This window comes from Oncorhynchus gorbuscha, linkage group LG18 (genome assembly GCF_021184085.1).
Source record: "Oncorhynchus gorbuscha isolate QuinsamMale2020 ecotype Even-year linkage group LG18, OgorEven_v1.0, whole genome shotgun sequence".
Lineage (NCBI taxonomy): Eukaryota > Metazoa > Chordata > Actinopteri > Salmoniformes > Salmonidae > Oncorhynchus > Oncorhynchus gorbuscha.
Window position 1 is genome coordinate 12,122,127 of NC_060190.1, and position 205,589 is coordinate 12,327,715.

The following is a 205,589-nucleotide window of genomic DNA, read 5'->3' on the forward strand; positions in this document are numbered from 1 at the left end:
TTGAAAACAGCTCGCTTTTAATCTGTCATCTCGTTCATATTCCGCTGCAAATGATTGTTTAGTATACTTTTTATACACATATGCCTCTATCGCTCATGTTTGAGATTGTGCCAGACCCTGTAATATAACATTCACACTGCCCTCAGCGCACTGACATTATTGGTGCAAAAGAGAGAGAAAAGACTGGGTTTGTAAAAAGGAATAGGCTTTTCCTAAATAATTATATTTACTTTCTGTACAGTTGTCCTAACATGACAAAGAATGTGTGAAGAGGTGTTAAATCTCCCTCTCCGGGTCGTGCCTCGCCTTCTCCGTCACATAGTTGGCACACCCATAGACCACTCCTCTTTTCTGGCGTCTGGGAATTCCTGCCCATTGCCTTTTAATGTGGGTCTCATTTCTGCTGCTAGTGTGTGTGTGTGTGTGTGTGTGTGTGTGTGTGTGTGTGTGTGTGTGTGTGTGTGTGTGTGTGTGTGTGTGTGTGTGTGTGTGTGTGTGTGTGTGTGTGTGTGTGTGTGTGTGTGTGTGTGTGTGTGTGTGTGTGTGTGTGTTACTAACGACTGTCACGAGTGGAGCGCCACATTCGTTCCAGATGTACAGCAGCTAATCAAAGCCAAGATCCTCCGAGCAAGACAGCGGCCTGGACCGACGGCGGGAATACCTCCTACGTGCTTTATGGCATCTAGAAAAACAAAACATTTAAATACAATAAATCAGAGAATTCTCTCTCTCTCTCGCTCCCTCCTCTTTCTCGCTCTCAGACAAAAACTTCAGCTTTTATCGAGGTCTCCGAGCTGCGACAGTATTTAAATGGTTAACAGTAGACTGCCACGTGCACAGGGAAAACACATTGTTTAGCCTCGACCACAATACAGATCTACACAGAGATCGTCTGTGTATTCTTGGTATACTGTTTCAGAGCCCAAACTGCATATGAATCATGGGACGTGCCTGAGATGAGAGGAACGGCAATACTGTGTCACCCAAAACACTAACTATTCCAACGTGTATAACACATGGAAAGCCCCGACCGATGCCAGGTATGACCCCTTTTCCCCCAGTGTCGCTATATAATACTGTTAAATGTGTGACTGGAGAATCAGCCTATTGGCACTTCTCCAGTTCAGCCACATAAATAAACATTAGACAATCATTTAGGTATATGGCCTTTCTTCCCAAACCATCATTGGCAGAGGAGTCCATGCATTGGGTTAACATCTCTTTATAATCACTAGATGGTTGAGGTAGTACTACACAAGCCTGGTCCCAGATCTGTCCGTGCTATCATGTGCGGTCGCGCCAATGACCACAGGAGTTGGCAAGACGGCACAAACAGATCTGGGACCAAGCTAAGGTACTACTACACAACCTGAAGAAGTTCCAGAGTTCCAAAATTGGAATTACATTAAAAGGATATGACTTAATCAATCCTGACAGTTGAATTGTACTCTTTAATACATGAATGGCAGTTTGCCACATAGCTCTCTCCTCCAGCTGGACTGTCTTTGTGATCCCATCCTGACCACCTCATCTTTGTCACAAACCCCCTCTGGAAAAAAAGATAGGAGAAACCGACCAAACACCTCACCAGCCATTTGTGAGAGAGTGCAAGACAAGCAAATGGAACCTCAAAGAAGAAGCCATTGGGAAGTGAAACTAGTGAGACCATTTGCAAGATCGGGGACATGGCACATGCAAGGCCAGCAAATGGAATGTCAAAGAAGACGAAGCTGTGCGAAGAAGTGAACAGAGTGAATCAATCTCACAGGGAAAACGTAAGTAGACGTTTGAATGATGAAGCTACCTTCCGCAGAAACCCTTTGAGTTCCCACACGCTAATTTGCTAGCGGTCGCAAACCGAAAATCATTCATACACATGGTTAGCAGATGTTAATGCGAGTGTAGCGAAATGCTTGTGCTTCTAGTTCCGACAATGCAGTAATAACCAACAAGTAATCTAACTAACAATTCCAAAACTACTGTCTTATACACACAAGTGTAAGGGGATAAAGAATATCTACATAAAGATATATGAATGAGTGATGGTACAGAGCGGCATAGGCAAGATACAGTAGATGGTATCGAGTACAGTATATACATATGAGATGAGTATGTAAACAAAGTGGCAGAGTTAGTGGCTAGTGATACATGTATTACATAAAGATGCAGTAGATGATATAGAGTACAGTATATACGTATACATATGAGATGAATAATGTAGGGTATGTAAACATTATATTAGGTAGCATTGTTTAAAGTGGCTAGTGATATATTTTACATCATTTCCCATCAATTCCCATTATTAAAGTGGCTGGAGTTGAGTCAATGTCAGTGTGTTGGCAGCAGCCACTCAATGTTAGTGGTGGCTGTTTAACAGTCTGATGGCCTTGAGATAGAAGCTGTTTTTCAGTCTCTCGGTCCCAGCTTTGATGCACCTGTACTGACCTCGCCTTCTGGATGATAGCGGGGTGAACAGGCAGTGGCTTGGGTGGTTGTTGTCCTTGATGATCTTTATGGCCTTCCTGTAACATCGGGTGGTGTAGGTGTCCTGGAGGGCAGGTAGTTTGCCCCCGGTGATGCGTTGTGCAGACCTCACTACCCTCTGGAGAGCCTTACGGTTGTGGGCGGAGCAGTTGCCGTACCAGGCGGTGATACAGCCCGCCAGGATGCTCTCGATTGTGCATCTGTAGAAGTTTGTGAGTGCTTTTGGTGACAAGCGAAATTTCTTCAGCCTCCTGAGGTTGAAGAGGCGCTGCTGCGCCTTCTACACGATGCTGTCTGTGTGGGTGGACCAATTCAGTTTGTCGTGATGTGTATGCCGAGGAACTTAAAACTTGCTACCCTCTCCACTACTGTTCCATCGATGTGGAAGTCCACAATCTGGACTGCCCGTCAGGAAGTCCAGTACCCAGTTGCACAGGGCGGGGTCGAGACCCAGGGTCTCGAGCTTGATGACGAGCTTGGAGGGTACTATGGTGTTAAATGCCGAGCTGTAGCCGATGAACAGCATTCTCACATAGGTATTCCTCTTGTCCAGATGGGTTAGGGCAGTGTACAGTTTGGTTGAGATTGCATCGTCTGTGGACCTATTTGGGCGGTAAGCAAATTGGAGTGGGTCTAGGGTGTCAGGTAGGGTGGAGGTGATATGGTCCTTGACTAGTCTCTCAAAGCACTTCATGATGACGGAAGTGAGTGCTACGGGGCGGTAGTCGTTTAGCTCAGTTACCTTAGCTTTCTTGGGAACAGGAACAATGGTGGCCCTCTTGAAGCATGTCGGAACAGCAGACTGGTATAGGGATTGATTGAATATGTCCGTAAACACACCGGCCAGCTGGTCTGCGCATGCTCTGAGGGCGCGGCTGGGGATGCCGTCTGGGCCTGCAGCCTTGCGAGGGTTAACACGTTTAAATGTCTTACTCACCTCGGCTGCAGTGAAGGAGAGACCGCATGTTTTCGTTGCAGGCCGTGTCAGTGGCACTGTATTGTCCTCAAAGCGGGCAAAAAGTTATTTAGTCTGCCTGGGAGCAAGACATCCTGGTCCGTGACTGGGCTGGGTTTCTTCTTGTAGTCCGTGATTGACTGTAGACCCTGCCACATGCCTCTTGTGTCAGAGCCATTGAATTGAGATTCCACTTTGTCTCTGTACTGACGCTTAGCTTGTTTAATAGCCTTGCGGAGGGAATAGCTGCATTGTTTATATTCGGACATGTTACCAGACACCTTGCCCTGATTAAAAGCAGTGGTTCGCGCTTTCAGTTTCACGCGAATGCTGCCATCAATCCACAGTTTCTGGTTTGGGAATGTTTTTATCGTTGCTATGGGAACGACATCTTCGACGCACGTTCTAATGAACTCGCACACCGAATCAGCGTATTCGTCAATATTTTCATCTGACGCAATACGAAACATGTCCCAGTCCACGTGATGGAAGCAGTCTTGGAGTGTTGAGTCAGCTTGGTCTGACCAGCGTTGGACAGACCTCAGCGTGGGAGCCTCTTGTTTTAGCTTCTGCCTGTAGGCAGGGATCAACAAAATGGAGTCGTGGTCAGCTTTTCCGAAAGGGGGGCGGGGCAGGGCCTTATATGCGTCGCGGAAGTTAGAGTAACAATGATCCAAGGTTTTACCACCCCTGGTTGCGCAATCGATATGCTGATAAAATTTAGGGAGTCTTGTTTTCAGATTACCTTTGTTAAAATCCCCAGCTACAATGAATGCAGCCTCCGGATAAATGGTTTCCAGTTTGCAAAGAGTTAAATAAAGTTCGTTCAGAGCCATCGATGTGTCTGCTTGGGGGGGGGATATATACGGCTGTGATTATAATCGAAGAGAATTCTCTTGGAAGATAATGCGGTCTACATTTGATTGTGAGGAATTCTAAATCAGGTGAACAGAAGGATTTGAGTTCCTGTATGTTTCCTTCATCACACCATGTCCCGTTAGTCATGAGGCATACGCCCCCGCCACTCTTCTTACCAGAGAGATGTTTGTTTCTGTCGGCGCGATGCGTGGAGAAACCCGTTGGCTGCACCGCATCGGATAGCGTCTTCCCAGTAAGCCATGATGATTGAGTTGGAGGCGTGCGTGGCCACGCAGTCGTGGGTGAACAGGGAGTACAGGAGAGGGCTCAGAACGCACCCTTGTGGGGCCCCAGTGTTCAGGATCAGCGGGGTGGAGATGTTGTTGCCTACCCTCACCACCTGGGGGGCGGCCCGTCAGGAAGTCCAGTACCCAGTTGCACAGGGCGGGGTCGAGACCCAGGGTCTCGAGCTTGATGACGAGCTTGGAGGGTACTATGGTGTTAAATGCCGAGCTGTAGCCGATGAACAGCATTCTCACATAGGTATTCCTCTCGTCCAGATGGGTTAGGGCAGTGTACAGTTTGGTTGAGATTGCATCGTCTGTGGACCTATTTGGGCGGTAAGCAAATTGGAGTGGGTCTAGGGTGTCAGGTAGGGTGGAGGTGATATGGTCCTTGACTAGTCTCTCAAAGCACTTCATGATGACGGAAGTGAGTGCTACGGGGCGGTAGTCGTTTAGCTCAGTTACCTTAGCTTTCTTGGGAACAGGAACAATGGTGGCCCTCTTGAAGCATGTCGGAACAGCAGACTGGTATAGGGATTGATTGAATATGTCCGTAAACACACCGGCCAGCTGGTCTGCGCATGCTCTGAGGGCGCGGCTGGGGATGCCGTCTGGGCCTGCAGCCTTGCGAGGGTTAACACGTTTAAATGTCTTACTCACCTCGGCTGCAGTGAAGGAGAGACCGCATGTTTTCGTTGCAGGCCGTGTCAGTGGCACTGTATTGTCCTCAAAGCGGGCAAAAAAGTTATTTAGTCTGCCTGGGAGCAAGACATCCTGGTCCGTGACTGGGCTGGGTTTCTTCTTGTAGTCCGTGATTGACTGTAGACCCTGCCACATGCCTCTTGTGTCTGAGCCATTGAATTGAGATTCCACTTTGTCTCTGTACTGACGCTTAGCTTGTTTAATAGCCTTGCGGAGGGAATAGCTGCATTGTTTATATTCGGACATGTTACCAGACACCTTGCCCTGATTAAAAGCAGTGGTTCGCGCTTTCAGTTTCACGCGAATGCTGCCATCAATCCACGGTTTCTGGTTTGGGAATGTTTTTATCGTTGCTATGGGAACGACATCTTCGACGCACGTTCTAATGAACTCGCACACCGAATCAGCGTATTCGTCAATATTTTCATCTGACGCAATACGAAACATGTCCCAGTCCACGTGATGGAAGCAGTCTTGGAGTGTTGAGTCAGCTTGGTCTGACCAGCGTTGGACAGACCTCAGCGTGGGAGCCTCTTGTTTTAGCTTCTGCCTGTAGGCAGGGATCAACAAAATGGAGTCGTGGTCAGCTTTTCCGAAAGGGGGGCGGGGCAGGGCCTTATATGCGTCGCGGAAGTTAGAGTAACAATGATCCAAGGTTTTACCACCCCTGGTTGCGCAATCGATATGCTGATAAAATTTAGGGAGTCTTGTTTTCAGATTACCTTTGTTAAAATCCCAAGCTACAATGAATGCAGCCTCCGGATAAATGGTTTCCAGTTTGCAAAGAGTTAAATAAAGTTCGTTCAGAGCCATCGATGTGTCTGCTTGGGGGGGATATATACGGCTGTGATTATAATCGAAGAGAATTCTCTTGGAAGATAATGCGGTCTACATTTGATTGTGAGGAATACTAAATCAGGTGAACAGAAGGATTTGAGTTCCTGTATGTTTCCTTCATCACACCATGTCCCGTTAGTCATGAGGCATACGCCCCCGCCACTCTTCTTACCAGAGAGATGTTTGTTTCTGTCGGCGCGATGCGTGGAGAAACCCGTTGGCTGCACCGCATCGGATAGCGTCTTCCCAGTAAGCCATGATGATTGAGTTGGAGGCGTGCGTGGCCACGCAGTCGTGGGTGAACAGGGAGTACAGGAGAGGGCTCAGAACGCACCCTTGTGGGGCCCCAGTGTTCAGGATCAGCGGGGTGGAGATGTTGTTGCCTACCCTCACCACCTGGGGGTGGCCCGTCAGGAAGTCCAGTACCCAGTTGCACAGGGCGGGGTCGAGACCCAGGGTCTCGAGCTTGATGACGAGCTTGGAGGGTACTATGGTGTTAAATGCCGAGCTGTAGCCGATGAACAGCATTCTCACATAGGTATTCCTCTTGTCCAGATGGGTTAGGGCAGTGTACAGTTTGGTTGAGATTGCATCGTCTGTGGACCTATTTGGGCGGTAAGCAAATTGGAGTGGGTCTAGGGTGTCAGGTAGGGTGGAGGTGATATGGTCCTTGACTAGTCTCTCAAAGCACTTCATGATGACGGAAGTGAGTGCTACGGGGCGGTAGCTCAGTTACCTTAGCTTTCTTGGGAACAGGAACAATGGTGGCCCTCTTGAAGCATGTGGGAACAGCAGACTGGGATAGGGATTGATTGAATATGTCCGTAAACACACCAGCCAGCTGGCCTGCGCATGCTCTGAGGGCGCGGCTGGGGATGCCGTCTGGGCCTGCAGCCTTGCGAGGGTTAACACGTTTAAATGTTTTACTCACCTCGGCTGCAGTGAAGGAGAGGCTGCATGTTTTGGTTGCAGGCCGTGTCAGTGGCACTGTATTGTCCTCAAAGCGGGCAAAAAAGTTCTTTAGTCTGCCTGGGAGCAAGACATCCTGGTCCGTGACGGGGCTGGTTTTCTTTTTGTAATCCGTGATTGACTGTATACCCTGCCACATACTGTCACGCCTTGGTCATTGTATTTTGTGTTTTTGTTATATGTTTGGGTAGGCCAGGGTGTGACATGGGTTTATATGTTGTGTTTCGTATTGGGGTTTTATTAGCATTGGGATTGTGTATGATTAGGGGTGTGTCTAGTTAGGCTTGGCTGCCTGAGGCGATTCTCAATTGGAGTCAGGTGATTCTCGTTGTCTCGGATTGGGAACCGTATTTAGGTAGCCTGAGTTCGCTTTGTATTTTGTGGGTGTTTGTACCTGTCTCTGTGTAGTAGTCACCAGATAGGCTGTAATTAGTTTCACGTTTCGTTTGTTGTTTTCGTATTTCAGTTATTTCATGTACCGTTTTCATTCATTAAAGTCATGAGTAACCTACACGCTGCATTTCGGTCTGACTCGCTTCTTACAACAGACGAACGTCGTTACACATACCTCTTGTGTCTGAGCCGTTGAATTGAGATTCTACTTTGTCTCTATACTGACGCTTAGCTTGTTTGATTGCCTTGCGGAGGGAATAGCTACACTGTTTGTATTCGGTCATGTTTCCGGTCACCTTGCCCTGATTAAAAGCAATGGTTCCCACTTTCAGTTTCACGCGAATGCTGCCATCAATCCACGGTTTCTGGTTTGGGAATGTTTTAATCGTTGCTATGGGAACGACATCTTCAACGCACGTTCTAATGAACTCGCACACCGAATCAGCGTATTCGTCAATGTTGTTGTCTGACGCAATACGAAACATATCCCAGTCCACGTGATGGAAGCAGTCTTGGAGCGTGGAATCAGATTGGTCGGACCAGCGTTGAACAGACCTCAGCGTGGGAGCTTCTTGTTTTAGTTTCTGTCTTGTTTTCAGATTAGCCTTGTTAAAATCCCCAGCTACAATGAATGCAGCCTCAGGATGTATGGATTCCAGTTTGCAAAGAGTCAAATAAAGTTTGTTCAGAGCCATCGATGTGTCTGCTTGGGGGGGAATATATACGGCTGTGATTATAATCGAAGATAATTCCCTTGGTAGATAATGCGGTCGACATTTGATTGTGAGGAATTCTAAATCAGGTGAACAGAAGGACTTGAGTTCCTGTATGCTGTTGTGACCACACCACGTATCGTTAGACATAAGGCATACGCCCCCGCCCCTCTTCTTACCAGAAAGATGTTTGTTTCTGTCTGCGCGATGCGTGGAGAAACCAGCTGGCTGCACCGACTCCGATAGCGTCTATCCAGTGAGCCATGTTTCCGTGAAGCAAAGAAGGTTACAGTCTCTGATGTCCCTCTGGAATGCTACCCCTGCTCGGATTTCATCAACCTTGTTGTCAAGAGACTGGACATTGGCGAGAAGTTTACTGGGGAGTGGTGCACGATGTGCCCGTCTCCGGAGTCTGACCAGAAGACCGCTACGTTTCCCTCTTTCACGAAGTCGTTTTTTTGGGTTGCTGGCTGGGATCCATTCCGTTGTCCTGGGTGAAAGGCAGAACACAGGATCCGCTTCGCGAAAGTCATATTCTTGGTCGTACTGATGGTGAGTTGACGCTGCTCTTATATTCAGTAGTTCTTCTCGACTGTATGTAATGAAACCTAAGATGACCTGGGGTACTAATGTAAGAAATAACACATAAAAAAACAAAAAACTGCATAGTTTCCTAGGAACGCGAAGCGAGGCGGCCATCTCTGTCGGCGCCGGTCGCTTGCCCTAACCTGAATCTCCTTCGCCTCATTGTTACTTTGTCCCCTTCCACTCTGCCGTAGTGACACTGTGTCCCAGACAGAGAGGGATGCAACTACCATCAGGTGGGACAAGGAGATGGCATATGATCGATCGTGTCCAGGTCAGGATTTGTCAAATAGGAGGACCGTCTAGCATTTTCACGCCTTGGCAATTATTTGTCACTCGATCACAGAGCAGTGTCATTATGAATGGGGTGGGCAGTGAATTCATACTCCTGCAGCAGCGCTAGTCTGCACAGTAGACATTCCCAGATAATGTAGACATTATCCTGGATAATGACGTGGTTTTAACCAGCTTCTCCCGCTGGATTGGTTGTTCCCAGATCTTTCTCAATTACAACTTGATCACATTTGTCAGATGATCTCTATGAGAAAGAAGCAGGAGAGAAGCGTAACTGCTGTGAGATATTCAGAATACGTCATTTCAAATGTCCTTTTCCCCAAAGGCTATTAAAATGACTGCATATGGAAAGACCTGTGCTGCCCACCACCTTCTCGCCCAGAGTTCTGTCCACAAACCTCTGGCAAGTTCCCAGGCCTTTCAGAAAATATTTTCCATCTGAGTCAGAAGTTTAGAGTGTCACAGTCACCAAGTGGGCATGAACCCGGTTATACAAGCTGAGGCAGACCCTGTGTACTGATCCAGGACCAGCTTACCCTCCCCAAATCCTAACCTTAATCATAAGGAAAGAAAATTTTAAACTGACCTTAGATCAGTGTCTCTACTCTGACCTATAAACACCCGACTCAGAGGAAGTGACTAAATATGTACATGTACTGAGACGGTTACAGAAAGGAGGGCTTCCACAGAACACCTTCAGAGAAGAGAGAGATTTGTGGAAAATAACAGTAGTGTGAATCAAGTCAAATTAGGCTATTCTTCAATGAGAGAGGGTACAACACGGCAGGCAGCAGTAGCACTTGACACGTTCAGCGTTCCAAAGCACCATAACACTGAACCTGAAAACTATCCGTGAACCACCAACAGACTTGTTTTAAGGTGTTAGGGTTGAAGGTATACAAGGTGTATTTTCTTATATCTAGTACATGAAGAATCCTCCCTATGTCCAACTCTGTGGGGCAGAGTCGTGTCAAACTCCAGCCACCAAGTCAGTTGGTCATATCCACTCTCTGTAACTGCTACTCAAAGCTCAGTGACACCAGACAAAAGTCGGGCGTGTCTTCATGTATGACGACACCCATTTTCGTGACACGAACACCACTCCCACCCCTCCTTCCTCATCCCTAAGCCCTACTAAGTTGTTACCTGACCACCCTACCGTTGGCTCGCAGCTGGAGCAAAGCGGACGGGTGATAAATCAATCGTCGACTTCGCCCCGGCAACCCGGCTCCGCCTCAACGCCGAGCGCCGCCATTAGCGTACGTTTATTTGTTCGCGGGACTGTTTCTCTGAAGAGTGTGACCAAGAGCTCTGTTCTCCACAGCCAGGGTTGACCACCCAACTGGTGAGGTCACTGGTCCTCCAGCAGTTCTAACCAAACAGTCCAGAATGTTCCCCGGGTTCCACTATTTATTTGGACCTCATTAGAGTTCCCCGGCCGCGACTCTGATGATGCAGCAGCGGAATCAATGACGTAATTATTAGTGGGAAATAACAGACTAATGACTATGTCATAGAAACATATCTCCCTTTTTCCCCCAGCATAAAGAGTCCTTTACAAAGAGAGAGGGTGGTAGTTGTTGCATACTATTGAGGCCTAGAGATAGCCTGGTTGCAGATCTGTGTGCCATCTTGCTTGGTCCTATATACAGTATGGTTATTGTCATGCCAAACAACCATAAGAGTTGGCTATACAGCACAAACAGATCTGGGAGCAGGCTAGCCCATAGGCCCATCTTCAACACTGACAATAGGCTCCTATTATGACCTGATATGGCTCAAAAAATAAATAAGTCATCACTTACTCATATAGAAATGGATACACGTCTAACAATCTTAGCAAGTGTCCGACATAACAATCCTGGATGTTTAGGCCACATGTATCTGTTCAAAGTGATCTTCCTTCTGGATCTTTCCGTCATCTTCCACCGGCAGATCTCAATCTAAATGAAGTTTTGTTTCTCTCTCTCTCTGGTCTGAATGAGCTCACTTCTGTTCAAAAATATAGTCGCCTAACAGAAAGATATGGACACCGTGTTGCCTAGCGATGGTGAAATCCACTCAGAGTGTTATTAGTAAAACAGAATAAGACCCAGGCAGGAGTACACACAGAGGTCACGGCTGGGATATTTGATGTGCAAGCGGCGAGCAGCACATTTTGGCGGAGTCGTCGCAGGGCCACAGTCTATTTATTAAAGTGGAGAAGAGGTGGAGGAAAGGAAAGAAAACAGAACAAACAGCAATGACTGATTCCTCTGAAAGGTTTGTGCGTGGGGAATTTGAAGGGGATCGGCTTAGCGGGAAACTTTGTTGATTAAATAGCATCAAACAGCGTGTGGAAAATAAATGAACTCATCCATCCATTTGATCAGCCCACGTCGACTATGTTGGATTTTTTAATGAGGCTTGTAATAGGGGAGATAGACAAACCCTGGAATGAAAGGGTGTGTGTGTGTGTGTGTGTGTGTGTGTGTGTGTGTGTGTGTGTGTGTGTGTGTGTGTGTGTGTGTGTGTGTGTGTGTGTGTGTGTGTGTGTGTGTGTGTGTGTGTGTGTGTGTGTGTGTGTGTGTGTGTGTGTGTGTGTGTGTGTGTGTGTGTGTGTACGTACGCTTAACCACACACCCTCCTTTCCCTGGTTATTCCAACCAAAGTGAGGGTGTATTGTGGAAAACTAGTCCCTACAGCTGGAACCCTCCACAGCCCCGCGAAAAGACCCACTTTTACAAGACTGGCCGTCACTCATAATCACAGACCACTGTGACACGGGCTGATGTCATTGTTCCAGACCCGAATCAGAGAAATATCAACACCAATAAAGTCAAACAATGTTGATTCTAGCAGCAAAAACCTTCATTTCGTTGATATAGAACATTTAGTGAGACGCACAGGGACATTTTCTGCCACATTGAATTTGGAAATAAAAATATGGTTGATTTACGCCACATCATGTCAGAAATATGAACAGGCCTGGTGATGACACACATCATAAATAATCTTCACACCCAAAAACATAGATTGACTTTTTCTTTTTATAGGTATTGAAGAAACAGAACAAAAAGAGGGAAAAATCTACTGTCCAAATGGGAAAAAGGCTTTCTTGTCTTCACAGATCACACCTGCAAAGCCTGGGGATTAAAACCGCTACTACTTTGCTCAACCCTTTCTCACCATTCATTGTAGATTCACAGTGTTTTTTAAGACAGGGATGGAAGAGAAACCGAGGGCCTTCGGTTCATTTCTTAAACTCATAACAGGTCACCTTCACTGATGGCCCTGGCTTCAAGCTCTTTCCCAAAAAGGAGCCGACTGCAACCTCCACTGCACTCAGGTCAGAGGCTAGCCCCGAGCACAGAGCTTAATCTATTTACAGGGAAACACTGCAACCTGACTGAGATCAGAAGAAAAACGGAACCCCTAAAAAGACAGAGAAAGGGAACACTCAAACTGTCGGAGTCTAGGCTTTTCAAATGAAATCAATTTTCCCTGCCTCTCCAAAAGCATTATGCTAGCCTGTTACTTTTACGTTGTCAATTTTGTCATTTAATACAAGTAAGAAATGCAGCACCTACAAAGCTGTACGACGCAATAATACGGGTCACGAAGTATGCAGAAAACATTAACTGAATCTCTGTGTCTCATAAGGGCATATAAAGCATGAACTGTTCTGTTAGGTTGTGTGTGTGTGTGTGTGTGTGTGTGTGTGTGTGTGTGTGTGTGTGTGTGTGTGTGTGTGTGTGTGTGTGTGTGTGTGTGTGTGTGTGTGTGTGTGTGTGTGTGTGTGTGTGTGTGTGTGTGTGTGTGTGTGTGTGTGTGTGTGTGTGTGTGTGTGTGTGTGTGTGTGTGTGTGCATGCCTGCAGGCCCGCATTCCATCATGCATTTGGGTATATAACCCTATAGCTTAAAGACCTTTTTAAAACACCAGCATATCCTTAATTGTACCATCAAATACAGTATGCCCATCAGAACCTGGGTGGTATGATGTCTTTAGGGTGGCATGGCTTGGTTTGGTGTGGATTCAAGTAACCCACCAGTTTCTCCAGCCTGCAGCCACGGCGTCCTCTACCCCAGCACCCTGCAAGGCATGCGGGGCTCAATGCAGACCGTCCCGCCCCTAAATCAAGCAAGGGAACTCTCAGGCTAACAGCAATCAGTATGCCTGGCTGTTTGAAGTCCTTCCTTGGCCTCCCCTGCTCACCACGCTGTGTGATATATCCTATTTTTCCACCTGTCCCACACCTCTTCTGGGACCATGACATCTCAGCCATAACTCACAGAGAGGAGAGAGAGAAGAAGGAGTGGCGAAAGAGGAGGTGGAGAGAGGAGGGAGAGGGTAGGGGAACAGAGAGAGGGAAGATGGGAGGAGGCAGAGGAGAAAGAGAGAGGAGGTCGAGGTGGACGAGGCAGAGGAGGTAGAGAGGAGGCAGAGAGAGAGAGGGATAAGTAGAGCCAGAGAGAGAGAGAAAGAGGGTTAAAGAGAGGCCTCGATCACACCCATAGCCTCACTAGGCAAAATGGTACGATGCATCACCGGGATATGTGTGCAACAAACGTTCAACATTCGCCTTCTGCTACCATTTCTGCCAAGGCGTCTACGCACACAGATTGACGCACACGTTCGATAAATCCAGCGTATAAAGCTACACAGAATGCACTGCAACTGCCTCCGCAACGCAATGGCAAGCGCAGCGCTCCGTTGGAAACTAATGTACTTCTGGTGTACCAAAATGCAACGACACCGTCGGTGGGATCGAGGCGTAAGGAGAGAAAATACAGAGAAGGGAGAAGAGAAGGGCAGAGGTAAAGAGGGGAGGAAGAGAGAACGCGAGGGAAGCCTGTAGGCTCCAGAGCCCTGAGGGCCTGTGTGTGAGACCGGGTGAGTAATAGTCAGTTGGTCTCGTGAACTCTGAGCCCCACTGTAAATTCAGATGGGAAGCCGGTGGAGACTGCAGGATGTTGGACTGATCCACTATTGGATCCCCCCTCACATCTCATCCCTCTGTTTATCACCTTTATGTAATACCCCCGGGGACAGGCATACAGGTGGGCCAATCCGTGAGACCAGGCAGGCCTCCTAACACTCTTATTTGCCGGGTTTGGTTTCAATTTCAACCAGGCGGACCTGGTTAGAGGTTCGAACATGCACAGGGGACTAGGCGGCGTTTGGAGATGCATTCGGTCGTGATCGAAAACATGGAAAGAGTGAAAGAGAGCCGTTATCAAAAACTTTGGATAAAGTGCACTTTAGGGGAATGTGGTCTGCCTAGCTAAAATATCAAAGCCACTTTGTATCAGGGCTGAAGTGTTCAATCGCCTGCTCCGCTCGCTTGCTGCCGGGGCATCGGGTCCTGACTCTCAGTTAAACTCACCGTCGTCGCGTCAGACGATTTGCCGCGCCGAGGTCCTTTGTTATTGGAAACACTGACGCCACGCACTTCAAAAAAGAAACGCGAAAAGAGAAAAACACGTCAGTTCGGACTCTGAGGATCGAAGGGGAACCAATGATCCTTCTCTAGCTCAATAAGGTAAGAGGAGAGCAGGCTGAAACAATCAAGCCGTAGCTACCCTCTGACTCGGGGAGGATCGCAGGCCAAACATCTACTGTTTGTTCCCAGCAGCAGAAGGGGAAACTCGTTTTTGTTTCCATCTCAAAAGGTCATTCGATTACACATCCCTGCGGGATCTGTTTCAGCACAGCCCCAGAAAAGGACCATACAAAGTCATCTGACCGAACTTGGAACTGGCCGTCTAAAATAAACACACTATAAATAAATTGAAATATGCATTGAATATTCATAGGTGGCCACCAAAACGGCTGAAGAACATAAACAAAGTGGTGTGATTTTGGGGCTATGGCTTCATCCGCTCTTCTCCGTTAGGACTAACAAGATAACTAAGAAGCTGTTTAACATTATTGGGATATAGCCTACATTTATAATGTCCCAGAGGAAGGAGTCTGGGCTCTTTAGGGAGAGAACATCAATCATGTCATCACATTGTGCTCATGGCGGGAGAAAGAAAAGCACCATTTAGTCCAACGGTCCACTAATTGTCTGGCCCGCGGGGGTTGTGGCGTTGCGGTGCGGCCCGGGAACATGCCAAGAACAGCAAGCAGGAACTAATGAACTCTGTGTAACGTTCCTCTATCAGACCACTAAGCCCACTCACTCCATACGCTCTACAGTCAATATACAGTGACACCAAGCCTGATAGAAGTCCATCTCGATCTTCCTCTGCCCCCTATAGGCTTTGGGTGTCCTCCACACGTTAAGAGCGCCCTAACATATTCTGTTCTCAGAAAACATCGCTTTGAAAGGAGACAAAGGCCAAAAGTGGCAAGTGATATATTAAATATAAATATATTTTTCTTTTCTTTTGTTAAGGCCCAGTGCAGTTAAAAACTACATTTCCTGTGTTTCATATACATTTCCACACGAGGTTGGAATAACACTGTGAAAATGATGATAATGCCCTTTTAGTGTAAGAGCTGTTTGAAAAAGCAGCCTGAAATGTCTGCCTGTTTGGACTGCCTGGTGATATCACCAGGTTGTAAATTAGTTAATAGACCAATAAGAAACAGATTCCCAAACCTCTCTGCCAATAACAGCAAGTTTTCAGTTTTCCCCTCCACACTGAGACCACTCCCAGACAGTCCTAGCAAAATTGTTTAAGAAATTGTTCTTTGCTACAAAGGTGTTTCTGTTCATTTTAGATTTTTTTTACATTGAAAACAATCCTGGTAAGGTACTTAAATGTTACCCAGAAATGATTGGATATCGAGACAAAAACGGCTGCATTGGACCTTTAAAACGAATAATCAGGCAAAACTGGAGTCTCTTGGGGATACAACTAAGAAATGTGTAGTTGAGATGGAGAGTGTACAGTTGAGGAAACAATGAGATCTAATGCTCCTGCGAGAGACGGTTGAGGAAACAATGAGATCTAATGGTCCTGCGAGAGGCGGATGATGACTATCTGGCATCCTACAACCTTTTCTCAAGTGCCTCCATCTGTAGACGAACCAGAGCGATATGCTCAGACCTGCCTTCTGCCCGCCGTCTGCCTCCTATTCTAGGACAGCGCTTGACTCTCTCCGCAAACGCATTAAAACAGTACGTCAGGGAGCTCACATTCCTCCTAACCAGACTATACAGCCTGACACAGTCACAGATCCACCCCCAGCAGAGCTCTTCTAGAAGGACGGCTGGACGTTTTCTGAGAGCTCACCGTGAGGTCACTTTAAGAATAGAAATGCATCGTCTACGTCCCAAATGGCACCCTATTCCCTATATAGTGCACTATTTCTGACCAGGATCTGGTGAAAAGTAGTGCACTGTGTAGGGGATAGGGTACCATTTGGGATGAACACTTTATTTAATTCTGAGACTCTGACCAAGGTGGCTTGGAACACCTGTAAAGGGTACTGACCCCTGTTCCATGACTGAAATAATAGCGTGTCTGATTGATTTCACACAGTGGTTTGGAGTAAGGTGTGGCTGGTCTGGTGTGTGGCTGGTAGAACTATGCATGAACTATATACACCCTTCCTTTGTTAGGGAGACACATACACAATATGATAAGGAGCTTGTGTCTTACTGTTGAGGTGAAAGGTAGGGTAGACTTATCTGATTGACGCAGAGTAGGTCATAGAAGCAATAGCAGACACAAACACACACACACCCCTCCTTACCATTCTGCCCGTCCAGCTCGTTGCCTATATCCTGACCCATCAGCTTCTGTCGGCTGATGACGGCGGCTAACGCATCCAACCCAGCATCCTGAACTGTTCAGAGAGAGGGAGAGAGACAAAGGGGTTAACTCAGCCCTGTTCAGCATAGAGAGAGAGAGACAGAAATAGAGAGGTGCTCCATAAGAGAGAGACCTATACATTATAGCAGGGTTCCCCAACTGGCGGTCCGTGGGCCGAATTTGGCCAAAGGGGGATTTTATTTTGTACCTCCAACTTTTCTGAGCAAAACATTTTAAAAATCCTGCAAAGGTAAGCGTTGATACTATGATGACAACCTGATGTTTCCTCAAAAGTATATATCTACAGTGCCTTCAGAAAGTATTCAAACCCCTTGACTTTTTCCACATTTTGGTGTGTTACAGCCTGAATTTAAAATGGATTAAATTTAGATTTTTAGGGTACTGGCCTACACACACAATACCCATTTTTTAAATACATTTTATGTCAACAAATTAATAAAAAATGATAGCTAAAATGTCTTGAGTCAAGTATTCAACATATTTGTTATGGCAAGCCTAAATATGTTCAGGAGTAAAAATGTGCATAATAAGTTGCTTGGACTCACTCTGTGTCCAAAATCGTTTTTAACGTGATATTTGAATGATTACCTCATCTCTGTACCCCACACATTTAATTATCTGTAAGGTCCCTCAGTCGAGCAGTGAATTTCAAACACAGATTCAACCACAAAGATCAGGGAGGTTTTCCAATGCCTTGCAAAGAAGGGCACCTATAAAAAAATACATAAATACATTTAAAAACACACATTTAATATCCCTTTGAGCATGGCGAAGTTATCAATTACACTTTGGATGGTGTATCAATACACCCAGTCACTACAAAGATACAGGCGTCCTTCCTAACTCAGTTGCCGGAGAGGAAGGAAACCGCTCCAGGATTTCACCATGACTTTAAAACAGTTCCAGAGTTTAATGGCTGGGATAGAAAACTGAGGATGGATCAACAACATTGTAGTTACTTCATAACACTGTGAAAAGAAAGAAGCCTGTACAGAATATAAATATTTCAAAACATGCATCCTGTTTGCCACAAGACACTTAAGTAAAACTTTTTGTCCTGAATACAAATAAGTATGTTTGGGGCAAATCAAACAACGCATCACTGAGTACAACTATTCATATTTTCAAGCATAGTGGTGGCTGTATCATGTAATGGGTATACTTGTCATCAGCATGGACTACAGATTGTTTTAGGATAAAAAGAAACAGACTAGAGCTAATCACAGGCAAAATCCTAGAGGAAAACCTGGTTCAGACACAGGGAGAGAAATTCACGTTTCAGCAGGACAATAACCTAAAATACAAGGCCAAATATACACTGGAGTTGCTTACCAAGATGTCATTGAAGGTTTCTGAGTGGCCTAGTTACAGTTTTGACTTAAATCTACCTGAACCAACTTAACAGAGCTTGAATAATTGATTTATTATTTTACAATCCAGGTGTGAAAAGCTTACCCAGAAATACTCACAGCTGTAATTGCTGCCAAAGGTGATTGTAACTTTTTCCACTTTGACAGAGTATTTTGTGTAGATCATTGACAAAAAAAATGACACTTAAATCCATTTGAATCCCACCTTGTTGTAGCACAACAAAATGTGGAAAAAGTCAAGGGGTGTGAATACTTTCTAAAGGCCCTGTATATATTTGTATTTATAAGACTGTAAAAACACCACCAAATCAGCTCTAAGGGATCTTCATTTTGGAAATCTGTTCCAAAGTATTCACACTCATCATAGAGAGAGATACGTGATCTTATACAAATGTAAGTAAATATTATGTTTCAGTGGAATACATCCGTTTGGGCTTCTTTGCGGTCAATTTGCAGTCTACAAATGATTTGTAATTGCGTGCCGTCCCCCTGACCATCCAGTCAAGAAGAAAAAAATGGTCCCATAGCTGAATCTAGTTGATGATTCCTGCATTATACAGTTCATCAATAAACAACCCACAATTAGGAAAACCCCATTCAACTACCATACAAATACTCTAGAGCACATTACGCATCCACACAAAAATGTGTCAGATGTAGCAGCGGAGAGGTGGTAAAACTATAAAGACATGCCGAAATTCTTCTTTAATGACTCATTGGTAGAGAGAGAGAGAGCAATTTTGTGATTTCAAAAGGTAACCATTTGGTGAGTAGGAATGACGCTATTGGGGTTCAGCACTGGGGAGCAACACTAGGGGGCAGCGTGCCACAGGTGACTCACAGCACTTCAAACGCACACACACACACACGACAAAGACATGCCTTTACGCACGCACAAACAAACACACACACACACACACACCTCAGCCTGACTTCTGTTATTCTAACTGTTCTAACTGTACTGGGTGAAAAAGGAGAGGGGGGCAGCTGAACAGTGACTTTGTGAAAGAGACGGATACGTAACTTGTGGGAAACTATCATTCTCTATCACAATTTTACAGAGGGGTGGTGTTACACTGAGTTTGTCCAGGTTATTATATGTGCTTCATGGGGTTCAGGGATTTGGTGAGGAGAGGAGAAGGCCCTTTGTCTCTAAATTTGACACAGACACCACCACAGGAATCTGTGAGACCACAGATTTGGTTGCTCACTATAGGCCCTAAACTCACATCCGGAACTCCCAATGGGGGCTCAAAACCTTGATGTGGTTTCACTGTATCCCCACAATACTGACAAACTGAAAATAGCCAGATCGCAGCCAGAACCGTAATGGAGACATAACAGAGGAGAGACTCATGTGGAGTCAGGTGAACTGTACTAGGATCAGCCTGGATGTTGCAGTTACAGTCCATGTGGGAACGATTTAGGAACTGGGAGAGGCTGGAAATCGAATCTGCTGAATGTGAGTTACTGTGTTCACCTCATCCTGTGACCGTGTGGATATAGTTATCAAGGTGTAGCCTCGAGGAGGACCGCCACCTCTGTGTTTCCTACTAGAGCCACTGATCACAGGTCAGTTTTGCATGGGTGAAGTTAGGCCTCTGAAGGTACAAGCTGATCCTAGATCTGATCAGGGGTGTATTCAGAGTCAGTGATGTGAAACGTTCGGACTGTTGTAGACAGATATACAATGAATAGAGCTGACAACACCCCCTAGTCTACCTGACAGTTCCACACCATACACTTCTATCTGAACTTTGTGTAACCTTACCCTCGACGATGCGCTGCTGCTGCTGTTTGATCGCGGAGAAGCCCAGGCCCCTGGTGTCCTCTGACTCGTTGACCAGCCAGGGGTTGGCCGGGGTCCCTCCTTCTCCCCCCGCCCCTGGCATCAGGGTCGACCTGGGAAATGTCACACAACAACATGATCAGCATGCCAAGGGTGGAGAGAACACACTCCCTGTACCTGTCAATCACCTGAACGGGACACACGTCGGAACTACCGACACGCGCCGTCAACCCTTCGCAAACAAACACGGTACAATGGACACAAGTGCAACCTCTGTGGCAAGCGGTTACATCTGTAACACTCATGTTACTCATCTGATGTGGACTTGTGTAACAACATGTCCTTCCCTTCAGATGAGACAAGGCTTATTTATTTTCTTGTTTGGTTTTTACGTTCTGAACAAGGAAGCAGATATGTTTAGTTGCTTTAAAAAAAAACTAGTACCGGCTTGTTCGACATGTAAACACTGCATGCTAATCATACACAGCCACGGGCCCTCAAGTTTACAGTTGTGTTTCACTCTGACTGACACACACACGCGCACACACACACGGGCACGCACACCAGAGTGATCTTGTTGTGTTGTGTAGCGCTTAACACTGTTGTGTGGTTTTAAGCTATTTTTTTGTTAATGGGGAAAAGCTGTCTGAGGCTGCCTCAGACCCAGAGGTTGTGTTGCGGTGAAGTGTCAAACTCTCCGTTAGTACAGATAGATCAATCCCGTCCGTCAAGACAGTGTCACCTACTGGTCAGACCCAGCAATTCACCTCAGACAGCGCTGACTGGACTGACTGGAGGACTGGCATTGGCTGTCAGGGGACCTTGGGGGACAGCCATTGGCTGTCAGGGAAATTAGGATTGCAGCCATTGGCTGTCAGAAGTAGGCACTTAAAATCTCCTCCACTTCCCTTAACAAAGCCCATTTACTACAATATCATACAGCTCATCAAATCCTTGTGGTACACTGTTGAAAAGAATGAAAGATATGTCATTGTAGATGTGATTCCAGGCTCATAACAAACCACAATGTCACCAGGTAAAGTAATGGTGTGATCAGAAACCTCTAATAGGTATACTTGTGGACGTTGTGAAGTTCCTCTCCTCACGCTGGTATTGGACAGGACAGGTTGTACTAAATTTGAACTCAAAGTTGCCATGACGCCACCTCCTTCCTTCCTTTTTCCGAGGGCGAGTGTGTAGTTTGAAGCACCCCATCTCCCTCTCTTTACTCCTTGGCCCAGCTTACTCAGCAGTGGCGGCCAGGGCGAGACAAGGAGGTCGGCAGCCAGCGCTAAGCTAATCTTTCCGACAGGTTTGGTAACTATCCTACCGCGTGGCGGATCTCCACTTCCTCCCGCCGTGTGAAGATTAAAGCTTATCCAATTAACCGCCCACTGGGGCCCGCCAACTTATTAATCAGGCATCTCTGGGCAGCCCGCATCACACTCCACCGCCGCCGAGGACCCGACATACAGACAGGCCTCTGAGGCTGTAACTTGGACAAGGCCGATTGAACTCATTTCGACTTGTTGCAGTAGTGTAGTGTGTAGTGTTGTGGTGGCTCTCTTGTCGAGATGTGTGTTTTGTCATATATATATATTTTTTTTTAAATCCCAGCCCCCATCCTCTTCAGGAGGCCTTTTGGTAGGCCGTCATTGTAAATAAGAGTTTGTTCTTAACTGACTTGCCTAGTTAAATAAAGGTTAAAACTATTTTAAAAAAAGGAGAGATTGATAATGGGGAAAGGGGTGGTAAGGGGCTTGGGGGTGTTCCAAAGAGGGTCGGGGTGCAGTGACCCTTCAAAATGGAGGCGCCACGTCTCTTCTTTGCTTGATAAGAGGCTAATCTCTCTCTAATGTATTGTTTCACAAATAAAATAAGCCCCCTTATCCCGGACCAAACCCTCTCCTCGAAAAAATGGAACAGCTTAGGTTATCCAAGCGAGGCTAATACCCACCCACCCCAAAGACCACACACTGAGTGCAAGGCCTACCTACCCACTCTTCCCCACCCCCTCTCAAATCATCCACCCACCCCACGTCAGTATCAAAGTACAGAATACACTGTACATCAAAATACAGTACCAGTCAAAAGTTTGGACACACCTACTCATTCCAGAGTTTTGCTTTATTTGTACTATTTTCTACATTGTAGAATAATAGTGAAGATATCAAAACTATGAAATAATGCATACGGAATCATGTAGTAACCAAATAAGTGTTACAAATCAAAACATATTTTATATTTGTAGCCACCATTTGCCACTATGTAGCCACCCTTTGTGTTTATGACAGCTTTGCACACTCTGGAATCCTCTCAACCAGCTTCACCTGGAATGCTTTTCCAACAGTCTTGAAGGAGTTCCCACATATGCTGAGCACTTGTTGGCTCCTTTTCCTTCACTCTGCAGTCCAACTCATCCCAAACCATCTCAATTGGGTTGAGTTTGGGTGATTGGGGAGGCCAGGTCATTTGATGCAGCACTCCATCACGCTCCTTCTTGGTCAAATAGCCCTTACACAGCCTAGAGGTGTGTTATGCCGTTGTCCTGTTGAAAAACAAATGCTAGTCCCACTAAGTGCAAACCAGTTGGGATGGCGTATCGCTGCAGAATGTTGTGGTAGACATGCTGGTTAAGTATGCCTTGAAATCTAAAATCACAGACAGTGTCACCAGCAAAGCATCCCCACACCATCACACCACCTCCGCCACGCTTCACGGTGAGAACCACACATACGGAGTTCCTCCGTTCACCTACTCTGCGTCTCACAAAGACAGGGCAGTTGAAGCCAAAAATCTCAAATTTGGACTCATCAGACCAGGACAGGACAGATTTCCACCAGTCTAATGTTGATTGCTTGTATTTCTTGGCCCAAGCAAGTTTCTTCTTCTTACTGGTTTCCTTTAATATTGGTTTCTTGCAGCAATTCGACCATGAAGGCCTGACTCATGCAGTCTCCTGTGAACAGTTGATAAAGAGATGTGACTGTTACTTGAACTCTGTGAAGCATTTATTTGGGCTGCAATTTCTGAGGCTGTTAACTAATGAACTTGTCCTCTGCAACAGAGGTAACTTCCTTTCCTGTGGCGGTCCTCATGAGAGCCAGTTTCATCATAGCACTTGATGGTTTTTGCGACTGCACTTTGAGAAACTTTAAAAGTTCTTGAAATTTTCCAGATTGACTGACCTTCGTCTTAAAGTAAATGATGGACTGTCTTTTCTTTTTGCTTATTTGAGCTGTTCTTGCCATAATATGGACTTGGTCTTTAACCAAATAGGGCTATCTTTTGTATACCTTTATTTTATTTAATACCACCCCTACCTTGTTATAACACAACTGATTGGCTCAAAAGCATTAAGGAAAGAAAAGCATTCCAGGTGAAGCTGGTTGAGAGAATGTCAAGAGTGTGCCAAGCTGTCATCAAGGCAAAGGGTGGCTACTTTGAAGAAGATAACATATCAAATATATTTTGATTTGTTTAAAACTTATTGGGTTACTACATGATTCCATATGTGTTACTTCAAAGTTTTGATATCTTCACTATTATTCTAAAATGTAGAAAATAGTAAAAATAAAGAAAAACCCTGGAATGAGTAGGTGTGTCCAAACTTTTGACTGGTACTTTATATTTTCCTGGGGAAACTTGAAATGGTAAGATCACAAGAGTAAGATCAACTGTGTAATTCATTAGATGCCATTTGATTTAGTTATGGGCCACCAATATTCGTGATTGGCTGTGGGATCTATAAAAAGGCTAAAAGCAAGTGTTCCCATCCCTCCCTGCTTTCAGCCCTAAGTGGATTAATCCAAACAAGAAAGTCTGTGAAACACGTATAAACGGAGCAGTCTCAGATCAGACTAATAAGAAAATAGTTAACGTTTCGAAAGTCTGCAAATTTGATCAATCGATGACTGATCCTGAGTTTTACCACACACGGCCATTCCACTATTCCTGGAAGGTAAATTGAAAACCTCAGTATTATCCCTGTAGCCTGTGTATTATTAAAAGAGCACGATCCTGTCAAATGAATGGGGTTTAACCCTCATTTAATTTCACATACAAAACATACTCAAAACCTGACAGCGGAAGTCCATGCCGTTACCACTGAGTGAGCGCCATTCATTTCACCTCCTGGCTGTCCAAATATACGTCACCTGGGATGGGGCAGGTCAAGCCCGATGCTGAGTAATGACCGTTTCCCAAAGTGTTTTCCTAAGCTCCTGTACAGAACTGTCTCTACAATTAAGAATAATATGAGAATACAGGATATAGCCAGTGGCGTCCAGTGCTTTGATTGGTCCACTGGCAGATGAGGATGACAGGATGAGGATATGAGCTCAGCGGAGAGTGATAAACTATAAACTCTAAAAGCTTGGGTTGCACATCCGATCCCTTTAATTTTTTCACTGAGCCTCAGTGTACCAGTTTCGGGCAGTGCCAAGAGTGTGATCACCAGTGCAAGACAAGCAAAGCCTCTTGATGAATGAGAATCTGAGCGATTTAGAAGTCAATTGCCCTGCGCCGGCCCCAATATGACAGACTAGACAGACTAGACTTCCAATGGCGTCGAATGGGCTCAGACAAATGGTCGTACGGAAGTCCAAAGACCTCCTTTGCACACAAAGTTAGTGACCGGTGACTTATCCTCAAAAGAAACCGTGGATCCGTTAGACCCTTCAGACACATTTGGGCTGAGACAAAGTCAAGACTCAGATTAATTGGCAGCACTAGCAGATAGAAAGAGATAGTTCTCCGCTGGCAGGACGGGCTTTGGTGCATCACCAATTGCCTATGACCGATGTTCAGATTCTGGTCCATTAACATTAACTTACAATGAGTGGCATATGCTAAAAGGAGACTTAATGAGCAGTGTGTGTGTGTGTGTGTGTGTGTGTGTGTGTGTGTGTGTGTGTGTGTGTGTGTGTGTGTGTGTGTGTGTGTGTGTGTGTGTGTGTGTGTGTGTGTGTGTGTGTGTGTGTGTGTGTGTGTGTGTGTGTGTGTGTGTGTGTGTGTGTGTGTGTATTACTTATACATAATGAGCTGTAAGAGGGAGTAATACCTCGAGAGCTCTGGATGTGTAACATCACCCTTGAACGTGGCATTTAGCTGCTTGTCCCTGGTGACCAGGTCGTCAACAAGATTCTGTCTCCGATCGGCTTCTGACTGCATTCTGGAGAGGCAGTTGTGTTAAGGTCAAAAACGTTTGACCCCACAACATGATTAACAAGGAGTTGGACTATTAGTTTACTATCATTCATCTATAAAGTAACAGACAATGCAAATCACAGATTTTCATTGCAGAGAGTGAAGGATTGATGCAATTTCTTACAAAGCACTGCCCTCTACAGGACCTTTACATACAGGACCTTCACATACAACTACACCGCAGTGTCATGAATGTGAAACCAAACCGGTTTGGTGCACTGTGCTGCGTGTCATCAGTCACATGACCAGGAGGACCAGTGATAATGTTGTGAAAGGAAGGATACATGCGCCGAGAGGATGAGGCTCGGAGCAAACTCTCTCTGAGCTGGTTGATGTTTTGTTTCAGCTTCTGCAGTGACGCTCGCAGTGTCATGTTGATCTGGACAGGCAAATAAACACTATTACAATCCATTTCTAAACAGAAATGGTCAAATACAGTAGCTACAGTGCCTTCAGAAAGTATTCACACTCATTTACTTTTTCAACATTTTGTTGTGTTACAGCCTGAATTTAAAATGGATTAAATGTAGATTTTGTGTCACTGATATACACACCATACCCCATAATGTCAACGTGGACTTTTATTTTGTAGAAAATGTTCAGAGATTAATACAAAATGAAAAGCTGAAATGTCTTGAGTCTACAAGTATTCAACACCTTTGTTTATAGCAAGCCTAAATAAGTTCAGGAGTAAAAATGTGCTTAACAAATCACAGAATAAGTTGCATGTACTATTCCAGTGTTAAATAATAGTGGTTAACATGATTTATTTTATAACTACCCCATCTCTGTACCCCACACATACAATTATCTGGAAGGTATCTCAATCGAGTAGTGAATTTGAAGCACAGATTCATCCACAACGACCAGGGAGATTTTTCAATGCCTCGCAAAGAAGGGCACTGATTGGTAGATAGTAGCATTTTAAAAAGCAGATGCTGAATGTCCCTTTGAGTGTGGTGAAGTGGTTAATTAGGCATTGGATGGTGTATTAATACACCCAGTCACTACAAAGGTAATGGTGTCCTTCCGAACTCAGTTGCCGGAGAGGAAGGAAACCATTCAGGGATTTTCACCATGCCAATAGTGATTTTAAAACAGTTTAATATGGTTGTGATTTCAGAAAACTGAGGATGCATCAACACTGTAGTTACTCCACAACACTGACAAATTACAGAGTGAAAAAAAGGAAGCCTTCACATAATAAAAATATTCCCAAACAGGCATCCTGTTTGCAACAAGGCACTTTAAGTAATAGAGCAAATAAATTAACTTTTTGTCCTGAATAGAAAGCATTATGTTTGGGGAAATCCATCACAACACATCACGGAGTACCACTCTTCATATTTTCCAGAATGGTGGTGGCTGTATCATGTTATGGCTATGCTTGTCATCGGAAAGGACTAAAGGATCAAAATAAATGGAATATAGCTATAATCACAGGCAAAATCCTAGAAGAAAACCTGGTTCAGTTTGCGTTCCACCAGACATTGGGAGATTAATTCACCTTTCAGCAGGACAATAACCTGAAATACAAGGCCAAATATACATTGGAGTTGCTTACCAAGACAACATTGAAAGTTCCTGGTTTGGCCTAGTTAAAGTTGATATAAATCGGCTTGAAAATCTATGGCAAGACTTAAAAATGTCTGTCGAGCAATCATCAACAATCAACTTGACAGAACTTGAAGAATTTAAAAAGAATAAATGGGCAAATATTGTACAATCTAGGTGTGTCAAGTGGTATGAATACTTTCTGAAGGCACTGCTATATACTTTTGAGTAAACAAATATGTAGTTAAGCAGGTTGTCATCATAGTTACCTTTGCAGGATTCCCTCCTGTCCTCTGTTGTCTGTTTCTTTCATGAATATTCTCTGCAATTTCTTGAACAAGGCGGCAAGTGGCATCATAATTCTGTAACCTACAAAAACCAGGTTGGTATACAATTATCGTGAGTAGTACTATAGTTGAATATGTAGTTAAAATAATTTGTGTATGAACCACTATAATAAAGCCAGTTCAAAAGAAGATGTTGCAATTCTTCAAGGTATAACAATAACAACAAATAAATCAGTTGTAGACTAATTCATTTGGGCTGATTGAGTGTGGCCAACTTTGTCTCGAGTTTAGATGAACTGTCATTCAGCACTGGAGACAATTTGTTCCTCATCATAGATACTAGTAACGTTAGATAAATTAGCTAGCTAGCTCGTTTGCTACTTAAGTCATAACCCTGCGTACAGTATGTTGTTATCGGCGAACGTGCATTGCAATTCATTTCGTGTGAACTATCAATGGGAATGATAATATAACATACAGACCGACTCATCGAGTCAAGTCGTATTTAGCTATTTATTTTAGAAGTAGCCGGTTAAAGGGAAAGGAGTTACTGTTAATAACGTTAACAATCCAGCTAATAACACACATATATACATTTGAAGACGTATTTCTATATTTGATCCAACGCTATCTTAAACATACTCATAATGGCCACCTTAAAATCTGCTTACCAGGGATCTTGAGACATGTTAACGAGTTATAATAAATGATTTTTTTTCGATATTTACTCCATAGATCGTGTGATAATTAGGAGGCACTTCCTGTTTGGGTGTGACGTCAGGAGGGTGTCCAGTGAGTAACAAACGTTCAGTCGTGAATCGTTTACTGCAATGAGAAGCTGATCAAATGAATCCAAATCAATCAATTGTAAAGTTCCTCTCTGACAGAGCTGCTACTGTCTCCAAGTCCCATACCAGACCCACTGTAGCCTGCAAACCAAATGTTCATTCACAGTTTACAAATCTTCTAGTCTCTGTCACTGTGTTGGTGTGTCTCTACCCTCTTAAAGTAAGTAAATAAGACAATATCCAAATCATTTTCTAATAAATATTATGATTTTATTTGTTTCTATTTATTTATGTAGCTGTGGCTGTGCGGCCTTGGCGACAGCCAGCAATGTAATTACTTTTGTTTTGGTGGAGTAAAGGTCATAAAAGGGCGACATAACCACTGCTCATGTTTTGTTGTTTTTGAAAAAAAAATGTCAACACTGCTCCCTGTTTGTCTAGTGATATGGAAGTCCTTATTGTAACATTATGTGAGGATTATGACACTACTAGTATAAACATACTGTAGGCTACAGATCCTTCAGTCATCAAGATAGGATAAGAGTTTGTTTTTCCTCCTCAACGTGTAAAGCCCCCATTTAAATGGATCTATTTACAGAGGTTTCTTTGTTTCATAGCAAAACAATGTGTGTTTTGATCAAAACAATATCTGTTGTGTGAAATGATAACCTTTGCTAATTCTAGGAATAGAGGAGCTCATTTGGCACGCCCATGTTTTCCTATAAAAGAGGTTCATAGAGCTACTGTATGTTCCTCCAGGAAAAGGGAAGGGAAAGGAAAATGCATTCGACTGAAATGTGTCTTCCGCATTTAACCCAACCCCTCTGAAAAGACTTAGAAAGTAAAATAATCTTTCATGTTTTTGTTAAATGTTGCCATAAACATGCAAATGAACAATAAAAGATCAACCCAGATACCAAATACAATATCAGATAAACCCAGATACCAAATACGATATCAGATAAACCCAGATACCAAATACAATATCAGATAAACCCAGATACCAAATACAATATCAGATAAACCCAGATACCAAATACAATATCAGATAAACCCAGATACCAAATACAATTTCAGATAAACCCAGATACCAAATACGATATCAGATAAACCCAGATACCAAATACAATATCAGATAAACCCAGATACCAAATACAATATCAGATAAACCCAGATACCAAATACAATATCAGATAAACCCAGATACCAAATACAATATCAGATAAACCCAGATACCAAATACAATATCAGATAAACCCAGATACCAAATACAATATCAGATAAACCCGGATACCAAATACAATATCAGATAAACCCAGATACCAAATACAATATCAGATAAACCCAGATACCAAATACAATATCAGATAAACCCAGATACCAAATACAATATCAGATAAACCCAGATACCAAATACAATATCAGATAAACCCAGATACCAAATACAATATCAGATAAACCCAGATACCAAATACAATATCAGATAAACCCAGATACCAAATACAATATCAGATAAACCCAGATACCAAATACAATATCAGATAAACCCGGATACCAAATACAATATCAGATAAACCCAGATACCAAATACAATATCAGATAAACCCAGATACCAAATACAATATCAGATAAACCCAGATACCAAATACAATATCAGATAAACCCAGATACCAAATACAATATCAGATAAACCCAGATACCAAATACAATATCAGATAAACCCAGGAAGGTAAACTGGTTAAAAGTAGGATACATGCTTTATGAGAACACTCATTTCTGTATAGTCATGACTTTCACACATATTTTGATACATCTAAACGTGTATCAACATAATAGCATAGGCATTCACTTCCCATATATGGCAATGGAGACTGTCCTTTACACAGTAGCCTATTATCAAATGAAACAATAATAATTTTCCACTTTATTGATGCTTTGATTTCATTACCCTAGTTAATTTGTTGCTGGTGTTGGAAGTTGAAGAAAGGAGGCATTCCTTTTCTCCACAGTAATTGGACTTAAGTCAGAGGAATTTTCCACTCGGAATACACAAAAACACTGTAAACAAACCCATATCACTTTCTGTGCCGGTCACCTGACCAACTGACAACTGTGTATAAAACCTACATCCACAGGGCACATGGAAAACATTGGGAAGTATACCACCACTGGAGACTGTCTTGTCATTGATATAGAGGAGAACTTGACATTTGCGGAGGAGAATACTGTACCAGGCAGCATGATCCATGTTTCAAGAACGCCCAAGTTCTCCACTTGTGGGACTATAAGTTTAGACCCGTCTCCTATGGAAACAACCGCTGCCCCGGACCAGGACTTGAGCTCAGCATCCAGACACAGAAGACCCAGGTCCCATTCCTACTACAGCCCGGAGGACGCCAAAAAGTATGGCGTCGAGACGGCGACAGATGAGAACGTTGTCAGGCCACGCTCCAGGTCTTTCTATAGTTATGAGACATCTGAGCTCTCCAGAGAGGGGAACTTTACCAGGTCCAACGCCATGAGGCCGAGATCCAACTCCCTGGAGAAGAGTGGGGACAGGAAGACGGAGAAGAGTAGTGCGGACGGGAATCAGGGGATCCTACCTCGGCTCAACTCCAAGAGATCCAAGTCCAACACCAACAAACACTTGCCATGCAGAGATCTCAATGGTATGCAAATTACAGTATGTTTAAAAGTGTCTGATTTATGTTTATTTGACCATTTATGTTTCTTTTTCTATTTTGCCATGTTCCTAGTGTTATATGAAGAACAGAGGGGAGAAATGCAGAATATGCACAAACACAGTGTACTTAATACAAAACAAGAATGTTACTGTGGATGGATACAGATCTATAACAATTAACTTATTAAATAATACATTTATTAATTAGGATGTTAGTAGCTAATTTTCTTCCTTCCTCTCTCCAACAGGCAGAAGAGGCAGTCTGAAGGGTGTCCCCATGATGACCATCTCTGAATCAGAGAACTGGGAGATCAGCTCTTGTTCTGGCATGAAGTATGGCCAGTTTGTGGACTGGGAGAAGATCGACCCTGAATCTTCAGAGCGCTACCAGAGGATTCTGAAGTCGGACCACCAGGAGCTGAAGACCATGGGTCGATCAGGGTTCTGGGCCATGCCCCATACACTAAGGGCCAAGGCCTATTATCATATAATTCATGGTATCAACTGCAGGTCCATCAACCCAGATCGAGATCGTTACCAGGATGTGGCCAAGAAGCTCTTCGGGGAGCAGAAGATGAGCACACACCCGTTCCCTGAGTACATGGATGATGGCGTGATCCCTAGGTACTGGCTATGAAGCTATCAGAGAAGAATGGTTCAGATGATCAAATCATGATCAAATTATTTTAGTCATTAAACTTTGATAGGAGAATCTGAAGTTGATCATGCTTTTTCCAATATTACATGTACATTATGTTCTGTTCATAACATGATAACATAGCAAGTATCTTTGTTATTCTTCGCACCCCCAGGTACTGCCTCAACGAAGCTGGTCTCAATTCTGTCAAAAAGGTCCTCCTCTGCATCGGCAAGCACTTTCCGGACATCAACTTCTGCCCAATCCTCCCAGCCTTGGTGTCTCTCCTCCTGCATTTCAGTGAAGATGAAGCCGAGTGCTTCCACAGTATCTGCCGCCTTATCGCCTACAATGACCCCAACAAGCGCTACATCGACCAGACATTCCTCACCTACCGGGCCTCCTGCATGACCTTCGGCGACTTGGCCAACAAGTACTGCCGCGGCATCCGCAAGCTCATCGCCAGCTCCCACCAGAACCTCTTTGAGTTCTACTCTGATTGGATCATGTGGATATTTGCCGACCTCCCCTTCACATACGCTATCAGGGTCCTGGATGTCTATCTCCTGGAGGGTTACAAGGTTCTCTACAGGGTGGCTCTGGCTCTTCTCAGCTTGTACAAGGTCTCGGTTTCGTCTCGTGTCGCCGACGTGGAGGACTTCAGGCGAGACATGAAGAGCTTTGTGGAGAATGTGGCACGTCACTGCACGGTGGAGAAGCTGCTGGAGCGGGCCTTCAGTATCCAACTGGCCACGCGGAGGGAGCTCAACCTACTGTTCAACGCTAACAAGGACTCGCTCATGCAGAAGGGCATCAGTATCCACCAGAAAAGGTAAGGCTGTTGGTCAAGGGAGTTCATTGAGAGAATGTTTCTACTCTTGATGAACATCTAATTGGTCCACTCTCTGTTAACGGAAAACAAAAGATAGCAAGCCATCACCAAGTCAGCCCTACTCCTGATAGGACGATTATGACAGATTACTTTCAACCCACTTTGTTATAGAGATGCTACCGTTGTTCTACCAAACTATACCTAGATACCTAAATCTTTACTTTCTGAGTTCCTTTATATTTATCTGTAATCTGAAGATACGCTTAAAAACAAATATTTACATTCTCAAACTGTTTCTGTTCCTCCATAAAGGCAGTCGTGCCAGGTAGTGGATTTTGACAGCTTCAGCTCCAGCGTTGTCACAGGGACAGAGATGAGGATTGTCTGGGCCTGGATCCCTGAACGCTTTGCCCTCTTCAATCCCAAAAGGCTGTTCAGCACCAACGAACATGGCCGAAGCCTGGCCTCGTAAGTGACTTTTATTCACTGTTTTACCTTAGTAGTGGACCAAGTAGTGAAGACATGTACATTCAGCAGCCCAGAACTGTCTACAGTAAATACAACAGCACAGAGCTGTAGGGTTCAGTTTCATAATAATGAAAGGCTGTATTGTTAGTATCAGTAACATTTTTGCCTTAAGGTGCACGACCAAATGTTCTCCAGTTCGTGTGTGGGAACAATTCCTGTGACATCGGTTAACAACAGTTATTCGTGTCTCGAGAAGTGTTCTGTTGGTCTGTCAGGAGAAAACGTGGTAGATAATATTCATCAGCACTTGCAAATCGTTTTAGAAATGCTCTGAATGCCTATGTCACAATTACTGGCTGTTGTCTCGTCCTAGAGCGCGTCCAAACGTTGACACGCCAATAGTTATTTTTCTCCACTATGAGGAATCTCTATGCATGTTGACTCTGATGTCCTTCAAAGAGTTTGATTGGGATTCTCTGACTTTCCCTTGTCACTGCGCTGACACGTACCTGCCTCAGCAGACATGCTTTTTTAATTGGTTCTAGCCATACACAGGGTGGTCGTGACAGGATGTGATGACCCCAATTAAAAGTCTGACCCTGACCAGGACGTGACCCATCCATTGAACTTTGAACTTTCACCCCCCATAAAGACATTCCAAGGGGCTGGGATTGTTGAATAACCGTTGTCTAAAAACATTACAAGTTTCATTGCTATTGTTCACTGTGAGTGCTTAAAGTAGTTTTTTTTCCTCATTTAAAGATTTTATTCCTGTGTTGAGGGGCATGAGCCAGCAATCTTGCTTCTGAAAACTATGGATGAAGAGGTGAGTTTACAGTAGCAGAAAACCTTTTTTTGCCTATTTTATGACACTCAACTTAATTCTATGCAGACTTCTTACCCCTGTGTCACTCCACAGGTCTGTGGTGCCTTCCTGTCGACAGATTTGATTGAGCGGAAAAAGTATGATTCAGAAGAACCTGTGTATTTTGGGACTGGGGAGAGCTTTGTTTTCACGGTGAGAGAAATTACACTCTACAGATCTGAAAAGGCTGGTTTTGCAAATGTTTTTTCCTTTGATTTTGATCAATTGTGTTAGCGTAAAAAATACTGGTTGAAATCATTACTGATTGTGCTGTCGAAGAAAAGGCTCCATTCCTTTCCCATGTCAATCAGTCAATGCAGGAACTTAATTGTTCATTCTTAATTCGTTGGTCTTTCAGCTTCGTCCAGGCATGGAGCGCTACCAACGGGCTGTGGTTAACATTACGGCCAAGAGACAACCTTCTCCAGACCTTCGAGCTGCTCGGGTCTGTGTATACACTTCCTCTGGCAAAGAGGACTCCTCCTCTACCCCACTCTCCACCACCTCTACTACCAACCACACCACCCTGACCTGTCCATCCGGGACCCTCCGGGACCCCAGCTACCTGACCATCCCCTTCACCGCCTCCTCCCCCGGACCTCTCTCCCCCTCACCCAAGAGGGCCAAGGAACAAGGGGCCTCCATGTTCATCGCCGGAGACCACGAGAGGCTAGTCATTGGTAAGCTGCTCATATGTAGGCTAAATGGTTTGCTGTTCAGAGTTGTCAGTAGAGCGTCACAAGGAGTGATCAATAACCTTCTGAAAGCCGGATAGGCCTGATTGTCTCAGGAGCATTGCTGCCACGTACAAGAGTTTTTGCAGCGACTTTGGCGATGGTGGTAGGAAACAGCTTAGGGTTTCTCACATGGCCTATTCTTTGTATCTACCCTTTGGATTCTTTGTGTTGATGTCAACATTACTGAGAAGTGCAGCAGCTAGAAGTGGGCTGCTGTTATTACTGTAAATTCAATGCTGACATATTTTACAGTGAGCGTGATGTGTTTGTCTCGCCAGGTGGAGATGGGGGTCACGCTCTCTGCCTCCAGGCTGATCTGGAGGGGGGCTACACGGAGCGATGTGACACCTTCGAGAGCGCCCCTCTCTGCAAGAGACACTTCAAGATCCGATCACTGGAAGTGTGGGGAATTCAGAACTCTATCTCGTTCTCACACTACTTCTCTTACTGTCATTAAAAGAGGAGGCTGACATATGTTTCCCCCTCTTATATGAAATTCTCCTAATTTCTCCTAATTCCATTTCTCCTAATTTCTCCTAATTCCATTGTCCATTTGATTAGACTGTATTTTTCTTAGTTATGTGTGTTGATGACAATGACCCATAGGCTAAACTAAACAGGGTTTTTACAGTGCATTCGGAAAGTATTCACAATGCTTGACTTTTTCCATATTTTGTTACGTTACAGCCTTAATCTAAAATTGATAAAATATTTTTTTCCCCTCATCAATCTACACACATAATGACAAAGCGAAAACAGGTTTTTAGACATTTTTGTAAATGTATTCAAAATAAAAAACTGAAATATAACATTTACAAAAGTATTCACACCCTTTACTCAGTACTTTGTTGAAGCACCTTTGGCAGCGATTACAGCCTTGAGTCTTCTTGGGTATGCTTGGCACACCTTGGCACACCTGTATTTGGGGAGTTTCTCCCATTCTTCTCTGCAGATCCTCTCAAGCTCTGTCAGGTTGGATGGGGAGTGTCGATGCACAGCTCTTTTTAGGTCTCTCCAGAGATGTTCGATCGGGTTCAAGTCCAGGTTCTGGCTGGGCCACTCAAGGACATTCAGATACTTGTCCCAAAGCCACTCGTGCATTGTCTTGGCTGTGTGCTTGGTGTTGTTGTCCTGTTGGAAAGTGAACCTTCACCCCAGTCTGAGGTCCTGAGCTTTCTAGAGCAGGTTTTCATCAAGGATCTCTCTGACGGATCTCACCCAGTCTCTGCCACTTAAAAAAATCCCCACAGCATGAAACTGCCATCACCATACTTCACTGTAGGGATGGTGACACTTGGCATTTAGACCAAAGAGTTCAATCTTCATCATCTTGTTTCTCATGGTCTGAGAGTCCTTTAGGTGACTTTTGGCAAACTCTAAGCGGGCTGTCATGTGTCTTTTACTGGCTTCAGCTGGCCACTCTAAAGGCCTGATTGGTGGAGTGCTGCAGAGATGCTTGTCCTTCTGGAAGGTTCGCCCATCTCCACAGAGGAACTCTGGAGCTCTGTCAGAGTGACCATCGGGTTCTTATGTCACCTACCTGACCAAGGCAAATTTTCCCCCGATTGCTCAGTTTGGACTGACGGCCAGCTCTAGGAAGAGTGTTGTGGGTTTCAAACATCTTCCATTTAAGAATGATGGAGGCCACTGTGTCTTGGGGACCTTCAATGCTGCAGAAATTTGGTACCCTCCAGATCTGTGCCTCGACACAATCCTGTTTCGGAGCTTTTCTGAAAATTCCTTTGACGTCATGGCTTGGTTTTTGCTCTGACATGCACTGTCAACTGTGAGACTTTATATAGACAGATGTGTGCCTTTCCAAATCATGTTCAATCAATTGAATTTATCACAGGCGGACTCCAATCAAGTTGTAGAAACATCTCAAGGATGATCAATGGAAACAGGATGCACCTGAGTTAAATTTTGAGTCTCATAGCAAAGGGTCTGAATGCTTGTGTAAATGAGGTATTTCTGATTTTTATTTTTAATACATTTGCTAAAATCCTACAAACCTTTTTTTGCTTTGTCTTTATGGGATATTGTGTGTAGATTGATGAGGGAAAAATACTATTTAATCCATTTTAGAATAACAAAATGTGGAAAAAGTAAAGGGGTCTGAATACTTTCTGAATGCATTGTATTTGAATTGTATGCTATATTTGTTTGTTGATTATTCATATACTTCTCGATGAATGTATATATTTGTGCATATATTAATGGGGTTGCAAAGGGAGGATATACGTGGCCTTCAGAAAGTATTCACATCCCTTTACTTTTTCCACGTTGTTCTGTTACAAAGTGTGATTAAAATTGATTTAATTTCAATTTTTTGTAAAATATCTACTCAACATACTCTAATGTCAAAGTGAAAGAAAAGAAAAACTATCATTATTATTAGAAATTAACCCAGCAATACTTGTTGATTAAATATGTATTCAACTCTCTGAGTCAATACATGTTACAATCCCCTTTGGCAGCTATTACAGCTGTGAGTCTTTCTGGGTAAGTCTCTAAGAGCTTTGGACACCTAGATTGTACAATATTTGCCCATTATTCTTTAAAAAATGTGTCAAGCTCTGTCAAGTTGGTTGTTGATCATTGCCATATGGCCATTTTCAAGACTTGCCATGGATTTTCAAGATGATTTAAGTCAAAACTGTAACTAGGCCACTCAGAAACCTTCAATGACATTTTTGTAAGCAACTCCAGTGTATATTTGGCCTTGTGTTTTAAGTTATTGTCCTGCTGAAAGGTGAATTTGTCTCCCAGTGTCTGTTGGAAAGCAGACTGAACCAGGTTTTTCTCTAGGATTTTGCCTGTGCTTAGCTCTATTACGTTTCTTTTTATCCCCCCAAAAAACTCCCTAGTTCATGCCGATGACAAGCATACCAATAACATGATGCAGCACCACCATGTTTGAAAATATGAAGAGTGGTACTCAGTGATGTGTTGTGTTGGATTTGCCACAAACATCATATTTAGGACAAAAAGTGCAATTCTTTGCCACATGTTTTGCAGTATTATTTAGTGCCTCGTTGCAAACAGGATGCATGTTTGTGATTATTTTTTTAAATTCTGTACAAGCTTCCTTTTACTCTGTCATTTATGTTGGTATTGTAGATTTATGTTTGTGTTGTTGATCCATCCTCAGATATCTCCAATCACAGCCATGAACTCTAACTGTTTTCAAATCACCATTGACTTGGTGTATTGATACTCCATCCAAAGTATTAAATGAATAACTGCACCATGCTCAAAGGGATATTCAATGTCTATTGTTGTTTTTACCCAACTACCAATAGGTGCCCTTCTTTGTGAACGATGGGAAAACCTCCCTGGTCTTTGTGGTTGAATCTGTACTCTAAATTCACTGTTCGACTGAGGTGGGGTATTACACACGGAATGAATCCATGCGACGTATTGTGACTTTTAAGCACATTTTTACTCCTGAACTTATTTAGGCCATAAGAAAAGTGTTGAATACTTTATTAACTCAAGACATTTCAGCTTTTCATCTGTTATTCATTTGTAAACATTTCTAAAAACTGGCTCTGTCTTCAACCTAGCTCCCTAGCAGTGATCAATCCATAGAGTTAGGAATTAGAATACTACAATGGACATGAACCTTCTTATGATAGTAATATAAAGTGGGACATTTTGGTAAGTGGGTTGGTTTTGCCAATGCTCTGATAAGAGTGTAAAACAATGCATTTATAGATTCTCTGCACTGTATGTGGTTAGCTAGCTAACCAGACAGTTTTAGAGGAGTGATCCAATACGTTTTTCTAAACAACTGCCAATATGCCAACAATCCATCAAACAATCAATTGATGATAGGACTTAGACAAATTGTAATTGCAACAAGTACTGATATAGTATCATATAATAACAATTTAGAAGAAAATACAAATTTAGACATTTATTATGATCTGTTTATGTTATAGGCTATTTATACAGAAAACGTGTATACAACCTGTCCGTGTAAACTGTATTTATAATTATATGACAATATTTTAGGTTGACAACACGTATATTACATCATTTCTAGCATATCATTTGCCTTACTTTTATTTCCCTGCATAAGTAAAAGCAGGAAATGCACCACCTGTGCCTTTACTGCATATTCATTCCAAATTGTTTTGGATTTTTCCCTGACCACAATAGCTTCCATTTTCACTTCATTCTGGATCTTTTTAATTTAATAGGATATCTAGCCATGTCTAGATGGAATACAGCTTCTGTCAAATTGACTTCAAAAGTGTTTTTTTTTGCATCATAGCTAACCCTTACCCTAACACTTTTCCTAAACTGCTACGTTAATTGTCATAACCTGCTGTGTAAGTTTTCTTAAACCTGCTACGAAAAGTCAAAGTTGACAAAACCTGTAACCCTTCTAGACAAAATCGATCTCTATGGACCAATCACACTCCAAAGACGCACCCAAATCTTTTCCTTCGGCTGCATGAGACAACTACTACATCACCATAGAAACTGACCCAAACAAATGGTTAAGTTGCTAGGCAACGTCTGTTTGTCTGGATGGCAAATGAGAGAAAGATAGCTGAAGCTCGAGAAGATTTTACAGGCTTGGAGACTTGGTGAAAAAATAGGTGCAATATTGTTGAATCATGGCTGGAGATGCACAAGAGATTCCAGGCTTGAGCTGGAGGCTGTAATTAGGTTCAACGGTAATGTAAAATATCATAGCATGCTATGGTAGCTACTAGTTACTAACGTTACTGTTGCTTGTTGCCAGTGGGGGTTTCAGCTGGTTTGTCATTTTTTCAATGTGTCTAAATATAACTAAATTATTTGTAATGTGCTATTCAGTTTATGGAAAGTATTTGGAAGTTTCCTTCAAAACTCTAATCCACCCATGTTGAGGGGTGGGAGTGTGTGTCTTTTTTGTCAATAACAGCTGGTGCGCCATATCTAATATTAAAGAAGTCTCGAATTATTGCTCGCCTGAGGTAGAGTACCTCATGATAAGCTGTCGACCACACTATCTACCAAGAGAGTTCTCATCTGTATTATTCGTAGCCGTCTATTTACCACCACAAAGTGAAGCTGGCACTAAACCGCTCTCAACCAACTCTATAAGGGCATAAGCAAACAAGAAAATGCTCACCCAGAAGCGACGCTCCTAGTGGCCAGGGACTTTAATGCAGACAAACTTAAATCAGTTTTACCAAATCTTTACCCGCATGTCACAACCAAGGAAAAATAAATCCTAGACCACCTTTACTCCACACACAGAGATGCATACCAAGCACTCCTCCACCTTCCATTTGGCAAATCTGACCATAATTCTATCCTCCTGATTCCTGCTTACAAGCAAAAACTAAAGCAGGAAGTAGCAGTGACTCGCTCAATACGGGAGTGGTCAGATGACGCGGATGCTCCACTACAGGCCTGTTTTGCTAGCACAGACTGGAATATGTTCCGGGATTCATTCAGTGGCATTGAGGAATACACCACCTCAGTCATCGGCTTCATCAATAAGTGCATCAATGACGTCGTCCCCACAGTGACTGGACGAACATATCCCAACCAGAAGCCATGGATTACAGGCAACATCCGTATGGAGCTAAATGCTATAGCTGCCGCTTTCAAGGAGTGGGAGACTAATCCGGACGCTTATAAGAAAACCCGCTATGCCCTCAGACTAACCATCAAACAAGAAAAGCGTCAATACAGGATTAAGATTGAATCCTACTACACCGGCTCTGACGCTCGTCGGATGTGGCAGACTTTGAAAACTATTACGGACTACAAATGGAAACCCAGACACGAGCTGCCCAGTGACGCGAGCCTACCAGATGAGATAAATGCCTTTTATGCTTGCTTTGAGGCAAGCAACACTGAAGCATGCACGAGAGCACAAGCTGTTCTGGATGACTGTGTGATAACGCTCACGGTAGCCGATGTGAACAAAACCTTTAAACGGGTCAAAATTCACAAAGCCGCTGGGCCAGACGGATTACTAGGACTTGTACTCAAAGCATGCGCGGACTGTCAAGTGTCTTCACTGACATTTTCAACCTCTCCCTGACCGAGTCTCTAATACTGTCAGGGATTTCTTCCATTGACGGAGAGGCGGACCAAAGCGCAGCGTGGTTGTTTTGATTGATGTTTTAATAAATCACTTCACATGAACAAACTAACAAAAACAAGAACCGTGAAAACCCAAAACAGCCCTATCTGGCGCAAAACTCAGAGACAGGAACAATCACTCACAAACACACAGTGAAACCCAGGCTACCTAAGTATGATTCTCAATAGAGATAACTAATGACACCTGCCTCTGATTGAGAACCATACTAGGCCGAAACATAGAAATACCCCAAAACATAGAAAAACAAACATAGACTGCCCACCCAACTCCCGCCCTGACCATACTAAATAATGACAAAACAAAGGAAATAAAGGTCAGAACGTGACAAATACCAACATGTTTCAAGCAGACCACCATAGTCCCTGTGCCCAAAGAAGCGAAGGTAACCTGGCTAAATGATTACCGCCCCGTGGCACTCACGTCAGTAGCCATGAAGTGCTTTGAAAGGCTGGTCATGGCTCACATCAACAGTATCCTCCAGACACCCTAGACCTCCTCCAACTCGCATACCGCCCCAACAGACCCACAGATGACGCAATCTTAATCGCACTCCACACAGCCCTTTCTCACCTGGACAAAAGGAACACCTACAGTGGGGAGAACAAGTATTTGATACACTGCCGATTTTGCAGGTTTTCCTACTTACAAAGCATGTAGAGGTCTGTAATTTTTTATCATAGGTACATTTCAACTGTGAGAGACGGAATCTAAAACAAAAATCAAGAAAATCACATTGTACACTGCTACCACTCACTGTTTGTTTGTTACCTATCACTTCGCCCCCACCTACAGTACATTTACAGATTACCTCAACTTGCCTGTACCCCTGCACACTGACTCGGTACCGATGCCTCCTGTATATAGCTTTATTATTGATATTCTTATTGTGTTACTTTTTATTATTACTTTTTACTTTAGCCTACTTGAACTGCACTGTTGGTTAAGGGCTTGTAAGTCAGCATTTCACGGTAAAGTCTGCACTGTTGGTTAAGGGCTTGTAAGTCAGCATTTCACGGTAAAGTCTACACTGTTGGTTAAGGGCTTGTAAGTCAGCATTTCACGGTAAAGTCTACACTGTTGGTTAAGGGCTTGTAAGTCAGCATTTCACGGTAAAGTCTACACTGTTGGTTAAGGGCTTGTAAGTCAGCATTTCACGGTAAAGTCTACACTGTTGGTTAAGGGCTTGTAAGTCAGCATTTCACGGTAAAGTCTACACTGTTGGTTAAGGGCTTGTAAGTAAGCATTTCACGGTAAAGTCTACACTGTTGGTTAAGGGCTTGTAACTAAGCATTTCACGGTAAAGTCTACACTTGTTGTATTCGGTGCATGTGGCAAATGTTATTTGCCTTGATGAGTTTCTTCTGAATCCTGCTTCAGACAACCAAGTTAGGTTTAATCATAATCATAATCATATCCTCATCTTTAGTTCTGGTCTAAAGCATGTCTTTACAATTTTTGGGGGGACATGACATATATTTTCCGGCCTCAGAGTGCACCCAGACAGAGAACACTTCATCTATCCTCTTGGTTGCACTGTTATTTTGAAGAGCCTGAAAGACGGCAAACAGGAGTTCCTCCATGGACACACCAACAACGTCTCCTGTGTCACTGTGTCCAAAAGCGGACGCTACATCGCTTCTGGACAGGTCACCTTCATGGGCTTCAAGCTAAACTAAAGACAGTGAAACGTTCTAGTATTAAGAGAGCAGTCATGTTTCGCCTCGTCAGACAGACAGACAGACAGACAGACAGACAGACAGACAGACAGACAGACAGACAGACAGACAGACAGACAGACAGACAGACAGACAGACAGACAGACAGACAGACAGACAGACAGACAGACAGACAGACAGACAGACAGACAGACAGACAGACAGACAGACAGACAGACAGACAGACAGACAGACAGACAGACAGACAGACAGACAGACAGACAGACAGACAGACAGACACCATTGGATGGAGGCACGGAGGGAGGGGCTACAGATGAATGCTGAACGTAGGAAACACATGAATGGCAGTAGATTACAGAGTTAATCTATGTTGTTCCAGGCTGATCTGATCATCTGGGATTATGAGAAGAGAGCGATCCACGCCAGACTACAGCTCCACAAAGCGAAGGTGGAGGGACTTGCCTTCTCCCCCAATGACAAGTACCTTGTCTCCCTGGGTGGACAGGATGATGGAAGGTACGAGGTAGTTTAATGTAGTGAGCATTTTGTTCCAGTCCTGCTATAACACACCTTATCCTACTAATCAGCTCGTCCTCAGACCTTTGATTAGATGATTAGATTGGTTAGATACAACAGGCTTTGGATGATTGTGTCACTTTAAAAACTACTTTCACATTGGAAGAACATCAACAGTAATTGGTAGGTTATACTACAGTCTGGCTGTAAATGTGAATGGTTTGTGTTTTCAGCATTGTGGTGTGGAACCTTGAGAGCAAAGAAGCGATCTGTGGGAGCCCGGCCTCTGCCCACAGTGCAGGCCACTACCTCACCATCGAGTACACCAACCACAGCGACAACATCTTCATCTCCGCCGGCAAGTGAGTGACTTACAGAGACTCTGGGTTGCTGTTAGAATAGAGCATTACTTTGTCAATCAGAACGGATCTTTATTGGACTTGAACACGACGGAGAATGATTAAATAAACAAAATGGATTATTAATACTTTCGAATTAACACACTTGTAATATGTTGTTTCTCTGTAGTGGTACGATGCGTGTTTGGGAGGTAGACCTTCCAAATAGGAAGATCCGGCCTACGGAATGCCAGACAGGACAACTGAAGAGGATTGTCAACTGCATTGAGGTGAGCTAAACCATAGAAAGCAGACACAGCTCGAAGTAATAGTGGTACTGACTGAGTACCCACTGGGCACAGACGTCAATTCAACGTCTATTCCACATTGGTTCAACGTAATTTAATTGAAATTATGTGGAAACAACATTGATTCGACCGGTGAGCAAATTGCACAATGGTTCCAAATGCCCCCCAAAATGATTTTGTACGATCCATTCTTAACCACTCAAAGTACGTTCAGAGACAAAGCAAAGGTAAACTATTCATCAATATTTCTCATGGTGTATTAATGAGGAAATCTGTAAACACACATGTTCAGGTTCCTGTTATTTTATTCACATGGCAATTGTTGTCTGAGGTCGATTGACCTCTGAATTAAGATAAAGATAAAGAATTTCCCTGCATATCAAGCAGCCTCTCAAAGTAGTACATATCTCTGAGATCTTACTGTAGTTGACATTTGGTACAGGGGTCCCTCTTGTCTTTTTGGTGCAGGGTGTGAACACACTGAAGGTGATGAAGTCTGGGGACATCCTGGTGGGCTCTGGGGATGGCATGTTCACTTTGTGCTCAGGACCTAACTTCAAAACCATCAAGTAAGTAAGTGCTGCAGGTTGACAGACAAGATATCGAGTTGTCTACATCAAATCAAAATCAAATGAAAGTTTATTGGTTGCGTACACAGATTAGCAGGTGTTGTAGCAGGTGCAGTGAAATGCTTATGTTACTGGCTCCAACAGTGTAGTAGAATGGCTCTCAAACACAGTGCACATACACAAATAATCCAAATAAGAAATCAAGAAATAACAATCCAGGCAGATACTGTATATTAGAGTGAGCATGTGTGAGAATTCACAATATATGCTGAACAAAAATATGAAAGCAACATGCAACAATTTCAACAATTTTACTGAGTTACAGTTCATATAAGGAAATCAGTCAATTGAAATAAAGGCCCTAATCTATGGATTAGGCCCTATGGATTAGGCCCTATGGATTAGGCCCTAATCTATGGATTAGGCCCTATGGATTAGGCCCTATGGATTAGGCCCTAATCTATGGATTAGGCCCTATGGATTAGGCCCTATGGATTAGGCCCTAATCTATGGATTTCACATGACTGGGAATTAAGTAGATTGCAAGGGGGGCACTTTAACCGACTGTATCGGTCATGTCAGATTCCTGAGTAGACGGTCCGGCGGGACCACCCAGGCTTCCAGTTCAGTGTATATTAGTGTGTATCTGTTCAGTGAATATTAGTGTATATCTTGTCAGTGTATATTAGTGTGTATCTGTTCAGTGTATATTAGTGTATATCTTTTCAGTGTATATTAGACAAGCGAACAACATTCACAACCTTTTCATTGTCAATAAATCCACATGGCTCATATTCTTGATGAAGAATGTTGGCAAGCTCACTTTTTTGACACCACACAATTAACCAAATCTGCTAAATAGCACAGCTGATAACTCTTTACAAAAAATACTGTGATCAAATAAAAACAATACAATAAAACAATTAGGAGAATAAATTATTTTAAAAAAATGTATGTTCATGATAATTTATACACACTTTCTACCTGGTATTAGTAGTTTAGATTCAGAATGGAGTATTTTTTTGCATTCCATTCAAAACCTCCCGCGACCCACCAGTTGAGAACCACTAGTTTATATCGTCTATCTAAAACTGTCATGTTGCATCCATACTGTATCTTAGCCTACACATCAGACTGGCTACATTACTTCAGCCCCTCAGCTTCATGGCAAACAAAGAGGTGGGGCTGGGATTTGGTATATATATTTTTATTACAGAGTGGGCCTTTTAACGCTATGTGTAGAAGTACATAAAGCACTCAATGTGGTATTCTGCCATTCATCATCTAACCCTCATAGGAAGGTTGAGTTGGAGGGGGGAGTGACGTTCATCGCTGTGAGAGGCGAGGGCCACCAGTTCTTTGCAGGAACGGAGGCGGCTCAGATCTACCGTCTCGGCTACACAGACTTCAGAGAGGAGCTGATCGCCACCAGTCACAACAGTCAAGTCAACGACGTGGCCTTCCCTTTGTGAGTGACACCCTTCAAAATACAGGCACCCATTTAGAGACAAGATTACATACTGTACGTGATTCACTCTTTTCCCCCACATTATTGTTTTATAGTACACATTCTATTATCACTACTATCTGATTGCCATATGTCACCTCAAATATATAGCTGTCTTTACCTATATCCACCTCAAACATAGTCTATGCTGTCAAGAGAAACTACCTCAAACAACATTGCTTTCGTCTACCTTCATGCTTTGCCGTCATTTCCCATTTACTCCCACTAGAGGGCGACATGACCATGTTTAAAGCATAAACATGTATTATTGCCTATGGCTCTGGTACAAAGCAAATCCTGTTCCACAGACTAAAGTGCTGGCCATAAACTTATTCCAGTGATGTTTCTGATTCTCTCCCAGTGGCACGTCGGAGCTGTTTGCCACGTGTTCCCAGGATGACATCAGAGTGTGGCACGCAGAGACCTCCAAGGAGCTGCTGCGGTTCTCCGTCCCCAACATGAGCTGCAACGCCCTGGACTTCATGATCGACGGACACAGCATCATCAGTGGTAGGCAGGAACCATTAGGAGTTCTGTTTGGTAATGGGGTCATTTAAAAACTGAACACACACACAACTAAGTGCACACACACGCCTACACACACTTGCACACACTTGCACACACTTGCACACACACACACTTGCACACACACACACACACACACACACACACACACACACACACACACACACACACACACACACACACACACACACACACACACACACACACACACACACACACACACACACACACACACACACACACACACACACACACACACACACACACACACACACACACACACACACACACAAGCATACATAGACGCATAGACGCATAGACACACGCACACGCACACACACAGTATATGTGTGTGTTTGTGTGTGCAGTAGCCACAATGCTAGCAGTAGCCACAACCCTGATGTGGCTAGCACTACACTAGGGAAGGACTAGACGGCATCAATGCAGCGTATGGCATTGTCTTAAGTTATAACGATGATGGACTAGTCCATCATCATGGAGCACACTAGCCTGTAAGTTAATGACTGTATTTTTAATGTGAAGGTGTGAATGTGCCTGATATTCCTTCTCATTGTTGGAGCCTTGATATGTTGAGTCATGATAATAATAAATGGTTTGATCCTCTACTCTAGTGTTTGGCATGATAGCACAAAGATCTGGAACCAGGCTATCATCTCAACACATTACAGCACAATCTCAATATAGAAATACTTAGGAATGTCATGTATCTACTATTCCCATCTAATGTATTTTTCTTGTTCCTATTGTTTTACAGCCTGGAACGATGGGAAGATCCGTGTGTTTGCCCCAGAGACTGGCAGAGCCATGCTGGTCATCCCCAATGCCCACAGCATGGGCGTGACTGCCATCACTGGCACCAGGGACTGCAAGAGGATCATTAGTGGAGGAGGAGAGGGACAGGTCAGTGACATGTCCCTGGCATGTCACAGGACACCTTTTAATGTATATTTAAATAGAGAACATAGATTAAGAACTACCAGTATCAATTAACCACCACATGAATGTGACATTTGTACAAATATTTGAAGCTCTTCCATTTCTCCCATCCTTCTCCCATCCTCACAAAAACACTCCCAGAAAACACGTATTATTGCAGTAGTGGTGTTCCTCAACGGCATCATTGTATTGAGTCCTAGTGCCAGTCTCTGGCCTGTTACAGGTGCGTGTGTGGGAGATCCTCCAGGGCTGTCCCTGGCTCATTGAGACCATGAAGGAGCACAAAGTCACCATCACCAGCATCAAGATCAAGAGCAACGACAAGGAGTGTGTCACCGCCAGCTCGGGCGGGGCCTGCATTATCTGGGACTTGGTGTGAGTTCAAATGCACTTTCTCATGTACTGTATACACACACACTGTACACACACACACACACACACACACACATACTATACACACACACATGCATGGATGTATGCATGCTCAAATCTATAAACACATGCACGCACACACACAGACACAATGTACACACACACACCCACATACACACACACACACATACACACAAACACTTCTTTACCCCATACCCCTAATCCGTGATTGCATTGGCTTCCCACAATGAGAGGCTTTCAACACATCATTACTACCACTACCATTAATACCACTCCTCCATTCATGTGTTTCCTGTTTTCAATATTCAGTTCAAGTCTCTTGCTCTCCTTCTCCCTCCTCCCCCTCTCTCTCTCTCTCTCTCTCCCTCTCTCCCTCTCCCTCTCTCTCTCTCTCTCTCTCTCTCTCTCTCTCTCTCTCTCTCTCCCTCTCTCTCTCTCTCTCTCTCTCTCTCTCCCTCTCTCTCTCTCTCTCTCTCTCTCTCTCTCTCTCTCCTCTCTCTCTCTCTCTCTCTCTCTCTCCCTCCCTCTCTCTCTCCTCCCTCTCTCTCTCTCTCTCTCTCTCTCTCTCTCTCTCTCTCTCTCTCTCTCTCTCTCTCTCTCTCTCTCTCTCTCTCTCTCTCTCTCTCTCTCTCTCTCTCTCTCTCTCTCCTCTCTCTCTCTCTCTCTCCCTGCTTCTCCTCTCTGTCTTCTCCTCTCCCTTCCTCTCCCTCTCTCCTCCTCCCGCTGCAGGCATTTTGTGAGGAATCAGATGGTCCTGGCCAACACTCTGTTCAGCAGTGTGTGTTACCACCCCGAGGAGTACGAGATCATCACCAGTGGCACCGACAGAAAGGTTTGGAATTAGAAAAGACTCAGGTCCCTCTTGGTGCCAAGACTCACTGGCACAGCACACTGTAGCTAGCTGATGATTTCTCTGTGCAGCGTATGGTCCCCAGTCGCCAGTCATGGAAAGTTAGAGAAGGCTTGTTCTCTGTATTGAGGCATTCTTGTTAGCCTTCATCTCATCTCAAGATGAGCTCTGTTAGAGAGGCTAGTATTGATGTGCTGTAGAAAGGCCATGTCAAGCTTGTACACATGCGCGCGTCAGTTGTGTCGTGTTTTGAAATGTTTCCCGGTACCTTCTTTACCAGTCATAATAAGCCACGATGCAGCAGTCCTGCTGCCAGGTGTCTGTCACACCTCTTTAAGCCTTGATTACCTATAATGAAAACTGAGTTACATAAGGTGGGATCGGCGGTTCACAACAGCCCCGCTTCAATATGCACCCTAATATCCACTCATCACAAGCTCTACAGACTAATAAGGCCCGTATTGTTGGCTCAACACCACGCTGTGAGGTGAGGACAAACTGTGCTGATTAGCGAGCACTGTGAATGCGCTGAGGCTTAAAAAAAGAGAGACTGAGAAAATGAGGGGAGGAAAAAAGAGAGAGAGAGACTAGAAATAAAGTACTCTGGCTCTCGCGTCTTCCTGCGGATGCGATGCCCGCCTATGCCATCCAAGTGCCCGTGTGCCAGATACACCATCTGCTCGCCCCAGGACACAGGCGCTCTGTCTGGGGTGAGCAATCGGTAACACACACAGATACACACGCGCACACACACACATTGAAAGATAGAGAGGGGGGTGGGCAGGAAGAGAGGGATTGGATGCAGCAGCACCTTGGCTCAGAGTTCAGTCAGTGGTAGAGGGTCTTTGGGGACAGCTTCACACTCTCCAGTCTGTCGGATGGAAGGAGACAACAGAACAGACTACTGCTGCTGGTGGTTCTGTTGTGGGGTCATCCAGAAGCCTCGTGTGATGGTGACCCAGCACTCCTGTGTGTTGGTACCAGTTTTGGCTGATTGTGATGTACGGCCATCAGGGTCTTGGGATTGAGCCTGTGGTATTTATTAATAGCCATTGTGCCATGTCAGTTATCAGACGCATGGTATATAGGCTTCTGTGGCCTTCCCATTGTCCCGCACTAATAGGACAATAAAGACCTTCTGAAGTATTCCGTTTAAAAGAGAGAGAGCTCTTGAAAGTCCTATAATGTCCTTGAGATGTTGGCGAGAGATACTGTATGTGTAAATGGATTAGCATGGTCAAATACATGGCTGGGCGTAGCATCGGGATAAATGGAAGCCCACACAGTAGCTAAGAAGGCTTTATCTGTGTACAGCCCTTCATAAGTGGGTTACTGTCCTCAATGATGTATTGCCTCAACATATAGGTGGAATTACATAACACTACACACAACAGTGAAAATGTAGACTAATCTTGGCACAGCATGCATTTGTGTTTTCAACATACTGGTATTGAAATTACACAACACATACTGTACCATAAGATTTCACAAAAGACTGGACATTTGATCTCAATTTGGCACAGTGGTGTAGCTTTCAAGGAATTGTAATGGTTGTGTAGCTTTCAATGCATTGTAATGATTATAGGACCTATAGCTGAAGCTATCCTGCTAGGAAATTAGTATTTAAAGTTCATTAGAGCCATTTTTTATCTCAATATCAAATCATTTCTGGGTAACAACAAGTACTTTACTGTGAATGTTTTACATTTAAATGGTCAATAATCATACGAAATTGCAGTTTGTAGCGTGGTTCGTTCTGTGTTGTGTACTTTTAATTAGGACGCTGCCACAAGTGGAGGTCTGCGAGTTGAATTATTTTTTTATTTGCCCTGCACACGAAGAGACAACACACATGATGTTAACCCTTGGCGCGGTCCTAGCTCTCAGGCACCTTGCTAGCTGAAGGTAAGGCAAAAGAGCAATTTCTCAAGCATAGCTTTGGCTAGGACTGTCTGGGAGTGGTCTGAGTAAGTGGACTAATTGGATGAGCCTAATGGGAGGGATATGTAACCTGAAAACTAGCTGTTATTAGCAGAGACTTATATCGCCTGGCCAAAACTCCATCCCACCAAAACAGGCAGGAATGTCAAGCGGTCTTTTCAAACAGCTCTTACACTAAAAGGGCATTATTATCATTTTCCCAATTTTACAGTATTATTCCAACCTCATAGTGTGTAAATATATATAAAACACAGAAAAATCATGTTTTTGACTGCACTGTGCCTTTAAAGAAAGAATCATGTAATGTCATTTCAACAAGCCATGACACCCACCATCTCAGATTGTTCTGAAATTGTTTCTGTAGTAAGAAACCGGTAAGATTAGCATTCCTGAAACATTATTTTTGCTGAAATTAAATGTTAAATCTGAGAAATTAAGCTAATTGATTGCATCCAAATTGGCCATTTTAATTGATAGGATTCAGATAATATTCAATAAATTTAAAACCCAACATCCGACCAATCGGGTGAAGTTTTTTTCCCAACTGTTCAGAGAAATGAATCATTGAAGTCACTTGCATTATTTACAATAAAGAAGTGTGAAAGTCACATATTTTGACCACTAGATGCCGCTGTTCCTGCTATACCGCCACACTCTTTTGTCTATTTTGCCGTTCTCTTGTGTTTATTAAATAGATTTCCTTTGCAACTTTGGATAGAAAACCAATAGATTTGGCTCATTATGAAAATACATTGTGTGGTCATCCTCACAATTCAAGCCAATCAATTCAGTGTGTCCTTATTTCAGCAACCTAATGCTTCAACCTAACTCTCCTTGAATAGGAGCCAGGTTCCACAGGAGAAGGGAGGGAACACAGATGGGTGAGGGTGACTCGGCCACTCTCACACAGGTGCTGGTCTCTAATAAGCCCTCCATGACACCAGGAGAGGGGAGAGAGGTCGTGACTAGAGAATCAAACTGGATTTGAATCCATTCCCTATGACACAACACAAACTAATAATAAATAATAATAATATGCCATTTTACACTGGAGAGAGGGAGCGTTGTGTCTGCTACTTGGCTAACTCTCCTCCCTCTCACTTTTCTGGCTGTGTCATATCTCACCTCATATGATAGCCAGTAATTTGATTAAGATTAAAATCATGTAAACTAGTTGCTGCTTGTATTGAGGGTTTTTTTCTTTCTTTCACTATGCTGACCAAAAATATTATTTCATAAAGTGAATGAATGCAAAGAACTTTGGATTTCTCCATTTAATTTCAATCATATTGAAAAAAATATAATTTATGCATAAATGATGGTTGTCGGCCATTATGTTGACCATATGTTTTCACAAGGAATGATGCATGTAAAGAACCTTGAGCCTTTCCATTTGATTTAATTATACTGAAGAACAGTCCTGACTGTTGTGTATTTCTCAATAATGTCTTACAAATGTGTTTTCCAGTCAGTAAGCTTTTCCATTGAATTTGAATTATATTGAGGTACAAAAGTATTTTTTTACCATCCCACAGAAATGTCTCTCTTAGGCTGCCTCTTTACTTTAAGCGCCGTTTTTCATTCTTAAAACTATAAATACCTTGTTGGTTTTTTGCCATTTGTTTCTCTTCAATCCCATTATTACAAACTGTATTTGATATGTCTTTGTGAGATTACATTTCCTTAGTCCATAATGCATTATGTTTGTGGTTTTACTAAGAGATCCAGTACGTAAGAGTAAGAGATCCAGTACGAGAAGCTATTCTCATAAATGCGATTCTGAGCTCTCTCCCATGTAACATTACTTGTTTCATTGCATACAACTGGAGCTTTTTTCTGATTGGCCGACACCTTTCTGATGAATCCTCTGAACTGGTTTATTCAGATATTCTAGACATTTTCTCACTTCTGTGTGAGGAGATTGCGTTGGTTATTGTAATATTCACTCTATAGCCTAAACATTGACTCGTTGATGATTTAGATTTAGATTTGTGCGTATAAAGAAATCATTCATTTCCAGGTACAATCAGTTTGGCCAGTTCCAATACTTAAAATCACAAATGGTTTAGTTATGTGCTGCCAGACAGTTAAGCTGCCAGTTTCCTCTTCCTTGATACCTCACATGCTGCATTTTAATGATGAAATTCGTCTGTCCTCTCGTTTTGCGTCAGTTAGTTTGTAATTGTAATTAGCTTTGTCATAAAAATAACAAGAAAGGACCTCGCTTGCGTGTGTGGGGAGATTGTGGCGTTACTGTGCGGCTATAAATAAACTTCAAATAACAATTGAGCCTTTGAGATACGCACGTCTTTGACAGCTGCAAACCCTCGGGATGATTAACTCTCATTTAGAGTCACAAACATGTTGTTTTAACGGTGGCGGGCGCACAAAAACTTGATAGGCTTTCTCCGGCCTCATTTACATATAGTGGAATAATGAAGATGGATAATTCAGTGAGGCAGAATTACTATACTATGAACGAACAGAAGACATACAAGGAGTGGCATTCATACTTACTATAAAACTGTGATGCATGGTCATTTTCAGAATGTATTGTAATATAACATAGAATATGTCAAATAAACTAATCTGACAAGTTTTATATGTACAAGCTCTCTCATTCATATTCCATATAGCTGAATGGCCTTCTTCTTTCCCAGATTGGTTACTGGGAGGTGTATGATGGCTCAGCCATCAGAGAACTGGAGGGCTCCCTTTCAGGAGCCATCAATGGCATGCACATCTCACAGGACGGGCAGCACCTTGTCACTGGTACAGAACCCTTTACATTGGTTTTGTTGGCTGAGTTCAAATCAAATCAAATCCAATTTTATTTGTCACATACACATGGTTAGCAGATGTTAATGCGAGTGTAGCGAAATGCTTGTGCTTCTAGTTCCGACAATGCAGTAATAACCTACAAGTAATCTAACTAACAATTCCAAAACTACTGTCTTATACACAGTGTAAGGGGATAAAGAATATGTACATAAAGATATATGAATGAGTGATGGTACAGAGCAGCATAGGCAAGATACAGTAGATGGTATCGAGTACAGTATATACATATGAGATGAGTATGTAAACAAAGTGGCATAGTTAAAGTGGCTAGTGATACATGTATTACATAAGGATGCAGTAGATGATATAGAGTACAGTATATACATATACATATGAGATGAGTAATGTAGGGTATGTAAACATTATATTAAGTAGCATTGTTTAAAGTGGCTAGTGATATATTTAACATCAATTTCCATCAATTCCCATTATTAAAGTGGCTGGAGTTGAGTCAATTTGTTGGCAGCAGCCACTCAATGTTAGTGGTGGCTGTTTAACAGTCTGATGGCCTTGAGATAGAAGCTGTTTTTCAGTCTCTCGGTCCCAGCTTTGATGCACCTGTACTAACCTCGCCTTCTGGATGCTAGCGGGGTGAAAAGGCAGTGGCTCGGGTGGTTGTTGTCCTTGATGATCTTTATGGCCTTCCTGTAACATCGGGTGGTGTAGGTGTCCTGGAGGGCAGGTAGTTTGCCCCCGGTGATGCGTTGTGCAGACCTCACTACCCTCTGGAGAGCCTTACAGTTGTGGGCGGAGCAGTTGCCATACCAGGCGGTGATACAGCCCGCCAGGATGCTCTCGATTGTGCATCTGTAGAAGTTTGTGAGTGCTTTTGGTGACAAGCCGGATTTCTTCAGCCTCCTGAGGTTGAAGAGGTGCTGCTGTGCCTTCTTCACAATGCTGTCTGTGTGAGTGGAACAATTCAGTTTGTCTGTGATGTGTATGCCGAGGAACTTAAAACTTGCTACCCTCTCCACTACTGTTCCATCGATGTGGATAGGGGGGTGTTCCCTCTGCTGTTTCCTGAAGTCCACTATAATCTCCTTAGTTTTGTTGACGTTGAGTGTGAGGTTATTTTCCTGACACCACACTCCGAGAGCCCTCACCTCCTCCCTGTAGGCCGTCTCGTCGTTGTTGGTAATCAAACCTACCACTGTTGTGTCGTCCGCAAACTTGATGATTGAGTTGGAGGCGTGCGTGGCCACGCAGTCTTGGGTGAACAGGGAGTACAGGAGAGGGCTCAGAACGCACCCTTGTGGGGCCCCAGTGTTGAGGATCAGCAGGGTGGAGATGTTGTTGCCTACTCTCACCACCTGGGGGCGGCCCGTCAGGAAGTCCAGTACCCAGTTGCACAGGGCGGGGTCAAGACCCAGGGTCTCGAGCTTGATGACGAGCTTGGAGGGCACTATGGTGTTGAATGCCGAGCTGTAGTCGATGAACAGCATTCTCACATAGGTATTCCTCATGTCCAGATGGGTTAGGGCAGTGTGCAGTGTGGTTGAGATTGCATCGTCTGTGGACCTATTTGGGCGGTAAGCAAATTGGGAGTGGGTCTAGCACTTCATGATGACGGAAGTTAGTGCTACGGGGCGGTAGTCGTTTAGCTCAGTTACCTTAGCTTTCTTGGGAACAGGAACAATGGTGGCCCTCTTGAAGCATGTGGGAACAGCAGACTGGTATAGGGATTGATTGAATATGTCCGTAAACACACCGGCCAGCTAGTCTGCGCATGCTCTGAGGGCGCGGCTGGGGATGCCGTCTGGGCTTGCAGCCTTGCGAGGGTTAACACGTTTAAATGTCTTACTCACCTCCAAATGGGCGGTAATTTAGAATGCATAAGATACTGTCATGTTTTGTCTTATATTGTCTTGTCATTATGCTTTCCCTTCTGTTCGTTTCCCCCTGCTGATCTTATTAGGTTCGTTCCCTTTTTCTATCCCTCTCTCTCCCCCTCCCTCTCTCTCCTCTCTCTATCGTTCCGTTCCTGCTCCCAGCTGTTCCTCATTCTCCTAACTCACTCATTTAGTCTTTTCACACCTGTCCCCTATTTTGTCGTCTGATTAGAGTCCCTATTTCTCCCCTTGTTTTCCGCTTCTGTCCTTGTCGGATCCTTATATGATGTTCGCTGTGCTGTGTCATTGTCTCGCCCTGTCGTGTCTTGTCTCCTTCAGATGCTGCGTGTGAGCAGGTGTCTAAGTCTGCTACGGTCGGTGCCTTCCCGAGGCAACCTGCAGTCAATGGTCGAGTCTCCAGTCTGTCCTCGTCACTACGAGTGGATTTTAGTTTTTCATGTTTTGTTTTCTTCTTATATTGTCCAGGAGTATACTTTTGCCAGTTACTGGAATAAAGACTCTGTTTTCGCTAAGTCGCTTTTGGGTCCTCATTCACCTGCATAACAGATACTGTATTTAAGATAGCACAGCTTCGCCCTTTGTTCCTCAGTCTTCCCGCTCTTTCACTCAAACCCGGACCCTTTTCTTTTGTGTAACAAGCTGTCATATCTGTTCCACCCGCTAGGGACGTTTTCCTTTATGACGTAATTTGTAATCAAGTTATGATTAATTATGTGTATGTGTAATTCTGTGTGATTAGTTAGGTATTTAGTTAATAAATAATTAAACACAATTTTGCATTGCTGATTCAACTTGTTAGTCAGGATTCTTGAAGTTAACCAAGAATTTACAACTTTCAGATGAGACTGAATTAATGTGACGATTAATATTGACTGCTATTGATGTAAAATATTACTAGGTCTTTAAGACTTTATTCAGAAGACAGCTCTATAAATATTATTTCATGGTGCCCTGACTCTCTAGTTAATTACATTTACATGATTAGCTCAATTAGGTAATATTAATTACGGATAAATTATTTTATAGAATAGCATGTCATATCACTTAATCCGACACAGCCAAAGACACGACACTACCATCGATCAACAACAGCACATGGTCTGTCCATTAAATATCCCTGTATCGACTCTCAATAGCTTGGGACTATCGTGAAGAGCACTTGGTTGAACGTGACTTCAGCATGCGGTTGGATCAATGTTCAAAGGCTTTTCCGTAGAAATAAACAAGGTATATGTGTCTCTGCTTTCCCACTTCAGGTGGAGACGAAAAGTTGGTGAAAGTGTGGGACTACTCAGAGGGCGAGTTGACCCACGTAGCCTTCGGCCACAGCGGCAGCATCACCAGCGTCAAGATTTCCACCAACAACAGGAGCATGGTGAGCGCCAGTGTCGATGGGGCCGTGCTCCGGTGGAGGTACCCCCACCCCTCCTCTCCCTAGAGCGCCTTCCGGAGGCCAGGAGAACAGAGGGTCAAAAAAAACATGACCCTATGGCCTTTGACCCACACACCCTACAAACTTTTTACTTTTGAACTTGACCCTGCCCAGTCCCAATATACACCTGTCCCCACACCAAACAACTCTGAAGAACTCATGAACACTGAACATGCCCTTAACTCATGAACATCCCCTTAGTGCTATCATAGAGCAAATGTTTCATTCATTCATGAAAATAAATGGATATAATTTTTATTTGTGCGATATTGACTGAAGTATGCATTACTAGCTACATTTTGCTTGTTGAAGGTAATTGCATAGTTGTAGTGTGGTATTCGCCATATTCTAATAATGTACTGTATCAACAAACTTGGCAGGCACACATGTTCTAATATGCATGGAATTAACCTAATAAATTGATGTCGGGACTCTTAACCTCATCAAAAAAAAGTTGGATATTGTAGTCACAGAACATTATAAAGATACTCATCTGCTCATTATAGCCTTGAATAGCATTCTTTCGGATCTTCTAAGGGAAGAACAGAAGTGATTGTGTCATCCCCTTTTTCCCATTAATACACAGTGAATGTAAAAAGGCAGGCTACACAGTACATTAAATGCATATTTCATACAGATATGCCTGTCTTATATGCGTGTCCTGTGGTAAAGAAGAGAAAGAGAGACAACGAGCCCCAGATTCACAGGCACTTTAGCACAAGGCTGCTGTCAGCTAATCTATCACTAGACATTCCCCAGAGACTTCGGTAAGGAAGTGTGCGTGCGCGCACTCGGGTGTGTGTGTGTTTATTTGTGTGTGTGTGTGTGTATGTGTGTGTGTGTGTGTGTGTGTGTGTGTGTGTGTGTGTGTGTGTGTGTGTGTGTGTGTGTGTGTGTGTGTGTGTGTGTGTGTGTGTGTGTGTGTGTGTGTGTGTGTGTGTGTGTGTGTGTGTGTGTGTGTGTGTGTGTGTGTGTGTGTGTGTGTGTGTGTGTGTGTGTGTGTGTGTGTGTGTGTGGCCAGCGAGCCTCTTGGAATGCTTCCATCTTCTCAAACTCATTCCCCTCTCGATTGCTCAGAAGCTCAAAACTCAATAATTAATAGCTACCCCACTAGTCCGCTACCCACAAAAAGAGAGCAAACCTGCAGTGCGCTATCGACGGACCAAGTCAACAAAACATAACCTACACCCCTAGCTCTGTAAAATAGGGCATCCCATCCAACTGCCCATGCACGCACGCACACACACTGAATACTCCGGAGGCCATGCTATGAGATAAGAGTAATGTATAGCCCTATAGGGTAAGAGTTTGAGTTTCTGACTCATCGCAGAAGTTTGGAACTGGGGGCTGCAGAGTGCGGACTCCTCGGAAATACAAGGTTTCCGTTTACACTGCAATAATACATGAGATTATAAAAATATTGGAAGTGAAATATGAATATTATACATCTGCCTGAGTAAATCAGCACATCTGGCTCACTAAATCCAATATATGGTCTTGGCGAGCTGTGAAATGAAAACCGAAATTGATTGAGAATATTAGCAGTGTATTGCACATTGCGGTACAAAACATGCACTACCAAGTAGCATTAAAACCATTTATTCTCTGTGTGTCTTTCCCGTCATTTGATTCATCCACGTGTGTCTCCAGATCGCAGTGAGGCAGGGGGATGTGCCAGCCTGACAAAACTATTTTTAGGACATTTGTTTGATAGTCGTGATGAATAATCAAATTAAAGTTGATTGTCCGTGTACACAGATTTGCAGACGTTATCGCAGGTGAAGAAAAATGCTTATGTTTTTAGCTCAAACAGTGCAGTAATATCTCAAACAGTGCAGTAATATCTCCAACAGTGCAGTAATATCTCCTAACAGTGCATAAATATCTCCTAACAGTGCAGTAATATCTCCTAACAGTGCAGTAAAATCTCCAACAGTGCAGTAATATCTCCTAACAGTGCATAAATATCTCCTAACAGTGCAGTAATATCTCCAAATAGTGCAGTAATATCTCCTAACAGTGCAGTAATATCTCCAACAGTGCAGTAATATCTCCTAACAGTGCATAAATATCTCCTAACAGTGCATAAATATCTCCTAACAGTGCAGTAATATCTCCAAACAGTGCAGTAATATCTCCAACAGTGCAGTAATATCTCCAACAGTGCAGTAATATCTCCAACAGTGCAGTAATATCTCCAACAGTGCAGTAATATCTCCTAACAGTGCAGTAATATCTCCAACAGTGCAGTAATATCTCCAACAGTACAGTAATATCTCCTAACAGTGCAGTAATATCTCCTAACAGTGCAGTAAAATCTCCAACAGTGCAGTAATATCTCCAACAGTGCAGTAATATCTCCTAACAGTGCAGTAATATCTCCTAACAGTGCAGTAATATCTCCAACAGTGCAGTAATATATCCAACAGTGCAGTAATATCTCCTAACAGTGCAGTAATATCTCCTAACAGTGCAGTAATATCTCCTAACAGTGCAGTAATATCTCCTAACAGTGCAGTAATATCTCCTAACAGTGCAGTAATATCTCCAACAGTGCAGTAATATCTCCAACAGTCCAACAGTGCAGTAATATCTCCAACAGTGCAGTAATATCTCCAACAGTGCAGTAATATCTCCAACAGTGCAGTAATATCTCCAACAGTGCAGTAATATCTCCAACAGTGCAGTAATATCTCCAACAGTGCAGTAATATCTCCAACAGTCCAACAGTGCAGTAATATCTCCAACAGTGCAGTAATATCTCCAACAGTGCAGTAATATCTCCTAACAGTGCAGTAATATCTCCAACAGTGCAGTAATATCTCCAACAGTGCAGTAATATCTCCATCAGTGCAGTAATATCTCCAACAGTGCAGTAATATCTCCAACAGTGCAGTAATATCTCCTAACAGTGCAGTAATATCTCCTAACAGTGCAGTAATATCTCCCACAGTGCAGTAATATCTCCAACAGTGCAGTAATATCTCCAACAGTGCAGTAATATCTCCAACAGTGCAGTAATATCTCCTAACAGTGCAGTATATCTCCAACAGTGCAGTAATATCTCCAACAGTGCAGTAATATCTCCAACAGTGCAGTAATATCTCCTAACAGTGCAGTAATATCTCCAACAGTGCAGTAATATCTCCAACAGTGCAGTAATATCTCCAACAGTGCAGTAATATCTCCTAACAGTGCAGTAATATCTCCAACAGTGCAGTAATATCTCCAACAGTGCAGTAATATCTCCAACAGTGCAGTAATATCTCCTAACAGTGCAGTAATATCTCCAACAGTGCAATAATATCTCCAACAGTGCAGTAATATCAATTCAATTCAATTCAATTCAAGGGCTTTATTGGCATGGGAAACATGTCTCCAACAGTGCAGTATTAGATGAGCCATTCCATCAGAGGATAGGATAGTGCAGGTGCAGTCTATTAGTGTCCCATCACCAGGGTGCAGAACCATCTCAGCCTAAAACAGTAGGGGGCTCCTACACACCTCAAAAATATCCTTATTTTCCGTTGGGACCATCTTGTAACAGAGGACATACACCGTAGCCTACTCACATCATGCCAATATAGATGATAGAAAAAAGGGAAAAAAGGGTACTGTACAGTGTAGACCTTGAATTGCTGTGATACAAAATAGGTTCAGTATTTTGCTTATATAGGCCTCCAGAACGCTTGCAATAGTTTTGATTAAACAATACACAATAGTCCTTATCGTGCATCTAATTATAAGGGAAGCTTATACGCCTGTTACTAAATGAGTGTCAGCAAGCTTGTTCAAGTTGTCATTAAGCCAACTATCCATCCGTTTCAGAGTCCTGTCACTACGTGCGCATTATTCAATGTGGAACACTTTAATAAATGGAACACTAGTGACTTTAATAATGTTGACATATCTTGCATTACTCATCTCGTGTGTATATACTGCATTCTACACTTATCTACTGTGTTTTAGTCTATGCCGCTCTGACATAGCTTGTCCATATATTTATATATTCTTAATTCCATCCCTTTACTTAGATTTGTGTGTATTGGGTATATGTTGTTAAATTCTTAGATATTACTTGTTAGATATTGCCGCACTGTCGGAACTAGAAGCACACGCATTTCGCTACGCCCGCAATAACATCTGCTAAACATTTGTATGTGACCAATACAATTTGATTTGATTTGATATACGGTAAAATTGTAGGAGGGCGGGAATAACGCGCACTATCCACCAAACAGAAAACCATTCCGAGCGCTGCTGGAGGGAGAGAGAGATAAAGACCGCCAGCTGTTTGTGCTCGAGCACCGTGTCAACGACGGGGAAGTATTGAGCAGAGGATCATGGAGTTGAAGACAACTCACCTACATGGTGGTTACTGGTTACAGGTGCCCGCTGCTTCACCATTTTACCAGCGAAACAGTATGACAAGGGCGCGCCGAGACCTGGCGGTAATTACCGGAATGTCTGAGGGACATTGTTTAGTCATGTGCCTAAACCACCGTATTGTCTATTAGCGGAGACCGGAGTGGTTTCGAGAGGAGGAGGTGTAAGGGCAGACAGGTAGGAGTCTATTGCTTCAGTAGTAGTTTCGTTTTCACTTCTTGTCACCTGGTAAATAACCAACCACCATGGATAACCACAAGGAGAGTAAGACGAGGAAACAGTCAATGAAAACCAAATCTACAAAACGCAAAGAGAAGAAATACAAAGCCGGGAAGCTTTTCAGGAGGAAATCGTTGAAGTCCGTTGGGAATTTTATGAGCAGGATACTGAAAACTTTGGGAACTTTGGCACACTTTGGCGACGTCGAGCCACCTGACGGCGAGGATGATGATGGCGGGTTCAGAGACAGCGCCGCGTGCACGTTGAGTGCCAACTCAGGGAATTTTAATACAGATGAACTTCGGGTCTCGAGGGAGATTAAGGTGAAGAAGAGCGCTTCAACTTTGTCTCCTCATGGATCTATAAAAGACAGGCTGTCGTGGTGCTATGGCGACAAAACTCCCGGAGTCCTTGGGTTGAAGAATCATGGAAACACTTGTTTCATGAATGCGGTGGTTCAGTGCCTCAGTAATACGGACCTGCTGGCCGAGTACCTTGGTTTGGAACAATACAAGTCTGATTTGTGTCAGGGGAGAGTAAACGGAATTGTAAAAAACGAGGACGCGCAACTTGCCAGGGGTGAGGTGACCACACAGTTGGCATCCTTGGTGCGGGCGCTTTGGACCCTTGAATATACACCTCAACTGTCCGTGGAATTCAAGGTGAGTCGCTTGTGTAGAAACACTTCAAACGCAGCTCATGTTTGAGGTTTAATTGGTTATTTTCCATAACAGTTCGCGCTCATGTTCACCTAAGTTATAGACTTATTTATTGCTTCAGTGCGACTGATCACGAGAAATGTTCAAAGCTCGGAGCAATCGCGTGCTCACCGCTACAGTTTCCTGCGCAGCATTTAATTCTAATAGGATTGGCTTTTGCGAATTAATACTATTTAACTAAAGAGAACACATCGTTCCTTTTACACGAAGGTTTGTCATAGTAATAACAGTAGGCCTGTGTGTGGGCGGCTATATCAACATGTCAGACTCAACAGGTTTCCACTGGGCACAAGCTGGTTGAATCAACGTTTCTTCAACCTAATTTGTCAACGTATTGTGACGTGGAATCTACGTAGAAAATACATTGGATTTGAAAAAAGTCATCAATGTTGTTTTGAGGGTGAAATTGGGGTGATATTTCAACCACAGGATTATGTCATTGTAACAGTATAACTTTAAACCGTCCCCTCGCACCATACCCGGGCGCGAACCAGGGATCCTCTGCACACATCAACAACAGTCACCCACCGCACCGCTCCACAAAAGCCGCGGGGCAAGTGACGTCACCGATTGAAACGCTATTTAGCGAGCACCACCGCTCACTAAGCTAGCGTTTTACATCCGTTACACTCACCCCCCTTTTGACCTCCTCCTTTTCCGCAGCAACCAGTGATCCGGGTCAACAGCATCAATCAGTATAACTTTAAACCGTCCCCTCGCCCATACCCTGGCGCAAACCAGGGACCCTCTGCACACATCAACAACAGTCACCCACGAAGCATCGTTACCCATCGCTCCACAAAAGCCGCAGCCCTTGCAGGGCAAGGGGAACCACTACTTCAAGGTCTCAGAGCAAGTGACGTCACCGATTGAAACGCTATTTAGCGCGCACCACCGCTAACGAAGCTAGCGTTTCACATCCGTTACACTATCATTGTAACCAATTTTCAACATGTGCTAAAATATGTTGAATTTGTAACAATGTCAGATCGTCAATGTTATAGCCACAATCAGCTAAATACAATAGGCTGGCAAGTTGATTTATCTACAGCCATTCATTTGGTCTCCCATCCAGGGATTTAACCAGGCCAAGCTTTGACTGTAGTCAGTGGAAGCAGTCACTGACTACTACCTATTGTGGGAATGATTTTTGAGAGATCTCCTAATAACTACATTTATTCGCTGTTGCTATCAAAGTCATTCCAAAGGGTAGGTTTATCAAAGTAAATTATATGTAACCATACCTCATAAGTCTACTGACTGCATCATCAATGATACTATTTAGGCCTATATAGCATTTGCAAAGTTATCAATAGCTATTGTTTCAATGCAACCCAGGGTTCAACTAAAAATAGATAATATATAGATTTGGTTGATTTCAAATGTAATCTTCAAGTTATCATAAATATGTTTGATTCACCTCTATCTCAACCAAAAATCAAAGTTAAAGAATAGGATTAAATCAAACTTTATTTGAAGTGCATTAGCCTACAGTAACAAAGAAATGTCTTCTTATGTAATCATAGAAAGTGTGCATGTTTTAAGATGGCATGCAGAGGTCGCAGGTCTGTGGGAATTCAACTAACCTTCTGGCTGTCTTTATGAGTGAGTGAATAAAGGTTGAAATCTTATTGATCAACCTCTCAAACAAATATTACCCATATTTCCACCCTGAAATGACGTGGTGTGCCTAGTGGGTTGTGACTGGAGGAAGTACAGCTAAGATCGGAGGCATTTTAACTAACCCTACGCCTAACCCGTTTCCTAACCGTAACCTACAGTAAGTCTCCTAACCTGCCACGTTAATTATCTTAATTAACCTGCTGCATAAATTCTCTTAACCTGCTATGAAAAAGTAATTTTCGGTCGTAGCTGTACTCCCTCTAGTCAGACCCGACTCAACAGTTCTCACGTCCTATTTCTGTGTAAGCAGACAGGTAGCATTTCAGGGGAGGAGCCTGTGGCAATGGTCAAAACAGGTGAGACATGTACTAGCATTACAAGCAGTGTCAAAACTCCCATATGTTTGGATTAATATCGAAATTCGGGTTCTCTTTTTCTTTTCCCCCAACACAAACATGGTCCAAACCATGTGTCAATGCCTATTGCCTAATGACCATTGACCACACATCAGGGCACATTTGCTAACTAATACGCATGCCGTGTGTGTGCCCTGTGGCTCCCACCTGCCACAAACCCAGATGAGGTGGCTTGTCTGCATTTCCTGGATGTTCTTACTGGGGGGAAGGGAGCGGTACTTCACATGCATGGATGGTGCATTGAGTTTACGGAATGCTGATGAGTGTGAGCCAGACCAAGTCAACACAGTGGTCAGGGACTGCCAGGAAAGCAGGCCAGAGTCCCAGGCGGCTGAGTCAGCGCAGGTGTCCGTCTGGCCTGTTGATGTATGAATATGTATGTCTATGGTCTGGCCCCACAGGGACACCTGTGGCTGGTCATCCAGGGGCACAGTGCCCAAAGCTAATACCCCCGGGCCTCTGGGTGAATGACATCGCTCACTCTCATTTACTGGAACCGTTGGACCTATGCTGCAAATATAGATGATACCAGAATTCTGAATTAGAGCATTTTGATTTGGTTCGGCTCATTATAGGCTCTAAGCTAATTATGATTCTACCAGTAATTTGTGGAAATCGAACTGCGATGCAAAGATAGAGGGCTATGAGGTGAAGGATTTCATAAGCTTCAGAAAAGGCAGGGCAATGTGAGATACTTTTTGAAGTTTATACGTCAAGTTTTGTGTGCAGTCTCTCGAAATGTAGTACTCAGATCTATTGAATAATCAACTGCACTTGGGTATAGATATTCCCATTCATTCCCTCCTCTCACTGCAGTTATAAGGATGGCTTTGACTTGAACAATACACCGATTTCTATCTGTTGGTTTTCTTTGAATGAGATGAGGATGTTTACTGCTGTAGCAGTGCAGCCCAGTGCATTTAGCCTGGGAAAGGTGGAGACCCCCTACTGAGGAAGCTCCACTGGTGCGTATGGAGAGTGCAGCAGTGAGCTCCAAAACAAACAAGAAATCGTGTTGGTGAAAGACAGGAAAACACCCACCTGTCCATTTACTCCTGTCCCACGTAGGAATGGTACTCGTTTGTGATGCGGAAGGATTCTCCACAGTGGTTCTTTGACAGCTAATTGTTTTTGTCAATGTTCCGTGTGCTTTTAAAGAGCACTAGTCAAAGGCATTGGCCTGGTAAACAAGTTCAACAGTGACTGAGTGAGGATAAAAGTTGGCTCTGCGAGCTTTTCCCTCCCCTCACTTTCCTTGCTGAGTCTGGAGGTGGTGGTTGTATCACGTTTCTCCATGACTCCTGTGTAGGCGGTGGTGGGTGTGATGTTGGTTGTTTTGGAGCTCAGTGTTTGTGTTTTCCTGTCTCTGCTTTCTTTCAAGACCTATGGTACTCACACATTTCCGCAGGATGTATTCACCACCATGATTAATGGTCTAGGTTCAACAGGGGGGTAAATCAATTTCAACTACACGAGGCTATAAGACCACCCAATCTCCCCACGTTATCTTAGTGAAGGTAATGTCACAAAAACCATTAAAGGAGCAATCTGCAATATTTACAGCAGTTCAGTGGACATTTTAATTAATGATATACAGAACACCCATTGATTATTGAAGAATACAACACAAAGGCCTCATTTTATCTTTAGGCAAGTCGGTTAAGAACAAATTCTTAATGACAGCCTAGGAACAGTGGGTTAACTGCCTTGTTCAGGGGCAGAACAACAGATTTTCACCTGGTCAGCTCAGGGATTTGATCTTGCAACCTTTCGATTACTAGTCCAATGCTCTAACCACTAGGCTTCCTACCTCATGAGCTTGGTACAACTGTCTTACCCCACCATATCCCAAATTATAAGGTTATTTTGCTCCATTGTTCAGATTTATTGCAAACTACGTGGTAGGGCTGCCGTTTGGCCACCCCAAATATGTACTAGTGATTGTGCCTTTAGGATACAGTAAAAGCGCAGACCCTCGTTCTTCCCACACAAATGCATATTTACTGCCTCCAGTATAAGTCGTGGAGTCTGCGTCCCAAATGGCACCCTATTACCTACAAAGTGCGCTGTTTTTTTAACAGAGCCCTATGGGCCCTGCTCAAAAGTAGTGCATTTTATAGTAAGTACGGTACCATTTGGGATGCAGCTATAGGAGTTTAAACTTCTCGTTACAATAGTGTTAACAGAGACCCTTTCACAGGCTGTAAACCACTCAGAGATGATTATGGCCAATCGCAATTCATCCTTTGTTTCCTTCAGTATTCTTGATGGTAGTAAATCCCACATTAGGGACGTTGTCGCGGAGACGAGGCACACTGGCAGCATTTCAGGAAGAGGATTTCATGTTATGTTACCGAAACTCTTTGGGAAATGAAATCTTGGAGAGCCTTGCATCCAAAATCTTATGTTGTCTTGCCATAATATATAGTGGTTTTCATTCTTTAGGAGGTGAACACATGGACATGAAGTCCAGCGGTCGCCCTCCAGGGGAGAAGCGGGGGGAGGCTGCGTCGTCTGGGGCTCAGCTGAGATTGATGAGTGGAGAAAATGGAGAAAATGAGAGAGGGAACGAGGGAGGTAGACTATGGGGGAAAAGAGGGAGCAGAAGGGAGAGGCTTTATTGAGTGGAGGGAATGGAAGGAGAGGCAGGGCAGGAGAGGAATTAAGTGATGACCCATCAGTGTCTGCCTGATCAGCGGAGGAGAGTATCGCCAACCAGCAACACCAGGCTGCTGCTGCAGAAATATGTAACAAGGAATGGAGGTGCCAGTAATGATGGTGATGGATACCATCCAGGCTCATTCCCACCAGGCAGCAACATCTGCTCTTGCGTGCGTGTGTGTGTGTGTGTCAACATCACAACCTCTTAATCTTATGTAATGTCCCAATTCCTCATGGTTCTCCCTTCCAGACTGTCATTGTGGAATCTAACAAGGTCCATTTGACAGGCCAGGCTGGGATGACCCTGTAAATGTGTTTTTGAAGGAGAGGAGTCATTTTGTTAATGTATGGCACATTCCTGGTCCTGACGTAGCTCTCCTTATACCTCGTTGTTTACATTATAAAGTGCATTGACAATGTCATTCCCATAGCAACGATTAAAACATTCCCAAACCAGAAACCGTGGATTGATGGCAGCATTCGCGTGAAACTGAAAGCGCGAACCACTGCTTTTAACCAGGGAAAGGTGACCGGAAACATGACCGAATACAAACAGTGTAGCTATTCCCTCCGCAAGGCAATCAAACAAGCTAAGCGTCAGTATAGAGACAAAGTAGAGTCGCAATTCAACGGCTCAGACACAAGAGGTATGTGGCAGGGTCTACAGTCAATCACGGATTACAAAAAGAAAACCAGCCCCGTCTCGGACCAGGATGTCTTGCTCCCACTAAATAACTTTTTTGCCCGCTTTGAAGACAATACAGTGCCACTGACACTGCCGCAACCAAAACCTGCCGACTCTTTTTCACTGCAGCCGACATGAGTAAAACATTTAAACGTGTTAACCCTCGCAAGGCTGCAGGCCCAGACGGCATCCCCAGCCGTGTCCTCAGAGCATGCGCAGACCAGCTGGCTAGTGTGTTTACGGACATATTCAATCAATCCTTATCCCAGTCTGCTGTTCCCACATGCTTCAGGGGGCCACCATTGTCTCTGTTCCCAAGAAAGCTAAGGTAACTGAGCTAAACGACTACCGCCCCGTAGCACTCACTTCCGTCATCCTGAAGTGCTTTGAGAGACTAGTCAAGGACTTCCTGACGGGCCACTTCCAGGTGGTGAGGGTAGGTAACAACATCTCCACCCCGCTGATCCTCAACACTGGGGCCCCACAAGGGTGCGTTCTGAGTCCTCTCCTGTACTCCCTGTTCACCCACGACTGCGTTGCCATGCACGCCTCCAACTCAATCATCAAGTTTGCAGACGACACTACAGTGGTAGGCTTGATTACCAACAATGACGAGACGGCCTACAGGGAGGAGGTGAGGGCCCTCGGAGTGTGGTGTCAGGAAAATAACCTCACACTCAACGTCAGCAAAACAAAGGAGATCATTGTGGACTTCAGGAAACAGCAGAGGGAGCACCCCCCTATCCACATTGATGGGACAGTAGTGGAGAGGGTTGTAAGTTTTAAGTTCCTCGGCGTACACATCACGGACAAACTAAATTGGTCCACAAACACAGACAGCGTCGTGAAGAAGGCGCAGCAGTGCCTCTTCAACCTCAGGAGGCTGAAGAAATCACCAAAAGCACTCACAAAATTCTACAGATGCACAATCGAGAGCATCCTGTCGGGCTGTATCACCGCCTGGTACGGCAACTGCCCTGCCCACAACCGTAAGGCTCTCCAGAGGGTAGTGAGGTCTGCACAACGCATCACCGGGGGCAAACTACCTGCCATCCAGGACACCTACACCACCCAATGTCACAGGAAGGCCATAAAGATCATCAAGGACAACAACCACCCGAGCTACTGCCTGTTCACCCCGTTATCATCCAGAAGGCGAGATCAGTACAGGTGCATCAAAGCAGGGACAGAGAGACTGAAAAACAGCTTCTATCTCAAGGCCATCAGACTGTTAAACAGCCACCACTAACATTGAGTGGCTGCTGCCAACAAATTGACTCAACTCCAGCCACTTTAATAATGGGAATTGATGGAAATTGATGTTAAATATATCACTAGCCACTTTAAACAATGCTACTTAATATAATGTTTACATACCCTACATTACTCATCTCATATGTATATGTATATACTGTACTCTATATCATCTACTGCATCTTTATGTAATACATGTATCACTAGCCACTTTAAACTATGCCACTTTGTTTACATACCCTACATTACTCATCTCATATGTATATACTGTACCCGATACCATCTACTGCATCTTGCCTATGCCGTTCTGTACCATCACTCATTCATATATCTTTATGTACATATTCTTTATCCCTTTACACTTGTGTGTATAAGGTAGTAGTTTTGGAATTGTTAGGTTAGATTACTCGTTGGTTATTACTGCATTGTCGGAACTAGAAGCACAAGCATTTCGCTACACTCGCATTAACACCTGCTGACCATGTGTATGTGACAAATACATTTGATTCGATTTGAAGGTGATGTGGGGTACTTGTGAGACCAACGCTAAAGAGGGGAAAGTCAAACTCTCTCCAGCTCACTGTCTTGGATGCCAGGGCAGGCGTGGTGTGTGTGTGTGTCTGTGGTGTGGTGGTGTGTGTGTTGTTATTGCCTGAGTGTGGGGGTCTCAACCTCTCCTAAGACGTGAGAGGGTGAGAGAGGACAACGTTGTAATCTACCCCTGGAGACTGTGTAGGTTAATGGTGTACCTGTGTTTATTTAAGAGGCTAGGTTAGGTCACCCTCAACTGTATTATGAGTGTTTGCAATCGTTTCTATCTGTCTCTTACCCTCCAGCAAATGTTTGCCTCACCTCTCTAGTAAGAAGTAACTTGCAAGGCACCATGACATGGCGGTAGGAGAGTGCACTGTAGTACCGTGTAGTCTGCCTATGTTTACAGTGGTTATGGAATAAGGTGCATCTTCACCATGGAGACCAGCAGTACCCTAAAGACAGCTGAGGAGTGCAAACAGCTTTTAAAGAGGGGAGCAGATATGGTCTGGCATCTTCAGCTGTCACACAGTGACACACACACACACACACACACACACACACACACACACACACACACACACACACACACACACACACACACACACACACACACACACACACACACACACACACACACACACACACACACACACACACACACACACACACACACACACACACACACACACACACACACACACAAAGTCATAAATCATTCAATCCAACAAACTGTGTAAAACACATTTTTACATTTCTACTTTTTGACATAGAAATCTTTGGCTATCCGATTCATTTTACACCCAGGTTCTCTCATATCCCTTCAGACTTTACCAAATAGCCAGGATTATTATTCCCATGCTCCCCGTGGGGACAGAAACACAGTATATCATGTTTGTTTTGGCACCTTCATGGCCAGTCATTAAATGTTAGTGTCAGGTGTCTGAGCTGTCTGTCTGTGATTTGGTTGGTTATGAGGATGACGATAAATGGAGCGAGATACAGGCTTACTCAGACAGGCCTCAAAATGAGAATGTTATTCGTACTACTTTGGTGGGATTACGCCTCTATCTCCTCTCAGGCATAGGGTGGGTGTGAAAAGTAAAGACTGTGTTGATATGTCTATGCCGATATCAAGGGTAAATCCTTTGAACGAGAAGTGCAATCTGTTTTTGAAGGATGCGATGGGGTCCTTACTTACTTAGCAACAGTGCTGCTGCACAGACCCATTAACATGCCATTGTAGCAGGATCACCTCTGGACGTCAACATTACAAAATGTGTGCACACAGCAGACCATAACCCCTCTCTCCAAGCCCTCCTTCTCTCAACCCCCTGTCCTAATGAAGCCATCACAGCTCTGTGACGTCATCAGGTTTCTGCTTCCCAGACACAGCGGGCCCACGGTAACCTTGGACACATCGGTTGCTGTCCCCACCACTCTCTCCGCCACCCCAGACTCTGTTTCCCCCTCTCCCTCTTACCCTTTCTGGGGTAGCAACATAACGTAACATAACTGCACTGTCCTTGTTCGGCAGAAAGAGTAACTAGGATTAGTGAGGAGGGGAAAGGCGGTGTCCTAAATGGCACCCTACTCCCTATATAGTGCACTACTTTTGACCAGAACCCTGTTCAAAAGTATTGCACTACATAGGGAATAGGATGCCATTTCAGGTACAGCCACAGTCAACATGCCCCTTTCGCCTCCCTATCCCTCGGAAGGCCCCTTTCATAATGATTAAGCTCATTAGTGGTCCATCTCAGGTAGTAGGGAGGTAGGGGGCCTCCCATCCTGTCCCGTGTTTATATTTAGAACACTGGCGGTGTGATGCAGCAATTTTTTATGAAGGGTGGAGGAGCGTCTGGGATCGGGCTCTGTTACTCAGAGGGCGGAGGGAGGAATGGAGAGAGTGGGGGGTGAGATGGCTGGTGGGAATGGAAAGTAGCCACCTGGATGTCCTGATGGTGTTGTTGTTAGCTACACCTGTCACTGTCTCAAGGAGAGTCAGGGTTGGGTAGATTACTTTCTAAATGTTACAGTTACTAGTTACTTATCCAAAATTGTAATCAGTAAGGTAACTTTTGGATTGCCCAAACTCGGTAACGCAATCTGATTACTTTCTGTTTCTTTTGGATTACTTTACCCGTAAGAGGCATTAGAACAAGACAACAATTATCAATCAAACACATTTGGTGTGTCATCGTAGACTTGTGGTCTCTGACTCTGGTCAGACTCGCACAGGTAGAACAAACTAACTTTCCATATTTTCAATGCAAAATGTAATGTTATTGAGAAAACAGAAATGTGTCTTAATATATACTACATGACCAAAATTGTGGACACCTGCTCACCTAACTTCTCATTCCAAAATCATGGGCATTAATATGGAGTCGGTCCCCCCTTTGCTGCTATAACAGCCTCTGTTCTTCTGGATAGGCTTTCCACTAGATTTTGGAACATTGCTGCGGGGTCTTGCTTCCATTCAGCCACAAGAGCATTAGTGAGGTCAGGTCGGGCACTGATGTTGGGTGATCAGGCCTGGCTCGCAGTCGGCATTTCAATTCCCCCCATAGGTGTTCGATGGGGTTTAGGTCAGGGCTCTGTATAGGCCAGGTAAGTTCTTCCACACTGATCTCTACAAACTATTTCTGTATGGACCCCGCTTTGAAACAGGAAAGGGCCTTCCCCAAACTGTTGCCACAAAGTTGGAAGCACATAATCGTCTAGAATGTCATTGTATGCTGTGGCGTTAAGATTTCCTTTCACTGGAACTAAGGGGCCAAGAAAAACTTCAAAAACAGCTCCAGACCATTATTCCTCCTCCACCAAATTTTACACTTGGCACTATGTATTCGGGCAGGTAGTGTTCTCCTGGCATCCGCCAAACTCAGATTCCTCTGTCAGACTGCCGGAGGGAGAAGCTTGACTCATCACTCTGCTCCAGAGTCCAATGGCGGCGAGCTTTACACCACATCAGTCAACCCTTGGCATTGCAAATTGTGATATTAGGCTTGTGTGCGGCTGCCCGTCCATAAGAACCCATTTCATGAAGCTCCCAACAAACCGTTCTTGTGCTGACGTTGCTTCCAGAGGACGTTTGGAACTTGGTAGTGAGTGTTGAAACCGAGGAAAGAACATTTTTACAAGCTACGCACTTCAGCACTCGGAGGTCCCATTTTGTGAGCTTGTGTGGCCTACCACTTCACGGCTGGGATCATGGACATGCGTTCTCGGGGACGGGGGTCACCCAATACTTTTTGTCTTGAGATTGTCTTGTGGACATTTTGCTCCGTTTCCCTCTGCCAGGCCCTTTGGGGGTACTTCCCCTTGCTGGTTCTTTTCCCCCTGCTGGTCTTTTAGCCGTTGTTGCTCCTAGACTTTTCCACTTCACAATACATAAGTTACAGTTGACCGGGGCAGCTCTAGCAGGGTGGAAATTTGACAAACTGACTTGTTGAAAAGGTGGCATCCTGTGACGGTGCCACGTTGAAAGTCACTGAGCTCTTCAGTAAGGCCATTCTACTGCCAATGCTTGTCTATGGAGATTTCATGGCTGTGTGCTTGATTTTATACACCTGTCAATATTGTCAACAATGACAATATTTTTTTCTGGTGGGGGGGGGGCTCTTCGTTGTTAAAAAATATAGTTTTAAGGAACTCAGTCTGGCTTTCAACTTACTCTTGATTGTTGTAATAGCAGACTGCACAAGGCCATGTCAGCTAACGTTTTTTTTAGCTAGGTTTTTTAGCCCATAGATTTTGTAGAAATGGGGGGCCTGTGTGAAAAGGTTTAAGAACCCCTGATGTAACTTGTTCCAGTTTTTTTCTGTTATCAGATAACATGTAACTGATTACATCTACATCGTTTTTTGTCCGTGTTCGATATTCCCTGTTAGGTTGACCGGTCAGCCTGTAACTCTTCAGGTTAATATCTTTGAGCTTCTACTGTAGTTGGTTGGAAAGTCGTTTTCATGTCTTTTGTAATGGCCTCATCTGATTTCCTCCTCCCTGTCTGTCCCCAGAGTATTGTGTCCAAGTACGGCTCTCAGTTCAGAGGGAACTCTCAGCACGATGCCCTGGAGTTCCTGCTCTGGCTCCTGGACAGCGTCCATGAGGATGCCAACCCCACCACCAACAACAACCACAGCGGCAGCAAGACCAAAGCCAACGGAAAGGTAGGAGCAGACCAAACACTGTCACAAAGTTGTCATGAAGCCCAAAGACATTCAAATGTCATATACATTGTCTTGTGTTGACAAATGTCTATGACACCTGTCACCAAACTGAAACATCTTGAAAAATATTGATCACTGTTGTGATCGAACGGTCCTGACTCATGACACATTGTAGATATACTGTAGCCAACAAGTTCGCTGAGGTAAGGTTTTTGGCTGATGGTAGTACTGTGTTATCCAACTGTGGCTGCAATCCAAAATGCAAAGGGCTCTCTGCATTCTACAGTAGCAGCGTCGTCAGTCTCAGCTGTGTGAGAGCAGAGGTACAGTTGCAGAGGCCAATAATAGCTCCTTATTCAGGTGGAAGAGTTGCAGAGGCTTGAGTCATCATATCACCTGGGTCCCACTCATGAGCACACACACGTCTTGCTTTGCTCATCGACTAACTTACTTTAGAGCGGGGCACGTACACACACACACGTGCATAATGTAGGGTGGGGCCGTTGGGACGAGAGATTGCTACCACTAGGGCCACCGCTGGGCCACCTTTGCTAAATGAAAATAGGAGAAACACTGAGAGATTGAACTTGGTTAGCATGTATCAACATCTATTTTTTCTTATTCAATTGAGTCATATTGCAAGCCTTGTTTTTGCTCACAGTCTAACCAGGTTACTCCTAGTGCAGTAGAGCAAAACAGCTCTGAGGTTCCCATAAATGCATATTTCTATTCTCAAGATATACAATAGAGACTTGTTATGAAGAGCTTGTCTCAATGATAACAAAGCGAATTCCACAGCATTCTGCAGCGATACGCCATCCCATCTGGTTTGCGCTTAGTGGGACAATTGTTTTCCCGAACAGGACAACAGCCCAACACACCTCCAGGTTGTGTAAGGGATATTTCACCAAGACGGAGAGTGATGGAGCGCTGCATCAGATGACATGGACTCCACAATCACCTGACCTCAATCCAATTGAGATGGTTTGGGATGAGTTGGACCGCAGAGTAAAGGAAAGGCAGCCAACAAGTGCTCAGCATTTTCAGGTCTCAGCATATGTGGGAACAGGTGAAGCTGGTTGAGAGAATGCCAGGAGAGTGCAAAGCTGTTATCAAGGCAAAGGGTGTCTATTTTGAAGAATCTGAAAGTATATTTACAATGTAGAAAATAGTAAATATAAAGAAAAATCCTTAAATAAGTAGGTGTGTCCAAATGTTAGACTGGTACTGTGTATATATATGTATTACAATAAACAAACATAGTCAAAAACAATAGACATAATAATTAACTGTCTCGATGAGAGGCGGGTCATCAGCTTAATGAGCAGGCCTCCTCGTTAGAAGAGTCGACCAATAGCACAGGCCGCAGGCTAAGGAATGAAGGCCCCACCGTGGGCCCTCTCCTCAGCTCCTCTTGCGTTGCCTGAAGAGAATAGTACAAAAGCACCGTACTTGTGATATTCACCCAGCCAGGTCACAGAAATCAATTACTGCATCTGAGGAAATAGAGACACGGAATGTGTGGGATGAGGCCACTTTAGAATCCCATTCCATTTACGACCCTGGTCCCTTTCTCAGTGGGAATGATGAGTCTAGCCACTGCGGCGTCTGAGTGTTGTGTCACTCATGGCTGCATTACTATTTACCCACCGGGGCCTCTGAAACGATCCTTTGTGTGTGTGTGTGTGTGTGTGTGTGTGTGTGTGTGTGTGTGTGTGTGTGTGTGTGTGTGTGTGTGTGTGTGTGTGTGTGTGTGTGTGTGTGTGTGTGTGTGTGTGTGTGTGTGTGTGTGTGTGTGTGTGTGTGTGTGTGTGTGTGTGTGTGTGTTTGTGTGTAGCAGGAGAGGTTGTTGAAGTGGCAGCCTGCTGTGTGATGCCCCCTCTCATTCTCTCTCTTTCCACCCCTCTCCTCTCTCCTCTGTCTGCTGCTGCAGAGGGGAAGGGATCAGGGGAGGGTGTACCGCATTGGCAGAGAGAGCACGGCATTCTATGACTTATAATGTGGATGTGATCTCTAATATCATTTGAATGTAAACACACATTGCCCCTTTAGGGTGTGCCGATGGTCACAATGATGCCTCGCTTCGTTGAGCTTCAACCGTATCCCCTTTGGCTTTTGCTCATCTCCGGCCGCTATTATTAGCCAATGAAGTCCTTATTCTCATTGACTGCCATCGCGACGCCTCCTAACAGCTAATGTCTTTCTCTGCGGCTACGCTACAGAGGTGGCCCTTTATGCCACGTCAACAGCTCAGGGCTCTGGTTGTCATTAGCCGCCGCTGAATCACGGCTCCGTAAAGCCGCTTTGCCGCCGACGCCTCGGCCCGAGAAAGAAGGAGGTATTTCAGAGAACGCCGTGTGTATGTAAGAATGTGTGATCCATTTCCATTATTTTCTGTAATTAAATGAATTCTCTGCGTTTGGTTGTAGCTCCATCTTTCTCACCTCCCTCGTCTCCTCTACTCTCCTCTCCTCCTCCGTCCTACTCTCTCTCTCTCCATTGACTGGTGTTAGAGTACTGATGGCGGGCATTGCGGCGTACAGCGTACACACAGGTAGCAAATGGACAGAACAGATTGATAGATGGATGGGTGTATGGATTGATGGGCTGAGAGAGAGTGAGAGCAGGACAGGGTGACACCTCCGTCGTCAGAGCCTGTGAAACGGGCGTTTCAAGTGAGAGCAAAGAAGACCCAGATCAATCTGCTGACCTGCCAGAAACCTGAGGAGACACATTCTGATCCTGCCTGCCTCGTTCACTGAGTGAATGGTACTTCTCTTATACAGTGAGCTCCAAAAATATTAGGAGAGTGACACATCTTTTGTTTTGGCTCTGTACTCCAGCACTTTGGATTTGAAATGATACAATGACTATGAGGTTAAAGTGGAGACTATCAGCTTTCATTTGAGGGGTATTGTCATCCATATCAGGTGAACTGTTTGGAAATTACAGCACTTTTGTACGAAGTCCCCACATTTTAGGGAACCAAAAGTATTGGGACAAATTGTGTATGTGTATTGAAGTAGTAAAAAGTATTTGGTCCCATATTTCTATGACACAGTGACTACATCAAGGTAGTGACTACACATTTCTGGGATGCATTTGTTTTGGTTGTGTTTCAGATTATTTTGTGCCCAATAGAAATGAATGGTCAATAATGTATTGTGTCATCTTTGGAGTCACTTTTATTGTAAATGAGAATAGAATATGTTTCTGGACACTTCTACATTAATGTGGATGTTACCACGATTACGGATAGTCCTGAATGAACCGTGAATCATGATGAGTGAGAAAGTTGGGCGCACAAATATCCTACCCCCTGAACAAGGCCGCCATTGAAAATAAGAATTGGTTCTTAACTAACTTGCCTTGTTAAATAAAGGTCAAATAAAATAAAATACCCCCCAAGACATGCTAACCATTTTTGGGGGGGGTATGATATTTATGCTTCTAACTTTCTCACTCATCATTATTCATGATTCATTCAGGACTGTCCGTAATCGTGGTAACATCCACATTAATGTAGAAGTGAGTCCAGGTTTAAAAGCCGATCCATCTTACCCTCTCTCTCTCTCTATCCGTCTCACCCCTTCGGACGGTAGTGGTAAACGATGCCTAGCATCCCAACACCGCTGCTAACTCACAGAGGCATTATCTCTGCGTTAATCCATTTTAAACGCCGATAATAGCTGGCTTCTCACTCTGCGCCCGGAGAGAGTTGACAGGGTGAGTGGATGGAGGGGAAAAAAAAGAAGAAAAAACCAGCCTGGATGGATGGAAGTAAACTGCTTAGACATTTGGTCTCTGGACATTGTGGCGATAGAACACATTATTGACAGACATGGAAATTGTGTGTTTTAACATCTACGGATGTGAGGGTTAAGAGGCCCTGTTCTCCAGAGAAATGTGTTTGTTTATGGTACAGATCAGACGTCGATGACAGGTAGACAGGTCGGGGTTGATGGATGCTGTATCGGATGTCTCCTGTCAGTGTTGCCCATGGGGATGTTCAAGCTCTGATACTCCTCATTCAGTTGTGCCATCAGACTTGACACTGGCAGTCCATCATATAGAGAGAATGGGTCTACCATTGGACATCTCTGCGTTCCCTCTACTGCTCTGGAGCTAAATGAAGTCAGCTTTCCTCTCTTCTCTGTTGGCGCATTAGTGTCGTACATTGATTAGACATTGGGGTTCACAGGTTGCTTATCTTTCCTTTGCTCCCTCTCTCACTCTCTCCCTTTTTCTCCCATGCTCACCGTCTCAACTCTGCTTCTCTCTCTCTCTCTCTCTCTCTCTCTCTCTCTCTCTCTCTCTCTCTCTCTCTCTCTCTCTCTCTCTCTCTCTCTCTCTCTCTCTCTCTCTCTCTCTCTCTCTCTCTCTCTCTCTCTCATTCTCCTCTGACACACCTCTCCATATGTCTGTCCGGTCTACTTGTCAGTGATGATCTGTCTAAGCCGTTGCCAGACTTCAGCTACAGCCGAGTGTTAAGATCAGGGCTGAAGGGGCAGATGGCCACAGACCCTTTCTCCTTCTGCCCCGGCGATCCCTGCTCAACCTCTCTCACAGGTGACTTCAAACGACACCTCTCCCGCCAGCCCCGCCGAAGCCCAGCCACAATCCCATTAGAACACCAGTGACATTTCTCAGATGCTTCAAATTCCACACGGCATAGAGAGAGAGAGTGGGGGAGAGGGAGGGAGGGAGAAAAGGAGATGGGGCGAGACGTTTGTTGGTGGATTTTCCCCTGTCTGTTTGACTGCATGATGGGCTTCCATCTCCTTTTCCCTTCACATATGTCTATTTTGTGTGAAATTGAGCAGCTGGAGAGGAAGGAAATTGAAGCAAAACTCCTTATTTGCTGCTTCCTGTCATGGAACAGATACCATAACATCAATATCACCACTAATACCCATTTTTTTGCTACACTACTGTATAAAGAAGAACACAGTGGAGAGGGGCATTGTAGTAGTGGCGCTGTGGTGTATATTTTTATCACTGAAAACATGTGGCCCCGAATGAAGGGAATCTGGGGCCGGTGGGGAACTAATCCCACCACCACACACACACACACACACACACACACACACACACACACACACACACACACACACACACACACACACACACACACACACACACACACACACACACACACACACACACACACACACACACACACACACACACACACACACTACCTCACCTCCTAATAGGATTTAAAACGCACAAACAAAAAATCTCAGCTTTATGAAATATTTCTCGACATGCCTCCTTTTTCCTTTTCTCAACGTTGGATTCTTCATCCATTATTCACCCTGATCCCTTTCCCTGTCTTTTTAAAGCCTCCTTCCTCCTAACGTGGCTCCATCTACTATTCAGCTATTGAAAGATAAATGATTGAGCAGGGCCAATTTGCGTCCCCTCTCCCTGCCCCCCTCCTCCCCTGACTCATTTCAAAATGCTTCTGAGGGATAAAAGAAAGAAAAAGTTTCCGGTGGGCTTTTGTAGTGGCATGGTATCGAGAGAGACAAATAGAAAGGTGTTGACACCAGCAGCTCTCAGCTTCAGGGATTCACCTAACTGAGCAGATAGCTGCTTTGTGTTCTTTTGTCAAACCTGCTGAATTGGGCCATCTAGGTATCAACGCTCCTCTGTCTAGGTTTGTCTGATCAGTTAGCGCTTCTGAAAGAGCTCGAAGCCTTTTTGGAGACCGAGGTGTTATTTGTCTTCCACTTGGCCTTACTTTGCAAAAGACGATACCCTGTAAACCTCCTCCGGTTTGCCTGCTTTTCTTCCTTCAGTAATTATTTGATGGTCAAAGATGGAGATAGATACTAAGAGAATGATACTGAGTGGTTTGGCTGTGGAAGCGTTGTTGGACATCATCTGTGAGGTCATAATGGGGTGAGAGAAGGAGTCTATCGTCGTCCTCGTGCCACAGAGTGATGAAGATAAAGGAGGAGGAAGAGTGTTTGTGTGTGCATGCGTCTGCTTGCTGCCCAAGCCAATTACCGCTCCCACAGGGGCATCAGAGAGCCACATTCACAACATGGTGCAGAGTCAGGACCCAGCCTCCCCACCAGGAGTCAACCCTGAGTCTATTATCATCCCAAAGTGCCCTGGGTCTTCCACAGAGCCTCCAGAGACAGCGCTCTAGCTCAGGGACCCTATCCAGGGACCCCCTATCTGACCGTGGACATCCAGGCTCGCTGTGGGGTAGCTAGGCCTCTCAGAGTATTGCCCGTGACTGAAGCACCACAGGGGGCTAATGAAATGAAATCTCCCTGGGGATCAGGAGAGAAGCTCAAATTAGGAGGAAGAGCGTTGGCCGCCGCTGCTGAGAGAGGAGGGGGGGGGGGCTTTCACAATGGGCTTTCTAAGGGCACTCAGCCTCAGTTCCTCTCACACATAACACACAAACACAGACAGATTACATATGGCTTCCAAACACACTCATATTTATACATACTACTTCTCTCTCTCTCTCTTTGTATTTCTTACTTTTTCTTTTTACTATGTCTCTATCCTCTGGGGGGATAAGTAATGTGACTGTCCCACTTCTCCACTTTCACAGCCCACCCATCTTACACACACACACACACACACACACACACACACACACACACACACACACACACACACACACACACACACACACACACACACACACACACACACACACACACACACACACACACACACACACACACACACACACACACACACACAGGTAGGGTACCTCAGAGGTGCAGAGACGGCTGACTGCCATGGATTGCCATTTTAAAGGCCTTTAATGGATCACACACACACCTGCCTGAAATATTTAATACTTTACTTAGCTAACATTTGATTAAATCCATGAATATTTTAAAAGACGCCCAGACCCCCTAAATAGTTCAGGAATATTAAAAATATTCAGCTGCATCAACACATTTGTCTCCTTTGAGAGGGAAAAAGAACGCTCATTAGTAAGTTGAGGGTGTGTCTGGTGTGTATTTAATTGTTGTTGGTGGAAGGTTGAGTTGGGTTAGTGTGGAAGAAGTGACCACTCTTTCTCTCTGGGTGTAAAATCAGAGCTGGGCTCAGCCAGGGAGAGAAGCACCACTCAAGTCTTTGATGAACACCAACACATGGTTTGAATGTTAAAGAGCTATACACTATCATTTCATTCTCCTCCTAATTTATCATATTCAAAAATATATCTCCTTATGTGCCAGGCGGATTTCTCCTTGACTGTTTTATTAGAGTTAAAAGGCAAATGCGCACACACACACACACACACACACACACACACACACACACACACACACACACACACACACACACACACACACACACACACACACACACACACACACACACACACACACACACACACACACACACACACACACACACACACACACACACACACACACACACACACACATAGGAGAGTAATATGAGCAAAATGCCTGTGTAAATGCATACCGATTATTTTGATTTGAAACATAATTTGAGTAAAGCTGGATGGATTTGTAAGCAGTGAGCTTCCCTGGGCTGAAGGTAATAATGGTCCCCATGGATGAGGTTGACCTCCTGTTCGTCTCTGAGGCCACTGCTCCCACTGCTGGGACTGTTCTGTACGATGCTGTTGTGTTCCTCATTTAGCCTGGCTTACCAGACCGCGAGGACATTGTTCCGATTTAAAGTTCACTCTCACTAATGTGCTGGTACTACTTGGTCAAAGGTAGTGCACTACATAGGAAGAAAGTCTTCAATGGAGAAGTCTGTGACTTTATTGTGTGAGACTTGTCCACAGAAACCCACCACTTCAACTGTACTCTACAGGCCTTGAGGACTTGTCATTCTCCTTACCGCACTATTTCACGCTCGTATTGCCTCTCTTTGTCGCTGTAGTCTCTGTGTGTAATGCCAACCTGTTCTGCTCGTGTGAAATAATACCACTGAATACAGTGGTGCCTTTTGTTTGCCAATAATACAAGTTCGCAATGTCTGGCCTTTTGGCCCATTGTCTTGTGTCATCATATCCCACACCCATCTTTATTGTCATCGCTCCCATATAAGTTAATACCTTCCTGGCACTCTGAAGCTGTATAACTGGAGTGGTGGCTATAATGTAGTTTTACCTGTTCCGAGGAACACAGACGTTCTCTTCCACACCCTTTGGCTTGCGGCCTGACAAGAATATTTGCATTCTGTTCTCCCCTCCTCTGACCGAGCACCTGACCGGACTAGCGTCCCTTTTTGTTTACCTACCTTCAGCAAATGTTATTTTTGAACCCTGAGGGGCAGAAAGGTCACGGTCCTGAGTTTGTTTTTGGCTGCGTTCCACTTCACAGAGGAACAGGAGCCTGTTTTGTAACACCGCAACAGGTGTGTTTTGGTTCACCGTCTCTTGTCTGTTTTTTTTCTTCTGTTTCTCTGTCTTATAAGTGGATTTTGTTTACTTCGTAGTTCGTACTCTTGTCTCCTGTTCAGTTTAACTGGATGTTTGGCCCTTCCAGTGTCCTCTTTCCTGGTCAATTTTAATGTACGGTTGTGATTTCTTTTACTTGGTGAGATTGCCACTTAACCCTTTGAACTCTGGTCTGGTAGACAGACAATGTGGCGACAAGGATACTCAAAGGTTTCATTCTACAAAGAGGCCCATGTTGAAATCGCACCATAAAACCAACCTAGACCAGATTTTATAACCCAATTTGATGTGAAAGTGATATGAGGATTTTGAATGGATGTTGTCCTTTGTAACCTTTTAGAGAGAGAGAAAGACAGAGTGAGAAAACAAATCCTCCACATTTCATGTTAAAAAGGAATTTGCACTGAAGGGGGCTTTGTAGGAGATCTCTTACACATGGGCACTCTTGTGGAATGTGGTTTTATCTTAGAGCATCACTTTTTACTAAAATGAAAAACCGCTGACCCCTATGACCCGTTCCTCTTCACAAAATAATAGATTTTCTCTCCTTCCTCTTTCCTCTCTTAGCTTAGGTCGGATAATTTATTTCTGAAATTAATATTTGCCTGTGAACATAGCCAGTGTGCAAATGAGAGACTGCTGTCCTCTCCTCCTCTCACCCCTCTCTTCCTCTCTCCTCTCTTCCTCTCACCCCTCTCTGGTCTTTGCCAAGTCAGATTTGGCTCTGAAGGAGCTGCCAAGAGCTCTGTTCTGTGGCCTCTTATTTTCAGTCTTTGTGCGTGTGTGCGTGTGTGCGTTGCGTTGGGTTGCGTTGCGTTGGGTTGCGTTGCGTTGGGTTGTGTTGCGTTGGGTTGGGTTGCGTTGCGTTGCGTTGGGTTGCGTTGGGTTGCGTTGCGTTGGGTTGCGTTGTGTTGGGTTGCGTTGCGTTGGGTTGCGTTGCGTTGGGTTGGGTTGCGTTGCGTTGGGTTGCGTTGCGTTGGGTTGGGTTGCGTTGGGTTGGGTTGCGTTGCGTTGCGTTGGTTGCGTTGCGTTGGGTTGCGTTGGGTTGGGTTGCGTTGGGTTGGGTTGCGTTGCGTTGGGTTGCGTTGGGTTGGGTTGGGTTGCGTTGCGTGCATCTGTGCATGTTGGTTCAGCGAGCTTCTCCATAGAAACTGCTAGAGGGCAGAGAGTTTGGCTACGCCCCATGCCATCGGAGAGTATACACCCAGTTCCAGCACTCTTTGGACAGGTCTAGGATCAGTGTTAGAATGCTTAGTTGGCAAATTTCACTGTGTTTTTAGTAGGGCAAGAGCGCCATTTTTTTACATGGAAAAAATGAAAACACGAAGCAGTCCAAACTCCTTGGTCCTTTAAAAACCAGCTGTATGTAAAATATTGTGTACTATAGCTTGTAAAAGAAATACATGTGGCTCTGGATGACAACATAATGATGTCTGTTTTCAACATTAGGACTGTTCCCTTAAAGAAGTGAAATACGCTTTGTGTTTTGTTTCCTTGCCACGATACTGACGAGTATACTGGTATTGTCCCTGCTCTAGTTTTTAGGCCCCTGTTTGCCAATGCTGTCATAACTGATAGAGAGAGGTGACAGAGTGGGCAATGCTGTCATAACTGATAGAGAGAGGTGACAGAGTGGGCAATGCTGTCATAACTGATAAAGGTAACATAGTTTGGGCAATGCCATCATAACTGATAGAGAGAGGTGACAGAGTGGGCAATGCTGTCATAACTGATAGAGAGGGGTGACATAGAGTGGGCAGTGCTGTCATAACTGATAGAGAGAGGTGACAGAGTGGGCAATGCTGTCATAACTGATAAAGGTAACATAGAGTGGGCAATGCCATCATAACTGATAGAGAGGGGTGACATAGAGTGGGCAATGCTGTCATAACTGATAAAGGTAACATAGAGTGGGCAATGCCATCATAACTGATAGAGAGGGGTGACATAGAGTGGGAAATGCTGTCATAACTGATAAAGTTAACATAGAGTGGGCAATGCTGTCATAACTGATAGAGAGGGGTGACATAGAGTGGGCAATGCTGTCATAACTGATAGAGAGAGGTGACAGAGTGGGCAATGCTGGCATAACTGATAAAGGTAAAATAGAGTGGGCAATGCCGTCATAACTGATAGAGAGGGGTGACAGAGTGGGCAATGCTGTCATAACTGATAGAGAGAGGTGACAGAGTGGGCAATGCTGTCATAACTGATAAAGGTAACATAGAGTGGGCAATGCCATCATAACTGATAGAGAGGAGTGACATAGAGTGGGCAATGCTGTCATAACTGATAAAGGTAACATAGAGTGGGCAATGCCATCATAACTGATAGAGAGGGGTGACATAGAGTGGGCAATGCTGTCATAACTGATCAAGGTAACAGAGTGGGCAATGCTGTCATAACTGATAGAGAGAGGTGACAGAGTGGCCAATGCTGGCATAACTGATAAAGGTAAAATAGAGTGGGCAATGCCATCATAACTGATAGAGAGAGGTGACAGAGTGGGCAATGCTGTCATAACTGATAGAGAGAGGTGACAGAGTGGGCAATGCTGTCATAACTGATCAAGGTAACAGAGTGGGCAATGCCATCATAACTGATAGAGAGAGGTGACAGAGTGGGCAATGCTGTCATAACTGATAGAGAGAGGTGACAGAGTGGGCAATGCTGTCATAACTGATAGAGAGAGGTGACATAGAGTGGGCAATGCTGTCATAACTGATAGAGAGGGGTGACATAGAGTGGGCAATGCTGTCATAACTGATAGAGAGAGGTGACAGAGTGGGCCATGCTGTCATAACTGATAAAGGTAACATAGAGTGGGCAATGCTGTCATAACTGATAAAGGTAACAGAGTGGGCAATGCTGTCATAACTGATAAAGGTAACATAGAGTGAGCAATGCTGTCATAACTGATAAAGGTAACATAGAGTGGGCAATGCTGTCATAACTGATAAAGGTAACATAGAGTGGGCAATGCTGTCATAACTGATAAAGGTAACATAAAGTGGGCAATGCTGTCATAACTGATAAAGGTAACATAGAGTGAGCAATGCTGTCATAACTGATAAAGGTAACATAGAGTAGGCAATGCTGTCATAACTGATAAAGGTAACAGAGTGGGCAATGCTGTCATAACTGATAGAGAGAGGTGACAGAGGGGGCAATGCTGTCATAACTGATAGAGAGAGGTGACAGAGTGGGCAATGCTGTCATAACTGATAGAGAGGGGTGACAGAGTGGGCAATGCTGTCATAACTGATAGAGAGAGGTGACAGAGTGGGCAATGCTGTCATAACTGATAGAGAGGGGTGGCATAGAGTGGGCAATGCTGTCATAACTGATAGAGAGAGGTGACAGAGTGGGCAATGTTGTCATAACTGATAGAGAGAGGTGACAGATTGGGCAATGCTGTCATAACTGATAAAGGTAACATAGAGTGGGCAATGCTGTCATAACTGATAAAGGTAACATAGAGTGGGCAATGCTGTCATAACTGATAAAGGTAGCAGAGTGGGCAATGCTGTCATAACTGATAGAGAGAGAAAAACAGAGTGGGCAATGCTGTCATAACTGATAGAGAGAGGTGACAGAGTGGGCAATGTTGTCATAACTGATAGAGAGAGGTAACAGAGTGGGCAATGCTGTCATAACTGATAGAGAGATGTAACAGAGTGGGCAATGCTGTCATAACTGATAGAGAGAGGTAACAGAGTGGGCAATGCTGTCATAACTGATAGAGAGAGGTGACAGAGTGGGCAATGCTGTCATAACTGATAGAGAGAGGTGACAGAGTGGGCAATGCTGTCATAACTGATAAAGGTAACAGAGTGGGCAATGCTGTCATAACTGATAGAGAGAGGTGACAGAGTGGGCAATGCTGTCATAACTGATAAAGGTAGCATAGAGTGGGCAATGCCATCATAACTGATAGAGAGGGGTGACATAGAGTGGGCAATGCTGTCATAACTGATAGAGAGAGGTGACAGAGTGGGCAATGCTGTCATAACTGATAGAGAGAGGTGACAGAGTGGGCAATGCTGTCATAACTGATAAAGGTAACATAGAGTGGGCAATGCTGTCATAACTGATAGAGAGGGGTGACATAGAGTGGGCAATGCTGTCATAACTGATAAAGGTAACATAGAGTGGGCAATGCCATCATAACTGATAGAGAGGGGTTACATAGAGTGGGCAATGCTGTCATAACTGATAAAGGTAACAGAGTGGGCAATGCCATCATAACTGATAGAGAGGGGTGACATAGAGTGGGCAATGCTGTCATAACTGATAGAGAGAGGTGACAGAGTGGGCAATGCTGTCATAACTGATAGAGAGGGGTGGCATAGAGTGGGCAATGCTGTCATAACTGATAAAGGTAACATAGAGTGGGCAATGCCATCATAACTGATAGAGAGGGGTGACATAGAGTGGGAAATGCTGTCATAACTGATAAAGTTAACATAGAGTGGGCAATGCTGTCATAACTGATAGAGAGGGGTGACATAGAGTGGGCAATGCTGTCATAACTGATAGAGAGAGGTGACAGAGTGGGCAATGCTGTCATAACTGATAAAGGTAACATAGAGTGGGCAATGCCATCATAACTGATAGAGAGGGGTGACATAGAGTGGGCAATGCTGTCATAACTGATAAAGGTAACATAGAGTGGGCAATGCCATCATAACTGATAGAGAGGGGTGACATAGAGTGGGCAATGCCATCATAACTGATAGAGAGGGGTGACATAGAGTGGGCAATGCTGTCATAACTGATCAAGGTAACAGAGTGGGCAATGCCATCATAACTGATAGAGAGAGGTGACAGAGTGGGCAATGCTGTCATAACTGATAGAGAGAGGTGACAGAGTGGGCAATGCTGTCATAACTGATAGAGAGAGGTGACATAGAGTGGGCAATGCTGTCATAACTGATAGAGAGGGGTGACATAGAGTGGGCAATGCTGTCATAACTGATAGAGAGAGGTGACAGTGTGGGCCATGCTGTCATAACTGATAAAGGTAACATAGAGTGGGCAATGCTGTCATAACTGATAAAGGTAACAGAGTGGGCAATGCTGTCATAACTGATAGAGAGAGGTGACAGAGTGAGCAATGCTGTCATAACTGATAAAGGTAACATAGAGTGGGCAATGCTGTCATAACTGATAAAGGTAACATAGAGTGGGCAATGCTGTCATAACTGATAAAGGTAACATAAAGTGGGCAATGCTGTCATAACTGATAAAGGTAACATAGAGTGAGCAATGCTGTCATAACTGATAAAGGTAACATAGAGTGGGCAATGCTGTCATAACTGATAAAGGTAACATAGAGTGGGCAATGCTGTCATAACTGATAAAGGTAACATAGAGTGGGCAATGCTGTCATAACTGATAAAGGTAGCAGAGTAGGCAATGCTGTCATAACTGATAGAGAGAGGTGACAGAGTGGGAAATGTTGTCATAACTGATAGAGAGAGGTAACAGAGTGGGCAATGCTGTCATAACTGATAGAGAGATGTAACAGAGTGGGCAATGCTGTCATAACTGATAGAGAGAGGTAACAGAGTGGGCAATGCTGTCATAACTGATAGAGAGTGGTGACAGAGTGGGCAATGCTGTCATAACTGATAGAGAGAGGTGACAGAGTGGGCAATGCTGTCATAACTGATAAAGGTAACAGAGTGGGCAATGCTGTCATAACTGATAGAGAGAGGTGACAGAGTGGGCAATGCTGTCATAACTGATAAAGGTAGCATAGAGTGGGCAATGCCATCATAACTGATAGAGAGGGGTGACATAGAGTGGGCAATGCTGTCATAACTGATAGAGAGAGGTGACAGAGTGGGCAATGCTGTCATAACTGATAGAGAGAGGTGACAGAGTGGGCAATGCTGTCATAACTGATAAAGGTAACATAGAGTGGGCAATGCTGTCATAACTGATAGAGAGGGGTGACATAGAGTGGGCAATGCTGTCATAACTGATAAAGGTAACATAGAGTGGGCAATGCCATCATAACTGATAGAGAGGGGTTACATAGAGTGGGCAATGCTGTCATAACTGATAAAGGTAACAGAGTGGGCAATGCCATCATAACTGATAGAGAGGGGTTACATAGAGTGGGCAATGCTGTCATAACTGATAAAGGTAACATAGAGTGGGCAATGCCATCATAACTGATAGAGAGGGGTTACATAGAGTGGGCAATGCCATCATAACTGATAGAGAGGGGTTACATAGAGTGGGCAATGCCATAATAACTGATAGAGAGGGGTTACATAGAGTGGGCAATGCTGTCATAACTGATAGAGAGGGGTGACATAGAGTGGGCAATGCTGTCATAACTGATAGAGAGGGGTGACATAGAGTGGGCAATGCCATCATAACTGATAGAGAGGGGTGACATAGAGTGGGCAATGCTGTCATAACTGATAGGGAGAGATGACAGAGTGGGCAATGCTGTCATAACTGATAGAGAGGGGTGGCATAGAGTGGGCAATGCTGTCATAACTGATAGAGAGAGGTGACAGAGTGAGCAATGCTGTCATAACTGATAAAGGTAACATAGAGTGGGCAATGCTGTCATAACTGATAAAGGTAACAGAGTGGGCAATGCTGTCATAACTGATAGAGAGAGGTGACAGAGTGGGCAATGCTGTCATAACTGATAGAGAGAGGTGACAGAGTGGGCAATGCTGTCATAACTGATAGAGAGGGGTGACATAGAGTGGGCAATGCTGTCATAACTGATAGAGAGGGGTGACATAGAGTGGGCAATGCTGTCATAACTGATAGAGAGGGGTGACATAGAGTGGGCAATGTTGTCATAACTGATAGAGAGGGGGGACAGAAGCAGAGAGACAGGGATGGATGGTCTACAAGTATGAGGACAGACGGAGTAAGAGAGGGAGGGAGTAAGGGAGGGAGTAAGGGAGGGAGGAAAGGGTATAGAATGCCTTTCGTTTCCCCTTTCATCATCCAGACGGCCACATTACCGTAATCCTGCACTGAATAGACCCGAATTAGCAGCAGCTCTCCGCGGCTAAAAGAATAGGAGCGAGTCAGCCCCTTTACTGCAGGGCAAGCATTTCAGACCCCCTCCCTCTTTCCTTGCCCCCCCCCAGCTCTGTTCCTGCTGACCTCTTCCCTTTCTTTTCAACTCCTGCCATCCATGCTGCCATGCCGCCCTGTCCGCTCTGTTGAGTTCTTAATCCCCCCTTAACCGGAACAGAACATGAAGTTGGGACAGAAAGTTGGAAACAAAGTTGGGTTGTTAGGTGAGGGAAGAACACACCAGGGACCTGGATAGAGACCAGGGGTTGGGGGTCAACTCCATTTCAATTCAGGAAGTAAACGGAATTCATGTCAATGAGGAAAATAATAATTGTAATTAGAATTTCAGTTTACCTCATGAATTGACTTACTTCAATTGGAATTGACCTCAACCCTGCTAGACCCATTACTTTCCTTCCCTGTCTATGAAGCTTCAGATCGTGCTGATGACACGGTTGCGCTACGCCTTCCATCTGAATCCGCTCACGCCGTCCAAACTCTGCAAAAGAACGACAGGAGGCGGTGGGGCTCTTCTGTAAACGTGAAAACAGCCGGCTGTGTCAATATTGGCTCGTCTCATCCGCACGCGCAGCGGGACAGATGTCATCTCGTACAGCACAGAGAACCGCTGAGCTGCCGGCTTACAGCATGTGCTTCTGTGGGGTGTCTGTGGAACATATCCAAAGAAAGTTTTTGTACACACACACACACACACACACACACACACACACACACACACACACACACACACACACACACACACACACACACACACACACACACACACACACACACACACACACACACACACACACACACACACACACACACACACACACACACACACAGTCTTTTGAGACTCCATATAGTTCGCACACTCACATCCCATTCAGTGTGTGTGGGGAAGGAAAAAGATCCAAGAACTGAAACCATCACAGGGGACCAAATTCTGTTCTGTCAATGCCTCTTTCCTTATCTCTCTACTACATCCATGAATGGAGCCACTCTGGATTCTTTGCCACAGAGCATGTCGCTACCCACTGGGCACACACTGGTTGAATCGACGTTGTTTCCACATTTCAGTGAAATTATGTTGAACCATCGTGGAATCTGTGCCCAGTGGGTATTAAGATTCAGCTCAGATCTATGGCTGACAGTTGGGCTTCTGGAGCTGCTGGGATTGACTCAGAGACACTATAGGAAGCACAGGTGGTAGTGTTAAGCTCAAGAGTCCAACTATTGATTCAACTTTTGTTTTGAAATGATCACTGGCTCAGAGACCGGTTTGATTCCTGCTGAAATTAGTCAGAACCACTATAAGTGGTAGGAAGCACAAGTGATTTTGCTAACCCCTTCAGAGTCTGATGTAGAAGCAAATGAAATACACAGAAAATACCGAAATTCAGGCACTTTGTCCCAATGTGATTAAGCTCTAGTCCTACATTTGATTTAAAAAAATGTGTTGTGAAATGATCACTTAATCTGGGTCTCGGAAGTAATCACTGGCCCCAGGACTCTGGTTTTATGACTGTGGTGATGACTGTGTTTTACATTTAGTGGTTATTAGTCTAATGCAGTTTAAACGTTGACTAAAGATTCACTGTGGATTCGGTCGTGTACAAAAACACAGTTGCTGACTTTGCGTTCAAACATCTTTAGCATATTTTAGGGCTGGGTTTGCCAGGGACCTCACGATATCATATCACGAAGCTCAAAAGTTTGGGGTCACTTAGAAATGTCCTTGTTTTTGAAAGAAAAACACATTTTCTTTTGTCCATTAAAATAACATAAAATTGATTAGAAATACCGTGTAGGCATCTGCTTTCCTGTAAGTTTTTCTCACAATTGTATTTTGAAATTTGCAGAAGGTTAACTGACAGCTGCAATCAACTGTAGAAATAGAATCCATAGATGGCAGTTCTGATTCAAGTCAAGACTGGCAGCCAGGACTCATACTAAGACTCATCTGTCTGTAGAAGCTAACAAATGATTGCAACAACTTCTGAGCGATTAAGAGTTTACGGTTCTGTTTTTCAAAGTAGCTTTATCATTTTGTGGTAGGCTAACGGCACGAGAGCATGGGCCATCACCGGTGAGTAGCCTAGGCTTCATCTTCATCATTGGGTGAGTCAGTGTGGCTGCAATAAAAATGACCTGGTCTTGAACTCAAACAATAGCCCAGGCAAATGTAAAAACACACAGCATGTACAATATTAGGAAGAATATATTCTCACTGTCAGAGTAGCCACTCATTTTGGCCATTTGTGTAGTATTAAAAAATATTTTGCTAATGTCATCTATCATGTAAATGAAGTAGAGTTGCATGAAATGCAGTTCCCCCCTATGTGTGGAAATCCTAAAAACACCTCTGCTCAACCTCTACCCAGCACCCCCAACTCCAAACATCTCCCTGTGGCTATGCGCACACACCGTGGTGCATAAGAGCACACACACACACACACACACACACACACACACACACACACACACACACACACACACACACACACACACACACACACACACACACACACACACACACACACACACACACACACACACACACACACACACACACACACACACACACACACACACACACACACACACACACACACACTGCGGTACACCGTGAAACAGGGGTAGGAAAACAACATGTGTTTCTATGTTCTGGCTGCCGCATTATGAAAACCTCAGAAGAAGCAACCAGGGACGTCTCTGCCACTACATGGATCACAGAGCACAGGACCATGCAGAGTCCTATGTGAGCTGCTGCTTCTGTCTGTTTCTCTCAGATATCACAGGACCTGAACAGAATCAATTCTGACTCACACTGTGACTGTTGTGAGTGTGAGTAAATCGTACAGGAGCCCTGTTAGGACAAACAGAACCTGTTTGCTTTGGGACCTGTAAGGTTACCTCTGCATACCCAGCGGTATAGTCACAGGCTAGCTTCAGAGACCCCAGAGAGCTTGGGCTCCTACTATACAGAAGTACCTCAATCTCTTATAGAGAGTCCCAGACAGGAGGGAGAGTACGGCCCAGGATGCAACGGCCCAGGATGCAACAGCCCAGGAACAGTGTGTGTTTTTAGGTCAGCACTGGAAAATAAAAGGGAGCCGCACACTCTAGGAGCTCAGATGCTAAAATGTAATTACCAACGTTTCGACAGCCAAGCTGTCTTCATCAGGGTCAGCACTGAGCATGTGGTAGTACAGTGAGCAACACCTCGCAACGTCTCTCATACTCCGGCAGAAGGTGAGCTAGGTCCGTGGGTCCTGGCAGGGGAGGACAACGGCTTGCCTCCCCACCAGCAGAGCTCTATTTTTGGGCTAAACTCAATGGTAGTCCCCTCCCTGCCTAGCCCTGCCTACCCCTACAGCTGGTATACACGGCCTCGTTTACGAAAAAGTGAGCGGTCCAGTTTTTTGGGGCAGTTGCTCGGCATCGTGAGAAGATATCATTATTTCGCTCCTTCGTATAAGAGACTCACTCTTCAACTGCATTTTTACATTGAGCCGAAACCAGAAGTGACGATGATCATCGTCCATCCAGCTTGTATTAATGTCTCCAACTAGATGAGCGGGATCACGCAATGTCTGTGTCAAAAACACAGCCACACGTGAGTATGTCCTCCGGCATGTCGAAAAAAGACGGACACGTAGGAAACATCTGTCTGGGACTTATTAAAGACTCTATTTTGATATATGATATATTGATATGATATTGATATATGTGTGTCCTCTGATGACATCATCACACTGTCAAGACAGACACGAAGCAGACATGGCTGTGACTTATTGAACTGTTTCAGTCCGCATGAGAGGACCGGACCGCCCTGTTACGGAAGAGTCCTTGGCTTCGTCTCAAATGAGAACCTATTCCCTTTGTAATGGGAATACTGTTGACCAGGGCCCGTAAGAAACAATATAATATGGTAATAGAGTAGGAAACAATATAATATGGTAATAGAGTAGGAAACAATATAATATGGTAATAGAGTAGGAAACAATATAATATGGGAATAGAGTAGGAAACAAATATAAAACAATATAATATGGGAATAGAGTAGGAAACAATATAATATGGGAATAGAAACAATATAATATGTAGAGTAGAAACAATATAATATGGTAATAGAGGGAATAGGAAACAATATAATATGGGAATAGAGTAGGAAACAATATAATATGGTAATAGAGTAGGAAACAATATAATATGGTAATAGAGTAGGAAACAATATAATATGGGAATAGAGTAGGAAAATATAATATATAATATGGTAATAGAGTAGGAAACAATATAATATGGTAATAGAAACAATATAATATGGGAATAGAGTAAACAATATAATATGGGAATAATAGAGGGAATAGGAAAACAATATAATATGGGAATAGAGTAGGAAACAATATAATATGGGAATAGAGTAGGAAACAATATAATATGGGAATATAATATGGGAATAGAGTAGGAAACAATATAATATGGTAGAGTAGGAAACAATATAATATGGGAATAGAGTAAAACAATATAATATGGTAATAGAAACAATATAATATGTAGGAAACAATATAATATGGGAATAGAGTAGGAAACAATATAATATGGGAATAGAGTAGGAAACAATATAATATGGGAATAGAGTAGGAAACAATATAATATGGGAATAGAGTAGGAAACAATATAATATGGTAATAGAGTAGGAAACAATATAATATGGGAATAGAGTAGGAAACAATATAATATGGAGAATAGAATAGTAGGAAACAATATAATATGGGAATAGAATAGAATAGAGTAGGAAACAATATAATATGGGAATAGAGTAGGAAACAATATAATATGGGAATAATAGAAACAATATAATATGGGAATAGAGAAACAATATAATATGGTAATAGAGTAGGAAACAATATAATATGGGAATAGAGTAGGAAACAATATAATATGGGAATAGAGTAGGAAACAATATAATATGGGAATAGAGTAGGAAACAATATAATATGGTAGATATAATATGGGAATAGAGTAGGAAACAATATAATATGGGAATAGAGTAGGAAACAATATAATATGGGAATAGAGTAGGAAACAATATAATATGGTAATAGAGTAGGAAACAATATAATATGGGAATAGAGTAGGAAACAATATAATATGGTAATAGAGTAGGAAACAATATAATATGGGAATAGATAGAAACAATATAATATGGGAATAGAGTAGGAAACAATATAATATGGGAATAGAGTAGGAAACAATATAATATGGGAATAGAGTAGGAAACAATATAATATGGTAATAGAGTAGGAAACAATATAATATGGTAATAGAGTAGGAAACAATATAATATGGGAATAGAGTAGGAAACAATATAATATGGGAATAGAGTAGGAAACAATATAATATGGGAATAGAGTAGGAAACAATATAATATGGTAATAGAGTGCCTTAATATGGTAATAGAGTAGGAAACAATATAATATGGGAATCAGTCAATATAATATGGGAATAGAGTAGGAAACAATATAATATGGTAATAGAGTAGGAAACTTGAGGCTACAATATAATATGAGTCAATATAATATGTGCATGTGCAGAAATGTGATGTTCTGATACCCAATACCCATGAGTATACCCTTGTGTGTGCCTCCCTGCGACGCTGCCTTAGTTCTGCTGATTGCAGTGATATGTGTCTGTTTGACGTCACACCTTTCATGGCAAAAGCAACAGCAGAAAAGGATCCTGGGTACAACATCTTCTGAGGAAGAAAAGGCATAGGTTATTTTTATTTCTGTGTTCAATACATGCTCCAGGGCAGAAATGTTCAGTGCAAGCATTGTGAGAAACCAATAAGAAAATACAAATCCATTGTTTATGTAACTGCCTAGCAATACACAAAATGGATGGATGTACACAGTGCATGATCATCAAATCAAATGTGCAAATAGTCTGGGTAGCCATTTGATTAGGAGTTCAGGAGTCTTATGGCTTGAGGGTAGAAGCTGTTTAGAAGCCTCTTGGACCTAGACTTTGTGCTCCGTTACCGCTTGCCGTGCGGTAGCAGAGAGAACAGTCTATGGCTAGGGTGGTTGGAGTCTTGGACCATTTTTAGGGCCTTCCTGGTATAGAGGTCCTGGATGGCAGGAAGCTTGGCCCTGGTGATGTACTGGGCCGTACGCACTACCCTCTGTAGTGTCTTGCGGTCGGAGGCCGAGCAGTTGCCATACCAGGCAGGGATGCAACCAGTCAGGATGCTCTCGATGGTGCAGCTGTAGAACCTTTTGAGGATCTGAGGACCCAGGCCAAATATTTTCAGTCTCCTGAGGGGGAATGGGTTTCGTTGTGCCCTCTTCACAACTGTCTTGGTGTGTTTGGACCATGTTACTTTGTTGGTGGACGCCAAGGAACTTTAAGTTCTCAACCTGCTCCACTGCAGCACAGTCGATGAGAGTGGGGGCATGTCCTCGCTCCTCCTTTTCCTGTAGTCCACAATCATCTCCTTTGTCTTGATTACGTTGAGGGAGAGATTGTTGTCCTTGCACGTCACGTTAGGTCTCTGACCTCCTCCCTATAGGCTGTCTCGTAGTTGTTGGTGATCAGGCCTACCACTGTTGTGTCATCGGCAAACTTAAAGATGGTGTTGGAGTCGTGCCTGGCCGTGCAGTTATGAGTGAACAGGGAGTTCAGAAGGGCACTGAGCATGCACCCCTGAGGATCAGCGTCGTGGATGTGTTGTTACCTACCCTTACCACCTGGGGGGCGGCCTGTCAGGAAGTCCAGGATCCAGTTGCAGAGGGAGGTGTTTAGTCCCAGGGTCCTTATTGATTAGCTTCGAGGGCACTATGGTGTTGAACGCTGAGCTGTAGTCAATTAATAGCATTCTCACATACGTGTTTCTTTTGTCCAGGTGGGAAAGGGCAGTGTACAATAGAGATTGCATCATCAGTGGATCTGTTGGGCGTTATGCAAATTGGAGGGGGGTTCTGGGATAATGGTGTTGATGTGAGCCATGACTGCAGTCTGGCTACAGGCATGAGTGCTATGGGTTGGTAGTCATTTAGGCAGGATACCTTAGTATTCTTGGGCACAGCCATTATGGTGGTCTGCTTAAAACATGTTGGTATTACAGATTCGGACAGGGAGAGGTTAAAAATGTCAGTGAAGAAAGTACACGTCCTGATAATCCGTCTGGCCCTGCGGCCTTGTGGATGTTGACCTGTTTAAAGGTCTTACTCACACCGGCTGCGGAGAGCATGACCACACAGTCTTCCAGAACAGCTGCTGCTATAATGCATGTTTCAGTGTTATTTGCCTCGAAGCGAGCATAGACGTAGTTGAACTCGTCTGGTAGGCTTGTGTCACTGGGCAACTGTCAGCTGTGCTTCCATTTGTAGTCTGTAATGGTTTGCAAGCTCTGCCACATCCGACGAGCATCGGAGCCGGTGTAGTACGATTCGATCTTAGTCCTGTATTGACGCTTTGCTTGTTTGATGGTTCGTCGGAGGGCATAGCGGGATTTCTTATAAGCTTCTGTGTTAGAGTCCCGCTCCTTGAAAGCGGCAGCTCTAGCCTTTAGCTCAGTGCGGATGTTGCCTGTAATCCATTGTTTCTGGTTGAGGAATGTATGTACAGTAACTGTGGGGACGGCGTCATCAATGCACTTATTGATGAAGCCAGTGACTGATGTGGTGTACTCCTCAATGCCATCGGAAGAATCTCGGAAATATTCCAGTCTGTGCTAGCAAAACAGTCCCGTAGTTTATCATATGTTTCATCTGACCACTTTTTTATAGACAGAGTCACTGGTGCTTCCTGCTTTAATTTTTGTTTGTAAGCAGGAATGAGCAGCATAGAATTACGGTCAGATTTGCCAAATGGAGGGCGAGGGAGAGCTTTATATACATCTCTGTGTGGAGTAAAGGTGGTCCAGAGTTCTTTTCCCTCTGGTTGAACATTTAACATGCTGATTGAAATTTGGTAAAACAGATTTAAGTTTCCCTGCATTAAACTCCCCGGCCACTAGGACCGCCTCCTCTGGGTGAGTGTTTTTGCTTATGGCGGAATACAGCTCATTCAATGCTGTCTTAGTGCCAGCCTCTGACACTGATGGTATGTAAACAGCTACACATGATCACTTGACTTCCCATGTCTTAAGCTTTGTAAGTTTAATTTCTCACCTGATTTTAAGGATGAGGCATTCCGCAAGCTATCAGTGTATATAATAACCTTTTCAAATTACACATCTCACTTTCTGTCTGCTTGGGAATAGATTCCCCTTGACTTCGATACAATATTCACGTAGCCAGTATGTCCTGTATATCTGTTTTAGCTGTGGAATAACGTCTGAAATCTTGCTATGCTCCAATCATTTAAATTCTGGAAATCAATTACAGTAGCTTGCGAAAGTATTCACCCCCCTTTTTTGCTATTTTGTTGCTTTACAACCTGGAATTAAAAAATATTTTTGGGGAGTTTGAATCATTTGATTTACACAACACTTTGAAGATGGAAAATATTTTTTATTGTGAAACAAACAAGAAATAAAACAAAAACAGAAGACTTGAGCGTGCATAACTATTCACCCCCCAAAGTTAATACTTTGTAGAGCCACCTTTTGCAGCAATTACAGCTGCAAGTCTCTTGGGATATGTCTCTATAAGCTTGACACATCTAGCCACTGGGATTTCTGCCCATTCTTCAAGACAAAACTGCTCCAGCTCCTTCAAGTTGGATGGGTTCCGCTGGTGTACAGCAATCTTTAAGTCAAACCACAGTTTCTCAAATGGATTGAGGTCTGGGCTTTGACTAGGCCATTCCAAGATATTTAAATGTTTCCCATTAAACCACTCAAATGTTGCTTTAGCAGTATGCTTCGGGTCATTGTCCTGCTTGAAGGAGGTCTTGCTGAAACAGGTTTCCCTCAATAATTTCCCTGTATTTAGTGCCATCCATCATTCCTTCAGTTCTGACCAGTTTTTCTGTCCCTGCCAATGAAAAACATCCCCACAACATGATGCTGCCACCACCATGCTTCACTGTGGGGATGGTGTTTTCGGGGTGATGGGAGGTGTTGGGTTTGCGCCAGACATTGTGTTTTCCTTATGGCCAAAAAGCTCAATTTTAGTTTCATCTGACCAGAGTACCTTCTTCCATATGTTTGGGGAGTCTCCCACATGCCTTTTGGCAAACACCAAACGTGTAGCTTATTTTTTTGGACCCCAAATTTTTTTCTGGCCACTCATTCCGTAAAGCCCAGCTCTGTGGAGTGTATAACTTACTGTAGTCCTATGGACAGATACTCCAATCTCCGCTGTGGAGCTTTATAGCTTCTTCAGGGTTTTCTTTGGTCTCTTTGTTGCCTCTCTGATTAATGCCCTCCTTGCCTGGTCTGTGAGTTTTGGTGGCGTCCCTCTCTTGGCAGGTTTATTGTGGTGCCATATTCTTTAAATTTTTAAATAATGGATTTAATGGTGCTCTGTGGGATGTTCAAAGTTTGTGATATTTTTTTATAACCCAACCCTGATCTGTACTTCCCCACAACCTTGTCCCTGACCTGTTTGGAGAGCTCCTTGGTCTTCATGGTGCCGCTTGCTTGGTGGTGCCCCTTGCTATGTGGTGTTGCAGATTCTGGGGTCTTTCAGAACAGGTGTGTATATATACTGAGATCATGTGTCATATCATGTGACACAGATTGCACACAGGTGGACTTTATTTAACTAATTATGTGACTTATGAAAGTAATTGGTTGCACCAGATCTTATTTAGGGGCTTCCTAGCAAAGGGGTGAATACATATACACGGACCACTTTTCAGTTTTTTTTGGTTTTTATCATTTTTTTAAACAAGTCATTTTTTTCACTTCACCAATTTGGACTATTTTGTGTATGTCCATTACGTGAAATTACAGGTTGTAATGCAACAAAATAAGAAAAACACTCAGGGGGATGAATACTTTTGCAAGGCACTGTAAATAGCCTGGAAGGGTTTGGATGCCAGTGCTAATTTTCTCCTCTGAGCTACAGTGGGCCCAGAAAATGGATCTGTTAGCTGTTAGCGTTCAGCACTTTTAGATTACACAATTTAACATTTTAGCTGTTTTTGCATATTAGCATCTCTCATGTTACGCTAACTCCTGCTTCGCATGTATTTTTGGCAGGCCCACCTGCCTTGGCAGACAATGGCAGAGCAAAGAAAAATACTGTAGCGGTATTTATTCATCACTGGTTCCCAGATATAAGAAAATGTTAGTGCACGCACACACCCACCCACTTTTAGAGAAATCACAGTTGAATGGAGGCATCTGTTGTTTGTTCTAAGGTCCAGCTAAGTGCCTGTTGACCTACTTGTGGGGAAGGTGCCTTCTCTAGTGAGCAGCGAAGCCCACCGGGCTTTGGATTTGTTATGAATAGAGAATTAAGTAGCCCGAGCCTTCGCTGCAGTGCCTGGCAACACATGCCTTGGGTCGGCTGGTATTCCCCAATATACACTCTTACTGCTACTACTGCAGCGGCCACCCGGAGACTCTCTTTATCAGCCACTCACTCTCAACAGAGAGGACAGGACAGTCTATCCCCTTATATAAGCCTTATGTATTACCTTAACCTGTTAGTGGCATGATAAACAATTGGATTGCTAAAAGCACATTCCGTAGTGCAGAGTTGCGAAACTATGCACCTCTTAAAATAACACATTCTGGAAAAGTAAAACATGCACTTCTTATTTTACGAGATCAAGATCAGCCAGTTCCTCCCTGTTTGTCTGTTTTTCCCCATAAGGTGCCTAAGCAATACAACCCAGGTTAAGCCCACTAGCTTCCCTTCCTCTCTATCAGGAAAATAGAATAAACACAACTCTGCAATATGTAACTGTTAAAAGGCATGTTGAGTTATTTTATGAAGATGAATTGCTGCGGGGAGAGTTTGTGCTTCGTGGTTTTAAACTCACAACTACATTTAAGTCATTTAGCAGACGCTCTTATCCAGAGCGACTTACAAATTGGTGCATTCACCTTATGACATCCAGTGGAACAGTCACTTTACAATAGTTTATCTAAATCTTAAAGGGGGGTGAGAGGGAATACTTATCCTATCCTAGGTATTCCTTAAAGAGGTGGGGTTTCAGGTGTCTCCGGAAGGTGGTGATTTCCAAGGAGATGCTGTGTTTAATGAAAAACATCCTCCTCAGTCCACATTTTGATGGGAAAGGAACCCAATGTTTCCATGGTGATTTGTGTAAGTACTGGGACCAGGCTACTTAGCTGAGGATTCTGTACTATGCTAGTATACTATACTATCTCTGACTATGGTTTAGTTCTGTCTCTGGCTGTAGTTGAGTTGATTCTTCCATCTACTCAAGGTATTGGTCTCGGTCACCTATTAGCATATCCTGTGTTTTTGTCCACATTTTGACTGAAAGGAAGATCACATTTGAGTTAGCTGACCAGCAGTGCTGTACCTATGTGTGACAGCTTCCAACCTTACCGGGTACACAACTCTGCTAACAGGACACAACCAAGAGACTGAAATTCACCTCTCTATAATAATAATAATAATAATAATAATATATGCCATTTAGCAGACGCTTTTATCCAAAGCGACTTACAGTCATGTGTGCATACTTTCTACATATGGGTGGTCCCAAGAATCGAACCCACAACCCTGGCGTTACAAGCGCCATGCTCTACCAACTGAGCTACAGAAGGACCGCCTCTCTAATGGCGCACCTTCTGCACTGTGTTGTAGGATTTGCAGAATCCCTAGATGTAATATTTTCTAGTGCTTTCGCTCTCTCTCTCTCTCGCGCTAATAGCTCCAATAAACCATTATTCCCCAGCACGTCTCAGGCCAGCCATGTCTGTATTTAATCTTTAATTGTGTTAGCGAAGGAAAAAATTGCTTTGGGGATTCGATAGCTTGAAAGAGACATCTTGTTCATTTGGCTCATCATTATCAGCGGAATAGCTTCTTGGTTGAAAAGACTTAATAAGAGACAAAACAATATTATTACTAGATAGTCTGGAGTTTGCTGTGCATCATAATGTTTTTTTGTGTGTTTAAAAAAAATAATTGGATGACAAGCTATAATGGAGGCTATTATCCAACTATTTGTAATGGTTGTTGTAACATTTTGTCATGGTTTTGCTCCTCACCTTCATAATGTAACAACACTTAAGCCTATTTCAAATTTTTGTATCATCGTCCTTAGATCTTGCAAAATGTTGTTATGATGTAGTTTGTCAGAAGAAAGCACGGCCATTATGAGTCTGACTCAAACCTATTGAGACTCTTTAACACGTCCTCATGGACACTTACTGTAGATGCATCACACACTCTACTGCTGCTATTCCCAATGTAGGTGAGTGCTCTTCTGAAGAGAGTGTTTCTAGTGGCACGATGAGATTGTCCTGCCTTTGGGGAGGCTAGGAAAGTGTACCACACACATCTTCTTCACAGGAAGCATAATGGACTTTCGTACCTTTTTTTAAGAACATGGTGACACATTTAGGATACGAAGAGGGGAGAAGAGGTATAAATAGCAGTTAGGCCTTTTGCTGTTGACACAGAAGTGTGTCAAGTAATTGATGACATGTTGATGAAACAAAGCTGACAGATATTCTCCAGGGTTATGTTGTCAATCTTGGTTGTACAGTACTTACAGTATGTTTTATTGATACACATGTTGATAGAATAATCACACCATAAGATATTGTATGTGTGTATGTGACCTTGCTCTAAATGTGTCCTAAATTAGTTAAATTAGTTTGAGGAGATTTTTAGACCGGCACAAACTTCAGGGCGGAACTTTCACCCCAAAAACGGAAATTGATGTCGACTTCAAAATCGCCTCTGACCCTTAGCTCTAGTCCCCAGGTGACAATGAATTCATTTTCAATCTCACGACCTCACGCAGGGAATCTAAACTGTCCATTACCATCCAGGTCAGAAACTACTAAAGTGATGTTTTGGGACAGAGCAACTCAAATAGCTCCTTCATCCTATTGCTCTATTTCTTTACCATCAACTGTACTGTTCTCACTGAAAACAGTCAGTATAAATGTACCTATACTATGTAGTGTATCATGGGATTACACAAGACTTTGGCCCCATGTCCAGTCAGTATAAATGTACCTATACTATGTAGTGTATCATGGGATTACACAAGACTTTGGCCCCATGTCCAGTCAGTATAAATGTACCTATACTATGGGATTACACAAGACTTTGGCCCCATGTGTCATATAAATGTACCTATACTATGTAGTGTATCATGGGATTACACAAGACTTTGGCCCCATGTCCAGTCAGTATAAATGTACCTATACTATGTAGTGTATCATGGGATTACACAAGACTTTGGCCCCATGTCCAGTCAGTATAAATGTACCTATACTATGTAGTGTATCATGGGGTTACACAAGACTTTGGCCCCATGTCCAGTCAGTATAAATGTACCTATACTATGTAGTGTATCATGGGGTTACACAAGACTTTGGCCCCATGTCCAGTCAGTATAAATGTACCTATACTATGTAGTGTATCATGGGGTTACACAAGACTTTGGCCCCATGGCCAGTCAGTATAAATGTACCTATACTATGTAGTGTATCATGGGGTTACACAAGACTTTGGCCCCATGTCCAGTCAGTATAAATGTACCTATACTATGTATAAAAGACTGTATGTCCTATACTATGTAGTGTATCATGGGATTACACAAGACTTTGGCCCCATGGCCAGTCAGTATAAATGTACCTATACTATGTAGTGTATCATGGGATTACACAAGACTTTGGCCCCATGGCCAGTCAGTATAAACTTACCTATACTATGTAGTGTATCATGGGGTTACACAAGACTTTGGCCCCATGGCCAGTCAGTATAAATGTACCTATACTATGTAGTGTATCATGGGATTACACAAGACTTTGGCCCCATGGCCAGTCAGTATAAATGTACCTATACTATGTAGTGTATCATGGGGTTACACAAGACTTTGGCCCCATGGCCAGTCAGTATAAATGTACCTATACTATGTAGTGTATCATGGGGTTACACAAGACTTTGGCCCCATGGCCAGTCAGTATAAATGTACCTATATTATGCATCTTATCATGGGGTTACACAAGACTTTGGCCCCATGGCCAGTCAGTATAAACTTACCTATATTATGCATCTTATCATGGGGTTACACAAGACTTTGGCCACATGGCCCAAAACCTCTCAAAGGGTTCTCTGCAAGGTTTCAACTGAATGAGTTAAATAGCAATTGAATCAGCCTCATTCGTAACCCCATAAAAGCTTGGATATGTGGCTGTGACCTCTTTGTTTGCTGAGGCTATTTCATTTTTTTACTCTGCATAGCAACTAATTGAAGGCCTCTCTCATAGACTATTCACAGAAAGAGTAATAGCATAGAAGCGTGTAGCTTCATACAACACTCCAAACAAGACAACAATAATCATCTTATCGAGCGTGCTGAAAGTCATCACACAGCACACATTTCCCCATGTCCCAAATAACATATGCCTCAAAAACATCTGATTGAAATGTCTATTTGATCATTTTCATTGGCTGAGAGTATCAATGAATATCCAGTATGGAAGCATATAGCTCAATGAGCTCCATAATCCAGTGGATCTGTCTCCTTCAGCTTAGCAGGAAGTGATTAGTATGGTTATGATGACTAAGACTGTCTTTTTAAAGGCACTCCAACACATAACACACCTGAGTCTAGAAGCTCTTGGTGAAAATATCTCAGTGTGCTGCTCTTTGATTACATCAAGCAGACACTGTTCAGGTAATTGCAGAGTATCTACCTGCAGTCCCCTAGCACCATGAGTCACAGTGGTTCACTCTATCCTCCGTTTGATTTCTCTGTGCACTGAACAGAACTCAATACATCAACTACCAAAGCACTTCAATAAATTATAGTTGTGGGTGAATGCAGTTTCTCTATATAAGCAAGCTAAATACGAAGTTGGCCAATGTTGTGCAGGACATCTACAGCAGGTGTACTCAACTACTACTTGAGAAGATCCGGTTACACAAATTCCTGGTGGTAAAGGTCTGGATGGATAATGTCATTTATCGGAGTAGTAACAAACCCCCACTTCGCAACCCATGTGACCCCAAACTGTTCACACCCCTCTTGTTGGCGGAGAGAACATTTCGCCGTTTTAAAGCAAATTTCACGCAATTCTACACGCTTTGCATGGGGCAAAGATTTGTTTTGCTGATTTAAAGCTAATTTCCTGCAGTTCTAAGCATTCTTCCATGCCTTATGTGTGTTTATATGATACCAGGGGTCAATGCCCGAACGAGAGAAAAATATATATATCTGGATCTGGTCCGCGGTCCACCAGTTGGAGGATCTAGAACTATCAAACAGGCAAAGCGTCAATACAGGATTAAGATCAACTCGTATTACACCGGCTCTGATGCTCATCAGATGTGGAAGGTCTTGCAAACTATTACAGACTACAAAGGGAAGCACAGCCGAGGGTTGCCCAGTGAAACGAGCCTACCAGACGAGCTAAATCACTTCTATGCTCGCTTCAAGGCAAGTAACACTGAAACATGCATGAGAGTATCAGCTGTTCCGGACGACTGTGTGATCACACTCTCTGCAGCCGATGTGAGTAAGACCTTTAAACAGGTCAACATTCACAAGGCCACAGGGCCAGACGGATTACCAGGACGTGAACTCCGAGCATATGCTGACCAACTGGCAAGTGTCTTCACATTTTCAACCTCTCCCTGTCTGAGTCTGTAAAACCAACACGTTTAAAGCAGACCACGATAGTTCCGGTGCCCAAGAATACTTAGGTAACCTGCCTAAATGACTACCGACCCGTAGCACTCACGTCTGTAGCCATGAAGTGCTTTGAAAGACTGGTCATGGCTCACATCAACACCTTTATCCTAGAAACCCTAGACCCACGCTAATTTGCATACCTCCCCAACAGATCCACAGATGATACAATCTCTATTGCACTCTACACTGCCCTTTCTCACCTGGACAAAAGGAACACCTATGTGAGAATGCAATTCATTGGCTACAGCTCAGCGTTCAACACTATAGTGCCCTCAAAGCTCATCACTAAGCTAAGGACCCTGGGACTCCACACCTCCCTCTGCACCTGGATCCTGGACTTCCTGACGGGCGAACCCAGGTGGTAAGGGTAGGTAAAAACACATCCGCCACGCTGATCCTCAATACAGGGGCCCCTCAGGGGTGCATGCTCGGTCCCCTCCTGAACTCCCTGTTCACTCCAACACCATCATTAAGTTTGCAGATGACATAACATGATTGTGGACTACAGGAAAAGGAGGAGTGAGGACATGCCCCCATTCTCATCGACTGTGCTGCAGTGGAGCAGGTCGAGAACTTCAAGTTCCTTGGCGCTCACATCACCAACAAGGTAACATGGTCCAAGCACACCAAGACAGTTGTGAAGAGGGCACAACAAAACCTATTCCCCCCTCAGGAGACTGAAAAGATTTGGCCTGGGTCCTCAGATCCTCAAAAGGTTCTACAGCTGCACCATCGAGAGTATGCTGACTGGTTGCATCCCTGCCTGGTATGGCAACTGCTCGGCCTCCAACCGCAAGGCACTACAGAGGGTAGTGCGTACGGCCCAGTACATCACCAGGGCCAAGCTTCCTGCCATCCAGGACCTCTATACCAGGCTATGTCAGAGGAAGGCCCTAAAAATTGTCAGACTCCAGCCACCGTAGTCATAGACTGTTCTCTCTGCTACCGCATGGCAAGCGGTACCGGAGCGCCAAGTCTAGGTTAGAGTTTGAGTTTATTTTATTTTTGCAGGGACAGTGCACATTAATCAACATTTCAGTAAAAGTGCCAGTTTAACCAGCCGGCTAATTTTCAACCGCAGTCCCTGGACAGGACCAAGAGGCTTCTAAACAGCTTTACCCCAAACCCATAAGACTCCTGAATATCTAATCAAATGGCTACCAAGACTATTTGCATTTCTTCCCCCCCTCTTTTACGCTGCTGCTACTCTCTGTTATTATTTATGCATAGTCACTTTAATAACTACCTACATGTACATATTACTTCAATTACCTCGACTAACCGGTGCCTCCGCACATTGACTCTGTACCGATACCCCCTGTGCATAGCTAGTTATTTTACTAATGCTCTTTAAATATTTGTTTATTTTATTGATTATTTTGGGGGGGTATTTTTCTTGAAACGGCATTGTTGGTTAAGGGCTTGTAAGTAAACATTTCACTGTAAGGTCCTCATCTGTTGTATTCGGTGCATGTGACAAATCAAATTTGATTTGATTTCACTCGTATTGCACTTTATTTTAGTGTTGTGGATGAGTAATCATGTTTTTTCATTGAAGAAAATACAGTGTTGTTATTCCTGATTGTGCTGTCACCCTGCATTATATGGATCATGATCATATATGGAATCAGGAATATCAACACTTTGTACCTCTTAAGTAAACAAACATGAACTACATTATGGTTGGTGTCTCATTTTCCCGCTGTACTGAAACTTAACCGAACCCCAAAACTGCAATACGTACCACCGAACCGCGGGTTTGGTGAACCTTTACAGCGGGTTTGGTGAACCTTTATAGCCCTAGTGGGCAGCCGGACCGACTTGTTTTGATTCAACCCAGATTGAGTATATTCACTTTTATGTGTTTCCCTACCTACTGCTCTCCCTTCTACCCAACTCTCATCGATCTCCCCCTAAGCCAAGGAAAGCTGAGGAAAGTGAATTACATGGGAATGCAAACACACACACATGTAATGACAGTCACGAGGTCAGAACTGGCTGTTTTCGTTCTCTCTCTTCGCCAGCGAAGCTGAACACTATAAAAAGTAGAAGAGTGTATTAACATGCATTATCACCTCATCTAGCCCCTGTCCCATTGTAGCGCTCCTGTTTACATCTGCTGTGATACACCTTGTTACCCTGCTGCTGTTCAGCTCTAGTTTCAGTGTTGACGTTTTCACACGCGCACACACACACACACACACACACACACACACACACACACACACACACACACACACACACACACACACACACACACACACACACACACACACACACACACACACACACACACACACACACACACACACACACACACACACACATATATATACAGGTCATTCACGCTTTCTCTCTCTGTTCCAGGGCCTGCTGGGTGGAGCGGAGGAGAGCCCTGTCTCCGGCCCAGCAGCAGCACATCAGCCTAGGATGCGGCACAGCTTCGTCCAGGACCACTTTCAGGCACAGTACAGGTAAGAGTCCTAGACAAAATCATACAGGTAGATTAGTAGTCACAGACGATAAGAGGTGAGGAGTCACATTCAATTAGTACAGGTCATGTGATAACGCATACTTAAGTTATGCAGCAATTCAATAACGATTTCTCACACCAGGCTTCATGGAGTACAAAAACACCTAATCTTCTCATCCAAGACTTTTGTAACGTCTGTGTGCATAGTTTTTTTCTCGCCAGAATCTATAGCATGCCATTATATAGAGTATAGGTATTCAGAACAGGTGAGCATGCACTTTCCCTCCTGTGGATAAGAACCGCTAGCCTGCTAAAGTAGGTCACGTTGAGCTAGCTGTGAAAACTTTCTGGGATTAGTCTCTGTCTGTATCTTGTTTGGCTCTTTTCCTCCTGGTCTGCAGTGTACACACACGCACGCACGCACGCACACACACACACACACACACACACACACACACACACACACACACACACACACACACACACACACACACACACACACACACACACACACACACACACACACACACACACACACACACACACACACACACACATACACATACACACACAAAGCAGCAGCAGCAGCAGGATCCCAGCGTAGCCAGTCTCATGGAAATGCAGTGACCCTCTGCTAGCCTTGTCATGATGTTCTCCATCTCCTTTCCTCCCCATCCACCTCTTAGATCAATCTGTTGAAATGTTCCACTTGTTGATTCGTGATACCAACCAATGATCTGTATACCACATGGATTGACTAAGCAGTTTAACGGATGATTAGACTTTGACACATCCATATTGTATAGATAATGAGATTAGACCTGAAATGTACAGAATCCGCAGGGAGTCGATTGCAGCCAACAGGCATCGCTCCTCTCTATAACAAAGAAGGACTCAAGTTGTATCGGGTTTAGTATTGGACTTCACACCATGCTGGTAGATTAGCGTGAGTCAATCACTATAGGGTTAACCCCAGACAGTTAGATTGTATTGATGATGATGCGGGGTTAACTACTCAATCAATCTTGGGATTATGATTCCCACTCCCTCATCACAGGATTATGGATTATACACTTATACAAACCCACTGTATCCCTGCGAAGACTGATCTCTTCAGGCTGCTAATTGGAAATTGCTCTCAGAACCCATTTTGGTTCCAGGTATAACTCTTTTGAGTTCCATGTAAGAACACACTCTGGAAAGGGTTCTACACCGAACTCAAAAAGGTTCTACCTTGGAGCAAAAAAGTGTTATTTGAAGGGTTCTCCATTGGGGACAGCTAAAAAAGAGTGTAGTGTGTGTTTAGTCAGGGGTTACAAAACAATACTTCAAGCACCAGTAATTGGTACTTCGATGGTCTGCTCCCTAAGGATATGTCTCAGTGTTGAGTACATGTTGTTGTCACATTATGCAGTCTACTGTAGAGTGATTACAGAACTACTCCAAACTCTGTTGTTTCTCCCACAACGCACCTTGTCATTTTCTGCCTGGGTCCACCTCAACAGCTTGAAGTGTCAGAGAGTAGCAGGTTTACACTGTAATTGCGATTCCAGAGTTCCGGACACGGACTCAGGTAGCAGGATAACGGCTGTCTGGTTTGGCTGGAGGGAGGTGGGAGGGTGGTACAGATGGAGAGGGAGGGGGGCAGATGGCTGGAGGGCTTGTTACAGATGACCTTGCAGGTAGAGCCTGGGAGAGGTAGAGCCTGCTGCCTGGCTGTTCCCCACCTCTGCCTGGCCTGGTATTACATGGGGCCGTCTGTAAAGTTCCTTTTGTCTGTAGAGTTAATGCACTGTGCCTGCCTATAACTGTACTTCTTGTTCATGCAAGTGCATTTGAGTATGAATACAGATCAGCACAAGTAATGCATCCTATCCACTGCACTCAAACTGTTGTGTTACATTGGGCTCCGTTCCAACATTCTAACTCAACGTTGCAGTATTGGTGTGTTCTATCTTCCAGACTTCTGAAGACACAAGACTGTGTAGTAGTGTGACTGGGAGAATGGGTGTTTTTCCAAATGCATACTACCGCGCTCCGAGCATGCAAATTGGAGCACGAGAGGGGCGGAGTATGAGTCGAAATCAAAGTAGCCGAAACGGAGCACGGAGGGAACTTCTCAAATGTGAAATGTTGCTTATTCGCATGTAAAATGTTACCTGACTACAATATTTTATGTTGATATGTTAATAAATACCTGCTGTGTACATTTGAGCATGTTTACCTGCCTAGGTACCATAGAACGCAAGCTCATAATAAGTCAATAGGGCTAACTGGCTAGCTACTACAGTTACTACTGAAGAATTGTTAGCTAGCTACCCACAAAGAATTGACATCGGCCTAGCATAATATTAGTTTTAGGTCATTTTTGCCTGTTTAACTAGCTGGTAAGTTAGATTATTACGATTCACATATCTAGATGATAATTATGAAGTAAAACTTGCTTTGTGTGAATCTTGTTTTGTCTATTGTTGCCATTGTCCTACAGTGTGAGGTAAAACAGGAGGGGAAGTGCTTCTCAAATGTAATGTTTTATGCATTCTCTCTCGTCCTCACAAGAACGTAGTTGCAGCATGAGAGTGTGGAGCATGGTAGTATGCATATCGAGAGATGCCCATTGGCTCTGATGAGTTTGGGTTCTGGGACTCGTCCTCCACACTTTCTCCTTATGTTATTGTCCTTCTATAATTGTGGTTGCCGTGGCGCTGGTTTCTAATAGCATGACTAAACAAAATAATAATCACTCTTAGTTTGTTTCTCTCTCTCTCTCTGTCTGTCTGTCTGTCTCTCTGTCTGTCTGTCTGTCTGTCTGTCTGTCTGTCTCTCTGTCTGTCTCTCTGTCTGTCTGTCTCTCTCTCTCTCTCTGTCTCTCTGTCTGACTCTCTCTCTCTGTCTCTCTCTGTCTGTCTGTCTGTCTGTCTGTCTGTCTGTCTGTCTGTCTGTCTGTCTGTCTGTCTGTCTGTCTGTCTGTCTGTCTGTCTGTCTGTCTGTCTGTCTGTCTGTCTGTCTGTCTGTCTGTCTGTCTGTCTGTCTGTCTGTCTGTCTGTCTGTCTGTCTGTCTGTCTGTCTGTCTGTCTGTCTGTCTGTCTGTCTGTCTGTCTGTCTGTCTGTCTGTCTGTCTGTCTGTCTGTCTGTCTGTCTGTCTGTCTCTCTGTCTCTCTCTCTCTCTCTCTCTCTCTCTCTCTCTCTCTCTCTCTCTCTCTCTCTCTCTCTCTCTCTCTCTCTCTCTCTCTCTCTCTCTCTCTCTCTCTCTCTCTCTCTGCCAGTCTTTTTATATCTGTGAGACTCCTCGGGGGCGTTCTGATCTGAATAAATGTTTGCGCTTAGAGTGGAGGCTGTCTGGTGGTTTAGGCTGCGAAACGAGAGAGACAAGTGACAGTCACTTTCCAGCCTCAAATGACTCTTGGTCTACACCCTCAGTCTGTCATGTTGAGTTTGGAACGTTGGTTTTCTTAGTGTCAACGGTTGCATCCCAAATGGCACTCTATTGCCTTTAAAGTAGGCTACACAACTTCAATGGGCTCTGGTTAAACGTTGTGCACTAAAGGGAATAGCATGTCATTTGGGAGGCAGTTCAACGCAGCTGCCCAAGATGGTGGTGCAGATTTCTGTAGCCAAACCTTTTAAAGCAGATTATCCAGAGCTCACACTGTCACTCCTCATTCAACCTGTCCTTTGATTTTATTACCATGATGACCCACTCACACTCCCTCCCCCTCCACCGGGGAGGCCTCCTGGGCTGCCATCTTCCCCCCTTCCACCTTGACCTTACCTGGGGCGTCTCTGAGCTGATCCCATCCCAGGCTGGATGCTTTGAAGTGGGGGTTAGAGAGTTGATGAAGTGGAGGGCTGCTTTGATCTCTCCACTGGTGTTTTTTTGTGAACGTACAGAGTGTAGAGACTCCAAGCTCTGCTTCCCCTCTCTGACCCGACACCTTCTAACTATCATCAACTAACACTTACTCTCTCACACACACACACACACACACACACACACACACACACACACACACACACACACACACACACACACACACACACACACACACACACACACACACACACACACACACACACACACACACACACACACACACACACACACACACACAGGTCTGCCAATTACCCCACTAAAACTATAGTTCTGTTTACCCTGTTTACTTCTCTGCCAAGCAAACACCAATACAATTGTATTGACCCACTACTGTCAGAGCTGAGGCACTTTATTACTCTCTGTGAAACTGTGTACGCTGTTTCACAATGCGGTTGACTCTAATGGTTGAGGACGGTGGAGTAATTGTGAGGACTGCCAATATGTTTTCCCTCCTCCTTGTTGATACCCCACTAACAGCTGAGGTAATAAAAAGAGAAATGGCGTACTTACGCTAAGAGAGGAGCTGAGAGTTCTCAGGTGTGCGTGCCCACTCACAACGTGCCCTTTATTTTATGGAGTTGGATCTGTACTGTAGGAGCCTACACAGTAAGTGCTTGCAGTTGAAGCTTGCCAGAGATGATAGTGAAGTTGTTTGTCTGAGACAATGAGTTCAACAACTGGTGTCCGGGTCCCCAATGATCCGGTGACGTGGAGGAGGAGGCTGTCAACGGCCTGGATCGACACCAGAGAGAGAGAGAGAGGGACGATTAGAGCCTCGTCTAGCCTCATATCTCCACACTGCAGATGGGGACCAGAGCGCGTCGCCCCTCTCAGTATGCAAGCAGGATACACACAGGCAGGGACGTGGATACCCTTCTCTGAGTGGATAGAGGCAGTAACCATCCGCATACTCATGAACTCTCTGACATGAACACACAGGGACTGTAAAGGCCACTCGGGGATCGTACACATCGTCAGCAGAGGAAATACATTCGCAGGACGATGAGGATGGTCAACTTCAAACTTCATCAACACTGTGAGATGAAGGTCACAACAACTATTGGGGGGTGGGGGGAGGGGGGGGGGGGGTGATTTCAACTCAAAGTTTTTAAACAAGTGAACATCCTTTTTGGCTTGGAGCTGCCTCCAATATCACAAATGTCACACCCAATCTCTTGAAGTTGAAGACACAATCCAAATGTCCAGCACAGGAAGCATTCAACAGACCAATCAGCTTGTCTCCTAACCGGCGTTGCGTTAACTCCCAGACATCATCTTCCAGCTCGTCACACCCCTGAAAGAGAGGCAGCCGGAAACATTCGTGTGTGTGTGTGTGTGTGTCCCCCCCCTTGAGGCGTAGCCCTCTGTTCATTTCCCATGGCGTGGGCCCTTTGTTTAAAGGTCTCTAATGGAGAAGCAGATAGGGGCAGATCTGCTTCAGTGCACTCATCCAACCCAACCTGGACACCAGCAACCCAGATAGACTGACTGACTGACAGGGGGATTTCGCTCTGGCTACAGCGGCCCTCCCCGTTTCACCAGAGGAAGAGAGGAACAGAGGAAGAACTGTCTGCTGACCTGTAGAGTAAAAGTCTGGAAGGACCTGCCATGTGTTCCACTTTAGACGTTATGCTAATTACAGGGCAGAAGACACTATGCCGCAGACTTTTCTCTGTGGATTGATTGGTTAGTCTAACGGCTAAAGGAGGGGATACTCGAGCCTGTGTCATTGTCCTGGAGTGGCACTGGGCTGAAATGGCATCAGGACCTCTGTGCCGGGCCTGTATCCATCAGTGTCTGGGATTGGGGTCCTTTTATTTCTGTTCGGGCATCATTCGCATCATCCCCGGCCATTACCAATGTGTTTCTCGACCACTTTGCTTTTAGCCACATTTGTGGAAAATGCAAATCAATAATGGCACGATATTGAATGAGCACTGAGTATTTATGAGACCCGGCTGACTCCAACCCCTGGGGAAGTTATGTCTCGCATTTGTCCTGAAATGGACTGTGACTGCATTGGAATACATTATTCAAGCAGAGAGGGATGTTTAGCCGGTGAAACTGAAAGGAAAAAGGGGGTTGACGGGAAGACGAGGTTCACCGCGGGTTCAGATCTATTCACTGGAAAGGTCTGTGGTGTGTTTGACACCGTATCTTCATCCTGTCTAATGTGGGTTCGGGGGTTAATGCACGGCGCGAGCTGTTTGCTATGAGAGCTGCGTTCACGGAAGCCCTTGGACCCATTTTACTGGCCAAACATTCTGTAAACGCACTGTGTCTGTGTCACGATGTTTGAATTCTGTCTCATGTATGTTGATGCGTAGCAGGTGCTATATGTAGGCCTATGACACGAGAGCTGCATTCCAATAGGGTGAGGCTTGCGAGTTCAGTCATGCTGTTTGGGTTATTATCTCGTAATTCAGTGGTCTTGAGCGATACAGATGCTGCGTTCAAGGAAGGTGATATGAGCCTACGTGTTCAGTAATGCTGGTCACGTACTATTTATTTAGGTAGTGCAGGGAGGCTGTTCACAACCTAATCTGTATAAATGTTGAATAATGATCTCTGGTAGACCGTCGGTCGGTAGGACTGCCAACTCGTTGCTGTGGGCTAGAGGCCAGGGGATTGGTGCTGTGGAGTCAGCCAAATGCAGAGTGGATGGTGGTGCGAGGATAGGCTTGACACACACACACACTGACAGACTCTCTCCTCACAGACAGGTGAACCAACCCGAGTGGAAACGCCGTCAGACTCCACATACTAAGTTCTAAGTGATTGTGTGCACGTCAGACTCCACATACTAAGTTCTAAGTGATTGTGAGCACGTCAGACTCCACATACTAAGTTCTAAGTGATTGTGTGCACGTCAGACTCCACATACTAAGTTCTAAGTGATTGTGTGCACGTCAGACTGCACATACTAAGTTCTAAGTGATTGTGTGCACGTCAGACTCCACATACTAAGTTCTAAGTGATTGTGTGCACGTCAGCCTCCACATACTAAGTTCTAAGTGATTGTGTGCACGTCAGACTCCACATACTAAGTTCTAAGTGATTGTGTGCACGTCAGACTCCACATACTAAGTTCTAAGTGATTGTGAGCACGTCAGCCTCCACGGAGAGCGTTCCAAGTGATGTTGGGAGGTGACTGTCAGAATGTCCTTTACAGCCTGACAGAGTGTTGAATGGGGGAAATCTGGGATCCATAGAAATACAATAACTAAGTAATACTATTGAAATCGTAATGCTATTTCTATGATATCTGGGCACATCTCTACAAAACCTCTCTGAGTAGGAGCGCTGATCTTGGATTAGTTTAACCTTTTAGATCGAAAGGAATAAGATTTATAAGGACAGGTCCTAGATCAGCGCTCCTACTCTGAGACTCTTTGTGGATACAGGCCCTGTGTTGTAACAACTCTCGCTACAGACCTGTACCGACTATACTTGACTGCATCACTGTCCTGGAGTGACTCAGCAGAACACCTGATAACCTGGACTCATTCAGCTGAGAACAACCGGAGGAAAAGAGAGAGCAGAGAGAGCAGAACAGTCAGATGTATCAGCAAGGTGGAGCTAATATGTTCCACACAAGCAAGTCTGAATGGCTGCCTCTCTCTCTCCAACCAATCTGCTTTGTGTCTACCTCTTCTTCATTCTTTCCTTTTCCTTTCACCCCTCCATCCTTCCCTCTACCACCACCATCCTTCCTTCCCTCTACCACCACCATCCATCCTTCCCTCTACCACCACCATCCTTCCTTCCCTCTACCACCACCATCCATCCTTCCCTCTACCACCACCATCCATCCTTCCCTCTACCACCACCATCCATCCTTCCCTCTACCACCACCATCCTTCCTTCCCTCTACCACCACCATCCATCCTTCCCTCTACCACCACCATCCATCCTTCCCTCTACCACCACCATCCATCCTTCCCTCTACCACCACCATCCATCCTTCCCTCTATCACCACCATCCATCCTTCCCTCTACCACCACCATCCATCCTTCCCTCTATCACCACCATCCATCCTTCCCTCTACCACCACCATCCACCCTTCCCTCTACCACCACAGTCCTTCCTTCACTCTACCACCACCGTCCTTCTTCCCTCTACCACCACCGTCCTTCTTTCCTTCTACCACCACAATCCTTCTTTCCTTCTACCACCACCATCCATCCTTCCCTCTACCACCACCATCCATCCTTCCCTCTACCACCACCGTCCTTCCTTTCTTCCTTCCTTCTACCACCACCATCCTTCCTTCGCTCTACCACCACCGTCCTTCTTCCCTCTACCACCACCGTCCTTCTTTCCTTCTACCACCACCATCCTTCTTTCCTTCTACCACCACCATCCATCCTTCCCTTCTACCACCACCACCATCCTTCCCTCTACCACCACCGTTCCTTCTTCCTTCCTTCTACCACCACTATCCTTCCTTCTTTCTACCACCACCATCCTTCTTTCTTTCTACCACCACCATCCTTCCTTCCTTCTACCACCACCATCCTTCCTTCCTTCTCTCTACCACCACCATTCTTCTTCTCCTCTACCACCACCATCCTTCCTTCTCTCTACCACCACCACCATTCCTTCTCTCTACCACCACCGTCCTTCCTTCTCTCTACCACCACCATTCTTCCTCTTCTCTACCACCACCATTCTTCCTCTTCTCTACCACCACCATCCTTCCTTCTCTCTCTACCACCACCATCCTTCTTCTTCTCTACCACCACCATCCTCCTTCTTCTCTACCACCACCGTCCTTCCTTCTCTCTACCACCACCACCATACTTCCTCTTCTCTACCACCACCTTCCTCATCTCTACCACTACCTTCCTTTTCTCTACCACTACCGTCCTTCCTTCTCTCTACCACCACCATCATCCTTCCTTCTCTCTACCACCACCATCCTTCCTTCACTACCACCACAGTCCTTCCTTCGCTCTACCACCACCGTTCTTCCTTCCTTCTACCACCACCATCCTTCCTTCTACCACTATCACCATCCTTCCTTCCTTCGACCACCACCATCCTTCCTTCCTTCTACCACCACCGTCCATCCTTCCTTCTACCACCACCATCCTTCCTTTCTTTCTACCATGACCATCCTTCCTTCTCTCTTCCACCACCATCCTTCCTTCCTTCCTTCTACTACCACCGTCCTTCCTTCTCTCTACCACCACCGTACTTCCTTCTCTCTGCCACCACCGTCCTTCCTCTTCTCTACCACCACAGTCCTTCCTTCCTTCTACCACCACTATCTTTCCTTCTTTCTACCACCACCATCCTTCCTTCTTTGTACCACCACCATCCTTCCTTCCTTCTACCACCACCATCCTTCCTTCTCTCTACCACCACCGTCCTTCCTTCTCTCTACCACCACCATTCTTCCTCTTCTCTACCACCACCATCCTTCCTTCTCTCTACCACCACCATCCTTCTTCTCTACCACCACCGTCCTTCCTTCTCTCTACCACCACCACCACCATACTTCCTCTTCTCTACCACCACCTTCCTCTTCTCTACCACTGCAGTCCTTCCTTCTCTCTAACACCACCACCATCCTTCCTTCTCTCTACCACCACCATCCTTCCTTCCTTCTACCACCACCGTCCTTCCTTCTCTACCACCACAGTACTTCCTTCGCTCTACCACCACCATCCTTCCTTCTCTCTACCACCACCATCCTTCCTTCCTTACCACCACCACCCTTCCTTCCTTCTATCACCACTGTCCATCCTTCCCTCTACCACCATAATCATTCCTTCCTTCTACCACCACCACCATCCTTCCTTCTACCACCACCATCCTTCCTTCCTTCTACCACCACCGTCCATCCTTCCCTCTACCACCACCACCCTTCCTTCCTTCTACCACCACTGTCCTTCCTTCTCCCTTCTACCACCATCCTTCCTTCTACCATCACCATCCTTCCTTCCTTATATCCTTCCTCCCCGGACAGGGCCAAACAGGAAGGATATAACCCCACCCACTTTGCCAAGCACAGCCCCCACACCACTAGAGGTATATCTTCAACCACCAATTTACTATCCTGAGACAAGGCCGAGTATAGTCCAAAAAAATCTCAGCCACAGCACCACCATCCTTCCATCTCTCCTCCAGCTCCATCTTTCTCTCTACCACCATCCATCCTTCTCTCTACCACCACCATCCTTCCTTCTCTGCCTCCATCTTTCTCTCTACCACCATCCATCCTTCTCTCTACCATCATCCATCCTTCTCTCTACCACCACCATCCTTCCTTCTCTGCATCCATCTTTCTCTCTACCACCATCCATCCTTCTCTCTACCACCACCATCCTTCCTTCTCTGCCTCCATCTTTCTCTCTACTGCCACCACCTTTCTTTCTCCTCTGTGCATCTGCCTATGCCCTCCCCCGGGGATGCTGCTGACACAGTCCTCTGGGCTGTCCTCCATGTTTCTGTGCTTAACCCCCAGGCTCATCCCCTGCTGATCCCCCTGTAGGGCACCATTACTAAATCCCCCTGGGTGTACTCTGGCTGGGCCACTGGCCAGGGAGGTATTCATGTTGGAGTCATTATTGTGTTGGTTGACACTGGTAGTGGATGCCCTGCATGACACGGGAGGATGAGGCGAGATAGTGACTCTTTTGCATTGGGATGATGTCGCAGATGTCATGTCCCTGTTAATCTGGAAGTCCTCGCTTCTCAGTTGACTTGGTGCTCGCTCTTCTGTTTCCGTCTGCACTTCTCTTTTTCTAATAAGCACATCTACTTAGGAATCATATTTCAGTCAATTTTGTTTCCGACTGACCATCATTATTAACCGGTCAATAAACTGTAAAAAAAAAAAAAATTTGAAGAATTACGTGACCCAAGTGTAAGGGTTCTCTTGTGGTGAAGGAGAGTCGGACCAAAATGCAGCGTGATGATGATTCATGATATATTTTAATGAAGGAAAAACTATACATGCAGAAACTACAACAATAATGAAATGAAATAATGAAAACCGAAACAGCCCTATCTGGTGCAAACACAAAGACAGGAACAATCACCCACAAACACACAGTGAAACCCAGGCTACCTAAATATGGTTCCCAATCAGAGACAACGAGAATCACCTGACTCTGATTGAGAACCGCCTCAGTCAGCCATAGACTATGTTAGACAACCCTACTCAACCACAATCCCAATACCTACTAAAACCCCAATACAAAAACACACCACAAAATAAACCCATGTCACACCCTGGCCTGACCAAATAAATAAAGAAAACACAAAATACTAAGACCAAGGCGTGACAGAACCCCCCCCAAGGTGCGGACTCTCGGCCGCACACCTAAACCCATAGGGGAGGGTCCGGGTGGGCGTCTGTCCACGGTGGCGGCTCCGGCTCGGGACGTGGACCACACTCCAACCAAGTCTTAGTCCCCCTGTAACGCGTCCTTTGATTGGCGACCCTCGCCGCCGACCTTGGCCTAATAACCTTCACCAAGGACCCCACTGGACTGAGGGGCAGCTCGGGACTGAGGTGGAAGCTCGACACTGAGGGGAAGCTTGGCACTGAGGGGAAGCTCGGCACTGAGGGGAAGCTCGGGACTGAGGGGAAGCTCGGGACTGAGGGGAAGCTCGGGACTGAGGGGAAGCTCGGGACTGAGGGGAAGCTCGGGACTGAGGGGAAGCTCGGGACTGAGGGGTAGCTCGGGACTGAGGGGTAGCTCGGGACTGAGGGGAAGCTCAGCATTGAGAGGAAGCCCAGCACTGAGAGGAAGCCCAGTACAGAGAGGAAGCCCAGTACTGAGAGGAAGCTCAGGCAGGTAGTAGGCTCTGGCAGATCCTGGCTAGCTGGTGGTTCTGGCAGATCCTGTCTGGCTGGCGGATCTGGAAGAGTCTGGTTGACTGGCGGATCTGGAAGTGTCTGGTTGACTGGCTGATCTGGAAGTGTCTGGTTGACTGGCAGATCTGGAAGAGTCTAGTTGACTGGCAGATCTGGAAGAGACTGGCTGACTGGCAGATCTGGAAGAGTCTGGATGACTGGCAGATCTGGAAGAGTCTGGATGACTGGCAGATCTGGAAGAGTCTGGATGACTGGCAGATCTGGAAGAGTCTGGCTGACTGGCAGATCTGGAAGAGTCTGGTTGACTGGCAGATCTGGAAGTGTCTGGTTGACTGGCAGATCTGGAAGTGTCTGGTTGACTGGCAGATCTGGAAGAGTCTGGCTGACTGGCAGATCTGGAAGAGTCTGGCGGATCTAGCTGCTCTGGCTGCTCCATGCAGACTGGAAGCTCTGGCTGCTCCATGCAGACTGGAAGCTCTGGCTGCTCCATGCAGACTGGCAGCTCTGGCTGCTCTATGCAGACTGGCAGCTCCTTGTAGACTGACAGCTCCGTTCCGACTGGCAGCTCTAGCTGCTCCATGCAGGCTGACCGCTCAGGCTGCTCCATGCAGACTGACAGCTCTGGCTGCTCCATGCAGGCTGGCAGCTCAGGCTACTCCATGCAGGCTGGCAGCTCTGGCTGCTCCATGCAGGCTGGCAGCTCTGGCTGCTCCATGCAGGCTGGCAGCTCTGGCTGCGCTGAACAAGCAGGAGACTCCAGCAGCGCTGTAGAGGAGGAAGGCTCTGGCAGCGCTGAACAGGCGGGAGACTCCAGCAGCGCTGTAGAGGAGGAAGGCTCTGGCTGCGCTGAACAGGCGGGAGGCTCGGGCAGTGCTGTAGAGGAGGAAGGCTCTGGCTGCGCTAAACAGGCGGGAGACTCCAGCAGCGCTGGAGAGGAGGAAAGCTCTGGCTGCGCTGAACAGGCGAGGCGCACTGAAGGCCTGTGCGTGGTGCTGGCACTGGTGGTACTGGACCGAGGACACGCGCAGGCAGCCTGGTGCGGGGAGCTGCCACCGGAGGACTGGTGTGTGAAGGTGGCACAGGATGGACCGGACCGTGAAGGCTTACTGGGGAGCCTGAGAGCATGACTGGCACAGGACGTGCAAGGCTAGGTAGGTACACAGGAGGCCTAGTGCGTGAGGCTGGCACAATTTTCACCAGCCGACTAACACGCACCTCAGGACGAGTATGGAGCGCTGACCCAGGTGCCATTAAATCCCCGACACGCTCCGTCGGGCGAATATCGTATTTAAAGCACCAAACTAGCAACTCCCTCATAACTCTCTCCTCCACTTTCCCCATTAACTCCTTCACAGTCTCTGCTTCACTCACCTCCAACACCGGCTCTGGTTCTGGTCTCCTCCTTGGCTCCTCACGATAAACAGGGGGAGTTGGCTCAGGTCTGAACCCTGACTCTGCCACACTCTCCCTGAGCCGCCCCCCCCTCCCAAGAAATTTTTGGGGCTGACTCGGTCTTCCTTCCGCGCCGCCATGCTTACTTCGCCAACTCCATTCTCCGATAACCTGCTTCGCACTGCTCCAGCGAATCCCAGGCGGGCTCCGGCACTCTCTCTGGGTCGACCGCCCACCTGTCTATTTCCCCCCAAGTAGTGTAGTCCCGATATTGTTGCTCCTGCTGCCGCTGTTGCTTCTCCTCATACCAGCGCCTCTCAGCTCTCCCCGCCTTCAGTTCTTCTTTGGGACGGCGATATTCTCCAGGCTGATCCCAGGGTCCTTCTCCGAACAATTCATCCTCCCATGTCCGTTCCTCCTTTCGCTGCTTCTGCTGTCGCTGCCTGTCACCACACTGCTTGATCTGGGTGTGGTGGGTGATTCTGTAACGGTTCTCTTGTGGTGAAGGAGAGTCGGACCAAAACGCAGCGTGATGATGATACATGATATATTTTAATGAAGGAAAAACTATACATGCAGAAACTACAAAAATAATGAAATGAAATAATGAAAACCGAAACAGCCCTATCTGGTGCAAACACAAAGACAGGAACAATCACCCACAAACACACAGTGAAACCCAGGTTACCTAAATATGGTTCCCAATCAGAGACAACGAGAATCACCTGACTCTGATTGAGAACCGCCTCAAGCAGCCATAGACTATGCTAGACAACCCTACTCAACCACAATCCCAATACCTACTAAAACCCCAATACAAAAACACACCACAAAATAAACCCATGTCACACCCTGGCCTGACCAAATAAAGAAAGTAAACACAAAATACTAAGACCAAGGCGTGACACCGAGAGGAAATACTGTCAGAGATCTGTATATAATGACAAGATGCCTATGTTTCCGCCAGAGCAATAGGAGTCATCCAAAAACAGGAAAGCAGGCGACAAGCTTAGGGCCAGAATAAGCCCAGAGAAACGCATTGGATTTATTTTGGACAGATTTTGGTGAGAGTGAAACCCCTCGCTTCGCCTCTTCTTCTCTGATACTATGCATACAAAGGACCGGACATTTTTCATTAAGAGCCTAATGGAAACATGCAACAATAGCAAGCCTATTGTCTTTTAGTCAAAAGACTATAGCCTATTATTGACCATGCAAATCCTGTAATGGAGCAGCTAATAAAACTAGATTCTCAAACATTTGCCCAAATGCAATTCGGGGAAAACACAATTTTAATCTGTGCATCTAATACGAGCAGTTCCATTTGACAGAGATGACATAAATCTCAATTAGGAACATATAAAGAGGGGGAATCTAATAGTAACTACTATGATGGGTTGCTATTAGAGGTCATCACCCTGCATTAATTCATTCATGAAAACACTCACTTACACTACTGATTACTGATTACCACACCATTGTATTAATTAGGGTTAATAAATACCTTTGATTTCAAGTTTTCATAACAATCAAAAATCGGTCATTTTGGACACTGATTTTGCCTTTAAAAAAAATATATATATATTTTTTTACACTTTTATTTCATCTTTATTTAACAAGGCAAGTCAGTTAAGAACACATACTTATTTTCAATGACAGCCTAGGAACGGTGGGTTAACTGCCTTGTTCAGGGTCAGAACGACAGATTTTTACCTTGTCAACTCAGGGATTCAATCTTGCAACCTTACGGTTAACTAGTCCAATGCTCTAACCACCTGCCTCACGAGGAGCCCGCCTGTTACGCGAATGCAGTAAGAAGCCAAGGTAAGTTGCTAGCTAGCATTAAACTTAATCAATCATAATAACTAGTTATAACTACACATGGTTGATGATATTACTAGTTTATCTAGCGTGTCCTGCGTTGCATATAATCGATGCAGTGCGCATTCGCGAAACGTGTACCAAACCATAAACATCAATGCCTTTCTTAAAATCAATACACAGAAGTATATATTTTTAAACCTGCATATTTAGCTAAAAGAAATCCAGGTTAGCAGGCAATATTAACCAGGTGAAATTGTGTCACTTCTCTGTCAGGATTTGGCCAGGGTTGTTCCGGTTTTTGGTCACTAGATGCCCCCATTGTGCCTTTTGACCTTTTGTTTTCCCTTGATCCCCATTATTATTTGCACCTGTGCCTCGTTTCCCCTGATTGTATTTAAACCCTTTGTTTTACTCAGTTCTTTGCTCTGTGTTTGTATGTTAGCACCCAGCCCTAGTACTCTGTGAGCTCTTGTTGATCCCGGTGGACTCTCTTGTGGAGTTCTGTTTTTTGTTCTTGTTTGTTTGTTTTTGAGTACCTTTTGAGGCTTTTTGTGCTGTGCCTTCCACCTTGTGGATTTGCCTTTTTGTCTTGGAGGATTGCCTTTGTTCTTGTGGAATTCCTTTTGAGGTTGTGGAGTTACATGTTTTCCTGAAGAACTTCACTTTTTACTTCATTAAATACACCGTCTCAAGTACTGCTGTGTCTGCCTCATCTTCTGGGTTCTGCTGACTATTCGTGGCTCAGTTGGTTTAGTGACTGTTTCTCACTCCGGAGAACCGGGTTCGTAACCGGGTCCTGACATTCTCTTGCGCAGAGTCAGGGTATATGCAACAGTTTCGGCCGCCTGGCTCATTGCAAACTAATTTGCCAGAATTGTATGTAATTATGACAACATTGAAGGTTGTACAATGTAACAGGAATATTTAGACTTTTGGACGCCACCGGTTAGATTTAAAAACAGTTCCGTATTTCACTGAAAGAATAAATGTTTTGTTTTCGAGGTGATCGTTTCCGGATTCGACCATATTAATGACCTAAGGCTCGTATTTCAGTGTGTTATTATGTTATAATTAAGTCTATGATTTGATAAAGTCTGGCTGAGCGATGGTGGGCACCAGCAGGCTCATCAGCATTCATTCAAAAAGCACTTTCGTGCGTTTTGCCAGCAGCTCTGCTGTTTATGAATTCAAGCCGATCAACTCGAGATTAGGCTGGTGTAACGATGTGATGTGGAATGGCTAGCTAGTTAGCGGGGTGCGCTCTAATAGCGTTTCAAACGTCACTTTCTCTGAGACTTGGAGTAATTTTTCCCCTTGCTCTGCATGGGTAACGCTGCTTCGAGGGTGGCTTTTGTCGATGTGTTCCTGGTTCGAGCCCAGGTAGGAGCGAGGAAAGGGACAGAATCTATACTGTTACACTGGCAATACTAAAGTGCCTATAAGAACATCCAATAGTCAAAGGTATAAGAAATACAAATGGTATAGAGAGAAATAGTCCTATAATAACTACAGCCTAAAACTTCTTACCTGGAATATTGAAGACTCATGTTAAAAAGAACCACCAGCTTTCATATGTTCTCATGTTCTGAGCAAGGAACTTAAACGTTAGCTTTCTTACATGGCACATATTGCACTTTTACTTTCTTCTCCAACACTTTGTTTTTGCATTATTTAAACCAAATTGAACATGTTTCATTATTTATTTGAGGCTAAATTGATATTATTGATGTATTATATTAAATTAAAATAAGTGTTCATTCAGTATTGTTGTAATTGTCATTATCACAAATACATTTTAAAAATCGTCCGATTAATCATATCGGCTTTTTTTGTCCTCCAATAATTGGTATCGGTATCGGCGGTGAAAAATCATAATCGGTCGACCTCTAGTTGCTAATATGACTAGGATTGTGCCTTTGGCTTCTGGACAACGAAATAAAGTAAATATGAAAACCATTAGAACAGGAGAGAAATGCTGGTTAATGGCATGAGGAAGTCTTTATTAAAAAAAATGACCTTCGTGTTTCTATGGATGGATTTTCACGAGGCTACTTTGAAGCAAGGTAAGACATGCCTCATTATTTGAAGTGACGTAAAACGTTCAAGTTGCAAACATTTATACTGCCGCAAGCTCATATTGCAAAATGGTGGTGATGCGCTGATAGTCAGCTGTAGGCAGGCTATAGCGTATGCATCTGATTGGCGAATGGGACGCTCGCTTTACGAGTTGATATTGAGAAATAACAATAGCTCCTTTTTTAATCGTGGCCACCAATGTAAATAACACGCGATTGCATTTAGAATAGTTATTTGTTGCGCAATGACTTGGATTCCGAAAGCAGTTTTCACTCCAATAAGTAGGCTCTTCCTCTCCTCAAACTAAGCTCTGTATGCCATGCACGTGTGATAAATAAGATGCATGACGACTAACGAAAATACATGTATTTAAGCTGGCTAAGCGATTAACGGTTAACCTCCCTACATCTACTGAATTCCTGCAGTATGACTTTTTTCTTCCCCACATTCCTCCCTTCCCACCACGATTTTGGAACACCTGCTAAAATATTCAAAAATAAAGCCAGGTTATTTCTCTCCGTCCTTGTGAATATTTAAGTCTATTCCTGTGTGTTTTCTAACTGGGGATGTGAGGCTCCAGGTGTAGTGTTGTCTCTCTTGGAGCTAAATGCACTTTCTCTGTTCTGTCCACCTACTCCGTAATACGCCATGCATAACGTTACACATATAGAAGCCTTGCCAGGTGAGGTCGAACATCTTTACCTCTCCACTCAACCCACACACACACACACACACACACACACACACACACACACACACACACACACACACACACACACACACACACACACACACACACACACACACACACACACACACACACACACACACACACACACACACACACACACACACACACACACACACACACACACACACACACACACACACACGGTGCCCAATATCACGTGCATGTGTACCACACCATCCCACATCACGTGACAGGAGCTGGTTGGAAAAATTGATTTGTTTGCTCTCTGTGATTTGACCAGGTTGACCTTTTATTGTTTCTACTCATCCTAAAGTATTAAAACATGTATTGTGTAACTTAATGAAGTGACATAGATGATCTGGACATGAAGCGCAAAAATGCTAATATAGTTATCATTGACTTGCATTGGATTTCTGCCACAAATGATTAAATGTTAGCATTTGAAACAGTGGCCAGGTAAACAAAACCAAAGCGTGGATTGCTGTCTTACCTTGTCCATAGACTGTTTAAAGGGTAAGGAGACTATTATGTCATTTAGTAATTGGGGTGAACTATCCCTTTAACCCAACCCCCTCTCTCCCTTGTGTCTATAGGTCCTCCCTGACATGTCCACATTGCCTTAAACAGAGCAACACCTTTGACCCCTTCCTCTGCATCTCACTGCCCATTCCCCTGCGGCAAACCAGGTAAGCCACACCAGTCATAAAGCCACTGTGTGTGTGTGTGTGTGTGTGTGTGTGTGTGTGTGTGTGTGTGTGTGTGTGTGTGTGTGTGTGTGTGTGTGTGTGTGTGTGTGTGTGTGTGTGTGTGTGTGTGTGTGTGTGTGTGTGTGTGTGTGTGTGTGTGTGTGTGTGTGTGTGTGTGTGTGTGTGTGTGTGTGTGTGTGTGTGTGTGTGTGTGTGTGTGTGTGTGTGTGTGTGTGTGTGTGTGTGTGTGTGTGTGTGTGTGTGTGTGTGTGTGTGTGTGTGTGTGTGTGTGTGTGAAAACGTCAACACTGAAACTAGAGCTGAACAGCAGCAGGGTAACAAGGTGTATCACAGCAGATGTAAACAGGAGCGCTACAATGGGACAGGGGCTAGATGAGGTGATAATGCATGTTAATACACTCTTCTACTTTTTATAGTGTTCAGCTTCGCTGGCGAAGAGAGAGAACGAAAACAGCCAGTTCTTACCTCGTGACTGACACAGTGGAATATGATCAAGTTCTAGTGCTAGTGTTCTAGTGCTCCCTCTGCTGTTTCCAGAAGTCCATGATCATCTCCTTTTGTTTTGTTGACATTGAGTGTGAGGTTATTTTCCTGACACCACACTCCAAGGGCCCTCACCTCCTCCCTGTAGGCCGTCTCGTCGTTGTTGGTAATCAAGCCTACCACTGTAGTGTAGTTTGCAAACTTGATGATTGAGTTGGAGGCGTGCATGGCCACGCAGTCATGGGTGAACAGGGAGTACAGGAGAGGGCTGAGAACGCACCCCCCTGTGGGGCCCCAGTGTTGAGGATCAGCGGGGTGGAGAGGTTGTTTCCTATCCTCACCACCTGGGGGCGGCCCGTCAGGAAGTCCAGTACCCAGTTGCACAGGGCGGGGTTGAAACCCAGGGTCTCGAGCTTAATGACGAGTTTGGAGTTAAATGCTGAGCTGTAGACGATGAACAGCATTCTTACATCGGTATTGCTCTTGTCCAGATATATTCACTCCTTTTGCTGTGAAGCCCCTAAATAAGATCTGGTGCATCCAATTACGTTCATAAGTCACATAATTAGTTAAATAAAGTCCACCTGTGTGCAATCTGTGTCACATGATATGTTACGTGATCTCAGTATATATACACCTGTTCTGAAAACCCCAGAGTCTGCAACACCACTAAGCAAGGGGCACCACTAAGCAAGGGGCACCACCAAGCAAGCGGCACCAAGAAGACCAATGAGCTCTCCAAACAGGTCAGGGAAAAAGTTGTAGAGAATTACAGATCAGGGTTGGGTTATAAAAAAATATCAGAAACTTTAAACATCTAACAGTGCACCATTTAAATCCGTTATTAAAAAATGGAAAGAATATGGAACCACAACAAACCTGCCAAGAGAGGGACGCCACCTAAACTCACAGACCAGGCAAGGAGGGCATTAATCAGAGAGGCAACAAAGAGACCAAAGAAAACCCTGAAGGAGCAGCAAAGTTCCACAGAGGAGATTGGAGTATCTGTCCATAGGACCACTGTAAGCTGTACACTCCACAGAGCTGGGCTTTACGGAAGAGTGACCTGATAAAAAGCCATTGCTTAAAGAAAAAAATAAGCAAACACGTTTGGTGTTCACCAAAAGGCATGTGGGTGACTCCCCAAACATATGGAAGAAGGTAATCTGGTCAGATGAGACTAAAATTGAGCTTTTTGGCCATCAATGAAAACACAATGTATGGCGCAAACCCAACACCTCCCATCACACCGGGCATCATGATGTGGGGATGTTTTTCATTGGCAGGGACAGAGAAACTGGTCAAAATTGAAGAAATGATAGATGGCACTAAATACAGGGAAATTCTTGGGATGATTTTCATTGGCAGGGACTGGGAAACTGGTCAGAATTGAAGGGATGATGGATGGCACTAAATACAGGAAATTCTTGAGGGAAACCTGTTTCCCTTCCAGAGATTTGAGACTGGGACGGAGGATCACCTTCCAGCAGGACAATGACCCGAAGCATACTGCTAAAGCAACACTCAAGTGGTTTAAGGGGAAACATTTAAATGTATTGGAATGGCCTGAAAAGCCCAGACCTGAATCCAATTGAGAATATGTGGTATGACTTAAAGATTGCTGTACACCAGCGGAACCCATCCTTCTTGAAGGGGCTGGAGCAGTTTGTTCTTGAAAAATGGGCAAAATCCTAGTGGTTAGATGTGTCAAGCTTATAGAGACATACCTCAAGAGACTTGCAGCTGTAATTGTTGCAAAAGATTGCTCTACAAAATATTAACTTTGGGGGGGTGAATAGTTATGCACACTCAAGTCTGTTTAAAACAAATCTTATTTTTTGTGTTTCACAATAATAAATATTTTCCATCTTCAAGCTGGTAGGCATGTTGTGTAAATCAAATGTTACAAACCCCCCCCCAAAATAATATATATTTTAAATCCAGGTTGTAGGCAAAAAAATAGGAAAAATGCCAAGGGGGGTGAATACTTTCGCAAGCGGAGACACACACAGTTAGTGAAATCTCAGTGGCAGAGACACACACAGTTAGTGAAATCTCAGTGGCAGAGACACACACAGTTAGTGAAATCTCATTAGCAGAGACACACACAGTTAGTGAAATCTCAGTGGCAGAGACACACACAGTTAGTGAAATCTCAGTGGCAGAGACACACACAGTTAGTGAAATCTCAGTGGCAGAGACACACACAGTTAGTGTAATCTCAGTGGCAGAGACACACACAGTTAGTGAAATCTCAGTGGTAGAGACACACACAGTTAGTGAAATCTCAGTGGCAGAGACACACACAGTTAGTGAAATCTCAGTGGTAGAGACACACACAGTTAGTGAAATCTCAGTGGCAGAGACACACACAGTTAGTGTAATCTCAGTGGCAGAGACACACACAGTTAGTGAAATCTCAGTGGTAGAGACACACACAGTTAGTGAAATCTCAGTGGCAGAGACACACACAGTTAGTGAAATCTCAGTGGTAGAGACACACACAGTTAGTGAAATCTCAGTGGTAGAGACACACACAGTTAGTGAAATCTCAGTGGCAGAGACACACAGTTAGTGAAATCTCAGTGGTAGAGACACACACAGTTAGTGAAATCTCAGTGGTAGAGACACACACAGTTAGTGAAATCTCAGTGACGGTCGTGTCTTCTTACATCAGCAGGGGGTAAACTAACATCACTGGCTCTTACTTTGTACACCGCATCTCACTCTGCTTTTTGAGCACTCTGTTAGCAACGACGCAACACTTCCTGAATAATGCATGATGGGGAAGCAGGAAGCTGGGGCGTCATCAGAGCTCCTGTCTCTCTCCCAGACTTTCCTCTATTCCTCTATCCATCCCTCCATCTCTCTATCCCTCCATCCCTTCTTCGCTCAGCTAAGTCACCTCAAACCTGTGGCCTCATAGCACTAAGTGCTCATCCCTTCATCCTTCCTGTTGCTCCACCTGTCATGCCCACATCTTCTGCACTAGCTAGCTCCTGTTGATTGTAGATAGGCATTCCTAAGCAGACACAGACAGGCTCCCTGTGGTGCTAATGCTAACACGTTAGCATCACCTTGCAGTCAAGCATGCCCAGACAGACACCGTGGAGGAGATAAGAGAACAACACAGCAAGTGCAATGTCTTGACGCTGTCTTTGTGTGTGTGCTTGTGAAGAACTGTCTGGAACAAGATTCTCTTTCTGTCTCCCTCTCCAGGTGTATGAGTGTGACCCTGGTGTTCAGTACGAAGGGTCAGAGGTATCTACGTGTTGGTCTGGCTGTGCCTCTCATCGGCTCCATCTCCTGCCTGCGTGCCATGGTTGCTGAGGAGGGCAAGACCACGCCAGACCAGGTAAGGGCTGCACACACACACACACACACACGGTCAGTGGGCCAGACTTGTTAGCCTACTGAATCTAAAAGGCCCTATCCTGCTCTATCCTATGTCTATGGGGTGTAAAGAATTATTCCACTCACTCACTGTAACATATAAATCCATACCTTGCCTTACCATACCTCTCAGAGAGAGGCTTTTTACCCGTTGTAACAGGATCATCCTGGAAAGCCCTGCTGCTCTGACCAACACAGAAAAAGGGAAACCAGGCAGAGAAAGAGCTGGTAATAGATTGACAGAAAGAGACAGGGGCTAGACAGACAGAGAAAGAGAGAGGGGCTAGACAGACAGATAAAGAGAGAGGGGCTAGACAGACAGAGAAAGAGAGAGGGGCTAGACAGACAAAGGGAGAGGGGCTAGACAGACAGAGAAAGAGAGAGGGGCTAGACAGACAGAGAAAGAGAGGGGCTACATAGACAGAGAAAGAGAGAGGGGCTAGACAGACAGAGAAAGAGAGAGGGGCTAGACAGACAGAGAAAGAGAGAGGGGCTAGACAGACAGATAAAGAGAGAGGGGCTAGACAGACAGAGAAAGAGAGAGGGGCTAGACAGACAAAGGAGAAAGAGAGGGGCTAGACAGACAGAGAAAGAGAGAGGGGCTAGACAGACAGAGAAAGAGAGGGGCTACATAGACAGAGAAAGAGAGAGGGGCTAGACAGACAGAGAAAGAGAGAGGGGCTAGACAGACAGAGAAAGAGAGAGGGGCTAGACAGACAGAGAAAGAGAGAGGGGCTAGACTGACAGAGAAAGGGAGAGGGGCTAGACTGACAAAGGGAGAGGGGCTAGACAGACAGAGAAAGAGAGAGTGGCTAGAAGACAGAGAAAGAGAGAGGGGCTAGACAGACATAGAAAGAGAGAGGGGCTAGACAGACAGAGAAAGAGAGAGGGGCTAGACAGACAGAGAAAGAGAGAGGGGCTAGACAGACAGAGAAAGAGAGAGGGGCTAGACAGACAGAGAAAGAGAGAGGGGCTAGACAGACAGAGAAAGAGAGAGGGGCTAGACAGACAGAGAACGAGAGAGGGGCTAGATTGACAGAAAGAGAGAGGGACTAGACAGACAGAGAAAGAGAGAGGGTCTAGACAGGTAGAGAAAGAGAGAGGGGCAAGACAGGTTGAGAAAAAGAGAGGGGCTAGACAGGCAGAGAAAGTGAGAGGGGCTAGACAGACAGAGAAAGAGAGAGGGGCTAGACAGACAGAGAAAGAGAGAGGGGCTAGACAGACAGAGAAAGAGAGAGGGGCTAGACTGGTAGAGAAAGACAGAGGGGCTAGACAGACGGAGAAAGAGAGAGGGGCTAGACAGACAAAGGGAGAGGGGCTAGACAGACAGAGAAAGAGAGAGGGGCTAGACAGACAGAGAACGAGAGAGGGGCTAGATTGACAGAAAGAGAGAGGGACTAGACAGACAGAGAAAGAGAGAGGGTCTAGGTAGAGAAAGAGAGAGGGGCAAGACAGGTAGAGAAAAAGAGAGGGGCTAGACAGGTAGAGAAAGACAGAGGGGCTAGACAGACGGAGAAAGAGAGAGGGACTAGACAGGCAGAGAAAGAGTGAGGGGCTAGACAGGCAGATAAAGAGAGAGTGGCTAGACAGACGGAGAAAGAGAGAGGGGCTAGACAGGCAGAGAAATGAGAGGGGCTAGAACGACAGAGACTGGAGCAGACCAGAAGATATAATGGGGCGGCAGGGTAGCCTAGTGGTTAGAGCGTTGGACTAGTAACCGTAAGGTTGCAAGTTCGAATACCTGAGATGACAAGGTACAAATCTGTCGTTCTGCCCCTGAACAAGCATTTAACCCACTGTTCCTAGGCCATCATTGAAAATAAGAATTTGTTCTTAACTGACTTGCCTAGTAAAATAAAGGTTAAAAAAAATAATAATGACAGAGACTGGAGCAGACCAGACAGATCAAATGACAGAGACTGGAGCAGATGGAGAGAGGGAAAGATAGGAAGATTCCAGACAGAGAGAGTCTGCTGTCAGCCCCACAGCTGGGCCTAATGTCTCGTCATGGTATGTGAGAAGGAATGGAATGGAACCATCTCTGTCTGTCTGTCTGTTTGTTTGTGATTTGATAAAAGCCTTCTCAGAAAACAGATGTGAGGAGAGAGTAAGAGATCCTCAAAGGTCCAATGCAGCTATTTTATCTCAATATCAAATCATTTCTGGGTAATAATTAAGCGTCTTACTGTGATTGTTTACAATTAAAATGGTCAGAAAATAAACAAAAATAGCTTCTTAGCAAAGAGCAATTTCTCAAGCAAGTGTCATGACTGACCATGAGAATCCAAATAGGTCAGATCAGGTGTGCCATTAATAATTTCAATCAGACCCCCTTTCACCCATAGAGGGGGAAGGAAAGAAATAGTGGGGATTAACAACTCACGTCCAGTTGTAAATCAAGGGAGAAGATCCAGGCTCTCCCTCTACAAATTCACCAAAGGAATGTGCTTTGTCTAAACAGACCTTTTCCCACTGAAACTCTAATACGTTCAAAAGCGTATTCTGGAACAACATTTCAAACATAGAACTTTGGGAATGGTCAGAGAACACTAATGTCATTTTGTTTGTTATTTTGTGATGTCATTAAAAATGCTACAAAGGAAATACTGTAACTTGGAAAGTACACACACTATATAGATGAAGTTTCCATTCTATGGGTTGTGCATGTCATTTGAAAAATTATGAATGTGTAATTGTTAATTAAGAGAGAGATGTAATTTGAAAAGCTATAAGAGATAGTTTTCTATAACTTTGCACAGTGAGTAACCACAGACAGACAGACAGACAGACAGACAGACAGACAGACAGACAGACAGACAGACAGACAGACAGACAGACAGACAGACAGACAGACAGACAGACAGACAGACAGACAGACAGACAGACAGACAGACAGACAGACAGACAGACAGACAGACAGACAGACAGACAGACAGACAGACAGACAGAGCATGTCACCCTCCCGGGACCGCCCCTTTCGAGATAAAGGTATAAATGATGGATTAAGAAGTTAACACATTGGACCAGAAAAGCATGAAGCTGCAGCTGCGCGTTTAAAATAGTTTGAAATTTGAATCTCAACATGAGGTGGAGACGATAAAATCACTGGTACGGCTGAAGTATCTTCGAAAGTGAATTCAAGTAGGACCATCCTGTTACTCTGCTCAAACCATCGTATTACGCTACTGTCATCACCCCATTGGGGAACCATCGATATGGTTGCCTATCTTCAAAGTAGCATCTTCGAGAGCAAATGGAAGGAAAATCAACTCTGTAGTTCTGTTCAGGACTACATGACAAGTCACCGGATACCAGACAACTACGAAGAAAGACAACAGTAGAAGAATTGTTCGAACCATTTCGGACAATCAGAGCCTTACGAGCGTGCCGCAAAAAGGCCCAACAGTCTTTCCAAGGCTGCCCCGTTCACCGAGAGATCCCCGGCGAACCCAGGCATTTCACGTAAATACATTCATGATTTCTTGCTCAAAGCGGGTGGCGGTTCGTATGCAAAGTATATGGTTATTGTAGGCAGAGTAGTTTCTGAATGTGGCAATGTAATCCATGTTGTCATTACGCTAGGGATCTGTTTTTAACGTATTACGTCTCCAGTCAATATCAGTGTAGTATGCGTGTTTATCCTATGTCCCCATTTAATTAGCTAGTAAATAAATAATTAAACCAATTTGTGTAGTACTGAATCATAAGTAAAGCTCAGGTTTTTGCAGATGCAAGGAGGTTATGACTGTTCAGAATGCTGATATGATAGGAGGTTATGACTAATAAGTTGAATGTTTATAGATGTGACAAAATGTCTAAAAGACCTTTTAGAGTTTAATGGGAGATGGTAATGCTTTAAAGAACCACTCTCGTGGTGCCCCAGATTATAATGAGTTAATTGTTACATGATTAATTGAATCGGGTAACAATTAAACACAGTTAGTTAATTTGATAAATAACAGTCTTCAGATTAATGTTATAGTCAAATCCCGACACAAGAGTTTTGCTAGGACTGTCAGGAAGTTGTGGGGAGGGGTGATGTCACCAGGCAGGCCAAAACTCCATCCCACCAAAACAGACTGCTATTTCTGGCAATCTTTTCCAATAGCTTTTACACTATAAGAGCATTGTCATCATTTTCAAAACGTCAGTTTGATTCCAACCCCATACGCTGGAAAATCACATTTCCGAGTGCACTGGGCCTTTAATATGTGTTTACTCGAGAAGGATCTTGAACAGACTTTTAACACAAATATAGCATGTCTGCCCTGTTTGCTTTGTCACATACATTCCCTGTTTGTCCTCTATAGCTTGTCTGTCTACAACTATTAGCCTGTGTATGTGTGTGTTTGACCGCCATGCTAAGCCACATAGCCATGTCCATGGCTGTTTATACATTAAGTCTGCTTCCGTGTGTCTGTATTAACTTCTTGACACTACCCATCCCTTTAGCGGGATAATTGTTATCAACAACCGCTGAATAGCATAGCGCCACATTCACATAATATTACTAAAAAATATATATATTCATTGAAATCACAAGTGCAATATTGCAAAACACAGCTTAGCCTTTTGTTAATCCACCTGTAGTCTCAGATTTTGAAATTATGCTTTACAGCGAAAGCAATCCAAGCGTTTGTGTAAGTTTATCGATCGCATGACAAAACATTAAGTACACTTAGCATCAGGTAGCTTAGTCACGAAAATCAGAAATGCAATCAAATTAATCATTTACCTTTGATGATCTTCGGATGTTTTCACTCACGAGACTCCCAGTTACACAACACATGTTACTTTTGTTCCATAAAGATAATTTTTATATCCAAAATACCTCCGTTTGTTTGGCTCGTTATGTTCAGAAATCCACAGGAAAGAGCTGTCACGACAACGCAGACAAATTCCAAATAATATCCGTAATGTCCACAGAAACATGTCAAACGTTTTTTATAATCAAACCTCAGGTTGTTTTTGAAATATATAATCGATAATATATCAACCACAAATGGCATTATCAGTAGGAGAGGGAAAAACAATAGCTGTCCAAACTCTGTTGCGTGAGCAAAACTCATGTGACCACCTGACGCAATGTTATCTTTCTGGCTCATTTTTCAAAATAAAATCCTGAAACTATGTCTGAAGACTGACACCTTGAGGAAGCGATAGGACAACACGGAATCTGGTTGATACCCCTGTAAATGGAGCAAAGGGAGGCCATGGAACATGGAGTTTTCAAAATAGAAGCCACTTCCTGGTTTGATTTTTCTCAGGGTTTCGCCTGCAATATCAGTTTTGTTACACTCACAGACAATATTTTGACCGTTTTGGAAACTTTAGAGTGTTTTCTATCCTAATCTGTCAATTATATGCATATTGTAGCATCTGGTCCTGAGAAATAGGCCATTTACTTTGGGAACATTATTTTTCCAAACATAAAAATAGTGCCCCCTAGCTTCAAGAGGTTTTAAGCAATGTACATCTCTTTAAACCATCTCCTCTCTCTCTCTCTCTCTCTCTCTCTCCCTCCATCACCCCCCACCCCCCATCCAGGTGGTCCTGTCAGAGCTCTATGCCACCGGCTTCCAGCGTTCGTTCTCTGACGACGACGATCTGACCAGCGTTGCTGAGAGTGATGTGGTCTATGCCTTCCAGGCTCCGCCCCTCCACACACGGGCAGGCTCCACGCGAATGTCGGGTAACCATGGCTGCATCCACAGCCCCAAGTCTCTCTCTCTCTTTCTCTCTTTCTCTCTTTTTCTCTAGCTATTTGGCTTCAGCACAATGGATAGTGTTTGTTCAGACAAACACTATAGAGCTATAGGTTCTTAGCCGTTTCAATTTCTTGCCATTTCATGGACAGGTACTGTATTTCTGACTAGGTTATTAAATTCTCTCAGACAGTGTCTCTGACGTTCTTGTATCTAGCTGAGGGCTTGATGTACTGAGGTAAAGGCTCGCTCTCACTCACACACACAACACACATGCACACACACACATACGCTCACTCTCTCTTGAATCGTGAACGTGGATGAGATGGAGCCAGCCTTGCGTCACCTCCCTTTGAAATCAGCCACAGCTTTGCCAGGCGGTGTCAAATTAACTATTGATATGGTGAGTGCACGCATGTACGCACACACTTTTTTCACCTGTTGACTCCTATCTAGTTGACCCGTGTCCAAAAGGAGGGTGTCTTAACTCTTATCCCTGGGGGACGCCCGACCCGGAGGGCTATGTTCAGAGCAACACACCGCTAAATGAAACCCTTACTGTGTTTCTCCAACGTTCTTTTACTCCTGAAAGGGGCCACATCAATAATTCAATAATGTGCTCAAAGGGGTCATGAAAAATGTACGATCCTCAATCTCTCTCCGGGAACGATAGAATGATATCTTTATCACCTGGAGACAGAGGAGAGAAAATAATGTCCTGGTGCTACTAGAGGTGATCAGACTGAGGGTAGAGAGAGGAAGAGGCACACAGGCACACACACCGACACACTCATTAGCACTCAAAAGCACACATGTATTCAATAATACATTCTACTGTAAATGATGAATGAACTACTATTACCAATGTAATGATTCAAAACCTGAACTGAGCTGATTAGACTCAACATAACATGCATTCAGTTACTGCAAGCGTCATTACTGTTTCTGACATCCCAGAACACCTCCCTGCCATCTTAACTACCCCACTGTCTCCATAACAATGGCGGGTCATTTCACAACAGCTAAACGCTCGTAACAGGTTTATTGAATAAGGCCTTCATTGCTTTAATGGAATAGATTGAATAGAAGCCTGAGTAACTGTGTGTGTGTGTGTGTGTGTGTGTGTGTGTGTGTGTGTGTGTGTGTGTGTGTGTGTGTGTGTGTGTGTGTGTGTGTGTGTGTGTGTGTGTGTGTGTGTGTGTGTGTGTGTGTGTGTGTGTGTGTGTGTGTGTGTGTGTGTGTGTGTGTGTGTGTGTGTGTGTGCGTGTGCTGTGGGGAGCTGTGGGGAGGGAGAGGACGTGATGAGATATTGTTACATTCTATTGTTGTCTCGTTGGTTAGTGTGCTCCTTATTGTGCTGGTTAAGTATCCTGTAATCATCTGTAATCATCAGTCAGTCAGAACCCCTGGGTGATGTGAATGTAATCAAATGAGCCATTGAAATATACATGCATTATTACGGCGCTATAATGCTGTGGTTTCAGCATCCAGTACCACATTTACCCTCTTTGTTTTATCAAACAAATGTAGAAATGTAATACTGAAGAGTGGGGCTGGGTTGATAATATATTTTAGGATGTAGGCTAGGCTGTAATGTTATTTTCATGATGAGCCACAATTAATTAGGAAATTGTCCTAATTAAGAATTAATTGGTGGGACGGCTCTGTCTGCTGAGTCTGTCACAAACAAGACCCAGACATTCCTACCTCTTGTGGCCATAGAAAGATGATGTGGAACCTTGGCAGACTGTTAGAGGCTCATTTCAATGGGCCATGTTAGATTAAGACAACCTGTCAGACAACCGCTGTCATCGTCGGAAATAAACAACGGACGCTTTCGCATATGGACTAGCATTCAAACCACTGCTGTCTCCACCCATATTGACTGTATTAAGCTTGTAGTACCTCCCTCCCTCTCTTCCACTGTAGAAATATGTATCATTATGGACACCGTTGGCTCTTTTAACCTGTGACAAGACAGGCCCTCATTTGGCGGTTCAAATCAGCCAGTCACGACTCACTCACTCACTCACTCACTCACTCACTCACTCACTCACACACACACACACACGTCCCAGCCCTCCATTTGGCTAGTACGTATGTGCCTTAGCCTGTGTCACTCCCCCCTTTGGGCTACAGACAGACAGTCACACAGTTGACCCCCGGTGCTGTCCAGACTCCACACCATGATTAATGGCCCTGTGTGTGTAATCTCATTTCATGTGAGTGTGTGTGTGCGGGCATGTCTGCCTGTCTGTCTGTCTCAGTGTCGTGTGTGGATCTCATAACTCTCTCTACAACATCGGCACAACCTGAGCCCCAGCGGGCACAGCAGAGGCACAAAGCCAATCTGCTCACCGGCTAATAAAAGTCCCAAATTGAAATGGGGAATTTGGTTAGCGAAGGAAAGGTTTCGATTTCTCATGTCGGATAAGAGGAAATAGCTCAGTGGGGGACTGGGAATCAGGCCCATTACCTCCTGGTGGGGAGTCAAAATTAACAGAGCCTAAGAAATGGGTTGAAAACATTAGGAGAGGGAGAGCGAGAGGTATAAAATACACACTGGCTGGTAGAACAAAGGCATGCGTTTGTGTCGCACTGGCAGAAGAGAAGGACAAATATAACTTTAGGTGAGATGTTTTTAGGCGGATGTCATAATCTATTTTAAGAGACAGATTTTATGGATGGGCGTTTTTCTCTGGAGGAATCGTCTCCACCGTTTCATGGTTCTGAATTTCTGTTGAGTTTTCATATTAGGGATATTGGATAAACCCTTCTCCTTCATACACTGTAGTAATGAGATTTGTTATTTGGGAAAACAGTGTGGTATAGCCATGAAGTCAAGCGCTCATGATAGACAACACACACAAAAAATGTAGGAAACTTTATACAGATTTCATCTCTCAACAGAACAGTACATACAGTACATCACTGCCTTCAGTTGGAGGAAATCTCTGAAACTTTCCTTTTTTTAGACACTCTTACTCTACAAAAGGCCTGTTGTCCCTGAAGTAATCAAAGAGTCTATCAAGCTCTCGAGACAGAGTTGTCTGTTTGGCGAGGTCGGAGAATCAGGGCTGAGAGAGGGTTTGTGTGAAAGAAGAGATGCCCTCTGGGAAAGGTGGCGAAGCAGGGACATATCCACCCAGATAAAGGAATCTGTCGATGGACACAGACACAAACACACACACACACACACACACACACACACACACACACACACACACACACACACACACACACACACACACACACACACACACACACACACACACACACACACACACACACACACACACACACTCTCACTCTTTCTCCACCACTGTATTCAGTATTCATCTCCCTTCACAATGAACAGAGGAGTTCTATGGAAAGCAACTCCGGTAGAATCTCAGTGTGAGTTTCCTTTTCATCCTATCAAAATGCTAAAAGCTGTGGACTGGAGACACGGTTGGGGTTGAATGTTGTGTAGCTCTGAGGTGTTGGTCTGAGCAGCGGAGGATGCGTAAGCACTTACACAGAGACCATTAGATCTGCCTTTAGTGAGCTCATGTTATTGTTATTGTATTGTTATATATTCACACACTCAAGGCAAGCATCTTTAAACCAACACACACACACACACACACAGGTTGTGGATGTATCTGCTAATGGGTGGTGAAGAGAATGCTGAGAAAAAGGCCCAGCTGTGCTCAATGGCTCAGCCCACATATCTCCATCTGCTTTTACAAGGCAGTTCTTCAATGATTGATGATGTGCTGTTTAAACCCATCGTCTGAAGTACTTCTAGAAATACTGTAGTTTGAAAGATGAATGGGAACCATTTGTTTCACGTTAAAGTTTGTGTTTGATTGTGACATTGTGTACACATGCACCATGTTACCATGTTACATTATATTTACAAAAGTATGTGGACAGCCCTTCAAATGAATGGGTTTGGCTTTTTCAGCCACTCCCGTTGCTGACAGGTGTATAACATTGAGCACACAGCCATGCATTCTCCATAGACAAACATATGCAGTAGAATGGCCTTACTGAAGAACTCAGTGACTTTCAATGTGGAACCATCATAGGAACCCACTTTTCCAACAAGTCAGTTTGCCAAATTTCTGCCCTGCTAGACCTGCCCTCGTGAACTGTAAGTGCTGTTATGGTTCGGGCTAGGTGATGAGATGCAGGTTTGGAATCCGGCGAGGGGGAGGTCTATATCTCCCTCCCCCCCTCTCTCTCTCTCTCTCTCTCTCTCTCTCTCTCTCTCTCTCTCTCTCTCTCTCTCTCTCTCTCTCTCTCTCTCTCTCTCTCTCTCCCTGACGTTTTCCTCCATCTGTCATTTATCCAAGCAGCAGACAACTCAGGTGTCCTCTGGTCACCCGTGGTGATGGCAACCAGACACAGGAAATGTCGGGACGTCTGTCTTGTCTAGGGCTTGTCCCCTCTCCTGCCCTCCGCCGGACCCCACTACCCCCTGGGTATTTTTAGCACAGAGTGTGAACATAATTAACATGGGTCACTTGTCTAGGTGACAAACCAAGACACTGAGCTTGTAGGAGCAGAAAAGCATTTGAAAAGGATTTTGTGGTATTTACTATTACACAATAATAATTGATTTAGGTTGAGCATTCAATTCAGCAGTCACAGGCACAACAACCAGCTGGAATTTTATGACCAGACTAAACTGAAGCACCTCTGTATGTGCTGTAGCCTGCAGGCTCGCCAGATAACAACAGCTTTATGCCTATGACCTATATTCACAAATAGGTTGTAAACCCACTTTTATTTTTCTACTGACATCTCAAAAGTATTATGTTTTAATCCCCCTGTCATAAAAGAGACTAGTATGTCAAGTCATCATCAATGAGCCAATATTCATATATTCTCATCTTGTCAGACAGAGATAATCGAGTCGTCATCCAGCATGATGGTACTTCAGGGAACACAGTTTTAAATAAGGCTCCGATATTAAAACTAGCTTAAAGGAGTGAAGCAAAAAAAAGTAGGCCTGAGTAACTGCGGTGAAGAAGTAGATCCCTGGGGGTTAATGTAAAAAAAAAAAAAAAAATGACTAGAGCCGTAGTTATTTTGGTGTTCATTACAATACGTATCCCTCCTCCTATGTGAATGTGAGACAGGTGCTGCGGGTGCTCTGGTGCAGTGTGCTACAATGTTCCAATGTCCTCATGCGACCACCCTGCATCCCTACATCTTCTATACTGAACAAAAATATAAACCAAACATGCAATAATTTCAACGATTTTACAGTTCATATAATGAAATCAATCTATTGAAATATATTCATTAGGCCCTAATCTATGGATTTCACATAACTGGGCAGGGGCACAGCCATGGGTGGACCTGGGAGGGCATACCCACTGGGGACCCAGGCCCAGCCAATCAGATTGAGTTTTTCCCCACAAAAGGGCTTTATTACAGACAGAAAGACTCCTCAGTTTCATCAGCTGTCTGGGTGGCTGTTTTCAGACAATACCGTAGCTGAGGAATTCGGGTGTGGAGGTCCTGGGCTGGTGTGGTAGGGTGTGAGGCCGGTAGGGTGTATGGCCATATTCTCTAAAATGGCGTTGGAGGTGGTTTATGGTAGAGCAATTAACATGACATTCTCTGGCAACAGCTTTGGTGGACATTCCTGCAGTCAGCATGCCAATTGCACGCTCCCTCGAAACTTGAGACATCTGTAGCATTGTGTTGTGTGATAAAACTGCACATTTTAGAGTGGCATTTTATTGTCCACCGCACAAGGTGCTCCTGTGTAATGAGCATGCTGTTTAATCAGCATTAAATCAGCATTTAATCAGCTTCTTGATATGCCACACCTGTCAGGTGGATGTATTATCTTGGCAAAGGAGAAATGCTCACTAACAGGGATGTAAACAAATTTGTGCACAACATTTGAGATAAATAAGATTTTGGTGTGTATGGAACATTTCTTGGATCTTTAATTTTAATCTCATGAAACATGGGACCAACACTTTACATGTTGTGTTTACATTTTAAGTCACTATACACTACCGTTCAAAAGGTTGGGGTCACTTAGAAATGTCCTTGTTTTGAAAGAAAAGCAAATGTTTTGTCCATTAAAATAGCATCAAATTTATCAGAAATGCAGTGTAGACATTGTTAATGTTGTAAATGACCATTGTAGCTGGACACAGCTGATTTTTAATGGAATATCTACATGGGCATACAGAGGCCCATTATCAGAAACCATCACTCCTGTGTTCCAATGGCACGTTGTGTTAGCTAATCCAAGTTTATTATTTAAAAATGTTAGTTGATCATTAGAAAACACTTTTGCAAAGGAAATGTCTGTGACCCCAAACTTTTGACCGGTAGTATATATCAACTCTAGACACTGATTTTGTTCACTGCAGTATTGACACAATGAAGATAATTGGGTAAGCATCAATGGAATATTGGAGAAGGTTAGGCCCCAAAGCATCAATGGAATATTGGAGAAGGTTAAGCCCCAAAGCATCAATGGAATATTGGAGTAGGTAAGCCCCAAAGCATCAATGGAATATTGGAGTAGGTAAGCCCCAAAGCATCAATGGAATATTGGAGTAGGTAAGCCCCAAAGCATCAATGGAATATTGGAGTAGGTAAGCCCCAAAGCATCAATGGAATATTGGAGTAGGTAAGCCCCAAAGCATGAATGGAATATTGGAGTAGGTAAGCCCCAAAGCATCAATGGAATATTGGAGTAGGTAAGCCCCAAAGCATCAATGGAATATTGGAGTAGGTAAGCCCCAAAGCATCAATGGAATATTGGAGTAGGTAAGCCCCAAAGCATCAATGGAATATTGGAGTAGGTAAGCCCCAAAGCATCAATGGAATATTGGAGTAGGTAAGCCCCAAAGCATCAATGGAATATTGGAGTAGGTAAGCCCCAAAGCATCAATGGAATATTGGAGTAGGTAAGCCCCAAAGCATCAATGGAATATTGGAGTAGGTAAGCCCCAAAGCATCAATGGAATATTGGAGTAGGTAAGCCCCAAAGCATCAATGGAATATTGGAGTAGGTAAGCCCCAAAGCATCAATGGAATATTGGAGTAGGTAAGCCCCAAAGCATCAATGGAATATTGGAGTAGGTAAGCCCCAAAGCATCAATGGAATATTGGAGTAGGTAAGCCCCAAAGCATCAATGGAATAGCTAAAGAGAGAGAGAGAAAATTGTAGTGTGTGTGTCTGTGTGTGAAAAAATTATAGTGAAATTGAAGGTCTAAAAAGAGAGGGGGGCGGAGAAAGAGAGCGATAGAGAGACAGAAGTAGGGAGGGAGATGTGAGTGTGTGACAATTGTAATTAAACAGCTCAGTCCCTGAAGAGACACTCCAGCGACACTCCCCTTCTACTAGCACTGCTCTCCCACTCTCTCCTCATTGTCTCTCTCTCCCTCTATAAATCCCTCTCTCCTGGCTGGCTGAGAAAGAAGGAATGAGGGTGAGGGTGTGAGAATGACAGTCTGGCATGGGGTTCTCCCCTCAGACCCTGTCTGGAAGATACAGCAGCCAGACAGACAGACCCACCCGCACTCCTCCCCGACTCAGCTATCCCAACAGAGCACTGCTTTCCTGAGTAATTTCAGGACATAGAAGTGTAGGTTTTGTATATGTTTAAAATAGCATACTTGTATTGTCTTGTGGGATAAGTAAGCTTTTGTGTCCTTGGTATTTAGTTATTTGCGTGTGCTCCTTATAGTCGTGGTAACAGGCTGGCCTTTCTGTGTGGATGGAAATGAAACTGGCTTTGGCCTTTCAGTGCCTTTTATCTTCCCAGTGGGGAATTCAATATCAGAAATGGGGGAGGGGGGTGAGAGAGAGAGAGAGAGAATGGGTAGGCAGCAGTCAAAAGGGCAGACAGGAATGACACAAGGTTTCAAAATAGCTTCCGCATGATTTACTATCCGATGGTTGAGAGGAATCAACTAAGCCAAAAGCTATTTCAATTTATCTTGTAAAATGGGATACTTCATCATCCATTCATTTGGTCTTACTCACCAAAGGCCATGCACCGGTGAATATAGTTGAAGTCGGGAAGTTTACATACACTTAGGTTGGAGTCATTAAAACTCGTTTTTCAACCACTCCACAAATTTCTCGTTAATTTACATTTACATTTAAGTCATTTAGCAGACGCTCTTATCCAGAGCGACTTACAAATTGGTGCATTCACCTTATGACATCCAGTGGAACAACCACTTTACAATAGTGCATCTAAATATTTTAAGGGGGGAGGGGGTGAGAAGGATTACTTTATCCTATCCTAGGTATTCCTTAAAGAGGTGGGGTTTCAAGTGTCTCCGGAAGGTGGTGATTGACTCCGCTGTCCTGGCGTCGTGAGGGAGTTTGTTCCACCATTGGGGAACCAGAGCAGCGAACAGTTTTGACTGAGCTGAGCGGGAACTGTACTTCCTCAGTGGTAGGGAGGCGAGCAGGCCAGAGGTGGATGAACGCAGTGCCCTTATTTGGGTGTAGGGCCTGATCAGAGCCTGGAGGTACTGAGGTGCCGTTCCCCTCACAGCTCCGTAGGCAAGCACCATGGTCTTGTAGCGGATGCGAGCTTCAACTGGAAGCCAGTGGAGAGAGCGGAGGAGCGGGGTGACGTGAGAGAACTTGGGAAGGTTGAACACCAGACGGGCTGCGGCGTTCTGGATGAGTTGAAGGGGTTTAATGGCACAGGCAGGGAGCCCAGCCAACAGCGAGTTGCAGTAATCCAGACGGGAGATGACAAGTGCCTGGATTAGGACCTGCGCCGCTTCCTGTGTGAGGCAGGGTCGTACTCTGCGGATGTTGTAGAGCATGAACCTACAGGAACGGGCCACCGCCTTGATGTTAGTTGAGAACGACAGTTTGTTGTCCAGGATCACGCCAAGGTTCTTAGCGCTCTGGGAGGAGGACACAATGGAGTTGTCAACCGTGATGGCGAGATCATGGAACGGGCAGTCCTTCCCCGGGAGGAAGAGCAGCTCCGTCTTGCCGAAGTTCAGCTTGAGGTGGTGATCCGTCATCCACACTGATATGTCTGCCAGACATGCAGAGATGCGATCGCCACCTGGTCATCAGAAGGGGAAAGGAGAAGATTAATTGTGTGTCGTCTGCATAGCAATGATAGGAGAGACCATGTGAGGTTATGACAGAGCCAAGTGACTTGGTGTATAGCGAGAATAGGAGAGGGCCTAGAACAGAGCCCTGGGGGACACCAGTGGTGAGAGCGCGTGGTGAGGAGACAGATTCTCGCCACGCCACCTGGTAGGAGCGACCTGTCAGGTAGGACGCAATCCAAGCGTGGGCCGCGCCGGAGATGCCCAACTCGGAGAGGGTGGAGAGGAGGATCTGATGGTTCACAGTATCGAAGGCAGCCGATAGGTCTAGAAGGATGAGAGCAGAGGAGAGAGAGTTAGCTTTAGCGGTGCGGAGCGCCTCCGTGATACAGAGAAGAGCAGTCTCAGTTGAATGACTAGTCTTGAAACCTGACTGATTTGGATCAAGAAGGTCATTCTGAGAGAGATAGCGGGAGAGCTGACCAAGGACGGCACGTTCAAGAGTTTTGGAGAGAAAAGAAAGAAGGGATACTGGTCTGTAGTTGTTGACATCGGAGGGATCGAGTGTAGGTTTTTTCAGAAGGGGTGCAACTCTCGCTCTCTTGAAGACGGAAGGGACGTAGCCAGCGGTCAGGGATAAGTTGATGAGCGAGGTGAGGTAAGGGAGAAGGTCTCCGGAAATGGTCTGGAGAAGAGAGGAGGGGATAGGGTCGAGCGGGCAGGTTGTTGGGCGGCCGGCCGTCACAAGACGCGAGATTTCATCTGGAGAGAGAGGGGAGAAAGAGGTCAGAGCACAGGGTAGGGCAGTGTGAGCAGAACCAGCGGTGTTGTTTGACTTAGCAAACGAGGATCGGATGTCGTCGATCTTCTTTTCAAAATGGTTGACGAAGTCATCTGCAGAGAGGGAGGAGGGGGGGGAGGGGGAGGAGGATTCAGGAGGGAGGAGAATGTGGCATAGAGCTTCCTAGGGTTAGAGGCAGATGCTTGGAATTTAGAGTGGTAGAAAGTGGCTTTAGCAGCAGAGACAGAGGAGGAAAATGTAGAGAGGAGGGAGTGAAAGGATGCCAGGTCCGCAGGGAGGCGAGTTTTCCTCCATTTCCGCTCGGCCTTCCGGAGCCCTGTTCTGTGAGCTCGCATTGAGTCGTCAAGCCACGGAGCGGGAGGGGAGGACCGAGCCGGCCTGGAAGATAGGGGACATAGAGAGTCAAAGGATGCAGAAAGGGAGGAGAGGAGGGTTGAGGAGGCAGAATCAGGAGATAGGTTGGAGAAGGTTTGAGCAGAGGGAAGAGATGATAGGATGGAAGAGGAGAGAGTAGCGGGGGAGAGGGAGCGAAGGTTGGGACGGCGCGATACCATCCGAGTAGGGGCAGTGTGGGAAGTGTTGGATGAGAGCGAGAGGGAAAAGGATACAAGGTAGTGGTCGGAGACTTGGAGGGGAGTTGCAATGAGGTTAGTGGAAGAACAGCATCTAGTAAAGATGAGGTCGAGCGTATTGCCTGCCTTGTGAGTAGGGGGAAGGTGAGAGGGTGAGGTCAAAAGAGGAGAGGAGTGGAAAGAAGGAGGCAGAGAGGAATGAGTCAAAGGTAGACGTGGGGAGGTTAAAGTCGCCCAGAACTGTGAGAGGTGAGCCGTCCTCAGGAAAGGAGCTTATCAAGGCATCAAGCTCATTGATGAACTCTCCGAGGGACCTGGAGGGCGATAAATGATAAGGATGTTAAGCTTGAAAGGGCTGGTAACTGTGACAGCATGAAATTCAAAGGAGGCGATAGACAGATGGGTAAGGGGAGAAAGAGAGAATGACCACATGGGAGAGATAAGGATCCCTATGCCACCACCCCGCTGACCAGAAGCTCTCGGGGTGTGCGAGAACACGTGGGCGGACGAAGAGAGAGCAGTAGGAGTAGCAGTGTTATCTGTGGTGATCCATGTTTCTGTCAGTGCCAAGAAGTCGAGGGACTGGAGGGAGGCATAGGCTGAGATGAACTCTGCCTTGTTGGCTGCAGATCGGCAGTTCCAGAGGCTACCGGAGACCTGGAACTCCACGTGGGTCGTGCGCGCTGGGACCACCAGATTAGGGTGGCAGCGGCCACGCGGTGTGGAGCGTTTGTATGGTCTGTGCAGAGAGGAGAGAACAGGGATAGACAGACACATAGTTGACAGGCTACAGAAGAGGCTACGCTAATGCAAGGAGATTGGAATGACAAGTGGACTACACGTCTCGAATGTTCAGAAAGTTAAGCTTACGTAGCAAGAATCTTATTGACTAAAATTATTAAAAATGATACAGTACTGCTGAAGTAGGCTAGCTGGCAGTGGCTGCGTTGTTGACTTTGTAGGCTAGCTGACAGTGGCTGCGTTGTTGACACTACACTAATCAAGTCGTTCCGTTGAGTGTAGTAGTTTCTACAGTGCTGCTATTCGGGGCTAGCTGGCTAGCTAGCAGTGTTGATTACGTTACGTTGCGTTAAAAGAACGACAATAGCTGGCTAGCTAACCTAGAAAATCGCTCTAGACTACACAATTATCTTTGATACACAGACGGCTATGTAGCTAGCTATGTAGCTAGCTACGATCAAACAAATCAAACCGTTGTGCTGTAATGAAATGAAATGAAAAATGTGATACTACCTGTGGAGCGAAGCGGAATGCGACCGGGTTGTTGAGTGCGGAAGTTCTATTCAATAGACGTTGGCTAGCTGTTGGCTATCTAGCAGTGTCTCCTACGTTAAGGACGACAAATAGCTGGCTAGTTAACCTCGGTAAATTAAGATAATCACTCTAAGACTACACGCTCTAAACTACACAATTATCTTGGATACGAAGACAGCAAAGACAACTATGTAGCTAGCTAACACTACACTAATCAAGTCGTTCAGTTGAGTGTAATAGTTTCTACAGTGCTGCTATTCGGTAGACAGTGGACGTTTGCTAGCTGGCTAGCTGCTGGGCAGATAGCAGTGTAGACTACAGTGTTAACAAACTATAGTTTTGGCAAGTCGGTTAGGACATCTACTTTGTACATGAATGACACAAGTAGTTTTTCCAATAATTGTTTACAGACAGATTATTTCACTTATAATTCACTGTATCACAATTCCAGTGGGTCAGGAGTTTACATACACCAAGTGGACTGTGCCTTTAAACAGCTTGGAAAATTCCAGAAAATTTCATGGCTTTAGAAGCTTCTAATAGGCTAATTGGCATCATTTGAGTCAATTGGAGGCCTAACTTTCAACTCAGTGTCTCTTTGCTTGACATCATGGGAAAATCAGCGTAAATCAAATGAACAATGACCCCAAGCATACTTCCAAAGTTGTGGCAAAATGGCTTAAGGACAACAAAGTCAAGGTATTGGAGTGGCCATCACAAAGCCCTGACCTCAATTCTATAGAACATAGGTGGACAGAACTGAAAAGGCGTGTGCGAGCAAGGAGGACTACAAACCTGACTCAGTTACACCAGCTCTGTCAGGAGGAATGGGCCAAAATTAATTTGTGGGACACTTTTGGAAGGCTACCGAAACCTTTGACTTAAGTTAAACAATTTAAGGCAATGCTACTAAATACTAATTGAGTGTATGTAAACTTCTGACCCACTGGGAATGTGATTAAAGAAATAAAAGCTGACATAAATAATTCTCTCTTCTATTATTCTGACATTTCACATTCTTAAAATAAAGTGGTAATCCTAACTGACTAAAGACGGAATTTTTACTAGGATTAAATGTCAGTAATTGTGATAAACTGAGTTTAAATTAATTTGGCTAAGGTGTATGTAAACTTCTGACTTCAACTGTACATCCGTTGGTACTCAACTGGTGGCCTTTTCTCTGGCACCTTTGATATCTGAGTTGACATGATACGATGTTACAGTACACTTCCTGTGCTCCTGAATGATTAGAGTCTCTCAGTACATGCACCACGGTGTGTGTGACACATTTCTACAGTGATTAATTGCTCGGCGGCGTTGAACAAGTGTGTTTAATTAAATCCTCAGATAATTTAAACATTTACATGTTTACGTTGCCCGGGAGACAGAGATTCCGCCTCCTACACACTCCCCCTGTAGCCATTACCTACAATGAATCAATGTTTACAGTCCACAACGCCACTCTTTGGGTAAATCACAATTGTTGCTCCATTGTATAATGATTTTCACTTAATACGGTTTGTTTTTACAGTTGTGGGTGGTGTCAAATGGTGTCTTTTTGAGTCATTGAGACCTGATAGAACACCTCTTAAGCACACTCTGGCACAAGGTACCCCCGTTATGTATACGACCTTGTGTCTGAGCTCAACTTTGACATCTCTCTTGACCCGTGTCTAACCTTTAACCTCTCTCTCCTCTCTCAGGCTTCCACCACAGCCTCCCATCCTCGCCATACACCTCAGGGCCAGAGGGTCAAAGGTTACCCCCATCGACCACTCTGTCCTCAGAGTTTCTGAACCACGGTGGCTCCACCAAGGTCCTCCTCGTAATCTGCAACACGGCAGGCTCCGGCCAGCAGGCTGTCAGGTGAGTCAGGTTTGGTTGACTGGGTGGGAGGGAGTCTGGATTGGTTGATTGGGTGGGATGGAGGTAGGCCATTTTGAAAATATGAGGTGTTTAAAGCGAAATAGTATCTCATGGGTGAACAGAGGAGTTATGAACAACGATATTCAACAGTTTGAACAGAGTGTATTTGATAAGGGCAAAAGCTCTGCTTTCTCTTTACTAGTTCCAGCTGTAACGAGTACCCACTGGGCCCAAGGGGACGTGCTCCGAGTTCCATTTTCCAGTTCACATTACACAGGTTGCGTTTACACAGACAGAACAATTCTGATCTTTTTCCACTAATTGGTATTTTGACCAATCAGATCAGCTCTTTTGCCAATACTTGGGCAAAATATCGAAATTGGGCTGATATACAGGTATGACATAATTTTTGGGCATCTTTTAAAACATGTATTTTTTCCTACTGAGAATCAAAGGGAGCATCGCTTCTGAGAGAAACCAAATACTGTAAATCCCAGTAAACAGCTTTGAATTATTGAATATCCATGAGATAGAGAGCAAAAATAGGCCGATTCCCGCTAATTATCTAAATCTACAGAGAAATGAACCTGGAGAAGAGTCCCCTAAGCATGCTGGTCTTAGGTCTCTGTTCACAAACACACCCCACAGAGCCCCAGGACAGTAACACAATCAGACCCAACCAAATCATGAGAAAACAAAAAGATAAGTACTTTACACATGGGAAAGAATTAACAAAAAAAACTTGCAATTTATAATTCTATTTGGCCCTAAACAGAGAGTACACAGTGGCAGAATACCTGACAGCTGTGACTGACCCAAATTTAAGGAAAGCTTTGACTCTGTACAGACTCAGTGAGCATAGCCTTTCTATTGAGGAAGGCCGCCGTAGGCAGACCTGGCTCTCAACAGAAGACCTGCTACTGTATGTGCACACTGCCCACAAAATGAAGTGGAAACTGAGCTGCACTTCCTAACCTTCTGCCAAATATATGACCATATTAGAGACACATATTTCCCTCAGATTACACAGATCCACAAAATATTTTAAAAACAATCCCGATTTTGATAAACTCCCATATCTACTGGGTGAAATACCACAGTGTGCCATCACAGCAGCAAGATGTGTGACCTGGTGCCACAACAAAAGGGCAACCAGTGAAGAACAAACACCATTGTAAATTCAGCCCATATTTATGTTTATTTATTTTCACTTTTGTATTTTAACTATTTGCACATCATTACAACACTGTATATAGACATAATATGACATTTGAAATGTATTTATTATTTTGGAACTTCTGGGAGTGTAATGTTTACTGTTCATTTGTATTGTTTATTTCACTTTTGTTTATTATCTATTTCACTTGCTATGGCAATGTTAACATGTCAACATCTCAACATGAATTGAGAGAGAGAGAGAGGTAATAACACTCACTCCAGCCAACTGCCCACTATTGGCCCATGCCTGTCAATCAAAAAGTAATTTTGAGTTGTGTATGCTGTCATAAACTGTCGGTCTGCTCCCTCCTCCACACACTCCTCTTGAGTGTGTATGCTCGTTTGTGCACATACGTGTGTGTGTGTGTGTGCGGGGAAACAGAGGAGGGATATTCTCATGGTCAGCCTGTTAATGTCAGGAGGATATTTGAGTACCTGTGGAGGCCTCATCTCAGCCCCGTGTGTCTCTGTTTCATCCCATTCCCCCTGACTGGCACATGTCAACTGTGGTTGGCTCAGATTGCTGCCTGTTTGACAGAAACCTCCTCTCTCTCTTTCCCCTAAAACTGTATTTACAACAGAGGAAAAGCCTACAGATCATAATCTCATAATGGTGTTATCGGCTGATATTGGGCCAGTTTGACAGACACAGATTAAGCTCAGTCCTGGACTAAAATGCAATAGAGATTCTCCAGTAATGTGTCCAGGTAACCAGACCATTGAGTAGTTACAGTTGAAGTTGGAAGTTTACATACACTTAGGTTGGAGTCATTAAAACTCGTTTTTCAACCACTCCACACATTTCTTGTTAACAAACTATAGTTTTGGCAAGTCGGTTAGGACATCTACTTTGTGCATGACACAAGTAATTTTTCCAACAATTGTTTACATACAGATTATTTCACTTATAATTCACTGTATCACAATTCCAGTGGGTCAAAAGTTTACATACACTAAGGTGACTGTGCCTTTAAACAGATTAGAAAATTATGTCATGGCTTTAGAAGCTTCGAATAGGCTAATTGACATAATTTGAGTCAATTGGAGGTATATCTGTGGATGTACCTTCAAACTCAGTGCCTCTTTGCTTGACATCATGGGAAAATCAAAATAAATCAGCCAAGACCTCAGAAAATAAATTGTAGAGTCTGGTTCATCCATGGGAGCAATTTCCAAATGCCTGAAGGTACCACGTTCATCTCTACAAACAATTGTATGCACGTAGAAACACCATGGGACCATGCAGCCGTCATACCGCTCAGGAAGGAGACGCGTTCTGTCTCCTAGAGATGAACGTACTTTGGTGTGAAAAGTGCAAATCAATCCCAGAACAACAGCAAAGGACCTTGTGACGATGCTGTAGGAAACCTTGTGACGATGCTGTAGGAAACAGGTACAAATGTATCTATACCCACAGTAAAATGAGTCCTATATCGACATAACCTGAAAGGCCGCTCAGCAAGGAAGAAGCCACTGCTCCAAAACCGCCATAAAAAAGTCAGACTACGGTTTTCAACTGCACATGGGAACAAAGATCGTACTTTTTGGAGCAATTTCCTCTAGTCTGATGAAACAAAAAGAGAACTGTTTGGCCATAATGGCCATCGTTATGTTTGTAGGAAAAAGGGGGAGGCTTGCAAGCCGAAGAACACCATTCCAACCGTGAAGCACGGGGGTGGCAACATCATGTTGTCAGGGTGCTTTGCTGCAGGAGGGAAGGAAAATTATGTGGATATATTGAAGCAACATCTCAATACATCAGTCAGGAAGTTAAACCTTGGTCGCAAATGGGTCTTCCAAATCGACAATAACCCCAAGCATACTTCCAAAGTTGAGGATATTCACCCTGGGCTCACCTTGTGTCTAGTAGAACGTTTGAATGGATGATGATCATACATGTCTTTGGGGTAGAGTTTGGGCCTTGGGCTAACCTAAAGGAGAAACAATTCCCATAACAGTAAACAATGGCTTACCTGCTCACTCTAATAAACCAGTTTGAGGGACGGGGTGGCACTGGTGGCAAGGACAGACTATGTTTCACACAGACACACACACACACACACACACACACACACACACACTGAAGTCTCAAAACAGCGTTCTCCGGTTTTATGAGAGAACCAATCTAAGCAGGGATAAAAAAACACATGTTCAATTCATTGAAAATACTTTCTTCTAAGTTTTATCATTGGGATTCACTGACTGACTAGTTCTCTCTCAAATCCACACAATGCTATTGGAAATGTAAATCCATCATTTAAAAAAACACATTCTCAGCCAAAATGTTCTCATGCCTGAAATATGCTTACAATGCCGCATTGAAAATACTGGCTTTCTCTTCACTTGTAGTCATGTGATCATTAAATACATGTTGAGTTGAGAGACCGTGTCACGTCCTGACCATAGAGAGCCCTTGTTTTCTATGGTAGAGTAGATCAGGGTGTGACTGGGGCTTAGTCTAGTTTATTATTTCTATGTGAGGTTCTAGTTTTGTTTTTCTATGTTGGTGATTGGTATGAATCCCAATTAGAGGCAGCAGGTAATCAGTGTCTCTAATTGGGGATCATATTTAAGTAGCATTTCCTCCACATGTGTTTGTGGGATATTGTTTGTGTAGTTGCATGTTAGCACTCCATTGTCGTCACATTTAGTTTATTCTTTATTGTTTTGTTGTGTGGTTCACTTACTTTAAATAAAAAAAGATGTGGAAAACCAGATCACGCTGCACTTTGGTCTGAGTATGCTTCCAACGATCGTGACAGAATATCACACCACACCAGGACCAAGCAGCATGCTTACAATGGGGAAAATAGGTTGGACCTGGGAGGAAATAATGAAAGGACAAGAGATCCTTCCTTGGCAGGAGTCACAGCAGACGCAAGGAGAGAAGGGAGAACAGCGATGCCGCCAGGGTTCGCGGCCACAAGGGAAGCCCGAAAAACTGCCCAAATGTTCTTTTTGGGGGGGGGGTCGGCGGAGTCAAGGTGTGAACCAGTGACAACATGGGAGAAGGTAGAGAGGTGGTCGGTTGACCCAGGGAGAGTGCCAGAGCCCGCCTGGGAGTCAATGGAACAGTGCGAGGAGGGATACTGGAGAATGGAGTTGGCGAGGAGTATACGGCAACGCAGGTGTTTGGAGGAGCGTGTTACCAGTCCAGTGCAATCTGTGCCGGTCCCACGCATCAGGCCTCCAGTTCGCCTCCCCAGTCCGGTACGTCCTGTGCCTGCTCCTCTCACTCACCCTGAAGTGCGTGTCACCAGTCCGGTGACACCTGTACCGGCCCCACGCATCTTGGCCTCCAGTGCGACTCCCCAGTCCAGTACATCCTGTTCCTCCTCCCCGCACTCGCCCTGAAGTGCGTGTCACCAGTCCGGTGACACCTGTACCGGCCCCACGCATCAGGCCTCCAGTGCGCCTCCCCAGTCCGGAATGTCCTGTGCCTGATCCTCGCGCTCGCCCTGAGGTCCGTGTCACCAGTACGGTACCACCAGTGCTGGCCCCACGCACCAGGCTTCCTGCGTCGACCTCCAACGACGGTCAAGGAACCTCCTGAGACGGTCCACGTTCCGGGAACCTTCGGCGAGGGTCAACGGTCTGGAGCTTCCAAACACGGCCCAGTCCAGCTCCATGGCAGGAGCCTTCCACTGCACTGAGGTCCAGTCCAGGCACAGTGTTAAGCCTGGGTCCATGGCTGGATCCGTGGGATGAGCGGGTTCTTTGTCCCACACCAGAGCTGTCACGTCCTGTCACGTCCTGACCATACAAACCATATTGTTTGTGTAGTTGCATATTAGCACTCCATTGTCGTCACGTTTCATTTATTGTTTTGTTGTGTGGTTCACTTACTTTAAATAAAAAATGTGGAACCTAGATCACGCTGCACGTTGGTCCAAGTATGCTTCCAACGATCGTGACAGACCTGCTTAACTACGTTTAACATTCAAAAGGCCACAGGGTTGTAATGTACTCTACTTTATGCAAATCCAAACATATGCCCTTCACAAACAACTGCAAAATAACATTGTATTTTTTCTCCCCATCTGTCTCCTTCTCTCTCTCTTCCTCCCTCTCGCTCATCTCTTTACCTCTTCTTCCTACTCTCTCTCCTTCACCCCTCCCCCCTCCAGGTTCGGCCCTCCCTTCCTCATGAGAGAGGAGCGTACCTTGTCCTGGGACCAGCTCCAGCAGAGTATCCTCAGCAAGCTCTATTACCTGATGCTGAACGGATCACAGGCTCAGGTCAGTTAACACTGGCACCACTGGTCACTACCATTAATCTACTACTACTGGTTCCGACTGTTTACTACCTGAAACAGTAGTACATTCCACCTGAACAACCTAGTGCTCTTACCACCACAAATAACATTCAGCCTACCAATATACACGTAATGGAGAGTGGTGGAGATCCTAATGATCTAGTGAGTCTCTCATACACGCACACACACACATCCGGGAGTACGCACACACACACACACACACACACACACATAATGACATATCAAATCATAGTTTATTTGTCACGTGTGCCGAATACAACAGGTATTCTTAGATTAAAATGCTTAGTTACAGGCCCTAACAAACAACGCAATTTCTAAGTAAAAAAACAAGTATTAGGCGAACAATAGAGAAGTAAAGAAATAAAAAAAACAATAGTAAAAAGACAGCCTCGCTACTGTTATTTTTCACTATATACAGTAGCGAGGCTATATACAGGCACTGGTTAGTCGGGCTAATTGAGGTAGTATGTACATGGAGGTATGGTGACTATGCATATATGATAAACAGAGAGTAGTAGTAGCGTAAAAGAGGGGTTGGCGGGTGGCGGGACACAATGCAGATAGTCCGGGTAGCCAATGTGCGGGGGCACCGGTTAGTCAGGCTAAATGAGGTAGTATGTACCTGAATGTATAGTTAAAGTGACTATGCATATATGATAAACAGAGAGTAGCAGCAGCGTAAAAGGGGGGTCTGGACACAATGCAAGTAGTCCGGGTAGCCATTTGATTACCTGTTCAGAAGTCTTATGGCTTGGGGGTAAAAGCTGTTGAGAAGCCTTTTGGTCCTAGACTTGGCGCTCCGGTACTGCTTGCCATGTGGTAGTAGAGAGAACAGTCTATGGCTGGGGTGGCTGGGGTTTTTGACAATTTTTTAGGGCCTCTGACAGAGCCTGGTGTAGAGGTCCTGGATGGTGATGTACTGGGCCGTACTCTGTAGTGCCTTGTGGTCGGAGGTCGAGCAGTTGCCGAACCAGGCAGTGATGCAACCAGTTAGGATGCTCTCGATGTTGCAGCTGTAGAACCTTTTGAGGATCTGAGGATCCATGCCAAATACTTTTAGTTTCCTGAGGGAATAGGCTTTGTCGTGCCCTCTTCACGACTGCCTTGGTGTGTGTTTGGACCATTCTAGTTTGTTGGTGATGTGGTGATGCTCACAACCTGATCCACTACAGCCCCGTTGATGATAATGGGGGCATGCTCGTTCCTCCTTTTCCTGTAGTCCACAATCATCTCCTTAGTCTTGGTTACGCTGAGGGATAGGTTGTTATTCTGGCACCACACGGCCAGGTCTCTGACCTCCTCCTTGTAGGCTGTCTCGTCAGTTGTGGGTGAACAGGGAGTACAGGAGGGGACTGAGCACGCACCCCTGAGGGGCTCCAGTGTTTAGGATCAGTGTGGTATATGTGTTGCTACCTACCATCATCACTTGGGGACGGCCCGTCAGGAAGTCCAGGATCCAGTTGCAGAGGGAGGTGTTGAGTCCCTTTGCTTTGATGGCACTATGGTTTTGAACGCAGAGCTGTAGTCAATGAATAGCATTCTCACGTAGGTGTTCCTTTGTCCAGGTGGGAAAGGGCAGTGTAGAGTGCAATAGAGATTGCATCATCTGTGGATCTGTTTGGGCGGTATGCAAATTGGAGTGGGTCTAGGGTTTCTGGGATAATGGTGTTGATGTGAGCCATTACCAGCCTTTCAAAGCACTTCATGGCTACGGACATGAGTGCTTCGGTCTGTAGTCATTTAGGCAGGTTGCCTTAGTGTTCTTGGGCACAGGGACTATGGTGGTCTGCTTGAAACATGTTGGTAATTCAGACTCAATCAGGAGCATTTTGAAAATGTCAGTGAAGACACCAGCCAGTTGGTCAGCACATGCCCAGAGCACACGTCCTGGTAATCCGTCTGGCCCTGCGGCCTTGTGAATGTTGACCTGTTTAAAGGTCTTACTCACGTCGGCTACTTGAGAGCGTGATCACACAGTGTTCCGGAACAGCTGATGCTCTCATGCATGCCTCGGTGTTTGCTTGCATCGAAGCGAGCATAGAAGTGTCATGCAGGTGAAAGAGGACCCAAAAGCGACTTGGCGAAAACAGAGTCTTTAATCCAGTAAAGTGAATACAAACAAAAAAACACAACTTTCACTCGAAATGACGAGGACTAACTGGAGACTCGATCTTGAACAGCAGGTGAACAGCAGGTTGCCTCGGGAAGGCACTCGAACCAGACAGACTCAGACACCTGCTCACCACGCAGCATCTGAGGAAAACACGACACGACAGGGCGATACACAATCACAGCACGGTGAATTCTAAACAAGGAACCGACAGGACAGGAACGGAACACAAAGGAAGAAATAGGGACTCTAATCAGGGGAAAGGATCGGGAACAGGTGTGGGAAGACTAAATGATTGATTAGGGGAATAGGAACAGCTGGGAGCAGGAACGGAACGATAGAGAGAAGAGAGAGCGAGAGAGTGAGAGAGGGAGGGGGAGAGAGAGGGATAGAAAGAGGGAAAGAACCTAATAAGACCAGCAGAGGGAAACGAATAGAATGGGAAGCACAGGGACAAGACAAGATAATAAATGACAAAACATGACAAGAAGTGATGTAGCTCGTCTGGTTGGCCCATGTCACTGGGTAGCTCGCAGCTGTGCTTCCCTTTGTAGTCTGTAATAGTTTGCAAGCCCTGCCACATAAGACGAGCGTCATAGCCGCTGTAGTATGATTCAATCTTAGCCCTGTATTGGCGCTTTGCTTGTTTGATGGTTCGTCGGAGGGCATAGCAGGATTTCTTATAAACTTCCGGGTTAGAGTCCCGCACCTTGAAAGTTGTTTGAATGTGCAAGTAGAGATACTTGGGTGCAAAGGAGAAAAATAAACAAATAACATTATGGGGATGAGGTAGTTGGATGGGCTATTTACAGATGGGCTATATACAGGTGCAGTGATCTGTGAGCTGCTCTGACAGCTGGTGCTTAAACTTAGTGAGGGAGATATGAGTCTCCAGCTTTAGTTATTTTTGCAGTTCATTCCAGTCATTGGCAGCAGAGAACTAGAAGGAAAGGCGACCAATGAGGAATTGGCTTTGGGGGTGACCAGTGAAATATACCTGCTGGAGCGCGTTCTACAGGTGGGTGCTGCTATGGTGACCAGTCAGCTGAGAAAAGGCGGGGCTTTACCTAGCAATGACTTAAAGATGACCTGGGGCCAGTGGGTTTGTTAATAAATATTAAGCGAGGGCCAGCCAACGAGAGCATACAGATCGCAGTGGTGGGTAGTATATGGGGCTTTGGTGAAGAAACAGATGGCACTATGATAGACTGCATCCAATTTGCTGAGTATGAGTAACATGTTCCAGTCTGTGATAGCAAAACAGTCCTGTAGTTTAGCATCTGCTTCATCTTCATCTGGTATTGTCTGTAGATTATTTTAATAAATGTTATATTCAGGCTGTAATACAACAAAATGTGTCAAGGGGTATGAACACTTTCTGAAGGCGCTGTATGTTGTTGAGAAACCCACAGGAGGTGCCACAACATCTTGTGAATTTCCTCTACCACAAAACAAATAAGAATGACATGAGAAGGCAGGACAAACTACACTTTGAAGTGAAAAATCCCCCAGGGAGTCAAAAAAACACCTCAAATACAAGTAAATGCCAAACAATACTTCTGTCCTGGAACTTCACTGTGAATTCAGTCTGCATACAACTTTGCTATGAATGAGAAATAAAGGGAACCAGACAGTGCAGTTGATGGTCACACAGCTTGACGGAGTTAACTTAACAAAGAGCTTGTTGCCGTGGAGATGCATATCAGTGTGTCAACATTAGCTGTAAAGAAATAGTTCCTTCTCTGTGGGGGTAGGACCATGTTTGGGGCTTATCACCCTTTGCACTACCTTGACTTTGAGCCCAGCGTTGTTTGCTCTGGATAAGGCCTCCTTGTCAAACACTACACTATCACCATGGCGTCTCCCATAGCGACAGGGCAGCCCGCCTTAGGAGCTGAGGATAGTTGTGTGTATAAAAAGCAAGTGTTAAGGTGAAGTGAGGTGGTCATTGTCTATAGCAGTTGTCACTGACTGGTCGATCTCCAAGGCATTCCTAGTCGGTCATTTATGTAAAAAACAACAACCATACATTAATATTTTTAAAATATGTCTCACACTGTTGACGATAGGTACACCTGATTCAGCTGCCCTGCCAGCCGGGTAGGCATCATGTTCCCATTCTGAACCATTTAATATGGTCTGAGAAGAACAACAATGCATTGGCAGGGCAATATGCAGAGATAATGTTTTGGGCCTATAGCCTACTGCACAAACCTCATTACTACAGTGCTGCCTTTAATAGGTTAATGTTACATGTTACAAGTGTACATTTTCAAGTCATGTCATAAATAATGCATGTGTACCAAACCATGGTTCCTGCTTAAACTGTTGCGACGAGCAATCCCGTATCCGGGATCCTATTTATAGCCTCAAGCTCATTACCATAACGCAACGTTAACTATTCATGAAAATCGCAAATGAAATGAAATAAACATATTAGCTCTCAAGCTTAGCCTTTTGTTAACAACACTGTCATCTCAGATTTTCAAAATATGCTTTTGAACCATAGCTAAACAAGCATTTGTGTAAGAGTATTGATACCCTAGCATAGCATTAAGCCTAGCATTCAGCATGCAACATTTTCACAAAAACAAGAAAAGCATTCAAATAAAATAATTTACCTTTGAAGAACTTCAGATGTTTTCAATGAGGAGACTCTCAGTTAGATAACAAATGTTCAGAAAGATTATTTGTGTAGGACAAATCGCTCCGTTTTGTTCATCACGTTTAGGTAAGAAAAAACGCTAAAATTAAATCATTACAACGCAAACTTTTTTCCAAATTAAGTCCATAATATCGACAAACATGGCAAACGTTGTTTAGAATCAATCCTCAAGGTGTTTTTCACATATCTATCGATGATAAATCATTTGTGGCAGTTTGGTTTCTCCTCTGAAGAAAATAGAACGCGCATGGACCTGGAGATTACGCAATAATTTTGACGGAGGACACCGGGCGAACACCTGGTAAATGTAGTCTCTTATGGTCAATCTTCCAATGATATGCCTACAAATACGTCACAATGCTGCAGACACCTTGGGGAAACGACAGAAAGTGCAGTCTCATTCCTGGCGCATTCACAGCCATATAAGGAGACATTGGAACACAGGGCATTCAAAATCTGGACCATTTCCTGTATGAAATTTAATCTTGGTTTCACCTGTAGCATTAGTTCTGGGGCACTCACAGATAATATCTTTGCAGTTTTGGAAACGTCAGAGTTTTTTCTTTCCAAAGCTGTCAATTACATGCATAGTCGAGCATCTTTTCGTGACAAAATATCTTGTTTAAAACGGGAACGTTTTTTATCCAAAAATTAAGAGCGCCCCCTATCTCGAAGAAGTTATTGTGTGTGTAGAGTAGCCCTAAAGTGTATAGTGAATGCAGGATGGCCAGGGGAAGGGGCTCATTGCTTACAGTATTTATAATGTCTATAGTGGATCCACTGTAACAAACTGAGGACATATCGGTCTACGTAATACCGGTCTTGTCTTTAGTCTCTCCCTGTATTCTGGAACAAATCTGTGTGTTATCAGGGCAGAAGCCACAGTGTGATGTATGGATGCTGACATAACTCCACCACTCTGCTCAGGGCATCAAGTCACGAGGGCTCCCTCTCCGGCCTCTAGGTCACCAGACTGCTCGAAATGGCGCACACCTGTCACCATCGTTATGCACATTATGACACTCACCTGGTCTCCGTCACCTCCTTGATCACCTGCCCTTTATATGTCACTCCCTTTGGTTTCTTCCCCAGTCGTCATTGTTCCTGTTCTAAGTCGGTGCGCTGTTTGTGTTTCTTGTTTTGTTCTTTTGTTCTTTTATTTATTCAACGGATTCACTCCCTGAACTTGCTTCCCGACTTTCAGCGTACACCGTTGCACCACCAAAACAGTCTAGACATTTCAGCCAATCTTTTCAAACAGCTCTTACACTTAAAGGGCATTATCATAATTTTCACAGTTTCACAGTATTATTCCAAACGCATAGTGTGAATATGTATAGCTATATATAAAACACAGTAAAATCTAATTTTTGACTGCACTAGGCCTTTAATGTGATCCTTAGTTTGACCCCATGTTTCATGCTCACACACAATGTTACATCAGATAACTGATGCATGACGGCTGCTCAATGTATAAACTTCAACTTCCCTTGAACCCTATCTATCTATCTATCTATCTATCTATCTATCTATCTATCTATCTATCTATCTATCTATCTGTATTCACATTTCATATTAGCTTAACATCAAACTAACATAACAAGCTGCAGTTCATACATTATCAATGGACCAAGCTGCAGTTCGTATAAGGATTATGATTTAGGGAGCAGAAAAATCCGTATCGAAATGGTGTGGTAAGTTCCTTGCCACACCATGTGTTGTAGAGGTCAGATCTTGCACTTGGTAGATCCCACATTACATAAAAGCTTTAGTACCCACCTACATATGAGTCATTCCAGCATTGTGTCAACTTCAGACAAAGGAGATGATTGTGGGCTACAGGAAGAAGGGGACAGGGCACGCCCCCATTCTTATCGACGGGGCTGTAGTGGAGCAGGTTGAGAGCTTCAAGTTCCTTGGTGTCCACATCACCAACAAACTAACATGGTCCAAGCACACCAAGACAGTCCTGAAGAGGGCACGACAAAACCTATTCCCCCTCAGGAGACTGAAAAGATTTGGCCTGGGTCCTCAGATTCTCAAAAGGTTCTACAGCTGCACCATCGAGAGCATCCTGGTTGCATCACTGCCTGGTATGGCAACTGCTCGGCCTCCGACCGCAAAGTACTACAGAGGGTAGTGTGAACGGCCCAGTACATCACTGGGGCCAAGCTTCCTGCCATCCAGGACCTCTATATCAGGCGGTGTCAGAGGAAGGCTCTAAAAATGGTCAAAGACACCAGCCACCCTAGTCATAGACTGTTCTCTCTGCTACCGCACGGCAAGCGCCGAGTTTAGGTCCAAGAGGCTTCTAAAACAGCTTCTACCCACAAGCCATAAGACTCCTGAACATCTAATCACATGGCTCCCCAGACTATTTGCATTGCCCCCCCCCCCACCACCCTCTTTTACACCGCTGCTACTCTCTGTTGTTATCATCTATGCATAGTCACTTTAATAACTCTACTTACATGTACATATTACCTCAATTACCTCGACTAACCGGTGCCTCCGCACATTGACTCTGTACCGGTACCCCCCTGTATATAGTCTTGCTATTGTTATTTTAAAGCTGCTCTTTAATGACCTGTTACTTTTTTTTCATATTTTTCTTTAAACTGCATTGTTGGTTAGAGGCTCGTAGATAAGCATTTCACTGTAATGTTGTGTTCAGCGCATGTGACAAATAACATTTGATTTGGTTCAGTCGGCAGTATGCTGATAACTGTTGGATCAAATCTACAAGTTGGATCAGAATGTACCAGACAGATAACTTTGAGGCTCCGGGAGGATGTGTCTCTTTGAAAAGGATCCCATGTGTGTTGGAAATGGCACCCCATGCAGAAGTAGTGCACTATATAGGGAATAGGGTGTCATTTGATTTTGACCAAGTCATCCAGGCTCTGTGTATTTTCTGCACCATACAGTTTGTTGTTCTCGCAAGCTGGGTTTTTTGATCATTTGTGTCTGTACCCAACAAATACAAACATTTGCTGAAAAGGAAGATAAGGATATTCTCTCCTCATGGCTATGTCGGTTTAATATTTAATCCCACTTGATTTGTCCCTAATCCAGACAGATTAAAAGTAGTACAAATATCCTCCAGAAAGACAGTGATGTGACATGAAATCTTCACAGGCATTAAATAAACAGGTGTTTATCTAATCTTCAACATGCACACACACACACACACACACACACACACACACACACACACACACACACACACACACACACACACACACACACACACACACACACACCTCCTCCACTCACTTTCACTCCACTCTCCCTCATCCAAAGAAGTTCCCTCGAGTTCCAAATGTCCCTTAAACTCACATATAAACTCACCCTAATTGCTCATCAACGATGACTTGTTCATTATGGTCTTACGAAAGATAGCCTCACAACCGCATATGTATGGTCCACTACCCCGAACAAAATACTTCTTTGCCATTTTCATTTGGTGGTTACGGTCTTATTAACTAGGATGCATCCCAAATGTCACCCTATTCTCTACACAGTGCACTACTTTTGACCAGAGCCCTATGGCTCTAGTAGTGCCCTGTGTAGGGGACAGGTTGCCGTTTGGGACGCAGGGTTACTCATTTATTTCTCTGTATGCTCGGCTGCGGCTCTATTCTCCAGCGGCCTTCATTCCAAATGAGACCATTAGGTTTAATTTGCGACGTGATTCTCCTCTCTACCTTCTAATAACTTAGCCCCTCTTGTCTAATTCATCTCCTAATGCACATTGTTCAGTCAAGGGTGGAGCTGTGGAGCTTAGAGACACCGCTAACAAACCTGTTGTTATGAGTGGAACCTATGCCCGTTTGTGATACATTTTTACTTTAGTGAAAAGAAAGATACCGTACTGCTTGCTCCCGCAGTGTTCTTACAGTATTACAATGCACTTGTATTATAAAAACAGTTTGTACGATATCTCCTCTAGTGTCATATTACCTCGTCTTATCTCATGTCTCACTTATCTCGTTGAATGCCCGTTTCGCCCTACAGAATGCAGGGTTGCTGTTCAAGGTCAGAGTGGTGGGAGGATCTGCCTCCTACAGCTACCTGTCCCCACAAGATGGACGCCCTCTCTTCCACCCTGCCGTGGACAGGTAAGACCACCAGCACCTGCATTATCCATCTCTCTCGCGCGCTTTCTCTCTCTCTCTCCCGCACTCACACTCTTATCTCTCTTTTTCTCATTCATTCTCTCTTTTTCTCTCGCACTCTCTCTCTTTCTCTCTTTTTCTCTCTCACGCTCTCTCTTTCTCTCTCCTATCTCTCTCTCCCGCACTCACACTCTTATCTCTCTTTTTCTCTTTCATTCTCTCGCTCTCTCTCTTTCTCTCTCATGCTCTCTCGTATCTCTCTCTCTCGCACTCACACTCTTATCTCTCTTTTTCTCATTCATTCTCTCTTTTTCTTTCGCACTCACACTCTTCTCTCTTTTTCCCTTTCATTCTCTCTTTTTCTCTCTCTTTCTCTCTCTCTCGCTCTCTCTCTCTTTCTCTCTCACGCTCTCTCTTTCTCCTATCTCTCTCTCGCACTCACACTCTTCTCTCTTTTTCTCATTCATTCTCTCTTTTTCTCTCACACTCTCTCTCTTTCTCTCTCCCGCACTCACACTCTTATCTCTCTTTTTCCCTTTCATTCTCTCTTTTTTTTCTCTCTCTCTCTCTCTCTCTCTCTCTCTCTCTCTCTCTCTCTCTCTCTCTCTCTCTCTGTCAAAATACCTGAACTAAGCTACTATTTGTACATAAAGCCTACTCAAATGCCTGTCATTGAGTATCTTTTTTTTCACTGTCAGACATAAAATGGTAAACCACGGTATCTCTGAACACTCAGAAACATCACAGGTGAATGAATGTCATGTTGAAGTAGAGATCACTTGCCTATTCTGTGCAAACAGTGCCTTTGAGAAGCCAATGAGCCACGAGGGGTTTACTGTAAAAAGGTAGAGGAATCAAGTCGCAGTGAAGATAAGACAAGAGCCTTTATTCTCCCTCCTGTAGAGCGGGTTCAGCTGTCGTAGGAGCCACAGGGAGCTCCATCTAAAGCTGTGCTGTTGTTGTGATGTGACGGTATATAGTGCAGTAGGACTCAAGCCACAGGAGTTCTACTGAGGAGGTGGGACATGGGGTCAGACGCTAGGTAAAAGTAAACTTGTCTTGGGGTGGGTGAGTTTGGGGAAGAGGGGTTGCCTGTGTGACCCTCTGTCATCAGCAATTGCAAGAGAAGATGGTGTCATCGAATGTTAAACCGTCTGACCATTATATACAGAGATACATAGATGGATCAGAAAAACGTCTTGATCTGAATCATCTTTGAGTTGAATTGACCAGAATGAATAAGTGGTATCCTAGCTGACTATCCGTTATCCTTTGTTCTGGCAATTCATCTCACTCAAGAGCATGACCATTCAGTTCTCAATGTCCTTGAATTACAATGCGGTTATAAACAAAAACATGGTTTCGTTGTCATTTCAACTGTGTTCTTCCCTAAAGCTAGAGAGGAGCCATTCTGTCTGGTCTTTATGTTGAAAAAAACAATATTTTCATCATAACACAGCATTACTGTATTCCTCTTACAATGTAATTGCACCAACTCATTTTTCATAAACGGACATGCAAGGAGACTTTGGGGGATTGACTTCTGCACAGCGTTGGCTTTACAAACATGTCATATGGGAGTTATTTCATAGACTTTTCCCTGGCCAATGTCGAACATGATGTTCCTCAGAAACAGTACATAGCCTGAGGCAACAATTTCAGGTATGAACAAGATTCGATTAAAGAGAAAAGAGTCTCTTTAGGAAAGAACCACATTGGAGACGTGTGTGGTCAGGAAGGTATTCTGCTAGAGGCAGAGGGGAAGCTGAGCCACAAACAGGGAGACAGGAGACTTTCTCCTCATATCAAGTATACAGACAGGAGGAGAGAGAGACAGAGAGAATAGCAGCTGACTGACAAGTAGCTGGTTGCCTGAGGACTGAGTAGGTGGACAGCTCTGTACAGCAGGGGGGCATGGTGTCATCATCAGACACTCTTCAAGGGTTCTGAGCTTCGCTCTCCCATGAATGAGTGATCCTCTGAAGGTCAAAGATGTGGCCCTTGGACACTGGAAAAGTGCACTGGGAAAGGTCAAGGGCACTGAGAAAGGACTCGACAGGCTTCCTACCACCCTCTCTGGGAGTGTGTGCATGCATGTGTACGTCTCTCTCTCACTCTTTCCCCTGGTGCTAATTTCAACCGCTCCTTCAGGGTATCAGGAGGTATGGTATTCTAAAAGGAAGTGGTATTGATCGGCAGGGAAAGGAAAGGTGAAGAGGGGGGGAGGTTTGAGAAGTAGGACTGTTCTCAAGGGAATTAGAATGGCGTGTGACGGACGAGGGATGGGACACAGGCATGGCCATTGAAGGAGCGCGTGTGTGTGTGACACACGTGCATGTGTATGAAGGACACATTGGAACCACAATAGTGCTTTGAATCAGAGGGCATTGTTGTCTGAGTGTATTGAGGCTGGATTCCAAGTCCGATTACATGACAAAGATCCATTGTAAAGAGTTGTGACACAAGTGCCTCTTGACATGGTCATTCTGTACTGAAAATACAGTCAACACAATTGGAATTCAGAGGGGGGGGGGGGACTAGGTTGTCTTCCTTGATTTCCTTTTGTGGGATTAGCATTTTTATCCAGGCAAAAGAATAACAGTGACATCATACTCTCTCTCTCCCCATCTCTGTAACTCTTATTTTAATCTCTTCCATGACAGAGACAAAAACCAATCCTATAAGCAGCTCTACTATAGTGCCTAAGTGCCTGCTCTTTGCCCCCCAGTTAGTAAAGTCATAAGTAAGCATTTAAGACGTTGGGTTCATACCGTGGCAGACTTTTCAGCTCTGAATTACACAGTCAGATTCATTTTGACAAGCAGCCTCTCTTCCTTAATTGCAATTGTTTCTGTGTGGATTTGAAGGCGGGTTGGAATAATGTGTGAACGTGAAAGGAATTAATGGGGCCGCGGTCGTCTGTGGAGCGAAGCTGGCTGTTAATTCTGAGGTGATATTGATGAACACAATACACATGCATCTAGACATGATTACACACACACACACACACACTCTCTCTCTCACTCACTCACTCACTCACTCACTCACTCACTCACTCACTCACTCACTCACTCACACACACACACACACACAGAACATCCTTTACATTATAAAGAGTCACAGATTCAGTCCTTTGTGCTCATTCAGTGTGTGCACACGCCTGTCCATGCTAACAAGGTATCAGTTTCACTTTGAAATTAGAGGTTTTTCCAAACGTCTATGGGTGAAGTTATGGTAAACGGCGTTTTTTGACATTTAAGTTGAGACACTGTTACCTAACTCCCCATAAGTGAAATACAAACACTTGCTGGGGGTGAAAGTTTGGGATTGAACACGAAACCCTCAACTCCAGATTGCAGCTTTTAAACCCATCCACCATCCCTGTCCACAACGCCCTAGCAAGCCAACAGCTTACTTTAAAGTAATAGCGCTCACTTTTCCCCCTAGTGGCCGGTTTTGAAGGCAATTCTACACGTTCTTGGGACCTGGTTGGATGTCTCTACTTTGACTTCAAACTAAAGCGATCTTCCTGGTCCATGAACACACACACAGAGAGAAATGTCAGACTACATCCACTATTGAAGCAGTGTCCTTTATGTCCCAGTGTCCTTTATGTCCCAGTGTCCTGCAGGTAGAGGAGGTGTTAGATCTGTCTCAGTGTGTATTCATCACTCATCACTGTCTGTCTGTAGCCACTGGGACTGTGACCTTCGGTTGAGTCAAAGTCAGACAGCAGCACGCACCCTGACACTACCGAGGACTAACTTACCTTTACAACTTACACTTTCAAGGACACAAGCAAACACACGCTCACACACCAAATGAATAGTTCTTCTGACAGCAGTGCTTCAGACACTAAGTTGATTCCCCAGATGTATTTCTCCATCTGTGTTTCTACCTCAGAACTCCCTGTTTCCTGGAGAGGGATTGTTGAAGAGAGAGATGTTGAAGGTTTGCCTTTTATAGCACCCCTTTTGTGTCAATGAGACCAAAAGGGAGATGAATGATCCTTGTCACACTACAGAGTCGTGTCTCTTGTGGCAGCTGCTTGGCAACCGTTGAAAGTCACAGAGAAGAGTACAGAGCACTCAGTTCACAGTTATAACAGAAAGCAGTCTCTTTCATTAAATGGATGTCTTTTCAGTCACTTTCATTTCATGCTGGTTTAGTAATCAACACTATGATCAATGTGGTTTGAGTTTGCTCTTGGCGTCAATACCTTATGGAAGCCTGACACCTAGTGGCGCATTTCAGAGCTTCCCACTGTTCCCACTAACCGGTGCCCATTCTATTCCACTGCATCAGCACCTCTTATCATCAATCAAACTCACTACAAAGATTACCTGTACATTTGAGTCAGGAATGTTTTACCGTGATGGAAGTCTCAGGTAAACAATGGCTTGACTTAGAATACTGATGTTTGTTTACATACACACACACACACACACACACACACACACACACACACACACACACACACACACACACACACACACACACACACACACACACACACACACACACACACACACACACACACACACACACATATACTCCATAACTAATAGGGAAAGATTAGCATGGACCTAATGGCATCTCAAAACAATGTCTAACACTTCTGGATTCCGAAGGCTTGACGACTGTGCTTACAAACTGGGAATACTACAAGACATATGGCAGCAGATCCACAAGGTCTGCCATGAGAGGTGACTGTATAGTTCCCCTAAGGAAAAGCACCTTTAGTAAATCTGCATTCTCTGTGAGAGCTTCCCATGTCTGGAATACACTGCCATCAGACACACATAACTGCACCACATATCACACTTTCACAAAATGCTTGAAGACATGGCTAAAGGTCAATCGGATTTGTGAACATGGTCCCTAGCTGTGTGTTGCCGCTTTCCATGTTGTCTGTTGTCTGTAGCTTGTGAGGTGTGGAAACACTTTGTTGCTTTTATGAATTTTGTCTTGCTGCTTTTTGTTCTATGTTGCTCTGTCTGTATGCTACGTCTTGCTTGTCCTATGTTGCTCTGTCTGTATGCTAAGTCTTGCTTGTCCAATATTGCTCTGTCTGTATGCTATGTCTTGCTTGTCCTATGTTGCTATGTCTTGCTTGTTCTATGTTGCTATTGTCTATATTGTAATTGTTTTTAATAACCTGCCCAGGGACTGCGGTTGAAAATTAGCTGGCTGGCTAAAACCGGCACTTTTACTGAAACGTTGATTAATGTGCACTGTCCCTGTAAAAATAAAAAATAAACTCAAACTCAAACTCAAGTATCATGCTGCAGAATACTGATGTGTATTACAGTGTATTAGTGTATTACGACATACAGATGGACTTCGATAAATGCAATGTAATACGACATATAATACAACTCCTATTGTAATGGCATTTTAAAACAGTAATCCTTGAGGCAGTGGTTCTTAACCTGGTTTCGATCGAACCCCAGGGGTGAGTCAGTCTCAGGGGTTTGGCGGAGGTCAAGACACACATCCGACTCATATGATTCGTGATGACATGCCCCGCTTGGCCATCATTGGCTGCAGGTGATCACGCTACATAGCTTGGCCTATCTGTGCTGCAGGGAATTTGGTGTGCTCAGTAGTCGACTTGTGACTGTTGTGATGGTACGTCTTGTGATTTCTTTCTTAATATTTTAATCCCTTCATACTTACTATGTCGAGCAAAAAAATTATGTGTTCGGACGAATATGTACAATATAAATTCACATGTATAACGGTACGTGATGGGTGTCAACGTCCTGATTTTCATGAATAGTTAACGTTGCGTTATGGTAATGAGCTTGAGGCTATGATTACGCTCCCGGATATGGGATTAATCGACGCTAGAGGTTAAGTTATCCCAAATTCCTCTTTCAAATGACAGAATAGAGGACATGAGCAAAGACATCGTGGCTCAAGTAGTTGCAGATCTGATTTCAAGCCCGGCAAAATTCAGCCTTCAACTCGACGAGACCACAGACGTTTCCAATCTAAGCCATCTTGCTGTATTCGTGCGCTATGTGAAAGACGACTTGATAAAGGAAGATTCTTTATTTTGTAAGCCTCTTACAACAACAACTAAGGCAGCCGATGTGAAGAAACTTGTGGATGACTTCTTCAAAGACAACAATCTTTCGTGGGATATGGTTTCTGCAGTTTGTTCGGACGGAGCTCCAGTCATGCTGGGAAGAAAGTCTGGTTTTGGTGCGCTAGTGAAAGCCGATCACCACACATCATTGTTACGCATTGTATTCTGCACAGGCATGCATTGTCAACAAAAACCTTGCCTCCAAAACTGGCAGAAGTATTAAAAATTGTAGTGGAATGCGTGAACTATGTGCGAACTAGTGCTCTGAGGCCCTGCATCTTCAGTGAGCTGTGTAAAGAAATGGGCTCTGAATTCGAGGTACTTCTGTACCATTCTAACGTTCGGTGGTTTCCCGGGGACAGGTGCTGAATCGTGTTTTTGCCGTGCGTGTGATATTAGCCCTGTTTTTGCAAGAGCACCAACATTGTCATGCAGATTGCTTCAAATATTCTGAGTTCATTCTCATTTTAGCGTACATGGCTTATATCTTCGCAGCTCTCAATCATCTCAATCAAAAGATGCAGGGCGGTGGAGTCAACATCATCGAAGCGGAGGAAAACCTGAAGGCTTTTCAAAAAAAGCCACCGTTATGGAAACGACGAACAGAGAACGATAACTTTGCAAACTTTCCCCTGCTGGACGACTGTGTAAGTAAGATCGAAGATGTATCTGGAATCGGAGACATTTCTGTACCCGCTGAACTGAAGCAAGCAATTGCCACGCACTTAGATGAACTTGCAAAGTCTCTCGACGAATACTTCCCTACAAGAGAGTCATATCCAGCATGGGCGAGACAGCCGTTCACGTGTTGAGACAACAGATGTCAATGATGAATACCTCGATGAAATCATTGAAATTCAGCAGAGCCAGGTTCAACAGCAACTCTTCAGAACAACAACGCTTTCAACGTTTTGGTTTCAACAAATGGTAACGCACCCTGTTATTGCTAAGAAAGCTCTGGAAATTTTCATACTGTTTGTTACAACATATCTTTGCGAGCAATCCTTTTCGAGGATGCTGGACATAAAAACGAAGAAAAGGAACAGACTTTGTTGCGAAAATGACATGAGAGTGGCACTTGCCAAGCTGAAGCCGTGCATTTCTGAACTGGTCTCTGAAAGGCAACAGCAGTAGTCACACTGATTTGCAGTAAATATTCATTATTAAGTTTTTGTTTTTGTGTGAAAATCATGTTTTGATGATTTTGTTCTTTGAACACAGTGATGTTGATGCACGGTTCATTTTGTGCACCAGTAAACTATATACCTATGTTTTGAGTTAATAAAATCATATTTTATTTTTCCAATTAAGAAGGGTTCGGTGAATGCACATATGAAACTGGTGGGGTTCAGTACCTCCAACAAGGTTAAGAACCACTGCCTTGAGGTATGAGACACAAACCTATGAAAAAATCACTGTATGGGATACCTAGGCCAGCTCTATCCCAATGGTAGTCTAGTAGACACTGTACCCAGGGGTAGTCTGGTAGACATTGTACCCAGTGGTAGTCTAGTAGACATTGTATCCAGTGGTAGTCTAGTAGACATTGTATCCATTGGTAGTCTAGTAGACACTGTATCCAGTGGTAGTCTAGTAGACATTGTATCCAGTAGTAGTCTAGTAGACATTGTATCCAGTGGTAGTCTAGTAGACATTGTATCCAGTGGTAGTCTGGTAGACATTGTATCCATTGGTAGTCTAGTAGACATTGTATCCAGTGGTAGTCTGGTAGACATTGTATCCAGTGGTAGTCTAGTAGACATTGTATCCAGTGGTAGTCTAGTAGACATTGTATCCAGTGGTAGTCTAGTAGACAGTGTATCCAGTGGTAGTCTGGTAGACATTGTATCCAGTGGTAGTCTGGTAGACATTGTATACAGTGGTAGTCTAGTAGACACTGTATACAGTGGTAGTCTGGTAGACATTGTATCCAGTGGTAGTCTGGTAGACATTGTATACAGTGGTAGTCTAGTAGACATTGTATCCAGTGGTAGTCTAGTAGACACTGTATCCAGTGGTAGTCTGGTAGACATTGTATCCAGTGGTAGTCTAGTAGACATTGTATCCAGTGGTAGTCTAGTAGACACTGTACCCAGTGGTAGTCTGGTAAACATTGTATCCAGTGGTAGTCTAGTAGACATTGTACCCAGTGGTAGTCTGGTAAACATTGTATCCAGTGGTAGTCTAGTAGACATTGTATCCAGTGGTAGTCTGGTAGACATTGTATACAGTGGTAGTCTAGTAGACATTGTATCCAGTGGTAGTCTGGTAGACATTGTATCCAGTGGTAGTCTGGTAGACATTGTATACAGTGGTAGTCTAGTAGACATTGTATCCAGTGGTAGTCTGGTAGACACTGTATACAGTGGTAGTCTGGTAGACATTGTATACAGTGGTAGTCTAGTAGACATTGTATACAGTGGTAGTCTAGTAGACATTGTATACAGTGGTAGTCTAGTAGACATTGTATCCAGTGGTAGTCTAGTAGACATTGTATCCAGTGGTAGTCTAGTAGACATTGTATCCAGTGGTAGTCTGGTAGACATTGTATCCTGGTAGACATTGTACCCAGTGGTAGTCTGGTAAACATTGTACCCAGTGGTAGTCTGGTAGACATTGTACCCAGTGGTAGTCTGGTAAACATTGTATCCAGTGGTAGTCTAGTAGACATTGTATCCAGTGGTAGTCTGGTAAACATTGTACCCAGTGGTAGTCTGGTAAACATTGTATCCAGTGGTAGTCTAGTAGACATTGTATCCAGTGGTAGTCTAGTAGACATTGTACCCAGTGGTAGTCTGGTAGACATTGTACCCAGTGGTAGTCTGGTAGACATTGTACCCAGTGGTAGTCTGGTAAACATTGTACCCAGTGGTAGTCTGGTAAACATTGTACCCAGTGGTAGTCTGGTAAACATTGTACCCAGTGGTAGTCTGGTAAACATTGTACCCAGTGGTAGTCTGGTAAACATTGTACCCAGTGGTAGTCTGGTAGACTTTGTACCCAGTGGTAGTCTGGTAAACATTGTACCCAGTGGTAGTCTGGTAAACATTGTATCCAGTGGTAGTCTGGTAAACATTGTACCCAGTGGTAGTCTAGTAGACATTGTACCCAGTGGTAGTCTAGTAGACATTGTACCCAGTGGTAGTCTAGTAGACATTGTACCCAGTGGTAGTCTAGTAGACATTGTACCCAGTGGTAGTCTAGTAGACATTGTATCCAGTGGTAGTCTAGTAGACATTGTACCCAGTGGTAGTCTAGTAGACATTGTACCCAGTGGTAGTCTAGTAGACATTGTACCCAGTGGTAGTCTAGTAGACATTGTACCCAGTGGTAGTCTAGTAGACATTGTACCCAGTGGTAGTCTGGTAGACATTGTATCCAGTGGTAGTCTAGTAGACATTGTACCCAGTGGTAGTCTGGTAGACATTGTATCCAGTGGTAGTCTGGTAGACATTGTACCCAGTGGTAGTCTGGTAGACATTGTACCCAGTGGTAGTCTGGTAGACATTGTACCCAGTGGTAGTCTGGTAGACTTTGTACCCAGTGGTAGTCTGGTAGACATTGTACCCAGTGGTAGTCAGGTAGACATTGTACCCAGTGGTAGTCTGGGAGACATTGTATCCAGTGGTAGTCTGGTAGACATTGTACCCAGTGGTAGTCTAGTAGACATTGTATCCAGTGGTAGTCTGGTAGACATTGTACCCAGTGGTAGTCTGGTAGACATTGTACCCAGTGGTAGTCTAGTAGACATTGTACCCAGTGGTAGTCTAGTAGACATTGTACCCAGTGGTAGTCTGGTAGACATTGTACCCAGTGGTAGTCTGGTAGACATTGTACCCAGTGGTAGTCTGGTAGACATTGTACCCAGTGGTAGTCTGTAGACATTGTACCCAGTGGTAGTCTGGTAGACATTGTACCAGTGGTAGTCTGGTAGACATTGTGTGGTAGTCTGGTAGACATTGTACCCAGTGGTAGTCTAGTAGACATTGTACCCAGTGGTAGTCTGGTAGACATTGTACCCAGTGGTAGTCTGGTAGACATTGTACCCAGTGGTAGTCTGGTAGACATTGTACCCAGTGGTAGTCTGGTAGACATTGTACCCAGTGGTAGTCTAGTAGACATTGTACCCAGTGGTAGTCTGGTAGACATTGTACCCAGTGGTAGTCTGGTAGACATTGTACCCAGTGGTAGTCTGGTAGACATTGTACCCAGTGGTAGTCTGGTAGACATTGTATCCAGTGGTATTCAGGTAGACATTGTACCCAGTGGTAGTCTAGTAGACATTGTACCCAGTGGTAGTCTGGTAGACATTGTACCCAGTGGTAGTCTAGTAGACATTGTACCCAGTGGTAGTCTGGTAGACATTGTACCCAGTGGTAGTCTAGTCCAGTGGTATTCAGGTAGACATTGTACCCAGTGGTAGTCTAGTAGACATTGTACCCAGTGGTAGTCTAGTAGACATTGTACCCAGTGGTAGTCTGGTAGACATTGTACCCAGTGGTAGTCTAGTAGACATTGTATCCAGTGGTATTCAGGTAGACATTGTACCCAGTGGTAGTCTAGTAGACATTGTACCCAGTGGTAGTCTGGTAGACATTGTACCCAGTGGTAGTCTAGTAGACATTGTACCCAGTGGTAGTCTGGTAGACATTGTACCCAGTGGTAGTCTAGTAGACATTGTACCCAGTGGTAGTCTGGTAGACATTGTACCCAGTGGTAGTCTAGTAGACATTGTATCCAGTGGTATTCAGGTAGACATTGTACCCAGTGGTAGTCTAGTAGACATTGTACCCAGTGGTAGTCTGGTAGACATTGTACCCAGTGGTAGTCTGGTAGACATTGTACCCAGTGGTAGTCTGTAGACATTGTATCCAGTGGTATTCAGGTAGACATTGTACCCAGTGGTAGTCTGGTAGACATTGTACCCAGTGGTAGTCTGGTAGACATTGTACCCAGTGGTAGTCTAGTAGACATTGTACCCAGTGGTAGTCTGGTAGACATTGTACCCAGTGGTAGTCTAGTAGACATTGTACCCAGTGGTATTCAGGTAGACATTGTACCCAGTGGTAGTCTAGTAGACATTGTACCCAGTGGTAGTCTGGTAGACATTGTACCCAGTGGTAGTCTAGTAGACATTGTACCCAGTGGTAGTCTGGTAGACATTGTACCCAGTGGTAGTCTGGTTGTAGTGGTATTCATTTGTACCCAGTGGTAGTCTAGTAGACATTGTATCCAGTGGTATTCAGGTAGACATTGTACCCAGTGGTAGTCTACAGACATTGTACCCAGTGGTAGTCTGGTAGACTTTGTAGAGTCTGGTAGACTTGTACCCAGTGGTAGTCTGGTAGACATTGTATCCAGTGGTAGTCTGGTAGACATTGTACCCAGTGGTAGTCTGGTAGACATTGTACCCAGTGGTAGTCTAGTAGACATTGTACCCAGTGGTAGTCTGGTAGACATTGTACCCAGTGGTAGTCTGGTAGACATTGTACCCAGTGGTAGTCTAGTAGACATTGTATCCAGTGGTATTCAGGTAGACATTGTACCCAGTGGTAGTCTAGTAGACATTGTACCCAGTGGTAGTCTGGTAGACATTGTACCCAGTGGTAGTCTAGTAGACATTGTACCCAGTGGTAGTCTGGTAGACATTGTACCCAGTGGTAGTCTAGTAGACATTGTATCCAGTGGTATTCAGGTAGACATTGTACCCAGTGGTAGTCTAGTAGACATTGTACCCAGTGGTAGTCTAGTAGACATTGTACCCAGTGGTAGTCTGGTAGACATTGTACCCAGTGGTAGTCTAGTAGACATTGTATCCAGTGGTAGTCTGGTAGACATTGTACCCAGTGGTAGTCTAGTAGACATTGTACCCAGTGGTAGTCTGGTAGACATTGTACCCAGTGGTAGTCTGGTAGACATTGTACCCAGTGGTAGTCTGGTAGACATTGTACCCAGTGGTAGTCTAGTAGACATTGTATCCAGTGGTATTCAGGTAGACATTGTACCCAGTGGTAGTCTGGTAGACATTGTACCCAGTGGTAGTCTGGTAGACATTGTACCCAGTGGTAGTCTAGTAGACATTGTACCCAGTGGTAGTCTGGTAGACATTGTACCCAGTGGTAGTCTAGTAGACATTGTACCAGTGGTAGTCAGGTAGACATTGTACCCAGTGGTAGTCTAGTAGACATTGTACCCAGTGGTAGTCTGGTAGACATTGTACCCAGTGGTAGTCTGGTAGTAGACATTGTACCCAGTGGTAGTCTGGTAGACATTGTATCCAGTGGTAGTCTGGTAGACATTGTACCCAGTGGTAGTCTGGTAGACATTGTATCCAGTGGTAGTCTGGTAGACATTGTATCCAGTGGTAGTCTGGTAGACATTGTATCCAGTGGTAGTCTGGTAGACATTGTATCCAGTGGTAGTCTAGTAGACATTGTACCCAGTGGTAGTCTGGTAGACATTGTATCCAGTGGTAGTCTGGTAGACATTGTACCCAGTGGTAGTCTAGTAGACATTGTATCCAGTGGTAGTCTAGTAGACATTGTATCCAGTGGTAGTCTAGTAGACATTGTATCCAGTGGTAGTCTGGTAGACATTGTATCCAGAAGATAGTGTGTATTCATCATGCAATATGTTTTCCAGAGCCCTGAAGTTATGTGGCCCAGGAGGACCACCCCACGTGAAGCTGGTGATTGAGTGGGAACACAAGATCAAAGAATGGTGAGCACTGGACATACACTGGACATACACATGTACACACACCAAATCAATTGACTCAGAAACACACACACACACATCCATTATTTATTGCGTAGAACGATTCACTCTGTCTTAATCTCGCTCACTCTCTCACAAACACACACACACTCATACCCCAACTTTTTGCCTGTGTGTGTTTGTCAGTCTGTTTGGTAACATCCAGGAGGAGGTGGTGAAGGACTCAGAGAGTGTGAGAGTCCAGCAGCAGCAGCACCTGCAGCAGCACAGCTGTACCCTGGACGAGTGCTTTCAGCTCTACACCAAAGAGGAACAGGTAACATGGACTGTACAATACTGTCCAATGCAACTGGTCTTAACCTACCCTTTGGGTACTGAACATTAAAGATGCACTATGCAGAAATTGTACCTCCTTTCAATGAGAATGACAGATCTCTATGTGAATTGGGTCGAGTCGACCAAAAAGTTACAGTACATATAGCAACTTTAATATTGCATTTGTCGATTCATAAGTTAATTTCTCTCTCACTTACTCACTCACTCACTAACTCACTCACTCTTTCACTCTCACTCCATGAGTATTTTTATATGGTCTTGGACAAATGTAGTGTGTGAAGACTAACTTTATCTGAGACTTCACCACTGACCATGTGTGTGTGTTCTCTCCAGCTGGCCCCAGACGACGCATGGAAGTGTCCCCACTGACAAGGGTGTGTGTGTGTGTGTGTGTTCTCTCCAGCTGGCCCCAGACGACGCATGGAAGTGTCCCCACTGTAAGCAGCTCCAGCAGGGCATGGTGAAGATGTCCCTTTGGACCCTCCCCGACATCCTCATCCTCCACCTCAAACGCTTCCGACAGGTAACTGGAGCCGATCACATGTAGCGGATTGCCGTTCTTCCCAAAAGCACCACAATGGAAATAAGTCATTAATTGTGTTAACCTTGATAGTTGATTAAAAATTCAATGAATCAGGTGGGCGAGCGGCGCAACAAGCTGTCCACCCAGGTGCGCTTCCCCCTGGCCGGGTTGGACATGGCCCCCCACGTGGTGAAGAGGTCCCAGAGCATGAGGAACCTGGGGGACCTGGGACCCTGGCCCCCCACATGGAAACAGCCTGAAGGCAGCAGTCATCATATTAGTCACCCAGACATGGCCCTGCCTCCTGACTTCCTCTATGACCTCTATGCAGTGTGTAACCACCATGGTGGGATGCACGGCGGACATTACACAGGTACTGGTTGGCCATTGATATACCATTGATGTAGGAGACGTGATGTTGAGGAGAGAGGCATACTGACTGGCTGTTGATCGAGAAGTGAGGAGAGAATATCGTTAGTGAGAGTGATGCCTACTGCCAAATAATGATGATACATAGGACATGCATAACAGTGCAGTGCCCTCCTCTATAGTGGTCACATCAACTTACATTACTATACCCAGGACATAAGGATTGTGGTGCAGCCTGTCTCTACAGTCCTGTGTGCGTCTTGCAGCGTACTGCAGGAACTCAGTGGACGGCCAGTGGTACAGCTATGACGACAGCAGTGTGGACCTGGTGCCTGAGGAGGAGGTGTGTACCAGGGGGGCCTACATACTGTTCTACCAGAGACGTAACGTCATCCCCCCCTGGTCCGCCAGCAGCTCAATCAGAGGTGGGTAGTGTACCACACACACACAGGCATGGACACACACACATTACAGGAGAGAGTTCACTCAGGGTTCAATTCCATTACAGCTGAACTCCGTACAGAGGTAGTATTAGATACATCAAGACCATTCAGCCTTTATCCACTAAAGGTTAACTCATAACTGCAGGTTTCACTCAAGCACCATGCTCCAACCACCTGAACCAGCAAAACCTCAATGTGATATTTCAATTGCTAAATGCTTTATTCTACATAGCAATTATCTGTGTAGTTTTTCTGTGTTTTCTGTATTGACTGGATTGGAACAGACAGGTGTCTTCCTGGTCCAGTGCCCATAGTCACAGAAACGTCTCTCTCCCCTCTGTAGGCTCCACCAGTTCCTCCATGTCGGACCACTGGCTGGTCCGTCTGAATGGGGACAGTAAGAGGGGTAGTCTGGTGTCCCGCTCCTCCACCACCTGCCCCTCCTCTGTCCACGACTCCCCGGAGTCCCCCGTCTTCCTTGATGACCCACCCAGAGAGGAGGAAGGTGAGGGGCCTGGGAAACATGAGATGCATGGTAAACCAAAGAAAGGTAAAAGAAAATATTTAAAAAACAAAAACGTTCTTCGGTCTTCATTCCATTGGTGGTGGAAGGGTGATGGGTGGTGGTGGTGAGTTTTCCCATTACTACAGTTGGAGAGACTGGGGTAAGTTGAGTGGTTTACATTCAACATCACTCCGTCAAGGGAAACAGTATTATTTCTAACAAATATATTTACATACACTGAGTATACCAAACATTGGGAATACCTTATTAATATTTAATTACCCCGTTTTGCCCTCAGAACAGCCTCAATTTGTCATGGTATGGACTCTACAAGGTGTCAAAAGTGTTCCACAGGGACACTGGCCCATGTTGACTCCAATGCTTTCCAAAGTTGTGTCAAGTTGGCTGGATGTCCTGTGGGTGTTGGACCATTCTTGATACACACGGGAAACTGTTGAGGCCCTGTTGTTACCTCATATCCCAGCGATAATGCCTTACACCTGGGAAGAAAACACTTACATTTGCTCAAGTAGCCATTGGCTCAAATTACCCTTAGACAAAAATGTTGGCTATATTATCCCACACAGATACAAGGATGCACTTTCCTGCTAGGTTTAGGACCACATATTGAGCTTATAGAGACCCCAACTGATGTATAGAACAATCTTAAAATGATCTACTTTGGTTTAGACACAAGCATCATAAAAATTCACAATAAATTAATTTTGCTTTGTGAAAATCTATTTTTTGGGCCTAACTTGCTTAACACTTTTTACATGTGGTTTCTTCCTTCACAGGCTCAAGAAAAGGATGACCTCATCCTAAATATTTGGTCAAATTATTATTGTGTATGGTTTCCTAGAAACAAGGGTGGCTCACCTTTCCCCTTTGGCTCAACTTCTCCCCTATTTAAAGCACTTTGAGCATCTGGAAAAACTAAATCTAATCAGTGGTTATTATTATTCCATGTTGTTGTTAATACGCCACACGTGAGCATAGAGTGCATCACCTCTTTAATGTTTAGCTGAACACATTCTACTCTAACTGTGGATGTGCATTTACGTAATCTCTTCCTATATATGCACAGTCCATGCCTACATACAGTTGAAGTCAGAAGTTTACATATACTTAAGTTGGAGTCATTAAAACACGTTTTTCAACCACTCCACAACTTTCTTGTTAACTAACTACAGTTTTGGAAGTCGGTTAGGACATCTACTTTCCAACAATTGTTTACAGACAGATTATTTCACTTATAATTCACTGTATCACAATTCCAGTGGGTCAGAGGTTTACATACACTAAGTTGACTGTGCCTGTAAACAGCATGGGAAATTCCAGATAATGATGTCATGGCTTTCGAAGCTTTCTTGACATCATGGGAAAATCAAAATAAATCAGCCAAGACCTCAGAAAAGAAATGGCAGACCTCCACAAGTCTTGTTCATCCTTGGGAGCAATTTCCAAACGCCTGAAGGTACCACATTCATCTGTACAAACAATAGTATGCAAGTATAAACACCATGGGTCCATGCAGCCGTCATACCGCTCAGGAAGGAGATGCGTTCTGTCTCCTAGAGATGAACATACTTTGTTACGACAAGTGCAAATCAATCCCAGAACAACAGCAAAGGACCTTGTGAAGATGCTGGAGGAAACAGGTACAAAAGTATCTATACCCCCAGTAAAATGAGTCTTATATCGACATAACCTGAAAGGCCACTCAGCAAGGAAGAAGCCACTGCTCCAAAACTGCCTTAAAAAAGCCAGACTACGGTTTGCAACTGCACATGGGGACAAAGATCTTACTTTTTGGAGCAATGTCTGATGAAACAAGATAGAACTCTTTGGCCATAATGACCATCGTTATGTTTGGAGGAAAAAGGGGGGTTCTTGCAACCCGAAGAACACCATCCCAACCGTGAAGCACCGGGGTGGCAGCAACATGGTGTGGGGGTGTTTTGCTGCAGGAGGGACTGGTGCACTTCACAAAATAGATGGCATCATGAGGAAAGGAAAATGATGTGGATGTATTGAAGCAACATCTCAAGACATCAGTCAAGAAGTTAAAGCTTGGTCGCGAATGGGTCTTCCAAATGGACAATGACCCCAATCATACTTCCAAAGTTGTGGCAAAACGGCTTAAGAACAACAAAGTCAAGGTATTGGAGTGGCCATCACAAAAAAATGTGTGGGTAGAACTCAAAAAGCGTGTGCGAGCAAGGAGGCTACAAACCTGACTCAGTTACACCAACTCTGTCAGGAGGAATGGGCCAGAATTCACCCAACTTATTGTGGGATGCTTGTGGAAGGCTACCCAAAACATTTGACCGAAGTTAAACAATTTAAAGGAAATGCTACCAAATACTAATTGACTGTATGTAAACTTCTGACCCACTGGGAATTTTGATGAAATAAATCAGTCTCTCTACTATTATTCTGACATTTCACATTTTTAAAATAAAGTGGTGATCCTAACTGACCTAAAACAGGGATTTTTTTACTAGGATTAAATGTCAGGAATTGTTAACTGAGTTTAAATATATTTGGCTATGGTGTATGTAAACTTCTGACTTTAACTGTATATAATGTTGCCGGGAAAAAAAGCTCATTGTGATCGATGTGCTTGTAATTTACAATTTAATAAAAGGGGTTTGAAAATGTAAAGTTAGTCTAGCTTAAAATGTCAGAGACACTATAGTAAAGTGTTCTTTTCTCTCTCTCTCTTTCACCACCAGGTGGTTTTGAGACCAGGCCGTTCGTACGGGGCATCCAGGGTCGTAGCGTCAGCATGAGGACCCCCACTAAGAACAAAGAGACACTGAACAAGGTCTTCCCGCTACGCTGGTCGTTCGGCTCCAAGGACCGCCAAAATATTGCAGCCGAGGCCGCCCCTGCTCCCATCCCCACCCCTGCCCCTGTGGAACTGGTGGAGTACCTAGAGTCTGGAAGAAGACCTCGCTGCACCAAGGACTCTATAGTCAATTTAATGACGGGCTCTGAGAGCCGGAAGGGTCCTGCCATCAGCTCCCCCAGTGTGGGAAGCAGCCTGAACTGCATGGGACAATCAGAGTCTCCGCAGATGCCAGAGGGCCAGAGAAAACCAGTCACAGACAAGACAGGGAGTCTGAGACGAAGTAGCAAAGGGTCCCATCAGCAGCAGAGAGACCAGGGGGACCAGAGAGACCAGGGGGATCAGAGAGACCAGAGAGACGAGGGTAGGATGGGCAGTAGTAGTAGTACTAACACTCTGACCAGGAGGAATACCAAGAAGAGTAAGGAGAAGGACCAGGGAAAGCCCCAAGAGGCCCCTTCTAGGAGGGGGTCTAGTGCAGGCGTCCAGTCCAGCTCCAGCACCCACAGCCTCAGGGACAGAGACTGGGAAGGCACCCTGAGGAGAGGGGCCAAGGGCCACCAGGACCCACCACCAAGGGACTGTCTGGTACCACCTGAGGGAGAAAAGAGAAGGAAGGGTGAGAAGGTAGAGGAGGCCTCCAAGAGCCACGAGGGGCTGCTGTCTTTCTTCAAAAGCAACTTCAAGAAGAAGGACAAGGAGTCGTCATCGTCTCGCAAGTCCGACTCTGGAAAAGTTGGTGACGTCGGCGGGTCCAGCACCTCCCAGCTGTCCCTGTCCAGTGGAGCCCCAGGCGGGGCCACGAAGACGGGGGAGGCGAAATCCAACGGAGCCCCCCGCAACGGGAGTGCCAATCATCTCGGAGACGAGCTACCCAATGGTAAAGCCAGACGCGCCGCTGCTGCCCATATAAAACGCTCTCAGAGCTCATCCAACATCCCCAGCAAGGAGGAGTCTAGCATGCGAAGGACCGCCTCTTTACACCGCAAAGGGCTGTCCCATGACGTGGCTCCGCCCCCTCGCAGCCTCACAGCAGAGACGCCCTCCTACGGTACCCTGCAGAGGACTCGCTATAGTACCAACTCATTGGGACGCAAGAGGACGGTCCCAGAGTCCAGCTTTTAGCTGACACACACACACCCTGACACACACACACCAGGGTCGTTTTCACTAGGCACCAAACAGAAGAAATGGACTGAACAGGGAGGGATTATCTTTGTTTGTCGAGTAAGAAATGCTATGTTTTCTACATTTTGCTACATTGACTTTGTGCACTAATCAATCTGACCCTGATCAAAGCAATGGAGCTCCACTGGAAGGATACTCCTGTAGCACAGAAACACAGGTATGTGAAAACCACACAAGGTGGCGTGGAGGGGTGTAGCGTCAGTGAAAGAGCCATTCACAGGGCCAAGGAGAACATTTAGGAAAGGTGACACAAAGTAACATAAACAAAATGTCATATCAGAATGAATATTTTCTTATTCCAGTTTTGATTTTATTTATGTGTAAAAAAATATTGTGACTTAACAAGTGCCTCAGTAACTGATATGCAGTTTTTAACCAATGAGTTTGTGGACACCTGGTCAGCACCGGAAGCACATGTTTTATTCACACAACTACATGCACACACACACACACACACACACACACACACACACACACACACACACACACACACACACACACACACACACACACACACACACACACACACACACACACACACACACACACACACACACACACACACACACACACACACACACACACAGGCATGCACACGCACGCACACACATTATCTACACTCGTGTCTTAAAATCGTAGTAAATGAATGGCATTCATCACTATCCTCCTCGGTCGGTTTGTCCAATAGTGGCACCTAAAGGGATGTTATGACGGTGTCATGACAATACGTTTCGTTATTAATGTCTACACGCTCTAGAAGATTTGGACAAAAACATTGATTCATTGGAAGTTTACATCAGAGCTTTAATATGTGATTTCCTCCTAGATTGAACTATGAATGATTTAATAACTGGTTGTACGTGCTGCTTGCACTGCAAACTGGCTGCTATATAGATTCGCACATTGCAAGTGAAGGTTATGATATTGCACTTTCTACAATGCCAATGGTACCGAACTCTCCCTTTCATGCAGTAAGAAGGGGACCCTCCTAACAATATAACTTGGCCTACGCAACACATCCCTCTTCATTCTTAAACTCGTGAAAATATGCAGTTTGACCACACAATCCATTATTATAAATTCAAGTACATTTATATGGAAATTTGACATTTTTAGCACTGAAATCTGGCTTTATGATTCTAAGGAAATGACTGTGTTTTAAATGAGTACAAAATGACCTCAGATTGATCTATTCTTGCTACCGGTAGGTAATGTAACTTTCTGATGCTGATACATTGACAGTCTGGTGTGTAGGTCTATGCGGTACTGTATTAGAGAGGCTAGCGGTGTCGATGGATTGCATCACTATGCAGTTCTCTATGAAGGAGCATGCACTGTAACAGTAAGGTCACTGTAACAGTAAGGTCGCTGTAACAGTAAGGTCACTGTAACAGTAAGGTCATTTATTTGAATCATCAGACTGTCCACTACAGTAGGCAGTAGATGCACTGCTCCAATCACCCCTGAATGTCACATACGTGTTATTTATCAACCTTGATGAGCTCTTTGGCCCCCCACTTATCCAGTCTTACTTCTCATCCTCTCTCTCTTCACTCCTCCACATCAATCCGTCTAATCTTTTTTCCATTTTTGTTTTCATTCCCTGTCATCCATGGTGTCTCTCATCAAGTCTCTTTGGCCACTGACTAAAGGTCCCCTCTGCTCCAATCTGCAGAGCTCTCGCCTGGCGTTAATGGCGTAGGCGTTCGATTGAAACACCCTCGCTCTCACTGGGTTGAAATTAGCGGTGTAATTGGGTCGAGTCTCTACGGTACAATATCCCTTCTTAAGAGTCGTTAAGGTACACCGTGGGAAGAGGCTGTAGCTACTGGCAGAGTCACGTAATGTCTGAGTCTGAGAACCTTTTACATTTTTCACCTGTTAGTCATCCATTTTCCTTCCTGAAAGCTACAGTATATGTACAGCTGCAGTATATGTACAGCTACAGTATATGTACAGCTGCAGTATATGTACAGCTGCAGTATATGTACAGCTACAGTATATGTACAGTTGCAGTATATGTACAGCTGCAGTATATGTACAGCTGCAGTATATGTACAGCTGCAGTATATGTACAGCTGCAGTATATGTACAGCTGCAGTATATGTACAGCTACAGTATATGTACAGCTGCAGTATATGTACAGCTACAGTATATGTACAGCTACAGTATATGTACAGCTGCAGTATATGTACAGCTACAGTATATGTACAGCTTCAGTATATGTACAGCTACAGTATATGTACAGCTTCAGTATATGTACAGCTACAGTATATGTACAGCTTCAGTATATGTACAGCTACAGTATATGTACAGCTACAGTATATGTACAGCTACAGTATATGTACAGCTACAGTATATGTACAGCTTCAGTATATGTACAGCTACAGTATATGTACAGCTGCAGTATATGTACAGCTGCAGTATATGTACAGCTGCAGTATATGTAAAGCTACAGTATATGTACAGCTGCAGTATATGTACAGCTGCAGTATATGTACAGCTGCAGTATATGTACAGCTGCAGTATATGTACAGCTGCAGTATATGTACAGCTGCAGTATATGTACAGCTGCAGTATATGTACAGCTGCAGTATATGTAGCTTTCAGTTGATACATTTAATGGACCTAGCAGTGCCGCACTTTATCGTAGGGGTGAGAAAGAAACTTCAACACCCCACACCAGTTAGTCCTTGACACTAATTACACTTACACTTAGCGCCTGTCTGTGCCACTCAGGCACAGTTCTAAGCAATAAAGATTGAATGAATGTCTGGTCACGTCGTGTCCATGTTTTGCACATAGAATATACTGCTGAAGTGTACGTTGAAGGAAGCATTGTGGGCAGCAATTCAACAGCTTGTCATTGGTACACCAAACATGGATAACAATAAGGTACCAAATCCATATGGCCAGTTTTCAGCTCATTTCTTTAACAAATGATGCCTTTTGTTAGTATAGCCAGTTTTCACTCCCAATAATTAGTGGACCAAGCCAAAGCATTGGTATTATCCTGGAGCAATTTTTTACAGTAACAAACTCACCAGTCACTATGGACTCTATTGGGAAGATGGAGGATCACATCAGTTTCATGTTAAATAAATACGCCTATTACAATCCTGAATTGTGATGTTTTGTCATTTGTCTTTGCAGCTTGAATTCCTGGGGGACAGAGGGTTGTTGAGTTTGAGTTGCTACAGTACTTCACAGTCAACCGTCTTAAAACTTCACTGTTGCCCGTAGGTCTTTTCTGTGACCGAGCTATGCTTGGTGATAGATAGCATGTCTTATCTATAGACAACATGGTCTCATTAAAATATGTCAAAATAGTGCCATATTAACCATTAGTTATACTGTATGTCACAGAAACAAACATATGATGTCTGCTGTGGGAATAAGAGCGTTCAGATGGGACACAAAGTCTTACTGTTCATTGACATTTTGTTTTTCTTTTGTTCTAGATGAGGACACTATGTACCTACCACAAAGTTTACTTGTACCAAAATTAAAATGAAGACTACAAATGAAGGTTTTTTTTCCAATGATTTTGTGAAATGTGGGATAAAGATGATTTATATGCAACTTTTCTACATTTGATAAGAGTTTTGTAAATATATGAATACACATAGCTCTATATAATATATGTATAAAGGGAGACATGATGTAGTATAGCCTTGTATAAATCGCAGGGCTATGAGGTTAAGGCTGATGCACAAGTATAGGCCTCAACTGTGGTGTGTACTGTTCTTCTATGCACAAGAGTACGACAAGGTATATGCTATTACTGTAAAACTATTACTGTAAAACGACCACGAGGGTTTGTATCTGACTAATGTTTATACTGCAAATAAAGCACATTGTTTAACACACTTGGGTTTGTGTGCAGTTATGTATTCTGTATTCACTCACTTGGATACATGTGTATTGTATATTCTAAACTGAGTGGTTCGAGCCCGAATGCTGATTGGCTGACAGCCGTGGTATATCAGACCATATAGCACAGGAATGACAAAGCATGACTTTTTACTGGTCTAATTGCATTGGTAACCAGTTTATAATGGCAATAATGGCCATAAACAACACCCCCTCAGGCCTTATTGCTTAGTGTTCTTAATGTTTTGTACACTCAGTGTATAGTATAGTATACGTGAGTATAGTATGGTGCTTGGTTCCATTGTTGGAGCTGTCTTCATACTCTTCAAGCGTCTACATAAAGAACACCTATAAACATCATCTCTCCCACCTACCATGCCAGTATTTCTTTGAAAGGTTCACATTGTTGTACTTCAGGGCTGGGCTCAATTCGAATTGAAGGCATTCAATTCAGGAGGTGATTTTAAAAAGTATTAAATGAAACCCTTTTGAAGTAAATAGCTTCTACTAATCAGATTACTGAGATGTCATTGAAAATAGATGCAATTTTTAAAAATTAACTTTACTTTCTGAATTGACTGCCTTCAATGCAAATTGAAACCCCAGCCCTGATGCAATTACTTAGAATGAACTGGCATGTTTTGAATTAAAGGCCAAGGACATAAGTGCGCTGAACAATTCCAAGCAAACCTGCACTTTCACAGCTCAAAAAGAATAAACGGACCAAAAGGGTTGATTCTATTGAGTGACTGAAACAACCATGAATAATAGACGCAACTGAGCAGGACAATTCATTTTTCAAACTCTACTTTCAAAACTCTCATTTTAATATTTTGCCTCTTTTGAAATTCAATAAGATTTCCTTAACAAAAGTTTGGACATACTGTAAGAGGCCTCTAGTCCTGTATATCTCAACGGTGTTGGAGCAAGAGGCTTTTATTATTTTGGTAATAAGAGCAGCCTGTTAACCAAAGCTATTTCCCTTCCTGTATTTTCTTGAAGGGATGTGCTCATTATCCCTATGTAGGGAAATACTCTAACCAGAGCCCAATAGGGTGTCGTTTTGCTGCACATAGAGAGTGTGAGCTGACATTCTATCATTCACTTGATCACTATGATGCATCATACATTCATCACCCTAATGCCAGAATTTAGATCATTTCGACAATTAGTCCATTTCACATGGTTGGCAATATTTGCTCATTAGATGGCACTATTGCAGTTGGTATGGTGGTGTCTAGTGGTTGAGTGCAGATTATATAATTTGATCATATAGGGTTTAGTTCCAACGTTCATCACATTCTTGTTCTATTTGGAAAAGCAAACCTGCCCCGAGACATAGATTGAAGGCAATGAGACCAGACAAATTCATTTTAATGTAATTTATGCTGAAAGAACATCTTGAGATATGAAGTTGTGCATATATGAAATTGTGTATATTAGCCTTCCATTTGATTTCATACCAGTGAATCATGAGATACATGGTGCACCGACAGGTAGAACATTCAACACTCCGTTGCCCTGACACCTGAGGGTGAGTAGAGATGCTGATACATTTAGCTCCTTTGTTCCAATGGAGAAACAGACATCATGGCTCGGAGCCATTCATAGACATGCACCGATGTGGCTTGTTATCTTTAGTCACAGTGAGCCAGAGATTCACAGTGTGTGAACTAAAGGAGATGGGATGAATGAATTGGATAAAGGTATCCTATTGAGTCTTCACAAAGATGTGTTAGGTTCTTATTTATCAGAGTAAATAACTCACAGACACTAGAGAAGCTTAACCAAGTTTGATTCTCCCCAACGGGTCGTTACAGCTGTAATTCAGACCACCAGATATTTCTCACCATCACAGGTATATATATCCCACTTAAGACACTCCTCCTTCTCAAACTGGAAGTCTTCCGACTAGCTTGGAAAGACAGTATCGTACAGTACCGAAGAGCCCTTACTGCTGCTCGGTCATCCTATTTTTCTAACTTAATTGAGGAAAATAAGAACAATCCGAAATTCCTTTTTGATACTGTCGCAAAGCTAACTAAAAAGCAATAATCATGGCCTCTAAACCTTCAAGCTGCATACTGGCCCCTATTCCAACTAAACTACTGAAAGAGCTGCTTCCTGTGCTTGGCCCTCCTATGTTGAACATAATAAACGGCTCTCTAACCACCGGATGTGTTCCAAACTCACTAAAAGTGGCAGTAATAAAGCCTCTCTTGAAAAAGCCAAACCTTGACCCAGAAAATATAAAAAACTATCGGCCAATATCGAATCTTCCATTCCTCTCAATTTTTTTTTAAAAGGCAGCAACTCACTGCCTTCCTGAAGACTTCTCTTGCTGTCTCTGCCTGGCCGGTTCCCCTCTTTCCACTGGGATTCTCTGCCTCTAACCCTAATACAGGGGCTGAGTCACTGGCTTAATGGGGCTCTTTCATACCGTCCCTGGGAGGGGTGCGTCACCTGAGTGGGTTGAGTCACTGATGTGATCTTCCTGTCTGGGTTGGCGCCCCCCACTTGGGTTTGTACCGTGGCGGAGATCTTTGTAGGCTATACTCGGCCTTGTCTCAGGATGGTAAGTTAGTGGTTGAAGATATCCCTCTCGTGGTGTGGGGGCTGTGCTTTGGCAAAGTGGGTGGGGTTATATCCTTCCTGTTTGGCCCTGTCCGGGGGTGTCCTCAGATGGGGCCACAGTGTCTCCTGACCCCTCCTGTCTCAGCCTCCAGTATTTATGCTGCAGTAGTTTATGTGTCGGGGGGGCTAGGGTCAGTTTGTGATATCTGGAGTACTTCTCCTGTCCTATTCGGTGTCCTGTGTGAATTTAAGTGTGCTCTCTCTAATTCTCTCTTTCTCTCGTTCTTTCTCTCTGAGGACGTGAGCCCTAGGACCATGCCTCAGGACTACCTGACATGATGACTCCTTGCTGTCCCCAGTCCACCTGGCCGTGCTGCTGCTCCAGTTTCAATTGTTCTGCCTTATTATTATTGGACCATGCTGGTCATTTATGAACATTTGAACATCTTGGCCATGTTCTGTATAATCTCCACCCGGCACAGCCAGAAGAGGATATCCCACATAGCCTGGTTCCTCTCTAGGTTCCTTCATAGGTTTTGGCCTTTCTAGGGAGTTTTTCCTAGCCACCGTGCTTCTACACCTGCATTGCTTGCTGTTTGGGGTTTTAGGCTGGGTTTCTGTACAGCACTTTGAGATATCAGCTGATGTACGAAGGGCTATATAAAATAAAAAAATGGATTTGATTTTTGATTCTCTTCAATTCTTACATCTTATGGTTAAACAGGAAGTGGCTAGTAAATCCTTAATACTCCCTTCAGGGGATCTGACCTGACCTCCTGACCTCAACCCCTCCTTCGCCTAATCCACAGATGTTCATCTGCTTCCCCTATAGCAAACCTTTGATCTCCTCCAGTCCACCCAGAACATTCCACAGCCACTCTGTCATTCCACAGATCTCACTCCTTTATATATTATGCGTCTGATCTTCAATATCTCAATGTTCAACTTTTTGAAAACAAACAGTCCCTCCTCTTGAACAAAAACATCCAAATGTTAAATTTATATAAACTTGGAAATTACTTAAATGGACAAACGATAATAAAACATGAATTTAAAAAACGAACAAGTGGAAACAAACAAACATTCACTGTGAGGTTTACAAACTCAGAGACGTGTGTTCTATAATCACACCATACACAATTTTATTTCCATCTCTCATCACACAATAAAATGCCATTCCAGCTGAATCTGCTGTCTTGTTCCATGTCAGCTGGAACACTTTTTGTTTCTCCACTTTCTCCTTCGGGTTCCTAAGAAAGTGATAGCATAAGACTTGGAAAGCAACAAAAACACACACAAACCATAACAGTATTAACGTGACCTAGTAATATTTTACATCAATAGCAGTCAATATTAATCCTCACCTTATTTCAGTCTCATCTGAAAGTTGTAAATTCTTGGTTGTCTGCACGAACCCTGGCTAACAAGTTGAATCAGCAATACAAAACTGGGTTTAATTATTTATTTACTAACTACCTAACTAATCACACAGAATTACATATACACATAATTAATCATAACTTCATAAAGGAAAACGTCCCTAGCGGGCGGAACAGATATGACAGCTTGTTACACAAAAGAAAAGGGGCTGGGTTTGAGTGAAAGAACGGGAAGACTGAGGAACAAAGGGCGAAGCTGTGCTATCGTAAATACAGTATCTTATGCATTCTAAATTACCACCCATTTGGAAAAGGAAAATGCAATAAATATTTACTCTGAGCTGTGCTTCAGTAGGTTGGTGGTAGATGGAAGGCCTTGTTGCCCAACCGAGTCCTTTGTCCTTTGAAGAATGTCTCTGGTTGTCAATTGGATACGTTGTAGTAACGTCGTTGTGTGGTAGACGGGATACTCTGTCTGTTCCTTCCTAACCTGCGTTTGCAGCTGCTGTTGCTAACTCAACGGCTAGGAGGTATCACTTCTGTAGTGAATAAGAGTTCAAAGTTCATACCATTCGCAACCAAAGCTCACGCTGATGTTGGCTTCGTTCTGTAGTTATTATCTGAACCATTCTGACATCGGACCGTCGTCCTCACATCCTCGGAACAGGAGGTTATATTGTCCTCAAGGCTTTATATAGGAAGGGAGAGGCGGGCGTATTTTTTTTATTTTTATAGCCCATGTCCCTTCACAGGGGCGGGCCACTGATTGAGCAGAGCCCTACCTTATGAAAACCCAAATCTCAAATTTTAGAAGCCAAAAGCACATTTCATCCCATCACGATTAATTTCATATTCAAACATTTCAATTGAACAACAATTCCATGTGAATCTGATAACACTGATGTGTAGACTTTCCACTGTAGAGTTTATGTCATCTTATAATTGATGAGAATGTCTCAGATGACAACCGAACTGACATCATATTCATTAAGTACCACTGCATATGTTCAATTGGTCGGATTACCAGAATATAGTTAATTCCCCCCCACCTTCTGATGTTCCCAGAATCTCTATATTAACCAAGAGTTTTGCAAATGTAATATCAGTAGGGTAGAGAGAGGAAATGTCATAAACTTTACCCCCAGGCCAACGTCATGACAATGGTTTGTCTTCCTTGTCTTCCTATTTCCACATAATCTGCCATAGTTCACCACCCCAACAGGGCACAAAACTAACCTGCCATTCACACTCACACTTTTACGGCCACTACAACTAGGCTCTCACCCCATTATAGGTTATGCAGGGAACCGACCCCGCTGGGATTTACCACCTAGGATTTACCCATCGTAGGTTCCACCCTGCGCGGGCTTACCTTCCGGGACTCACCTTATACTTAGAGTACTAGCAGAAACCAACCTACTAGGAATTTACCCCCTCGGACTTACCTTTTGCAGATTCTAAACTGCGCAGGGCCTCACCCATTTTTATAGTAATCACAGGTACTAACCCACTGGGATTTACTACTTGCTTTATAGTACTAGCAGGAACCAACCTACTAGGGATTTACCTCCTAGGAATTACTCTACAGGTACCAGCCTATACGAGTTTCCCATCCGGGACTTACCATTTACCGTAAAGCTACGACCGGTCGTTATACAATGGGCCTACTGAATTAAACTCAGGCTCTCCAGGTCTGTGTCCCATAATTAGTTCAGCAAACGATTCTCATCTCCCCAAGATGTCAAAATGAGTGGAAACAGATATAGGAACTAGCCTACCTTGTTTGTTGCAAGCTCTGCTCCACTGATCTGGACTCCTTGGTTTGACTACAAAATGTGACGAATCGTGCCAACAACACCAACTGTTAGGTTCTTATTTATCAGAGTAAATAACTCAGGGACACTAGAGAAGCTTAACCAAGTTGAATTATCCCCAAAGGGTCGTTACAGCTGTAATTCAGACCACCAGACATTTCTCACCATCACAGGTAAAAATATCCCACTTAAGGCACTCCTCCTTCTCTTTAATTCTTACATCTTATGGTTAAACAGGAAGTGAGTAGTAAACCTTTATTACTCCCTTCGGGGGATCTGACCTGACCTCCTGACCTCAACCCCTCCGTTGCCTAATCCACAGATGTTAATCTGCTTCCCCTATAGCAATCATTTGATCTCCTCCCATCCACCCATCACATTCCACAGCCACTCTGTCTTTCTACAGATCTCACTCCTTTATATACTGTGCGTCTGATCTATGTCTTTAATATCTCAATGTTCAAAATTTCGAATCCAACAGATAGCACCCATTTAGATGTGAATTAACAGGCTCTCTCTATTGTAGTCTCATTGAGACATCTGAGGCATTACATTTTAATGACTACGTCTGAAAGAAAACACACCACGCAGTGATTTTTGACCAATGTGAGGAAACGTCCCAAATGGAATCCTATTCCCTATATAGTGCACTACTTTTGGCCAGTAATTCTGGTTAAATGTAGTGCACTATCAAGGCAGTAGGGTGTAGTTTGGGATGCAACCAGTGTATTCTTGTATGTGATCATGTTGGCTTGATTTATGGCTGTGTTCTGGTCTGGAGAGTGGACTGTCAGACTCAGTAGAATGAATGGGGTTAAATGAGATAATGACCACTATACAGAACACAGATAATGGACACAACGGACAGAACATTGCCCTGTTCTTGGAAACGAGAAGGAACAGCATCCTAAGCTTTGCCAATGAGGCCACTGGGTTTGTTTGACTTAACTTTGTCGTTAACTCGCAGTGCAGTACTTTCCATATTACCCTCATCCTAAGGGTTTACTTAAAGTTATTGAGTTCTAGGTGACTTTTCTGATTTTTAAATGAGGAAGGCTCAACTTCAGTACCTAGAAGGTGGCTAATGTAATAATATAATTCATTCTGATGCCCTTTAATAGCCACTCTTGTTGCTCAATTAAACATCAAAGTGGAAAGAAAATCAGCCCTCTATGGAGCTTTAACTTATGGGCAGGTGGGACAGTAGCGTCCCACCTGGCCAACATCCGGTGAAATTGCCTAGCTCGAATTTCAAATTACAGATATATAAATATTTAACATTCATGAAAATACAAGTATTATACATCAAAATAAAGCTTAACTTCTTATTAATCCAGCCGCTGTGTCAGATTTCAAAAAGGCTTTACGGCGAAAGCACCCCATCTGAGGACAGCGCCCCACATACAAAAACATGAAAAACATTTTTCAACCAGGCAGGTGCGACACGAAAGTCAGAAATAGCGATATAATAAATGCATTACCTTTGAAGATCTTCTTCTGTTGGCACACTAGTTACATCACAAATGGTCCTTTTGTTTGATAAAGTCCTTCTTTATATCCATAAAAACTCAGTTTAGCTGGCGAGCTTCACCATTAAAGCTCAATAGTCACCATAGTCATTAAAGCTCCATAGCCACCAGTTTCCCTCCTTCAAAATGCACACAAAATGAATCACAAACGTTACCAATAAACTTATCCTAACAAGTGAAACAATGTTTATAATCAAACACCAGGTACCCTAATACATAAATAAACTATACAATTTAAGACGGAGAATAGTATGTTCATTACCGGAGATAAAAAACAAAGAACGCACTTTCGCATGGAAACACTACAGCCAAAATGGGAGCCACTTAGAAAAACTACAACTTCTAGCTCATTTTTCCAAAAAACAGCCTGAAACTCTTTCTAAAGACTGTTGGCATCTAGTGGAAGCCGACTATGTGTAACGGCGTCTGTTGAAAGAGAGTCGGACCAAAATGTGGCGTGGTGGTTACTCATGTTCTTTAATGATAATTGAACGATACATGAAATAACTTAATATACAAAAAACAACAAACGAAACGCGAAAACCTATTACAGCCTATTTTTTATATTTTTTATAAAAAATAATTTATTATCTTCAATACCATTCATTCTTTACAACTCATAATTTTCATACATACTCAAATAATGGTATTTTAATTAAACTAATTTAACTAAACATAAACCCCAAACAAAACCTCAGGGGAGCATCTTCCCTCCCCGTCACCCTACAAAATACCTTTCCCTATCTCCCCATCCCTAATCTATCCCCTTACAAATCTAAATGACACCCAGCCCTAAACCCCCCTTCCACCTCTCCAGAGCAGCATGCTGCCCCCACTTCCTCTCCTCCCTCTTCATCCTCCCCCTCAAATCTCCTTCCACCCTCCTCACTATCCCTTCCCCCCCAATCTCTCCATGTCTTCACCATGTTCTGCCTTGCTTCCCACAGCCCCCGTTTAAAGAGACTCATGACAAGCCAGAGCAGAAACCTGTCCCTATCTGTCCCTCTCGCTCTCCCTACACCTCTCTCTAACCTGGCCCACGTCAATACAAAATCCCCCCTTACCAAACCTAACAACACCCGTGCCCTAGCCCTTACTACTCCGGCAAAGGCACAGTCCCAAAAGACATGGCGCACAGTCTCCTCCCTGCCACAAGAGGATCTTGGACAGGTGGGGGATTGCACCAAACTATACCAGTACATGATGGAACATACCGGCAAGCACTTATGGAGGCTCAACCAATTCAGGTCCTTGAGCCTGTTGTCCAGACCCCGCGCCTGCACTCCCTCCCAGACCACTTCCGAGATGCCCACTACAGGCGCCGGACTCCCTGCCTTTCTGACCTCCTCGTACAGGTGCCTGTGATCTAAACCTACTCGGGCAACTTCAACCTCAGGGTGCGCACGCAACACGAGGACCCGTGTTAGACCACACCATTACGCTTCTCGCCTGATACGAGAAGAACACCCGCAGGTGGTAACCGGACGGGTGTATCACTGGCTGAGCAAGCTCCGTTAACAAGAAAGAAACAAAAATTGTGTCCAGCTTGAGGGGGAAATGTGGTACCCCCCTACCTCCCTCGCCGATGGGACAGATCATGCGTGCCCTGGCGACCCACTCGCACTTGCCACTCCACATAAACTGAAACACAAGCCTCACTAGAGGCCTCCTCAGACAAGCCGGCAATGGGTAGATGTATGCCAAATACAAAAGAGACGGCAACACATCCACCTTTAGGACCAGGACTTTGCCCATAAAAGAAAAATACCTAGTCTTCCACATTGCTAGCTTCCTCTGTACCACTGCGATACGCATGTTCCATTTTAGCGCTGCTGAGCCGGAGGTCTCAAAATGGACCCCGAGAATCCTCAGGGCCCCCTCACAGAGAGATAACCCCCCAGGCACATCCGTTCTACCGCGCCATCTTCCGAAAAACTTGACGGAAGACTTTGCATGGTTCAGAACTGCTCCCGACGCTCGGGTGAAATCCCCAAAGATGGCAAGGGACCTTGTCAGGCACGAGTCCTTGCACAGCAGCAAGGAAATGTCGTCGGCGTACTGCGTCATTTTAACACGCAGCCCACCACTTCCAGGGATCAACAAGCCTTCCACCCCTGTGTCTGCCCTAATGGCAGCCGCCAGAGGCTCCATGTACAGAACGAAGAGGAGAGCCGAGAGTGGGCACCCCTGCTTGACCCCAGACGAGAGGTCAAAAACGTCACCCAAGTGACTATTTACACTAACTCGGCACCCCGCTCCGACATATAATGTACGAATCCATCCTATGAACTTCTCCCCAAATCCTAATCGACCGAACACTCTGAATAAAAAGGATCTATTCACGCAATCAAAGGCTTTCGCCTGATCTAGCGCTGCTACCATTAAAGGCAGTCCTCTATCCTCAACCCAAGCGATGGAGTCCCTGATTAACTGTAGGTTCCTTCCATCTAATAGAGCGGCCCTCTACCCCACACGTCTGATCCTCATGGATGACGTAGGGAAGGGCTGTGCGCAACCGGTCTGCTAAAACCTTTGCAAGTAGCTTGTAATCTACACACAGCATGGTCAACGGCCGCCAGTTGCCATGGTCTGTTACTTCCCCCTTCTTATATAAAAGTGACAGCACACCAACAGCCATTGATCCCCCCGGGACCCCCGTCTCAAGGATGGCCTTCAAGACTTTGAGGACCACCGGTCCAAGTATACCCCAAAACTTGAGATAAAACTCAGCCGGCAGCCCATCCATCCCAGGCACCTTCCCTTTTCCCATCCTCCTAAGAGCGCTCTCAACCTGGGGCGGCAGCGTAGCCTAGTGGCTAGAGCGTTGGACTAGTAACCGGAAGGTTGCGAGTTCAAACCCCCGAGCTGACAAGGTACAAATCTGTCATTCTGCCCCTGAACAGGCAGTTAACCCACTGTTCCCAGGCCGTCATTGAAAATAAGAATGTGTTCTTAACTGACTTGCCTGGTTAAATAAATGTAAAATACATTTTTTACAAATATTTAAAAAAACCTCTTCTAGTGAAATCTGGGCCTCCATCACTTCTCTAATGTCCTCCGGCAACCGCCTGGACAAGTGTTCTAAAAACACATTTCCCTGCTCTACATCTATTTCCCTTTCCTTAAATAAACCTTGGAAATGATCAGTTGTCACCCTGACCATATCCTCTGGTTCTCTAACTATACAACCATTTTCTTCCCTAACGCCATGCATTACCTTCCTACTCTGTCTGGCCCTAACCGACTTAAAGAACATAGCAGAACAAGTCTCATTATGTTCTAGAAAGCCACTATGCGCACGCTCCAGGAAAGCTCGAGCCTTCCGCTCCTGCAACTCCATGAGCTGCGCCTTTAGGGTTGCGGATCTCTCCCAGTCAAACGACCCGCCGAGGTTACCTGCCTCGTACTCGAGTTCAATTAACCTTTGGATACGATCCACCTCCCTCCTCTCCTCCCTTTTTTCCTCTTGCAATACCCTAATATAAAAGCCCTAATCCTCACCTTAACTAATTCCCACCACTCTAACACCCCCTCGCACATGGACCGGAGGCCTTCAAGCCTCCAAAAGAAACCATAAAAACCGTCAACAAAAACCTGCTCCTCCAGCACATCCCGATCTAACTTCCAGTACCCCCTACCAAAGAGGCAGTCTGGCGACCCCACCTGCAGGAGCACCCCGTCGTGATCCGAAAAGAAAACAGGCAACAGCCGCCCAGACAACTTACCCAAAGACCTGGGTTCAAAAATATAGTCGAGCCTCCGCTCAACCCCCCTGGAGTTGCGCCATGTAGGACCGGCCATTTTCGGAGTAGTGTACAGACCACCATCTACCAGACCATGTGGCAAGCCATTAGCCCGGCAATGGCGCCTGCACTGCTATCCCCCCCCTATTCTTAAATCTGTATTAAAATCCCCCCTATCACTAATTTCCTATTTGTGACACACAGGGGTATCAGACAGTCCACCATCTCCCTCCTGTCTGCCACCACCTGTGGCCCATACACCACCACTAATCTAAATTTACAATCCCTTATTGTGACATCCACCCCTATAACCCTCCCCTGCATTACCACAAAAGAATCCTCCACTTTTACCTCCCTGTGCCCACACAAAATCCCTACCCCCGATGAGTGCACCCCCCCAATACCCCAAACCGACTCCCCCTCTCCCTTGTCCCACTCCCTCTTAAACCTACTAACATCCCCTCCATCCCTCAGGTGAACCTCCTGTAAAAAAAAAAAAATCAAACTCCACACCCTCCAAATAACTAAAAACCGCCCTCTTAACAATATCCCTTAAACCCCTTACATTTAAACTAACAAAAGTCAAATTAGACCCCATGAAAAAATTAAATAAAAACATGTAATACACTCAAATTCTAAACCCAGACAGAAAAAAACAGGAGACTCACCCTATGCTCCCCTGCTCCATATCTACCGGTGAGAACACTATCCGTACTCCCGACATCCCCCCGTATTCCTCCATCTCACCAACCCAGGATGCAGGAATAGTGTTTGGCTTCGGGGTGCCCTGCACCCTGTGTCTACCCCCACACTCCTCCCCCTCCCCAGTGCTGCAGCTGGTTTGGAAAAAAATTGGGGAGGCTGAGTCCCCAAACAAAAAACTCCCCACCTCCTCCTGTACCCAGTCCTGAGTCTTGTTAGGTGTGTCCCCACCCAACAGAAATTGAGGGCCTGGGGAAACCAGCAGCAACCCAGAGGTTTCTCCCACCCCCATCACTCTCTTGGCCATCCCCTCCCTCTAACTGTCGTCCAATCGCACCCTCCTCTTCATTCTCTTTGGTGATGGCGGCAGTGGAGAGATACCACCCCCACCCCCGCCAGCTCCTCCACCATACCCCTCATCTCTCCCACCAGGGCACTTTCCCCCAGTCCACTTGCTCTTCCACCGTCTCCTTCTCCACCACTCCTCCCCCGCTTTCTTCTCTCTCATGCTCCTCCACTCGGTTGCCTTCTTCCGACGCTTTTCCTGGTTCTCCTACTCCCGTGCCTTCCGTTTCCTTCTCTCTTCCATCCGCCGCTTCTTGCTCCTCCTCCTTCCTTGCGGCCTTCCCCTCTGGACCTGTACTCTGGTCATGAGGTGTGCTTCCTTCCCCTCCTCTTCTTCCACCATCCCCCGCTCCTGCTCCCCCCCCAGCCACAGACGCATATGACCTCTGACGAGCCGGGCACCCCCGCCACAGGTGTGCTGACGAGCCACACCCGTGGCACGCCTTAGGCTTGTCACAATCCCTCGCCTCGTGTTCCTCAGATCCACAAAATCTGCATTTTCTTGTGCTGCACGAGGCGAATATGTGTCCGTAGGCCATACAGCCCCTGCAAAATGGGGGCTGATGTGCATAAAACAACGTCCCCCTGTCAGCCCCTAGGGAGAACATAGCAGGAGGATGGAGGTAGCCACCATGTCCCTTTGGGTCCTCTCTGAGGAGGGCCTGGAAGCCTCTCCTCCCATTCCAAAACCCAAGGGAGTCTTTGAGGTGCCTTGCTGAGGAGACGTTATCCATGTATCTCCCCAGAAAAGCCTAAATATGGTTCCCAATCAGAGACAACGATAAATCACCTGACTCTGATTGAGAACCGCCTCAGGCAGCCATAGACTAATTAGTCACCCCACAAAACCCCAAGACAAAAAACACACCACAATAACCCATGTCACACCCTGGCCTGACCAAACAAATAAAGAAAACACAAAATACTAAGACCAAAGCGTGACACTATGGAGCTTTAATGACTATGGAACTTTAATGATAATTGAGCTTTAATGACTATGGTGACTATGGAGCTTTAATGACTATGGTGACTATGGAGATTTAATGACTATGGTGACTATGGAGATTTAATGACTATGGTGACTGTGGAGCTTTAATGAATATGGAGCTTTAATGACAATGGTGGCTATGGGGCTTTAATGACTATTGTGACTGTGGAGCTTTAATGACTATGGAGCTTTAATGACTATTGAGCTTGAATGACTATGTAGTTTTAATGACTATTGAGCTTTAATGACTATTGAGCTTTAATTACTATTTAGCTTTAATGACTATTGATCTTTAATGACTATGGAGCTTTAATGACTATGGTGACTATGGAGCTTTAATGGCTATGGTGACTATGGAGCTTTAATGACTATGGTGGCTATGGAGCTTTAATGACTATGGTGACTATGGAGCTTTAATGACTATGGTGACTATGGAGCTTTAATGACAATGGTGACTATGGAGCTTTAATGACGATGGTGACTATGGAGCTTTAATGACAATGGTGGCTATGGAGCTTTAATGACTATGGTGACTATGGAGCTTTAATGACAATGGTGACTATGGAGCTTTAATGACTATGGTGACTATGGAGCTTTAATGACTATGGTGACTATTGAACTTTAATGACTATGGAGCTTTAATGACTATTGATCTTTAATGACTATGGAGCTTTAATGACTATGGTGACTATGGAGCTTTAATGACTATGGTGGCTATGGAGCTTTAATGACTATTGAGCTTTAATGACTATTGAGCTTTAATGACTATGGTGACTATGGAGCTTTAATGACTATGGTTACTATGGAGCTTTAATGACTATGGTGACTATGGAGCTTTAATGACTATGGTGACTATTGAACTTTAATGACTATTGAACTTTAATGACTATGGAGCTTTAATGACTATTGATCTTTAATGACTATGGAGCTTTAATGACTATGGTGACTATGGAGCTTTAATGACTATGGTGGCTATGGAGCTTTAATGACTATTGAGCTTTAATGACTATTGAGCTTTAATGACTATTGAGCTTTAATGACTATGGTGGCTATGGAGCTTTAATGACTATTGAGCTTTAATGACTATTGAACTTTAATGACTATGGAGCTTTAATGACTATGGAGCTTTAATGACTATGGATGTCATGTTTTGTCATTTATTATCTTGTCTTGTCCCTGTGCTTCCCATTCTATTCGTTTCCCTCTGCTGGTCTTATTAGGTTCTTTCCCTCTTTCTATCCCTCTCTCTCCCCCTCCCTCTCTCACTCTCTCGCTCTCTCTTCTCTCTATCGTTCCGTTCCTGCTCCCAGCTGTTCCTATTCCCCTAATCAATCATTTAGTCTTCCCACACCTGTTCCCGATCCTTTCCCCTGATTAGAGTCCCTATTTCTTCCTTTGTGTTCCGTTCCTGTTCTGTCGGTTCCTTGTCTAGAATTCACCGTGCTGTGTTTGTGTATCGCCCTGTCGTGTCGTGTTTTCCTCAGATGCTGCGTGGTGAGCAGGTGTCTGAGTCTGTCTGGTTCAAGTGCCTTCCCGAGGCAACCTGCTGTTCACCTGCTGTTCAAGATCGAGTCTCCAGTTTGTCCTCGTCATTTCGAGTGAAAGTTGTGTTTTTTTGTTTGTATTTACTTTACTGGATTAAAGACTCTGTTTTCGCCAAGTCGCTTTTGGGTCCTCTTTCACCTGCATGACAGAAGGAACCGACCAAGGAATGGACCCAGCGACTTCAGACGCTCGTTACACTGCCGTCGAGATCCAAGGAGCCATGCTCGGCAGACACGAGCAGGAATTGTCTGCTGCTCGCCATGCCGTGGAGAACCTGGCCGCTCAGGTTTCCGACCTCTCTGGACAGTTCCAGAGTCTACGTCTCGTGCCACCTGTTACTTCCTGGCCTGCCGAGCCTCCAGAACCTAGGGTTAATAACCCACCTTGCTACTCCGGGCAGCCCACTGAGTGCCGCTCCTTTCTCACGCAGTGTGAGATTGTGTTCTCTCTCCAACCCAACACATACTCTAGAGAGAGAGCTCGGGTTGCTTACGTCATTTCACTCCTTACTGGCCGGGCTCGAGAATGGGGCACAGCTATCTGGGAGGCAAGGGCTGATTGCTCTAACAAGTTCCAGAACTTTAAAGAGGAGATGATTCGGGTTTTTGACCGTTCAGTTTTTGGTAGGGAGGCTTCTAGGGCCCTGGCTTCCTTATGCCAAGGTGAACGGTCCATAACGGATTATTCTATTGAGTTTCGCACTCTTGCTGCCTCTAGTGAGTGGAACGAGCCGGCGCTGCTCGCTCGTTTTCTGGAGGGACTCCACGCAGTGGTTAAGGATGAGATTCTCTCCCGGAGGTTCCTTCAGATGTGGACTCTTTGATTGCTCTCGCCATCCGCATAGAACGACGGGTAGATCTTCGTCACCGGGCTCGTGGAAGAGAGCTCGCATCAACGGTGTTTCCCTGCTCCGCATCGCAACCATCTCCCTCCTCTGGCTCAGAGTCTGAGCCCATGCAGCTGGGAGGGATTCGCATCTCGACTAAGGAGAGGGAACGGAGGATCACCAACCGCCTGTGCCTCTATTGCGGAGTTGCTGGACATTTTGTTAATTCATGTCCAGTAAAAGCCAGAGCTCATCTGTAAGCGGAGGGCTACAGGTGAGCGCAACTACTCAAGTCTCTCCATCAAGATCCTGTACTACTTTGTCGGTCCATCTACGCTGGACCGGTTCGGGTGCTACATGTAGTGCCTTGATAGACTCTGGGGCTGAGGGTTGTTTCATGGACGAAGCATGGGTTCGGAAACATGACATTCCTTTCAGAGAGTTAGAGAAGCCTACGCCCATGTTCGCCTTAGATGGTAGTCATCTTCCCAGTATCAGATTTGAGACACTACCTTTAACCCTCGCAGTATCTGGTAACCACAGTGAGACTATTTCTTTTTTGATTTTTCGTTCATCGTTTACACCTGTTGTTTTGGGTCATCCCTGGCTAGTATGTCATAATCCTTCTATTAATTGGTCTAGTAATTCTATCCTATCCTGGAACATTTCTTGTCATGAGAAGTGTTTAATGTCTGCCATCCCTCCCGTTTCTTCTGTCCCTACTTCTCAGGAGGAACCTGGCGATTTGACAGGAGTGCCGGAGGAATATCATGATCTGCGCACGGTCTTCAGTCGGTCCCGAGCCAACTCCCTTCCTCCTCACCGGTCGTATGATTGTAGTATTGATCTCCTTCCGGGGACCACTCCTCCTCGGGGTAGACTATACTCTCTGTCGGCTCCCGAACGTAAGGCTCTCGAGGATTATTTGTCTGTGTCTCTTGACGCCGGTACCATAGTGCCTTCTTCCTCTCCGGCCGGGGCGGGGTTCTTTTTTGTTAAGAAGAAGGACGGTACTCTGCGCCCCTGCGTGGATTATCGAGGGCTGAATGACATAAAGGTTAAGAATCGTTATCCGCTTCCCCTTATGTCATCAGCCTTCGAGATTCTGCAGGGAGCCAGGTGCTTTACTAAGTTGGACCTTCGTAACGCTTACCATCTCGTGCGCATCAGAGAGGGGGACGAGTGGAAAACGGCGTTTAACACTCCGTTAGGGCATTTTGAGTACCGGGTTCTGCCGTTTGGTCTCGCCAATGCGCCAGCTGTTTTTCAGGCATTAGTTAATGATGTTCTGAGAGACATGCTGAACATCTTTGTTTTTGTCTATCTTGACGATATCCTGATTTTTTCTCCGTCACTCGAGATTCATGTTCAGCACGTTCGACGTGTTCTACAGCGCCTTTTAGAGAATTGTCTCTACGTAAAGTCTGAGAAGTGCTCTTTTCATGTCTCCTCCGTTACTTTTCTCGGTTCCGTTATTTCCGCTGAAGGCATTCAGATGGATTCCGCTAAGGTCCAAGCTGTCAGTGATTGGCCCGTTCCAAGGTCACGTGTCGAGTTGCAGCGCTTTTTAGGTTTCGCTAATTTCTATCGGCGTTTCATTCGTAATTTCGGTCAAGTTGCTGCCCCTCTCACAGCTCTTACTTCTGTCAAGACGTGTTTTAAGTGGTCCGGTTCCGCCCAGGGAGCTTTTGATCTTCTAAAAGAACGTTTTACGTCCGCTCCTATCCTCGTTACTCCTGACGTCACTAGACAATTCATTGTCGAGGTTGACGCTTCAGAGGTAGGCGTGGGAGCCATTCTATCCCAGCGCTTCCAGTCTGACGATAAGGTTCATCCTTGCGCTTATTTTTCTCATCGCCTGTCGCCATCTGAGCGCAACTAGATGTGGGTAACCGTGAACTGCTCGCCATCCGCTTAGCCCTAGGCGAATGGCGACAGTGGTTGGAGGGGGCGACCGTTCCTTTTGTCGTTTGGACAGACCATAAGAACCTTGAGTACATCCGTTCTGCCAAACGACTTAATGCCCGTCAAGCTCGTTGGGCGTTGTTTTTCGCTCGTTTCGAGTTTGTGATTTCTTACCGTCCGGGTAGCAAGAACACCAAGCCTGATGCCTTATCCCGTCTGTTTAGTTCTTCTGTGGCTTCTACTGATCCCGAGGGGATTCTTCCTTATGGGCGTGTTGTCGGGTTAACAGTCTGGGGAATTGAAAGACAGGTTAAGCAAGCACTCACGCACACTGCGTCGCCGCGCGCTTGTCCTAGTAACCTCCTTTTCGTTCCTGTTTCCACTCGTCTGGCTGTTCTTCAGTGGGCTCACTCTGCCAAGTTAGCTGGTCATCCCGGTGTTCGAGGCACTCTTGCGTCTATTCGCCAGCGCTTTTGGTGGCCGACTCAGGAGCGTGACACGCGCCGTTTCGTGGCTGCTTGTTCGGACTGCGCGCAGACTAAGTCGGGTAACTCTCCTCCTGCCGGTCGTCTCAGACCGCTCCCCATTCCTTCTCGACCATGGTCTCACATCGCCCTAGACTTCATTACCGGTCTGCCTTTGTCTGCGGGGAAGACTATGATTCTTACGGTTGTCGATAGGTTCTCTAAGGCGGCACATTTCATTCCCCTCGCTAAACTTCCTTCCGCTAAGGAGACGGCACAAATCATTATCGAGAATATATTCAGAATTCATGGCCTCCCGTTAGACGCCGTTTCAGACAGAGGCCCGCAATTCACGTCACAGTTTTGGAGGGAGTTCTGTCGTTTGATTGGTGCGTCCGTCAGTCTCTCTTCCGGGTTTCATCCCCAGTCTAACGGTCAAGCAGAGAGGGCCAATCAGACGATTGGTCGCATACTACGCAGCCTTTCTTTCAGAAACCCTGCGTCTTGGGCAGAACAGCTCCCCTGGGCAGAATACGCTCACAATTCGCTTCCTTCGTCTGCTACCGGGTTATCTCCGTTTCAGAGTAGTCTGGGTTACCAGCCTCCTCTGTTCTCATCCCAGCTTGCCGAGTCCAGCGTTCCCTCCGCTCAAGCGTTTGTCCAACGTTGTGAGCGCACCTGGAGGAGGGTGAGGTCTGCACTTTGCCGTTACAGGGCACAGACTGTGAGAGCCGCCAATAAATGGAGATTTAATGACTATGAAGCTTTAATGACTATGCAGCTTTAATGACTATGCAGCTTTAATGACTAATGAACTTTAATGACTATGGAGCATTAATGACTTTGAAGCTTTTCTCTTAATCCAACTCTCAGCGAGCGCCTCCAGTCTTCAGGTGATGACGTCATTTAATGGAAACTTAATAATAATCACGTGCTGACAGTCGTTAGGTCCTATAAGTTAAAACTATGGCTCTTAATAGAATCTGTACTATTCATTGTATTTTCTGCATATAGTCATATCACACACAGAGTAATTTAATATTGAATAGTTCATGGGGCAAGATGAGACATCAAGTACCGCAATTGATGTTGCAGCCGAATCAGGACTTCAGATCTGTGTGACTGTGAGGTACACACACACACACACACACCTCCCACCCATGCAGTATTAAACTGACTGACATGCCATTCTCAGAATCTACACTTCAAAAAAGATGATGCCCTCCAGAGAGAGGTCTTGTGTGTGTTCTCTCTCCTGTAGTGTGTCTGCTCTGCTCTGGGTTGGCTTCTGAAGGCTCCTTTAGTGCCTGAGGGCTTTGAGAACCCTACACTTGAATTTCTTTTCTCCAGATGCCAAGCACGTTTTCAATCCAGCCCACTCAAGGTAAAATATAACTTTGTTTGATTTCTGAGTATTATTTAAGGAAATGAATTATTTGAAGACCATACTCAATTGTATTTATTCATAAACATATTTCTTGTAATGAATTTACCGTCTGTTTTATTTTCTCTAGAAACATAAGTACACAGAATTTGTCAATGCAACCCAGAATATATGCTCCCTGATTATAACCAGAAAAAAAACTTTATGCTTGGGAATAATTGCATGTTTTTTTCATCTGCATATAAAAACAACATCAATCTTTAAAAAACAACAACATGTGACATAATTAAGATTTCAAATGTGATCACTTTATCCATGTCAGTTGCAAACTACCGAGGGTATACCATATTCAATAAAAAAACATGTATGTTCTTTGAACATGGCACATGCTGTGCGTGATTGATATTGAGAAGCCATTTGAGATCTAATGCAGTGTGAGCACAAACAAAATAAGATGGATTATTAAGAAACCATATTCAATCATATGAATGTATTTCTTAGTCTTCGTTTTCCCCTCCAGACTCAACAATCTGTATGTACTGTCCCACACGCACACACACACACACACACACACACACACACACACACACACACACACACACACACACACACACACACACACACACACACACACACACACACACACACACACACACACACACACACACACACACACACACACACACACACACACACACACACACCTCTCTAGCTATATATGCTATGCTCCCCTGTGGAGCCAGTTATATAAGAAGATCCGTTGATCAGATCACACATTGATCCCATACTGTGACCTCTCTCTGTGGAGACGACATGAAACTAGGCCCCCATTCTATTCATCCTAAATGATGCTCTAGCCTGGTCCCAGATCTGTTTGTACTGTCTTGACAACATTGACATCCTATTGACAAGACAGCACAGACTGATCTGGAATCAGGATGTAATGATGCACCACTGCATGATAACCTCCAGGAGTCACACTCAATACAATATGCTCTCTATTTGAAAATCCATTGTAAACACACTGGTTAAGTTAGCAGGCCTGCTTTATGTCTGTGTTCTATTATGATGGAGCTGCTTGTCAATCAAAAGGGCTATATACTGTAGATGCTTCAGAAATAATTCATTCAAGTAAATGTTATGCTATTTAAAGGGGTTACGCTACTTTTGTCAAAGGCCAGATAAAAGGACTTTCTACAGCTCCTTTAATGTAG

The 205,589-nt window shown here is 44.5% G+C and overlaps 4 protein-coding genes across 7 annotated transcripts in view; 3 read left to right on the top strand and 1 right to left on the bottom strand.

The window, feature by feature from the left end:
- LOC124003313 (syntaxin-8-like) overlaps positions 1-27,836 on the bottom strand; it is a 50,747-nt gene extending 22,911 nt beyond the window's left edge. The window contains exons 1-6 of one of the 2 annotated variants that reach the window (XM_046311461.1): positions 27,722-27,836; positions 27,033-27,132; positions 25,494-25,588; positions 25,064-25,174; positions 19,984-20,114; positions 16,763-16,855 (exon numbers count right to left, since the gene is read on the bottom strand). In XM_046311461.1, coding sequence (XP_046167417.1) covers positions 16,763-16,855; positions 19,984-20,114; positions 25,064-25,174; positions 25,494-25,588; positions 27,033-27,132; positions 27,722-27,738 — 547 coding nt within the window. In that variant the 5' untranslated portion in view covers positions 27,739-27,836. Of the gene's footprint in view, positions 1-16,762; positions 16,856-19,983; positions 20,115-25,063; positions 25,175-25,493; positions 25,589-26,716; positions 26,736-27,032; positions 27,133-27,721 lie in introns of those variants that run through there. The other variant, XM_046311462.1, reaches the window with a different exon arrangement.
- A 2,150-nt stretch (positions 27,837-29,986) lies between these two features.
- On the top strand, positions 29,987-34,806 carry LOC124004046 (TBC1 domain family member 24-like). Its single transcript, XM_046312787.1, has 8 exons — positions 29,987-30,507; positions 30,770-31,145; positions 31,334-31,990; positions 32,303-32,458; positions 33,221-33,284; positions 33,378-33,476; positions 33,682-34,003; positions 34,339-34,806. Exons 1-8 carry the CDS (start codon positions 30,078-30,080, stop codon positions 34,515-34,517), a joined length of 2,283 nt encoding a protein of 760 aa, XP_046168743.1. The 5' UTR covers positions 29,987-30,077; the 3' UTR covers positions 34,518-34,806.
- Positions 34,807-42,218: 7,412 nt separating this feature from the next.
- LOC124003221 (cilia- and flagella-associated protein 52-like) lies at positions 42,219-56,482 on the top strand. The gene is made up of 11 exons (XM_046311311.1): positions 42,219-42,367; positions 42,601-42,729; positions 42,896-42,995; positions 43,482-43,582; positions 44,880-45,050; positions 45,451-45,599; positions 46,390-46,535; positions 46,795-46,946; positions 47,694-47,796; positions 52,416-52,527; positions 55,703-56,482. Exons 1-11 carry the CDS (start codon positions 42,219-42,221, stop codon positions 55,882-55,884), a joined length of 1,494 nt encoding a protein of 497 aa, XP_046167267.1. The 3' UTR covers positions 55,885-56,482.
- A 3,634-nt stretch (positions 56,483-60,116) lies between these two features.
- On the top strand, positions 60,117-185,171 carry LOC124002952 (ubiquitin carboxyl-terminal hydrolase 43-like). 3 transcript variants are annotated; one of them, XR_006833169.1, is made up of 17 exons: positions 60,117-61,145; positions 72,395-72,547; positions 106,215-106,321; positions 124,624-124,716; positions 128,440-128,575; positions 134,161-134,305; positions 147,725-147,887; positions 153,233-153,344; positions 162,175-162,278; positions 175,012-175,089; positions 175,273-175,402; positions 175,826-175,945; positions 176,060-176,318; positions 176,581-176,739; positions 177,101-177,307; positions 180,001-181,461; positions 184,766-185,171. XR_006833169.1 is itself a non-coding variant. In XM_046310810.1 (16 exons), exons 1-16 carry the CDS (start codon positions 60,510-60,512, stop codon positions 181,239-181,241), a joined length of 3,843 nt encoding a protein of 1,280 aa, XP_046166766.1. In that variant the 5' UTR covers positions 60,117-60,509; the 3' UTR covers positions 181,242-183,329. The 3 variants fall into 3 exon arrangements, 2 of the variants coding, with proteins under 2 accessions (XP_046166766.1, XP_046166767.1); XM_046310810.1 differs by lacking the exon at positions 184,766-185,171 and having other exon boundaries at positions 180,001-183,329; XM_046310811.1 differs by lacking the exon at positions 184,766-185,171 and having other exon boundaries at positions 177,101-177,262; positions 180,001-183,329.
- Positions 185,172-205,589: the final 20,418 nt, after the last annotated feature.

Bases quoted from the DNA above. Each gene is read 5' to 3' on its own strand.
- LOC124004046 (XM_046312787.1), top strand. From the start codon at position 30,078: ATGATCCATGTTTCAAGAACGCCCAAGTTCTCCACTTGTGGGACTATA. The intron at 31,146-31,333 runs GTACTGGCTATG...TCGCACCCCCAG, and splicing joins GATGATGGCGTGATCCCTAG to GTACTGCCTCAACGAAGCTG. The intron at 31,991-32,302 runs GTAAGGCTGTTG...TCCTCCATAAAG, and splicing joins ATCAGTATCCACCAGAAAAG to GCAGTCGTGCCAGGTAGTGG.
- LOC124003221 (XM_046311311.1), top strand. From the start codon at position 42,219: ATGTTGTTCCAGGCTGATCTGATCATCTGGGATTATGAGAAGAGAGCG. The intron at 42,996-43,481 runs GTGAGCTAAACC...TTTTTGGTGCAG, and splicing joins GGATTGTCAACTGCATTGAG to GGTGTGAACACACTGAAGGT. The intron at 46,947-47,693 runs GTGAGTTCAAAT...CTCCCGCTGCAG, and splicing joins TGCATTATCTGGGACTTGGT to GCATTTTGTGAGGAATCAGA.
- LOC124002952 (XM_046310810.1), top strand. From the start codon at position 60,510: ATGGATAACCACAAGGAGAGTAAGACGAGGAAACAGTCAATGAAAACC. The intron at 175,946-176,059 runs GTAACTGGAGCC...TCAATGAATCAG, and splicing joins ACCTCAAACGCTTCCGACAG to GTGGGCGAGCGGCGCAACAA. The intron at 177,308-180,000 runs GTAAAAGAAAAT...TTTCACCACCAG, and splicing joins GCATGGTAAACCAAAGAAAG to GTGGTTTTGAGACCAGGCCG.